This window comes from Paramormyrops kingsleyae, chromosome 2 (assembly GCF_048594095.1).
Source record: "Paramormyrops kingsleyae isolate MSU_618 chromosome 2, PKINGS_0.4, whole genome shotgun sequence".
In the NCBI taxonomy this organism is placed as follows: Eukaryota; Metazoa; Chordata; class Actinopteri; order Osteoglossiformes; family Mormyridae; genus Paramormyrops; species Paramormyrops kingsleyae.
In genome coordinates this window covers 6,124,237-6,368,759 of record NC_132798.1, presented here as the reverse complement: position 1 = coordinate 6,368,759, position 244,523 = coordinate 6,124,237, and the positions used below count along the sequence as shown (strand labels likewise).

Genomic DNA, 244,523 nt, shown 5'->3' with positions numbered 1-244,523 from the left:
TGCAGCTTACGGGTATTAATTGTGAATCGGCCACTCAAGTTTCAGCCAAATCGGCAAAATCTTTTATTGAATTCTGTGCAAAAAATTGAATTTAAGTTCAAATCATGGGCGGCAAAGTGATTTCACTGTTGGCCCCTTGAGCAAGGTCCTTAACCTCCTATTGTTCCACAGCATGACTGTCTTCTGTTGTCACAAGTAATGCATGTCAGTTTTGGATAAAAGTTCCTGCTAAACAGATCAAATGTAAATATAAAATTTAAGTTTTTACATTGTTATATATTTTTTAGAATTCTTATAATAATTTGACAAATATTACTTAAGTTTTGTTTCCCATATTTTCTTTATTCCTAGCTCCTCTTCTGGCATAAAAAAAATCTTTTGAAAAGGTATTAAATGTAACCCCCCTATTTTTAAAACCATGTTCTAAAATAGGTGACCATGACACATGGAATTATATCTGTGTGTTCAGCATGGAATGGAATTGAACATGCGACTCACAGGATTCCTGTTAAATGCATTTGACCCCAAAGTGCACGCTAACCATTCGCCTGATCACTAACATCATCTTCATTAGTCAGAGCACTAGACTAAGAGTTCCTGACAGGACCAGCTGAGGTCTAACCCCAACCCTGACAGTTGCTGTCATTGCAGTTACGCATTTCTGCTGAGGGACAGAGAAGCAGTTGCGATTGCTTGAAGGATAACACAAATGCAGGGTGTTATTCAAGAAATTCATCATCCATGTTGTTGATGATTTGCTCATAATGGAGGAGGAGTCAGTACTCAGGTAGTGTGTGTGTATGTATCTGTGTGTCTGTCTGTGTCTGTAAATGTGTGTGTGTCTGTGTACCTGTGTGTGTCTGTGTACCTGTGTGTGTGGATTATGTTTATATTAAATTCTGGGGACCATATGTTCCCCACAATGTAATAAAAACCTGTTATTTTGAACTTGTGGGGACCATTTTTCGGGTTAAGGTTACTTATGGATAAGGTTAGGGCTGGGTAGGGTTAAGGTTGTCATACTGGGATTAGATTTGAATAAAGAGTCCCCACAAAGATACAATTACAAACCTGTGTGTATGTGTGTTTGTGTGTGTGCGTGTGTGTTTGTGTTGAAGCCAGGGAGGGGAAAGACATCCTCATCACAGATAAAAGGGGAGGGTAAAGGGAACTAGTTCAAATTTATTGCTTCTGTCAGTTGTGTCAAATGGTCAACTTTTGCAAATGGCTGGATTGTGTGTGGGGGTTGGGTGTCCCCTGTAATAATTACAGGTTTGCCAGTTTTTGACCACATTACTAACTTACTAGCTGTAAGATGGAACTTTACTGTTTCATAAAGGTAAATAAATTACTAAACCTAAGACTGAATTTTTATTCTCTAGGTATCTCTCTAAAATATCAGCATGACCTATAATAATGCTATTTAAATGAAAACAGAGCGATAGCAGTAAACAGTTTGATTAGGAGTTTGGACATTGTACCTGTCTCATGGTGGATTAGGGCAGTGTTTCTCAAACCGGTCCTCGGGAGCCCCAGACGGTGCACATTTTTGCTCTCTCCCAATTCCCTGGGAGTTGGGAGAAAGCAAAGATGTGGACTGTCTGAGGATCCCTGAAGAATCACTGAATTAGGGGACCACCCACTTTTCTCTACTTCTGTGGGGTCATAATGGTGACCAGTTGTTTTTTATGGCTATAGTTTTTACGATGTGTTCGGAGCTGTTTGGGGACCACCACACAACCTCCCTCCCCTTCTTTTTTATTTGTGACCCAGAGCATGGTACTGTGTGGGTTCAAGACCCAAAATGTCAATATCTGCTCCCTGGTAAAATGTAATCTACCACTTCAATGGTCAAAAGGTACAGGTGCAGGCCAACATGTTAAGAGATGTACTAAACTGGAAACAAAAGATGAATCTGCTTATTGTGAACAATATAAATGACTCAGGCTGACATGTTCGTACAGATGGGAATGTTACTGTATATGTTCAGATATTTGATTTTCCATACACTGCAACATGTCAATGAAATAGCTTATGAAAGTGTAACTTTTCACACTTGCTGTCATTTTCATAGCATGTTTGTGAACAAGGTAAGTCCAAAGTATTCCAGTGCTGCCACCTGCTTATTTTAATTTTCTTCTCATATTGATGCTCTGTTTGTTCATCCGGGAGACTAATGACAACAACTCTGACAATGTCTGTCAGACTCCAAATCTTCAGCGTTATTTAATTTCACGTCTACATTTGGCACCAGACTCACGTCCCCCCCACCTGTTAAGCATTTCTGCAGTGTCACCCACTTTTTTATTTCTCTTGAAGCTCTCAGCAGGACTCCGCATATTTCTTTCCATCCCAGAGGAATGCTGGGTACCTTTGGCGCGGATGAAGCAGATACCTGTTAGGAGGGAAGCATCAGGTTGTTTCTCTCACGGTTTCCAAGCCCATAAAGCCGGCCGACGCATGAATAAATAAGATCAGCTTGCATGTCCTTACATCTCACTGACACTTTGTAAACTGGCAATGGTTAGGGGGGGGGGGGGTGGGGTTCGTGAGACTATATATTATTTTGCCACACATCCCACTCCCAAAATGCCTTGCTGACACTCAAGGCAGCGTCCTACAGCACTGTGAATTCCACAGCCATGATGCCAGCTACTACCAATGCTCCCTAACCCCTTAGCCTCCGACAGATTAGCTGAAGAATGAGCCTCCATAACTGTAGGCTAGTGAGGCATTTCTACATGCACTAGATCACTACCTGTCCTACTGCCTTACTGACGGTTTTTAATCTTCCAAGAAAAAGCACCATGTAAAAAAAGTAAAAAAAAATAATCCCTCATTGCTCCCTCATGAAATGGGCACTGATTTCAGTATTTTCATTTCATATGAATTTCAACTGTCTATCCATGCTAATAGAATCATATTAACAATGTATCAACCCGATTTCTGAAATTTACATGAATAATTAGTGATGGAACAGAATAAATGTCCATCATTGTTTTAAAGGAGTTCGTTTAGGATTGTCAGAAAGTGATACATTGAGCACTTTGATCTTTTTGCCTGTGTGTGAATATACCTATATATATATATATATATATATATATATATATATATATATATATATATATACCTATATATCCCTCCTTTTTTAAAGTTACGAATTTGCTTTAGTATTACATGTACATGCTAAATTTGCATGTAATATTGAATAAATTGTACACAAGTAAAGGACAAAAAAAAGTCCTCAGACTGACCCTAATGTCTTTATAACCGAAGTGTATTTCTCTGGAAGTGGAAGCGATACAAATGGATGTTCTGAAAGCTCTCCTCAGGTGACACGCATTGCTAAAACGCATTCTCCCCGCTCGGAAGCAAAATGCGCCGTCTGAAGCAGCTTATACGTTATCTTTGACAACTGACTCGCAAGACAGATGGATCAAGGGAAGATGTAAGGACAAGGATTGGCACAATAAAGATGCAGACTCCTGTTACGCCATGTGCTGTATAGGAATGCAGTCTTTATAGCAAAAGCATGGTTTTAATGGTGTAATTACAGAGCAACCTGACTTTTAGAGAGAGAGAAAAAAATTGCTTTTAGGTCCCTTGTAATCTTCGGTTTAACATTTCGTCTTAAAATACATGGCTTGTGTTTTATACTATTACAAAGGAAGTGTTTGCAGTTAGCTGTGAGGAAATGTTTTGCCTCCTCAAATTGCGTTTTTGGATGACAATTGACAATAGACAGCAAAGTATTTTGACGAATATTGTAAGAATACGTCTTTTACTCAAAAGTAATATTAATTTATTAGTTAACTTTACTTCTATCATTCCTTAATGTCCGTCGGACATTCCATTGTAATTTACGTAAAATTGGTGAAAGTGGTGAGATGTCTTTAAGACTTAATTTCATCGTGTATCAGTCATTACTGCCTTTTCGTTGATTAAATGATTCATACTTCTTTTATCCCCAGAATTTTCCATACTATCTACAAATGAGTTGAAAATGAAGGCCACTTTGCCATGTGATTAGGCTATTAACTATTTTTTAAAATGTATAAACTTATTCGTACATGATATATCTATATATCTAAGTGCAATATGTTATTGTGAAAACCAACTCTGCAATTTTACTTGTTAGTTACAGTTATTAGTACTAAAGTTTGACTATCTTGTTGCCGACTGCTTTTTACACGCGATGTTGATTCCACATAATTGAACAAAAGATAAATGCTGTCTGAGCGATAAAAGAACAAGCCATGCTTTATTGATCGTGGCTACCACATCGGCAAATGGTGTGAAGGGAAACTACATTACCAATATATAGGCGGCAATTAAATGGTTTTAAGGGAGTGTGTCACACCTATTGCCGAAAACTTGTAAGCGACGACAAACACTTTAACGACAGTGGTTAATTATAGTCTAAATGCATTTAAAAAGGCAAAGTTAAAAAATCAAGCTTAACAGATAAGTATTTCAGTTGTTTTGTATGTGTGTTATTTATTTAATGCAATATGTTAAATGCCTGAAATTGTATAGGCCTATTTTGAAAAAGATTCAAATTCGAAAGACTTAGAGAGAACAAATACTTTATAACTTAATAATAATATATCAGGAGATATTTTTGTACACTGAGATAATCATATATTATAAGGTTTATTAATAAAAAAAAAGTAAAGCCGAGAGCCCAGTACTGATTGTGGTGGAGTCGAGGTGAAGAATTTGTTGCTCTCATCTAGGCTTTGCTCCCCGACCCTCTGCATTTTCTACTGCCATTTTCTCTCGTGTCCAAATGTTTTCACTGTACTTAAAGATATTATAATTTCATGAAATTATAGTGAATTTGTTGTTTGGAAATTCATATGCAACTGGTTAAAGAATCTTGTGTAAAAGAAAGACGCGCGTTTTCGTCCCACAAATGATAATACCTTCGCCAGAAACGTTCTGCAAACCGATTACTGGTAAAAGGAGCAGGACAACCATATTGCATCTCAATCTTTATAAGCTTTATATATATAGACAGCCTTGTTGCTTCTTTAATTAGTTGTGATTCTTCAAGGTGACATTTCTTTGTTGCCATTGCCCACCCACAATACTAGACCACCGTCTCTACATACATGGGAGGGATCTGTCCTCTCGTCTTTCACCTTTGCATAGTGTGAAGGACCGAGACGTGCGAGGGGCTAGGACCCGTATTAAATTTGGATGTATCGTAGGACCAAGTGACACAGTAAACACTGAGCTGGGAGAGCTGCTCTATCTAACACTGCAGCCCAAGCCGACGCGGCTCTGATAAATTACAATGGTTTTAATATACATAATGACGCTTTCATATCGCAGGTATACCGACTGAATAGCTTTCGAAACGAATGATGGCAGTTGTCGACTTTCTGCTTGGCGATTTTAAATTTAGTCATTCCCGTGTAGTTAGTTTTAAATCAACAGATCTACTGAGATCGGATTAATTTTCATCTGGCACCTACCTTTTTATATATTTTTCTTCTTTTAAGGATCTGTGTGGTCGATCACTTGCAAAATTCTAATTGTGAATGGATTCAAGTTTGCTTATTTGAACGGGAAGTGGACGGGTCAAGTGGGAGCACGAATTGCTCCCGAAGAGGAAGAAATACCGCTGGAATTACAGTTCGCTAATTTGGGATTAAGTTGGCAGTTTCTGAAGAAGTAGAACTAACAACAGTGTGAATGAACAAGAGAATGTATGCAATAAACCAGCGCTGTATTTACATGTAAGAAAACTTACATTTCTGTTACCCGACGGTATTTTTATTAAGTGAACAACTCTTGCGCAAACAGTAATAATTATTTGCTTTGAATTTCACAGATCTTTTCATTTCTTCGTGCTGTGGTGTAATGCTCAGGTAGGTTTTTGCTGAAACCTTTTTTAGTGGTCGCCATGTATGTTTCCTGTCAACAGAAAACATAATTTTAATTTTCAAGAAACATTTTGCCCTTAAGTATATTAGCCTATTGGTATACTATGCAATCCTTATATAAAAGTTTCATATTTTTTCTTATATAATTTATAGAATACATATATACATGCGTATCTATGCATATGTAGGCTATAGCAAAATCTACCTTGCTTTGAAAAACAAATACTGCAGTATTTAGAGAGGTAAAAAAATCGTGTGAATTTATTTTTTCCCTTTGCATAAAAAGGGGGAGAATCACCCGTCTCCTAATTTTAACCAGTATGTGAGGGAGCAGGGCGCAGTGACTGACCAGCTCAGCCGACGACAGGTCCGGGTTTACCAGCTATACAGCCGGACCAGCGGAAAACACGTCCAGATTCAAGGCAAGAAGGTGACCGCTACAGCAGAGGACGGCAATAGTTTTGGTAAAAAAAAAATTCTTTACGTATTAATTGGCAGTAATAAAACACTCGGTAATTCTTCGAGAGTGCAATATGGAGAAAAAATTGTAGATCCTGAATCATATACAAGTTGGTAGGAAGCATCTCGATAATAAATTATTCTGTACTTAGAATGAATCACCATAGAATAAATCAAGATTTGTCATTTGTGTGTATGTTGTTTATGATTGTTCTTATAAATTGCTAATTGTCTGTTGTCAAGTAAACCAAACTTCGGCAATTTATGGGATGCAAAAAAATGGATGTAGTGCAACGAGAAGTCTGACAAGATACTTAATTATGTTAATTAAAAAGTGACGAGAGATGTTTTTACAATTAAATAATTATTTATAAATAAGAATGCTTAATAATGACATGTTTCACAACGAAGACAGAAACGAACCTGTGTTAAATGCTTGTCAGGTCCATCAGAGAAGTAATGCGATGGACTTTTACGCTGTTGCCATGGCCAGCAGATCCATTGGCGTTTGGGTTTTCAGGATCAGTGCCATTTATATAAATTAACTAGGCTGATGCTAAAATAGACATGCAAACTGTAAAAGCCGCATAAAAGCTTCTGAACACACTGGCGCCTCTTCTTTCTTTTAAACTAATGCTGATGTGTTTTAAGTAGGTACGTCCAAGTTATTTGCTTTTGCTGTTTTGCAGCCCGGCTCTTTGTGGAGACGGACACCTTTGGGAGTCGAGTTCGCATCAAAGGCGCCGAGAGTGGACGCTACCTCTGCATGAATCGAAGGGGGAAGCTGGTGGGAAAGGTTGGTCACCTTTTATATTGCCGCAGTTGTCTTCCCTTCTCAGGACAGCATTCAGTGCCATCCTTTTCATCAATGAGAGCCTGCTTTTCTGTGAACAAAATTGTGTGTAGTTGATTTGTGGTCAGTGCTCAAAGTACTAATCTGTTACACTGTTACTTCGTAGTTTGAATTCTTAGTTTAAGTAAAATGTGTACCTAATATAGGGAATGTGACAGGGACGTTTATGAGTGGTGAAGCTATACATTACACAGAATGTGAATTGTACGCTGAACAGGAAATTGCGTGAATCAATGTGTATTGATCCTTGGCACTGAAACTATTTTTGTTAGGATTAATGCTGTCTAGAACAAGTCAGTTTGCTGTATTTAATTAAAGTATGTGCCCTGCTTTGGTTTATGTAATAATAATAATAATAATAATAATAATAATAATAATAATAATAATAATAAGTCACATTTTTATTCAGATTGAGTTCACAGGAAAAATTGAAGGGGGGACATTTAAGAAAAATTTGGTTGGTTTGACTGATGTTCATCTAATAGCTTCCTGTGTCGCTGATCACCTGCTCAACAACAGGAGGAGATCAGCTCAAACTTATAATGGCTGATCAATTTCTACTGATGTGTTCAGTGTTTTTTTTTTTAAAATTAAACCTGATATAGGATTTTTCATTGTAATTAGTTGCAGCACAGTGGTTTACTGGGTAGCATTGTTGCCTCATATCTCTAGGGCTAAGGTTTGAATCTGTGGGGAAGGGCATGTATATATTTCCCACAAAGGGAAACTGAATATTATCAAAATCTGTGAATGCAATCAAAAAATTAAAAATGCCAACAGTCTTGTGTTTTGTTGGGTTACTGATGGTTAATGTTTGGCCTGGGTAGGGGTTAAGATTGTCATAGTTGGGATTGGGATATGCCCATAGAAATTAATGGAGGCTCCACACAAAGATATTGATACCTAATCTTTATGTGTGTGTGCACTTGTGTGCGTGCACACTCTGTCTTTGTGTGTGAGTGTGTGTGTGCATGCTCTGTCTTTGTGCGTGTGTGTGAGTGTATGTCTGTGTGTGTGTGTGCACGCTCTGTCTTTGTGTGTGTGTGTGTGTGCACATGTGTGCACGCTCTGTCTTTGTGTGTGTGTGTGTGTGCGCGTGTGTGCACGCTCTGTCTTTGTGTGTGTGTGTGTGCGCGTTTGTGCACGCTCTGTCTTTGTGTGTGTGTGTGTGTGTGTGTGTGTGCACGCTCTGTCTGTGTGTGGATTACAGTATGCATGTCCTTCCCATGTCTCATTAGATTCCTCTGGATACTCTGGCTTCCTCCTGCAGTCCGGAGGCACACGGTTAGGCTAACTGGCATAATTATATACAGTACTGTATATAACACCAGTGCCCCTCGTCTGAGGCAAAGTGGAATTGGCTGGCAAGTCAGTGCCCACTCAGAAGTTAGCACGCTAGGCAGTCACATACACTGCCTGTAGTATTGACCAGCCCAGGCTATATAACCATAGTGTGCTTGTGTCTAGCGACTTGCATCCTAGGATGTTCCTCAGCCTCGTGACCTATGCTGCCTGGGATAGACTCCAGGCCTCACTGCAGCCATGTCCAGGATAAGCAGTGGGAAGATAGATGGTTGGGTTCCTACTCTTGTGGGGTTTTTTTTGACCACATCAAATGACAAATGGTTTACTGTTAACCATAAAGGAACAACTACAAATTTAGGAGGTTGTCCAATATCCCCCTAATAAGTTTTGTCTCTAAGAAACATAGATAAAATAAAAGATATTGTTGAAATCTTTTTGAACCTCATTTGAATGTGTGTTGTTATATATTGTGAAAATGGATACCATTTATTCAGACACTGCAACTGTCAATGAACCTCGCAATTTGGAAGATATTTTACCAATTCTAATACAACAGAATAAGACCCAAGAAACAACATTGGTCTGGCAACTGAACATAGTCACCTAAATTTTAATAATTTTTATATGTGGATACTCTGATAGCTATTATTTTTCAGAAAGCATGTTTGAAAGTCCATATTTTGTTGCCGTGGTATCACCTTAAACAATATACTATAGTATGGGTTTAGGAAAACTTTGTAGGGGATGAGTCCATGTCCTACAAGTATAGATAGCAGAGCAATCTGGATTCAGGCACTATTTTGGCCACTATTTGGTGAACTCTGCAATTGATCCTTCCATCCAATCAGCTTTCACACACTTAGTGCAGGGTCACAAGCTTTGAGAAAACAGAACTTCGGTTTATTTTAGGATAATAGCAACTCTTTTGTCTGACATTTCTTTTTTCCTGGCCTTCAGTGTTACTGATTCCACCAATGTAATAACCAATATAACAATGGGCACAGTACCATGTTCTGTGTGTGTGTACTGGTGGTACATCTGAATGAAAACTTTCTCCATCTCTCCTACTAGCCTAACGGGAGGAGTAGAGACTGCATCTTCACTGAGATTGTCCTGGAGAACAACTATACTGCTTTCCAGAACACTAAGTATGAAGGCTGGTTCATGGCCTTTACCAGGAAGGGAAAGCCCATCAAGGCCTCCAGAACCAGGGAGAACCAAAGAGAAGTACATTTTATCAAAAGACTTCACAAGGGTCCACTTCCCTTCCCTAATATGGACCGGCCCAAACATTTTGAGTTCATCAGTTTTCCACCAACTCGCCGAGCCAAACGCAACCGGAAATCAAGGACATCGCCTTAGTGCCAGAAGATCAGTACATCGGTTTGGACTGAGTTTGTATTTTTTTTATAATAAGAGAAAGAAACCATTTTATTTTTGTATTTTTACTACTAAATGCTTGAACAGAACAAATGATGTAACAGATGATAATGTAAAATGATATGATACATGTAAATAAGGTAAGATAGAAAATGAAATGTATATATTTAATATTTCTGAGAGTGTGTTTGTATGTATGCCAGCGCTTTGAAGTACGGTAACTGGAGAATTTAGTCAAATAAACCTTCTGCCTCAATGGAAATCAGTACTTGTTTCCATGACTAACTGTTATGCTCCATAGGACCAGTTGTATAATTTTGAATGTAACCTTCATTTTAAATCATGGTCATTTAATTTTGCAATTTCTGTGCCAGTTTGTGATGCCACTTTTTAAAAGGTGTAAATTTGACTCTATTTTGCCATTCAGGTTGTACTTCAGGTTGAGTTTAAATAAGAGAATGATACCATACTCAGATATCAATGGACAACCTTTTGGAGTTAAGATAATCATTTTCAAAGGTCCCAAAACAATGCACTGTTGCCCTATCAAAAAGAACAAGCTTGCCTCTTGACAATGCATTGGAAAGTAATTTGCATTTTCATTTATCATATATATTTAGCTACTGGTTTCATCATGGATGCACATGAATGTGTTATGATTGTAAAAATAATAACATAAAGAGTTGTAGATCTGTCATCCCTATTAGAATATTAGTGCAGAAATTCTATAACTGTGTCAGATAATCAAAAGTATGAAAGTTTATGTTCCATTCCGTTAATACTGTTTATACTTCTGAATACTGTGAGCACCTATTCATCACTGCAAAACCTAATCAATAAATTGCAATATAAATATAAATGTTTGGGGAGGTTTCTGTAGGTAGAAGCTTGCACAATATGGCTGGGGTCAATGCCTGCATACTGTAAACTAAGAGGGAAAACTAAATATGTTATCAACACATGTCATTCTTCATGTTATTGATTTTGTAATGTGTAAATATGTATAAATATTTAAATTTGGAAATGTACACAAACAAAACATTTTCTGCCGATATCCCCCATCCGTTATAGAACTGCTTATCCTTTGTAGTGTCACTTGAGGGACCTGGATCATGTCACAGACTAGCAGAGTGTCTACTCATATATTCCTCGTATAATTTTGAAATTTAAATTGCATCTCTGTGGTCAGTGTATCCACCAAACCAAAAATGCTTCCACTGCCTCTTAAATCATTTGTTTGCGATTTTTCTATGAATTTGGCTGAATTCAATAGCATAGGAGTGTGATATTGGGAGACAAAAACATATAATTTTAATGTAAATATGTTAAGATCACTTTTTTTGGAGGGAGTGAAGTAAAATTAAAATATTGCTGGCTACACGTTCCCTGCCCCTGGTTCCTACATCCACATCTGAATTAAAAATATTTATTGAAATTCAGGCCAAGATCAACTTCTATATCCTCGTAAAATTTGATTTTTACTCAGATTTAAATTGAAAGAATTCCCTGAACTCACCGGTGTTGCAGGTCACTAGGTTAATGGTAATTCTCAGTTGAGGTGGGAGAATGAAGTAGACATCTGCTGTCCTATTTGAGTAAATCTAGTTACAAGTAAAAGCTACAAGTAAAATGTGTGTTAACTGTTCACGCTACAAAGGCTCGGCTGAAAATGAAAACTCAAAACAAAATGTCAGTTCAGCTTCGGGATTTAGAACATTGGTACCACATTCTGGATTTTCTTGGTTGTATTAGTTGTTGTTTTTTCAAAGAAAACTACCCAAAATAATTTATTAATTCTAAAACCTTCAATGCTATTAAAGTAATAATGTTCTTACATTTCTACATAAATATTATATCTAAAAAATTTTAAACAATATTTAAGTATTTAAGTATAATTCTTTCATATAATTATATTATTCAGTTCACTGGCTGTTTGGAAAACATTGACTTTCATAATATTATATTGCACTAGTTAGGCCAATGTTTTGAAGAAATGTCTGATTGACTTATTTTTCCTACTGTTTTCATTAAACAAGCAAATAAAAATGGTTTCTTTCACTTCAGTTAACATGCTCACAGATTGCCTTTTCATCAACCAATATAATTTTAAGTTATAGAGCGCCACCTAGAGATGTGTTTCTTGCAATGACAACTTGCACAAAACACAAAAAATTTTAATCAATATGAAGGTCAGTCTGTAGGTTTACTCTGGCAATATACGTTTATCCCCGTTCAATTAATCTTCAGGAATGGCATGCAAAATGCACTATAGGATGTCTGGAAATGAGAAGAACAGACATTAGGCTATTGCGGTATTCATCTTCATTGAAGAATTGTCATAATTTTAATCATTTCATTTTGTATACACACACACACGTTTATATTTATTTTTATGTAGCAGACGCTTTTGTATAAAGCGACTTACAAATGAGGCAAATATTGCATATATGAATCTCATGTTACATAAATTGCTTTAAAATACCGTATAATGATATTGGTATATAATAATATGGTACGTTTTGTTGCTAATTGAGATTCTGTGGAATACTTTCATACCAAACACTAAGGACAACACCTACTTCATTAAATATGTTAAATCTGGGAGTTGTGCATATATCGCTTTAATAGAAAGTGAACGCTGTATATCTAGGATGTATGATGCATTATAGCATTTTAATAAACAAAAACACTACATCTCACAAAAATATGGCACTTCTTTTACTGTGCCAAAATTAAAACTATTTTGCCAAAAGTTTCACTATTTGGATTTGTTATTAGGCTACTATACATGCTTCAATGTGAAAATTTCCCATCGTGCATTAACACGTAAAGGTATCAGATTCTCCACAATGAATATTAATAGAAAGCGTCGACTGATTGTTTCCCATGACACTTGACACGTGACCCCGGAAATGCAATATTGACTTTAGTTTAAAAAAATCCGGTCATAAGGATCACACGTCCAGTGAATACTACGACCATTCTAGTTCTTTATCTCAAAGAAACAGTGGTGAGAAATGAATTAAGAAATTATCTGGGTAGCTGTAACTACTCACAAACGGACTATCCTGTTTCTAATTGGCATTTAATCTATTTTAACAATATTGGTTATATATACATTGTTAGCCATTGTTTAAAATTACAAGCCAACTCTTAATTATGATGTCATGATTAACTATGCTACTTTTTAAAAATACGTGAATTGATATGAGTTCTTAAGCTTCAGAAACTGTTGTCCCGGCAACCGACATTGGGATGAATTGGAGTGATTCGCGTTCAGGATAAAACGCATTTTACTTTAGAGATGTAACAGTAACGTTTTGAAAGAATCACGAGTCGGTGAATTTTGAAAACAAGGACATCCAGTCTTTAGAAAACGTCTATAGACACGCTCATCGACCTATCATGTATATGCACCTATATTTGAAACTGGAAATAGCCTGCAAATCCGTTTGGAATGTGGAGTTGGAGAATGGATCGATGGAAGCAGTAGCGGTCGAAACCCATGTGGCGCCCTAGGCAAGCTTCACGGCCGCCCCCAGGCTGTCGGCAAAAAATAAGTGTGAGCGCTTTATGGGGCTTGGGGGGTAAAAGTTAACGACCGGGCGGGATTGGCGGTTTGCTAAGTCGGCGCCCCCTCAGAAAGATGCCGCCCTGGCCAAAAGCATATATATTGCTCTTGCCATGCAGGATCCTCCAATATATGGATGGAGGCAAAAAGGAATATACACTGGCCAGTTATGTAAATTAAAGCTATAACTAATACCCACATAGACTTACGTGTATGGTTTGGTATTATTATATAAGTGAGGGCAATTCCATTTAAGCAATGCAAGCAGCCTGGCAGGCTGTGTGGTGTGTATTTTGGAGTACCCCCGTTACACAGAATGGACCGAGCCATCTGTGCAAGGGACAGCAACAGTAAGAAAGGCACATTGGCGCTATCTAAATGGCGCAGCCCTGCTCCGTCTGCGCAGCGCTCCGAAGATACAGCGATAAATGTCTGCAGTCCGAAACGTCAAATACTCACGCTGCAGCTCTGTTCGGATGTGTCCTCTGTACAATTCGCAATTAAAAGTCCAAAGAATTTTAAAAAAGCAAAAAATAAAGGGATTAACTGGCTGTCTCGTGGGCGACGACGGAGAAGAGGGATTTATTTAGAAGAGGACAACAATTTCAGGTGATTCAAGATTTTCTTTCTCCTAACATAGCTGACACAAATGAACACAAACTCCCAAGCACCCATGTGTTTTGCAAAGGAAACCCCCGTGCACTCTGCATTTTTGTATTAATCGCCGATGCATTTGTCCATTAAAACCAACTTGCATACAACCGCTGAATCTGTGGACACTGCATCGTAAAAAGTGGGTGGTTTAGGATGGGGGGATGGACACTGATCGGAATGACTAGCCGCTTAAATATGGCAAAAAATGGAGAAAATAAATCAGCGGAAAGCTGCGGCGTCGGATTATCTGAGGGCGGCGTGATCTTTTACATAACCGCTGGCCATGGTGACAGGGAGCCGGTCCCATGCTTGCAGGATCACTGTAGTGAAATGGATGCGGAGACGCTCAAGGGTAACTGAACAACTCCCGCAATGGTCAGAACTGTGTGCAGGTTTATATTAAACCACGGGCTGATTATTTAAGTGTCAGTGTTGAATTTTAACACAGATATACCTGGTAGTTGTAAATAAATATGAAACGGAATGCAGGTGGTTATAGTGAGTGTCCATACGTAATTACACACGTAACTACAGAATTTCATGTATTAAAATGCAAAATTAGTGTCCTCGTATGTTTTCGTATAGCAGAATAGCAGTTTTTTGCTGTCTCTATCTAAATTTGACTTAGTTTAAGCTTAAATGACACAATATAAGATCTCAATCGCACAAAATAACCTGCTGTGGAGTTGTGTTTGCTTGTGTATGAATCAGTTATTGAACTTGGGTTTATATAACAGTGGTTTTTATAACATACTGCAATATTTGGAAGTTCCTCATAGTCTTGATGTGGGTGGTGTATGCTTAGAAACTAAAGCTCTGCGTGGGATGGAAACATTTTTAAACAGTAGTTTTAACATTAAGGCACCGTTATAAAACCCTCTCATTATCTGGAGGGGAATCTGTCTTCTTTATATGTAGCCTATGCTATTGTCCAAAACCGAGTATTACTTTCATGATAGACTGGATGCCTGTTTGGGTTCACACTTGAATGTGAGTGTTGAGCATCTTTTATTGTGGATCCTCCACAAGGTATCATACAGGTCAATACCGTAGAGCCCTGAAATCCTACATTATGCATTTTGTACTAGGGAACATAAAGACTGATTAATCCCAGTTGGCAGTCATGTTGAAATCAATAAAAACCCAGCTTCCCTACTTGTTAATTACACAATCACTGACTGTATATTTTTCATTTGATTTATGATTTTGTTTACACAGTGTAACTACACTGTGCTGAAACAAATAGTGACATTAGACATTATTATGTGTTAAAGCTGTTTGTGGAAAAAATAGTTCTCTTACATTGTTGGAAAAAATGGCAAAAAATCCTACTGCCGTCTTCTGTTTCCTGCGATGGATAATTTCCTGCTGGTGTCATGCTTTTAGGTTTAAAATGTCAAACAGACTATCCCATGTAACCTGAGAAAACGAAAACGATGGAGCACAACAGGGGCCTATATCTGCTTCCCATTTGCGGAGACAGCAATGCTGATGTTCCCGACTGTTTCCGAAATGTGTGATGTGGGCTTTAGGCATGACGGTGCACCACAGAAATGTCATGCTAGCAAATTAGCACCATTCCAGTCTGTCACAATTGCATTCTTCTACTTCCTGTTTCAGGTGGATTTAAGGTTCACCTCGACCGGACATTTTCTTACACGGTAACAGCACTTCACCCAGCTGTGCCGGTTCCTCACACGGCTAATGGATCCTCTCAAGGGCACAGTAATCAGCATTTAAACCCGATCTGTGTCCAGACCGCTTCAACCCCTTAACAAACTAACTCCCAGCCTCAGCGGCCCAACTGAGATAACGATGAAGGTGATACTCATGCTAAAATCCATAGACATGGTGTCATCAACTAAATTGATCATAAAGCTTGTGTAAGACCTTTGCTTCAGGCTGTGTTGAGAGTAGACGCAAGGTGTCATGAAGATGGAGATGTGGCGGTATCATCAGCCTTATCCTTTCGCCCTGTCAAACCCACAATGCAGAATAACAAGTTGAGCGGTGTTATTTTTAAAACTTGCTATAAGAATTTTTTCATCTAAAAAAATATATTAAAATGTGGTAGGAATGATGTGTGATGACATTAGTAGAAACAAAGGGAATTAGCACTTTATAGTGATCTGGTATATCACAGATATTTTATAGATTTGATTGCTTGTTTGTATACGTGCCATTTCTTGTGTTTTTCTCGCTCTGTGACACAATCACGTGGTTATGTGTTTCCAAGGTTGTTGTTATTAATAATTCCATTTCTATTCAGTTTCCTGCGGATGGGCAGCCCTACTGCATGGCCTGTAATTGTGAACATTTAGACAACTCTATGCTCCGCCCACTCTCTTCCGGCCCCTTACAAAGTACTTAGACAAATTGGTTTAGCTTTTTGCCTTTTTTCGTAGCTGGAAAATGAGCCCATGATTTTCTTAAGCTTCTTAACAGAGGAGTGATTGTGAAAAGGATTACAAATGACACAGGGGTGTTTAATTAAACTCAGAACTGCATAAATGATGATTCCATCACATGTGCACTCTTCAGTACAGTGCATGTTACACATTTGCTTATCGACGAACAGCAGAACTATCGCATAACCGCTTGTGTGAAAAACGATTGCGTGATGTTTCATGATAAATTACCTGAACTCTGTGTGGTACAAAAGCAGGAAAGTGTGGTGACACCTTCTGAATGAAAGACCATCTCCTACAGGTTGAGGGAAGCTGTGAATGAGATTAAGATGTTACCCAGCTCAAGTGTATAAGCCAAAGAGAAGCAGATTTTCTTATTAACTTGATATCCTGCACTTAGCTTTCCTGCCTGCTTCATGGCTGTCATTAAGTTGCAGTTTACTGTGAATTTATCAAAATATCCAATGAGGTTGTGGTATAGTAGACATTCAGACCTTCAGCATTTGATTATTTGTGGTCACTAAACACATTGTTGGTACTTTAGTGTGAAGAACTTTGTGGCACATGGGTGGATGGAATCTTTAGAATGTAGATTTCTGGAGTTTTCTGTATTTGAATGTAAACATTAAAGTTATGTAGCTAAGTCTTAAGTAATACACCAGAGTGGAGGATCTCTGTCCTGGTACCTGAAGGTCTTTTTGTATCAGCCAGGCAGTGGCGTACAAATGAAAGGAAGAGATAAAGTGTTTCATGATTACGGAACACAGATAGACACATCACTGGCAGTTTCCCTGAGAAGTGCTATGGGGCCCAGTGCATCTTGTTGCTTTATTGATTTATTCTAATGAAGGTTCTCTGGAGACTCCCTTAAAGAACCATGCTGAAGATCAGTGCTGTTGCTTTACCATTTTGTTAACTGTAAAATCACATCCTTTAGATCACAGGTGTCAGACTCCAGTCCTGGAGGGCCAGAACCTTGCACATTTTTAGGTTTCCCCTCGTTTAACACGCCTGATTCAACTTCTTGTGCTAATTACCACATAGCTGTTGAGCTGAATCATTTGTGGTGGAACAGGGAAAGAACTAAGTTACACAGGGCTGTGGCCCCCAGGACTGCAGTTTGACACCCCTGCTTTAGATCCTGAATGCTCATCTTTATGTAATAGATTTCTTGATTATATTTCAATTTCGACTCCTAGATTTCCTTGTGGGTGGCACAGTGGTGAGCACTGTCACCTCATATCTTTGGAACCAGAGTTCCGCGTGTGGAGTTTGCATGTCCTCCCTTTGTCGTCATGGAGTTTGCTCCTGGCTCCCATACCACAGTCCAAAACATGCTGAGGTTAATTGGAGTTACCAAATTCTCCAAAGGTGCACATGTGTGAGTGAGCCCTATGATGGGCTAGCTCTCCATCCTGGGTTGTTCCCTGCCTTCCCCACACAGTCTCTGGGTTGGTCTCCAGATGACCCCAGAACCCTGAATAGGACAAGTGCTTACAGGAAATGGATGGATTTTCCTTGCTTTCTAAACCAGTGTTTCTCAAACCAGTCCTCAGGAACCCCCAGATGGTCCATGAGAACTGGGAGAGAGTAAACCAAAAACTGTCTGGGTGGTTCCCAAAGACTGGTTTTAGAAACACCATTCTAAACATTCCCTTAATCATTCATGTGAGAAATGTATAACTCCCATGAATAGAGAGTTAGAAAATGGATGGATGATATGTAGAATTTGTTCCCACAATGCTTTTCTTTCATCTCAAGTCTTTTGTTGGTCAAATAACGTCTGATGGCCTGCCTTCTTTATGTTTTAGCCACATTTTAAGTTTTTAGCCAACCGGTATTAGTGAATCTCTTTCATTGGATTATTTTGTATTATGTCTTGTGTTTGATAGAGTTGCATGATATATGGGTTAACATATCTGCATGGGTCAGTATTCAAAGTTAATGGTAGTAGTGCTCAAGACATACCTACTAAAATAATGGAGATGATTGCACTGGATGATTAGACATTTCCTGTAGTGAAGAATGAGCGGTGTGTTGGTTTTATGCAGCCTGCTACATATTTTAATGATTAAATCTGGCCTGAAAATCGATCTTTAGTTTCCATTCCCCACTTGAAAAGTGGCTCAGAGATTAGCCAGTTATTCATATCGGCAACATCAAACAAAAATATGTCATCTTTCCACTTCGGTGCAATACTAGTGTTTGGTATTTCAGTTTGAGAACTTCGTAAATTACTATAACATTTTTTAAATGTTTAGTTAGTGTTTTCATTTTGTATTGAAATCACTTCTGATTTCCTTTTTTTATAACCTAAACTTAGAGCTGGGTGATATGGCAAAATAGAATGAATACATAGAAATAAACAATATTAGTAAGCAAATACTTATTTTCCAACAAATTTTACTGTTTACATACAAAATTCCCTTAAAAGGCTATTGATTTTTAAGTATTCAAAGAAATATAGCTCAAATGAACAAAACCATATAATAATGTAACAATGTGCAAAACTGTATAATATTGCAAATATGTTAAAGGGCAAACATAAAATAAAGCAGGACAGAACTGACTGCAACATGTATTCTTGGTCTCTTAAAAACTATTTAAAACAAAAAGCATGGTTAGATTTTTTTGTCCGGCGCTTCATAACGTCACCACGCGTCACCATGTCACATGGTACAAAATCCTCGCGAGAGCAAGACGATTTGAGACAAACCGTGCAGGCTGTGCAGCAGAAACTGGAACCGCCTCCATGACGACACAACTTTGCCCTTATTGACTGAAGATTTTATTCACACGCATGACGTTTGTATCCCAGGGAGTTCCAATGCGTTATCTGCTATTTCTCCCGAAAAGCAAGTAAAGCAGTGAGAACTGGTTTTCAGTTCATTTACCTGGTAAAATAAAGTTAAAATAAATTACATAAATGCTCTAACAGTACACGTAAGTTAGTGGTTTATTTATTGTTAGTTACTGTAATGTTGCGCTGCTTTATTTGTTTAATCGTCCAATCTGTGAAGGCGGCATTCAAGTAAGAATTTTATTGTACTCTGTACATGACAATAATAACTTTGAATCCTTTTAATACATGTATTTTATCTTTTTCCTGGCAGCTATCTTTTTGCACAGAGCCACTATACACAATAGTTTTATTCACTCCTAACAGTTTGTATCAAGAGTTGGTTATTGTAAAAGAAGTAATGTGCATGCAGGTGATATTTGTATATATTTATCTACACCCTTCTGGCAGTGCTGCCATTGCAGTCAGGTATCGCACACTAGGAGGAGTAGAAGTTGTCAGACTTGGCTGCAGTCAGTTTATACTCCAGCCCTGCAGCTGCCGGCAAATCGCGCTCCACGTCGCGTCAGCTCAGCTGCAGACAGACCTAAGCCCAAGTCAAACGCACCCATTGCTTCTTTAAGGGAGGATGGGCAAAATTACAACGTCGTCGGTGATTGGCTGTTGTGCTGGCGTTCAGTAAACCTCTGCTCGATAGGCTATCGAGTTGTCTGTCTTCGCATTCTCTAAAATAGAGCAAACTTGGTTGATTGAGTTTTATAGTCCGTGTGTATCATCGTGATCGTCCTCATTTTTTATCGATAAAAAAATCGAGATCGTTTTATCGCTCAGCACTACTTAAAGTGTATTAGCTATAATCTCAGGCCATGTTCCTTAGATGCTCAGTGACTATTATCTTCCTATGGCGCTAAGGGAGATGTGGTGATTGTTTTGGTGCCTGCCCTGTTCTAGTAACTACGAAAACTGCTCCGCCACATGCAGTTAAGGAACAAAACTTTAATGGGGCTCTCCATAGTAACAACACATATTATTATATTAGCAGATCCCAGTGGTAGCCAAGAGATTTGTTGATTTAACTAATGGTTTGCTAATCTGATCGCACAGCTTGTCAAGTGCTCATTTTCTCCACTGTAACGTGGATGAGAGGATGCAGGCAGCGGTGTGGGCTATACACGGGGACTGTGGCGGAAAAGCTGTGCTGGGGGGGGGGGACAGATGGGCCCTGGTGGGGGAGGGGGGTCGAGCATGACAGAGAGAAGCGGGACAGAGATGTAATCTGGCAGTTGACCACAAACATGTGTAAACTGAAAATGCAGCTCTGCTGATCTAACCATGAACTTGATCTCCATTGTGGATGTGAACTTGTGCTGGTAGGTGATGTGACGTGGAGAGCTGCTGGTGGTTTACTGTTAATGTCAGGGCCATGGCGAGTGAGGTGGACAGTTTGGTCTCTGCCTTACTGATTACTGTGAGATTTTGCAGTTTGCAACTTGGTCACACTGTGAGTCTGTGCATGTGTACCTCTTTTTTTTCGGAGGGGGGTGGTTTCTAGATGAACATATTTATCAGAAGTGCTTGGAGGACCCAATCAGGCAAGTGTTGCTGTGGTGATGGCGTTGGCAGCCTGATAGGGCGTTGGCTAGTCTTGCTGGGCAGAGATAAGCGCCTTTTGGAAGACTGGTGTGTTCGTGCATGTGCACGTGCGTAGGGGGTGGGGGCCCCTGGATGTGAAACGGACATCTATAGACAACAAGATAGTTCTGGAAATCCTCGCGTCACCGAGTAAAGATTTGAAAGCCCACTGGGAAATGTGTTAGGATAGTTCCTTTTGTTCAGTGTGAGAGTTTTTGATGATTTGCTGGGTAACACAGATGTTTAAGAATCTGAACAGAATGTTTCATGGATCTTACATTTCTACATAAGGTATGTTTACTAGATGCTTATGGCAATATTTTTTTGCTTCTTGCGCTCTGTACTAGTTTTTTGACACTGTTTTGTCAAAGTAGCTACTATGGCACTGTGACATTTCTATAAATGCATCCAGACTAAGTAATTTATTATGATACGTGGGTTACATGTTCACTTCTGTCACCAGAGGTAACTTCACTAAAGTCAGATGGAAGTGAACCATAGGAAAGTGAGTCATCGTGGACTTTTCAGTGCAGGACACATTCCGTCAAAGTTGCACAATGATGACTTCCACGTACTCATGGTTGAAAGGCATTTTCTGTGATAAGACCTTTTAGAACTTTGAAGACAAAGTGAAGGATTCTTTAACCCGATCAAGGCAAAAAAGATGAGAACAAATTTAAACTAAAATCGCTACTTTGCAACCATATTTCCACAACAGTTATTTTTTGTCTGTTTTGTATCTATTTATTTGAAGTTTGTTTGTTTGCATTTACATTTGATGTTTTTTCTAAGCAGTCGCTTTTATATCCAAAGCGATGTATAAGTAAGGATCATAGAGCAAGGTCTTTTTTATTGCCGATAAGGGCTATTAGTTACTTTGGAATTCCCCAAAATATTATCAAAAAATAGTCTTGATGTCTTGATCTTGGCAAGAGTGTAGGTGACATCTTTGGGCTGCAATTAGAACAGTGCCCTTGATCCTTTTGTGATTGTAATTTCATGCATCCTTTGGATGGGCTGCAGTGCATATCGCTACTTGGTCACGTTGGCTTCTTGACCGAAGGGCACCGCAATTGCTCTTCCTGCTACAGGGATTTATTGCTTCATGTTACGCTGATGAAAAAAGTGCTTCATGTAAAATTTCATTTGGCACGGAGAGAGATGAAAACAGGAAAGCGGCAGCCAGTCTGCCATGTCCCTCACAAAGATGGAGGAAAACAACAAGAGAGGTAGGATTAGAACAAAGCAGGATTGGCAGCATCTATTAGGGTTTATTGATGCAATACGAATATGCATCAGGACAGTGCGTTCCACTATGGTCTAGGACTCTCTGCCTGTCACTGGAAGGGCAACAGTTCAAATTCTGTGGCTGAGTGATTTCAACCGTCAAGTGAGCAAGACCCTAAATTCGAATTTCTGCTGGGACTGGTTGACACTGCTTTCTCAAATATATATATATCTTGCAAACTGCAGCCTGGTTCTTCTCTATTTCTCATTAATGAAGGGCTTCTTCCTTGCTTTTTGGGACTTCAGTTCTGCTCCTAGGAGCCTGATATGAACTGTCCTAGCAGTGCACTTCACACCTGCACTTAATGTTTCCCATTGCTTTTAATGTTCACTTGATGTCATTCTCCGATTCATGAGAGACTGTCGGATAAGTTGACCGTCATCTCTGGCATTAGAAAGTCACTTCCCCCTTTTACTTGGCTGGTTTCTGGTCATTCCCAGTGTCTCCTGCTTCACCTTTCTCTTGTACTGCTGTCTGAACCTGGAAGCAACCTGCAGAGCATGGTCTTCTGCCAGCAGAACCATGATTAAACCAGGATTTAAAAATGTAGATTTCTTTAAAAATAAAGAGTGGCCTCTTAACATTTTCCATGGCTGTATGTTGCTTTTAAAAATGTGTCTGGTAAATAAATGTAATGTGCGTAGCATCACGGCAGCTCAGCTATGCACAGTAAACCTTCATATTTGTGCATTTGACATGAATTCACGCTTTCTGTTCTTTGCGAGTTGGTCATGAACAATTTTGGGAACATTTTTGGAAGTTGCCTAAAGGTTGCAAAAAGTAGCAGGCACGTAAACCAAAAACAATCCTGAAAATTATTTGGATCACATAAAATCATATAATATATAAAAATTAGTAATACACAATACTTGTTAGTGTAAGTGCACATTATTGCTTTAATATTAAATTCTTTGCTCGGCCAAACGTCTTGTTCTTGTCAACCAGCCTCACTCATGTGTTGGCTGTCTGTGACAGTGCAGTCTTGCATTTCTTGTAGTAAATTTTGAACTTTCCAGTTAATTTTGCATTTTTGATAGAGTCCAAAATGTGGTGCTCAGTGTGTACAGTGATTTATTTTATACATACAGGGGCATAATTTAGATGGTTTTTATATTATATAAAAAGGTCTTCATAGGAAATGACAAAGTAATTTACAGTACAGTAATATTTGTTTAGGAATTGGAAGTGAATAGACTTTTCATGTAATTGTTCAGGCTAGCAGACTGTTATGGGTTGAGGTTACAGGTGCAGCCTTAAGTATTATTTGTGAATTGTCGCGTTCCTCAGGATGTGCCACCTTAACCCTTGTGAATGTGAAGGGGTTACTGTACTGATTTTATAATCCTTTATTTTAGAAGTTTCTAACTCACCTGAATCAGTTCTGCTCAGAGCTCTTTTTCAAGGCAGTAACATATTATGGATGTGTGATTAATTATGACCAGCGAGGATTTAAAAGTGGTTTATTTTGTTGTTTAGAGTTTGTTTTCGGCGAAGCTTTACATTACCCGCACCGTCATAATGCTTTTATATTGCATTCATAAAATGTTCAGTGCACCTTCATATTGTATTCATTAAGTATTCATAAAACATTCATAAACATCATGAACGTATATCATAACATCCCTTAACATCTGTAATATACATTAATAACAAGCATTAAAATATAATGTCAAACTAATATAATATCAAACATTATATTTGTATAATCATATAATGTTTGTTATTAATGTATATTAAAGCTGTTACGGGATGTTAGGATGTTAAGGTGTACTGGCATGCTGCTTATGAATGTTCTATGAATGCATTATGAAGGTGCACTTAATGTAAAGTGTTTCCGTTTGTTTTATACACAAATTTAGGCACAGATTGTAAATGTGATTACTTGAATGAAGACACCGATTTCTCACAGCTAAAAAGAAATTCACATGATGTAACATTGACCTTTACTTTTGTGCTGGTTGCCTGAGTTACAGCTTGTAAACAATTCAGCATGGCAGGGTCGGTGAAGATGTCTGGCTAGCTACTTTGAATCATCCCCTGTGTTTTCTTTCTTGCAAGACCCCAGTGTGAGAAAGATAAGTCAACATTGCTATGTGCTAAATAGGTAGAACGATATTTATAAGGAATGAAACATTAGGGATGTGACGGGAGAGTTTTCCCACAGTTCGGTATTTGTCGTGGTTTTTGGACCACAGAAATGATATGGTTTCGGTGTCTTTACATTTAAGAAGAAAATAAAAGCACATCACACCACATCACCCTTTACTTCAACATTGAAGTAAAGGGTGATGCATTTTCCAGGTTGATATATTTTCTGTATTTTTCCATATAACAATTCTCCATTCAGAAAGATGGCAGAATAACTAGGTCTAGTTTATGTCTCTACTGTGTGAAATCAAGGAGAGAAAAACATAAAAATTAAAAGTGCCTCTTAACTTTGATAACCTGTAGGTGCTGTGTCTATTCCATTTTAAATGAACAGTGTGCATAGTGTGTACTGTACCTTTACAGACAATATCAAATACATTTTTGAAAGAAAACTTTTGGAATACCAAATCATATCTTTATAAAGAAAAATTATTTTATTTGACAAGAACATGTACAAAGTTAATCATGTCACTGTAAAAAAGCAACGACAATCAATGGCAGAACAGTAAGTGTAGATAGATACTCAATATTACAAACAAGAAACAGCAGAATGTTTTTGATACAGCAGACCCACAGAAAGGGGGCAAAAAATTAAATGTGTTGTGACGAGTGGTCGAGTCATTTTAATAAAGAAAATGACAGCTCTTAAAATGAAATACTGTCTTTGTTAAGGACCAATTTGTTAAAAACCAACAGTTTACATGACTGTCATGGTTACACTCTAAGGAAACACACACATTCTACGGCAGACATTACACAATTACCACATTTACAATTACCAAAAATAGACAAATACCCATATTAATTTACAGCAAATAAAGATAAGTGCGGTGCAGTACAAAACATGCCGGCTGCTGACCAACCCCACGGCGTCACAGTATGTCAGCCAATTGTCGACAGTGGGTGGAATTATGTCAGCCAATTGTCGACAGTGGGTGGGATCACCTCTCATTCAGTATAGTATTGCTGAATCGATGCCGATTACATTTGAAGGATGCGGCCACCTTTAGCCGCGAGACCCCGAACTTTTCTTATTTTCAAGAAGATATTAAAATCTATATTAAATCTTTGTCTACCTCCTATAACAAAAAGGCAATTAAAACCTTAAATGTATGCTCACGTTTTGATGTTTTTCTATAATTTGTATTTGATTATTTATGTTGTGAGGAAAGTTTGTTAGTTATGTGATTATTTATTGCTGTATACTGTTTGGCTACCCTTGAACCCCTGGATCTTTGCCTTATTGTATGTTTTGTTGCATTTGTATTTCTGAGCAAATCTTCAATAAAAAAAAAAAAAAAAAAAAAAAACCTTTAGCCGCGAGGCAGATGGGTTATGCCAGCAGCTGCTGTATAATGATATTTAAATTCAGTTCTTTGAAAATAAGATGACCCCAATTTTTTAATGTATTTTTTACATTAAGTTTTTTTTAAGGAAAAAACACTCATATTCGCGCCAGTGTGCATAGGAGAATGACAGGCATATCGTAATACCAACAATCGCGGACATACCGAATGGTTTGATAATATAATGTGTATCATTACATCCCTATTAAACATCAGGAAATACTCTGCAAAAAGGCATCTCTACGTCTGTTAGAAAGAGAAGTAATGCATAGGACTGCACCAATATGGCAGTTCATATGACGTATGTTTGTTTTACGATGTGATTACTTATGGATGAGATTTTTAAAACTGATTCTTAGTGGCATTCAACGCCCCCCCTATTTTTCCATGAACAACAATTTTTGTTTCCTAGAGATTCGCGCCTACGGCATTCGCGCTAGTGGCTGCGCCCCCCTTTCCAAAAAACCTAGATCCGCTCCTGGTAGTGGTGCAACGGAGCCAGAGGTGGACATTTCAGGTCCAGAAAGTAAAAATCCAAACCAGGATTTTGTTTCAACCAACCAGCTGAGTACTATATGGCTGTGAATCTTTATACTCAGCAGGTTGGTTGAAACAAAATCCTGGTCTGGATTTTTACTTTCCGGACCTGAAATGTCCACCTCTGAACGGAGCACTGTTGATCCGTGATCCGAATCGATCCCTCTCCACGATTCGGCACGCACGTGATCCGAAGATTCGAAAAAAAAAAGTTCCGCTGTATGGTGCGCGTGGTCAGTCTGTCAAGCGATAGTCATGGCCAGCAGTAGCGGTCCAAGTGTAGGAGCAGAGGAGCTGGAGAAACCTCCAGCATCACTTAAATCTCACGTGTAGGAGCATTTTGGCTTCCCCGTTAAATATATTGATGAGAATAGGGTGGTGGACAAGTTTGTCGACAGTGTGGCACGAGGAAGCCGTATGAGACTTGCAACACGTCGGGAATGGCCGCTCATTTGATACGACATCACCCTTGTGTGACAGGAGCTAAGACGAAGGCTGCGCAACAACCGCTGATATACGCGGCATTTAAGCAGCCCTTTTCTGCCCAATCCGACCGGGCTAAAGCTAATACAAAAGCTATTGGGGTGTTTATAGCTGTTATAAGCTAACGTCTGCTTTACGTTTTTTCTTCTTTTTTGATGATGTGGACATATAAGCTAGTTTTTATTTCATTCTCCATGTTCAAAGTAAGAAAAAATGACACCTTAAATTGCATTTTAAGTTGTTGTTGATTGTGTCCACATTAAAGGAAATAATTATCATGCCATATATTGCACCTTAATTTGTTTTTATATAATTGCGTGGAATGAGTCTTGAGTTGAATGTTTTTAATGGGCAAAAAATACTTAAATAAATGGAGAGTTAAATTTGTCTTGTCTTTTTTCTTTTTTTGCTGATCCGAAAATTGATCCGATCCGTGACTTAAAACCGTGATCCGATCCGAACCGTGAGTTTTTTGATCCGTTGCACCACTACTGAAATGTGTCAACCACCTAGGAATTGAATCTGACTGATTAGATCACTGGTAACACTGTTACAGATTCAGGCAAGCTACTAAACCTCAGTTGTTCTTGAATATTTGTAAGTACTTATGTATTTCCAAGGCCTAACAAGATTCCCATTCTCATGAAATAAGAACATAGCATGATTCTACCACCACCGTTCTCCATCCAAGGGATAATTATTGACTGGGTTATTCTATTTGTTTCGTCTGTAGTGAACACAGTTCATTGTTCTAAACTTCTAATGTGGTGTCATTTCATGTCATGATCACAAACCATTAGTCTAGAAGATTATATATCTGTGAGTAAAGTACATTTTTTGAAAATTCTTCATTGAGGTCTATTTTATTCCATTTTCATCACTATCAGTTGTACAATAATTCGTTATAATACTCCCAAATGGATTTAACTTTAATGTATTTTGGTGGGAGTGTGTTAATTTATGGATGCCTGTGTGACTTCATATCTGTGGAAAGAGAAATGCCAACAATTTTGTTGCCCATCAGGAGTCCTGCTCAATGACTGTTAATAATTACTCTCTTGGTCAGAAGGATCACTCTAAATACAAAGTCAAGATGGACTGCCACCATAAATGTAAATTAGCTGTCTGCGCACTTGAAGCTGGCTTGTTTAGTGTTGGTGGTATAAAGGGAAGTCAGCAGAAACCCAAAAGAGCCCAAACCATTGACAATTGACTTGGAAAACACAGGACATACAACCAGCCTCCTGCCTGACAGCCAATAAATCTGTGTAATGTGCAGCTCGGGAGAAAAACACAATGGGCAGCTCAGCCCTGGGCTGATTTAATCCCCCAGCTGTTGGGAGGCCTTGTTTCGAAAGGGAAAACAAGTGAGATATAAAGGGAGCTGGGGGGGGCGGCCATCATGCCCCGTCCTCATACCAAACGCCGGCTAGGCGCTGGCTGAGGCATTTACTCTGAGAGGGGTAAGAGAAAGATCTCAAGTGTTCCCCACAGCCACATCCATCTGCATGCTCTTGTTCCACCATGAGGAACGACGGCAAGAAATACTGTGAGAATGACCTGCTTGTCCCTTTGCGAGTCCCCTTGTGCGTACGAGAGAGCTTTGCAGTCAGTATAAAACACCTACCTCAACTTACGTTAAATACACTTTCAAATTAATATTTGCTGTGTGCTTAATTATGAAAAGTGAGAACTGCATGTTTCGGAATGTAATGTGGCTGGTAAGGATTGACTCATTTTGGGCCGCAGTGGCGGGGGAGAGGGGGGTATGAACAAGGACATGTAATTCCTCTTATGCCTCATAATGAAAATGGATCTGTCCAGGCGCTGAACTGCGTGCGGCTGAAATACTCATTTATCACCCTTGTCAGCCACAGGCCTGTGAAATTAGGTGACCAAATTAGAAAGGCACATGGTCACAGGTGATCACTATTGTGTTAGTCAGTGTCCCCTGGAGACGAGGACCAGGCCTACAGCGGCTACAGCAGCCATTAGTGTACATTAAAGAAAAGGGCTTTGAATGTGGCTCTGTGTGTCTAACCCTACTGGCTGCTAACTGCAAGCTTTTATAGGTAATTTCAAGGAGCAGTTACATCTATTTAGAATTCTGCCAGTGAATTTGCCAATTCATTCATTACTGCCTCCAGGGATTGCATTTAGCTTTCACCATGGATGGTGATGTATGGCGTTAGCAAAAGTAACACTGGCTTTAAAGGTGGTAGCAGCTTTAATGTTTTTAGAAAAACAAGAGGTTAGACAGCATTTCTGTCGTAAAAATATACGTATGTTGCTGTGTAGTTTAATAGAACTATAATATGATTAGGACATTGTGGAATGAATATTTTCCCATAAACACCATAGGCCTCAGAATTATTCTGTCACTGGAGGTAGAGCATTAGGAATTGAAGTCTCTCCTTCACATATTCATATGTACTCTGTCATGTCCAGTTTTGCTGCAATACCCAGAAAAACACCACATACACTCACCTCAAGGATTATTAGGAACACCTGTTCAATTTCTCATTAATGCAATTATCTAATCAACCAATCACATGGCAGTTGCTTCAATGCATTTAGGGGTGTGGTCCTGGTCAAGACAATCTCCCGAACTCCAAACTGAATGTTAGAATGGGAAAGAAAAGTGATTTAAGCAATTTTGAGCGTGGCATGGTTGTTGGTGCCAGACGGGCCGGTCTGATTATTTCACAATCTGCTCAGTTACTGGGATTTTCACGCACAACCATTTCTAGGGTTTACAAAGAATGGTGTGCAAAGGGAAAAACATCCAGTATGCGGCAGTCCTGTGGGCAAAAATGCCTTGTTGATGCTAGAGGTCAGAGGAGAATGGGGCGACTGATTCAAATTGATAGAAGAGCAACTTTGACTGAAATAACCACTCGTTACAACCGAGGTATGCAGCAAAGCATTTGTGAAGCCACAACACGCACAACCTTGAGGCGGATGGGCTACAACAGCAGAAGACCCCACCGGGTACCACTCATCTCCACTACAAATAGGAAAAAGAGGCTACAATTTGCACGAGCTCACCAAAATTGGACAGTTGAAGACTGGAAAAATGTTGCCTGGTCTGATGAGTCTCGATTTCTGTTGAGACATTCAAATGGTAGAGTCAGAATTTGGCGTAAACAGAATGAGAACATGGATCCATCATGCCTTGTTACCACTGTGCAGGCTGGTGGTGGTGGTGTAATGGTGTGGGGGATGTTTTCTTGGCACACTTTAGGCCCCTTAGTGCCAATTGGGCATCGTTTAAATGCCACGGCCTACCTGAGCATTGTTTCTGACCATGTCCATCCCTTTATGACCACCATGTACCCATCCTCTGATGGCTACTTCCAGCAGGATAATGCACCATGTCACAAAGCTCGAATCATTTCAAATTGGTTTCTTGAACATGACAATGAGTTCACTGTACTAAAATGGCCCCCACAGTCACCAGATCTCAACCCAATAGAGCATCTTTGGGATGTGGTGGAACGGGAGCTTCGTGCCCTGGATGTGCATCCCACAAATCTCCATCAACTGCAAGATGCTATCCTATCAATATGGGCCAACATTTCTAAAGAATGCTTTCAGCACCTTGTTAAATCAATGCCACGTAGAATTAAGGCAGTTCTGAAGGTGAAAGGGGGTCAAACACCGTATTAGAATGGTGTTCCTAATAATCCTTTAGGTGAGTGTATGTACCACTACAGTAATCTTTAGGGAAAAAATGTGATGGTTTGATTCGACTTTCCACTTCTTTTGACCCATCTATTAACCAAAGGAATATCATAAAAATTTACCTTACAGGAACAAGGAAGTTACAATGTCTCAGATTAACATTATGGATTCTGGTGCATGAAAAATTATATTAACTGCTCATGGACCTGTTTCAAATTCAGAGTGACTGTGTTTTTTCTGTGTTCATCCCTGGGTTGTGATTAAATACTTTTAATTCTCCACATTGTCAAGTTTTCTGCTTGGAATGATTTAACGTTATTTATTTGCCATTGTTTTGTTTGTCAGAAATGCATTTCCCTATTTTACTCTTGCACCAATGAAATGCCTTTCACATAGTCAGAGGGACAATAATAGCTTCTTGGTTGATCCCCATGAAGACGGGTAAGTCCGCAGGACATTTGAGACTAGGCAGATATTGACTCTCCCAAGCATCACTGGAATTTGATCCCAAGGACAAGCCTTATAGAAGAGGCTCTTGTGTTGTCTTTGACTTGCACAAATGATGCAGGGTCATCACCTCCCCAATTTGACGATTCTATATTTTCTCCTTGGCATAAACTTTAACCCTTTAAATTCCAAATGGCTACTTTACGTGTATGAAACTAATTTGTGTACAGGTCAGATGGGTGTGGGATTTTTCAATCCAGTGCAGGGTCAGGATATTGCCAGGTTTTTAAGTGAGCATGCTGCACTGGAATTCTATTTTTCCTCACTGTCGTAATTCCATAGCATAAGATTCTTCATCCACCATGATCCATCCATCCATCTTTTGACGACTTGTTTGGGTTTGAGTGATGGGAGACCTGGATCTTACATATACCTTGGACAGGATGCCAGTTCATTTGATGTTTTATTATTACTCACATCTGATATGAAAGATTATATATAATTGGTTTTTAAATACTAATGCTAGTTATTTCCCTTTCAATATCTTCAATGAATTTACCATTGCTCTCCAAGGTGAACCCCTGTATAAATATTCTGTTCTATGGGGGAGGAGTTCGCAGATATTTTCTACACAGTCCTTTTTGAAGGTTTAAGCGGTTGTGGACAAGGGGATTTGACGAAAGAGGTGGGGAGTTGTGGGTTCTGTGGAATTGCTTTGCAGAAAAAAAACACATCCCCATTTCAGTGCACTTGGTTTCATACCAGTTTTCATAGAATATGCTACATAAATGATGAAGAAGTACTTTGCATTTACACATTTACAGGCCATATGGAGGTAGCATGAGTAACATTTTCATAACCCCTGATCTACAGTAATCATATTTCTAAAAAGAGGTGTAAATGAGGTCGTATTATTCATATGTAGGTAGTGAACTTCCTGGTGCACAAGATTTAAATTCCTATTAATATGAGATCCTTATGTAAGTAGGGTGTAAGATCATTATTGATGCAAAGTTGGGAAATAGTTTTACAATATTGCATATTAAAAATTAAATATCTACAAATAAAATTAAACGAATAGCTTTCGAAAAGCATGAGACTTCTGCTTTTTCCCATGGGAACCCATGGTAACATGATCGCTGTTTATAATGAGAGCTGAGTCAGATCTTTTCATAGCTACAGCATGCATCTCCTTCTGCAGTGCTCTTGGGGCCAACATCAAAACACACTCGCATTATATGCAGCATTTATTTAATTGCTGCTTCTGTGTTGCTTGCTAACTGTTACATTAGTTAAACAATCTGTTATTCAGTTCATGGGTTTCATAGTATATATCACACCCATGAAAATCATAAATGGACTAGCAGCAGAATATCAGACTGCTTAACTTGCCTTAATTCTATAATTAGATTTTATTTTGTGATAAACTGAAATATGCAAAAATACGTAATGTTACTGAAGGTGATCTTTCTCGTGGAAAGAGTTGTTCTTTACATTCGTGAAATGTTTTTGCCTTACATCTGGTTTTGACTGAAAGCATTCGGAAAGTCTGTCTTGAGTGGCAGCAGGTGTGTGTGTGTGTGTTTGTGTTTGCACGTCACTGGCTTTGATCCCGAGTCCCATCTCTGACTGACACATCATGAGTCATCAGCTCATGTGACATCTGTAGTTGCTCTCAGCAGTACGGGGGATGTTTTTGGATGTGCAGCAGATGTCAGGTGACCCGGCAGTGGATTGTACCAGGTCTGGAGCTCTCAGGCACCCATATGCAGGCTTCACAAACAAAAAATGCTACACAGGGGGAAACTATTCATACTTTTAGCCGGCAGGCTGGAGGAACAGACAAATTATGCAAAGGTGAGTGTTGTAACAGAGTCCTTTGCAGCCCCGTAAGGCAGAGTGATTATGATATAATGGCTATGGTGTTAGGAGTTGATATGATAATCTGATATGATAAAGTACTGTATAAAGCAACCGTTGTGGTTCTGTATTTTTTGCTAATGCAGTGTACAAGTTATACAACTGTGGGTGAAGTTAATTGTGGATTCATAAGGATACAGTACAGTGTGACATTATCTTTGAAAAAAAAACCCAATACACTTCAAGGTGGTTTATATATCTGGCAATTATAGATCAAAAGTGCCTTACTTATTTGTACATTTTTTCTAGCTGCCTGATTTATTGCTGTGGGTTACCTGAACAGCACCACAGCAGATATGACCCAGCACGCGTTCAGTGCCAAAGAGCCCCAGATGTAAATAAGCATGCAACTTGCTGGCCTGTCATTTCATGTAACTGCCTGAAACCGGCAAAGAAAACTGTAAGGGGGAAAGAGAGTAGCTATGGGAGGTGATGCGAATAGAACCATCTGCCAAGTAAATAAGAGATTTGTGTAATTCCTGAGTAATGTTACAAAGTGCATTGTGGTGATATTTCAAGATGTCCTATCCAAATCAGAAGCTTGGCAGTTACGTATTTTCAGATCTAATTCTGTGACTGACTTTGCCATCTTTTGTGCCAAGCAAGGCAAAATAAGGCCTATTCTCATAAAGTCTTTTCTGTGCACAGGCAGTTTATGTAAGTTTATGAATGATTGAGAGAGATTGATGCCTGTTCAGAGGAACAGGAGAATTCTCAGCCTGTCCAGCTCCTGCCCTTGTTTAATTAATGAGAGGGATTGTGTCGTCACGGCGACAGAGAGAAGGGTCTGAAGTAGGGCCGGGCAGTTAGTCAAGTTTTAATTTCAATTATGGATTTTGGATTCCAGCGATTCTCAAAACAAAATAACCAAGACAATCATTGTTGTGCTGCATTTCATTTCGCAGTTATGCTCCCTTTTTGTCTTGTGTTATAAATTTAACACCCTCTTTCCAACCCTTTTTATTTGTTTCTTTGTTGACTTACAGTATATTCAAGTTCAAGCAAATCCACTGCTAAAAAGCAAGTTTTTCTAAAAGTTCAGTAAACACATGATATTTCCATAGTCAATGAGTAATTTTGTTAAATAACTGTGATCTTACTATTAACCAAAAATAATCGTGATTATGATTAATAATCGAACAGCCCTAGTCTCACAGCTCACTGCATGTGTGGGGACACTGAAAAGAAGCTGAACTGCTGATTCTGATTAGCAAGGGAAAACAGTCAAAGTATTGTGACTTTGGGCACAAGGGCAGGTGGAGAGAATTATCTCTGATGATCGCAGTTCCTGGTGTCTGCCTCCTAGGATGGATGGCAGACATGGCTCCCTCTCTGCACATCCAGCAGTTATAAATCGAGAAATAGCACTGAGCTCAGTCTCAATATTCAGCAAAACCTAAAAATGCATTCTTCTATTGCAGTCGGGGGACAATAACGGGTTGATGGAAAATGACCCTTATCTGGTTATATGTTAAGCATCTTGGGACAGCCATGTTGGGCGTTATATAAAAATGAATTGACTTGAGGGGGCCTGGGATAAATTGGCATTCCATCCAGGTCATGGCCTGGTCTTGTGCCCTGTTCTGCCCACAACTCTCACCAGGATAAGTGGTTGCAAGACGGGTGGATGAAATGAATCAAAAACTGAAAATAAGTGTAAATGTTATGGAAGGAATTTCACTGACCCTAAAATGAGGCTTTGATTTTACCCTGATGATAAAGACATCAAATTCTCTAGCAGACATCTTGTCTCGTTTTCTTCTCTTGGTACGTAACACACCTCCGTCCCACACACACGCAACTCACCACACCATTCTGTACAACCAAACTCTAGATACAGTTATAACAGGCAATGAAATTCTTCATTAGTGCCTTGAGAAATTGCATAATTTGTTATAACCGGAGTGAACTAGGTGAGTCTTTGTGTTGTATGTCATTGAATTATGTCCATGGTAAAATGACTTACAAAGGAGGAACATTTAAGTATTTCAAGTAGTGAGCTACGTTACATACTTTTGCAAATTGTATGAGAATATATATGAAAAGTAAATTTTAGTAAAACCTTTTTTTTCTGATTTACAACAGCCTTTAGGTTCAGAAACACAACTGAAATGACCCATTTTGCCATCTGAGGTAAGATTAATATATTGTTTTAAAGCAAATTTTAATACTGGTTTGTTTAAATGCTTAATTCTAAAAATATACTGTAAATGGATAGCCGTCATTAAAACTGTATATTTTCTTGATATTGGAAAATCGACTTTCATGTAGATTGCTTCTGTGGGAAATAAAAATATAGTAATTAAATGAAATCTCAATTCTTCTTACAACTGAAAATGACATGCAGTTAGGACTGTGTCCGGCTGAATTAGTACATCTACAACATATCATGTAGTATTTAGTGAATTATTCTGATGGTTTTGTGACTAATAAAAATAAAAAAATTCTATTGTGTTTTCTACTCCGGATCATCCAGTGTGCCAAATCAAAATGTAAAATCTACCACTCAGCACTGCGAAGGGATTAGGCTCGCAGAACTATATGCCCGATTTTCCAGCTCTTCATTTGAAATCAGTAGATGTGTATGATTTCAGATGTTTCTTTGTTCAATCTATCACTCCCCCCATCTGTAGGGGTCACTGCTGAGCCGCCTCATTCTCCAGACTGCAAGATGCTTGTCTGCTTGACAGCGATTGAGTCACAGAGTGTGAAACAGCATATTTTAACACACATTTGTTAATATATTTTATAAACATGCCTCTTTTTTTTTAAGCAGAACCATTTGGCTGAAATCATTTAGGGGAACAGCGCTTTTTTGTCATCTAAAATGATGCAAAAGGTATGGGAGTCTTTAAATTTGTTCTTAATTGCTTGTTTTTCTTTTTGGTTTGCGTTGCCATTTTCTGTAGTGTTCAAAGAGGTTAGTCACAAACATTCTTAAATGGCAAACATTTATATTTGTCTTCAAATATATCTTTGAGTTTGGGAAAACATTAGTTTAATGTGGGCCTATTAAGCTAGTCTGCTACTTGGTTAGACCTTGATTGTTTGTTCGTTTAGCTTAGCAACGTGTCTTTCATTTTTAATAGCCTGACTGTTAGCTCCAGGGCCTATTTACTGTTAGAAATAGCACAGTCACCATTTTGCAATAGAAAAGTATATTGGTTTGGCGAGTATTGAGAGTTTTGAGATGGGATATGAGCTCAGTATTTACTTCTGGGAAGAATTTTTATATTTATGCTTTATTTTCACCAGGAGCGTGATGTTCTGTGACATGTCCGTCCCACTCGTGTTCATTCTTTGACTTGCCTTGAATTTTGCTGAAGTTAGTTTTACTTTCTGTCTTTCCCAGCGGCAAACCTGGACTTCCCCCGGCAGTGTGAGCTCCTCGCGGGGTACCATTGTCCCTGGATCCCCAGCAGTCACCATTGTGGTAAGACGCCCCCCCAAGGACTAGGACTGATTGTCACACAAACCATTGGTGCACTACTGGAGACCTTCAAGCCAGATACTCTAATGATGCTTGGCTATGAACATAGTAGCAATACTGCAATCTGCATAGTTGACAGGATGGATGAGAATATGCAGATCTTGCAAACTCAAAATGTTATGTATTCTAGTTTATTTCTGTCTTGCATCTTCCATGGATTATATCATTACAGCAGTATATTCAGGGGGAATTTTGTCTGTTGTGCATGCCTGAAGCGTACAGTAAGCATTATGCAATCATTGTCTTTCTGTTATCCTATTTCCAGGCAAAAATTGACAATCAGGTCATCGGATATAAAGATTTGGCAGCCATACCGAAAGACAAAGCTATACTCGAAATTGAACGGCCAGACTTAATGATCTACCAACCCCACTTCAGCTACGTGTCTCTGGACAAATCAGATGAATTGCCTAGCAGTAGAGAGGTCAGTAGGTTTTGCAGAAATATGTGGTTATGATAGATAGATATCTGCTTCTTTGTATTTAAGGAATTTAAATCTCTTGTTTAACTTGACTGCATTTATACTATAAGTAAATGAACCTACAAAAAAATCGCATTACATGGATAGCAGGAAAGAATACAACATTTGAAATGGGAATCAATAATTGCTGAGAGTGTTTTCAGAATCTCACAAAAATATATATAATCTGTTAATAGCGTTAAAATGGTCAAAATAAAAAATGTTTTGATTGAAATAAGATTATCAGAGAAATAAGAAAAATGATTGTTCATAATGAAAATGCAGTGAGGAGGAAATATTTCAGCAGTTATTTTAAGGGAAAGACCCACCTCCAACTGCAGTGCTGCCATCTGTAAGGCTTTTCTGTGCCATGGAACTGTAAAGACAGACATCTTTTTCACTGCAGTCGAATTTCGGGGTTGATGATATTTAGTCCTGTGCTTGAATTATTATTTTTTTAGTGCCCTTGTCATTTTACTGTCACTCCTGAAAGCTGCCGCTGTTTCATATTTGTCTGATCTGTCATAACGCACTCAGATGGGTGTCATGCCTGGGCCAGGTGCAGGGCAGGTGTCTATTCCAAGTCGACCAGGATTGCTCTCTGAAGCATGCATTCTGAGACTGAGCCCCCTACAGACCTGTAGGCACGGAGATCGCTCATTGCAGTTTATGGCAGTGTTTATATTAAAGGGTTTATATTGGAAATGGTACAGGCCTATGTAGTTTGCATGCTGTAGATGTTGTGTGGTGTTTTGTTTGGAAAAAGCCCAATTAGCATAATTTGAAGATTAATCTGTCTAAACATTTCTTTATCTCTTCTACCTTCCTCTGCTTCTCCTTTTGTTTCTTGACCTTTTGTCTTCTAGAGATCCATGTCACCCCGCTCGATCTCGCCCCCACCCTCTCCTGAGGTGAGACAAATGGCCCCAGTGCCCCAAGAGGAGTGATTATGGATATTAATGCACAGGATGTCCGAGCGAGACAGACTTTGTTGCCCCCTCACTCTTTGAGCATGGCAAGAGGAGTGCCTTTCCATCTTGTGTCACCCTTTAAGCTCTACCTGTGTGTTAATGAGTCAGTATCAGAATAGAGAAGGCGTGAGCTTCATTGATTGTTTATGAATGTAAGAGTAAGAGTGCATGATTTAGTCACTGAGTAGCATTGTGGCTTGATACCTTCAAGGTTGGAGGTTTCAATCCTACTTACACCCTGTATGTGGACTTTACGTGTTCTCTCTATGTTTTATGGGTTCCCTCTCAGTTCCGCAAAGAAATGCAAGTTACCTTATTTAGGATCTCTAAATTTCCTACGTTGTTTGTTTGTGTGAGTGTGCATGTACCCATAGATGTACTGGGTGTAATCCAGCCTTGTGCCCTGTGCAGAGTGGTATAGACTTCATACCACAGTGAACCAGACCAGCTTAGGTAGCTGGAAACTGGACAGACGGAATAGGTGATTGAATCGGAGTGTGGTATTTTTGGGCATACGTTGTTTCATCAGAGGGGTGTATTTGAAACAGTGAATGAACAAAATACTGGACCTATGTTACCACTCAAAGGTGGAAATGCCTTATATTGAGACTAAAGGTTTCCCTAACCAAAAAGTGTAGTATGTAGTTAGGTTAAAACTGATGTTTATACAGTTGGCTGTCACACTCTGGGGTGTATGTTCCCCCAAATATTTAATTTGGCTTCATTAATCCCCCCAATAAAGAGACCTTTGCATTGAATTGTTGTGTCCCCCGGTATCAAACTCTCTTCTGTGTTATTGGTCACCCTGATATCAGTGTGCCGGCTCACAAGGTAATAAAATGCCCATTTTTAAAATCATAGACAGCAGCCAATGAGGTGCACCTGCTGGTAAAACTTATGAGAGCTTGTAATGGGGCTCCATGAGTCCTACGGCACCGAACGGTGCATGGTGGGCCGAAGGGGGCAGACACATTCTCAGCAGGCTTCGGGGAACAGACTGCCTCTCATGTTCTGTGGCAGAGCTCCACGTGCAAGGAGCCCAGAGAGGGCCTGGAGCCGAAGTCCCCAGCAGGGTCGTCCCCAGCCCCCGTGGTGCCAAACCGCGGAATAAGCAGTACAGTCCGTCCTCTGCAGCACTTCCACAGGCCCCAAAACGGCACCAACATCTACAAGAAGCCACCAATTTACAAACAAGGTTTTGAATTTTTTTCACATTTTAATAGTTGATTAATTCCATCTGATAGCACCTTATATTACTTGCTTGAGTATTAAAATAGTCCTGAGAAGGGCTGGGTTTTATACACTCCTTAAAGTGTGCGGTAGTACCTGCTTTCACGCTTGACTAGATCTTAGTATATTTTTTTTTATGCCCACCTTTGTCTTGGTCTAGATCTGTTGGTGTCGATTCCGCAGAGTAAACACATAGAGGACCTCATCATCGAGTCGTCCAAATTCCCTGCAGCACAGCCTCCTGACCCCAACCAGCCCTCCAAGATTGAGACAGACTACTGGCCCTGCCCGCCCTCCCTGGCTGTTTTGGGTAAGCCTTCACCCTCTGCCCAGGTGTCTGTGGGCACTGTGTAACACCAACAGAGGTGTCTATGGGCACTGTGTAACACTAACACAGGTGTCTATGGGCACTGTGTAACACCAACACAGGTGTCTATGGGCACTGTGTAACACCAACACAGGTGTCTATGGGCACTGTGTAACACCAACACAGGTGTCTATGGGCACTGTGTAACACCAACACAGGCGTCTATGGGCACTGTGTAACACCAACACAGGCGTCTATGGGCACTGTGTAACACCAACACAGGCGTCTATGGGCACTGTGTAACACCAACACAGGCGTCTATGGGCACTGTGTAACACCAACACAGGCGTCTATGGGCACTGTGTAACACCAACACAGGCGTCTATGGGCACTGTGTAACACCAACACAGGCGTCTATGGGCACTGTGTAACACCAACACAGGCGTCTATGGGCACTGTGTAACACCAACACAGGCGTCTATGGGCACTGTGTAACACTAACACAGGCGTCTATGGGCACTGTGTAACACTAACACAGGCGTCTATGGGCACTGTGTAACACCAACACAGGCGTCTATGGGCACTGTGTAACACCAACAGAGGTGTCTATGGGCACTGTGTAACACTAACACAGGCGTCTATGGGCACTGTGTAACACCAACACAGGTGTCTATGGGCACTGTGTAACACCAACACAGGCGTCTATGGGCACTGTGTAACACCAACACAGGCGTCTATGGGCACTGTGTAACACCAACACAGGCGTCTATGGGCACTGTGTAACACCAACACAGGCGTCTGTGGGCACTGTGTAACACCAACACAGGTGTCTATGGGCACTGTGTAACACCAACACAGGCATCTATGGGCACTGTGTAACACCAACACAGGCGTCTATGGGCACTGTGTAACACCAACACAGGTGTCGATGGGCACTGTGTAACACCCAATAGAGTGGTCTCTGCTCTAACCTTTGCCTCTTCTTTCATCCTTTTGCACTCTGCACTGCATAACGAGGTGATGTGTTTTCCTATCGAGGGCCGGTAACAGTGGTAGCAATGGTACCCTGTGGCATTCTACCGTACCGTTCCTAGCTGAAGCTCTTGTGCTTCGCCTGGCAGGAGTGTTGGCAGACTCCCAGTATGTGGACGCTGTCAGCCTGAGGGCTTTGCTGTGTAGACCCAACATTACCCAGCAGCCACTGTAGCTCTGCGTTAAACCCAATGAGGCTTCTGGGTCCTGATGGGCAGACAAGGTTGAGTGGGGATGGTGGTTACCCCCTTATCTCCCCTCACAGAAACAGAGTGGAGGAAGAAGGCCACCTCTCAGAAGGGGAGAGAGGGAGACCATGAGGAAGGGGATGAGGAGTATGATGACGGGAACCTGATGGAGGACATGTGGAGGCTGCAGCAGCTGCAGAAGCAGGAGCTTAACAAGGTACAGTTAAGGCCTGGCAATGTCAACTTGGGGACGTCTGGGAAAATGAGAAGGATAAGGCGAGTTCGCATTTGACATAGCTAGAAATGCCAACATTAGGACATACAGCTTCCAGTTTAATATGTAACTCTTTATGAATATGAACTCTTTATATATATATATATATATATACACTCACCTAAAGGATTATTAGGAACACCTGTTCAATTTCTCATTAAAGCAATTATCTAATCAACCAATCACATGGCAGTTGCTTCAATGCATTTAGGGGTGTGGTCCTGGTCAAGACAATCTCCTGAACTCCAAACTGAATGTCAGAATGGGAAAGAAAGGTGATTTAAGCTATTTTGAGCGTGGCATGGTTGTTGGTGCCAGACGGGCCGGTCTGAGTATTTCACAATCTGCTCAGTTACTGGGATTTTCACGCACAACCATTTCTAGGGTTTACAAAGAATGGTGTGCAAAGGGAAAAACATCCAGTATGCGGCAGTCCTGTGGGCGAAAATGCCTTGTTGATGCTAGAGGTCAGAGGAGAATGGGCCGACTGATTCAAGCTGATAGAAGAGCAACTTTGACTGAAATAACCACTCGTTACGACCGAGGTATGCAGCAAAGCATTTGTGAAGCCACAACACGCACAACCTTGAGGCGGATGGGCTACAACAGCAGAAGACCCCACCGGGTACCACTCATCTCCACTACAAATAGGAAAAAGAGGCTACAATTTGCACGAGCTCACCAAAATTGGACAGTTGAAGACTGGAAAAATGTTGCCTGGTCTGATGAGTCTCGATTTCTGTTGAGACATTCAAATGGTAGAGTCAGAATTTGGCGTAAACAGAATGAGAACATGGATCCATCATGCCTTGTTACCACTGTGCAGGCTGGTGGTGGTGGTGTAATGGCGTGGGGGATGTTTTCTTGGCACACTTTAGACCCCTTAGTGCCAATTGGGCATCGTTTAAATGCCACGGCCTACCTGAGCATTGTTTCTGACCATGTCCATCCCTTTATGACCACCATGTACCCATCCTCTGATGGCTACTTCCAGCAGGATAATGCACCATGTCACAAAGCTCGAATCATTTCAAATTGGTTTCTTGAACATGACAATGAGTTCACTGTACTAAAATGGCCCCCACAGTCACCAGATCTCAACCCAATAGAGCATCTTTGGGATGTGGTGGAACGTGAGCTTCGTGCCCTGGATGTGCATCCCACAAATCTCCATCAACTGCAAGATGCTATCCTATCAATATGGGCCAACATTTCTAAAGAATGCTTTCAACACCTTGTTGAATCAATGCCATGTAGAATTAAGGCAGTTCTGAAGGCGAAAGGGGGTCAAACACCGTATTAGTATGGTGTTCCTAATAATCCTTTAGGTGAGTGTATACAGTATATATATATACACACACACACACACACACACACAAGACATTTACTGGAGGCTTTACCAGTCCTATTGTATATATATATTAATCTTGTATTAGATAAGACTTAATCATTCCAAATAATGAATCCTTGTCACAATAAAATTACAAACATAATGTAAGAAATGGGCAGGAAGCCTGATGTATTGTGACCACAAATGCTCAGTAGGTCTTAAAAATAGATCCGCAGTGAATGTTTTCCTATGGCAGACTTTCTGCAGGGGTCTGATACAACGATTTATCTCTCAGATCCAATCCAACCTCGGGAAATTAATTTTGAAGGAAGAAATAGAGAGATCAGTTCCCAATCAAAAGAAAACTCGCTCCCTTCCGGATAGGACTCCCATGCACCTAGGTAAGTATGTTAGTGTTTGCTTGCTCATTCGTGCTTATTTAAATGTGTATGTGTGTTTGGCTGTAATCTGTACAGGGAACTTTCCCTGAGGTTAATTACCTCAGTCCATTGTCCTGCATTAGCATCTGAATGAAATCTCAGTTTCATTAAGTGACACTCAGTAATAGGAGATTGATTCTAATACCATTATTGTGTAACTCATAACTATTTGGCTTTGTCCATGTTGGATGACCTGCTTGGGGCATTTTGTGTGTGCAAGAGAGGGCCAAGTACAAAACAAACATTTTTACTGTGCTCTGAGTATTCAGTGAAATGTATAGAATGAGTACAGGCAGAATTAGCGATGCTGTTTCCTGCAGTACCATGCAGAGCGTAAATGCAGGTTTGTGTTGCGGAGGCTAAGCCACAGAGGACCCCTAAAGGTCAGTGGTAGTCATTACAGATATGTGGTTAACCAATCATTTGTCACTGTTCACAGACTGGGTGCTCATCACTTGATTCTGCAGTGGATCATGCTTTTATTTATAAAAGTGATCAAATTTAGTATTTCTGTGCCTTGTATCTTCTATGTGGATTAAATTTGATAGTTATCACTGTTATAAAACGTTTTCACCTGTCTTACTTTTCAAATATGTTTCATGGGAAAATTGAGCATTATAAACTGGAAAGTTGAGGGTGTGGCCATGTTATTTAATGCAAATGCAACAATGTAATGTAGTAATGTAATAATTGGTCACGTTAATGTAGTAATATTTTAACAACAGTCTTCAAGTGGCATCCAAATCTTGTACACATCATAAAACCTGAAGCTTGAAAACACTTTCATTGATGAATGATAAATGTTACAGAATATATGAAAATAATACAGAATATACAAGTATACATATACCCATGTAAGATGTTATGTTTACAGTAGAGAATCAGAAACCTTGGGAATATTTTTTTAGCCGCATGTTCTGTGTAATCCTCTACTGATGTCCTTTTTAAAGACGCTACCAAGTATACTTGCAGCGTGTGTCAAATTTGAGATAAATACTGAGGATTTTAGGTTGCTTTACTGTAGGCTACTTCAAATATTAATTGAAAAACAGACTACCCAAATTTGTCACAACTTTGTCAGGCCAGCAGGGGGAACTAAGGTGGCTTCTAGTAAAGTTTCTTTGTATGCATAGTTATTTTGTGGTGGGAAATGCTCATCAGTACATCATTTCATGAAAGTGTGCTGGGTACGATTTCTCTTTAATTGATGTAAGTAAGGGATTGTCACAGTCCATTAACTGAAATGGAATAGGGAATTGTTTAGCGAGCGTTTATCTGGCTATTTCGAATTTCCTCAAGGGCTGCCATTTTTCTATAAATTAACCTTTCGACTATTTTATCGATTGGTCGACGACTATAAACGATTCATTTTCCTTGAAAAAACAACTTGACCGTTTAATTTCAGTTAATTTTCTATGTATTCTGATGTAGCAGGCAGACAACTTTATGGCTGTAATAATGAGTGTATTTAGCAGCAACAAGGACAAAATACATTAAAAAGCTCTCCATTCTAATGCTAATTTAATAAACGTTAATAGACAGCACTTAGGGTGTTTTTGCCAACTCTGGCGGTCCATCGTGACCGTCCCGAATCGCTCCTTTGTGCTTCCTCTTCTGGTGCTCGTGCATAGCGCTAGTGCCGCTAAGGTATGACATCGAACTTTGCACAGTGTAAAACCACCTTTTTGTTTTGTTATAATTTGAACTACTCCCACAATTACGTAGTGATATTAAAGGAAAATATTTGTTATAATGGATTGAAGCATTTTAGAAATCATATAAGTAATTTTATTAAAATAATAATAAAAAGTGCGTCGTTTAAAATATTGATGTCGACGCATTTTCAGCTTCGACGTAATCGACCACGTCGACTAATCGCAGCACTAGTTCCCTCAGATGATATATTGTAATTAAAAATCCAAATTTATTCCAGATAGACATTATTTTAGAAAAGTGTTTCAGATGATATGAGAAATAAATGTAGAAGGTATATCCACTTTACTGTACAGAGTGCTATGAGTTTGCCGGACACTTTTCATCGTCTCCCTGCAACGTAAAGGTTATGCCTTTTATTGTCTGTGTAATTGCTGCTGTAATGCTCAAATTTCCCTCCTGCAATTAATAAAGTATCTGTCTGTCTTATGTTCAAGCCAAATATTTATGTACTATATATGGATACAAGTATGCATATTTCAGTCAATATCTTCACAGAAAGTTTAATACCAAAATTTCTTCAAATATTTGTTTAAATTATTCTGTGGTTTATTTGTAGGTGACATTTCCTATGTGTTCTTTTATATCTTTAATGCTGGTTTGACTGTTAAGTTACTGTATCTTAGTTGCAGTCCTCCATGGGAACCGTTGCTTAGCAACCAGGAAATGTTTGCTTTCAGAGTTGTTCAAAATATGGTATTTTTTCTGATTCTCCTTTATAACTGAGGCACCAAATTACACTCAGACATCATCAGCTAGATTGTCAGCAACAGCTTGTTTGCTAATCAGTGATCAACAGTATCAGATACTATTTTCTTTGGTACATCCTTTCTCTCCCTGTGTTAGGACAAGCTGTCAGCCCCTCCTGATGATAAGGTTTTGCGGCTATCTTTGTCCTGAGTTTGCATATTAAGTGTATGCGCTTGTGGGATTTTCACGATGGACTTTTGCATTTATAGCGTGCCTACGGTGTCATAATGTCGCTATAACCTTCCTATAAACTGCATCAGATAGTCATGATATTACTGAATATCTAAGATGCCAGTTGTGGATTCAAAGATGAGGAAGGGGAGACTAAGTGCACATGGATTGTTTCTGCATCACAAATCATGCATTTTTCAAACAGGGATTTTTTATGTGGGGTCATGCACTGTTGAGCGTCATGTTTCAACACTGGCAAAAGTGCTGACGTGCTTGTTTTTATCCAATCTTGATTTCTCACAGGGCCATCTTCCAGAGCTTCCAAATCCACCTCTCTTCCATCATGCAACAGAACCGGTTTAACTCGGGTGGGTAGGATTAGGGTACCCTGAGGCCATAATTTAATATGAAACCATCTTTAGCAAGTTTTTCCATGCAATTTTCCTAGAATATATAGCCCATGCTGTGAAACTCTTGCTAGTAGTTTTTATTGTTTTTTTTTTTTAAATATAAAAGCAATTTGTTGGTAATCAATATCTCAATATTAATGGTACTAAAGAGACAGTGTATAGAACTGAGAACCGAGGAACCGAGTTTTATAAGCATCCTTCTGTATGTTTGTAGCTCCAGTCAGATGAGTTCTCACCTGACAGCGATAATGGAGGATCATCAGGTATGACAGAACAATCTCACCAGTGTACTTCCCGTGTCGCTTCACCAAAATAAAGTGATATATTCAAGCTTTCTTCATCAGAACTGGTTAGGCGCATGTTCAACTTTGTAAATCGCATAGATGTAATATCCATTGATCTATGCATAACTGCAGGTTATTTAACAGTATGATATGATGGTTTGATACCATGTTAGGTGATGTCCTATTGTTCTCTGTTCTTGTCATTTAGGTCTTCAGGTAAGAATATTATAGATATTTCTGGCTGCCAGCACCATCAGTTGTTTCCTACGTTTTCATTTTCACCTGCAAAGGTTGATAGTTCAGGTCCGGAATGTAAAAATACAGACCAAGATTTGTTTCAACCAACCAGTTGAGTACTCTGAGACTGTGACTCCTTATGCTCAACTGCTTGGTTGAAACAAAATCTTGGTCTGGACTTTTACGTTCTGGACCTGAAGCATCCACCTCTGTTCACTTGTTGATAGTGACATTCATGTGAGGCTTTCGATTTCCCCCTCACCCCAACATCCATCCATCATGAGCAGTGGTAGCGATGTCCCATGCTTGGTGCCAGTCTCCTGCGCTTTCTTGCATGGTGAAACTCTGCAGCAAGAGAAGAAAGGGGGCGTGTTATCTATATGCTTTGTGCAGTTATACTGTACGTAGTGAGAGGTGTGTCTGATGTGGGGGTGTGGGGGAGCATTTGTAGAATGGAGAGGCTCAGAGGGGGAAAGAGCAATCTCACTGCCCAGTATGTTGCAACAAGAGCTGAGAAGGACTTTGTTAATGCATTGCCTAATTAATCCCATATTCTCAAAGTTTTCTTATCCCAGTGTGATACCTGCCCTAGCGCACTTTTTCTCCTGGATGTTTCCCCACCCCAAATATGCACATTCATTTAATTTCTTTATCTAGTTCTTCATGCTTAAACGTTGACTTTAGAAGTATAAAGGAGGACAATGAGGGGCCAAGGTTTCACTTTGGGATTGAATTCTTTGTGGGGTGCTTTTGCTCATCAAGTGATCTTCAGGATTTTGTTTGAAATATTGTATCTGAAAAAGATGCATATCTATAAAGACTCTTTTTGTGCCACTTTTTTGTAACTGGACCAGACAGGACTCTGTCAGGGTGCAGCAGTGCTCTTCACAAGGTGAAATACTGGGTAGTGTTTTGAGTCAAGGCTGCTGCCTGTTAAATGGATTATGTGGGTTTTAGCAAAAACAGCCTGTTGATTGTGATGCATGGTTCTGTTTCCTCTTAATAGATTTATCCCTATGGAATGCTCATGGTGACTCACAGAGGCCAGAGTAAGCTCCCCTCCGACGTTGACCGAACAAAACTTGAGGTATGGCGGTGAGGAGTGTTAGCTCATTTCACTGATGAATCTCAGACATAACCATTTTTACCGTATTAAAATATGCTTTGAAATTTCTTGGTTAGAGGTGAGAAATACAGAACTTGAACTGTTAGTAGCAGATTGCAATCGGGATCTCCATAAAGTCTGGCCTGACAGCTGGAGATCACCTTCCTTTGTGATGCATGCTTAAAATTGGATAATCATCTATACTGAGCCCATATCTGTAGGGTTTAGGGATATCTGATATGTAGGCCCTGTTTGATGTGTTTTGTTCCTCTCTCCCTGCAGCGTCACCTGGCTCCAGAAGAATTCCTGGACGTGTTTAAAATGTCCATCGAGGACTTTGATCAGCTTTCTCTCTGGAAACAAAACGACTTGAAAAAGAAGGTTTTGCTGTTTTAGCGAGAAGAGACTTACTCATGAACACAGACTACCGCACGTCTTTGGAAACACATTCAAGAAAAGAATCAAATACAGAAAATATCAAATGCTAAACTTGGAATGGAACAAAAGTCCCATTCCTGAGTCATAGTCACCTAAAAATCGACTATCGACAGTTTTAAAAACTTAGGGTCTAGTAGCTGTGTCTCTTTCTCATACTACAATAGCAACAGAGGATCGTATGGATTGTGCAAAAGCCTGTCGAAGTGACATATCTTCTGACTGGTATTATTCAAATTGGTACCAACAAAGAAATAAGGTTACCAACACTTACTTGCTACATCCCACAGGCAGGGAAGTGAGTTCAATTATAGACCAAGCTACTCTATTAGTCCTCATTTTATATCAGAGCAGCACTGCCACTAAGACTTTAGCGAGGAAAACTATTAACTTACTTCTCAGTATATTGAACCGAGCAGCTGGGTATCAGTTAACATGCAGTACACTTCTATTGACATTGAAATACCAGCAGAATTAATGGGCTGATTTACTTGACCCTGTTTATTCAAACATAGAAGAATGTTTTTGAATTGTTTCTCAGTCATTTTGATAGTTTTCGTTTCAACTAATCTGTTTTTGGAAGTGGTGGAACTTCAGATAGATGCATTTTGATTCCTTTCCTAAAAGAGCTGATGATAGACTATTCTATATTATTACTATTTAGCTCCAACAAAATTGCACCGTCTAGAAATCTGCAGCTGAGTTTTTGGCTGATCTGCATTAGCATGTTAAACCTTCACTGATGTTAGTCTCAACTAGTGTCTTCAATATTGTTCTACATAGACGGAGCCTGACGTCTTAAAGGTACGCAGGACACATTGTCGGTGCCTACCTTTATTACCTGTCTGGTCCTATTGCTACAATACCTGCACATTTGTAAGCACCTTTAAGGTTTTTTGCTTTTGTTTTGATGAGGGCAGTGTCGGTATTGATTTGTATCACCATAACAAGCGCAATGTCTGCATCTGCAGCTCTGGCTACTCTTCTGTTATCATCACTCATTTACTTGTTTACTGTCCAGATAGACAAAAAAGGATTTGGTAACTTATGAGTTTGGAGTATTTCTCCATCATATCTGCACAGAAGCAAGTTCTGTGCATCATTCGTTTGTTCTTTGTAGGCAGTTTGTATTTTTTTATGTAGAGAACAGCATGAGTTTACAAAAGGCCTCATTTAAAAGTATTGATAGCTATTGATGGGGAACTACAGGTTGTCTTTAAAGTCATTGACAAGGGCAAAAAAGTGATCACAAACGCTCCACTCACTGGGGAAGTCAAAGAAGCACAGATACTTGCAGGGATAGGTCACTGTGGTGTGTGTGTGTGTGTGTGTGTGTGTGTGTGGATGGGATCCATGGGCGGACCACAGGGGTTACAGGCCAGATGGGTGCCCCACAATCTCTACATCATAAACCCTTTCAGCTACGTCCTTGAGAAGCAATAGTAATTGATATGTTCCCTTTTGAACTTATTTTCACTGGTATGGAAAGCAGAGCATAGTAGGGCAGCAGGATTCATGTGAGGGAATGTGCCTTAGTCCTAACCTACCCCTGTCCATTGGCTGCCTGACAGGGGGGGGCGGGGTGGAAGAAGGGGGGTGGGGGGGGAAGCGTGGGTAACAGTGTGGGCTGTGGAGGTGTCGCCAAAGCCAAAACTCTTCCCGAAGATGCGATGGGTGTTTGGCTGGATGGGAGGAGAAGACAGTGTGCCAGCTCATGGGATATGGGGAGAAGCACCACGCACATTCAGGATTCTGTGGAAATTAAAAGAAATCTCTCAGCACTTTATCAGCTCGCGGTTGCTTCATAGGTTTCTGTGTCCCTCTGTATGGCTTACTGCCGAGCATAACTACTGCGTCTGTTTTGGGTAGACGAGGTTCGGGTTGGGTCACCAACCCCTAGAGACAGGGTAACAGTATACCTCTGTCACCCACAGCGTTAAACGCTCAGCATCTCCATCAGATGCAGTCACACGCTTATGGGCATCGTCTGTTTCTTCTTCACCAGTCTCAAAACTGCTGATGCACTATGATTTTCATCAGGATATTAGAGATGTATTTGAAAATGCACACAAATGAATGCTGCACAGATGTGTTAGGGCACAGTTATGATTGAACCTTCATACTCATATGTTCTCCATGTTGTCTGTTTTTCATGTGCAAGTGTGTTGGAAAAAGTACAAATAAAAAAATCACATAAAGACTGTTGGGGGTTTCTGTGTAAAACCACTGATTACAGACAGAATACATACAAACCGTATTTATATATTGTTCAAAGTATCTTTACGAAAGTCTTATCTTTAAATAAGTTACCTTTATAAAATCTATCATGTGCGCATTCTCTAATTTATTTTCCCTGGTTTTAAATGCAGAGAAGAACCGCTTTCAGATTAAAGAAAAAGAAAGTAAGTTGTAGAAAACATGTTTCTTTTCTCTGTTCAGAAAGCGATCTAAAGACGTAAAGCGTTCCTTAAAGCTGACATAAGGATGTGCAAGGCTATGACCGTGTTTGTGTTCTCACGAAGTGAGAGAGGGAGGGAAAGAGGGAGTGAGTGAGTGAGGGAGGGAAGAAAGAAGAGTGCGTAAAGAGCTCTCAAGGTGGTAGGAGTAATTAGCGGGGATGGCGCGGCTATGATCCGCTTGCCTTGTGCCACAAAGCGGCGGCTGGTCGGGGCACCGTAGCGGAGGGACTGCAGAGCGGTGGACCGACCCGCACACACAGCTATGCCTGGAAACGATACGGACCCTGAACCCTGAACACCGACAGCGATGGACAAACAAAAAGGTACGGGGCCATTTCCTCCATTACGACAGGATCTAAGCAGTAAGAAATGGAAATAAAGCGCTCGCATGCAGCATACCCGCGGCGATAGCTCGAAAAGTTTGCTGTTGTTTTCCTCAAATAAAAACGTGTTGGAAGCTGGAGGTGGACGCGTTTTTCTACTATGAACATCACAATGTGTCAGGCATTGTAGCATGAGAAACTATTCACAGTCCGTTTTTTTTTTTATCTGAAGGATAAAGTAGTCTGCTGTTAAATAACGTGTGATGGGATCTTCGGATGAGGCTCAGTAACTTTTTCTTTCCCCTCCAGTCGGCGTCAGTCTATTCTAATATAGTACAGAAATCCGATGGACCTCATACACATTTTCTTGTGCAGCGGTATCTGAGGTGTATCTTAAACATATAAATCGTATTAGTTAGCACGTTTTATTTATTTTGATCATTTTCTTATTTATTGTTTAGTGTACTGCTCGTATCTTATTACTTTCGGAGCGTTATTCCCCGATTCGTTGCCCTTCACTTCTTTACTGTTCTCGTCCACCCAGTTTTTTTTTTATTATTATTATTTTTCATTTATTGTTTGACATTAAAAAAAATAAAATACCTTGGGAACCAAGTGAATAAAACCGACCTGTGGTATAGGCTACTTACTGTGCACATTTCCCACAGTGGAATTAAGTTAATATTTTTTTAAGTGCAATATTATTCCAGGTAAGATGTTTGTTATATTAATAATTAAGTATGTGGTGTTATTGCCAGTATTTGGCTAACGTGGACCCAGTCCAAACTGGCCATTACTACGGTTGAGTAAAAACTTGTTGTTCTGGAAGTTGGCCTATGCAACATTTATCGTTTTAAAGGAATGTAAGTAATAACTATAGAGCAGTAGTCGGAAATGCCCCCAGCCACCACAATCTCCCAAGAGATCCCGAAACAGCCGACTATAGTTTGTTTAAAATATTAATACCGGATTGATCTTTCTATAACTGTACGAGGGAAGGATAATAGAGACTAAACAACGAAAGGGGTTTTGTGCTGCATTAGCTCTGTTCTTTCCATTTGTATCCTGTGAAAAGTGACCCTGTTTAGCAACAGCATGACATCACGGATTATATTACAACAATACGCTATTGCCAGGTTTCCCCGGTCAAGAAAAATAAGAGAACTCCAGTCATTTGGAGAGTGTAATTGTTTATCTTCCACGTTGTGTTTCTGCAGTACAAATAAACGGCGATTTTACATCCATGAAGTTCGGAACACATGTAGATTTACTTTTTAAATATTCTACTGGGAAATCACATTTATTCAGTAGGCTACGCAGACTGTATAAATGGTGTGTTTCTAAATTTTTGCCGTCAAACCCACATACTGTGGCAGCTGAAATGCAGCGATTAATAATTTCATCCTCAGTCATGATTTTATGGTTTTGCCTTTACTATGGATCTCAAAACAACATGTCTGTGTTAGAGATTGATGTAATATTAGCCTAGTTTGATGCAAAGGTCTAATTCGTGAATCCAGCTCTCTAGGGATCTACTCTCCTTGAGACATTTCCTGCAGCTTCTTGCATCACATCATGAAGCAGGGTGTTGATTGTCACCCCGATGCCTGAGATTCTGAACATGTCTGATCTCCGTGTTGGTCCTGGGCACATACTATGTGCATGCACTTAAATGGTCATTGTGTTCAAAGCTTCCATGGCTGCTCAGGGACAGGATGTTGTGTTGATGGTAGGATGGAAGCCCTTAATTTGGGAGATCAACATTTCTGACTCATTTGGACATGGAATGGTGAACAGCATCTGATAGTTCCTTGGGATATTCTGGCGGGGTGCTCAATCACCCACACCATATCCCACCCTTCCTACATTTTTCCCCATATTGCCCTTGCAGACAACAATCCCAGCTGAAGACAATTTTGTGTGTCAAACCTGGTGTTTTGTGAGATTTTTTCGTGTGGAACATTAGTTTTAATGTAAAGTACACCCAAAACCCAGTAATGTCTTTTGAATATATTTTCAGCAGAAATGTAAAATAGTCCTTTTGTGATCAATAAACAAACATGCAATTTAATAATACATGATCTCATTAATTACAAGATTTTTGTTTCCTGATTTTGATGTGGTTTACCTTCAGTTTCCCATTGTTTAAATGGAAAGGTGTAGGAAAAGCTATCAAACCCAATTTTTCAATTCATGAGATTTTGCAGAGAGGCTGATTTTTTTTTTCCCCGCAGTTCTTACATTTTCAGTTATTTAGCAATGCTTTTATCCAAAGTGACATACGTTTGTGAACACAGGGTCAGCCAATCCCTGAAGCAGCTGGTGATTAAGGGCCTCACTCAAGGGCCCAACAGTGAAATCCCTCTGCTGACTGCAGGATTTGAACCAGTGACCTTCAGATCACGCACAGCATCCTGAGCCACAGAGCCACACACTGCCCCCAGTACTTAAAGCTGAGTAGGCCCCATAGACATCTGCAGAATGTGAAAAATGTCTCTGCTTAAAGTTTGAGGTTTGTTAATGAGCTGATATTACGAACCCCCCCGACCCCCCCCACCCCAATGCCAACTCTTTAAAAATGTGATTGTTGTATCACGCAGCTCAAGCGAGTCTGCCTGGCATAAATGTGAATGGCTGTTCTGTGGTTTGTTTTGAAATGTGACTAGGCGTACAGAAAAAAACGCGGGGTCAGATTTCTCCGTGTAATTAAAAGGAAGCGGAAAGGGTCCCCCCCCCCACCCCCCGTGCTTTGCTCTGGTTTCTTTCTTCAGGTGTTGATCCCTAATCATTTTTGATCAGCCAGCTCCTGAAAAATCATGTCTTTGTAGTCATTGGAGTCAACAGAGTCATTGTACAGTTCTTCTAGTATGTTTTGTCATTTGACAAAACAGTTCATATTTGTCATTTTTAGGATTGCTTCAGTCTGTTCTCCTCCAGTCCTCATTCACCTCACATCCTGAGGTGAATCTACCATGTGTGCCCCGAAATTATAATATAGGAAAGTACTTCTTCAATAAGCAAAACTGTGTAAATGTAAGGTTATGGATTTGGATTGAATGTTCTTTTTATTTTTATTTTTTATAGAAGTGAGCCATCTATCTTCCATCCTCTCATCCTACATCCTACTTAGGGTTTCAAGCTAGAAGCAGCCCATTTAGTTTAACTCTATGTGTAAAAGTCACTGAACAGAATAACACTTAGAAAACCTCATATTCACTGCCTGTTACGAAAATCAGTCTTCCTTACATAAACCTGAGATCAAAGAAACAATAAAGAAAGTTGCGCCCTTCCCAAACAGGTAAACTGCCTGCCCTTCTGCTTCCACAAAGGTTAAAACATCAGTTGTAACTGCAATTACATCTTTATTGAATGAGATGGTTTATTTACTTAAAGGTCGAAAAAGATTGGGCTGTTTGTCAGTGAGTCAGAAGGTATTATGGTGCATCTTCCGAAAGAACGGATTGTTTTCTGAGGATACTGAGGGAACAGGAAATGGAGCGGATGGAATAATGATACCTCTAAGGATTAAACGTTGGATGAAGAATGTAGAAAAGTGTTTGCCTCGCATGGAAGGCACGCGGAAAGAGCTACTGTGTGATTTCACTGGTAGTTATTCATGCTAGTGTCAGGAAGAGAGTGAGGTCAGAAAGAAGGCAGATAGGGCAGAACTGTTCCCAAAATTCCTACAGAAATCCTCCCCAATGTTTTTGTTTCCTTCGTTTTTATCAAAAATGTAAATATGAAATTCAGTGGAGGCCGTAAACAATTCTATCTTCTTTTTTCTTTTTTTTTGTCCCTTTCACCAGGCAAACATTAACGCCCCGTCAGTTGGAATGTTTCTGTTTCGTGTTTGTTTTTATGTGCTTCTGCCAGACCAGCTTTGTCTGAAGGTTAGTGGAAACAGTTCACATAGGTGAGAAAAGGGAAGCCCTGCTTTTAAAATCATTGCTGCAATAAAACGTCTTCTGCTCACGATAAAAGTCTGTTTTTTGGGCAGAGGCAAAATATAGTATTTTATGCATTGTAATTTAAAACATGCCTTGGTGAACATGCCAAGCCTTAGTTGAGATACATATGAAAATAGATGTGTGGTCCTTTGGTAATAATTTAGAATTGCAGTGTTTCTTTGTTATCTTTAGTGATGTGCCGTTTGTTTGGGTTTTTTTTTTTTTTAAATGAGCTGAAAACAGGCTTTGTAAGGACAGAGATATAGAGTTACAGTTTGTTCTCCAAGAAAAACGTAGCGAAAATGAGACCTTTGTTTTCACAACATTAAGTTCAGCCGCAGTTAAAGATCGTCGCTGTATACGCAGTATAGATCAGCATATTGACATGGACATACGTCAGAGCTGATGAATATGGAAGGTTGCTCAGGAATGGCTGTGTCCAGTTCTCCATATGGTGGCATATTCCTCTCACCGCTGTTGTAAGAAGTTGTGATGGTTGGACGATTGGTGGGTTGCAGGGGACAAGAGCATTTTTTTGATCTTATTCCAGTGTCCAGCAGACGCTTATTTACAGCAAAGTCACAGCTTATGACTCCCTTTGTTTGTACAGCTGGGTCATTTGCCAGGTTGCGTTCAGGTTAAATATCTTTCTTTCTCAGGGGTAACAGCTTAGGCCGTTCTGGGCCTTAAATGTTTACCCCATGGCCTTTAGGAGAAAGGTGTAGTGGAATATTCCTTCCATCTTGTACACATTTGGCACTTCTGCCCATGTGCCCTGTGTGGGGGTGCACTGGCCTCAGCTGTTTTCTGGTTATACTGGGAAAGATGGATGAATTATGAAACAATTGAGCTCTTCAGTTTGACTGGTTTGAAGGCTTCATTCAGCACTGGAAGTATGTATAGGCTTGTCTGGACACTTGGGCGTTCTTTTCATAGAGAGATTTAAAGGCCATTGAGGACACCATAACAAGTGGCTTGTTTTTATGGGACAGCGTTGCTGTGGCTTTCATAAGCAGAAAGTCCTTCCTCCCTTCCACTGTTTTTCTTTTTTTTTTTTTCCCCACACAGAGTAATTTACACAGATAGTAGGACTGCTGTACAAAGGCCCTCTGATAGACTCTCCCACAGTATCCATGCATCTCTGTTCACTGTGAAAGCAAAAGTGAGGCTTGTACTGTCTTTTGCTGTGTGTAGGCAGATGAGGTTTAACCAGCGGGGGCTGTTTACACCCCCTCCCTACATAAAAGAGCGGCTATCGTACACCACTGCGGCCCCCATTGTTTTCTGTTGCTTGTCTGTGTGCTGTAAACTAAACCTGGCACATTCATACACTGTAAAAGTCAATGAAGGCATGGCGCTTTGGTGCATGGTGGTACCACTGGATGTCCTGGATTACATGTCCTTGCTGCAAGATTGTTGATATGGATAAAAGTTGCCATTCAATCCGTGTTTTATGTGGAAAGACTCAAATTTACCAGTAATGATGTGTTTTGGGGGGATTTCCTAATTGTTCCTAATCATCGCATCAAAATATTTTTTGTTTTTCCACTCATTTTTGTATAAATCTAGCAAAATGACCTCTTCTTCCAGTCTAGAGAGTCTGCAGTTTGTAATTATAGTCACTGTGTTTATCACCCTAGGACACAAATCAGGGCTCCCTGGATGGGATGCCAGTCCACTGCAGGGCATTAACCCACACAATCTACAGACGCGCATTAGCATGCCAACATGTCTTTGAACTGTAGGAGGAAACTGGAGTATCCAGAGGAAAACCATGCTAGAGGGAAACATGGTAACCAATTACAATGTTCAATGCACCAATTACAATGTTCAATGCACCAATTACAATATTCACTTTGCAAAGTGATTTTAGTCAGATCACTTTAAACCTAATGATTGAGAGAATATTTAGGGAAGATTATTGTTGAGGGTTATGTGTATGGTTAAGATGGATAATAATAGGTATAGAGAGTGGTTAAATACAAATTATTTGAAGTGGCTTTTAGTGTGTGGGTTGGTCTTCCATTTTTAAATGTCTTTTTCTGTTACAGTGATACTCAAATGTAGTTTCCTGAGCTTATCAGTGATGGTTACAGTGCAAACTAAATAAATTGCAGACGTTAATAAGCAATGAATGAATGATGGGCTACCCCCCCCCCCCCCCCCCATCCAAGGTGTCTCCCAGTGTGTGTCCTGCGCTTCTGAGGATGGGCTCTGGGCCCCCTCTGACCCTGGGTGACTGGTCATGAAAGATGGATATATCGACATGTTATTTCAGTCAGGGGCCTTGCTAGGGCTGTTTTAGCCCCCTAAAAGATTCCCCCCACCCACATAAATGTACACTGATTAGCTTAAATAGTGGGTTGTCATTTATTCTCAATAAAATCATAATCCTTAGCAAAGGTTTAGCCCTTTTTTCATAAATCTTTAGTAACACTCCTGTTTTCTGTATTTCAGACATACCATAAGGCTTATGCGCTACTTTTTTCCAGCTTTGTCGCTATTCAGTCCAATACCTATTAATATCACCTAAATTTTCTGGCCCATCCCATAATCCCTAGGTCTGCAGGTGAGCACTTATCATTGCAGCTTTTCTCCCCACAGTGCTGAACCGGCTGGTCTTGGACCTGCAGTCGTTCCTCTTGGTCCTGGACAACGAGAACCTCAGCTATATCGCTCAGGCCCAGAAAAAGTCTATTTCAGACCTGCTATCTAAACTACAGGACACTCCTGGTGAGTTACTGTCACAGAGAACTTCATCTTACACTTCGTGTTGTTTTTCTTTGTCATTGCAGTGTCACTAGCGGGATCCGTCGTTATAAGAGCTGAGACTTGGAGTGCTGTGTAACTCGTTTAATTACGAATCTCTGTCTAGGATTTTGTTGGTTTGAGTCCTGTAGCTGGTAGAGTAATTTTATCACCATTGGGCCCTTTGAGGAAAATCCTTAACCCCAACTGCTCCAGGGCACCCGTCTGAAACCAAAACTTGTTCTCACATGAACACTATATAGATGTGTCTGTCTCTCTCCTGGAGAGCAAGTTGGGATGTGTAATACTACCCAGTTTCCCCACAGGGATAAATGAAGTACTGCTGTTATGAAACATTTTTAGGGTTTAAATAGGGTCAGCTGGGTGGATTTGGAGAGAGTTTATAAAAGCAGATATGATCTATGTTATGAAGTGTAGAATTGTTGCAGAAAGGGTATAGGAAAAGGCAGATACCCAAAACCACACATTTTTGGACTGTTTTAAATGGAGGTGCCTTACCGGTGAATGTGCACATAAATCTCACATATTGCTACCAGACTAATCACTGGAAATGTATTTGGGTTATCTTTTCAAAAACATTACACTATTACCCTATTGTAGTACTCTGTGATTGACTGTTAATGGATCAGCTGCGAAACAGACAAATACCATAACACAAACTGAGAAAACATTCTTATTAATAAGTTGTAATATTTCATAACAATGCTTGTATAAGTGCCAAATAGAACAGGGTGTGATCACTTTTATTAATATTCAGAGTCTGTCTTTGATCTCTCTCTATTCCTCTCATTCTTTAGTGGAGGACGCAGAATACATGATTATGAACTGTCCATCTGGAGCCGCCAACAGTGATCTCAGGGAAAATCAGACAGTCGCTGGTAAGGGGTTTTTCTAAGGCCCTTTTTAGTTGAGAATTCAGCTTGAAAGTCTTGGCGTTCCTCATGGGTCTGTCCTTGGACACTTAACATTTGCCTTTGTTTGCACAGGGGGCTTCCTCCAGTGCATGGTTAACCTCAGTCATGCTGAAGAGGCCTCGTCCTCAGCTGAATGGCCGCTGAAGGGGGTGAGTCTGCCTTTCTCTTTATCCTCCGGCCACTGACCACTAAGAAATCCAGACGGGATGAGTTTAAACAGGAACTTAATCAAATATTTGCAGAGCCTGCGGAAGGACTCTTCAAACATTTGTTTGAGGGCAGTTTTATCTGTAGGCATTTAAAGAGATAGTGGTGGAAGTAGATATATAGTCAAAATTCCATCATCTTTATTTTGCGCTTGAAAGTGTTTGTATTTAAGCAATAGTAACAGAAGTAACAGAGAGAATGATCTCAAATCAAGTAAACATACCTAATTGTGAAAGAGCAGAATGAACAAGCCCCCTTATTGTTAATGATGAGCTCCTCAACACCAGTTTAAAGCAGCAGACAGCTGCTGGGGTTACTGTTTACTGTTAATATTGCATTTATAAATCCTATCAAATGCAATATTAAAGTTAACTTCCAAAAATCAACATTTCAAGCAGTGAAGCTCATTTCCTGGTTAATCATACCCTCAAAACAGTCCTGTTCAAGTATGTGCTGATGCTTTTCGGCTGCAGTTTTAGGTCACAGATTGTGTTCCTTTCACTGTAGAATTCTAGCTGTCGATTCAGAAGCACGTGGAGTCTGACCAGAATACGTTAGTAGAGCATTAAGCTTTGTTAAATATAGTTAAATGCTGTACAGTGATGTATCTTTTGTGTTGTGCTCTATTAAATATGAGTCTATGACATGTTTAGAAACACATTTGGACTTAAGGATTTGAACAAGGGCTAATGATTTCTGTCACCTTATTTCTCTTTAGAAGCTTGTTGTTCCAGACATTAGACTGTTTGCTGTGAGTGATGTCTTCAGTTCAGTTTTAGGTCTGTTTTTCAGGGAGCTTTGGTTCCAAAATCCCTGGGCTGGCTCTGCAAGGGCCAATGCCCCACTGACGTCCCAGGGCTCTCTCTGTCCTTGCTGCGGCCGCGTAAGGTGGCACTGGGGAAAGGAGCCCAGCAGCAGGGTTTATTTTCAGGCCTGAGTTTTATTCACTGACCATAATGACAAGGGAGAGCTAAAGGGGCCTACTGTAGTGGCTGACAGGCTCTCAGGCCTCCTAGCTGGGGGGGAGGGGGGGGGGCTCTGACGTGGGCCGCTAATGAGAGGGTCCCGGGCCTGTCTTGGGTTTGGGACGCCCAGCCGCACGTCCTACAGAGGGGTGAAGAGCAGTGCAATGGGTCAGAGGCTAAGGTTTCACTTTTAACGAGGCCGATTCAAGTGGCCGGGTGTGGCAAGCAGGAGTAAACAACAAACTGCTACAGCAAGGCCACGATAAACTAGGTCATTGTCACAAATAAGATTCTGCCTCATCAGTACTCATTTATCCCCCATGGCCATGTAGACCCTGATGGTCTATAGTCAAGTCAGCTTCTAAGTAGTCAAGTCAAGTCAAGTAGGGCTTTATCGTCTCGCCATCCATATTCAGTACACTGCATTTGGTGATGCGAAATAATGTGCCCTGGACCTCATTGCAACTTATATGCATAAATAGACAGACAAGTACTGAGAGAAGAAGAAGAAGAAGAAGAAGAAAAACAACAGCAACAATGCACTTTAGGTGGAACCCTGCTGATCTCGACTTTAATAAAAAAAAACAAACAAAAACAAAAATGTAACAAAACACACGGCTCAGATGCCCACTCCAAACTATTCATTTAACAGTAATAATTAATGTAATAGTTTTCTCTGTCGGAAATTTGACCGACCGATCTGCCAACGTGATATGCCCCCAGAGAAGTGGAAACACACGTAGCTCAGGCCATATGGACCACCACCCACGTGCTTCAGCCTCCCCTCTGCCCTCTCAGGGCGCTTTTGGTATCGGCAGAAGGCTTTGTGTCGTTACTAATCAAAGGCTTAGGAAATGTTTTGAAGAGCCCCTGTATCTGTGAAAGGAAATGCTTTGTTTATGCGAGTGGCCATCTCTACTTCATCAGTATGATGCTATTACTCAAGATGCAGCCTGAGAGAGGAAGTACATGTCCAGAGAATAATTATCTATGTCTATGTGATGGAGAGATAGAACGCCCACATACTAGGGGAAGTCAGACATGGACGGGGCAGAGCCCGCCCGTGGGGACCATGAGCTCACCAGTAAAAGCCTTCCGGGATAGGATGGCAGGAGTGACCAGGAGTGCCCGGCTGCAGTTCCCGGAAACTACACGCAACCCAAGGACTGAGACCCACATAACACGTGCACAAGCGGGGGGCCCAGAACTGACCTGTACACAGAATTTAGTGGTTTCTCATATACTGTACGTGTCTAGCAAAACTTTAATATGAAATTAATTTAGCCTTGTTAAAGTATAGGAGAAAACATGTCAGAAATTGAGTATTTTAGAATCAAAATTCAACATATCGGCCAGGTACTCCCACATGTACTAGGAATTTGTCTTTGCTGTACTGGTATTTGCATTTGCTGTACTGGTATTTGCATTTGAAAACAACACAAATATAAATGGGGAGAAAAAGAATAAAATAGAAGATATGCTAAAATATAAGGAATAGTTCCAAATAAGTACAAATCACAATACATCTGTTAATATTTTCAGCTTCATATTTCATAGAGTACCAATTGGAAGCCGTATCTGTCAGTTATAGCAGAGGGTCTGTCACGCTGTGGAAGCTGAAGCTTAAGGGAAGCCTGGTGTGCTTCTTCACTGATGTCCTCTCTGTCAGCTAGACGTTGCGTGAGTTGGGCCCCACAGCTGTTCTCACTCTCCGCTTCATCTCACCCCCGTTGAAAAAACAAAAGCCATAAACACAATGGATTGGGGGTGGGCGACCTGCATGGCCCTCCCAGTAAGGCTTTGTGAGTATGGAGAGGACATTTACAAGCCTGAGGTAGAGAATAGTTGTTTCTATAACTCCTCCCCACTACTTATGGACTCTCTCCCCCCTACCTCACCTCAGGAAATAAACAGACATTGCACCAAACCCCTCGTCCCTCCATATCTCAGCTTAGCCATTTCTCAGTCTGTCTGAGAGACATCTGCCACATCCATTAAATTGAGTTGGGGTTAAGTAGTCCCCCCCCCCCCCCCCCCCCAAAATAGTCTTGCTTCCTCTCCTTTTCTGTAAACTCCACATGGGTAGGAATAGAGTAATTTAGTTTATTAATATTTACAATATCTAGGACAACTGGCAAAAAGGAAACGCAAGAAACCAATTGAAAAGAACTAAATTTAGCAATTTTAGTGCATTTTTCACCCAGAAAGTTCACAAATAAAGGAAATGCTTAGGGATTCATTTAACAGGGTATATTATTTCTCTAGTTTGATTTATATGTATACAGTGCTTTTCGCAACATATTTGGCCCAGAGCACTTATTTCAGTGAAACAACAGCTGGCAATTGGATGTCACAGTTTAGTGCAACAGTAAAGTAAATGGATAGTGAATGAGGGCTTGAAGGCAGTGAAAGAGAGGAAACAAAACTCCGTACTTTGATAGGAGGGAAAGACTAGGGGCCCAAGGTTAACCAGCTACCCAACCCTCCTGGGAAAGAGGAAGATTTCAACCTTTCTCACCCATAGAGCGGTAAAGGTTAGTTACATGTGTTTGTTTGTCTGACCCCTGGATTTACACATTTCCTGTGGCTTAGGAGGGTGACCACATGATGCGACAGTACTAAAACTTTAAAGCAGAAATAGGTTTCGTCCACCATCCCTGAAACCTGTTTTTTCATTTACAATGGTGTGTGCCAAGTCATGTGGTTTGGTTGGGTTCCCTGAGGTAGATGGCATGAGTGACTGATCTGAGACCAGGCGCAGTCCTCTCATTCGGCCTTCTGAGCAGCCTGTGTTTTTCTTGTTGCAGCCTGTGTTCCTCCTGACCTTTAGAAAATAGCTAAACTCCTTTTTCCCGTAAATAAAGCATATTGCTTTTAAGACGCTAAATTACACGTTTGTCTCTGCGCAAGGTTCTTATTTTTGCTTTAAATTGAAGTTGAGGATTTTTTTTTTTGTATTGGAAGATATTTCTCTTTTACCTGGATTAGTGGTGACGTGACACCCTGTGACTGATCAGTGACAGGGATGGGGACAGTTGTAGAATGTAATGAAGCTGCCGTGTATGTCCTCGTTTCAGAGCAAGGGGCCTGTCGTGCCTCCTTACCCCCCCGATGGCTTGGATGATGACTGCTATGAAGAGGCAGAACCATTCGTTCCAGTGAGTCAGCCCACAGGTACGATGCCGGGGTCACAGTTAGCGGCCCTTCAGTGGTGTAGGGTCACGTAAAGGACATGTTCAGGATTGTATTTCAGAAACGTTGACTCAAATGTGTGGTTAAATGTGTCTGGGCCAGACGCGGTGGACTCTGACAGCAGTCACTATGAGTCGTACGGCGAGGAAGAGGAGGACTCTGTGAAGGATAGGGCTCATTACATCCAGTGGAGTGCCTCTCAGCCATGCCTCCGCTCTCCGCCTGAGTCACGCATCTGCGGCTACCTGTCGAGAAAGAAGTGGCTGGGCCAGTGGAAGAAGCAGCTCTTCATCATCCGCAACACGGCCCTCCTGGTAGGCTGTAGCAGCAGCTACTCCCAGCTGTCTGGGGACGTCGTCTGTTAGCCTGACGTAAGGATAACTGTAATTCATCTGGAAAGTGTTACAGGAAAAGTGTTACAGGAGCTGGTATGTGTCTAAAACTACAGTCATTAACAACAGGGATGCGTTTTGAGAAATGTGTCGTTAGGCAATTTCATTGTTGTGCAGCGTCTTAAAAGCAACATTCTTTATTTACGGGAAAAAGGAGTTTAGCTTTTTTCATTGTTGTGATTTAACATGCCTACATCATATTATACTAAATGATAGTCTATTGTGGGTTACTTGCAGTAAAATTAAGATTTAAAAGACATTTGATCTAGTTTTGTGTTATTTGATCTTGAATCTGCAGTGCTTATTTGAGGAAAATGGTTGAGGAATCATTAAATCATGGCTATATATTACATCATTTTAATATACCTGATAAGCTATGGTAATGGGAATGTGTTGTACTTATATACACATCTGGCTGTACAATAGGTGTGTTTACACCAGCATCACCACAACCACGTGAGTCATGCGCTGCGCTACAATGTCACTAGGCAATGGTGATTTTTCAGCTCCGTTATAACCTTACGGGACTGTCATCGTATATGCAGTCCATCGTTGATGGAAACGTCATTATGCGACACGTGACTGTATAGTGTTCAGAATAAAAGCTGCCTTTAATGCTTAAACCATCTCATGGGAGTATCTGGGGAGAAATTTGATGTTAAAGGGATTTTATATCGTTTAGCTAAGCTTCTTGCTAACATTGTTTCAGGAACAGGTCTGTCCTTTTTATCAGTTTAGGTAGATAAAATATTCTCATTTAATACAATATCACAATTCATACAGTTTAATGGGGAAAAAACAATCCTGGCTAACTTTCTGCACGTTTCTATATTTCTGACACCGTTCATAGATGTTGTTTTGATTTCTAAGTAGGTGAGGCACTCAAAAGCTACTCTGTGGGGAAAAGGTACTTGATAAAACCACTTGGCATGACATTTGTGTGGCTGGGAAGGTTTCAGTTTGGTGGTCTGAGCATGACCCAGATGCCATTTAGCGGATGGATGGATGGATGAGTGGATGGATGGATGAGTGGATGGATGGATGAGTGGATGGATGGATGAGTGGAGGGATGGACTGCATCTTTATGTTGGATTCTCTTTGTGGTTCCTGCAGTGGCAGCTGTTGCAGACAGCCAGTTATGCTTTCATCATTGAGCTGTGGTTTTTTTCCCATACTCCTTTACTGAGTCATGAAACTATGCCCTGAACCACTGGGAAGATTCACTGCTGTCGCAAATTTTTTCAGTCTGCACAGTCTGGCTCTGACTGTATTTCAGTATTTCAGGACAGCCCCGGAACCCTAAAATAGGTCTATAAACCTTCTGAGGCCAATAGACATCAAAGACCCTTTTCCAGTAATCTTCAGGTATTTCTTTTGGTTGTGGTATAACGTGATTCTTGAACCTGTGTACAGACAGATTCACTCTGGTGGCAAAAGGCAGAGTTAGATTTACGTTGGCAGGGCTGGTCCAAACAATTGAACCTAATTATCCTTTCATTTGGGTTAAGTGAGGAGGGCAAGAATTTGAGAGATTGCATGTTTGATTACCTTGCATACCAAACAAACGAAAGAACCGCCAAACTCCTTCTCCGCAGTACCATACTGCTCAAAGGCTCAAATTCAGTATATAGCAAAGTAAAAATACTAGAAAATTAGACCTGATGCACATCTTCAACTGTCCTATATTTCCATTTTAAAGGCAATTTTTTAAATTAAAAAATGTATATGAATAGAATATATATATTTAAAAAATAACTTTTTCATTTATATGTTCTGGAAGAATATAGCTCTTTCTTCAGGGAAGGTGGGATAAAGCTGTATTTTGTTTGCAGAAATTTTATTAAAATTCGCCAGTACCTACTGCTTGTAATTTTAGTTTTCAGTATTATTAAACATATTCTGGGAAGATGTCAACATGACAGTTATTCTTATGATATCATGCGGTTTCCTGATATTTGCCTCCAGCTCTCTGATCAAACACGACCTGTAATTGACTTAACTTGGATAAGTTAGGGATAAACCATGACGAGGTTTGCAGTTATATGAAAAAATCAACAACATCTTGGTGCAATGCTGCTAACCGTTTCATTTTTCAGAAGACAATTATTTTTATTAGCTTTTAATAGAGTTTCAGTGTGCTTTTAAAAATATAGCTACTACATGGAGAGAACGTCTGGTCTGGCTGCAAAGTGGAAGCGGCAAGTCCGCTAAGTAACCATAGAAACCGTCAATGGGCGCTTGCATTTTAAAAACCAAGGAAAATTATGCTGATAAGAATAGCTGCTTACTTATGAGTAAAAAGCCATGCAAGTTTTTATATTAACAAGTTTGATAAAATGTTAAAACGCATTAATACAGAACATTTATTAGGCTGCAGGAACCTGTGCCCCGCGATGGGTTTGTGCCCCATCCTGGGTTGTTCCCTGCCTTGCACACATAGCCTCCGGGATAGGCTCCGGACCCCCCTGAGACCCTGAATAAGACAAGTGGTCATAGAAGATGGATGGATGGATGGTATAATAGCGAGTACGTGAACTTGACTTGTCCCCATGTCCTTCTCCCAGTGCTACAAATGTGCCAAAGACCTGAACCCCCTGCTGGAGCTGGAGCTGAGGGGCTGCCAGGTGGTGTACAAGTGCAAGCATGGCAAGAAGATGCAGCATGAGCTGAAGGTGGTGGCGGGTTCGGACACCGTGGTCATCGGCTTCCAGAACTGCCAGCAGGCCGAGGAATGGCGGAAGGTTTGGAGGTGTTTATGATTATGGCCCACTCCTGGCTAACTCCAGGAGAAGAAGAGAGGGGTAGAGAGGGAATATTGCTTCAGCTGGTCGACCTTTGGAAAATTATTCATTCTCACATGCCGTGTGCTAGTCCGTCCATCTTCCAGTAACATTTCCAGTCCAGGAGTGTGGTGGAACGCCTGGAGGCTGTCCCGGGAAGCGTAGGGCACAAGGCTGGGGAACAACCTAGATGGGATTCCAGTTCATCGCAGGCCACATTTAGAGAAGCCAGTTCACCTTGCTGTATGTCTTTTGGGTTTGGGTGGAAACCAGAGCCCACAGAGGATACTCACATAACATGTGAAGCACATTTAAACCCCACACAGGAACAGGGTTCAAGTGCCAAACCCTGGGGGTGTGAGATGATAGCAACTCCACATCCCCATACTGCCCACATCTGTTTACGTTGATTTTTGAATGTAATTTAGGTAGTTCTTATATGCCCATTATTAGTACATTTTGCTAAGTAAAGTAATGTAACTATTTTTATGGTTTTAGATCATTGAAGAAGTGAGCAGCTCCTTCCAATATGAGAAGGAATCTTACAGTTCGTCCTCATTGCTGAAGTGTGACAGGCTGGATTCTTGCAGGGTAATTTTATTGTTGCCTCCTGTACCCACAGCCCTGCTGAACAGATATTTCATGGCAGTCACTACTGAGATTTTATTGTAGATCTACATGTTTTTTTTTGTCATGTTGTCATTGTCTGGCCTGTATTGTTTTGATTGGTTGATGATTGTTTCCTCACCTTGCAGTCAAGCACCGTCCTCCACACGGACTCGGAAGACGACAAACTCTCCGGCCTTCCGTCTGCTATCAGCAGTGTGGAAATGAGAGATAAGGGTGAGATGTTTTTCAGCTGCCTGTGTGCGGTACTCGTTCCTCAAGCCGTAATGAAATGGTGTAGATCTTTGCTATCAATAGCTCCATGTGGAGCTGCCCAGTAGGTCTGCATGTACTGTGTTGTGGCATTCATTGGGACTCTGGGGACAGTATGTGGGTTGTGCAGTGAGGTGCAATTAGGTGAAGGCTAAATTTATGCCATACCAAACCGGGCCATTTTCTGAACTTTCACTGCTAAGTCTAGTAATTTCATTGTGTTCATCTAGCCCGTGATGGAGCCAGAAATGATTTGACAACAGGCAGCAGAATATTTGTCTTGTTTTGGCACCTTTTTAAGGAGATTCCATCTCCTGCACCAGACTGGGGGAAACAAATGTAACCAGTGAAGAGTTTGTAAGGGGACTTTATTAAACGCTTAATGTGGAAAAAGTTTAACATGGCTTAATGTTCCGAAACAGCGATCAATGAACACCAAATTTCTCTCAGACGTGTCTTGTCATAATCGCTTCCACCTGGCAAAAAATCAAAACCTAAATCCTGTGACTATGGATGTTTTGTTATGATAAGAAATGTCCGAGAGAAATTTGGTGATCATTGATTGCGGTTTTGGAACATTTAAGTCGTGTTTAGATTTTTCCTTATAATGGGTGTCTTTATGGTTCCTACAGTGGCAGCTGTTGGCAGGAGAGGAAAAGGCTCAGTGTAACATAACATCCATCCATACTCATTGGATTTAGGTTTTGATTTTTTTGCCAGGTGGAAGCATTTATGAAAAGACATGTCTGAGACGAATTTGGTGTTCATTGATTACTGTTCTGGAACATTAAAGCCACGTTAAGCATTTTACAATGTCCCGTTTGTAAGTGACTGTGGACAGTATTTGTTGCATGATAATTGAAGTAAAAAAAACAGCAGTCATTCTGCACAGTCATGCAGTATGTAATTTAAAATGTGCTTTATACTAATTTCTAAGGGCAGAAAAAAAATCTTTTGTGTTTTAATTTCCTTTTCACCAGACACCCATTTTGCCATGTGTTTTCATGGTTTCTGGAAAGTCCTGCCTCTGTCTTTCAGAAGTGGTTTGCTGCCGAATACTTTCTGGTTCAATCGATGATCACTTTAGATGTCAGATTCGCCGTTATTATACCCATACCTGGAGATCCTCTGGCAGCAGTCTGACTGCGACCCCCACCCCCCCGGTTGTCCCTTCTGGATCGACAGGCTTCCTGAATGTCCTGATGAACTGCCAGTGGCAGAGTCTGTGGTGCCAGGTGGAGCACGGCGTGCTGAAGATGTTCCGGGACGAGGTGTGCGAGGAGAGCCCCCAGTACAGCGTGCAGCTCCGGGGGTGTGAAATCCGCTCAGGCGAGGACACGGCTCAGACCTACCGCATCACTGTGGCCCTGCATGGGGACCAGGTGGCTGTTCTGGAGGTATGCAGCCCACCGGAGCCACCGATTCCAGTCCAGTTATTGTGCATGCTATTCAAAAACAGCCCGAAGGAATCCGGATTTCATCTTTGGGAAACAAGCCACAGCAAAGGGGAAAATACAGGATTCCACAAATGATACCAGAATCCTTGGACTGAGGTTTAGGAAGTATGGCATTTTTTTTTGTTGAGAGTTGAACTGTGTAGGGGTCATGTGAGGGAGGGAGGTGTTGACCTCCTCTGTTTGCCCGCAGGCCAGCTGTGCAGACGAGAAGGAGCGTTGGCTCCAGCTCCTGCAGGACGGGAGCCTGGGGCTGGCAGAGTCCCAGTACGAGCAGTTGGACTCCATGCTGGATGCTGGGCCTAGCAGACCACTCAGGTAACATACCTGCTTGCTCTCCATGACCTCTGATCCCAAAGGCACTCTTTCAGCACTTCCATAACATGAAAATAATCAATTTCTCACATCTGGATGTATGGTACTGAGACCTGTTTTCTGTCCAGCAGCGGTTTGATGACTCGTAGATTCCCGACCTCCAACATGTACATCGACGACCCCTTTCAGCAGCTGTGTGGGACAGTGCAAAACCAGCCAATCTACTCAAACACATGCATTTTGGAGCACAGGGTAAGTTTTGATTTTGGGGTGTCCACCAGTATCATTTGGGATATACAGATACTCCTCTCTCAACGACCTACCTGTTTAAACGAGCAGCTTTATGACCAGTCGGTATTGTAAGCTGTATGATCTGGTCGCAGGAATGGAACTCGAGCGTTACGCGAGAATTGTCTATAACGTGTGAATTCTTCAGAGCACTAAAACCTTCTATCTCAGTTCCAGAAATCTCAGAACAATACACAGAGAGATTCAATGATTCCTAAAGATGAAAGTAACTATATCAACAAAGAAACCTTCTCCAACCACAGTAAGTATGCTCTAATTCCTGACGTTTTGCCAGTCTTTGTGTGACTGGTCTTTGTTTTACTTACAGAAATGGCTTCCACTATCAGCTCAGTAGTTGACTCCTAGGAAACTGACAATATATATTTTTTTGTATTGTATGTGACGCGGAATATAAATCACACTTGAACCCAAATTAGAAAAATGAATGTATCTGTGAGGAGAACAAGTTTTTCTGCTCCTCGGTGCAAAACATATGATTAGTGAAGAATTTGTGGCCCTATTATGGATATTATTAGCATTCTTATGCATTGAGTCCTTTTTTTAAGGAAACAATTCAACCACATCTGTTTTTAATGTACTGTAGCTCACTCAATGTTTAGCTGAATCGACAGTGTCTCAATAATTATATGTTAGTTAGAATAAGAAATCATAAGACTTTTCCAGCAGTGTTTTAATATTTTTGTCATCAGCCCCTTGTATGAATGTGCCTGCAGGTTGGTTCAAACAAAGTGATGTAAATAATGTCCTCGGGGCCTGCAGTGTATGTGCCAAAACGTGCCAGTACAGCCCTCATGTGAAGTACACACATGTCTTCAGTTAGCTATAGCGGGCCTTCTCAAAGGATATACACTGCATCTGTACTTTAAACAGACGCTAACTGATGATGTGTGTCAGTGTTTCACTGATAAAGATAAATTCCTCATGTCAGTCTGGGGAAAGTAGACATACTCCTTAATAGTGATACTTGGGCCCGGGCATGTGACACTTTGAGGTAAAACGCCAGTCATGCTGTGCTTAACTAGGGCAGCACTATACTTTGTCAACAAAACCGCTATGGGCTTTGTTTCTTTAACATGTTTTTAAAAGTTGTGATGTGGGTTTTTCATACATGTCATCGAGCCGCGATTCTACTGCGCTGATCTGTTATTTGCATCGTAATGAATTTGTTCTCCTTGTGGAAGGGGTATGCTTCAGGATGACTGTATCCCAACTCATTGGATGTATGTATAGCAGTTTGTGGAGCCCAGTGATGACACCTTCCAAGGTCGTCTCACTAGTAAGATCTTATTATGGCAGGATATTTGTGAATTTGTATGGAGAGACACCTACTATGGTTTCTTTATCCTTAAATAAACTTAAGGGATACTTTGTAGCAGATTCACACCAGATTCTGGCAAAACATAGCGAGTGTCATGTCTGTCCGTGAAATATTTTATACTAATACCATCTTTGGTTTGCAGAAGTATGTTAATATAAGGAAAAACATAAGTATCCAAAAACACTGGATGTCTCAGATTTATTGGGTAATAAAATATGATGAAAAGCACAATTTAAATTTGAATTGTCACAATTAAAATTTGTCACAGTATCACTGATTGCAGCAATGACAAAGATTAAAGTTTGCGGGTGACTCCTCTCAAAATTGCATGTACACGTCAAACTGAGCAAACAGGACTCTTCAGTAGTGCAAATTAGGTTGCAGTGTGTGCAGGCTGACAGCCCACAGGGCCCTTGGAAGTCAAGGGAAAAATGTCTCCCAGCGTAGAAGGAGACGGTGGTTAGCTGTCATTTTTGATGGTTGGGCTGTGGTGGGAGGATGTAGCCTTGTGGGCAGCATGTCCTTTTAAGGTCTTTGCAATCTGTGTTTTTCCCTTGAGAACTTTTTTGACTTTTTTTTTTTTTTTTTTAAAAAAGGGCCGAAAAGCAAAGGCCTCTCTTACAGAGTCAAATGTTACACATTACAAAGATGGCCGGAAAAATCAGTGGTACTGCCTTCCCTCAAATGGGGGAAAATGATGACTGACTGATTGTTGGCTCCAGTTTTGTCTGAATGCATTTTTTCCCCACACAATTCTTCTGCCTTTGAGTGATATAAATGATGCCCATTCCAGAGAGAAAAGACAAGGACACCAGTCATCCTTTTTGTGTTTAGGCAAAAATAATTATTATTTTTATTATTATTTTGTAATTATTATTATTTATACAATTAAATTAAATAACTTCATTGTTGGCATTTGTTGGTTCTGTGACCTGTGTCTCGAAACGTTCGTTGTGTGATTAGACCTGAAGGTGGCGCCAGACCTGGCTCGGGGGGTGCAGAAGCTGGAACTGGTGGAGAAAAGGCGTACGCAGCTTCACGCAGGATCAGAGGTGAACCTGGTGACGGCTGGCAGGACTCCCAAGCGCTCCTCCTTCAGACAGTCTTTGGCCTTCTGCACTGAAAGAGCACAGGTACCGTGACCCTCATCCATAGATATCCTACTCAGAATATCCTGATGCCCATTTGAGGCTTGAAACAAGGAGGAGATGCCCAGTTCTAAGAAAAAGAAAAGCACTATACTAGGTTGTATCTCTCATACTAGTGATGTAATGTGTCACCATCCCTCCATCCATCCACTCATTCAACCATCTAACCAACCATTCCAATCTTGAAAAACTAGTTAAGTACATAGTTATTAGGATTACTACCATTTGGACAATGAGATAAAAAATAAAATAACCCTGTTTGGCTTTGTCTCCGTATCTGTAGATCTAGGTCATCCATATTTTCAAATATCCAATGTGTTTGGACCATGTACTTTAATTAGGTTTATTACTACAGATTGAGATTAGATAATATTCCATACGTTTCCATCAAATTATTGAATTTAACAGAATTAAAATGAATAATAAGTAAAAGATATGCATACGGGAGACAGTGGAAAATGTAGTTATGAAATGGGGGAATATTAAGTTGGGAAAGAATGCAAAACTCACACAAATGTATGTAAAATGTAAGTATTCTTAAAGGAGGGTGGTAATCAGTTCCATTATCGACAACATGTGTCACTGAGCATACTGTATGTATGGTAGATGTAGGCTGGTTCAAATCTGACGGGATGGGAAAAAAAAACGTTCAACAGATGTGATATTTTCTTCTGAAATGACTCAATGGACCGACTACATAAGAGGTCAGAAAAGTGACGTTTCTGCCTATGTGTTTCTTCTGTAAGAAAGAAAAAAGAAAAATGAACATAAGACTCACAAATATAAAAAAAATAAGAGGAGGGATCTGCTGCACATGTTTTACAGGAAATCCTTCTAAACTGAAGCCAAAACCTTTAAACTTGCAAATGCTATCCAAGATTTTTTTCCCCCAAAACCAGGCCCTGTTGAGACAAACCTCAAAACACACAGTTTGACTTCTCATTTCTCATGCACCCAGGATGATTTTGGTAGCATGCGCAGCTTTCCCAGTGGAATGAAAACTGCTCACTTTGCAGCAAAGACTCTACTGAGTACTTGCATAATTTCATCTGTGGAGCAGGTGCCCTTGATGCATATATCGTATGATGTAAAGCCAAATAGCAGACTGTATAAGAAGTATGTAATAAACCTCAAAATGTAGCAGCCAAAGGAGTTGTCTGGAGTTGTGTGTGGCTCCGTAACCACATCTGGAAGGCCAAAGTTTTGAATCACATGGGCAGCACGGTAATTAACTCCCTGTCAAACCCTTAATCAAGGCCCTGAACCCCAAGAACTACTTTGGGGGTATCGGATAAATACCTGGCCTTTCGCTTTCACCTGTATATGTATCTCGTATGAGAGCAAAATGGGACATGTGAGAAGTAAAGAACTCCCATGTGATTGTACAATGGCAAATAGAGTGCCGTATGTTATTATTGACTGCCATTTTCAGACATCATGTATTAGTTCAAAAATGTACTTGTTTTGTGACAGGATGTCACACATTTTTCCATCTAACCATTTACTGAGAAAGTTCACAATCCACCTCTAAACAGGATGTTTCCTAACCATGTGATCAACGTATCCAAACCATTTACGTTCCACTGAAACACAATATTGATTCCCAAGAAAAGTATCAGTCTATGCAATGAAACAATGAAACTTTCTTGACATTCTCACTGCTGTTGCCTCCACAGGGGGGGTTCCTGACGCCCTTGCTGCGACGCACTGCCTCTGCAAAGAATTCCCTGAAACGAGCTCCCTCTGCCATCTTTATGGAGAAGGGCAAGGTCTTCCAGAGAAAGAAGGTATGTCACCAGTGTGGGTCCTGATCCATACTGAGAAAACCAGCTCCACACAAAATGTGTCATGACATTTGTTATATATATTTGTATGTATACAATCTATTGTTCAGACCAATGTAATGGTTCCAAAGGACACTATAAATTGTCTGATAACAAGAATTTGGTATCATTAAACATCATTTGGTTATATATAAAGCCTTCTGGTTATTCTTGGATCACAATATTGTTCATTGTTGATCTGAAACCTTGAAAAAATGTTTGTATATCCAACAGTATAAAGTTCATGAGTAAACTGTTAATGAGTAAACTCTCTGAGACAGAGAGCTCTTTGTCTGTGATCAAATTTAGATGCTTCAGATTCTGTTCTTTATTGATAAACTGGTGTGACACATAAGGGCGCATCCTTGACCTCACACAGCTACTGGTAGCCAGGTTAATTATTATGAGTGTCATCTGCCACCAACAGTAAGGGCCCCTATGGCACCATGTCCTTCCTAAGCCCCACACGCGTTTTGTCAAATTTCTTCCTGCTTGCTACTGATGAACTAACCAAATTCTTTAATGTCCATTCTTGAATAAATATTGAATCCTGCCCACCCAAAAAAACACAAGAAATAAAATTATGCAGGTTTAAACTGAATGAACTAATTTGATGTTTCTTATGGTAAGTCAGCTGTCACTTTAATATGACTGCTTCTATTGAGTTTAAATTTGCAGTGTGTGGAATGCTTTACTGCAGTACCAGTGTCCAGCAGGTTTTCCATCCTACCTGGTCTCTGATGAACCACATCTGATCTCAGGCAGATAGTAACTGGTCAGGTAGGATAGAAAACCTGCTACATACCAGCACTCCAGGATTAGGGTAAAAATGTTACATAAAAATGTTCTGATGGCAGAAGGAATATGATTGTTTCTCTCTGAACCAATCAAATTGTAGTGGAGATGGGTCTTAAGCAACTAGGAGAGGCGGACCAAGACATCTGAATGGTTGGTCCCACCTCCTTTGGTTGCTTGGACTCATTCCTCTACAATCTGATTGGTCATCTCTCTGAACCAATCATTTTTCCTTCTGCCTTCAGAACATTTTTGTGTAAGTGAAACCCCTGTGAGCTTTCTGCATACATCAAGGCTCACATTTCTTTCTGTATGATAATGATTGATTCATTGATGAAATATCCCTTGTAACCGTCTGTTTTTTGTTCTTTTTTAGGAGTGGGAGACAAAAGCCTCTGCATGATACCAGTCAGCCACTTAACCTTCACCTTGTATACATTTCCTTACTTGTATAAGTATATATTGCACTGAATATATTGTTACTGTGCATGTGGATCATGCATTTTTGATTCATTTTTTTTTTGAGAAATTTTTGTATGAATTAAGTCTTTTGGGTTTTTGTATTTGATGGCAAAGCAATCTGTAAACTCTGTACTCCTCCATTAAACAGCTAACGTTCTCACGCTACTCATCATCTGAGTGTTACTTTCCTGACAGGTGCTGCAAACGTTTAATCCAGAAATTATACACCTTTATCTGAACATATGTTCAATGCATCCATCACCCATCTGTCATCCATATTCCAACCGTTTATCCATTACAGGAGAAATGCCTTATCTGCTCAGTATAGCTCCCTAATATTCATCACAGCATGTATTTTTCCTTCAGAAGTTTCCTGACTTTAAAAAAAGGGACGTTATCCACTTTCATCTAATTTGCATATACAGTAAAAAAGTTATGGAGAGGATGAATGTAAATACCAGGAGAAAATAATACATAAAACATATATTTAAATGTTTATATTTGTGTAACAGTTGCCAGTTATAAAAACGTTTTCTTTAAACTTGTAATGTTTTTATGAACTTTTATGGACTTTTACTGACACAGCCGAAGTAATTTTTTTTTACTGTACGGTATGTAATGTAATTAGTGCCTTGGTTTTGAGAACATATAAAAGGTATTAGAAATAATCCTCTTGACTAATATTTCACGGATGAACTACAGTTAACTGTCAAAAGAGAACTAATTTATTCACGTCTGTATTTGTTCAATAAACGAGCGGTGGATAGACATATTGTAGTGTGTTTGCGCTTCATATGATCCACTTTTTTTCAATAATTTATCCAAGTGTAATGACATTATTAGATTAAGACATTAATCTAATAATACATTTATGAAGTATGCATATATATTCAATATTATATTAGATTTTTTTTATTCAAGGTATTTGATCAGGTACATCAAGTCAATCATGCTCATTGCCCAAGGAATTCATGTTATGTTCCACATTATTTTCGTTGGACCACATTTTACTAATAAATACGTTGAATTTAACATCATCAACGCAGTTATTGATACTATTGTCTGAGATGAACACGTTAGTTTTACTGAACTGGTTAAAATGATATGGAAGAAATATTCTTAATTGAAAGATATTCTGCGGTTGGTCGGCACCGCTCCTAAGACACGCCCCCTTTCATCATTCGTCAGCTCCCACTGACTTCGATGTCGGGGCTCTGGCGTCCGAACAGGGACTGACCAACTTTTTAAAATGTTTTACATACTAATAGAGAGTTAGGATACTGTGAGAATAAATGCATCTGACACATAGACATCGAAGAAGTTAGAAGACGGCTCAAGATGGACATGTTTAATAAACTTACGACGCTCTTCCAGCAGGCGTTAGAAACTGTAAGTGAGAACGGAACACCGACGTCTGACGGTGGCCGGCCCGGAACTTTAGCTCGGGGATCGCAACCGAGGCCTGCTGCTTAGCGCTTTATCTTACTTTAATTTATCTTATGTTTTTATTGTCGCGCGTAACTTTTTATTTGTCTGCGTACCTCCGGACTATGAAATGTAAAACTGTCACACTGGCAATTGTCTGCTTTATTATACTTATTCAACAGGTTGAAGCCGCTCCTTCTTTGTGTACGTGAGCGCAGAAGCCGGATTGTTTACGTTTCAAGAAGAATAATCGACCATGTTATACAAGTTATACAGTCTTTTTTTCGTGCGTCATTACACAGATATGGGGAAAATAACTTAATGTAGCAGCTGTCTATGGATAAGATGGTTGTTTTTTTTCCGTATTCCTAAAGTTTGCAACTGGGCGCCTGAGCACTGTCCTACCGTAAACATTAGCGTCTGAACGGGATCAGGGAACAATCGGCATACATTATTCACGTTTTACCTATTATTGTTTAATGTTAGCGAAGCATAAGTTACCCGAAGAACATGCGCATCGCACGTTGAATTATGCATTATTTGTGCGCCTTGTGTGTTTACTGATGTTTACGAAATTATACCAGTTTAAATATATGATATATATCATTTTGCGTTTCAGAGAGAGCCGTCGGTAAATTTGCAGGACTCCTTTGTCGAGCATTGGAAAGGGATCACGAACTATTACATCGAAACCACCGGTGAGTTAATATTAACATTTACGCGACATCTACCGTACCTGTTTTCCTAGTTTTTGTCAACTAGACGAAAGTACGGTAATGTAATGAAAAACTTGAAACAAAAAACAATCAAGTTGTACACGCCCTGATGGCCGGACCGTATGAAATGTTAATATTAATGTTAATATATAACAGTCTTTGCTTTATTTTGTGATGTATAATTATTTGGGATTATATGACGAAATGCTTTCCCTAATCCATGTACACTATTTCATGGTCTTACCTTCTAATAGATAATTAAACCTCTGAAATAGGACTGCATGATGTTTACCACTGGTCTAAAGTAAATAAATACATTTAGCACACACATTAAAAATCCTGTTCGAAGTCTATAAGGTGTTTAAAAAAACACTATATTTTAAATGCGTTATAATGGGCTAGACGGCTATTTCTATTTCTATCATCTATTTTTATGTTTATCACTGGTTCGTCAGATACCAATGCCAGGTTACTTGTCTGTTATCGGCGATTATTGACAATCTCAAATCACTCAAGCTTACTCTAGATTAAACACTGTTCTGTTGTTGCTAGCGTTGCTGTAATGAAGTCAGCATCACCCCAAGTTTTTTTTTTTTTTTTTTTTTTTGGTTGTTTACTGCTTTTCATCGGTCCGTAACTGTTCAATAGAAAGCTTTCTTGGAAAATGCCCTGGGTGGCCACTTTAAGGGCTCTAAGTGCACTGAGATCCTCTTCTAGATGACCTGATTCCTGTAAAGGAGACTGACATCCCCTGGCGACTCAAACAGATGCTTGATATCTTGGTCTATGAGGAGAAGCAGCAGGAATCACAGGAGACGGGGCCCTGCATGGAGTACCTGCTGCAGCACAAGATTTTGGAGACACTTTGCACTTTAGGCAAAGCTGAGGTATCTCAGACTCATACACAAACAGCAAAAGGATGTTGAGACATGACTGTAATCTACATGTACGTGACTGCTGGGAGATACTGTGTTATCCACTTATAAGTCATCATTTTATGTAAGGGTAAAGAGTGATAAGGTCTAGGGTGGTCTTCCATTTGTGGTTCTCTCTCCCTTCTTCTAATGTTGGTTGTCTTCCTCTCTGTGCAGTACCCTCCAGGGATGATCCAGCAGGTCCTTGGTTTCTTCACCAAGCTTCTGACACAGATCCAGCAGCCACTGCTTCACATTATCAATGTTTACAGGCCAGTCCAGGTAAGGGGGTGTGTGTCATCACCTGTTTGCATCATTGTCACCTTACAGGAAATTTTGTTTTGATTATATTGAATTCATGTTATTTTGATTTATGTTAACCAGGCTATATGTACAGATTCATAACTTTGGCACATACTCTTCAACACTTCAATTTTAAAGGATGTGCAATATTGTGCAGAAAAAAATCTTAGGCAGCCAGTGGAAACTGTTTAAACTTTGACACTGCTGCTCGGGCGACTGTAGGACAACACATCTGAGCAATCGGTTCATATTTTGCTCAGGGCGTAAAGCATGCCAAAACCGCTAATATACACAATTGAATATACCAAAGTATTTGTTGACTTGACCACTAGCATAGTATGTTTGGCTGATCGATAATTTATCAAGATGTTTAATTAGGTTAATTAATGTTAGTGAGCTGGTGATCAGATTTAATGAATATATGGATTGGCTGGGGTGCCCCTGAGGGGTTTGGGAATCAAAGCCGTGTTCTTTTAGCCATCCAAGAAGATCTCAGCGACATTTTGGAGAGCACAAGAAATTCTCCTACCTTTATAAATTGTATTATTCTTTGTATTTTTTTCTCTAATGTCAGAATGTATTTTTTTGAATAAACATACATTACTGTACCGATAAATACAATGGAAAAAATTAAGAGACTAATTAAGAGATTATTTTTTTTGCAAACTGCATCCTGGTTCTTCCCTGTCTGTCATTAATGAAGGGCTTCTTCCTTGCTTTATGGGTCTTCAGTCCTGCTTCTAGCAGCCTGATATGAACTATCCTAGCAGAGCACTTCACAATACTTAATGGTACCCATTCCTTTTGAAGGTCACTTGATGTCATCTTCCGATTCATGAGACACTGTTGGATAAGCTGACGGTCATCTCTGGCATTAGAAAGTCGCTTCTGCCCTTTACCTGGCTGGTTTCTGGTCATTCCCAGTGTCTCCGGCTTCATCTTGTTCTTGCCGTCTTAGAATTTTTGTTTTACCTGGACGCAACCTGCTGCTCAGCAGAATCAGGATTTAAATAAAAGCACATATTTTTAAATATATAGAGTGGTCTCTTTTGTATAAACCTGAGATTTATATGAAGAATGCAAGACTAAAAACAGAATTAAAATATATGGCTGAAAGGAAAAGAAAATGTTTCATCTATTATCATAGAAAAATTTTGAACCTGCAAGTAACCTGCTGTTTAGTGTAGCATTCTGCTAACAGAACCAAGATTGAATCAGGATTTAAAAATGCCTATTATTTTATTTGATTTTCTTAATATAGTTTGGTCTCTTCATTTTTTCCCCTAGCTGTAGCTTTAAACTACTTCCCTTGTTGGCCTAAGGCACTTGCATTGTAATGTATATATTTCATAAACTGCAGGTAACACTTCTTACTTTTTGATATCTAAGAGGTATTAAGTCACCTGTAAATGAAGACATCTCAGTGAAATCCAGGAGTAGGCAACCGTGACCTCTGAGGGCTGGTGTCCAGCTGGTAGGATTGAAAAGCTGCGGGATACTGGCGCTCCAAGCTCAGGGTTGCCTCGCCCTGGACAAACCACTTGCAGCTAATTGAATCGGGGCTGTTTCTTGTCTCCTCAGAAGCTGATCTGCCTCTGTGCACAGACAGGGTCACAGACTGAAAAGGAGGAGGCCCAATTCCTCTTTGTCATTTGCTCAAGACTGAAACAGGATCCTTATGTGCTCAACTACATTCTTGGGGTATTTTATGAATTTAACTTTTGAAATGGAATGGGTCATCAGACTGTTTTCCTTTTTTTCCCCTACACAATCTGGCAGAAAGTATATTAACTTGGCATGTTGCAAACACTAGGCAACAGAACTGACATGATTTAATGAAGGTGCAATAAAAGAAACAGCTGGTTACTGAATGCTGCTTACAGCCAAATGTTTTTTATTTGATTAATAAAATGAGTTACTTAAGCCTCTTAAGAAGGTAGAATTTGCAGAAGTTTCTTAAGGTGTTCAGTAACATCTGTGAAGCTTGCTGTTAACTAGCAACATCATGTAGTATTTATTGGTGTATTTACTGTATAGTATGGTTAGTTTCTTCCATTGTTGTGTGTTCTAAAGATTAAGACGGAGGAACCTAGTAGAAGGTCATGCTCTTCATCAGGAGATGAGGTTCAGCAGGGGGACAGCGAAACCCCCAATGGAGAAAAAATGCCTCCTGGACATCAGAATGACAGCGGATATCTCAGCAGCCCCTGCAGATCCCCTAGTCTGACCCCGGAGGACAAGAAGCTGATCCATGCTTTACTATTCTTAACAAAAAGCCAGGTATGTGAAGCCTCGTCCACTGACCTTCACACCCTTATACATCCCAACATGAGGGGGGGCAGTGTGGTTGAAAAAAGGGAATTTTGGAAAATGGGGGGTGGGGTTGGGGTGTGGGTGGACAGAGTGGTTTAAACAGCGGAATGTAGGAAAATATATGGAAACATGGAAAGATAGTTATTCCAAGGAAAATTGCAAGGACCAGCATAAACGTTCACACAGCACTATATAGAGACATTAGACAAATGTATAGATACAAGAATCAACAATAAATGCAGTAAGACATAACAGAAAACAGCAGCATGCAGATACATAATGCACAAATGGGCAATGACTGACAGTTCAATCCAGATGAGACAGTAAGAGGTCGACAGGAAGATTCATTGTGGAGTGGAATAGTCTGAAGTGAAGTATGATTACCTTCTGTGTTTCCCTGTTATCAGAAGAGCAGAGTTGCATTGAGAGCCTGTGAAGGCTTGTCGTTGCTGTTGGCGATACCAAAGGAGGAGACGGCCGAGTGCCTGGGGCAGAAAACAGCGGTGTGCCAGATGGTGGCAGGGAGGCTGAGCGAGCTCTACAGCTCCATCCCGTTGTCCCTGGAGCCCGTCGATGTTCACAGCTGCCCTGACATTCAGTGGAGGTATGTGTCATGGATATGTCTCCTCAGTATGAACCTCCAGCCTTTCTGTGGGGTTAAAAAATCTTTGAAATGATTTTAATTCGGATGGGCATCCAGGCCCCCTGTGATTCTGAACAGGATGATTGGTTAGAAGTTGGATAGACGGTACTGGGTTCAGTTATGCTGTTACGCCCCTGCTTTAACTTTGCCTGGCCACTGTCAGGTGAAACAGAAATAGTCTTGTTTTCTCTGTATGGATGTTGAGTAGCTGTTTCTCCAAAACATGACTCTCGCTGTTTAGTAGTAAAGAATGATTACCTGTGACATTAGCATGGAATATTTGAGTATTAGCCTGGTACACAGAGATATTGGCATGGTACAGCATGTGGTTACTGGTGATCCAAGCATATTACATTTGTAATTCATCAGATAAGGCTGCAGCTCTTTCTCCACTAAGAGCAAACTAGGGTGGAGGTACTTATTGAATTAAATATTTTGGCTGGTATAAAACTTCTGACAAGGTATAGCCCTTACCTTACAAAAAAGGTTATACTGGTAGTTTTTTAAGTATTTAAAATAATTCTGCAGTACTGGTTCTTTCTGGGGAAGACTTTCTTATGGCGGTATTGGTGTATACGCAGAGTTCAGTGTTCCCCCAAGACTTCGGAGGAGTCCAGCTCGTTACCTGGTAGGGAGCAGCTGGAAGCCTTTTTAGCCTGGCTGGACTTCTGCAACCACTTGGTCAATGAGGCACCACGGGTGAGTGATGCCATGGGGTGGGAAGTGAGTGTGAATCAAGTCAAAGGGCCATTCTTGTCCCCTTTGTTAGCTTGACATGCTCAATATGTTAAAGCCCCAGTCAACAGACGACCAATTCTGCCTAAACGTAAAACATTTCCTGGGTGCAGTGTTTCATTGATCCTCTTGCCTTTTTCAGACGCTGTCGATCAAATTGGCTAAAGCCATTCGCCGTCAGTGGCTTGTCGCTGTGGTGCAGCCGCAGTTGCTCCAGGTGTAAGTGTCCAACTCTAGCGTGTTTCCTGGGCTGGAACCTGCTTCCCCATGGAGGTGATGAGGCCACGTTTGTCTCCCACAGGTCAGAAGCAGGCATGCTGCTGCACATGGCCCTGCTCTCCCGCATTCTGCACCGCGTTAGTGCCCCCACCCTCTTGGAAGAGCTGGTCTTCTTCATCCTGGGCAGCCAGAGGAATTGCGAGCGCCAAGTTGACCCAGATGCCCCGGTCCTGCGCCGGCAGCTCATCGAAAACTGTAACCACATCTCTGACGAGGTACGCTGTCCTCCCAGCCTCTGGCCTCCATTGCCCCCTCTGTCACTGGCATTGTGGAGGAAGAAGACAATGTTCCGTCTAGAATCGGCCGGCGAGGATGCGATGTCGGCATTCCTCTTATAAAAAACATTTGAAAAATGTGGAAAACAGTCTTAAATCCTCTATGTCACAAATTGAGTCTTAAATAAGCACAAACATTCTGCAATGATGAGGTAGATGTTAAAAGTTCTTTGATGGCTGGGGCTGTTTTTTGTTATGGAAGATTGTGGAGTAACTAGGATGCGCTAAAATAATATGGGTCTAATTTGTCATTGGTGTTTATCGCATTATGCCGTGTATAATGTTTATAAGAAAGACATCAGAAACCGAGAGTACATGCACGAATCAGTCATTCCTACATCTAAATTCAATCCTTTTTTAATTTTTCATGGATATATGCAGTATATATTTCTGGTGCTGAAACTGATTTATCAACATGGAAAGGAAATCTGTATCAAAAGTTTCTTGCTTTCTGTTACCCAATAACTTAATTTCCTGTGATGTGGATCATAGCCAGTAATTGACATTTTAATACAATTCCCAGTCTGTTCCATTTGTCTTTTCTTGACTAATGTTTACCTTTGCATTGCATCAAGGATTTATGAGGAAACTGCAAAGGGGGCGTTGAAGGAATTCTGCCCTGTAATCTAAGTCTCGTGATGCAGGAATGTTGTTTTACAGGCTGAACACATAGACCAGGAATCCCTGTGGCTGCTGTTAACATTTTTCAAAACTGTTAATGTTATCAGTTTATAGGAGTCGTATACGTCATCTTTTGATTTTTTTTTAGGAAGTTCTTCAGAAGTGCACTCTCTGTTCAAAGTGCATGTACTTGCTTGATTTTTTTACTTAGAGTGTTTAGCGATGAACAGAAAGAACTTTTTAAGTGTAATTCCATCTAAATAGACTGGCCTCCCATCCAGGGTGTCCTCTTCCTCTTCCTCTGTGATTCCTGCAGCCCTCTTTGATGGATCGATGGATGGATGGATAGTTGTATGTATACGATACAGAATGTTGGGAATGAAAGCTGCTCTCTGTTCCCGTCAGATCAGTATTGCCACCTTGAGGCTGTTTGAGGAACTCCTGCAGAAGCCGCACGAGCACGTGGTGTTCAACCTCGCCCTGAGGAACTTGGAGAGACGTGGTTACATTGCCCCTGGGGCAGCTGGAGGGGGCGAAGAGCGACAGCCTGGAGACGGCGAGCCCCTCGAGGAGTCCGTGTGTGTGCCCCCTTACTTGCCCATAGCACCAATGCCCCCCTCCCACCATCTGTGGGATGATGATGAAATTAGATGGGATGGCTGAATAGGGCTTATACGGTCAACAATCAACATATTCGTGTAGTTGTGTGGCACTGGTACAGGAAGTCCCCGGCTTAAGAACGTCCAATATAACTCGTACTTACGAACGGACTTCCGTTAAGGCTGTTATATTACACATTTGGGTTAAATGCAGTGGTTTGTGATAACAAACCCACGCAGTACTTTGATGCTCATGAAAACATTGCGTGGCTTCAGCAGTCCTTGGCTTCAGGTACAGAATGGTACCATATGTTGTTACTTTTATTATTATGGTATAATAATTATTATTATTATTAAGAACTGTATTATTATTTTTCCAACTTACCTACAAATTTGACTTAAAGACAGACTTGGGGAAGGGATTTCATTCCTAAATTGGAGACTGACCTTCTGACCTTCTGTCATGGCGACACACTGTTACCCGGCCAGATCAGAGCAGCACAGGGCACTGGTTGGACCTGCATTGACTGTTCTCACTGTCTGAGCAGGGAGTTTGAGGAGGATCCTTTCTTCACGGACATGGACTCTGAAGGCAACTTCAACCATGTTGAGACGCTGGTGTCCCTGCCTCCCCAGCAGCGTGGCCAGGGGGAGCCTGGAGGACAGTCCCAAGCGGCAGACATTGTGAACAGGTACCTTTAATAAATGTTCCTGTCACCTTACGGTACATCTTACACTATACAAATTTATAGTGCTGGATATTTCATGTAGAAATACAAGTTAAATACCCCAAAGGAATAACAAAAGGCCAGCCTACATCTTAAAAAAATGCGACCAGCTGATCAAATATCCAGCCCTAATCACTATGATATCATAAGTTCACTTTAAAATCCGCTGTAATATACAACATTATTGATTAATGTTTGTGTAAGGTAAGGTGCACTGGCAATTGGTCGAGAAGAACAGCCAAGAACATGGATTGTGTGTGGTGATTAGATGTGCATTGTTGTGCAGCTTTCTCTGCCTGGTCCCACAAGAGGCGAAAACATCTCGGTACGTCCAGGGAGCGGGATATGACACCTATGTTCACGATGCACATGAAATGGTGAGTCTTGTGTGATAACTAGCGTCAGGCTGTGTTTCAGCGGGGCTGTCAGCTAACGCTTCTCCATGTGGCGCTCTCCTGTGTGTGCCTTCCCAGTTTAAAGACTGCAGAGAGATCTCACTGAACTGGGGATGGCCCACATTGCCCCAGCCTCCAGAAGTGACTTCCCTGGATTCCTGCTTCTACGAAGGGCACTTCCTCAAAATCCTTTTCGACAGGATCGCGCAGATCCTAGAGCAGGTAGCCTGTCAGGCCCGGAAAACACCACACGTTCGGGTGTCTGTCCTGAGTCCTCATCTCTTCTCTTACTTGTCCCTCAGCCATATGAGCTGAACCTCCAGGTGACGTCAGTGCTGTCCAGGCTCGCCTCATTCCCCCACCCTCACCTGCACGAATACCTGCTCAATCCTTATATCAGCCTGGCCACTGGAAGCCGTTCCCTCTTCTCTGTTCTTATCAGGGTGAGTCCATCCCATCCAATCCAAGTTTGTTTCTATTTTTCCCTCTTCCCATTTTTTTGTTAGTGTTTTTCCTTCTTGCAACTTGGTTTTGTGTCACTCTCATGCTGTCTACCGGCTCATTCCCACCTTCCTGTAGGTGATAGGAGATTTGATGCAGAGGATCCAGCATATCCCAAATTTCACCGAGAAGCTTGTCCACGTCAGAAAGCAGCTGATGTCGCTGGAGCCTGAATCACTGTAAGGAATTCATTGGAATTTAGCCAGAATTGACTTGCTTGTATTAAACTGAAATTCAGTAAGGAGGCTTAAGGAATTCCAGTAATTATACACGATGTTCTTCGAACCTCCTTTTGAATAAGAATCGTGTTTTTGTAACTTTCAGAATGGATCATGTGACCCTGCTGAAAGGGGTTATAGTCCTGGAAGAATTCTGCAAGGAACTGGCAGCAATAGTATTTGTCAAACTTCCCATGGAAGATCTCTGACTCTCTGGCCTCTTCATCTCTGGTTATCACTAGCATTTATTGACTGTAGTAAAGGATGCTGTGTATTTGCCAGAGTTGCACAGGTGATAATTAAAATGCTCCAATCAGCGTGTGACAATTTAACTGGATTCAACAAGCTTTTTTTGGAGAAGACTATAGTCATGGCACATTTCTGTCCAGTGATTAATGGAACAGGAAGCGGTATGCCGATACTTAAATAATCTTTTGTTGTTTTTTGGCTATCATGTAAAGTCTTGGGTTTTGTTTCGATCATCTGTCTTATGTAAATTTTGTTTTATCTTTATCTGTCTTAATATTTACTATTTATGTTGAAATAACTTACCCAGATGATATTTACTTTGTGAAAAGTTGGTGGGTGGAAAATAGGGTGCTTTATCTTCGGGGAATTCTTTTCTTTTAAGATGGAAAAAATGCTTCCATCCTGCTGTCTGTTGGTCACGATGAACAGACATGGGCTGTTTGCTGTACAGTTCTTAAAGTTCCGTTTGAACATTAAACACCCAGTGATGTTCTTTTTATTCTGCTTCACTCTTGGTCTGTCTACGGTCTCAACTGACAGCTGCAATTTATTTAAAAATAAAAGTCATACACACCAAAGTAGTTAATATAAGACATTTGCCAGATCTTTATTGATTTCACTTTTAAAACAATGAAAATATATTCTTGTAAATAGGCTGATTTTCAGGCTAATTGTCGTATATAATCCTTTATTATACAGTTCGGTCATTTCTTTTGCATTGACCCATCCATGCAAGTATACTTAACAAGCTGAAGTCAGTGCAGGCAGGCCAAGATGGGGCCCTTGTCTTCTGCAGCCAACATGCAGTTAGAAGGGCAATACAGCAAACCTAAATTAAGATTGTGTAATGGCTTTGTGTGTATTTATTTTCTCCTAGTGATTAAAGTTTCCTTCACTAACCTAATGCAAGTGGCTATTTTACCTGAAGTAATGGGGAGGTTCCCTGGCTGAGGTAAGCAAGGTTTGCTTCACAATAGTGAATGGTTATGTCCTGGAGGTATTCTTCATGCTTTCATCGCATAGTGCATTCATGTTGCATTATAAAATCCCAGCTTGTTTACTCTACCAATAGTTAAACTGAAGTGTGAAGATTACATTATAATTTTTTTTAAGTATTCATATATAAATTATATGTGATAAAAACAGTATCTCGTAACTAACTCGTGCTTTTTCTATTGTGTGTCGATAACGGTTTATAAAACGTACATTTTTATTTGTGTGTATATATCAGTCCACTTATAAGTTGTAGACTTAATTCTGTTTTGTGTTATACTGCAGTTTCTGTATCTGGAGTCTTTTTCATTATATATTAGATATATTGAGCTGTGCTTTCACAGTCTTCACTACTTCCTGCAGGGTTAGGTAACAGTCAGATTTCCACCAGGTGTGTTGGTTTTCAGATATCACCCGATATTGAAAACTGATTACTTTTTAAAGTACATATTTCAGATAATTATAGTGAGGTAGAAGGAAAAAACAGAAGACCCTGTATCTCTGAAGGAAAACAGCATCCTACCCCTCCCCTATGGCCTTATTGTTACTACCGCATGATAGCTTCGGAGAATTGGAAAGCATTCAGGCTGTGATGCACTGTGCCTCATCTGTTTTTCAGGTTCTCAGCCGACGTTAATAAAGGCTGTACATGGGAAGTACAGACCGTGATGTCAGTCTCTGATTAATCTTCTCTTTTATATTAGGACTGACCACCTTGTGCCACAGAAATCTGGGATTCTCTAGCAATGGAGGGTGGCTGGATTGGCCACCGTCGGCACTCTGCTCCACCGACGCCAGCATGTTGAAACAGATCCCATCTGTCTTCCCGGGCATCCTGCCGTTATGCTGCACTCCCAGGATGCCCCAGGGTTTGAGGTTGAGGCCCGGCGAGGACGGCATGCACTCCCGCGCCAGCCTGCGCACGACCCATGTCAGCGAGTACTTCCTGCCGCACACGGCGACGGGGACGCGGGGATCTTCCTTGTGGCTCAGCAGAATCCAGAGCTCTCCGTCGGGGTCGCGGAATACGAGTAACAGTCTCTGGCAGATGACGTGGCAGGGGAGGTCGATAGGCAGCATTGGCGTAAACCGAGGCTTCTCCCTGTACTTCAGGCCGGCGTCTATCAGGCACAGGATGTCATTGGTCCTGAGTTGCAGGGGGGTCTCCCTGTCCCACCACTGAGCCTGGATCGACTCTGCATCAGCTTCTGCTTCTGTCTTCAAAGAGCCTCCTGAATGCAAAGTCATATGAATGAGAGCCCTCATTTTAAGACCCAAAGATCCTGACACACAAAATGGCATTAATGTATTACAGACGAATGCCTTTAAATTAGCGCATCATGCAGAAAACAGTCAATGCAGCCCAACCTGTTGCTTCCGCCAAGAAGGTGAATCTGATCCACTGTGAGCCCTGCTCTTCGATCAGAAGCAAGGTGATTGGCTGGCATTCCAGGCCGGACTCCTCCTTAACCTCCCTGACCATGGCCTCTATGATGCTCTCTGCCTTTTCCATGCGGCCCGCCGGTAAGTACCAGCGTTTGTAGCACTCCGGTTTGGCCTCCTGCACCATCAGCACCTCGTCCTTCAAACCCAGACAGCAGTGGTACACGGACAATACAGCCGTTCGTCACATCTCATTACACAGTTGCCTAGAAAATGCTTTTGCAGCTTACAGCTCTTTTGGGGACTTAGTATAGTGCTTTAGCCAGCCCACCATAAATCCCACCCTAGCCATCTTCCAGCTGCGCATCCTCATCAGAGTTACAGGGTGACCTGGAGGCTATCACAGGCAGCATAAGCCACAAGGCTAGCGTACACCCTGGATAGGATGTCAATCCATTGCAGAGTCACACAAGCATTAATTATGAGCGATTCAGAGACCCTGAGTCATCTAACTGTGTCACTGAGGTATTCTAGTAAACTGGAAGATAGAGGAAGCAAACTCTATAAACAGCAGGCAGGGGCAGGGGGCCCAGTCCTGGAGTCGTGACACTCAATACCCCACACCATTACTACACCATGCCTTTTTTACATTATGGTTCAGCTTTTAAATATAGATAACATTGTTTTTGGCACACATACAGAAGCTGCCACCAAAGATTTAGTAGGCAAGGCTACACGTGATTTTGCCCTCCAATGGATATTATGCTCGTATAAGAGATGTGAGATGAGTCTAAACCGTGTAGAACCTTGCAGTCCAATGTTTTGACATTCCTTAAAGGAATGGCAAATTTTTTTGTATTCCTGCAATCGGCTGGTGTAGGAGAGGAACATTTGCTTTGGCCTAGAGGGAGATATGACTGCTATTCTGGTTTTCCATTAACAATGTGACTTTGACCTGAGAACTTTACAATATAAAATGATAAGCTATGCAAACCACACGGGGTAATAATATATATTACCAATTGCAATGGCTGATCTTGATTATGTACATTGTATTCTGCACTTTATCAGGTTTTACTTCATTTCTGCACATTCTAGACATAAAGTTCTATTTAACTTTTAAGTAACTGATGCTCCATGTTAAAGTAACAGGAATGTTAGTGTCACTGAGTCACTGCCCTTACATGGCAAAATCATACTGTAGCTCTTACCTTTGCATTGAAGATGATGGCACAGACAATGTAACAGACGGTCTTCCTTAGGACCACTGCATGAACTTCTTCAGGGGAAGAGTCAAATTCTTTCACCTCTAGACCTTCACCATTTAAAATCTTCTCCACTGTGTCTTCTATATAAAAAAATGCATGTATGAAGGTAGAAGTGGTAAAAGATTTTGTCTTAATTAGTGTTTATATAAAGTTTTCTGATATACTGATATACTGACTATACATAACATTGTTTTGAGTACTAGTGCTAATTTTTTGATGCTGAATGTGATCTGACCTTCAACCAACCTGAGCAATTACTGGAAGCTCATCCTAGCTGCATTTATATGTTTTTGACAGCAGTATGTTTGTATTATGCAAACTGCCTCACTTGTATGTCGCTAGAGATACAAGCCTCAAATAAAGTAGATGTAAATTTAACATTCTGACTGGTTGTAAAATCTTTAGCAGTAGGCTAATAACGATGCTCAAACGTCTAATATAGCTAGTGTATCAGTGTCTCTCAGTTCATTTGGGTCTCGCCACATTTCATCTCAATTGGACTTGAGTATAGGTTTATAATATAGGTATATGTATGTATGTGTATGTGTGTGTGTGTGTGTAATATATATATGTATATATATAAAAAATTCTTTTTTTTTTTTTTTTGAGCACGGAGGGGGATATGGTCTGGATACGATAATATAGGATAAATCATGTCCTGGATCACAACACTACTCAGGACTCTGGGCCCTAAAAAATGTTGTACGTAATTGAATTGGTCCCAGAATCTCAAGATGTACCCCTTACTTCAATAAAATAAATATGTAAATCACCTAAAACATAAAACAGTAAAATCTGGACAAGAAATCCATGACGGGATGCGAACAAGAAAAAAAAGTATTTGTCAGAAGTGGGATTCGAACCCACGCCTCCAGAGGAGACTGCGACCTGAACGCAGCGCCTTAGACCGCTCGGCCATCCTGACTTATAAGTACACTTACTGAAAAACACGTCACTATCCTAGACTGTTGTCTAGTACTTAACACCCATAGACTTAGTCATAAACACAAAATAGAGACTAATGATGATACATCTTCTGTACCCAAATAAAGCTATAGGAAGTGTGCTGTTTATGGCGTAGTCGGCTATCGTTTACTCTATCCTGAGTCACGTGACCCGCAGGAGCGAGAGTTCCGCAAAATCGGGAGAGTGAACGATGTACCTAGTCTGTCTGATCGAATGGATCCGGGATCAGAAAACCTACCCTACAAGTACGAAATGCGTATGTCCTGATTACAGAACATTAGCTGTCCTAGTGCTCAGCTTCATATATGTGAATGTCCTCATTGAAATGAAACATTATTTACATAGATTTCTAAAAGGGTCATTAGGTTAAAATGATATTCCCGATTTGACGGATTTGTCATCATTTGATGCGCACTAAGTCTACGCTGTTTTTGTTAGTCATCACGGATACAGCCCCTAGAAACAATCGTTAGCACAAAGTAGTGTATGACAGTGGAGTTGGCCAGGTGATCCGGTAATCCTGGCTTTCCATCAGTGTTTATCAGTATTAAACATTTACTGGTCAAATTATTCAAATATATTACGTTGTCGAGTTTACAACGCTTCGTAGGAATATATCTTTGTATTCCCCTACTTATTAAAGCACAAGTAATGCTTTCAGAAATCTATACATACGCATCCATATAGTCAGCAAGGCCACTGGCTCTATAATCTACGGCCTGAACGATAAACTACATACACACGACAGACCCGGCAGCCATTCTCTAACATACGTGTTAAATAGTAAAGCAAGTTCGTATGTTCATTTCTTTTTTGTCAGTAGTACGCTTCAGTATGAGTAGTAGGAACTTCCACTAATATATGCTACCGGAATAGGTCTGCAAAGGATTCCCTATTTCGCAAATTTGCGTATTAACACCCGGACATGTGGGGGAAAACAAATAACGATAATGGTATTTATGCCGAGACTAAGGACCATAACGCGGGGTCAGGCGGACGGCTCTTACCGCAAACGCCGAGCGGAGAGCGGTACGTCATGTTTGATCACCAAATGGGTTAATGGGACGCGCAGGTTGGCTCCTAACGCATGCGCAGTCCGCTCGCTATTTCTAAGTTAAATGGATGGTTAAGTGCCGGCAGCCTGGAGAGATAGATTTCATCGTGGCAAGGCAAAGCTCACCACTGTCATCACGTGGGAGTGATCGACATGGTTAAATCCACCTCGGACTGAGGACAAATATCTTAGGCGGTCAGTTAGAAACTGTTTAGCTCCAGCATGTCTGATTTCTGGAGGTACCTGCGGTGTACAAGGTAGCCAGCGTTATGTTCAGGAGACGTTCGGTTATTGGGAGGCGACGCCTGGAAAAGGGAAATAAATTGAATAAAAGCGTCTCCGGCGACTGCGATTGCTTGTGGATCGTATAAACATGAACCTGCGGGTCCTGTGCGCTCTCTGCTTACTGTGCGCGCTGGGAAGTAAGTGCGCCGTCTCCCGCGGCCGGTCAGACAAGTCTGCCTGGACGTCTGCCTGGACTGACAGGCTGAAAATCTAGAGCAGGCTCTCAGGCTTGAGTCTTTACCTATAACACTCTTTGTTCTTGTTAGTTCTTGTTAGTACTTAATGACGTTCTGCGTCCGATCCATTCAAAATTAGGGGGTCGGAAATGCAACCGTATAATTAATTATTGACGTGAGAGCGCACTATGCGCAGATTATTCGCCTGAAGACACAAACTTTACTTATTGCTTATATTACAGAATTGTGCCTTTTTAGACTGGTTGCAGAACTTCTAAAAACCAAAGTTAACATCGGCACAAGTGGACACCTGCTGGCTGTATTTCAGTGTAACTTAATCCGATATAGAAACTATTGCTACAATCCGATGATGTTTCCTGATAAATCTGAGCAATAACGCTGGTGGTTTGGAAACATTAAAAACAAAGAAATGACTAACACATGAAAACACACCCACATGAAATTAATAGGAGTCATCCACCTAACACGGATATTAAAATGTTTTTTGGAGATCTAATGTTCTCTACTCCCAGATCTTCTTAGTAAATGTAGACAATGAATAAGCTGTGAGTATAGCTTGGTGATTACCGGATACTTATTTAGAGAACACAGGTCTTTCGGTTCTCCAAAAGAGAAATTGTCATGGTTGAATGATACTAACTAATGTAGACGGTATTTAAAACAGACAGACATATTAACACCACTAACACATATGACAAACGCCTTGCTATTTTAACCGAGGTCCACTTTTCGCCGATACATCTACAGTCTCCCCAAGCGCTCGGTTCTCAGCCTGTTTTGAGCTGAGCTGCGCGCCGAATCCCATGATTTATACTAGCGGTTCTCAGTTGTTAAAGAGCCTTTAACTGGGATATTAATTAAACCTTTCGCATGATTCGCGTCACGAAAGAGAATACCTTGTTCGAGCACTTCATTTGAATGGCGTTAAGTGGCTGAAATCTCTTTCGCTTGTACTGTTACGCAATAACTGCTTTATTTGATAATTTGAGCGGACCGCTCTCGGTTTCCGCATCAGGTTAACATCTGGGCCAGAGCTTGGCCTTATGTTAGCCACAAGTGGCCAGGCTCTGTCTGAGATCTGGCCCGGATCTGGCCCACATACTGCATGGAATGACGGCGATTGAGCGGACCGCTCTCGGTTTCCGCATCAGGGTAACATCTGGGCCAGAGCTGGGCCTTATGTTAGCCACAAGTGGCCAGGCTCTGTCTGAGATCTGGCCCTATTGTGGCCCACTACTGGTTTATGAACCTCACAGATGTTAACCTCATAAGGGCTACTTTTCAACAGGAACTGCATACAGTCCCTGATTAGGCTTCAAATGCGTTTTAAAATAACAAAAGTCCAATGTCTTCAAGGATTTTTATTTTAAACAATTGCATTAACAAATATTAGCATTGAGATACAACACATTGAATTCCCATTGTTGAACTGGCAATTCAAACTCAAAAAAACAAAAATGTCAGGCAACTCAATATAAATTCAAGCCTTGAACACTATATTCAAGCTTTGTTCCCTACAAAGCTTTTAAGAATTATTGACAGTTGTATCTTTCCAGTCTCCGTTTTCTCCCTCCTTCCCTGTCCATCGCCAAGTCATACTTTATTAAAAAACAAACTGTTTTTTAATAAAGTATTTAACATGTGGCTCATATCTGTTTTGTGACATTTGGGCCACATTTGTCTAACCACAAGTGGGCCACTTTTGGCATACAGTACATCCGTTCGCCGATGCCGGAACTGGGCCATCAGTGCCACACATTTGCCAGAAGTGGCCCACATCCGCATGCTATCTGGGTATGAATAAGCCCACTGCAATTTCAATTTTGATAATAAGGTGCAAGGCCAACATGTACACGTTTATTTACAAAAAGCCTTTATTTGAAAAAAAAAAAATCCCTTATGGGTAATTTTCAATCGGTATGGTTTCCCGTTCTGGTTATTATATAATGCAGTTAGACTGCGGAAGTATATCAGATACTGCAAAAGTTGTCATGTCGCATGACGCAATTACCTTCCCAGGACAGATAGTGCGCTACGTGGTGCCTATATTGATAGCTGTGTTCTGTCATTCATTTTTTAAATATGCATTTATTGGAAATGCCATTGCTTAGTTATGCTCGACTTTCTAAATGAGTTTGCTTTAAACACTTTTTTTGTCAAAATAGAATGACGCATAAAAACTATTAGGTGTATCTTCAGTAAAGCATAGTGTTTAGTAGGCCTACGTTGCCTTCTGTATACATTTTGCCATTTACAATGATAATTAAAGAGAGTCACCTGGTAACAATTCATTAGACTTTGAAAGAGGGATACTGTAAGCTAGCACTGTGTATTTCGCAACGGTACTAGTTGTATATGATAATATAAAAAAATAGCGAGCAAAGCGAGCTCACATTTTACTTCCAACAGTCAACAATATTTGGAAAGTCACGGACGGACATTTATGTATGCGACTGAAATGCAAAATGCGATTTTTAATTTTGTGGCCTACGGTTAAAAATAACCTCAACATTAGGAGTTTGCTTTCCAATTTCTGTCACGCATTTTTAATAAACATTTTCTGTGCTGGAATTTCATTATTTTGCAGTCAGTTTAAATAAAGAATGTTAGCATTATAACCTTGACCTTTGGCTGGCTGTGTCACGCCTTTATTATTTTTGGCTTCCGTATTCCATTTAATTGATAGCCATGTCAGTAGAAGGGCCAGATGCTTGTTCCGGTATCTGATGAGTGAGAGGCTGCTGTAAATACCTCAGCAATGGGGGGGATATCTAGTATATTTCAAATTAAGTAATGATTCTTTAAAGTTTGGGTGGAAGCAGTCATTAATCAAGAAATCCAGGCAAAGTGATTCCCCCCTACAGCACTGTGAAAAAGTCTTAGGCAGCCAAAGAAAATGATGTTTAGATCTTTATGTTGGTCTAAAACTATGCCATTATGCCTGTCAAAGTGTGTCAGCTTAGCCATTTCAAAACCTCTGCTAAAATCACCCCAGTATTTCCAGCAACCATCCAATACAGTGAATACACCCATGTATTTTTTGACTCGACCACTAGCACCCCTCCTATAGCTAACCAATATCTCACTGATTTTTTTAAACTAATTAAGTTAATTAAGTGAGCTGGTGGTGAAAGTTAATGGAATGGCTGAGGTGCCCCTGAGGAGAGATTTGGGAACTGAAGCGGTGTTCATTCTAGCCGTCCAACTAGATATCAGTAACTTTTTGGAGAACAGAAGAAATTTTTACTAGTTTTGTTACTCTTAATTTGCATATGTTCTAATGTTATTGTTTGTTTGTTTTTTTGTTCTGAGCAAATGTGCACTTACTATCCAGATATGTAGTTTTAAACATTTCTTTGGACTGCGTAAGACTTCTGCACAGTACTGTACATCATATGTGTGTGAATGACCTGGCCAATCGCACGCCTTTACACCCTGACAATGCATACCTGTTTAAATGACAGCCTGATGGTCCTCATCTGTGTTTCGCCTAGGAGCAGACCACCCACAGACCTCTCGGCTGTCTGCTTATGAACTGACGGTCCCCAGGAGGATTGGAAAGGAGAAGAGGGACCTGGGGAACGTGGCATCCGATAAGGTGCAGTTAGAGACAAAAACATTGTTTTAGCTGCCAAAGACTCTAAAGATCAGTTAAATTTCTCATTTAGTGTTTTTTGTTAAATGTCTATTTTATGCTGATTATTATGCTGTCCCAGTGAAAAGAATTTTTAAAGGCTTCAGTGTATCATTTACCAAAAAGTAGTTTTCACCTTCTACCTAAAGAAACTTAATGAAAATATTAGGCATCTTTTTACTTGCTGTGTGTCACTGTTTGTGTTCTGTTTAGGCTACCATACATGGGTTTTTCCAGAACTACCATATTTGTCCATGTGTGTATTAACTAGCAGTCAGCTTAAGGTAGCAACTTCCCGGATCCCCAATGGTAGCAGAGTTGGCAAATGCACCTGTAAATATGGTAGCGGTGAGGTTTGGAAAACCCCAAGTATGACAGCCTGTCCCAGGGCCCATGGGCCACCTTTCTGTGTTTGGACACTCCCAGGTGTGAAGTCTTTGGGAAGTGTGCTTTGGGTGTGTGCTCTTTGAGGTTAACCTCCACTTCTCCAACCAGATCTGTGACTCACAGGCTCTGTTTGCTGATGGTTTAAAGGGTGTACCCGGTTAGAGCAAAGGCCGCCATGTGTTCAGGCTGCACCGTCTTACGCACCCTTGAGCAAAAGCCTTAAGCACCATTGTTCCCGAGATGGACTGACCCTGCCTGCTCAATTTTGTGTCGCTTTGGATCAAAGCATCTCCTTAATAAATAACGTGATGTATGTTTATATGGAGATAATGCCTTTGTTTACTTAGTTGCACAACTTTACTATAAGATAGCACTAAAAGGTGCAAAATTTGTGCAAAAAGGGCCCTTCTTTGTGGTCCATGTGTCATTTATAGTTATACGTACCAAGTATTATTTTGCTAAACCTCTGTCCTCCACTGCCATAAATGCTGTGCGAGGAAGAGGATGGAGCCAAGTGCCCTTCACCCATGTGGCCCTGGCCCTGATCCCGGTCGCCCTCATGTCTGCCCTCTGCCTCAGCACCTCTCCTTTTACTCCTCTCAAAAAAATAAAAATCACGGGAGCCATCTGTTTGGAACAGGTGCCCAGTCAGTGTGGGGAGAGCTAATAAAAGTATCCGCAAGCTGAGAGGTGACTCCTCAGATGCCTGCGGTCTCGCACAGCTAGCGGACGCTACGAAGAGCAGACCCGCTAGATGCATCCCTTTGACGGTATTAACTGGCGAAACTGGGATTTACCGTAATAAGCTACCTCCCATATTTGTGGCTAAGATGTATTTAAGATGAGTGACCATGTTGCAGTTTGACATGCCAGACGGCATTTGTGAATTGAACCTCGACTGGGGAGTTTTAATTACTGATTCTTGGTTGCTTGCCACTATAACCAATTGGATCTTGCCAGGGAAAGATGTTTTAATTAACATTTTGGATACCGGGAGGTTTTCTGTTCCAATACCAGGAGGGACACCACTGTTTTACCCTTGATCAAGGGGTTACCTTGAGGCCCTGGTGTTCACAAGCGTTTTCCTAAGAGACACTATTTCTGTATGATAATACAAGAAACATTTTCTTTTCAAAAAGAGCCATATATTTTAAATCTATTTTTAGTCTTGCAGTCATCATATATACCTCAGGATTATATACAGCTCTGGAAAAAATTGAGACCACTCTTTAAAAAATAAAATAATATCTGCATTTTTAAATCCTGGTTTAATTGTGGTTCTGCTGGCAAAAGAGAAGCAGGCTGCTTCCAGGTTCAAAATTTTTAATACAGCAGAACACAAGAACAAGTTGAAGCAGGAGACCCTGGGAAAGACCAGAAACCAGCCAAGTAAAAGGGGGAAATGACTTTCTAATGCCAGAGATGACTGTTAACTTATCCGACAGTTTCTCAAGAATCGAAGGATGACATCAATTGACCTTGATAAGGAATGGGAAACATTAAGTGCAGGTGTGAAGTGCACTGCTAGGACAGTTCATATCAGGCACCTAGAAGCAGGACTGAAGTCCCATAAAGCAGGGAAGAAGCCCTTCATTAACGACAAACTGAGAAGAACCAGGTTGGAGTTTGCAAACAAAAAAAATATTCACAAACGCACACTCATAAATTGAGAAATGAGTGAAACAAAAAATTGTGCTGTGGTCACTTAATTTTTTCCAGAGCTGTATATGGTATATATCAATTGCCACTTCATTGTTTATATGTACATACATTTAGCAGACAATATTGCCGAAAGGTGACATACAAGTGAATTGGATAATGCATCACAAGCAACAATATCATCTTCACGCCTCTTTAAAAATTGTAAAATAAGAATGACCGTGATCTAAATATAAACACTTATTTTCAGTTGCATGTTGGTATAGTAGTCAGACAGTCATATATTTTTATGGTTGAAGAAGCAGAAATGCTTGTGTTTTCACTTGCACCGCCATGATTGAAACACCTAAAACTATCTGCACTACTTGCTTCTAGGTGTCCTATGTCATCCATGCTCAGGGGAAGGACCACAATGTAGTCCTAGAGAAAAACAAGTAAGTCTGAAAAGTCCCTATTTGGATGCCGTGAGTCGTTAGTTGTCCTGGGGCATTTTTCTCTTCCTTTTGGGGAAGCAGAAAAGGGAAATATTTGTACTTCTGTTCTCTGTTTTGTCATATTCAAGTGACTGAGTCTGATAGGATGTAAATCAGAAGGCAGCGTCAGGCTTGTAAAGGCCGCTTTAGGTGATGTCACCACTGGAGCGCTACTGGCTGTGTATACCGGGGTAAAGAGCTCTGCACTTTACTGGCACAAACAGTAATGCTTTATGAAGAAATATACAGCTATCAGAGATTAGAGCTGTTCTATAATGGCAAAAATTATGATTACAATTATTTTGGTCAATACTGAGATCACAATTATTTGAGATTTCTCCTTGACTTTGGAAACATTATGCATTTATTGACCTGTACAAAAAAAAAACTTGCCTCTTTAAATGTGGATTTCCTTAAACTCTAAATATGATTGAACATGAGAAACAAATAGGGGCTAGAAAGGGATGTATTGGATTAATAACACAAGACATAATGGCAGCATTATTGTTAAATGAAATGCAGTAGTCATTCAGTCTCAGTTATTTTGTTTTGATAATCACTGGAAGCCAAAATTGTAGTTGGAATTAAAATTCAATCAATTGCCCAGCCCCATTAAAAATTACTTAGATTTCACAAATATTGAGTTATAAATGCACATAAGAGAGGAGCGTTTTAGCAGCTGCACCTGGGAATTGCATACGAGGTTTTCATCTAGCGTCTTGCCTGTTCATCGCTCCAATGCCTTACCCAGAGCTCCGGGTCCAAATGATTCTCTGTGCATTTACTGATTCAAGGATCAAGCTGAAGGAAGAAGAGCAGCCTCCCCATGAATGCTGTAGGGCAGAGTCTGTGATTAAATTTCACATCTTCACTGTAAGCCACTCCAACAGCTTTGGTGCATCTAAGGGTTCCGCCTAAAGCACAGGCACTTAAAGCACGTGAGGGGGTGGATTTGAGTGAATAGGCTGTGGCATTTCTGACAAAGCCTGCAGCTTTTAGAGGAATAAGTAAATGCTTGATGTCTGCTTCACTCTTCCAAGTTTTCAGGGGTGTCACAGCGAGTGAGACCAATGATGGGCTTCATTGTTTATTCTAAATCAGAGTTTCTCAAACCAGTCCTCAGGGATCCTCAAACAGTCCACATTTTTGAATTGGGAGAGGAAAAAAAACATGGACGGTCTTGGGGTCCCTGAGGACTGGTTGAGAAATGATGTTTCAGATTGGCTAAAAAGTAGGGTTGGGTTCTTGTTACAAGGGCCAAGTAGGGTTGTGTTCATGTTAAATCCTCTCTGGCCACAGCCAGGCATGGGCAAGGTCAAAAGCCAACTTGTAGGATAGAGGTCAAGTCGTCATTAAGAAGCATGACTGCTAATGAGAATTGTTCCTCTTCCAGTTTGCTTCTTCCCAAAGACTTCACCATGTACTTATACACCAAGGATGGCTCTCTGATCACAGAGAATCCCTTCATGGAGGTAAGAGGTTCTTCATATTGGACATCGGGATCCTTTGAAACATGCTGCAATAACTGACAGGTGTCTGTGTGTGTGTGTGTGTTTGTGTGTGTGTGTGTGTGTTCTCTTATATGATGATGTATTTATGTTATGCATTTTATTTTTGTTGTACGTACTCAAATAGAAGTCAGTGCAGAGAAAAATGTTGTTTAGTTAAGTTTACCTCTCGAGGTTTGTATTATCCTGCTGTTCTGCTGCAAGGCAAGAGGGTTTGATTTAAAAATTGTCTGTAGATTATACAGACAATAGTTCTTGCAACAGTATTTATTTGTGTTTATTAATTTTTCTGGTGTCATCAGAGTAAAATTTTTCATATTCAGATTTCAGAATTTTCTTAAATCTGCAAACAATAAATCTGGAGGTTTTTCCCATGGAATATGGGATGAGGCGCGGGGCAGCATGCAGAATGCTTACACATGTGATTGTATGACTTGCTCTGGGTGGGATGGCTAAGAGAAACATGTGACCGAGCGATGGGGGCAAGGAAGGAATGGGGCTTTTACCTGGGAATAGATGGGGAGAATGGGCTGGAAGAAGGGCACTGTACACAGAAACCAAAAAGGCTTCAAGTCACGATAATGCTACAACTGAGGGCTGGGTTAGGGATCAGGATCTGGGTGAGTTTACTTGGGAGAAGGGAGAGGACAAAAATAATATATATTGTAATGTCCTTCACAAGTGTTCATGCTTCATGTGAACAGCACTGTTTTAACAGAAGCTGCATGGTGACAATCATATACAGTATTCCTGTACAAACGGCATTTAAGTTGCCTTCATACAAAGAAATGGGCATATCCTAGGCAGCATAAACACCATCCTTCACACAATAGGTTGGTAGCAAAATTTGTGTTTTTCTAAAAATACATTATTGTACATGTTTAAATTGCTTATGGGCTGCTCCGTGAAAATGAACAGGACCCGACAGTGAGATCGTTCTTTATTAGAATCTGTGAGAGACAAGGAGACTTTGTGAGGGAGTTAGGGTGGGATCCGAACAAGTCGGGGCAGCTTTAAAAGTGTTTTTGTTTGTCAGTGAAGCACGGAGGTATTGGTCTGAGCAGGTGGAGTTATCTCAGCAGATGTCAGAGGCTCGCAGTGCCAGCCTTACTCTGGGATTTAGCTCATTCAGAATAAATGAAGAAGTCACCCTTAAGTGCCATATGGCGATGTTCTCTGCCCATCTCACAGCTAAGCCGAAGGGGCGACATTATGGTTGTCCCTGGGGAAGGAAAATGGTTAAAGGAAGACAATTTGTGGCAGAGAGGGTGGCAGCTCAAGCCCCAGGAAGGAAAATATGTTTTTTCGTGTTGATTCTTGCACTGGGCCTGAATTCCTCTGTATCCGGCTGCGCTAATGGCTTAACAATCGTCATCTGTGTCAGTGATTTGGTGGAAAGTTTTGGGTAAAAAGAAATGCTGAGTAACCTGGTTCCACTGGTGTGAAGACTGCATCCTGAACCATTTTCAGTATGAGTGTTACAGTATGAACCTATTTGACAAGCGCCAAATTAATTCTCTGACGTCAGAATAAAAAGCTCTGGGGACAAAGGTGGAACACATTGGACATACTTGTGGTAACTAGCCAGATTTAACTCGTATGTAGCACTTGATCCTGTGTGTTTATTCCCAAAGACCTCAAACTGAAAGGAGAACAGCTTTTAGAAGAGGTATTCCTGGTAGGGGATATTTGCCTGGCAGGGAAGACGGTATCTTCACAAAGGTGGTTCACCCAGGTTGAGGTTTGGCCATTGCACTCCTGTACTGACCCCTGCGAATTCCCCAAATGTTGGATTCTCAACTGCTACATTTAATTTCATCTTCCATTTGCCTGTCCTGGTCAGGATTGTGGGGGGGGGGGGCTTGTTAGAATATAAAATTATAATGTAGTCTATAAATTTGTAATATTGTTATTACACAATGTGGTGTTATTACACAATGCAGTATGTAACACCGCATTGTGTAATAACATCATGTTATGTGTAGAAAATTTGTTACATTTTGTTGAGTAATTACATAATGTGTTACAGGGTATTCCCTGGACAGGATTCCAGTCCATCACAAGGCCAATGCACACACTCACGCTAATGTTATATCCTATTATTATATGTTGCATACCTTTCCTGCAGGAGAACATCCATGCAACACAGAGGTGAGATTGGAATCCCCCAACTTTGATGGTGTGAGCTGCCATATTCTGATATTATGGTATGATGGATAAAGCTAACTAATGTGGCACAGGGTGAACCAAGGTTCCCTGGGATAGATTGACAGACATTCTGTGAATAAAATATCTCGAGCATGTTTTCATACAGCTGGCTATAAACCTGTACTGCAGGTTTGGATGCGATGTGATGTTCTTTCTGTTGTGAAGACAAAAGTACGCCTTTTATGCTGTTTTTCAATGGAGCATTGTGCTCTGTGCATCCTGGTTAGACTCTGCGGTGTTTAAAGCCTTTTTTTTTTGTGCATCTTTTCAAAAGAGAAGTTAACTGAGGAAAGACAAAGTCAGCTCTTTGATCAGAAATACGGAACTGACTGCAATTGTACCACAAGTTTACCTTGCCCTGGGATCTCCGTCCCATCTTGCATGCAGGAATTGCTGTTTGACAGTGAATTTTCCTTTTTATTAATAATTGTGCATATTGAATAATTCTGGTTAGATCCACAATGAAAGTGTACTATAGTACAACGGGAGGTCAGCAGGATATTCTAAGGGCACTGTGTCCTGTAGCTGCAGGACTTTAATTATTCTTCCCTGTGAAGTTTGGCCACCTTTACCTCTGTGCCAAAGAGCCTGGCTGTTACTCACTTTGGACAGCGACTGTGACTCTCCCCCCCTGTTACCTGACTCATCGCCATTTCATCATCTTTTCAATGATGTGCTTTTAAATTATGAGGTTTGGGAAAACAAAACTTGTACGCAGAGGACTGAATAACATATTTGAAGTATTACTTGGAGGGCTTGAAGTAGTGCTTGAGGACTAACTGGAACTGCATTTTAAGGCTTTAATGGACAATCCAGTCAAATTAACTTAATGTTAAAATGTTTCAATGGTAATGATATAATTTTGTCTTGGAAGGAGAACAGAAAGGATGAAAAATCACCACAAGGCATTTATTTTGCAGTAAAGATTCGACAGGCTACATGCTGCATTTTCACTTAAGTTATGTCTCCATCCCACGACTTCATGCCGATTAAGTGACTGAAGATTGGTATTTCCTTTTTGAGGTCAATGTTTTTATGCGCAGCTGGGAATATTTACAGCACTACCCACTTCAAAGCATGAACAGTTAGCATTAGCATTTAGCAGTGTTCCCCAGCTAGCTTCCATCAAGTGTAAATATCGTGCAGCGTAACTTCAGGTGCATATGCCGATAGTAAATGTGCAGCTTGTCTATCAGGCATTGTTATCTCACAGCAATCCTGTAACCAACTTCAGAATTGTCATTTGTTATCCCCTTACCAGTAAATGTTTAAATAGCCCGTGTATGGTTATTGTTTTATGGAATATAGTAAATCCTTTTCCTTTACGTTTTGTGAATGGTTCAGGGTATATGGTAAAATGCTTTGCAAGAATGCTTCGGTGTCTCGTGTCTGGTTAATGCAGTTGTTCGTTGTGTTGATCATCGGTTATTACAAATGGTTCTGGAAGGTCCTCACAAAAGATATAAATACAAATGTTTGTGTGTGTGTGTGTGTGTGTGTGAGATGGACTGACTACCAAAACCAGGGTGTTGCTCAGCTTTGTACACTAGACTTCCTGAGATGGACTCTGCCTCTGCATGATCCTGTGCTGGAAATCTTTTTTTTTTTAACTGTACTAGCACAGCAGTTTTTAACAAGGCGGCATTTGATTTGCTGTGACAGGGATGTAAGGATGTAAGGATCATCAGCCATATCCTCTTGCTCTCTCAGCATTTTTTGTGAAATGGATAGATCATCTTAACATCTCCATATTCATTTTATAGTTATGCAGGCAATAGGGACCTGGGGGTGTGATTTCTGAATGACTGGCTTGCATAATTTTCCTCTCAGCCTCAGATAAAATGCTATTTTAGAGTCAGGTTACTTTCTGAGGAAGTGAAAATATATGCAGTGGCTTTTCAATTGTGTTCATTGTATTATAGTTTTTGGTCATAGTTTGTTAGCATCAGCAATCTTTAGTGTTAATTAGTGCCAGTATCCATTTATATATCATTTTTGGTTTATTTGTTTGTACATATTCCATTTTCAATTGTATCTCTGACAATTATCAGATTTATTTGTTGTCCTCAATCGCAGATCCGACCTCTGTTACATCCAGGTGGCTTTCAGCTTTGTCTCACTAAGGGCGTAACCCAAAAGTACTAAGTGCCCTTAATATACTTTAATAAAAAGGTCAAGCTCATTGACGATGCATCTAGTCCTCTCTGAAACTTCTTTCCAAATTCTTAAATCTTTTTTGTGCAATTTATTATTTCACTTTTGGGTCATTTTTGTAAGCTGCCCCTGACTTTTTCTTCTTTTTTGTGCATGCTATACATTCCCGATCTTACACTAGCTTTCATGGTGCACATATATAATTGACCAGGTCAAAGGACAAAAGGTGCTTTGCAGGACTAAAAAAAGGCTGGATGTTAACACTTGGACATAACCGGCCCAGGACCATCACGCAAACCCATCAGTCTTGCCTGGAAGGGGCCAGCCTCTGCTTAGGAAGATGCTCTTTCAGTTTTTTCTTTTAGTGTTTTTGTCGCTTTTCTTTCCTGTCAGTGTGCAGAATCAGTGTATTACGGTGACACAGGTGAAATCACCCTGGAAAAGTATCAGTCATCTTCACAGGGTCTTGCCTGGCAGAAAAAACAGGAAATCCTTCATATCACTGTGCGGAAATGGTACAGGAAGCGTGTTTGTCCTGTTCGGATCCAAGCCATCAGAGATGAACAGGCTTGTTTGCCAGTTGTAGGTTAATGAAAATTCCCAGTGCATGGTGTTCATATTGTTTGTCAGTCCATTAACTGGTTCATACTGTCCTTGTTTAAAAGAGTTTGCATAAATTAACTGAACACTGGGGTTTTAGCTCATAAAATGAAGGTTTTTTTTTTTCATAGTAAAAAGATTATGCAGAAAACCTAAAACAACAGTGGGCTTTTATGGTCATAAAATAATGTTTCTCTTAGTCTTATTACACATGGTCTTACTGGTCTGTGTGTGTCTGGCAACGATATTTCGAAGGAAGGTCTATAGGGCTATGCTGGTTATTTTTTCACGGTGAGTGTAAAAATCCAGATAACTGGGCCAGTGTGGGTTAGTGGTGCCACTGGAGTCACTGAGGTGCACTAGTGGGTGTGAGCTGACCCCAGGAGACCTTCCAGCACCACAATTATGTTCAGACAGTTTCCATTTCCTCCCCTCTAAGTGCAGAAATACATAAGGTCTCTGCACCGATTTTGTTTCCCAAAAGTGGTTGGAAAGATCTGCTGCTGCTATTTATGTTAAACACCCCTGTGAGGCAGCAGATGAGGTTCACTAACACAGTGCTGGTTTAAATACAGTGAAATGTGGTTAATTTGGTCAGAATCCTGCCAGCTGTACAGGTGAATCTCTTCTCAAGGTTCATCTGTGTGTTTTTAAAGGTCGCAAAGGTTTGCCTTTGTTGATACAGAGGAGACAGGAGGTGGTTTTGCAGCCATTCATTAACAAACTCAATCCAACCAAGGGAGATGCAGTTTGTACAGCAAAGGTGTTTCACAAAGTATCTGAGAATTACAAGGTTTTAACACCAGAGGTCTCAGTTCCTCCTCGACAGCATCCCTCAGGTTATTTGAGTTTGAGACCCCTGATTTATACCTTATTTGAGGAGTAATTTAAAATATTCCTTTTCACCTCATCCTGCAGCATTTCTCCCCAGCACCTGTTCCTCATAAAACACAGAGCTACCCTAGGGCTGGACAATAATTCGATATCAATATATATCGCGATATAATTTTTTTCGATAACGGTGATACGATTTTTAAACACATTTCCGATATTTCGATATACATTTGAATATTATATATATTCACCGGCTTTTAAAAATGTATCACAAGTGCTAAACAGCGCGTATTCAAATCGCATTCGCATGGTAATTTGCTGAACAACGCAGCTGTGAAACGTGATCCAGGTAAAACTTTTTTAGACAGCATAAATAATATTGAAGCATTTGTTTTCAAGCAGACTGTTAAAAGCAAAAGCAACAAAGCATTTTAGACTTTGTAAAGAAACCATAGTAACCACGTGTATGATACTTTTCAGAGCTGCGTCAGAGGGAAATGACTCGTGAATTTAATTTTGACACTGGTTAGCTTTTTGTGAAAACGAACTACAGTACACCCCGCAGGTTTTTTGTGATTTTGTGAGCGATCTTTGTGTTTTCAATGTTGGAGAATATAATTAAAGGTTTGTATCAAGAAACGACGGTGGTTTTTATTGTATACTGGTAAATCTCTGCTGTTAGTTGGTGGTATGCCTTTTGTTAGCCAACATGTATGTCGGGGCCGGCTCTACGCTGGGGCAACGCCCCCTTAAGCAAACGTCCTGCCCCCTTAAATCAAACTTTTAGAAGTTGAGGAAGAAAATAATAATTACCCACAAACTGAATATGGACAAGATTTACTACAGTAGCTGAAAAATCCACTGAAAAAGGCACAAACGAGATGATAAGTTTCACTTCTTGTTCGCTCTTTCCCTCCGCGTTCTGTTTGTGCGCGGGCTCACGCAGCACTCGGCAGATCCCCCACTCACCCTCCCCCCAGCTAAACATCCAATCACTGTTAGTATGCAAATGAGCCAGTTTCTCAGTAGGCAGGGCAAAGCGAAATGAGCTGCGTGATTGCGGAAGGTTTGGAGGAAACAGCAATCTCTCTCGTCAAAATCATAGTGACTAGTGAGATCATGGTTCGAATTATTTTTGTCTATTTGGGGGGGTCTTGATCGGGGGGTACTGTACCCCCCAGTACCCCCCGATCAAGACCCCCCCCCAAAAAGACAAAAATAGCAGTTTGGGGGGGGGGGGGTATTAACATTTTTCTTGTTGTTTTTTTTTTTTTTTAAAAAAAACCTCACCTTGTAGGAAAATTTTATGTAAAACGATTTTAGACACCCCTAGTGTGGATCGTACCATTTGAACCACCTTGGCGCTAGAAGCAGCTTAGCCAGTCGGTTACGTCATTCATTCTCATTGAGCGACTTGTTCGTTGTGATTTCAAGATTCTTTATTCGTCACATACATAGTTATAACAAGTACAACATGTAGTGAAATGAACCCTGACCGATCCTATTTTTCAGTTTTATATTTCAAGACTCGGTGAATTGATTTTTTCTTTTTCATAACTTAGCCTACCCTTTTTAGTTTTGGTAATATTGGCAATAGTGAAAAGTGTTTTGTTGGGTTCAAATATGTTTGATATAGGCCATCCAATTAAGGTAAATGTCTTGTTTTTAATCTGATGAGGAATATTTTATTTTATTTTTTGTTTTACTTTTCAGTTTTCCCCCTGAGGGATTGCCACCTTACTGTGGTCAGGGGCTTTGCGTGCCTCAGTGACCCTAAGAGCTACACCAGCAGAAGCTTAGCCTTCAGGTGGGACACCCAAGTTGGACAGGTCTTAGGGCAGAGGCCTGACAAAGTGCAATCCAATTACATGACAAAAACAGTTATCCAGAGCACCACCCCACCCCTTTCCCGCCTTTGTCGCCACCATGTGCCCCCTTCACATTTCTGTCTGCCCCCTCATATATGCATGTCTAGAACCGGCCCCGATGTATGTACATATTTATAGCATGCCGATCGCGTCAAACAAATCGCGGCAATGCCAAAAACCCGTGCATGTACATTCTCAGTTATTAACGCACATAAATACATTTCAAGCACATGCTAATATATTGCTGCCATATTGGTTTTCGGTTATCTCGATCATCGGTTATCTCGACGCTTTTTGGCAACCCCCTAGGCCGGCGACATAACCGGGTTCGACTGTATATGAATAATCAGCCTGTTCTAGTTTAAATGGAAATATATTATTGTCAATAAGCTGAGTCTGAGAGTTTTATTTATTTGATAGTTTATTTCACATTTCTTGTTTGTAAAGGCTAAATACAAAAAAAAAGTGAACCTTTTTTTTTTGTACTGTTTTTATTTTAAAAAAAAATTATATAATTTTAATAGGAGGAGCCTGGAGGTATTATAGACTTTGCAAATTCAGTTTGCAGACAACCATTGTGCGTGTCCTCGGCAGTTTTTTCCTGAGGCTTTTTAATATTGTCCATATCGATATCGGAATTATATCGTATCGACCAAAATTAAGAAATATATCGTGATATAAATTTTTGCCATATCGTCCAGGCCTAAGCTACCCCCACGTCTTACTCCCATATGCGATTCTCAGCAATCTTTGCGTATTTTTGTGACGCACAGAGATTACCTTTGTGAAATAAGTCTGTCTCAGGCATCTCGGCTTCTTAGCCATGAATGTTACTTTTTCAAAGGCAATAATCTTGGGGAGCGACATGTTTGATATAATACAACATTATATCAACCGGGGGATGGTGGCGACTGTGAAACTTGCTGACCTGTCACCGTCAAAGTGCCCATGATGCAGTGAAATTCCTTGTAGTACCCCAGTTTACACATGTATGAGTTAAATATTAAAAAATAAACTTAATTTAATCGGTACTTTTTCTAAAATGTTTTATGGGAACTGCTCGTTGGCTTCCTGTGAGCTACTGGTTGGCTACCACCAACACTGGATTCAGCCAATCACGGCTATGCTGCTTAGTTGATTTTATATGTAACATTACACTGCATACACAATTATTATGCTGTTTGTATTCTAATGGAAAATCATCTCCAAGAGCGTTTTTGTTAACGAAAAACCGTATTAACTGCATTACTCAATTAGTGTAAACATTTTCAGTTGTTTTATTGGGAGAGGGTGTGGCTTAAAGTGAGGAATGCCTTAAATTCAGGTGTGCTTAATTATTAGGCAGATTTTTGCTGCTAGAAAAATGGGCCGAAAAGGAGACGTAACAGAAGGTGAAAAGACAAAAAATAGTTAACTGGCTTTCACGGGGCTACAAAACTGTTGAAATTGCAAAGGTATTGAGTTGTGATCACCAGGCAGTCGAAAGATTTTTGAGCACGAGATCACAGAGACTCAAAAAGCGTGTTGAGAAGAAATTATGCAAATTGAGAACTAGAGACTTACTGTAAGAAGAGTTAAACGGGAAGTATGCAGGAACCCTTTAGCGTCAAGTGCCACCATCTTTCAGAAATGTAAACTTCCTTTATGCTGCAGAAGTACAAAATGCGAAGGCAGAAAAACAGCCTCCTTTTAAATAAAAATCATAAGCAAAAGCATCAAGAATGGGCAACGAAATATATGAAGACCTTTTTCAAAGGTTTTGAGATGAGTGACCCTGGGTGGACCTGATGGGTGGGTCCATGGCTGGGTTGCTATCTGCCATCGCACACCGAGGTGGAGGAGGGATAATGGTATGGGCTGAAATTATCAACAGTGAATTGGTCTGACCAGTTCAGATGGAAGACGGCTTGAAAACAAACTCCAGAAACTAAAGGTGTCCTGGAGGACACCTTTCTCAAGCAGTGGTACCAGAAGAAGCCAGAATCATTCAAAAAGTCCATGATACTGATGCAAGACAATTTGCTCCATCTCATGCATCGAAGTTCACCAGAGTGGCTGGCCGGCAAAGGGTTCAAAGATAGTAAAATGATGACTTGCCCCCCCCTTGCTCACCTGATCTGAACCCAATAGAAATCCTGTGGGCCTTGCTAAAGAGGGAGATCTACAGACAAGGAAAGCAGCACACGTCACTGAACGGCTTGTGGGAAGTTGTCCTGGATGCTTTTTCAAAATTAGGCACATTGACGTAAAAATCTGATATGATCAATGGATAATTTGTGGAGTTTTTTTGCCACTCAGTGGGAGTGAGCGCAGTGATTTCCATCTGCTTTGACATCATGGACATACCCTTTGCAGTACGAGGAGCGTAAGAAAATTGCATAAGTGACGGAAGGGTGATAGTCTGGTGGTATTTTATGCTTTTAACAACAACCAGTAGGACAGGAATTAATGATCTTTGGGGGGAAAAAAAACAGAAGATTTAAGAGGTGGAAGTACCGCTTAGTGGGAAATCCCATTAAACAAAGAACACACAATTTTGCGAGCCAATGCGTATAATATGAAAAACGCAATGGAGGATTTGGGAGTTCCTAGCTTGGACTGTTTTGTGCCCTCGCTACAGCTTATGATACACAAGAGGCTTCTGTCACAATGATGTGTAAGTGACACTGTTACCAGTGGGAGAAACCTTGTTTGACATTTTAAGCATTCGCCACTTGCATATCCTCGCTTGGAAGATATTCAAACTCAACCACAAATGCCTCAAAAACGCTTAAAACAAGATGTACAGACGCTCCTCTACTTACGAATGAGATACGTTCCGAAACGGCCGTTCGTAACTTGAAATGTTCGTAAGTCATTATTCAACATAATTTTAAGGGTATACTCCAGGGGTGGCCAATCTTATCTGCAAAGGGCCGGTGTGTATATGGGTTTTCACTGCAACTCCCTAATTAGATTACTAATTAGAGGACTGATTGGCTGAAGAGTCCTCACACCTGGGTTTGAACAGCTGACCTACAGGTTATCCCAAAAACCTGCATACACACCGGCCCTTTGTGGATAAGACTGGCCACCCCTGATATACGCAAATGCAAAGAAATAGGATGCTGGGAGTACGCAACGCACGCTACACTGCTGCGCGGCGGGAGTAGCGGCCAGAAGTCATACTAGGCGGAATTGGTGTGCAGAAAAAAAAAAATTATGTTGCGGACAGGAAACGGGAGCCCAATGAACACAATTTGGACTTGCAGTCCTCTTCATTCGTATGTCTGAAAGTTCGTAAGTTGAAAGTTCCGTAAGTAGAGGAGCGTCTGTACAAACGAGGTGGGCCAGTATGTTATATATGTCTCTAGTAGCCTAATTAAAGATTTTTTTAGTATATATTTTCATATATATTTACTAGCTAAAAAAGTTATATATAAAGTGTGTGTGTGTGTGTGTGTGTGTGTGTGTGTGTGTGTGCGCAAAAGTAAAAAGAGCTCATATCGGAATCTGTATCGGAACTGAAAAAATGTGGATCGACCCATCCCTAAGTGTAATTATATTCCTTCAGTTTAGTTTTTTTAGTGCTATTTATTTGGGTTTTTTTTTTTGAGAGAGAGAGTATTTTCTGACAGTTTTTCATTCTCAGTATGGATGAACTTCTCTTCTCTGTGTCCCAGTGAACCTTCCTTACTTTGTTGCTGATCTGTCAGTCTTGCTTGAGGGCTTCTGATATCACCACCACCTTTCTCTCTGCTGTTGCCCCAGAATCACTGTCACTACCGGGGCTATGTGCAGGACGTGGAGGACTCCGCTGTGGCCCTCAGCGTCTGCTCTGGTCTGAGGTAAGGGCTCCACTGGGGGGGGGTGGGGTGTTCAGGCCTAAAAGGCACTCTTACAGTCATGAGCCTCCAGCTGCCCCCGCTCTGCTCTGCAGTGCTGGGAGGGGGGGCACTGGTCTGTATTTGCCATCCCTTTTTGCTCCAGCTAAGATTGTCAACCAGTTTCCAGCACAAAAGCAGCTAAACGGCACCATTTTGACCAGTCTGGCAATGTGCGTAACTTGTGCCAGTGACACTTCTTTGTCTTTTTCTATGTGTTTGTTTATTGTGATGGGTGTGTGTTAAACCATCAGGAAATCAGCGCATGCAAGCTGAACATAAATAACATGTGTTTTTCCAAATGCTTGTCCCAGTGTCTTACCTTGACTGCTTGCCGGTCTGGATTAAACTCTAAGTACCTTTCAGGCCTTTGTTCGGTTTTCAGTACAACTTGAGTCATGGTGCTCATGACAACATGAGTCATAAACAGCCATCCTCTCTGAGTGTCCATGCGCCTGCACACGTATCATCTGGTGATTTACAGAAAAAACTGTGGTCTGAAGCAGGGCCTTTTCATCATCTGGGCTAATGGTACAGTCGGTCTTGTGAAACCCCTGAATTGCAGAGCCCTTATTGTGTCACATGACCCCCATCACAGTAAGCAGAGGATTGTTTCCCAGAAATAAGGATCTTCTTCTGCACTTTTTCTGGACTAATCTCCTTGCATGATGGTTGAGTAAAGACTAATTTAAGTGCCTGAATGTGATTATAATGACTTGCTGATATAATTAGGTACTGTTGTGTCTTTCATGTAGGTTCATTACTTTGTGATGACAGTCGTTTTTTCTTCATGTTAGCTGAATTACCTGTAGTTGACCACTAGAGGGACATCTAGTTCAGTCAGCCAGTAGCTGTCAGTAACTGTCTGAAAACACCATAGGTTAGTGGCACAGGGAGGAAATTCATCTCCCATTCAGTGATCCTTACCATTTCATGGTGGAATCTGACATGACAATGACACATGAGGATTTAGGTTTGATTTAATCTATAATCTATGGTTATAAACTGGAAGAAAAAGGTGTTTTCTCTACTGCATGTGTACTTGGTCCATTTTTTGGGTCCTCCATTTCACAGAGTGAGCATTATTAACTTTCACATAAAATAGATCATTTAAATACTGCCTATCAGTTGATGCTGAAAGGTTCGTAATACTATATTCTTGCTCATTCATTATAATAGCATGTATTATATACAGTGCCTTCCACAATTGTTGGCACCCCTTGTCAAGATCAGTAAAAAGGGTTAGAAAGAAATCCACCTTTTGGTGAAGCAGCTTCATCTCACATATTGAAAAAATGAGAAAAATCCAACCTTTAATTAAAATAAATTTATTCAGAGAAAAACAAATATATTTTTCTTTTAGCAAAATCACGTGCTACAATTATTGTTGCCCTGCATTGAAAACTTTGTACAAGCTCCCCTTGCCAATGAACCAGAAGTCGGTCTTCTCCTATAACGTTTCATAAGGTTGGAGGATACAGAACACGGTGTCCGAGATCATTCCTCCTCTTCACAGAATCTCTCCAGATCATCCAGGCCCTGGGTCTCTCTTGCGAACATTCCTCCTCAGCTCACTCTACAGGTTTTTTTTTTTTTTTTTTGGGGGGGGGGGGGGTCAGGGAACTGAAATGACCTTGGCAGAAGCCTGACTTTGTGGTCAGTCAACCATTTTTCTGTTGATTTGATCATTGTCCTGCTGGAGGATCCAATAATGACTCAGTTTTAGTTTCCCGGCAGAAGCAGCCAAATTTTGATTTGAAATGTCTTGGTATTTCATGGAGTCTATAATGCCATGTAGCCTAACGAGGTTTCCAGGCGTCTTTGGAGGAAAAACAGCCTCAGAACATCACAGAACCTCCACCATATTTTTCAGTTGGGATAAGGTTCTTTTCATTATAGTCATTCTTCTTTATACACCAAACCCATCTTGAGTGTTTATTGCCAAAAAGGTCTCTTTCGTTTCATCAGGCCATAGAACATGGTTCCAGTCAAAGTTGTATTAGCAGTTGGCTAATGTGTCTGGTGGTGGTTTTGGAGACTTGGTGTCCCCAAGATTACTTTTTTCTTCTAATTCTACAACTGTGATCCTTGGATTTTTTGTCTCTTACCGTCCACCTCACTTTATGTGGGGACAAAATAGACCTGGGTCCTCTTCCAGGCAAGTTTGTAACTATTCCAGTTGATGTCCGTCCTTTAATGAATACTTGTATCTGCACAATATTTCGTTTGCGTTCTTTACTGTTTACATTGTTTACTTGTTTGCACTATGTATACTGCTGTTTGCACTTTCTTGGCTTTTATAGTATATGTTTGTATGCACTCCTCACTCCTGCTTAGTAATATAGAATGTATAAAAGGAAAGGGACTTTTCACAAGAAAAATGAAGTTTTGTTTGGGGAAATAGTCGCTCACCAGTCACCCAGTCAGCATGACTCAGGTGCTATTAGGAGTGAACTTTCCAATATGTGAGCACTAAACCGATGAGTGTGAGGAAATGACAAACATATTGCCTCAGTGCTGAATCTAAGCAGCTATGACCCCCCCCCAGGGGCATGCTCCACTTGCCTGGTGTCAGCTACGGGATCGAGCCTCTGGAGGAGTCCTCCAGCTTCCAGCACTTAGTATACAGGCTGGAAGATGTGCAGGATGAGCCTCTGGTGTGTGGGACGCTCCTTGAAGACCAAGAGCATGACCTGCATGCGGAGCAGATTCACAAGCTCCATGCGCCCCCTAGTGGCCCCCTGCCCCGGGTGAGTGACACACATTCAGCCCCACTCATCCTAGCACCCCCACCCCTGTTAGCACTAATGTCCCTTGTTGCCCTCGGTTCCAGAGGAAGCGGGCCGTGCTCCAGCAGACCCACTACGTGGAGCTCTTCTTGGTGGTGGACAATGATAGGGTGAGCAGTGGGAAGCAGCCGGTCAGTCATCCATCATTTTCTAAAAAGTCAGGTTTTCCACATAGACTCATTAAGTCCCTCCTTCTCTTTTGCAGTTTAACTTCCGAAACAGGAACCAGACGGTGGTACGGGAAGAAATGGTCGAGCTCGCCAACTATATAGACAGCGTAAGTCCATTTTGAGTGCATAGTTAATTACCATTCTAAGTTTTAATAAAAATGTTCTGAATCACTTTCCCGGTTAAGCCTGCATCGATTGCATTAATTGCTATTAAGCAATTGCCTAGCGGGTTTGGCATCAGTGGCTGTGTTCGGAAGGTTGTGAGTTTGAGCCCCAGCCTTTGCAAATAGTCATATCTACGCTGAGCCCTTGAGCAAGGCCCCTAATCTTCTGAAATGCTCCGAGGGGCAGATAAATGGCCAGACCCTGGGCTCTGACCCCAAGCTTCTTCACACTCTGTCTGCCTGTTTGCCTGATCTGGAGAGATACATTACATTGTGAGGACCACATGTCCCCGCAATGTGATAAAAACCTGTTATTTTGACGTTGTGGGGGTGGTTTTTTCAATTGCATAGAAATCGATGACTGCAATCAAACACGAAAAATGCCAAAAGTCTCATATTTTGTTTGGTTACATAATTACAAACGTGTGTGTGTGTGTGTGCCTGTGCGTTTGTATGTATGCATCTGTGTGAAAGGAGAGCAAGATGGGGCATGCAAACAGAAGCATTCCAATTTTCTTATGATAATAAAGGATCATGCCCCACTCCTCCCCCAGCACTCCTTAGTATAGTAGTATAGCTCATGTAGTAGTATATATGTAGTATAATGCCTGCATCTGACATGTCTCCCCCTCCCCTCCCCTCCTCTTATGTCAGATGTATAACGCCATAAATATCAGGATTGTGCTGGTGGGGCTGGAGATCTGGAACCAGGGCAACCAGATCAGTACGGATGGCAATGCAGGGGAGGTGCTGCACCGCTTCGTGCAGTGGAGGCAGCAGGTCCTGTTGCCGCGGCGCCGACACGACAGCGCCCAGCTCATCCTGTGAGTGCGGGGAACACGCCCCCTGCTGCCGCCCCCCCTCCCCACGCCATGTCTGTCTGCCCGTTCTCTGATTGGCCCGCCTGTGCTACCCCCCCCAGGAAGAAGGGCTTCGGAAGCACGGCCGGGATGGCCTACGTCGGCACGGTGTGCTCGCACAGCCTCGGCGGGGGCATCAATGTGGTGGGTCGGCCGCTTCTCCTCACCCGTGCGTCTGCTTCTGTTCTCTCCTAATATTTCCATAATAACCCTTTATAATAGAAGCCCTTTGCCGTGAAAATTTCCACCAGCTACTCTAGTTCCTTCCTGCGGTCCAAAGACATGCAGCTGCATTTTGGTGCCTGTTGAGTGTGTGTGTCCTGTGATGGATCAGAATCTGCGCCCCAGCAGTGGATGAACATTTGAACATGGATGGATGGATGGACGTTGGTTGCTGCTCTCTCTTGTTTTTGCTCTCTTGTAACAGTACTTTGCTCTCTTTCCGTTACGTTTCCTTTGCGCTTCCACAGTTCAGCAACGTCAAAACGCAGCAGTTCGCGTCCATCGTGGCCCACGAGTTGGGCCACAACCTGGGCATGAGTCATGATAACGGGCGGGACTGCCGGTGCGCTGCCTCCAGCTGCATCATGAACTCCGGGGCGACGTGAGTGCAGCCGCTCTCACCATCCTCAACGCCGCCTCTTCATTTCCTTGGTATCCAGTCAGCTAACGGCCCAAAATCTCCGCCCTCCTGCCTCCAGCGGTTCACGCAACTTCAGCAGCTGCAGCGCCGACGACTTCGAGAAGCTGATACTGGGCAGCAGGGGTCGCTGTCTGCTGAACTCCCCCCGTCCGGAGGAGGCCTACAGCACCCCCTACTGCGGGAACAAGCTGGTGGACGGGGGGGAGGAGTGCGATTGCGGCACGGAAGCGGTGAGGGCTGCGGGGGACGGGAGGGGGAGGTTTGTGAAACAGGCTCGGAAACGTGTGAAGTGTATAATCTGGTTGACGAAAATGCTACGCGTGTAGCAGGACAATGTTGGAGCCACATGGCTACATCGTTTGGGCTCCTAGCCTAGACGTGAGCCAGTACGACGACGCACAGCTTAGTACTGGCGTATCAGCTCCATATAAGGGTAACGGCAAGAATGAGCTTTGAAGGTGCCTTTTCTGTACTGACCAATCATTTGTCCTCCACTCTTCATGTAGGAGTGCAAGAAGGATCCCTGCTGTGAACCCAAGACATGCAAGCTCAAGTCCTGGGCACAGTGCGCTGATGGGGCGTGCTGCAAAAACTGCCGGGTAAATCCCCTCCTCCCCCTGCAGGGGGCTCCAGAGGCAGGGTGACTTGGCAGATTGTCATCCACCCCGAATCCCATCGTTATTTATAGCAGAAGCTTCGCCTACCAGACTGTATGCCATCTCCAGCCTGTAACACCCTTTCTTCTGCCGTCTTGCTTTGTCTTAGTTCCTTACGGCCGGTTCCGTGTGCCGGGCTGCCAATGACGAGTGCGACCTGCCTGAGTACTGCAACGGCACCTCCTCGGTGTGCCAGAGTGACATCTACAAGAAAAACGGGCACCGGTGCAGAAGCGGTACAGCCTACTGTTACAGCGGGAAGTGCAAGCACTATGACGGACAGTGTCAGGCGATTTTCGGCCCAAGTGAGTCGGTCCTCCTGGCGTATAGGTCCACTGTGGATAGCCTTCATCCAAAATCTTCCAAAAATGTATTAAATTACTTTCATAAAATGCATTACTTCTTGCCCATTTGACTTCCTCTCCCCGGGCCCTGGAGGATGGGCTCCCCCTTTGAGTCTGGTTCCTCCCAAGGTTTCTTCCTTCCAGGGAGTTTTTCCTTGCCACTGTCGCCTATGGCTTGCTCACTGGGGGCTTTGGGCGGGGATAATGTAAAGCGCTTTTAGACAGTGTAATGTGAAAATGCACTATACTAATAAAATTGAACTGAATTACTCATAATTCATAGCTGCTTAGATTCAGCAACTAATTATTCTTTGTCTGAAACTCTAATAAAATAAGCAAAATATCAGTAACATAATAGCATCAATTAACCTTGTATTATGCTCAGTTATTGTGTTGTACTTTTTCTATTAAAATAGCAGTATTTTACATGCAAGTCCTCACATAGCACTTGGCTGTCGGGATTTGAGTACTCCACAGTGCCTAATACCCCATTGTTTTCTCCTGTAGTCAATCACTGTTCTAACTATGCTTTTTGCAGCTGACTTAACACTATAAGACAATGATACCCCCTCCTCTAAATTAAGGATCATAATTTTCAAAACCTGAACTTGAGCGCCCTCTGCTGTAGAGTCACTGTAGTGGGAAAAAAACAGTTCCAGCTGGACAATGGAGCATATTAGACTTGTCCTCCTGACCTGTGTGTGTGTGTGTGTGTGTGTGTGTGTGTGTGTGTGTGTGTGTGTGTGTGTGTGTGTATACGCGCACTCAGAGGCCAAGGCTGCCCCGGAGGTATGCTTTCACCACGTCAACCTGATGGGAGATCGCTTTGGGAACTGCGGCTTCCAGGGGAACAGCTACAAGAAGTGCACCAGCAGGTCAGTTTGCCAAGAGAGCGTTACACACTTTCCCCCCCAATGTATAAACCAGTGCCCCCTTTATGGCAGCTATGGCTACAACCGCCCCCCCGACCGCAACACCCCCTGTGTTCTCTGCAGCAATGCCATGTGTGGAAAGCTGCAGTGTGAGAATGTGCAGATGGGAACCGTCTTTGGCATCGAACCCGCCATCATCCAAACGCCAGCCGGTGGGACCAAGTGCTGGGGCGTGGATTTCCTGCTGGGCTCCGACGTCCCTGACCCAGGCATGGTGAACGAGGGAACCATATGTGCGGAAAACAAGGTAGGACACAGCCAGTGGCGGATGGAAGGTTCCTTTCCCCTTTTTTCTGTCCCTATAATATGAGATCATGCCAGCTCTGATTGCAGGCAGAGTGTCACTCAGTCCATTGTGACACTACCTGTGATCAGAAGGTTGCTGGTTCAAATCCCGTAGCAGGCACAATTTCACTGTTGGACTCTTGAGTGATGCCCTTAACCCCATTCACTGCAGGGACTGTCTGATCCAGAGTTCTTAAAATGTACATTGAATAACAATGTATATAAAAAGTATCTGTTAGATAAATAAAATGTTAAATGTAATCTGCCATGGCCAGATGAAAGCTCCAATGAAATTTGGTGCTTACCTTGCTTTCCCCAGGTGTGCTTGAATTATGAGTGTGTAAGTGCCGATCTACTGAAATATGACTGCGACACGCAACAGAAATGCCACGGTCATGGGGTACGTACTGCTGCTCAAAATACCCCCCTGTCATTTAGTGTTAACCCCACCACCCTTTTCTGTTACAAACGGTGGCTCTACTTAAAGTTAAATGACTGCTATGGATTTTGGGCCTTGAGCGTAGAACCTGTTCCTTCTTCTGTAGGTGTGCAACAGCAATAATAACTGTCACTGTGACGAGGGCTGGGCCCCCTCCAACTGCAAGGACAGAGGCTACGGGGGGAGCGTGGACAGCGGCCCCACATGGAACGGTAAGGAAGAGAGGGGTGCCGTCGCTGCGGAGCTCACAGTACAGGCTGAGTCACTCACACCTACCCGCGCCGTCCGCCTCCCCTCATCCGAGCACCGGTGGGGGCGTCGCAACACCGCAGCGGCTGCGTAGGCGCGTCATTCGTCCACGCGCTAACCCCGCCTCCTCCCTGTAGACAAGGACACCTCCACTCGGGATGGCCTGCTGGTCTTCTTTTTCCTGGTGCTCCCAATGCTAGTCCTGGGCGTCTACGTCTTTCTCAAGAGGGATGAACTACGGAGGCGATTCTGCAGGTGCGTGTAGCCAGTAAGCGCGGCTTGGGAAACGGGTGTCAAGTTCTTGCCAGGGTCTCACAGCTCAGCCAGAAACATCTCCCTAAGTGAGAAGTAACCCCAATGTGGTGATCTCCAGGTCTGTGTCAGACTCAACTGCCCCCACAGTTATGCAAGGGCCAAAGACAGTGACTTAATCCACCCAGTACACCCCTCATCTAACACATTCTTTTCAAGCTAAATATCTTGGAGAAGAGGCACATGGTCCTTCAGCCTGTCAACATGGAACTGTGTACCGAGAGGACGTGTTAAGCAGATATCGTAGTTTTGACTTGACCCATTGTCTGAGCTCACAGGCCAAACTTGCCTGTGAGCAAAGTCAGTCCTGTCCTTCCGCCTTGAGCCGCTCAGTGCTCTGTGACTTGACACAGCGTGACACCACTCTCTTCTGCCACCAGGGGCACCAGCGGTAGAAACAGCAGAGCCGCAGCAAGCGGCAACCGGAGATCCCCTCAGAGGAACACCCCGGGCAGTATCGTCAAGGATGGAGTGAGTGACCCAACCGTAACCCTTTAACCCAGTTAATGCATTATGTTCTCCATGAACTCCCCTAAGGAATAGCCGCACAGAACAAGGTCAGCTGCTAGTATACCCAAAATTAAAGGCAGACAAAAGCCATTGTCCTCTGCCTTGTGATTTAAAGCTCCACATGCTTATCTGTGCATGAAGTTCTTCTCTGTCTATACTGATCATTAATGTTTGTTTAATTAATTAATTAATTAATTAATTAATCAATCAGATGTAGTTTTGTGGAAGTCACTGGTAAACTGTTTGCAGTTTGCATAGAGTAAACTAGTGTTCTTCTTCATGTACGGTGTTCATCAATCGAATGCTGTTTGAGACCGATTTTAAAACCATGTGTTTACAGTTTCACCTTTAACTAAAATGCAAACAAAATGTAGGAATGACTGAGTTTTTTCCCCTTCTTTTCTATGATGAAAGCATCAAGCTCAGTTGTTACCATCCCAGGAGGTAAATGATATGTGTACATACATATATACATATAACCATTTCTGCTGCTTGGAAGGTCTGGTTCCACTTTTCTGTCTGCTTCTCCAGTGGGCTGCAGGATCAAGCCACAAGACCCCTCCATTAAAATCATCAGCTTGCAGGCGCTTTGGGCAGAACCTTCCTGTCCAGTTGGCACGCTACATAAAATCCTGAGATTTTTTTAAAAAAATGAAGCTGGTGTAATCTGAAGCTCGTAACTAGCAGGGGTTTTGGGAGCTTCGGGCTGGCTTCAGATTAAGCAGTGCTTCATTCCTGTCAGTGGTTATGTACCTGGGAATAGGGGTTGTAGATGGAGGCTTTGGTCTCTGCTTGCATGCTTCTAGGGCTATTAGAAGGAGCTTGATCTTTGTGCTTTTTCCTGTATCGGGCCTCATTTCCCTTTCACCAATGAAGGATATCGCAACTTCTTCAATCTTTTCCCACAAATCTTGCATTGATTTAAGTCCGAATAGTCAGAATTCCTGGAAACTCCAGAATCACAGGAGTTGATCTGTATCAGAGTTGCACACTGAGGCATCTACCCATTGCATTTCCTGCTATATGTTCTTCCTCCCGCTCTATTTTTGCATGTTGTTATGTTCAGGAGGACTGTTCTTGATCACTTGGGGTCCATCATCATGCTGAGAGTGCCTTTTCCCATGAATCTGGAACCACATTTTCTTTGTGAACCCTAACCCACGTATCCTGACGGGTGTTGACCTTGTGCCCTTTCTGTATACTGTAGGTTGTGCAGACCAACAGAACAGCATCTGTGCCAAGCTATGCCCCACCTCCACAACGTCCACGGTAAGAACCCCCCTCCATCTGTCGTACAGAGGAATCGACTTTAGCGTGTGACCTGTCCTCTTCACTTCTTCCCACAGACCACCTATGACAACGCAACTTGTGCCTCAAAGACATGCTCCCCCACCTCCACTGTAGTCCCAGTTGCTGTCCGTGGGGGTGGTTTAACATGGTGTGTTGCACTGACTCTTCCCCCACTCATTTGGGCTGGCAGTCACTCAGAGACCAGTTGGCGACTGGGCACCGAGTGCAATAAGGAACTGCGCTGTCGACGAGAATCGCAGAACTCTGGCCACTTGATAGCCTGAAACCGTACCTACGCAATAAGACCACTGCAAACTATTACCCCATACTGGCCCTTGAGTGCTACCTTAGGAATGTGAAAATATGTGATTAGCCCTTGAGTTAGCAGTACAGGGGAATAATCGGTCTTGTTTTGTGTATTATGTGTTATTGTATGTGTGTTTTTCATAATTCTTTTTTTTTTTTTTTAATATATTCAAAATAAATAAAAATAAATATTTTTAATGACCTTTTTAAAGTACCACTGGTTCTGCACTGGTTTGACTGAGGTCCAGCGTACAGTCATATCTGTCACAACATTGCTGCACTTTGATGTCCCAGAGTACTATGCTGTTTTGTTTATATAAAATTATGCCAGAAGAATTCCTGCTGTTATGCTTCCTTAAATGTTGTTTTTTTGCTTAGGTTTCTGCCTCAATTTTTGGATTAAATTTAAAATAAAGCCTTAATATAACTGATTACCCTACATTCTTGAACATAAATAATCTATTTTGTCTCAAAGTGCTGTATTCATGAGGTTCAGGTTTGTTTCAACTACTGTATATTTATACATTGTTTTAAGCAGACTGTCTATCTCTTGGATTGAACCAAAAGCCACGAAACCTTGTCCACTATCATACAGATAACGAGAGACAAATGAACACTGAAATAAATGTTTTTTTAGAATCTACATCTTGTGCTTCCATCATAAAACCCACACTATTGGTGTATCTATTCAGGTCTGATCGGTTATTTATGAAAAAACTTTGGTCATTTGTTCTCATCAGTGGTGGGCACAGCTAACCAAAAAGTTATCTTCATTAACCGCTAATCCACTAACTCCAAAGTTTAATTCAATAGCACTACACTCATAAACCAGAAAAAAAAAATAGCGGAAACTAAGGATAACTACTAACCGGCAACTTGTATTACATGAATTTAGTTTCGGTTTGTTTTTGGACTCTGAAACCCTTAAAAGTATACACACGACAGCTGAAATTCCAACTTGTTTAGCAATTTAGTTACATAGAGCTGGAGTGATTACCTGGGGGGTGTTTAGGACTTGCCCAATTTGTGATCGTTGGATTTTGCAGTGTCCGGAATAAATTTTCTTTTAGTAATATTCCGTTTATGAGATTGGAGTATAAGCGTTCTCTTCTGAGGAGTCCCAGTCCGTGACTGCATGGTCCATGCTGACATTTTGCCCTTAGTGCCCTTGTTTGGGGTCTACAAACATTACACCGTTTACCCAGAACTAGGAAGGAGGGTCTCGGCTTTAGTCTACAGCTCTGTCAGTTAGAACCTAGGAAATAATCAGGGGCCGAAGCAGGATCATTTCTTGGTTAGCCAGATAACTTGTTGTATTTAACGTAACGTCGGCTAACGAAAAAGTTAGCAGTTCCCTTGAACAAAATAAAGTAAATCAAATGCTGCTTTGAAATATACTCTTTAATGTATCTAACTGAAATTAAATATTATTCAGTGGACCTTTATCATATAAATTTGGACATGTATACCTGAGCTTCTTAAAAAGTACTAAGGAATAAATTATTTAAATTGATGGATTTGTTATTAAAGAACTGATGGGACCACAGCTAATTCAAGTTTCTTTATAATGTACACCAGAGCTATTTTAAGTCATACCTGAATATACTGATCTATAATCCAGCTGCTTTTACAGTACAGGGTCATTGATGAATGTTGATATCTTTCATTATAACTTGCTGTATAAGTTACATGACTTTCCTCCAGCCCATATACACATTTTTTAATTGTTATTTCTAGAAAATACCCAAGATACCTCATAACTTAGTACTTTTATCATCTAATTGTCACGCCTGGCTCGTACGATCCTCGTGTGTGCCACGCCCACCTCGTTACCTCGTATTTATTCCCGATTGTCATCACCTGTTTCCTGTTCCTCTTGGCTTGTCCTGTGTATTTAGTCCGTGTCTGAGTTAGTCTTCCCAGATTAGTCATTGATGTTGTCTGCCATGCTGTTCGTGTCCCGACGAATAAACCCCTTTGCTACCCGTATTCACGGCTCATCTCGCCTGGTTCCCCGCTCGCCCGCACGCTCATAACACTAATGTCAATTATTGTTTATTTAATTATATCCGTTTACTTACGAGACCAAGGCTGGAGGTGCAGGATGTGAATACAAAAACACAAGGTTAAAAGTTTATGATGTTGCTATGCTTCCAAAAGCTCAGCCTTTAACCAGCTCTGGAACTGCTAGTAAAACAGTAGATGAAGTTGCTGCCAGAATAATATTTTGAATGCACAAGGTACTATATGCTAGTTAACCATCAACAGGGAAACCATAAACCACCTCTTCTTGTTTTGGGGATATAGCAGGTTATATTTTGTTAATAAGAAAATGAGAGACAATGGGAGACACGACTGACAGAAAGCTGGTATTAAATCATCAATTATCCTAGAACCAGTTTTTTACATTTTTTGTAACTGTCTATCCAATCAAACTGATTCTATATGCTTATACAGTAAAGGACATTTCAGTGCAATAAAAATATTACCTGTTGTGAAATGTCTTCAAATACCACTGCATCATATTTAGTGGTGTTTCATTCGACCATGCGGGCCATGTTGACACAAAGCTTATCCTACGACAGCTGTGGAACATTCTAGATGAAATGCCGTATGGACACATCCTAGTTAGATACCACAGAATTCCTCTGCATGGTAGTAAGAAAAGAAACATACACACAAATGAAAGCACTGAATTCTTGGCGATACATTAGAACCAAGCAAGTGCTACACATGTATTGTTTACTGTTTATTGTCTGCGGAGGCCTGGGTGAAGAATGAATTACCTCACCATGTGATTTTTTCCAGTGCTCAGTAGAGAACAGTTTTCTGTGTGCCAATTTATTCATAAAACTGCATTTTTACATGTATTATAAGAGAGCCACCAAATGTAATTATGCAGTACTACTTGCACGTGTTTATGGTAAATATTTGTTATAAGGTAGTATTGAAAAGATGTAGTACTGTATCACTGGCTTTATATATTTTTTTGTTTCTAAAATGTTAATTTGTATACAATTTGTGCATTATTATTATTATTTATTATCTTCATTTATTAAGCTTGGGTGACATGGTGACTCAGTGGCTATTGCCTCATATCTTCAGGGTTGGAGATTCAAACCCTAATTTTGCTTTGTTTGTATGGAGTTTATTATTTGGATTTCCTCCTACAGTCTAGATTAAATTTCCCAATGTGAGTGCTGTGTGATAGCCTGGCATCCTATCTATAGTGCACCTCTTCATTGTGCCCTTTCCATCCGAGGGCTCCAGCCCCCCCGTCAGTTGCAAGACAAATTTATAGGGCAGATTGTCCTAGTGATGTTGGCAGTCCTTTACAGAATTTTGAAAATGAACGTTAATTAATTTCCACTGAACAACATTCACTGTAATCAACCAGCATTTTCGCACAGGGCTGGTATCCATGGTTACAACATTGTTTACTCGCTTTCATCTCATATTGGCATCTTAATTGTTTCTTGGTGTTTTTTTTTTTTTGCCACTCGCTGTTCAGTAAAGCTTGTGTGGAAATTTGGCTTGATTTTATCCCTTTACTGCAACTCCAATTGTTTCTTCTCATGCTTTTCCACTTACTCCTTCTAATTTTGGCCCAGCCCCTTTTCCATCCTTTCAGCCAACATGCCAAATATAAAAACAGAAATAAACTTGCAGTCTGGTCTAATTTTGTAATCCTTTAAAAATTATAGTGAATTTAAATCAGTCATTGTCAGATATTCTGTCACCTGCCAGCTATGTGTCGCTTATGTGCTAGAATGACACATTCTGTATAAAACAATTGTTCACGACAGCTATAAAATTATATGCTGGCAAACTTAAACTGGCTAATGTGCCTTCATTACTGTGTGATTATTGTAATTATTGGTAGCTGTATTTGTTCAAATGATTGGTATACCATGGATAAGTGTGAATTACTGTGCTCATTTACCATGATCATTTCATTGTTAAAATGTTTAATTTGTACTATAAAGAACTAATTAATGATGTTTTTCTATTGTGGGGACCCCATGCTAATAAATGGTGTCCAATTTTTTAAGGATGTTAGTAAATAAAACCAGTAATTTGGACCAATTTCTGCTGATATTCCTGGCAAAACATCACAGATTTCTGTTCCTGCTTACTGTACAGTATATAAAAAGCAATATTTGTCATATTTTGTGACAAATATATACTACTAAATTCAAATTACAGTAATATTATTTATGTCAGTAGTACAAGAAAATATCTGTGTGCAGAAATGTGCACATACACACACACACACACACACACACACACACTTTTATATCGATACGACAGTCACCAAAGTAATAAAAACTAACCCTTCCAAAGAGGAGTAAACATATAAACATACAAAAGCAAAGAAAGGAAATTCTAAAGAAAAGTAAATGGTAGTGATACAGTTAAAACAATAGATAGAATTTATTTTCTAAGCATTACAGTCATTCTTCTACTTCATCTCACGCATACCTGAATAGTTAAATCTGATATTTCTATTTATGAAAATGCATTAGAAAATAATTACAAATATCCACCCTTCACCACTCGTACAGTGCAGCATTGTGGTGTGACTGCATATATTTATATGAAATTCTGTATTTGTTATATAAGGACTGACACAATAGAAGATACAGAGACATTGACATTGGGTTAGCCTTAGGTACATGGTGCTGTGCAGAGTATTGTAGTCTGAAGTGTATAGTTGGTACTTTATTTAGTGTGGCCACTTCTGCTCAAAGTCGGGACTTTTTTAGTTGTTCTTTTTAGGCTTTTGACAAGTGGACCAGTGCACTCTATAGCTGGGTAGGACTGTCAGGAATAAGTACACAGTCTGTAGCCACTTGGAAGGGTTAGCAAAGACCCACCTCTAATATGTATAGCTTAATAATAGGTAGGGTATCCGACAATCCATGTCAGCACTGAACTCCATCTTGTAATAATGACGGGATACAGACAGCTATTGAGGCCTGTGCAGACAGTTTTTGAAAGTGTTATTTTAATATGTTTACACCAGTAGCATGCAGTTTAACAAGTTATTAAAAGTTTAACTGCAATTTTGGCATTTTGTTTTGCATGTTTTTTAAAACAGACAGTATATATAAAACTTTCTTTATGAACTGAATTTATTTTCACAACCAGAGTCACGTATTTCAGGTTAGAGCTAACCACTATCACTGCCTTTAGAGGTTTTGTCCCCCTGAAAGCATGTCATATAGATCATATCATATCACACACTTACACTAAATGGCAACATTGTCACTGTCTTGATCAATGTTTCAATAATGTTATATTATTTTACATATATTTACATATATATATTTACATTTCTAGCGCTTAAATACGTTTTGTCCACCAGCACGTTACAAAAAACAGCGCTGACAATTGTGCTGACAACATGATAACTGGGAAAAAATAACGTTTTCAAATAACACTTGGTATTTTAGTGCTTACAAAAATAAAATTCGACCTTGTTATTAGGTGACAGAGCTTATTCCCTGTTAAATGGGTATAGATGTCGTATTTTTCCGCCCGCGATGCGGTTTTAATGCGGTACTATGTTTGAACATGTTCTTGTTTCCCACCGAAACAAATTCGGGGAGATACAGATCGTGTCGACGAAGTACAGGTACTTATATGATTCAGTGGTGGTCAGAAAATAATGCTAGTAATATGGTAGTTGAATCTAACTATTGAAATTAATTAATTGCGGTTTAGCTCGTAGTTATATAGCCAAATTAATTGTGTTTCACTTTGATTCTGCAGATTAGGTCGTCAGTTATACCTACAGAATGAATGACGGTTTAAGTATATCATTGTATGTCGATACAAATACAGATACCGATTTTATGTTCTTCAGTAAAATTGAAACATTTTGCATTTAGCATTCGAGCAATTTTGAAAGACTTATAATTCCGCAGGGCTTTAAGGGGATGACTGTACAAAGCAGAGATGCTGGACGTACCGCGAGACGCCCTATTGCGACCTCTGAGTCGCAGCGAGGTGCTGGGCTTGGTGGTCAGACTGACTATCTTCGGGGCCGCCACGTATTTCAGCATTAAATGGGTGGTGGAAGCACTGGACCCCACACACAAGCAAAAGCTGCAAGCCAAGAAAAAGGTACCTCTAAGCAGATGGAATTATAAAAATGTATGCAATTACCTCGTATAAACGCAGTAATGGAGTATTATCCCGTATTTGATTATATAATTATATTACACTGTTATTATAACCTGCCATTAGAAACGTCTTGTGTATTGATTAATGCTATTCTGTAGTTATAATGTGCACAATACAACTTAAACATTAACTAACCACATATTGTAAATGGCAGCACAGTGACTTATGACAAAATGTTTTGGAAGGCTGCAGGTGTACAGAGGGAGGTCAGGTTTTAGGTGGATAGGCACATACAGGGGTATCAAATACCAAAGGTGGAGAGAAAGATGGAATGGGGGGTAGGCAAAGATTAATTGGTTCAGAGAGTGATGGGGAGGCATTGCAAACAAAGGAGAGCAGGATGGGCAGTTACTGTATGGGCAGGACAATTGTTTGAAGAAGCAGGTGTGAGTGGGCATTCGTTATTTTTTTAATGGAAAACATTGTAGGGGAGGAGCTAGTGAAAGATATTTTGGCAAAACAACAACCCAAGATCACCAAACCTTCTGGGTTTCTGATAGACTAAGAAGCTAAGAAAGGGTTTTTAAAGACCAGGTGAGGTCATGTGTGAGAGAAAATTTAGAATTAGAATTTAGTGATCAGTGGTGTTGACACACCGCAGCACACAACAACAAAAATGTGATCTTCATTTAACCCATGTGTGACAATGTGACACAGCAGGGGGCAGCTAATTCAGGGCCCGGGGAGCAGTGCTTGGGGGCGGTACCTTGCTCAGGGTATCTCAGTGGTGCCTTGCTGGTCGGGGATTCGAACCTGCAATCTTTCAATTACAAGTGCGCTTCCCTACACTGCCCACATTTTAAAATGAGTCATATCAGGAGCGGATTCACTTCAGAGTCACAGACAGGTAGTAAATTATTAAGACATTAGATCAAAGGCATTCTTTGGAATGATGCATTCATTGTAATGCAGGTATCAGGAGAAGTCAGAAGGGAAGGTAAGTGTCCTGGTATTAAGGGTTTTCCAGTGCTGCTGGTGAATGTCCTACTCTCTATGCCGAGTTTCAGTCAGGGTCTCAACAATAATGACTTCTGTCCAATTTAATTAATACAGAAAAAAATGTCAAAACCCGTCACTTTTGCTTAGGCCTATAATTTCATTTAATCAAGTACTTGACAGTTAAAAATAAAGGAAAAGAATAAATACATTGTCTGGCACAATTGACCTCACATGTACGTACTGCACTTTGCCACCAATATGCTATAATGTACACAGGGGCTCACTCTTATCCATTCTGTGTTACCGTCTGGGTATTGTGTTCATTATCTCCATCTACCACACAGTGACAGCTGCTGGAATTAATAACCCCAGTGTACAGGGACTAATGCATTCACTGACACTGGGTTTTAATGAAGACTCCGTATCTACATTCTCGTACTGTGTTAGTTTTACGGCATTTTTATGAACATCTGAGCTGTTTGCACTATTTGCACTATTGTACTAATAGTACTGCCAGATACTTTGTATTGTGTACAAAGTGATATACTCTTTATACTATGCACACTGGATTTCAGTACTGTATTGCTTCTGGTGCTGCATTTTTTCCATTCACTATTTTATTTTCATTTTATCTTTCTTTTGATCTATTTTTATTTAAAATATTATCTTTTATAGGATCTAGTACAGAAGTCGAGAATATCAGAGAATATTGCTATGTTGGGGAAATGCTGTAATTAATAACCCCAACAGACATTGCTAGCACGGGATAAAAGGGTTAATGAAGTTTTTTCCTATGTTTTTCAAAAAAAAAAAAAAAAAGAATGACCTAACTGGAGAATGATAATCAGTCTTCAGCTGATCATGATTTAAATTGACTACCAGCAGGTTAAGAACTGAGGTAAAACAAATGCACAAAGCGACATGCAAGATCAAGATCAGCAAAGCCTGTCTAATATTTCTAAGGGGACAAGGATGTGTCCAGCTGGGGAAACGTTTGAGAACCAGCCTAAATACATTGCATGTTTCATGTCATGTCAAAACGCTAATCAGTATTTTAATAACCGCAGCTCCAGAATCTTGGAAATTATTCAGAATTGTGTAAATTCTTTAAATTCAGCAGTTCCTTAATGAAATTGGCTTAATTTATAATAGTGTGAGTTCTTTTTTAGGCAGAGCAGCTGATGAAACAGATCGGAGTGGAGGGGATCAAGCTGAATGAATATGAGATGAATATTGCTGCACATTTGATGGATACACAATGCATTAAGGTATGCCTTGTTTAAATGTGCCTCAAACGTGCATATTTATTGGTTAAATTAATTAATTTAAAAATGTATTATAAAAAATTTATCTAATCACCACAACCCCACATTAATATTGTATAATATTATTTGCATTGTGTTTTATACTGAACTGGCCCAAAAAAATCATACATATCTATGTCCATATATCTCTGATTCAGTTAAGATAATTCCGATTCTGCTGGCACTGAAGGACAGCTGATTGTGTGGTTAGAGTGTCTGTGGTTCAGCTACGTGAAACGCCGTAATGGAGTTAAGTCTTCCTGACTCTGGTGTGATCAGGTGACCTGGCGGGACATTGCTGGGCTCGATGAGGTCATCACCGAGTTGCAGGATTCCGTCCTCCTGCCCTTTCAGAAGCGACACCTGTTTGCGGTCTCCAGATTATTTCAGCCCCCCAAAGGTACCGTCTTCCACAAGGCATGCCAAGCATCGACCTCAAGTATAATTATTTAGATGCGCTCAACATCGCAGCAAGAACATAAAAGGATAACATTAACCAGATATGCAAGTTATTTGCATTACACTATACTAACATATGATCCATGGAGATTTTAATATAGTCATCAGTCCAGGAATCTTCATGAAGCTTATATTTGGACTATTTGTGAAAATTCAGCATTTCTGCCTGTGCATGATAAAAGAGTAGAGAGAGTGGACGCTCAGGAATTGTCCCTGGATATATGTTCCTTTCACTCTCTCTACAGAGTATTATTAGAATTGGACGAGCTGCCTGTGTTCTGGCGCAGAGCAGAAGGAGCCTTTGGCTGTTTGAGCTGCTGGATACAGCGGAAAATGCCTCTCTGCTCTAGGATCATTTGTTTGAGTCTACCCCAAATTTGCACGTTGTGGGTTATTTTCCGCAGTTTAGCTATCAATAAAAGAACCTGTGAAGTTATATAAATGAGAAAAAGTAAGTAAAATAAGAAGTTGGACATCTCAGCCATGACTGTTGGAAGCAGGTGTAAGCAGCTATTCTTTAAATGTAGGTGTACTTCTCTATGGGCCCCCTGGCTGTGGGAAGACTTTGATCGCCAAGGCAACAGCCAGAGCCTCAGGGTGCCAGTTCATGAACTTACAGGCATCCACATTGACGGACAAGTGGTACGGCGAATCACAGAAGCTGACTTCTGCTGTGTTCTCATTGGCTATGAAGATCCAGCCCTGCATCATCTTCATAGATGAAATAGGTGAGTTTGGCATTCAGTGTTAGATTCCAGCTTCTAGTTACGGTGCTGTAGATTGCACTGCAAACAGTATCCTTTTGGCTTGTGGATTTAATTTATTTAACCGTAATTTTCTAAGTGAACATATTTTTTCCAAAACAGCTTCACTGGTCTACTAAAGAGGTGACCATTGCCAGGCCGCAAGGGCGATGAGATACACTGGCCTTTGCTGCGCGTTGACTTTGCGCTGCACTTAGTGTTTTGAGGTGAATTTGGCAACAGCTGAACTGCATTCTGGGCCCTGCAAGACTGTATTTATCAAAGACCAGATCTGGCCGTCCAGCTAACAAGCCACCCATTCTGAATTTGTATAGTTTGAAGCTGTGTTAGTGCAGGCCAGGTTGTAGGGGAGTTCTGTGCATGACTTTCATTACAACAATTGAATCAGTCAGTTTTTAATACTGGGGTGACTCTTAACTGTCATAAGGATAATAGTGTCATGGTGTCACTTTGCACTGCTTGATTATGTTAAGTCTGAGTTACATATTCTTTTATACACACACAAAGACACCTGTAAAAGTCTCTCAAATAATTCTGAAATTTAGCATGTAAGATGGTCCACCAGGAAAAGGGTTTTTAAGGGTAAAACAGAATGACATCAGACATGCAGTTAAGACGCTTTTGGTCACTGTCATGTAAAATGGGCATCAGTTTCAGTCTTTGCAGTGTTCTTCCTCTGTGGACCTGTATGGAGAAGTGGTTCTACTTGGTAGATAGTTAACTTTCCAAATCTGGGTGCATCTGAATTATATCTGTGAAACCCGTACATCACCTATTGGTGATGTCCACACTTTTCTAAGAACATTCATCTAATCATATTCTGAAACTGCACATGAGATTTGTCTGAATGTAAAATGAATGAAATCAATCTTCTGACAAATGCAGTATGTGGCACTGCAGGCCCTGATTGGAAGGTCGTCAGGTCAAACCCGTGACTGGCAGTGATGTCACCCTTGGGCTCTCAAGGTCCCCTTAACCCCAATTGGTCCAGGAAGTGTTTGACCCCCCTTTTTGATCCTCACTTCCACGTCATTTTGCAATAAAGGAGTTTGCTAAATAAGTAAATGCAGTGTCAAAGCATTACTATGTTAGAATTCTGGAAGTTCAGAATACTTTTCCACAATCATCTGGCATTATGTATCCTCACATTGAAGAGGATGGGACAGCTTGCATGTGTCAAGTGACTCATACCCTGAACTGAGTCATTAAACTTTGGTAATAGCTGATTCGGTCGCGCCTCTCTGTGTTTCAGACTCGTTCCTACGGAACCGCTCCAGTCTGGACCATGAGGCTACTGCCATGATGAAGGCTCAGTTCATGAGCCTATGGGATGGTCTGGACACCAGCACAGACTGCCAGGTACTACTAGAGCTTATGTTTGTGTGCTTGCCTTCTTCGCTCAGTGGAGTCCCTGCACTTCTGACTGTACAAAAAAAAAGAATAAACAAACATAGTGATACACTTATTGGTTTTGCACTTATTGATTATGAATCATGGTTTTATATATGTAGTGTTATATTATGTTTTCCCCACATGAAAATGGCAGTCAGACATGCCTTGTTGACAGTGATGTGAATAGCCGATGGCCACTGGGCATCGCTGAGATGTCGTGGTGTCTCTGTAGGTCATGGTCATGGGCGCTTCAAACAGGCCTCAGGACATAGACCCTGCCATACTGCGAAGGATGCCTGCCACCTTTCACATCGGCCTGCCGGTACATTCCCCGTGACTCTCCTAAAAGAGTAATGCATGGACTTGTTGTGCAGTATTGCTCAAAATGCAGAGGATCTGCATATTCATAATGAATGTTTATTAATACTCTCAGTATGTGAAATAGGGATTCAGCTCACACAGCCCTCCTGATGAACTTCTGCCCTGGTTTTCCTCCTTGGCTGTGGTTAGATAACGACACACCTGCTTCATAATGTGAAATAGATGATCCCTTGCTGTGCAGAACTGGTCCTCTGTGTTCAGGACATTGTCGATTTTATATATTTTTTTTTATTTTTAGTAATTCATAGGATGCTTTACCTTTTAAATTGCATTACAGTTCACGAACTGGCAGTTCATGATCGATCTTGATTCCTTGTCTTTAGAACCAACGTCAACGTCATGACATCCTAAAGTTGATCCTAGCTGGAGAGAATGTGAGTGCATGTCACTTCCTATTGCTGTTTTGATCAGTCCTCAAAAAACTTTTTCAGTCCGTTTATTGAAGCGTCTGTACAACAATATGTAGTCCTGCCTTTCAGGGTTTTTCCCCTAAGCGTCACTGTAATTTGCCCCTCCCCCCCAGCTCAGCAATACTGTTAACCTAAGGGAAATCGCAGAGAGGACAGAGGGATTCTCGGGCAGCGACCTGCGGGAGCTGTGCCGCGACGCCGCTTTGTACCGCGTCCGCGACTACGTCCGCAAGCAGCAGATGAAGCAGATTGCCCGGCAGCTGCAGGAGTGTGACACCGATGACGGGTAAAGGTCCAACCAGGCGTCACCACAGAATGCCCTCACCAAACATCTGATCTCTATTTGAACCGGCAGTTGTAAACCGGGATTGAAGCAATGGCCCATCTCAAAAATGTCCTGGGACGTTGTTTTCCCATGGTGTAAAATCTCTCTTGCTCTCACTCTCTCTTTTTCCAGACCAGTGAATGAGGACCGTCTGAGACCAGTGACTCAGCTGGATCTTCTCTTTGGCCTGGACAAGATGAAAGAGTCCAAGCATGCGGAGTCGTCCCAAAGCAGTCTGACAGAGATGCCCCTGGACTAGAATCCCTTCCCTCGTCTCTTGTCTCGCACCCATGTCTTGGAGTCTTAATGCCATAGATGAAGGGGTATCTGTCCCACCAGCCACACCCAGGCCTTCTGGAGTCTGCAAGGCAGCTGTCTGTCTTTCTGTCTCTCTGCTTGTCTTTCTTCCTGTCAGTCCGTGTGTGTCTGTCTATTTGTCATCCTTCCTGTTTTCCTTTCTCAGTCCTGGGTCCATAACGTTTTGTTATGGAAAAGAACAGAGTCCTCAGATTTAGGGGTAATCCATTGTCCCTTCCAAATAAATGAACATGTGTACATCTTGTCCCAATAAATGAAAAATAGTGACCTGCATGCCTTAGAAATGGAGTCCTGTAGAGCTTGTATTTATATTTTAAACACTAGGTTGGCCATTTATTTTAGTAGATGCCATCAGCAGTTGCTTTAGATGTGCACTAAGGTCTTTTTTTATCAGACACACTCTTACTACCATCACTAGAATGTTTTATTGGGAACGCTAGTGAGTTGTTCCTTTTCATTTCCACTTATCCTCTGCATTCTTACTGAAATGTTAAAGCTCAGGCTTGTATGAGTCATTTTCAGATGGACATAATCAGAAACATTGGCTGTGTGTCTCCATAGAGACCTGTTCACGTGGTCAAATGCCTGTCCTTATCAATTTTAATCTGGAAACGGGAAGTAAGGTGATTATGAATGTCGTCACCATAGTTTAGTGCCTGAAATGGCTTTTTTGATGTGTAATATGACTCATTAGGTTTAAATTGTATTGTAATAGTGATAATAAGTCATCACCTGCAGTTCATGGTAGTGAATTTATTTTGCAATATAAAGGATTTTAAACGTTTCCTGGTTTCTATGTTACCACTAGAGGCCACTACTGTTCCATTTTCAACTTTTATTTGGGGGGGGGGGGAAATGTGCCGTTTCCCTTGTATTAATTATATTTTTAAAAGTATCAAATGTAAGCTCATATTAAAAATAATGAACTGAGTTCAACAAAAAAAAAAAAATTTATAATCAGTCCTGACCAGCTTAATTTCCCATGTACATTAACGTGTACATTTTAGGTTGGTCCTGAATTACTGTGAAGACAGTAAAGCCAATAGTCAGTGCTGAACAAATGAAAGATATTGAAAATGTACACACTTTCCAAAGCCGTGACCCTGGTAAGATCAAGGGGGACAGGGAGCTCTGATTGTTAAAGAGGACATTCCTCCATTTCCTCTTACAATATCTTGAGGCACTTTAAGTTTACAAAATAGCATCAGCAAAGTCCTTATGTACAGAAATTAAAATGTAACAAATTTAATCTATAATCATTTATATCCTCAATCACCGCACTATACTTAACATTTGCTTGGTAACAGTGACCTCATACAGTCAGAGAGATATTATGCAGGCACAGCATGATGAAAAATTTCAGAATTGTTTTGTGAGCTTATTCCTGTTTGGAACAGATTAATACAGCCATGTAAGTTTCTTGGTTTAGTTTCCTCTTTGTTCTATACTCTTTGTTGCTGCCCTCAGTCACCATAGCATCCCACACAGTAATGCTCAAAAACCACCTTCTAAACATCTCATTAAATTAGCTAGCTAGCTAAAGAACCTAAAGCTGAACCGTCTGTTACCGCAATGAATGAAAAGCATTCTATTTGCTTCCTCTTCACCCGACAGAAAAAAACAAATTAACCTACATTTTCAGCTCCCCTGTGTCTATTCTGCATGCACTGGGAGTGTCCGTTTCTTCATGACTATTCATAGATAAACAGATAAGTGACGGTTAGCTCGTTAGCAAGCGACACCTTTCGGTTGGCATTAACATGGCGTTCTGCAGAGTGGCTCGGTCTCGCTCCAGTAACAAAAAGGCAGCAGCCCAACACGGAAACCAAATCATTAAAGTGTTTTCTCATTTAAGTAGTACTCAAAATAATTTCCCATTTGTTTACTTCGCTAACTGTTGCAGCAGCTTTCTGAGTTGTATGAGAACTAAGGAGCTAAGTATGAGAAAACAGAACGACAACAATCAATGCTTGGCTGCAAAACAAGTAACCTAGAAAAAGCTTGTGTTGACGTTAACGTACGTTATTTTGGTCCAACTGATGCATGTACCATAGACTTTCACACTCAGTTTTGGAACCAGAAATTCACACAATGATGAGTGGAAATAAATGGTTTCCCAAAGATATTTATGAAAATTGTTAAAAACCCCAACAAATAATTTTTATAAGCCCGGGCAGTGAAATCTTATTTGTTGCTTTTTTAGTGCACCAACTTGAAGTTTGCTTTCTTTTCAAGGTTAATTTCTGTCAGTATAGTGCAAATTCAGCTAGTGTAGCGGAATAATAGGACATTTTCTTTGATAAATATCCTGGGACACAAAGGCCATTAATTGCATACTATTTGTTTGGCAGGCTATTTTTGTTTGCATTAAAACTGAACGTGACCCGGTGTTGAGGTCAGGGAAAGTAGAGCTGCGATCATCAGATAGAGAGTATATAGGTTTGACCCCAGTGGTACAGACATCCATTTTGATCTGTGTTACTGGTCCAGAATGTTTACACCTAAAACCCCATGAACTCTCAGCTGTTTATGACAGCTTTCACCTTGTTGATCATTATATTTTTGGTTAATTTCTTTTACAAAGATAATGAGTGTAATTCCCCAACACTGTATATGATATTTACCATAACAGGAGTCTGGTGGTTACTGCCATACTGTTTTATGTAAGTAAAATGTGTTAGAAATAGAGTTTATGTATATGTTGGTTTGAGAAGCTTGAAATGAATAAGTTAAAAACATAACCATGCAAATGTTTCGGCTGAGTAGTTTGTTTCTGTTACACCTGCTTATTTTTCGGCATATTATAACAGAGTGCAATATAATATAATGTAATATTTTAATTTAGGTTCATATAGTGTAACATTAGGGTACATTTGATTAAATTGTTGAGAGCATCACAGCTTTGAGTGTTATGCAAACAAATTGGATGGCACCCAGTTAAATGTACCCAGTACGAAAGTGAAGATTGGTGTGTTACTGTGTGATTCACTTTTGATGGTGGCTCTGAGTGAGAAATAACCATGGAGCGGCCGTCTCTAGGCAATGTGAATCGTTTAATGGCCGACGAGATTAAATAGGGGTTTTTTTTTGGGGGGGGGGGGTGGAAAGAAAGGCACAAACAAACAGAAAAGCTGGTTCGCGCCTAATTTGTGTAAAATTTTGGTCTACCAACTTTTTAAATGCTTGTATTACTTCCACTAAATCGAAGGCATTGTTTCGATTGAGCTTCCTTTGTTTGAAGTGACATCTCTGGTGGCTGTAACTATTAGCATTAGGAGGATGGATAATGACAATGTTTCACTTCAGACAGACTGTTAAGGAGAATGTAGCGGCAAGGGACAGTGACACAGGGGCCCTTCCTGAACCACATCACCCAAAAGCCTGTAGCGACATCACAGCCGAAAACAAGCCAACGTAATGATCCGTAATGATCAAAATTCTGCATTGCAATAAACCTGGGAAGGATAAGACAAGTCTTTAGATAAGAGTAATTTCATGGGGCATGAAATATGCTTTGTTTCTCCGGAATACTAATGTAGTGCAATTGGTATGCTGATGCCTAATGATCCAACGTCATGTCCTTGAATCATAACCATTATCAAAGAGCAGGTGCCACCACAGTTAGTTTTAGCAGGGGTGTTGAAAAGGCAGGACAAAGCATAATATACACAGACAGGCGATTGGATAATGATAAGTAATTAACTCGATGCTGGGAACTGACAGAAGGTCTGGTGTGGGTGAAGTGAAGGGGTATCTAATCTTTTCAGTGTCTCAGGGAGATGATTTAGTTAGTATGCTTTTGGTGCCCGTTGGCGTGCTTGACGTGCTTGTGATTAATTTAGAAGTCCTTTTTAGCCCTTTGTAGACAGTTGAAATTTTAACACTTCCGTCCAATAGTTTCATCAATTAGGTATGGTGCACGTCAAATTAAGTGTGCCTGACATTTTCTGTCAAGTCTAAGACAAAAGAGTAATTGGTATGAATATTTTGTAAGCACACAGCTCACCGTTTGCTGGACAAAGTTTGTTGGCTTAAGGAGCTGCAGTTTGAGGCAAATGGTGGAGTAAACAGTGTCGTGCGATACTGTATATAGGGGGGTGGACCTTAAATTTGAAGTAGCTAAGAACCAAGCACAAAAGCAGCTATATCAGTGAGTCATATTAAGTTCAACGTCCATTAGTGTCCACTAAAAAACAGCTCTGACAATCAACATTTAAATATGTCTCCAAAGCAACATGAGGTAAGTAACAGCATTTCAATGAGGCCCGAGTCAGGAATAAAATATAGTGAAAAAAGGAGTAGCATTTAAATATCATATATATAATTTTTAAATGCTACTGTTTTTTCATATATATATATATATATATATATATATATATTTAAAAAATGCTACCCATGAACAAACCACGTCAGCAAGAAGTGGTTGCTTAGAGATGGTTGTTAAAAGCTGTAAATCAACAGCCTGATAAATTACCACAGAATTGATACCATGGAATAACCACTCCAGTGACCCAGTCTTGACGAAATCTACATTATGACCTGAACAAACCTGGTAATTAAGCTTATGGTTCAGAAATCACTTGTATCCAGAGCCAATGCACAAACAGCTATAAAATGGAGTAAGGAGCAGGAAAATTGGACCCTTGAGCAATGGAAATAAGTATAATGGTGTGTTGATTTGTTTGTTACTCTTTTTTACATTTGGGTGGATTTACATTTGGACAAAGCCAATAAGATCCCTGTGACCCATAATGTCTGCTGCCAACTCTTAAACATGACTGTCGATCTGTAATGGTATCTTTGGGGAATCATTAGGTCTAAAAATGACTCTGCGTGATTGTGTAAGAGCCAGGGCCATGTATCAGACTGAATGTACCCTATTGTGCAAATAGTGATACATCATGATGTTTCCATATTTGAAAGTGCAAATGCCACCATACATGCAGCTAAACAAACTAGAAAGTTGTTTTATAAACATCAGCATGAAGTTAATCCTGTTGCAGGTTCTCCCCAGTCAGCTGCTCCAAACATCATTGATCCATCCATTTTCTGTAATTGCTTGTTCTATTCAGGGTCATGGGGGTCTGGAGCCTATCCCAGAGACTAAGAGTGCAAGGCAGGAAGCAATCCAGGACAGGGCACCAGCCATTGTAGGGTACTGTACACTTACACACCATTCATTCACACATATAGCTATGGGCAGTGTGGTAACTCCCAATTAACCTCAGCATGGTTTTGGACTGTGGGAGGAAACCCTAGGACAACACTGGGAGAACATGCAAACTCCACACACATGGAACCCTGGAAGGGACTTGAACCTGCGTCCCAGAGGTGTAAGGCAACAATGCCAACCACTGCACCGCACTCATCTTGTTTTCCTTCTGAAAGAACATTCCAGAATCCTGTTTCACACACATCAGGTCTGTATAATGGCGTTCGTAGAAGGACTGAAGCTGTTCTTAAGACCCCCTCCATATTAGTTTCTTCTTATTCCTATAATTTTACGTGTTTCTATTGTTTTGTGTGACCTTTGTAGGAATATGGTGTACAGTGTCACTGTTTTGTCCAAGAAAGTGTATAATATAGGATAAACAAGAAATATGATATTTTCAGTACTCCCTTGTGATAAATTTGGTGTTTTCAAACTTGTGCCGACTTTCACGTTCAGTAGCGCACTGTTTACAGGCCTCTAGGCAGAATTTTCTGTGGCTGCAGTGAAATTAAAGCTGTATATAGCACAGGATCTTCATTGACTTTTCTTGCATTTAGATTATGACCATTTAGCCTGATAAAGAGGGAGCGTAAATTCTTTAGGGACTATGTAAGGTGAGTTTTATCTTTAATTTGTGTAATGATGTTTTGGCTCCAGAACTCCTTCAAGGCGTTTTGAGAGATGAGAGATGCCTTTCTGCGAACCATTGTTGTACTGAGCTGAGTTTTTTGCACTTCCTGTTAGTTTTAATGAATCTGGCCATTCTGCTCTCCCCCTGTTATTAACAAGGTGTTTTCACCCACCTAACTGCCACTGACTGGATGTTTTTTGTGTTTATCACATTGTTCTCTATAAACTCTAGACATGGAATGGTGGCTGTTTTGAGATTCTGGAACCACCATATCTTACACCAGCAATCAAACCTTATTTACAGTCACATGTGTGAACCATTCTAATGTGTAGCCACACATGAAGAGCACTTTTTGACCCTGTCCGCATATTGTATAGATTTAGTTGCAACCACGTGATTGGTTGTTTGCAGTAACGAGCAGGTGTACCTAATAAAGTAGCTCCTGGGTATATAAATAAACATTTTAAACAGCTGTGCCTTTGTTTCTCCAGTTAGTTCAATGGCTTTTCTTGTCTTCCTGTCAGTGAGCAGTTTGTATTTCTTTGCGCACGTATAGTGCATTCTAGAATAAACAAATAGAATTTAAAATCTGCCTGTGCAAACATAAAGCTGAAGGAAGTAACCAATATTCCCTGCTCAAACTGTAAGTAAAACTAGCATAACCCTGCAGATGGATTCATTATCTCTTAGAATTTATTTCCCTCTCTCCTTCCTCTCTTTTCAGCCTGCTTTGGCAGATATGTTACATCCTCAATCTAGTAATAGTAGTTCTTCATGGATATAAAACATTTCATCCAATGAACCGAAAGCACAAAAGGCCATCTGTTGGGATGCTATGTCAAAGAGCACAAGCTGTGAGTCTAAGCTTAGCTTTGTATCAGAATACATTTCCTCTGTAAATCGACCATCACAACCTCTGTTGCTAATTTATTTAGCACATATGTTATAGGGCAAAAAACCCTCTGTTTACTGAATGCAATGCATCACACAGTATGTGCAAGTACTGTATATGTCAACATTAAGTGTCTTAGGGTTTTTTTAGTGGCTAATTGTAGTTTTGAAGTTGTTGTGCTTGGCAAATGTGCTCAAAATGGGGTTACAGAGTGTAATTGTACTCGTCACCTTTGGCAAGTTTGGGAGTAAGGGGCAACTTGACAGACGTATTCCTTTAATCCCTGTTTTAGTAACTTATTTGTACAGTTCAATGTTTCAAAACTATGATAGAGTATAAATGATGCCTACATTCTGTCGCGTACTGGTATGCGTAAGAAAAACCTAAAGAAAACATTTTGAAATATACTTAAAATTGCCTTTAATGTCACAGCAAAAATAAAAAGCCATACCAACCCCATGTTTCCGTTAAAGTGCATTGCACTGATCTGGCCACTCTGCAAAGTATAAAAGCCCTGTTAATGTACTGATGGATGGGTGAAGAGACCTTGTCTGAACTTCCTCCTTACTTGTTAGATGCTTTAAAACGCAAACAGTGCAGACTCTAAAATTTTCTTGTCATATGGCCTGACATTATTTTCACCCCTGTGACTCAGCACAGGCTGTTCGTGGAGCTTCTGATGTTCTCATGTGGAAATCAAAGCCTGCAGCCATTGTCTTAGCCCTTCCTAAGATCTCCGTTTACATCTCCATCTACTCCCATTTTGATTGGGCCGTTATTACTCTTTTGAGGGCTTTCTTGGTGGGGTTCGGTGGTAGAAATCAAATAATAAATGATCAAAGTGCTCAGGAAGAAAAGGCAGCTGTAACGTGACAGAAGGTCAAACGATACAGATTTAGTGCACCGGTCCCAAAAGCAAATGGTCTTTTTGAGCAGTTTGGCTGTGGGTTATAATGGCCGGAAGTACTCACAAGGGTGAGTTGCAAATGAAATCGTATTAGCATTTTTCACAGACTAAATTCACAGTACCTCGTAAAATTAACTTCTTTTGCTCTTGGGAGAGTGAACATTTCAAAGTAACACACCAGCAAATTGCTCTCTTAAAAAAACTGGGGATGTTCCCTAACAACTTCTGTATTTTTAGCTCCTTGGTTGTGCACACGCGTGTGGGTCAATTATGTTACATTGTAGGGACCAAATATCCTGTTATTTTGATGTTGTGGGGGGCATTTTTTTCAGTCCCCACAAGGGGAAACTCAATTCGATAAAAATCTGTGACTGCAATCAAAAAACTAAAAATGCCAAAAGTCTTTGTTTGGTTTCTTATGGTTAAGGTTAGGGCTGGGTAGAGGTTAAGATTGTCATTGTTGGGATTAGGGTTTTGCAAATAGAAATTAATGAACCATAGGGCTCTGTGTGGGCCAGTTAAGTTCTTCCACACCAAACTCACCCAAGCATGTCTTTATGGGCCTTGCTTTGTGCACTGGGGCACAGTCATGCTGAAACAGAAAACGGCCTTCCCCAAACTGTTCCCATAAAGTTGGATGCATTGAATTGCCCAAAATGTCTTGGTCCAAAATATCTTTATTGTTCCAAAATAACTGGATGAGACATAGTCAGGTGAGTTTGATATGGAAGAACTTGACTGGCCCACACAGAGCCCTGACCTCAACCCCACCAAACACTTTTGGGATGAACTAGTATAGAGATTGTGAGCCAGGCCTTCATGTCCAACATTAGTGCCTGACCTCACACATGCTCTTCTAGATGAATGGGCAAAATTCCCATAATCTTGTGGAAAGCCTTCCTAGGAGATTAGCAGGAAATGGGGGGACCAGCTCCATATTGATTCCTATGGGACGTCATAAAAGCTACTGTGGGTGCAATGGCCAGGTGTCCCAATACTTTTGTCTATGTAGTTTGAGACTCATTTTCAGTAGTTTTAATTGCTGTAATTGTTCTGGCTCATGTATATTCCCCAGAACCAAAATTAGTGTAATTCCTCCTTTGCACACAGTAAAATTAACATTAAAAAGGTCAGCGCTCCTCATTATACGGTAACTGTAAGGCGGACTTTGGGGGATTCGGAATGATCGCCTAACCCCGCAGCCATTCTGTTGGGTGTTCTAGACAAATCCTAAATATAGATTTCATAGATGTCTGTCTCAGGCTGGGGTAATTGGGGAACATCATATACTTGCATCCTAAAAATGAACAAAATTATCACAGTAGTCATAATTCCCCCTGAAAATTTCACCTGAAACCAGCAGACTGTGGCATTTTGGTCATATCTAGCATACAGAGTACTGCTCACTTGAGGGTTCCTTTGGGAGATCAGCACTTGTACTAATAAACCAGCTTAGCAGGCGCACATACGCACTAGGTTCTCTGGTTTTATATATTGACGCATCCAACAGCAAAGAAATCATTTAATCTTGTGATAAATACCAAATACAAAAATTGTACTCGTTTGCTAAAAGTGTTGCAGCATTGCATAAAAAAGTGCGTTATTGTTTCCTCAGGGGCAAATTCTAGTAAGGGCAATCAGAATCCAGTTTTTTTTTAACCAAGTATGCATGCATACAAAGAATTTTATGCGGTGCATTTGCTCCTATTACACAAAGAGCTAAAGTTGGTCCACCTGCCCAGGGCAGCATCGTTTAAGGCAGGCTGACTGACTGACAATCTGCTGCCACCAACCCCTAACTCATCCACTTTTGTTCGCATGCTTCAGAGACAAAGTGAAATTTGGTGGTGAATTTCGCCTGGGCGGGTGTGTCTGCGTGCCCAGGACTCACGTGGGCTGTCACATGCAGTGTTTGCCCATCAATATATGAGAATTGAATCGCATGCTTCAAGTGTGTATGATTATTTTATCACCTGGATGTGCTTTTTAATTGCATATCAGAACCACTAGCTTTTTGGTCTGGGTAGTTCTGTTCATGATTATAATCAGAGTGCTATTTGCAGAGGTCTCCTGGTGCTTATTGGTCTGGGATGGGTTTCCGCTATTGTCATGCAACATGAAGTCTGTGGGCTTCCTTGCAATTTCTCTCTGAAATTGGACCAGTACTTTTACAGCCATAAGGAGCCAAGCCTGTATTCTGGGATTTACTGGCTTCTGTCAATATTATTAACTATTAGACTGCAAGTTTCTTTCCATGGCAATGGAATAAAAAACGGTTTCTGTGGTAGGATTGCTCTCTCCAAACGAGCATGCAAAAGAGCACCTGAACGCTGAACGATTCTTCTGAACGCTGTTATTTGGGCAGATTGGACACTTTGTAATTGTAGTCTATGAACGATTCCTGACCATAGCAGTGCGTTCTCGTGGAAAACATAAGGTCCAGGAGGCGGGTTTAAACATGTATTTTGATTGATTGGAAATCCCAGGTCATGTGACCAACTGGAATACTTAGGAAAAAAAATAGTTGCTTCAAAGGTTGGGGCACAATTTATGTTTTTCGTTTTAACTCCTTTGAAAGTTGGCTTTTTTAAAATAAACATGCTTTGTCATTATCTTTCACATCAATATTAACTTGGATTTGGTGAAGATAAGACGGTCAGATGTGTTTTAATATGTAAAGCTGTAGAAGCTAAGGAGCTGCACTTTCTGTATATCAATAAGGTATTAATTTTAAAACAGAAATAGTAAATGGCTCTTACACAGCATGTTCCCAGTGATTGTTGCACCGTAATCTATTTTTGCTTTGTATAAAGAACTGCTGCAAACTTGCAATCCAGCACTAAGAAAATCTTTTGAAAAGTTTTCTAATGTAACTCCTTTTTGCTTAAGAACACTTTTGTTCATTATGATAGTTAGTGGGCATTAGTCTGAAGGCTCAAATGCACCAGTTTTTGTGTCCACGTCTTAATTTATTAACTTATCCCCTCACTGTCATCTCCTTCTGTGAGGGTAAGTTTGTCCATTTGGATGTAATTATGACCAGTTCATACACAATCACGCTTATTATAATCGTGTTGCTAATCTGCTTGTCTGAGAGTTTGTGCCCTGGGATGGTTCCTGAGACCCTGCACTGGATAAGTGGCTATGGAAATTCGCAGGTGTTCCAAAATCTGGATAGAAGTTTACTAAGGGCGAGTCCTCCAAAAGACATCTAGTAACAGACAAACCAAAAAAACCAAAAAAACCTGCCAAATGACATCTACATTATCACTGTATCAGTGTTAATTTTGACAGCAGATTTCAATTTAGTTTTAGTCATAGTCTTTTGACTAAAATGCAATTTTAGTTTTTGTCATATTTTAGTCATCTGTTTTGTTTTAGTTTTAGTCTAGTTTTAGTCGACTAAAAAGCATAAGATTTTAGTCGACTAAATCTACTGTAGATTTAGTTGACTAAAATATATTGGGTTTAATTTAAATGTAATTTAGTTAAACCGTGGTAATATACAAAATATTCTAACTTAAAATTAAATAAAGCCAAGTCTCATTAAATATGTGGAATATCGTCTTTCCATAAAAACCAAAAATTAGATATGCATTGTTTAGAACTTGCATATGACATTCTTCATTCTGTAAAGCAAAAGTGCAACTCCAAATTATTTAAAAGAAAAACTGTATTTGGCAGTAATGCCATTGCAAATACTGCATGACCTGAAAAAATTACCTTGCAGATGTCGCTTTAGATTTGTTGTATTTTTACCAGCGATTTCCGCTCCACACGGTTTACACAAGGTCTTGTTTGTCTTGACATCAAACGTGAAATTATTCCATATATCTTCTCTTCTTTTTCTCCCAGCCATTGCCATGTCATTTTAGTTTAAGTCAGACAGACACCCACCAATGTATGCAAGATGTACTGTCGCATCTCGCGTCGCAAGGTGAATCAGTATCTTAATTTTCCAAATTTGCGTGTGCGTCTCACCGCGCCACGCACCAAGATTAATTCTGATTGGATCATTTCCAAAAACGTCCCTCACTCACATTTTCGTCTCGTTTTTATTAGTTAACGAAAATGTCAATATATTTTTATTATAGTTTTCGTCATCATCACTTAATTTTTATTTAGTTATCGTCTCGTTTTCGTCAGTGAAAATTTGTCGTTGACGAAAATTATAACGAAAATATTTCGTCAACGAAATTATCACTGCACTGTATCAAGTAGGATCATTTCATGAATAATACAGCTTGCTCTTGCGTTTGATTGTGATTGTTTTGGATCATGCTAGATCAAAAACCGAAATATCAACTATGAGTATACACGATACAGTTTACTTACAAGAATAGCTGCAAGGACACAAGAAGAGGGAAAGAAGAATGGACAGTCTGGTCACCCAGTAAGAGCTAATGGAAACCTTACATCAAAATGCAAAGCGGTTTATGTACCTTAGGGTTCTATTTTAGTTCATATAGGAACAGGAAAAGTGCAACGTACAAATCTGAGCCTTAAGACCCGTATGTCACCAGGGGCAACATGCCATTTTTAGTTGTTCTGTTACCTAAAGATTAGAACCAGCCTCCTGCTGTTTCTTCAGAGACCTGAAAGCAGTGTGCCATTTGGTATCAATTCATAAGCCCAACCGTAACAAAAGCCAGGCCCGGGAAGGGGGTATCAACGCTATTAACTGACGCCTCCTGCATGGGCCCTTGCGCGTGCAGAGGGGGGGTTGACACCACTGAAGGGGCCCATTAACGTGGGGGCCGGGGGCCAGAGCTCGGCTCCGGAAGGCCGAAGCCTCATGGTGCGATGTGGGGGCGTGGGCCGTGATTCAGCATGCTGTAGACCTTTGGATGAAAGAGGGCTTCAGGTGAACCATAATTACACCTTTATGTAAGGTGGCTTATGACTCCTTCCCTGGGGCTCCACTCTCTCCCCGGCAGCCACTCTTTCATGCAACCTTTTGTTTCCCACAAAAGCCTTAATTTTGAAGGGCTTTAGGGAATATGGCTTTGATACAGTTTTCTCCTGCTTTGGGGGCTTAGTGGCAATGGCAGCAATGGACTGGTGCATTTTCGTGTTGTATCTCTATACAGTAGGACTGCATCAGATTGCTGTAGCCTAACGTTTGTTAGCATTTAGCCTACATACTTGTCTATATTTTTTACTTTTACTCACGACATTTTGAACTGTCTCTGCGTTTACGCAGCAACATTGCAAATGCTTCTTGTGTTATAGGACATGTCTAAATATTGTGCTCCTGCATGTTGTGCTTCTGTTGCAGTTAGTTATGTGGGCAGTGGTGGCTTAATGGTTAGGGAAGTGCACTTGTAATTGAAAGATTATAGGTTCGAATCCCTGACCTGCAAGACACCACTGAGGTGCCCTGAGCAAGGTACCGCCCCCAAGCACTGCTCCCCGGGTGCTGAATTAGCTGCCCCCTGTTATGTCAAGATGTCACATATGGGTTAAATGCAGAGAACACATTTTGCTGTGGTGTGTCAACAATGATCACTAAACTAAATTTTTATACTATTGCTGGTATACTGTATATAGGGACAGACTAACATCTCTGTGGGCCCTAGACTGACATGGGTAAGGGGCCCCTAAGTGGGACATTTTTAGCAATTTTTTAAAGCCAAAAGAGAAAAGAGAGGGAATTATACACGATGGAACATCAATAATATGCTAATCAAAGCTCGGGGTGCCAGTGGTAAAATTTACCAATCAGGGTGGGGTTGGAGTGCTTTCAGTAAAAGTCACCGATCGAGGGGAGGGGGATAACGCCACAGGAACGATTGGCCAAATTTAAGCAGTTTAACTGTTCCCTCTTTTGTTATGGTTAGTCTTGAACTTTTGCATACGCTCGTTTAATTGTGGTCTCTCCAGGTTTGTTCGCAATTTGTCTACAGCTCTAGCAACATAGTATCAAAGACACAGGAGATGTAATGTTAGTCATGTATCTTTGCACTGTTTCCTTCTTCTGTTGGCTATTTGTGCTGGTGAAACAACCGGTAGCGCAAAGTCGTAGTGTAGAACAGTCCATTACAGCCAGGAGTGGGGGCAACTTTGTATATCTGTCCTGCCCCGATGGTCCGATCCTCCCGTGTGCCACGCCCCCTCATCTACCCCGTGTGGAATTCCTGTGTTACCAGCCGTTTCTAGTTGTGTCTAATTAGTCTGGTGTATTTAAGGCCGCGTTAAGTTTGTTCTTCGTTTATTCTATGTTCCCAATTTGTCTTCTTCCAAATAAACCCTTGTTTACCCGATTGTACGGCTTCTGTGCTGCTTCCCCGGGGAAGACACGACAATATCCAGAAACCTGTCAGACATGTTGCTATAATTTAAATGATCAGTATGTTATATCCTTAAATATAACTTGGAAATTGTCTTCATGGGGCCCTGCCTCTGACGGTATCCTGGAAAATGTTTTAACAGCATTCTCAAAACCATGCTCCATGATATCTTCCCTTTTAGTACAGTAAATTACTTTCTTCTAGTTTCTTAGGCTGTCCAGTCTTGATGCAGAGTTAGGGCTTTAATATGTTGAATGTGATGTGCTGTATGATGTAATGTAACCAAATGCAAATAAAAGGTTTGTGTAAAAATTCTTAGATTACCTCAGAATTCTTTCTCAGTAGCATAACAGTATGTCATTGGCTCGGAACCTTGTATCTTCTGACACTCCATATGATACTTTTCTAGAAGCACCACTTCAGAAGTGTAGACAAGCTGTGAAATTTCTAGGCTCTGCGTTCACTAAAATAAAGGTCACTCTTGACTTGGAAAGAACAAGTTAGAAAGAACTTTTGAATATACATCTATATTCATACATTACTGTTTTCAGTTTACTTTCAACTCATAGGATTTCTGAATCACTGGTGACAGAAATGTGTTTTTCATGTACAAGGTAGTATATTACATCAAACATCATTTGGAATGGATAGCAAAAATTGCAATAGTACTACACTGGTACAAATATTTAACTTTTGGAATGTTGTATTGACGAATCACTAAGAAACTTGAGCTATGATTCGTCATTCACTATCACAGGGTGTACATGCACAATTCAGAGTCACTGACCTCTGTATTTTTAAGCTGTCGGGAGAAACCTGAGTGCCTGGAGGAAAATCACAGGGAGAACATGCAAACGTTCTGCACACAGATTCACCCACAACCTGGTAGGGCGAAGCCACAATGCACAGATATTCATGACACATGTGGAAGGAATAGCAGTATGCTAATATGCTAATGAGCTACCTGCTCAACTGATGAATGACCTACCAGCTTTGCTACACAACAACCAGCTATTGAACTCCACCTCATAAATGTTCTGCAAACTTTAATCAACATGTGAGCCAAATTATTTTGTCATTTAGCTTGATGACATGGAGATGAGGGGTCACATATATATGCACATAATAGAGAGAACACCAAAACGATATTCAGTTTCCATATCATTTATCATTTGGTTTTTTTATTTAATTAAAAGGGGGTCACATGACCTCCCAGCAGGAGTGAGCCAGATTCAACACTGAGACCAAAACCTGTTAACCTGCCTCTAAGTTCCTTTCTTATTGTGGCCATATTGACATTTAGTGTGGTTATTTCTGGGTGTAAATAAGTCCAAGTCAGGGGTGGAATTTAAGAATTTATGATACTAGCCAATTGGGCTAGTTCAATAAAAAAAAATGTACTAGCCCAGACATATTATCACTAGCCAATGTACAATGTCATAAAGAGCAAACAAAGGCCTTCACGTGTAAAATAAATAAAAAAGTTGTTTTATAGTAACGCTAATGTGTGAATTTTGCCTGCAGTACATACGTTTTTTTGCATTTTCATGGACTAGTAATCAGTTTTTTTTTGTGCTCAGCCTTTGTCTAAATTACTTGCCTCAGGCAATTGTGTGAGCTTAATTTCCAGCCTCAGTCCATTGCTATGTTCAGAGTGCTTCTGTTGATTCTAACAGTAAGATTTCGTGGATGTCACTCATTATAGAACATAGTGTCACTGCACATACACTGTTGTAGTTGGCAGTAGTTGAAGAAAGTGGGAATTAATGGAAAATCAAAAAAAACAACAACATGAATTGATATTACAACCAAAAGCTATTATCCTCCTAAATATACAGTAATTGTCAGTGATGCTTAAGTCCCCCAATTATGAAGAGATTTCCAGGATAGCTATGTAGAACAATAACGATCCTCAATGACTGACTCAGTGATTGCCTCTTTCTTTGTTTTGTTCTTGCTGATAGTTGAAGCTTTTGCACAGAAGTAATGTAACCAAGATGCTCTTAACCCTGGAAAATTGGCGCCTTTCAGTCCTATATATATGTGATGAGTCCGAGCAAGCTTGCATATAGCAGTATCTAGTACATTTCTTGCAATGACTAATTTGTCTGCTTCACATGTTTTAAAAGCTAAATCTAAATATAATTTGGTATTTAAAGGAAATCTAATTCAGATTCCAAAGGAGAAATCTCATTATGCAATCCGCTATCAGATTTTCACTCCTGTTGCTAGAAATCTGAAGAAGTCATTTAGGTATGGAAAATGTGAAACTGGCTTGTTTACCGCTGAAGTTAAATTGGTCATATCAAATTGTGGATGTCCACCTGAACATCTTCTACAAATAAGAGTGATGATAGTATAGCTAGTGCAGCTCAGAGTTCCAACATAAGCTAGAACAAGGTGGAGATCTTTAAAAAAAAATCTGAGGTGACTTAACACACGAACTTCTTGTAGCTTGGCTAACAATAATAGGTTCCAATGCACTAATTGGATTGTGAAGGCAGAACCGCCATATGGCTTTGATTAGCTCTTGCATTGCATGGTCTTTAGTAAACAGACAAAAGCCAGCAGATGAAAAGAGAGCATTAACATTGCATCCTTTTTTTGTCCTTTTGCAGGGGATACTATAAAAGTTTTTCATATATTAATCAATTTGATTTGTTTAGGGGTTTCAGTCCTGTTTCTCATTTGGCTTAACTAAACTGCCCAAAGCCCATTTGCTGTCCTTGTAGCAATTTCCAAATCAATACTTTGCTGAGTCCCTTGATGGAACTACCATATCAATACAAATCTAGGGTTCCAGAAGCTACAGGCAAGCCATCTATGAATAGCACTCTGTGCATTGTAGTGAGTCATAGCAGAATAACACATACAAAGCTGGTATTTTTTTCATAACCAGACATTATTTCTCACAAACACAGGTCCATGCAAGGGCACCACCAATAGCTCATAATGTGGAAACCGCAGTCCCAAGAACCAGGACACAGCAAATCAAAGGCAGAAACTAGAGTGCCCGATGCACTGCATTTCTGAAAACACAGACGCTGCATTCTAAAAATAGCTTAAAAAAAAGTGTATAAATTGTGCCCCACACACTAGACAATTATATTGTACCCCTGAGGAGCTGGTGAAGGAATGGCCCAGTTTAAGTGGTCATACATTGAGTGGTAATCTGGAAACTGCAGTAGAGCTGTTTATAACACAAGGTTTTTTATGTGTGCATGTTTTTTTTTTTTTTTTGCAATTGCCCATGACACAGCTTTAACCCTGACCTCAGCTAAAACCTTTAATGCTCTGGCGAATTTTGTATTCACTGATCTACTGCTGCAATCGGCTTTCAAGAACAGCTTTTGAGGTGGAAATCCAGAACATAGCCTACCTGCAATGTGGAATCCCTTTAAAAGCAAAGGGGCCCTTCGTGACATGTTAATAAGCAAAGTGTCACTTATGACAATAAAAAAAGCTGCTTTTCCCCCTCTCCATATTTAAATATATTAATACTGGATAGAGAGAGAGAGAGAGAGATTTATTTGACTTATTTCTTCAGAAAAACATTCAGCTGTATTGAGTTTGAGTACGACCCATCTTACCGGTCATTGCTATTCATTTAGGCTGACAGTGAAATGATTAGTCAGTAATGTTGGATTATAGAATTTGACAAAGTTCCTGTTCAGCCCTGGCATTAATTTTCAGGTCATTCTAATACATATTCAGAGTCATGGTTGCCCTTAACCCATTGTTGCTGGCTATTTTACTGGAATATGCACTCATGTAAGTCTATCAATACAGAGTGGTCCAAATGAGAATGCAATTACTGGCAGCTCTGGATGGCAAAGAAACAAGTTAATATTTGTGAATCTGTCCATTATCCAGATGACGGTGAAATTAGTCTCGACAAGCATTTAATCCTCAGTTGTTTGCTTTGTGCCTTGCATTGCATGTGTCCCTATGTTCAAGAAGATAAGCGTTATTCTATTCTAGTGGATTTTGGGTAATTACATTATCTCTTTAATAGCAGCATAACTGTTTCTGGTGCTCAGAATGATTTTACATGCTTCAACGAAAAGAATAGTAGGCTGATCCATAATTTTAAAAAACCAGTCCTTGTGGTAATTATTACGCCCACAGAAAGGCTTGGCCACTTTAAACCAACATTTAGCTTATTACAGCCTGATCTGTAAATGATATTTTGTGCAGAATAAATTAGCAAACAGAACTGAGAATTGGTTTCTTAAAGGTAGGTGAATGTCACCTCAGTTGAGCCACATTACCTTGACAAAGGAACCGTGAAATACTTTGGTTTTTTTCGTACAATTTTATTGTATGAAAACGCTCTGAAGTTTCCCCAGTGTCCCATGTGGAGATTTGCAAATGAGTAATTAATAAAGTTATTAATTAGTTTAACTGCAAGCAAAGGAACACAAGGGATTTGGAATTTTTATATGCTGACCACAGAACAAAAGCTGCCTTCCAGCTCCTGCAAATGGAAACATTATATTTATTATGTTCTGATAAATTGGGACAAGCTGGGCAATGCTGCTGGACATTTCCAGTTTCTTCTTACGCAAACTTTCCTGTAGTTTTCCGTCTGATTTCATTGTTGGGCCCATATGCACGGGCCTTAATCCCAACTGCTCCAGGGACAGCCTCACCCTACTGTCTCAGCTGCAAGTCATTTTGAATGACACCAACTCCTCAATAAATGTAGGGCAGTATTGGCCCTAGCCAATGAGGCGCCAAAGGTGAGCGTCACCTCTGGTGCCCCCCCCGAGGGAAAGTGAAATTGACTGGCAAGTCGACACTCCCCAGAAGTTGGTGCCCTGGGCGGCTGCCTATATCACCCTTCACTGATGTAGGGTGAACAAAATACACCTGAAGACAGTCATTTTTCAGAGATATGCTGGTGTTTATTGGGCAAAGGTAATGTAGTCGACCAGATAGTTCACGTATTAAAGGATTACCTCTTGCAGCAATCGGTAAAAGATTATTAACTATGGCAGGTGTTGCGTTCTTGGTTAAATAGTCAAAACAGGTGTTGATAAAGTGCTTTTATCTACTGGTAAAGAATAATGTTGCACATTGCTCATCAATGTCATGGAATCATGGGTATTTTCTGCATTTAAATTGCCCTGTGTTATTTCTCGTGTGATTCTCTCCTTTTTGGGACATAGGATGCTCATTAGCCCTTGTCAAACTCCTTGGAGTAAACAAGATTTCCTGCTCATTTGGTTTCACTGTCTAGATGATGCAGTGTCTGAACCACACAGCACAATAAAGATGCCATTTGTGTTATTTGTTTTCTGAGCAACTTTTATTTTCAGTGACAATTCTCACGCTTCAATATATTATGAAAAGTCATGGAAGAATAGTAGAATTAGTTATGCATGTTTCATTCAGTCTATGTATGTACTTTGCCACATGACGCTGACCAGGAAGAGTGGTTGGATGGATATATACATTGCATATGTCTATTACTTTGCATATGCAGTGAGCAGATTATACATGTTTGTTTATTTATTTTTTGTCTTGCATTTCTTTGCTTGTCCAGTGTAGAATGAAACTAGGCGTGAGTGTATCTTGACAAATGTGCAGTTGCATTTACTTGTTCTTGTTCTTGCAATTAGAGCATGAAGTGCTTAATGTCACGCAGCATCACCTACCTAGATACATAATAATGGTTATATCCTCCTTTCCCAATGACTCTCTATCACAGCATCTATGTAAATATGCCGCATTTCAAACCAGGACAAGGAACAGAAAAATTAACAGCCATTCAGATTGTAGCAGGTTGTCCTCCTGCTTCATTGCCTGGTAGATATTTGAAAGTGACCATCATTGCTGTTGATCAAGGATAAAGCTGCTTATGCCTATTATTATAAATGGTTCAAAGCTTGCATGATTTACTTGTGTACCTTGCCAGTATAATCAGAGAAACATTTTTAGAAAGTGGAGAAAGGCTAGGGATTGTTATCATGCCATATGCCCAGAAAGCTTATCATTACTTCAGCCAATTTGTCTGTTCATCGGAATTTTTCACTCTCCTTACCACTGTGGGAGTATATTCCATTTGTCTAGATCAGGGGTGTCAAACTCCAGTCCTGGGGGGCCGGAGCCCTGCACATTTTTGGGTTTCCCCTCATTTAACACACCTGTTTCAACCCCTTGTGCTAATTACCACACAGCTCTTGAGCTGAATCATTTGTGGTGGAACAGGGAAAGAACTAAGCTACACTGGGATATAGGATTATTTTTTGTGGAAAACTAGACATTTTTTATCATTAGACTGCTTTGTGAGCCTGATTCTGAATTTGTCATTTGGCAAGTATTTTTAGGTGGATTACTTTATTTGGTGAAGGCAAAAGAAGCCAAGGTTATATTAATATTCAGCACCCCAATAAAGATAAGACTAATGACTCTTAGAGCACTCAGAGGAACAATGGGCAGAAGATCAATGGGACAAACTCTTCTGGCTCACTCCTCTGAGAGTAAAGAGGTAAGCAAAGGCCAAGATGATGGAGATCTGTGACACTTATGTTTGTAGGATCACTCTACGAAACTGGGCTTTGATAGTGAAAAGTGGGTCTCGCAAAAATGTGGTAACATGACAAAAACCCAAATAGATGGATGGGATGTCGGAAGATGAACCACCGAGCACAATGTCACCGTGGTAACCAAGATGGCTACTCTTGTTTAGACATTAATATACATACGGTATATGCATTCTGTACTGTAACTTAATGTGAAATGTGCAATTCTTCTGGTGTCCAGTATACAGACATGCTGAGGGACTTGCGCCCCACTGGTAAACTACCCTGTATTTGAATGTGTGTGTTGCAGTGACTCACCCTTTATAGGGGTGACATACTAGAGTTGAAAGTTAAACAACAAAACAAGAATGGAGAATAACATCCGTGTGCCTACCTTTAAAAATGTTAGCATTATATTGATTGTTTACTGTTGATGGCATTATCTCAATAAAGTTTGATCCATCTTAGGGGCAGGAATTGATTGTTCCAGCTTGTCTTCTACTAACTAGGTTGATCTCCAGTAATATGGAAGTCAGGATTACTCTGAATAGTGATGCCTTGGTCCCATATGAGCCGTATTTTTCATGGGCCCCTGAAGGTATCTCTGATGCATAATGATCCATATGAGGACAATCTACCAGCAAGGTGGTAAGTGCTCATATTTGATTAGTCTTGGGGCCTCAACCCACACATCATCTTCACATACACCCTAAGGAGATGAGATTGCAATGGACTGCGGCCTGCCTGGGGTGTCTATGGTTTTTCATTTGGACCATTTACTGTAATAATCTTAAAAGGAATCACAGAGTAGGTGGTAACCTGTGTAACCAAATTCTTTGATAAAATTACCTAAATCTTGTGTAGGTCTAGTCCGTTGTAACTAATACAGTAGAACAAGTCTGTCAAGAAGCAAATTATAGATGGACATATGCTCATTTGAATTGGTTTAATTTGTAAACAAATTTATTAGAACAATTAAACTCACAAAGTGTTACTCCATTCGTCTCCTGCCCTTTGTCCTGTTGAGGTGAGTTTGTGTCAGTTTCTGACTTGGTGAGCTGTCTAGCTAACCGAGTCTGTTATACTGGTGATTGCAGACAATTCGCTCCTGTGTCTTCACAGCCTGAATTAGAATCCAAGTATACGTGGCTGCAAAACTCCAGTTTGTCCATACCTATATTTTGCTTTACTTGCACCTTCTGTTTTCATTTTTTTCGTTTTATTTTTAGGATCAAGAGATAACATGTCTTCAGGCTAGGTTACCATTTTTCCTGCATTTTTTTTTGTTTGTTTTAAATGTGCCCAGCACAGGGTTGGTCCACCAAATAGGTGACAGGGGGATTTGCTTAAAGCATCATTTAATTAGGGGGTGCGAAAGTGCGAGCAAAAAAGAAATATGTAATATTTTTGTGAAACTGGCATCAGTTAGTTAACAGCTGCATATCCTCTACTATTGAAAAGTTTTTAATGTAAATGAGCAGGCAAAATTTGGTTTCTGCTGATTTTTTTTTTTTTGGGGGGGGGGGGGGTTGCACTGGATCAGTCTTTATATGAAACCTTACCTTCGGTTTTCACCCCAGAATCTCCCACTATAAACATTAATGCAAAACATACTTTTAATTTAGTCTTGTGAATGTATTCACACTGGCACCACATTAATTGGATAATTACTCTTTGATAAAACTCACCATTTGGAAGCCACTGTTTGTGTTGTGTTTTCCACTTCCATGTGGATTCACCTTTTTTGAAGCTTGTTTGATGCTGTTTTATGCAGGCTTTGCAAATTGGTCAGTGAGAGGTGTAAATTGCATAGTGCGTAGTGTCCTGTGTCCGCAGTGTTTCTCTCTTTCGTCCTATGGCAGTTTGAGACATGCCAACAGAGTGGGCAAATGACCCCACAAGAATAGATGTAATAATATTGATAATACATGGCTCTGCATAACATCTAATAAGATATTCAAAAAAATACTATAGAATTAAATCTGACTGAACAATGATGAAGTGCATTTAAAAACAAATAAGTTTTGTTTATTTTTTTTCTACAGAATATAGCCAAGGAACGATAAAGAACTTAAGTCAAATCAGGGATTTAGTCTCTGAAAACCTTACGTGACATAAAAAATTAAAAAGGAATATAGCAAGGAATGTAGTCAGAGAACACTAAAGAACTTTAAATCAAATCAAGGATTTAGTGTCTTATAACTTAACATGACATGAAAATTAAAATGGGTAACTTGCAGTTTAAGGACTTCAGTATGGCTCATATTTAATTGATTTCCATTAATATGCGGCCATATATGTATTGTTCTTGCCTTTGAGTTTTTGATCACTGCTGTTGAGTCTAATTTAAATAGGAACAGGAAGAGGAGAAAGCTTGTTTAAATGAGGCATCTGCTTCACATCAATAATTAGCATATCTCTCCATTTCTTGTTGGTAACATCTGTCTATTGAATGAAAATATTCTAAGCCTATAATGCCATTGTATCCTTAGATGCTCTACTTATTATTTGAAATACGATTAAATATTGAACCTAACTGAGTATTTTACCCACTTTTGTAGTTTCTGCTAATCAGTCCCACGGCTGTGTATGGGCTGTCGCTTTTCCGAAATCCTTTTTGAGCAGCAAGGCTAGCATGGTTGTGCTGTCTGTGTCAGTGTCTCCATGTTTCCTGTCTGCCTTTGTTCCTTTGTTCTCCAAATTGTCTTCGTTACTGGCTTTGTTAGTGTGGTGCAGTGGCTCACTGGCTAACAGTGCGGGTGCAGTTAGTGTGGTGCAGTGGCTCGCTGGCTAACAGTGCGGGTGCAGTTAGTGTGGTGCAGTGGCTCGCTGGCTAACAGTGCGGGTGCAGTTAGTGTGGTGCAGTGGCTCGCTGGCTAACAGTGCGGGTGCAGTTAGTGTGGTGCAGTGGCTCGCTGGCTAACAGTGCGGGTGCACACCTCCGGGATCGCAAGCTCATTTTCTGCCCCCGGCTCTGCATGTGTGCAGTTTCAGTGCTCTCACCTTGCTCATGCAGGTTGTCTCCAGATACTCCACTTTCCTCCCACAGTCCAAAAATATGTGATTAGGTAGATTTGTGACTTCAGAACCTCCATGCTTCATGCTCTGTCATTCTTGAGATTGGCAGCGTGACCCTCTTACATGCAATCTGTTTTTATGCGCTTATACATCTAGCCATACAACCAGACATAAATATGTCCTTCTTTTAACTTGACATGATCATGATAGTATTTGGTGGTCTGCAGCACTTACTGTGGGTTTGCTGTATCTGGTAGTATAGGGTTAAGTGCACTCAAAGCCTTTTGCAACTCCTCTTCTCCTCCTGTAAAGTTTATTTGCTGATCTTAACATCCTGCTGTGTGTGAATAACCTTTTATGGGTATTTAAGTCATCAATAAGTAAAATCATCAATCAGTAAAACTAATAAAGTCCAATGGTATATTCATGCACCTGACATTGAGGAACTCGGAAAATATTAAGCGGTCATTTGTGGTTATCAAATCAATTGGTCATATTGGAGTTTACTCATCTTCATGGATTGTTCAAAGAGCCATTTCTTAAGCTCCACAAGATCAGATTCTATGCTATATAGGCGAAGCTGACTGTCCTTATCCTGGATATAGTACATGGCTCCAGAATTGTAGCCAGATCTATTTAGATATTTCGCAATGCTTATCTACCCACACAGACAAGCAGGAATGAACCAAAGGAAGTACTTTCTTTGGAAAGCAACTTGTCTTCTGAACAAAAGTTTCATAGTATGCAGTCAAAGTTTTTATGGCTTTAGTAAGATTTGTAAGCCTTGCAAACTGCAAAGCTCCATAACTTTTTAAAATGTACAGTATTTTATCACTGGAAAGGCTAAAGGGCACTCAAGTATTTTAAAGTGGTTGTGCCTTGTGTACGACACGCAGCGATGCCTTAAGCTCACTTATGGATTCTCGTCCATAAACACCCACACTACATATCTAATATTGTAAACAGAGTATCTGGATGCCCCTGGTCTTAAGGCAAGGCAATCATTCTTCAAAATAATTTAGTGTACATTATGGAAATTCACGCATCACTGAACCACACCATTATTCATTTATATAAGTATTATTTGATACTATTACTGGCATTTTAAGAAAATATATACAGCAGGCTTTTAAGTGTTGGTAAATATATCAGCTGTTTTTTCCTGCAACGTGTTAAGAGAATGCAGGCGTTGGAACTTTCTTAGACCTTTCCTTTGTAATTAGTCATTTTCATTCTTTGTGTGCTATTATATCTGTTCATTCTGAGTAATATGTGTAATTCATCATAAGCGTGTCCAGATGTGCTTTCTCTTTGCAGAATGCATAATGTGTATTTAAGGCGGCACGCAGTTTTTCATTTCAACTACATTACATAAAGATTTACCACCATCCTCCAGGCCACAGACTTTTTCTGCTCTGTCAGTGGAATTAGTTTATCTTTTTAAGTTGGAGAGCAATTCTTTTATTTGTTTCCAAAATGACACCTGTGTCCTTGACTTTGGGGTGTTCTATTAGCCGACCAACCACTCTGATTAATAACAGTGTCAAGTGTTTTTCCATTTTTTTTTTGCCTGGTTTTAGATTCCACTTGCTTTCTCATTGCAGTTTTATATCTTTGTATTTATGGCTGTTGGTGGAAGGACAGTCATTTGCATTTTATCTGCCCATTATATATGCCCGGCCTTTCCTTTTTGCAGCCATATCCCAGCCAAGTGTCATTCATTGATTATGCTTGTACCATTTACCTTCTGTGGTTGTATTGTTGACCATAACATCATAAACCACTCTTTACCTTTGAAGACCCATCAGGAAAATATTGCCTCCCCATTTCCATAACCGACAGCTACACTATGTAACCCAACGTCAACCAGGTACTGATATATATTTGCCTGAATTAGGAAATTAGTTCATGTTGAAAAGCAAAATCAAAATAAAAACTGTTATAGTCAATACAAATTTTGATTTTAATGATAACTTTTAGTTATTACTCATAATACAGGAATGATGCAGCAGATATTAGGTCATTATAACAAATAATTCTTTAAATTATTATACTGTGTGATTTTTACCAAGCATGAAGGCATGAGTCTCAACAGCGCTACGCATTTTGAGGTTCATACTCAGCAACAATTTGGTTTAGAGCCAAAGAGGTTGGCTATTATTATCAGAAGATTCCGGAAGTCTGAGGTGCTGGTGATTGTAGGAAAATTTTATGCAGATCCAAATCTCTGTGGTCTGGCATCTGGCTAAATCCCACCCTCCCCTCTCATTTGTATCACCTGCAGTATATTATACACTATTTATTTAGGATTTATTTCTTTTGGAGGGGGGTATTATTCTCAGGAGCTATTTGCTTTTATAATGCAAAAGATTATGATGGTGAGAGTTTTTTCCCCCCCTACTCCCCTACTAATTGGATCAGGAATATTTATATGTTTTGCTAGAAGATAATCTGAGTTTGGCTGGAGAGAGTATTGGGAGATACTCTGCTAACACAGGGCAATGCACAATGTATGAGGTCATTGCACAAGACAACAGGCTTGTTCCTCTCTTTCTGAGTGCAAATATGGAAACAAGTCTGATTTAAGGGCTCAGTATTGCATGAGTGAAGGTACACTGTAAAATAACAAAGGTGTAGACAGAGGTACCAGTTTTGCTGGAATTTAGCAAATGAAAAGCCATTAGCCCATACTTGGGGCCGCGTTCACTAGGCACGAACAAGCTCACAGAGAAAGCACACGGGAACAAGCTCACGGAGAAGGCACACGGAGAAGGCACACGGGAACAAGCTCACGGAGAAGGCACACGGGAACAAGCTCACGGAGATGGCACACGGGAACAAGCACACGGAGATGGCACACGGGAACAAGCACACGGAGAAGGCACACGGGAACAAGCACACGGAGAAGGCACACGGGAACAAGCACACGGAGAAGGCACACGGGAACAAGCACACGGAGAAGGCACACGGGAACAAGCACACGGAGAAGGCACACGGGAACAAGCTCACGGAGAAGGCACACGGCAACAAGCTCACGGAGAAGGCACACGGGAACAATGAAACCGAGTCTCAATGTCAGACACAGCCTGTGCTCTTTGCCTTTGATTTATTTTTTACTTTTGTTCCCATTTGGCATTACATGATGCTTGTTCTATTTTGGGCAATTGTGTCCCCTTCCGTTCTAGTTATCTAAATATAATTAAGGTTGTGTATTTTTAAACTTCATGCTATTTCAAAGCTTGTTGAATTAAAATATAAAATATTACTTATTAAACATTTATGCATCTACATCACATTTTAATGTTTAATCATTCCAATGAATATGATCTTATCTTTGAATCCATCATAAAATATAAGGTATCTGTAAGATTCTGTTTTTGATACTTGCATTTTTATCTTTTTATCTTGTCTGTACACTGTGTGTGTGTGTGTGTGTGTGTGTGTGTGTGTGTGTGTGTGTGTGTGTGTGTGTATTCTTTTTTTGAGCAAAGGTTACTTAAGATATCATCCACTTTCAGGATGTAGGATTACACAATCAGTTCTCAGGACAAATGAGAGGAGAGTTTGTTTTCCATATTTTCTACATAATAATAGCCTTACAGACAGAGGTGACACGACTCTTTGTGTGAAAGTGTGAATCAACGTGGGGGAGTTGACTTTTCTACGTATGTGCAACATAACTGATTGCTGTTGTGGTGTTTAGGGACTTTACATTTCATAAAAAATAGAGTATCAGGCCAGAAGGCATGTAATGAAATATTTTTAGAAATCGAGGTAGGGAAAGCACACATTGCTTAGCTGAATTGATTTACACACACATACAGTTCCTCAAGTCATGACAATGGATGGCATACACTGGCAAGATAATCTGTACTGACAATTTCACAGCAACCAGCGGTGCAGTCATTTAAAGAATGGACGTGATCAAACGGTTGCAAGACTTTAATGTTATTTGACGTTCTTTTACGTTAAAACAATGTCCTGAAAATAGGTACTTTAAACAGGGTACGTTACCTGGTTTGAATGACCCATTGTATAAACTGGTTTTTGGCCCAGATGAGTACTTTATTAAATTCCTTGACTGAGCTGTTGATTTAATAAAACTTGATTAACAACTTGAATAAAGCTAGTTGTGTCAAAAGTGTGTGGGGAAAAAAAGATTTAAGTTGAAGGTTTAAGTTTCTCATTTTTTAAGAACAATATCCAACCGTGCTCATTTTTATTCCATCGACGACTTGTTACAAAAAATAGAAAAATTCTGCTGGTGTGATTGTGCTTTAAATACGTCCCATTATTTTATAATTTGAGGAACAGAGAAACACTGAATTAGAATTGAATTGAATCTAAATTGGTGTAGCGTTATTTAGACACAATTAATGAAATTTCATATGGAGTGCTCAGCTATGCTCTACTCTTATGGAATTAGGGTTGTACCATTTACTTAATCAACAATTCAATCAAGACCAATTGATTTAAGAGCTCATCTGGAACAGAAACCATCACATGCTGTAGGTTGCAGAAATGGTCAGTATTAAGAAACCCTGCTTTTAAATGATCAAAGTCAAGGCAACTCCTGCCCTTAAGGACTACAGGCCTTTCACCCTCCTCCTAATTGCTTTGTGTTGAATTCATCAACGAGTATATTTGTGCTCAGGATTTAATTCGGTCCAAACTGCAAAGAAATTTTAGGAGTGCAGCACTTTCGGATTGGAGTTGTCCGACACTGACCACAAATTTTGGGATTAGTTGCTAAACAACTTGATGCATTATAAGCTCATCTCAGTTTCCACACTAATGGTAGTCTAGCGTAAGGTGTATCCTCACATCTCAGCACCTTTAGGCACCATCAAAATGTTAATGAAAGAACTACCACAGCCCCAAAATAACAGCATTAAGAACTGCGATGAGGTCAGTGTCTCTTGCCAACAGCCCCGATAAAACTAATCATCAGAAATATGGTGCCCCTGTAAAATGTATCCTTAAATGCTTACATACCAGAAAGACACAAAGTATCAAGCCACCTTCATTGTTCGACATTGTGCTTCTTGTAAAAATGGTACTAAGCAGGTCATATGATCTGTGTAACGTTGCCTTATAACTAATGAGGCATAAGTAGTGTGAGTGTATCAGTGCCAAACAATTTTCGTTTCACTATGAAAGCAGTGTGCTGGATTTATGTGGTATTCATGCAGACTCCACAGAACAGGACACAATTCAGACAAAGATGTCTGCTAACATCATTAAAAGCCATTGGCACACTAATGACATGATAGATGCTATATATGTATGCTTTCATGGACTTTAGCTAAAAGTGGTATCTATTCTGCAATCCTCGTAATCTCTAATGTCTCTAATATAATTTCCATAAACCTGAAATCACATATATTCTAGGTATAATTGTGTTGGTATTTTATTTATGTTGTGGTTGTGTTTTGAGTCATTCAAAATATATATATAAAAAAAGTTACCATATTATATACTCTACAACATGTTTGTTGATATGAGATTTTAATATTGATATTTTAGTGCTGTTCAAGCAGCTTAAATCTGCTTAAGTATGACACAGGAAGGCAATATGGGAGAAAAAATAAATAATGTTAAATCTAGCTGCGGGGCTTCATACCACCTAAATATATGCATTTGTTTACCTGTACATGTGCAGTATTGTTAGATTCTGGCCTCAGTCCACTGCCTCACACTCTAGGTTTGTAATTAATAAGCAGCTGCCATAATTCCCGTAATTAACATAATTTTGAGGAACATCTTCCAGCGCTCTCAGCAGGTTTTAAGCGTTAGGCCACATGGCCCTCTCCTAAATCACCCGCTTCCACTATTAGAATCGATTCTCACTCCTGATGAAAATCAGGAACATACTGTAATACATATTTATGTTATGTGTCCCACAAAAGGATTTTATTTCATTATATAATGAAATCCCGCTAGCACGACTCTCGGATCTGCCGTGATTTCCAGTTTTCGTCAGTATCCATGGGTATCTCCTGTGGTGAAACAGTTCTCTCCTTCCCATAAAGTCCTTCTACACCCGGAGAGCCTCGTGCACCCCCACAGCAGAGAGGCGGCGGTTGATGTTACGGTAGCGACAGCGCAGGAGATCCTTGTAGGTGGAGCGCAGGTCACGGTTGAAGAAGGCATAGATGAAGGGGTTCATTAAGGAGTTGGCATAACCCAGCCACAGTAGGGTCCGTTCCAGCCAGAAAGGCACGCAGCTGCACTCTACCCCGCAGACAAATGGTCGGGCGGTGGTCAAAACGAAGAAGGGCAACCAGCAGATGGAGAAGACGCCCACGATGACGCCCAGCGTGGTGGCTGCCTTCTGTTCTCGCTTGAAGATGGAGATGTTGCGGGGCTCGTGGGTCAGAAAGCGGGACAGGGCGGCACACTCCTCTGCCACGCCAGGTGGCTTCATGCAGTGCATCTTCAGGGCCTCACTGGCCACCGCCTCATGGCGCTCACGGGCCTGGGAGAAGTCCGTGAAGCGGTGCTTGGCGCAGCTTTTCCGCGCGGCCCGAAAGATCTTGTAGTACATGATGAGCATGACGGCCATGGGGATGTAGAATGCCACGGCAGTGGAGTAGATGGTGTAACTGAAGTCCTGACTGATCAGGCACATCCCACCCGTGTGGACGTTCTTAGCCCAACCGCAGAAGGGTGGTAAGGTGATGGACGCAGAGACCAGCCACACCCCCAGGATCATCTTGGCCATCAGCTGCCCGTTCTGGCGGGCTGGGTAGGTGAGGGGTCTTGTGATGCCCAGGTATCTGTGAAAGTATTAGCAACATTGTTACAAAATTAGACTAATAACATTAAACCCAGTGACAAGGAGAAACTTATGAAGCCCCTTAGGTGTCATTAGTAGGAAAAAATATTATCTCATAGTAATTAGTGCTCTTGAATTAATCACCAATCGGAGACCATGAATTACCAACTCAAGAGCACGAATTACTAACTGGAGCACACAAATTACTATGAGATAATGTTTTTTTCTACCAAGACACCTAAGGGGCTTTGTAGAAACTGAACAATATATGGGATTTTTTGTAAGACACAAAACTGAAAGGAATATATCTGAGCATTCCATGCTAGAAGACCCAAACTACCATGACCCACTTATCTTAAAACTGACAATGTCCTTTTCCTCTCCGACACTCAGAACAGAGCTATTTGTTGCAAAAGCTCTTGAGAACAACAGCATTATTTCCATAGATACAGAGGCCATTGAATGCAGTATATGGGGCCAGTGAAATCAATGAATTCCAGAAATAAGGGTGTCCTTGGTCACCCAGTGCCTAAGGGAGAATCATCTTTCCACCTGTTAATAATGGAGAACAAATGAACCAGGTTCAGAAATTAAAGAAATATAATGTCAAACACAACAATGGGTGTCTTTGAAACTGAGACAAAAAGCATCATTTTAAGATCAGTCACTATAATCAATGATTATGAGATCAGAGCCAAACAATCAGTGGAGCTGACAAGGAGCAAAATTGGAAGCATTGATGCAAGAGATCTTGGAGATTTACCTGCAGATTTAAAAAAAATGCATTTGTGTTTTCCAACTTCATATAAATCAAGTTGCTTCCTAAGTGTGAAGCCGCTGTATAAAAATTAGTAAGTAGAATAAATAATGTTTTGCGGTTCACCAATTTGAATGATCAGTAAGGTAAATAAATTTAAGAATAATCCCTTTGCAATTACATTTTCTTTCTATTCCTTTAGAAAGCTAGCAAAGACTAGACAGTTTTACTACAACCCTATGGAACTGCTTCAGTATCTTAGTATCTTCCCTGCAGAGCATATGTCTGTCAGAAGATAAGGCTAATTTTACTCTGGCTGTTAAGATATGTGTGTTGTTCAGATCTGAAATATGACAAGAGATAACACTGTAGCTCAGGCAATTTTGCTTTGAAACTGGATCTGAATTGTAGTACAAATGCACAATAGGTTCACTTGGAACTACACTGAACATTCTAAGGTATTTGAAAAGGAAATGAATCTCTCTTATGAAATTTGTTTTTAAATGTAACATGAAAATCCTCAGTGCTATTTTATGCTGCTACCTTAATGTAGGATGTATACTTTTGATGTGTGTTTGAATAATTCACCTTGAGCTTGATGAAGACTTCACAGGCACACAAACACTGTAAAGCACAAATAGTAGTTTATTAGTATTTTTAATACTAATAAGTAATTACCCAAACAATGCACACCCTTTTCAGCTTATTTTAATATGACGTTAAATCAGTTTTGTGTAACATATTGTGTAACATTCAACGTTATGTTAAAAAATAGCTAAATGTTTAAAAAAAAAATTAAATGATCAAATACATACACAATAATGCAAATGCCATAACTTCCAATTTACCTATAAATTCCCACTGTAAGATTATCTCTTATATATATCTGTATATAGAGAACAACACTGTCTGTGTGTTGAATGTAATTTATTTTCAGCTCATTTATCTGAATTGCTGAAGACAGACATTATCCCCATAGTGCGTAACATGTGGTTAACCTGCCCAATCAGCAGCAGAGGCAGCTTCATCTGTACTGGGCTGCCATTGGCTGCCCTCCCCACTAAAGAGTGGGCTGTGTGCTGCATTATGATAAACTAGCATTTTACAGTATTAAGTACCAGATAAAAAGAATCCATCGATGGCCAATTCAAATGTCACCTAATGGAAAATGTTATTTGCAAACTGAAATACAATATAAATAGTAGGGCTGTAATGGTACCCGTATTCGGTATGTACTGTTCGGTACATCATTTTTGGTTTGGCATGCACATTGAAATAAATTAATACAAATTAATACATGGTCAGAATCTAAATTCACAAGTAAATGTTCAACACGGAAAACATTATGCTAATTCTAATTGTGACTGTGAATTGGTTATGGCTAATGATGGTTAGTCAGTCAGTCATAATTGGCAGCTAGGGAACATTTTGATTTCCCAATAAAATACACCAGCGCTGGAGAGAGTAATTGATAAGACTAAATGCTGACTCTGTTTTAGGATATGTTTTAGGATATGTTTTAGGATATGTTGCTGGAAACATGCTAGTTCATTTGAGACGACATTATCCAAATGTGAGCGCCACTAGACTAAGGTAGAACCTGCATCTGCAAGTTAGTCACCCTGTGGCATTTAGGGCTAAAAAAATAGTTACAGCTATAGAGGTGTTTATTGCTACAGATATGTGAATATACTTGGTAGCAGTTCATTATGATTGTCATGAAAATTCCCCAGCAAGAACTTTTACGGCTGCAAACTCGCCCCACCTGGTCAGTAAATTTTATTCCCGGTACAACATCATATCCTCCCCCCCAGTCAACACTAGGCTTTGGTGGTTTATAATTTTAATACCATTAGTGTTAAAGTATAGTTTGATACTATCATACTGTGGTATTTTAAAAAGTAATAAAATAAATACCATTAATTTTTTTTTAAATAAAAACCACTGAGACAAGCCCTGCTGGTACAGGTTGCACTTATTGACTTAAGAGAACACCCTGAATTTACATTAGAAGCTCATAAACCAGATGATCTAGGAAGAAGAGCTGAGAAATGGCAGGTTAGACTACTGCAAGTTTGACCAAACATTTCTTATCTGTTTAATTACCCAATATTGCTCTGAACCAGAGTGAATGCCAGGATGGGCCATTGTTAACTTAACTACTTCCTTATTTCCTTTCTTCCTGACTCCATTTGGTGGTTTTGAAACTGTAACCTGAAGCATGTTGGATTCCAGTTCTGCAGAAAATGTGACTGAGTAGTTTACATGATAAAATAGTAACAAATACATCACTATCTATATGATACTACTAACTAATTACTACTAGCTAACATCATAATTCACATTACAAAGGACCAGAAGCTGGTATTTCATATTTATAAGAAATTTCTTATTGAATCAGGCAGAAGGTTCTCATTTTAAATATGATTCTGCCACATAGGTAGTCCACCACAACAACAAAAAATAAATTGGTATCCCATAAAATATGTAAACCAGACAGCAATAAAACTAGTGACTACTAGTAATCACTAACGAGTTGCCATCATCGCGATGTTAATATACACTTGTGTGCTTCCTTAAAAATATGTGAATAGCATTTAATTGCACATTTTTTGGTAACGCTTTACTTGAGGGGGCACAAGTAACTTAGCGACTAGAAATCTTTAATATACTGTAGTAAGTGCATGAAATACTTGAACCGTGATTGATTAATGACAAATGAGCATGTGATCAGCACATAACTAACACTTAGTTTCTGGTTAATTTATACATTTAAGTAATAGTTTACTACTACAGTATTTGTGCCCCCTCAAGCAAAGTGATACCATTTTTCTTATGAAAATGGAGATTAGATATTAAAACATTTTGCTGTAGTTGAAAGAGTGAATACTGTGCTGGGTTTATAATTTTTTGTTAAAAAAACATTTTCAAACCAGACAATTAAAATATACAGGCATGTCATCACTACTTCATCACTAATATCTTGTGCTTCTGTTGATCATCTTCTGATTTCTTGAGTGGGCTGAATTTACACTACCAGTCACACACCAGGTTTTTACAACTTTTTCATTTTTTTTTTATAAACTGTACATTTTTTATTCTTGTTAAGCATTGGAAAGTTGAATGTATAAGTCAAATAAAACAAGTTCTCTGGTGTTATAACTGCTAGAGGAGGCTACTTTGATTAATCAAACATTTTCTTGTGGTACTTAAATGGCGAACATACTGAAAATTTGTTCGCTAAGAATACTGAGTGTATTTTTAGTAAACGTTAAGTAACATGCAAATGTTACTTAACGTTTCTCAGTTTACAACTTTTGATTGGTAGTGTAAACTGGTACCAACTTGAGTTTATCTATCCATCCATCCATCCATCCATCTTATAGCTGCCTGCCCTGGGCAGGGTTGTGGGGGTTGGTCTCATCAGTCTGTTCTACATCCACTTGTACAGTTTCTGTATTGAGTTTTTGTCTGTTCCATGCTTTCAACTGCCCATCAGTGTCTGGCTATTTCAAATCAGGATACTCATCTGGGTCAAACAATTGTTGGATTATCGGTAATGAAAAACAATTCAGCCATGGCCAGTGACAGGGCATTTGTATAAGCACTTAACTGGCGGATGATACAATAATATCTGTATGTTAATCAATCCAAAACGATATGTGTACTGAAAGAATATGACTTTAAATATCAGACGGATTAAAGGTACATTTTTAAAAGTATCTTCTTATGGGAGTGGACTTTCTCTGAGTAACTGATCCAATATTGCTGTAAGCATTCTAACATTTGCGTGCTTACACTTTTAGTTCATAGTAAACTATGCCATATGCAAGTATGCTACTATTTTTGCCACTAACAATTAATTTATTAGTTTAATAATATTAACTGTTAGCTTAATATGCACATACATGCCTCCTAATTGTTTTTATGCATCACTGTCCAAGATATGGACTTTCTAATGTTAAGGTTTATTGTTTTACAGATCTTTAAAAGAATCCTTCAGCTTATCTCGATAGCAAATAGCACTATGTGAAAACAGCACTTGGTTGTGTTTATAGTACAGATAAAGTCAACATTTCTCCCACTGCCCATCTGGATAATGTGGGAGGGTGAAGACAGGGGCCAGAAAAAGCCGGCATGCGTATGAGGAGCAGTGTTACAGTTAGCCTGTGCCAGCCGTTAGCATGGGTGCATAGCATGGCTTGGAGAAAAAGTAACTCATTAGTGAGTAACTACAAACCAGGTGTTGGGAGTCTCATATTTACGTCACAATCACAATGCGGGGGTGGGGGGGGGGGGTAAATAACTGCTGCTGTCTGTATTTTATACATGTTGATCTATAATCTATAGATGTAGAAATAATTTTTCAAAGACGTTTCGGTATACACTGGAGAAGGTGTTCGTAATAATGTAAAAGGTCTTCAGGTTTCCATTTGTGCTCTTGTATTCTTCGGCATTTACTCATTTTAAAGGTCCACCTTCTCTGTGCCCCTGAGGATTTCGTGTACTTGTTTCGCAACCTTCTCAAGAGATTTACAACTGACTATCCATCATTCCATGGGAGCCCTTTAGGATGGGATGCACGTGGTACTTCCACAAACTCCCCAAAACAGTGACTCCTTTCCATATGTGTACACAGTATTCCCAGGTCTTTTCAGTGCATTTTAGGGCTCGCACGTCTAATTCCATTAACCTTTGTTTAGGCCTGCAATAATCCAAGCATTATCCATTACAGGGTGGCAGTGAGAACATAAGAACAGTTATTAATGACAGGAGGCCATTCAGCCCATTGAGCTCGCTTGGAGGGGATTAACCTAATAATTTAAATTGGCAGGATCTTGTCAAATTCAGATCTGGGTTTCAGCTTGCACTACCCCTTTGGGCAGACTATTCCATCCTCTACACGCTGTGAGAAGAAGTTCTTTCTCAGATTCAAACTAAAGTGTTCCTCCACAAATTTCCGATTGTGGCCTTGGGTTCTTGAATTAGAATTTATTTTGAAGTAACAATTTGGATGAACATCATCTAGACCTGTCAGAATCTTATATACCTGGATCACGTCACCCCTTATTTTCCTTTCCTCCTTTCTAGGCTAAACAAATTCAGGTCTACCAACCTCTGCTCATTAGACATCCCCTTAAGGCCAGGAATCATTCTTGTAACCCTGCGTTGCACTGCTTGTAAAGCAGCAATGTCCTTCTTGTGCTAAGGTGACCAAACCTGAATCCAGCTTGGAGGGTACCCCAGGAAAGATGGGGTACAATGGAGTAAAAATAACCCACAATTTCACTTTTTGACTATGTGCTATAACTTGCACATTTTTTTCTTCTTTCCCGTAAACAGAGTGTTATAGTACTTACTTACAGTATAATATTTTTGTTTTGTTTGGCATTTATTTATTTAAGGCATATACAAAGTTAAGTGTGGGAAACCGGGGAAAATCCTGTTATCTTCTTTAATGTTTTGTAGTTGAAAGATCATTTTAAGATTAGCAAGTTTCTGACTTATTTGTTCCATTATATATAAATATATCTGAGAAGCAATCGTTTCCTGTAGGTACACATAATTGCAATGTATTCTCAACAAATTATAACATGATTGAATATAGTTTATGTGAATAATTAAGAAAATTAATCAACTGATGGCCCTAATATATACATACCACATACAAGCATACATTATGGCCAATAATGAGACACCAATTAGCATAAATGCAGCCAGCATGACAACCAGCATGTGAAGTATCTGTAAACTCCATACACACAGAGGGGGAACAGGATTCACACCCCGAGCCTTGGAAATGGGAAGCAACAGTGCTGCCCAGTTAGACACCATACTAAGCCAACCCGTTCAAACTATCAGCTATTGTAAATATATTTTATTCAAGACTGCAGAAAATGTACAAAAGCCAATGCCAGGCATCATGCTGGGACAATACATTGACATCGAGGGGCTGCCGGTGATGCAACTTCCTGGCCCAGATTATCAGTGACATTACACTGTTTTTTTATTCTTGAAAGGAAAAGAAAGATTGATCTGACCAGATTTAATAATGAATTATAAAGATGTAGCAGGCCGGTTCTTTGAGACCTCTTATAAGTGACGAAGGAGCCAGAAAGATCTCTCATCTTCCACGAAAATTCCTGAACGTCCAATGCAATCATCTATGTCATTTTAGTAACTGTGTTTTTTAATTTTGGTGCTACTCAGGGCTAGGCATCGCCACTGATTTCCTAAATCGATTCAATTCTGATTCACAAAGTCCCAAATTGGTTCGATTTCCGACTGCAATCGATTTGATTCAATATCAACTGTGACGCCCAAAATTTGGTAATCTGAATAAATTGTGTATATCATTGTTTTTATTGGTTAGCAGAGCACGCCGCATGCCACTGTTCTGGTATGTCATGGAATCGATAAGCACTGAAGTCACGGTGAAGAAGAGCACAGCTCAGCAGCCACAACATCTTTTAAAAGACGAGATGTTGTGGATAAACAAGGTAAAAAGACGTTGGCGGTGTGACTGTACATGTTGCAATTTAAAGTCTGACATGTTTATTAAACATAAGAATACCCTGAATTTATACAGATTACTAACTTTTGGGCATCACACCCATCTTGCTAGTATTTTAGGTGGACTACTAATCTGCTTATCAAATTGGAGTACAGTACCAAAAACCCAGCATCTGGACACGTGTTTACACTCATAATCTAAAGCCCTGTAATCACTTTGCATTTGTTGGCACTGATTTGTGTCTGTTGACACAACTTGGGGTAAAACCGCCAACTTATCTGACACACTCTACTGGAAGACTTCTGTTTGGCTATAGTTTATTTCGGGTACATTTAATATCCTTTTTTGTTTTATAGATAATGCAAATATTTCATATAATCACAATATGATGTCGTGCAGCCCTACCTTCAGTGGAAAGACTCCTGCCATGTTTTTTATGACTGTTTTTGTCTGCCAGATGTCATTGTGTGAGACTGGCCGTGTGAGACTAACAGGGTTAAAGCTTCACAGGAAAAGGCTATACACTGCAAAAAGGTATAAAGAAAAAAATCGATCTTAGGATTTTATGAATTGTTATTGGAATTGTTTGGAATCAAGAAATCGTTTTTTTTAAAACCCCAGCCCCACCTGCTAACTTTGAATATTGCTAAAGTTTAAGTTACGTGAAAGTAATTAGTTGTCATTGTTGACGCACCACAGCACACAGTGCACAACGACAAAATGTGTCCTCTGCATTTAACCCATATGTGACATCGTAACATAGCAGGGGGCAGCTAATTCAGCACCCAGGGAGCAGTACCTTGCTCAGGGTACCTCAGTGGTACTTTGCTGGTTGGGGATTTGATCCAGCAATCTTTTGATTCAAAGTGCACTTCCCTAACCATTAGGCCAGCACTATCTGCCAAGTTACATCAGACCAATTATCTTGATTATTAAGAAATATCAGCCAACCCCGATGTATTGTAAGCTGTGTTCGTGTCATTTAAAACTGATCTTTGCATTAATGCTGAACTGCTTAAAAGATCTTATCTGTGCGTTACAAAAATCAGATTCAAACTTCACTACCTTGCTATATCTCCAGTGTTACTTGAAATGTGATATGACTGTACTGATATCCCAGTGGATACACTTTTTTGTCATATCACCAGTGACAGAGTGGAGACTCTCTTTTCAATCTATTTCTGCTTATGAAAAACTTAACTAACAATGAACTGTAATGGGTTTTGGCTGCAGCAAGTTTTAATCACTAAAGGTAAAAACAACTGACATGGGTAAGGATTCAAATTACATGACTAACAACTCGACTTGGACTTGAGTGACAAATTTGATGACATACGACTCGACACCAAAAATGATGGAAAGACTTGGACTCGACTTGGACTTGAGGGCAAATGACTTGAGACTTGACTCGGACTTCAAATTTTTGACTCAACACTTTTTTGGACTCGCCAAGGAGTGACTTGTTCCCATCCCTGCCGATTTCTGATATTGTTTGTATGCAGTCAGTGACACAGTATGAACAACTAAAGAGTATGTGTTTAGTATGTCTACTACAGCCACCTAACATGCGCTACAATTTCCTGGTGTGCCAATTTCTAACAATTAGGCTGTTTTTGTTCAAGTAATTGTTTTTTGTTTTGGCGCATGGAACAAAAATAGTTTTTTTGAACTAAAATAAATACTGAGTGAACGTGTATATCCTGTAAATAAGGGACCTTCTGTTCCTGTGTTTGCCACGCATCTAAAGTAGAGCACGCTGCATCCCGTTTTAGCCCACGTCCACGTTTTGGCAATCAGAGCACCCTCGTTTCAGTTTTTAAATAATCACATCCGCCAAGCCCTTCAGGAAACCGGGAGTGCTCAAGGTCACATGAGGTGATCCATATAAAATGGAGCATTTTATGTCCAAATCATAGAAGTGCAATTCCACAGAATGCATTATTTGAATATTAATCAGCCAGATAGCTATTTTTCTAGTGCTGAATCGCATCAAAAATGGTCGAGGGGAAAAAATCCGGGCTCCAAATGTGTTTTTTGTGTTTGATAGCTGATGCCTTCAGCGAAAACTCCCTATGAAATTGCTTGGCTTTAGCAACAGACTGGTCCACTGACAATTCCATCAACAGACTGAATTAAACTAAATATGTCCTTAGACACACAACTCAGTATTTTTACAGCTTAGGTTTTATGGAAGAAGTGGGATAAAAAAGATACAGAAGCAGTCCTTCAGGTTAAACTCATATTTTACATCTTGCAACAATACCTCAGAGCCTACTGTACAAATTATTCCCTATGAGGAAAACATACACTCTGAGTTTATTATCCCATTTAGCCGTGGGAGAATTAAGTGATTATACAGTCTATACCAAACAATGTGTTGTAACACACAAATCCTTAGCATCAAAGCCAGCAAGGACTTCTCTTGCTGTGATGTTTTGGCTAGATATGTCCTTGGTTCAGTTTCTAAAGTCTTTTTTTTTCATTTGAGGGAAATACCCTCCAATGAAAAGCCCTGAGGTATTAGATAAGTCATAAATGATTTGATAATGCTTTAAACACAAATAAATCATGCATGTTCTGTACCATGTGACAATTCTATGTTTGCAATACTTTTTATGTGAATACTGTATATTCAACCTTCTATAGCCCCCCCCCCCCTAATAAAGTGTAGAAATTCAGCAAATGATTTAAGACTTGGGCTGATTTTCTGCTTAAGGCTGCAGATTGAACCCCTACGTTCTCCTCTTATGAAACCCGCAAAGGCAGCAGATCTGGAAGACTTTCAGCCAGTTGCATCTCTCTGTACTGCTGGATCAGCTTATGGTCTCACATTTGCTCTCATGTGATGCCATAATAGTCCCCTCTATTTTGGTTCAACTCCTGTTTTCCCCAGTATAGCTGTGGATGGCTGATACAGTGGACCACAGGTGTGATGGAAGATCTAGGTGGAGAGATCCACAGAAGGCAATCTTCTGAGCTCTGATCCATATTGTACATATCAATGATATTGATGGGAGTTTTCTGTCATAGGGTATAAAATCAAGACCTGGGCTCCTTAAGCACTAGTACTATAATGTGGATGGAAGTAATTTAACATCAATGAGACCTATATCATTCTTTCATACAGGAATTCAACAATAGTCTTTCACTGAATTGTAATTCATATGCTGGTATCTCTGGAATGATTCTTTAAAAGTTCCTTCAGAACTAGCCTTAGACTACAACTTAAAGAAATACATACTACACAAGGGAAAAGTACTGATTTAAATTAAGTGCACCAGAGAAACACAGTGTAAATTTGTTTCATCAGCTGGTAAATAATAATGGTTTAATGATGGTTGGTTCGACTGAGCTCAAATGACAGAATTTATGAGAACACAAATTGCCTCAAAAGAATGGGGTGCGTGTGGTTCTGTGGCTTAGGATCAGAAGGTCACCAGTTTAAATCCCATGGCTGGTAGAATGCTTCCACCATCGGGCTCTTGCACAAGGCCCTTAACAGCTCCCGGGACGACGTCTGAATCTGCTCTCTGATCGTTTTGGACAAAAGTGTCCTAAATAAACAACTCTAAAGTCAAGCTGCATCTTTCCACTTTAAGTCAGATAGTATTTGTATTTGATATCCTCTGTGACAGCACCAGGTAGGAGCTAGAGGTGCTCCAGCCCCTCCTCCAATGACCATAACACCCCCACAACACCCCCCCCAAAAATGTTTTTTTTCTTTTCTTTTAAAATGTCTGTAAAATCTGTAAACTAGCAAAGCTTAAAAAGGCAATGAGTTTTCTCACAATAAATTAATCATTTTCTCAAGATCTCAAAGCTACCAGTTGTAGAAAGACTGCAGATTATATACAGTTCAATTTACAATTTAGAAGTAAAGTTCACATTTCATGCTTTACCAGCACAGCCATTATTTCATTTTAGATCCAGAGATGAGTGTATTTTTATGTTGCTTCTATTAATTTATTTACAATGTAAAGGTTTGAGGAATGCCATTTTCTACAGGTTTTTTTGCCTGCTTTATCAAATTCTGCTTTGCAATAAATTTTACTTTTAAATTAGACATTGATCTATAATTAGCAAGCAAGTTGTTTGTACTGTTTCTGCATGAGTTAGACATTAGAATTACTTTAGTATTTTATTATCATACATACACCATATGGGACACCTGGCCATCACACCTACAGAAACTTCCGTAACATCCCATTCTAAATCCACAGGCATCAATATGGAGCTGGTCTTCCCTTTGCAGCTGTAGCAGCTGCCACTCTTCTGGGAAGGTTTGCCCATTCATACAGAAGAGGTTGTGAGGTCAGGCACTGATGTTGGACATGAAGGCCTGGCTTGCAAACTCCATTCTAATTCATCCCAGAGGTGTCAGATGGGGTTGAGGTCAGGGCTCTGTATGGGCCAGTCAAGTTCTTCCACACCACATTCACCCAGCCATATCTTTATGGAACTTTGTACACTGGGGCACAGTCATGCTGAAACAGAAAAGGGCCTTCCCCGAACTGTTCCCACAAAGGTGGAAGCATAGAATTCTCCAAAATGTCTCAGTATGCTGAAGCATTAAAAATTCCCTTCACTGGAATTAAGGGACACAGCCCAACCCCTGACAAACAGCCCCATACCATTATCCCTCGACCACCAAACTTTATAACTGGCACAATGCAGTCAGGCAGGTAACCTTCTACTGGTATTCACCAAATCCCGACACATCCATCAGATTGCCAGACAGAGAAGCGTGATTCGTCACGGAATACTGCAGTTTTTAAACCAAAAGAGCGTTAGGGACTTTAACACACTGAGCAACCCCGCTCTGTTAATTTACATGGCTGAGGATCTGTTGTTCCTAAAGGCCTCCACTCCTACTACTTATAGCTGACAGTGGAATATCTAACAGGGAAGACATTTCACAAACTGACTTACTGCAAAGGTGGCATCCTATGACAGCACCATGCTTAATTCACTGAGCTCTTCTGAATGACCCATTCTTTCACAAATGTTTGTAAACCTGACCCCATGGTTAGGTGCTTGATTTTATACACCTGTGGCAATGGGTCTGAATGAGACACCTGAATGCAGTGACTGAGAGGCGTGTCCCAATACTTTTGCCCATATACTGTAGCTTATTATGGCAGGTGCTTCTATACATCTTGTAGTCAGGCACGTAACCACATAGTTAACCTACAGGTTTGAGCACCCCCCAACTGAGAGAATGTTGCTGCCAATTAGACACTCCCCGCCACTCCCCCACCTTTGGCGAAATCTCCCAAAGAGGCAAAATTAAAGCATCCAGCCGAAATAAACTGCCACTGGAGTCCCCACTGGGTGACCCTAAAGTTCATGGTTAGCAGCAAGGTGTGACAGCACCCACAGTCACTACACCTTGTCTCCCACAGTGCTGAGCCCTCCCTGCCAAGTCTCTCCAGGTAACAGGGCCAAGGAGTGTTGGGTACATGCTGGAACAACCAAAGAAGGTGACAAGAGGCTTCTCTGTGTTTCCATCAATGAATTTGTTAAATACACTCCAGCAGTAAGTGTGTTACTCTTCTCTTAGTAACCTTGGAAACAGTGGTTCTCTTATGCCTCATTTCCACCAACACAGTGCCGGAACCAGTGCCGGACTCATTCCCAATCCAAAAATATGTATTCTTTGAACTACGTAACATATTTTTTATGCATTTATAGTCCCATATAATTAGTTGAATATCCTGGAATGTTAACATCTTATTTATAGTAAGAATGTTTTTTTTCCTCTTGTTTTACACTTTTCTTAATATTTTCTACCCTGGTCATACTTGGTAGTTGGCTACAATGTGCAATTTTTTGTCCATAATGTTGCATAGTAAATTACTGTAAATTAATTATATCAACAGAATTTCACACTCTAGTTTACATAATGCATCCCCATTTCTTAGTTCCAATGTAAAGAAGATTTTCGTATTGGTTCTGTAGAGATTCTGTTTGAATTTACAACTCAATGTCAAGTAAATTTTGACTAAATTCAAATGCACATGCAAACCTCCACTTGGTTTCTTGACCTGTAATATTACTATAGCCTCTCCTGTAGCCTTTTGAACTTGTTTGCCAATTACATGTTTTTTTTAGCTATCTGAATTTCAACTTAGCTAAAGTTTTGGTTTGTTGTTTATAAAAAAAAGTGCTTCAGGTAGTATGTGTTTTTATTTAAAATACTTATTAATTAATGATTATTTAGTTATGCAATGCAAAAATACAGACTGGAAATTCTTCAGCAAATCTAAGGGTAGGGTACATAGGGGGTACATACCTGTGCAGTAATATAAGGGTACATAACTGCGGACCTTAACCTCCATCTGAGTATGACACCTGATTAAAATGAGTAAAAAAAGTAATAATACCAGTCCTAAGCTTTTACTGTAATTTTCTAACATGGAACAAATTCAATGACTCAATCAAATCAACATGAAATTAAACATCTGTGAAATTCACAAATAAAACACCAGTGTCACAATTATCACAGACTCTGTTTTCCATACTTGCCACATCATCTAATTGCAAGGATACGTAATGTTTTACAACATTAAAGAATATACTGTGAGAGGTCTGCACCACTCCTAGAGTTTCTACCGATCCTACTCTAACGGACAATGCTCAAAGTTCACTGTTCAATTAGCCTAGACACTGAGATGTGTTTTGCAGAATGTTGTTTTTTGCTTTCTATTGGTTAAGTAATCGTTTGTTGCTCTTACTCTGTTTTGCTGGAACAACCTGAGGATGTTCCTAAGGTAAGGAGATTCTGTTAATGTCTTAGTACTTGGCAGAATTAGAGTCTCAATTAGTTTAACATCAAGATGACTTTAAGAACAGCCCGTGGCCAGTCCTATAAGACTGACAATCTACCGCCATTTATAATGGATAATTTTTTTTTTTACATGGAAATCATTCTTCCTATGCCAAACCTAATTCCGGTGTGCATGGCCAAAGAGCTCCATTTTCATCTGATTATAGCACTCGCTTCCAGTGCTGTTTATCTTACATTTGCCTGCTGCTCACATTAAATCCACAGAGACTTCCAAATATCCTCTTAGCATAAAGATGGTGTCTATTCGTAGATTTGACTCGGGGACCCCAAGAGGCAGTCAACTCATGCTATATTTTACCTTGGCATGGTTTTGAAGATAAATTGCAATTTTTGTTTTGTGTCTTTTATAAGGCATTTTCTGCTTAGTCGTTTTGCTAATAACACAGTGCAATAGTTTATGTACTTATTGGATAAAAAATTGTAAAAAAAATTTTTGTAAAAGGCATACTTCTGCTTGGAAAATGTGGATGATTTTCTCTGGCTAAACACCATTTTCTCTTTACTTATCATTAACATGTTTGCATCTGCATAAAACAAAAAATTTAAATTTCAAAATTTCAAACACGCAAGAAAATTTTTTTATTAAACATTAATGAAAATGAGCATTTGAAACCAGCTGATCTCTACACTCTAGAGAACTAGAGAATTTAGCCATAGTTCCTGATTATGGAACCTTTAAAATCCTTGCGACAATGGGACCTTTTCTTTCAGCATATGTCTGCTTTCCAGGGATTTAATGCAGCCAGGTGGGACTGAATGCACGACCTGGAAAGGCAAGCAGATCGTGGGCTCAGGTGGACAGAAATTGAACTGTTCTCTTACGTCCTAGCTAAATGCATGCTTTTAACGTACTTTGTAAAAATGAATATTAGCCTAAATCTATAATTTAATTTTTTCATTCATCAGTTAATATTGCAACGTAAGTAATACGTTTTGGACATGCAGTAAGCAAGCAGCCACATAGTAAAGCAATGTGCATTAACCCCCCTCCCCCACCCCAAAATGTTTTTGTTACTGATATGGCATGTAGCCAGTAAAATTTTAAGTTTGAACCCCCCTTGAAAATTTAAATCCCTTGGTTGGAAAAATCTACTGAGTTCTCCTCCCCCCACCCCCTCATTTAGATAAAAATAAATCAGCACATATTACCCTTCTGCATCTTAGAATTGTAAATTCCACATGTAAATAAGATTTTCATCCATCAACAGATCCATCTTCCAACCATGTATCCAGTGCAGAGTTACAAGAGGGCCTGGATCCTATCCCTGGTAGCCCAGGGCACAGTACAGTGAAGACCCTGGGTGACATGCCAGCCTATCGCCAGGGACATGCAACACATTTAATCAATGAAAATAATGCTTAAGTGAAATACCACCTGAAGTTACCTGAAGGTGTGACTGAATTCAGGCTATATAGAAAATCCTAAGCACTTACACCCTATCAGCACATACACCCTATCAGCACATACACCCTATCAGCACATACACCCTAGCAGCACATACACCCTAGCAGCACATACACCCTAGCAGCACATACACTCTACCCCCCAGCAATACAAATCATAAAAACAGCATTATATATACAAATGATGTACTGTACTTGCACTGCAACATGAATAAAAATCTGGTTATATGAATAGACTTCTCAATTTTTTTTGTACTGTATAAGCCATTTCCAACTGATCTTTGCATATTTAACTCCGACTTAGAGGATGAGTAATGTCTCTTTGCCTTTTTCCCACAATACATCACAATAAAATGGCCACAGGTAAAATTATCAATATGGAAGATACAGTTCAATTATTTCTTGTTCATTTTATATTGCCCATGTATTTCCATGCTGGTAATAAATATCGGTAATAAACTATTCTTACTTTATTGTACACAGATAATGACTTCAGGGACAATACTTTGTTAAAAAAAATTAATTCAAATAACAAGCTTGCTTTTCTTATTTAACTGCTGATGGGTTTCCCACTCGTGAATTTATACATTTCACGGATACTGGATCTGAGTAAAAGTGCAGCCAATAGTCAGATAAGCAGGGAAGCAACAACAACAACATCATACCCACTTTATCTCAAATATTCTGCAGAAGATAAATATGCATCTCATTCAAAAATGTCTAATGACAAACACTGCATTATGGACACCAAACAACATGTGGCCTACAAATTAAATCTACTGGTTGAGATGAATGTTTCCTACTATCTCTGCATTAAAGTACAGTAATGTACAGCTGTTTTGCAGATTAAATACGGCAAACAATTCTTTAAGATCACATTCTGCACATAATCTGTATCTATACAAAACTGCATTATTAATACCACTGGGTCTGTTTCCCACGCATCTCTGGGGTGTCTGGTATCACATGACATGACGTCCATTTCCCTATAAACCATAAGAGGATATGCGACCTTTTAGTTACATGTGAAGCTGGTTAATATTTATATTACATTTCTTCCAGAAGGCAAATGCAGACTTTAAATATCACCCTTGGTTGCTAAGGGAGCTGGGATCTGAGATAATAAAAAGATAATAAAAAGCAAGAAAATTATTCTTTTTGTTTTGCCCCATAATCATACATAAAGTCTACATGGACGAATAATGCAACAGCTCCTGTCTTTTTGTAAAATAACTGCTCTCTGATCTAACTGCACTGTTCATTAAAACCAGAATAAATTGCTATTTTAACGTCAAGTAGTTTTATAGCCAGATAATAAAACATCGAAGAGGTGACAGGTGATTTCTATTCTTAGAAATTACAGAAGTATCTTGGATAGATAACATTACTTTCAGTTACTATTGACAATATTGACTGAATAGTTGTTTCACTGCTTGTGCTACACCTTTATCAACAGGTGTAGAAACTAGTTCATCTGTAAACCAAGACTGGTTAGAATATGCCAATATTCTAGATGATGCACATGCATGCGTAGACATCACTTTGGGGAAAATATATATATTAGAGTCCGGCAGTATAAAAAGTTTCACCGACTGCATTAAAGATCGGCTTTACACTGAGATCACCCACTGATAAACAGAAAAAAGGCATTAATTCGATCAGCCGGGTATTTTTGCCGTCTTCCACGGGTCCTCTTTACCCGTAGCGCACACAACGTGATTTGATGGATCTCTGCCGACGTACTCCTACTGATATATTTAAATATATCGTTCTTGATAAGCACGATTAATGTTGTCTTTAAAATTGTTTAAATTTTTTCTAGGTATTCAAATGGCTTTGTGTAAGCATGAATAAATATTAACAGAAATACACATTAGAAGTCATTATTGATTTTAAACAGCATAAGATATATACATAAATACACAAATACATACATACATACATACATACACACATACACACACACACACACATATATATATATATATATATATATATATATATTACTACTGATTATGTTCCACGATTACTCTAGAGTTTGGGATATTTAAGGAATATAAATCACAGTAAAAGAACAATGAAATAATGGCCTGCATATAATTATGTATTATATACGTGGAATTATTCGGTACACAGTTATAACTTACCTGTCTACGCTGATCACACAAAGGGTCATTATGGAGGCTGTGCAGCACATTACATCCATTCCAATGAAGATGTTACAGAAAACCTCCCCAAAGAGCCACTTGCCTCCGGTAAGGTCTGTCACTATCACAAAGGGCATGACTACGAGAGCTACCGACAGGTCTGCCACGGCCAGAGACACCAGCAGATAGTTTGAAGGCTGCCTGAGTTTCTTTACAACACAGACGGCGATCACCACTAAAGTGTTTCCCATCACTGTAATCGCTGTTATAATGGCCAGCATCACTCCGATGATAATTTTCTCCGCCGTTCGGAAGTCGAGCAGTTGCTCCCCGCATGATTCATTCCACATGGCCGTGGGACCCTGCAAATTGTGTATAGTGCCATTGCTGACCTCCACAAGATGCTCTCGGTGGCTTAAAGTGGGATCGACGTCCGAGCTATTGAACATCACGACGGTAAAATCCGGGTGGTGATGCAAAGGACACCTCGCCGTCTGTAAGCACTCGCAAAGCGCATGCTGGAGAGCGCCTTTAGGTTCTCTTTCGTCTTCTGCCGTCTCTTTCTCAGCGTCCCAAAAGGAACTGTATCAGCCACACAAATGGGAAAATGCAGAGAGCACGAAAAGCGATGCCCGGTTACTCCAGTCATATTCAGATTTAGTGCCAAGTTTTGCCCAAAGCGCACGAAGTAAAACACGGTCCATACTTACAAAAAACCCAGCGTCGCTCGCGGAACTCGCTTAAATGCCGACTTGATGGGAAATTGTATGGTTTTTATTTTCCGATCCAGAAAACGTATCGGCTGGAACAAACGGCCATGTTATTTTATGTACAACCGCTCAAAGAAATGGTCTCGATTGTCGCTCACATAGTCCCAAAATACCTTGTGTCGCCTTCATACGCCAGTGCGTGCTTTACGGTCATGCTTTACCCCCCGCAAGAATATGACGCACTTATCCGGCATTTACTCGGTTAACTGAAAAACTCGTAAACTTACAGTCCACGATCCCTCCCCCCACGCGAAATACAATTATTTCATTTTAAAACGAAGTCCTACTTTCTGCTCGATTAAGAATGGTTTTAAACCCCTTTTAAAGTCCAAGTCAGTACCATCTGTTTCAGACTCGCCCTATTAATGTTTTCGGAGTTTTATTTGGAGGAGTTTAGGCTTTGTTTTGTTTTATTTATCATTTATCCTTTCAGTATGTATCTATATGGTTTAATATGTAATTAAAACGCTCGTATTACTCATTATTAGCTGTGGAAAGCGAATGTTCACAAAACAAGGAGGTGTGTTGAAAAAGTAACCCTCAAGATATTCCCAAAATAAACAATAAGATACGGGGCTGCGTGATCAGTTTAACGTACTGTATTCTGTTGGTTTTATTACTTTTAACCGGAGTTAGTAATTAGTCATAGGGGTTCTATCTATATCTTTCTTTGTAATATATTTATATGAGGGACAGCCTAATGGTAGGAAGGGGAAAAACACCAGATTTGAGATCAGGCATTAGCTGCATAGGTGTGAGTAACATTGCACGTGTGGTTTTAACACCGTGACAGTGTCCCTGGCACTAGCAACTATAAGAGCTTGCATTTATCTAGCTAATTGTAACTCATTTTTTTCACAATCTCTACAATATGAGGCTGCGAGTTTTTATGTTTTATGTGACGCTGCATAAGACAAAATTCAATTGGTCACCAGTCAAGACAAAAAAGAAAAACAATGGTAATCTTAATGTGGCATCGAAGGAGAAGATTTTTACACTGCTCCAAGTATCTTTTACCAATGAGCAATTGATTCGTGAAATACCACTTCAGCTGTTATGCTGGACATGATTACTTTCGATTGGAAGCTATATCTCTTTACGCAATAACACATGGCCTGCAATCTTTAAAACAGATTACATTCCTCAAAGTGGAATGATGAAAAATACCGTTTTGGTCTGCTAATACGAGTACTTTAATTTTTACCCATTTCTTTAAAATAATGTTAAAATTTAAGGTAATAAACATTAAATGAAGCAGATGTTAAAAAACACACTAAATCATGTAAAGGTTTATAGATTATTTAAATCAAAAATTGCATCCAACACAGATTCGTGCCAGCTTTAATTACATGCAGTACAAACTCTTCCACTGATTTTGAAGAAAATGATTATACACAGTGGGATTTTAATTTTATTTTATTATGAATATATGAATATAACATGTGGGTTTTAAGAAAATAAGTTCTGGAAAATGGATGCACATGCATTCTTAATGTATCTATGGTTCTGTGTTTTGTGACAATACACACAAATCTTTAGTGGAAAAAGCAGATGTTATCTTTTAATGTCTTATATTTCTCAAAATGTTTAGATATTTCCAAAAATATGATGTTAATACAAAACAATGAGTTAAGGGATGGTTAAAAAAAACTATGGATGGATATATAATATATTCATCAAATACTCAATGTAATAAAACAGAAAGTTTAATATCTTTATGGCCTCAAAACCCTGCCCATGATAATGGGTCAGAAGATAGAGTACTTGCATGAAAAGGGGAAAAGATACCCAAAATATCAATTATCCAGTATTCCCATTCAGTTACCTGTTGTTCAGTATCTGGTTTTTACAAATGTTATCAGCATTGATAAAATGCTGGTAATCAATGTCTTCCTATTTATTTATTTTTTGTTGTGCACTTGGTGTCTGTGATGGGGAATTTAATGTCTAAAGCTTTCAATGACTGTCTCACTAACAGAATGAATCATCCTGGCAGTCTTGGCGAGAGAGGGACGAAGGCGTAGGTGGTGTCATCCCAGTCTATTTTCTGATTATGTCTATAATTGCCCCTGCTCTTTACAGTCACATTCGTGCCTTTTCTTTGATTTCAGTGGATTTCCTTTTGCTAGTTCATGATAGCTTTTGATTTTAGTACCATGCTTATGTATTGGAGGAAGATTAAGGCACAGACTGCTGATTTATCATGGCAAATATCTATGCCAAAAATGGGCAATGCATGGAAATTGTTAAATGCAATGATGGTAACAATGTAAAGCAGAGAACGATGCAGTAGAACCATCATCCTTGTTTGAGTTTTATAACTTTTTTGTTAATGCATAGAGAAATCTGAGAATAACAGATATACTATCAGAAAAAGCAAAATAATAATTGAAAAATAATTTTGCTGAGCCAGCCCTGCCAGTCTTAGGTGTCCAAGTAATCATTTTACCACAATCTGCTCACGATAGACTTTTATTGCTTTGCAAAAATAATACGAAACACCCCGGAGTTGTGTATTTCCAAAACTGGTGCAATACAACAATTCTTAGGTGTACAACAGTCTGCAAATTTCAGAGATAACAGATGCACCTAATCTAACTTTTTTAATGCTGCATAGTTGTTAGTGAAATAACAGTTTGATCGGTTAGCCTTGTGATGACTAAATCACAGCTGTCCTCAAGCTACACAAACTCAGCATGTTCAGCAGGTTACATGTAGGAAGTGATTTTCCATTCTCTGCACATCCAGATGCAGTTCCACTGAAAGGTGACCTAGATAACCCTTACACACCACTCTGAACCAAGGAGTGAAAAAGTCTTACTGGGTTCTGCATTATTAACGCTAAAAGCTCCAAGTTTGGATTAATCCTGTCAGGTACACTAAAAACTTCACTTTTAGAAATTTTTACGGAAATGTTTTTTTTTTTGGGGGGGGGGGGGGGGAATGACTGTACACAAAATGTATTATATTAACCATCACCAATCACTATTAAATGCAGATAAATCTAAATTTGATAGATTTGATAGGATTGATCTATAACATTGCACAGGGGTTCCCTTATTAACAGTTAGTTAAGATTGTCGTACTAAGGACATCACAAATTAATTATGTAGATGGACTGGAAGATCAATAAACACTACATTTAGCTGTTTCAATACTTTCCACGTTGAGGCTGAAGTGATTGACAGTCCTGTCCGTGACTCTGTACATCCAGTGTTTCTGTTTCCGCTGCACTGAGCATCTTAAAGGCACGAGAATTTTCGCGATTAATAAAGTTCCTATCTTATCTTATCTCTTGTTTGGTGAGCATCTTCTTGATAAGATTTCATCAAATGGTGACCATGGCTTACAATAATTCAATTCAATTTGTATCAAAGGAATAGTAACATGCAATTTCTATATTCACAACAACATGATGCCCAAGCAATTACTCTGAGTTTTGCCAGAATACAGATAGTATATGAAATTGGATTTAATAGGAAGAGGTCCTAATTAATTATCATGTGATAAAAGCCGTTATTACATAATGACCATTTAAAAGCTAAATGGCATATTTGGCATTTCAGAAAAAAACAACTGCTCAAAAGACCATCTGGTGAAAGAATATATGAACTGAACTGAAAAATAAGCTCAAATGTTGTACGACAAAAACGTATACTGTAATTTATTTCTGATTGACTCTACTGCCCCCTTTTGGATGTAATCAAAGCAACACTTCAAAGTATACAAAAAAAATTGTTTTGTGTGACTGGTAAATCAATTAACTGATAGGTGTAGGTGTATCTGTTTTGAATATAATATACAATTTGTTATAATGACAAAACAGTAACATAATGAGGGAGCTAAATTGTAGTCTGAACCCGGTTGTAAAAGTAGTTTTATCTGAAGTTCAAATTTATCTAGTGTACTTCAAAATCTAGAATAAATACACTTCTCATTATTAATATGACTTATTATCAATCAGTGTAGTTTTCTTCTTATAATTATTGAATAGGGTAACGATACATTTACATGCCAAACTAACACTTGATGTGCCAGATGAGGTGACATACTGCCCCCCTCCCCAATCAACCTCAATAAGGATAAGAGGATGGAAGATGGATGCAACGGTTAGAAAACAACATTAATTTTGTTTCTAATGAAAGCAGAGGAGCGTGACTGGGTCTCTGAGTCACATGAAGAGGACATTGAGGGACTTTGTATCATTGTATGACAGACTACATCCACTTCTGTGTTGATAAAACAGTTCCCACAAGGAAAACAACTCAAACTGTAGGTTGTAAAGGAACTGAAGGATCTACTGAATGAGAACAAGAAGGCCTTCGGTTATGGAGAAAAGGTGGAGATCAGTCGGGTTTAAGCAGAGATGAACAAGCAGCTCTGTGAGAGGAAAATCCCCCACAAGGACAAGCAGGCGCGCAAGCTACTGAAGAACAATGTGAAGGTGGTGTGGATTTGGGTGATTTGTCACCAGCTACCTCCTGGCTGGAAAGCTGGAGGGGTGAGGAGGAAAATGGACAGGGCTGATGAGATGAATCTGTTCTACAGGACTGACTCTCACTTGCCAGTCCTGAACCCTCCAAACACCACTAGTCTCAGTATGTTGACTGGGGGATTTTTAACCCCACAATACCCCCCTCACCCACTACTTTCACAGTTCCTATGACATTCTTACTGATGTCACTATATCTGAGGTTTCCGTCTCTACCTCAGTACCCTGAGTGGCCACCTCTACTGACCAGATGAGATGTGATCTGAGGAGACTCTGCAGAGACAAGGTTATGAGGCCTAATGGAATCTTCCCAGCTAGCTCTGTGGGGTCCTTCGGTACTTTTTGTCCATCTCCCCGTGCCTGCAGAACGTCCCTAGCTCTGGAAAGCATCCTGTGTGGTTCTGGTGCCAGAGATGGGGCACACCATCTGCACGGGGGCACCTCAGGGAGCTATCCGGTCTCACTTAATGTTCATCCTCTAAAAGATTAACTTCTAGTACAACCCTGGCTCATGCCACCAACAGAAGTTCTCTGACTCGTGGGAAGCTTGGTCAATAGGGATGAGTCACAGTAGAGGACACTAGTGAGGAACCACCTACAACTGAACATCAACAAGGCAAAGGAGTTGTTGGGGGCTTTCTAAAGTGCTAAGGAACCAGTCAGGAGGAAACAGCTGGTGAAGTACAGGAGATTTACCTAGACAGCAGATTCAACTGGCCAGACATCACACTGATACTGTACAAGAAGGACCAGAGCAGGCTTATGTTTTATGACATGTTTTACCAGTCCATAATGTCCAGTGTAATTCTCAGTGCTGTAGTCTGCTGGGGATATAATGGCAGTTCATGTGATGCTCAATTCCTACATAAATTTATCGGGAACATCAGGTCTGTCAGAGGACCCACTGGAAGCAGCTGTAGCGAAGATAATGGTGCAAAATTGAAGAACATCATGAACAATTCCGCCATCCCTTCTGTAGGACCCTCTTTTGGCGCACCTTCAGACTGTAGCCACCAGGGATAATAGTAAAATGGGGGGAGGGCATCTCAAGAGGAAAAATGTAGGCTTTCACCTGCTTCTTTTTCAGTGCCCAATAACACCATATTTTCTTAAATTACACAATAATTATGGCTATTTCCTGTTACATCCACACTTTGTGTGTGGAGTTTTGTCGTTTCCCCATTGTCACATGGGTCCCTTCCATGCTGCTGAAAATGTTTCACCTTTAGCTTCTTTTCGCGCTGATCCCACCTTATAGGCCAGTTTTTCCCAATCCGGTCTTCGGGGACGCACAGACAGGGAGCTGGGAGGGAGCAAAATCATTGACTGTCTGTGAGTCCCCGAGGACCAGATTTGGAAACACTGTTATAGACATATTGATTTCTGCTGGTGGATGGGGGACGACCAGGAGGGAGGCAGTACTGACTATACTTGGGTAGTATTACGGTAATAGCAGCATTTTTGTTTGCTCTGTCATGATGGAAATAGTTACTGGCACACCCCATTATACATATAATTTTTATACATGTAATCATTGTCATACATATAACACTTATACATATAAATATTTTGTATTTAATACCATATGCCATGGTATAATGTCTGGACGGTATTAAAAATGAGACTGCCCAAGCTCAGTGCTGGTGGGGAAGGACTGGTGGTGGGAGGCTTTGTCGAACTCGGGGGGGGTGGTGCTGGTAGTATGATTTTCTAGATGCCATTGGGATGGGGGGGTGGGGTTAATGGGCTAATTTTCCATCAAGTAGTTTATCATTTGAAGGCACGTAATTCACTCATGTACAGGCAAAAGTTATAAATAGTCAAATACTGAACTGCATGCAAAAAAATATGGAATATAAAAAGCTGGAAAACACACATCTATCCATCAATACATTTTCCATACCTAACTGTCCTATGCAGGGCTGCAGATCCCAGAAGCTACAGGTGCAAGGCAGGTGATAACTGAGGAAGGGGTGCCAACCCCCACTGTAGGGCACACACACCATCCATACACATCCATCCATCCATTATCCAACCCGCTTATCCTACTGGGTCGCAGGGGGTCCGGAGTCTATCCCGGAAGCAATGGCCATGAGGCAGGGAACAACCCTGGACAGGGTGCCAACCCACCAACACACATCATTCATACACATTCAATCTGGAAAACCCAGAGGAGACCCCACAATGACGAAGGGAGAACATACAAACTCCACACACGTACAGCAAACCCTGTGTGAGGCTACAGTGCTAACCACTGCACCACCGCTATGCCACCTAAACACACACACATACACACACACACACACACACTCACACACACACACACAAACACACACACACACACACACACACACACACACACGTAGGGTAAACATATCCTTATGGGGACCGCTCATTCATTTCAATGGGAAAAATGCTAACACTAACTATGACAACCTTAACCCCTACCCTGCCCTAACCACAACCATAAGTAACCTAACAAAATACAAGAGTTTTTGCATTTTTAGTTTTTTCATAGCAGTCACAGATTTTTTTATAAAATAGAGTTTCCCCTTATGGGGACCAGGAAACCGGTCCCCATAAGGGAAAAAAAACAGATATTTATAACGTTATGGGGACATTATATCCCCATAAGGATAGGTAAATCCGCTCACACACACACACACACACACATACACACTCTACACTTACAGCGAGATGACCTGCAGCAGGTTACCATATTTTACATTGTCCCTTTTCCCTATATTACAACGGGGATTATGCTAAAGTGGTAAACCATGTTCACGGCACCCGCGCTACAATACATTAGACACGTATTGCATCACTGTCTTTCTCAGAGTGTACTGTATGTCAACACATATACCTGTAAGCTTGTGCTGTTCGATAAATTTGTAACTGATCAAGAAATATTGACTTCTTATATAAGGATATAGAGTGCTTATAAACATGATTCTCAAAACATAGAGTGATTTTGCACATCTTGTATTTGTCTATTTAATTTTCTGTTTTAAAAAGGAATCGAATATCATGAGGAATGTCCATGCTGTGTACAGTGATAAATTCCATGGACAAGTTCAGCCCCCAAGAACTTTTCCAGGGAATACCATGAAGCTACTGAGGCAATAACGCTTCATTCTGTTTTGTCTGAATCCAGACAAAGGTCAGGTTGTACTGCTGAGCTAAATGCAAACGAGTAATAATTAATAACAAGACTTTTTAAAAGATATTTATAAACGTATTTTAGTGATGTGAACTTGATGCAGCTGTAAGAGTGAACTTGGAACTTACGGGGTGCCTTGAAACTGCATCATCACGATTGCGTCATCGGCCTAATAGCTGAGCGATACATCACAGGAGGGAGAAATTTTGCCGGTGTTCTGACGAGTTGAGCTACCTATCGAGACGTGTTATCAGGCCTTTCTGCGCATGTGCAGTTCCACCGTTTTGGGATTAGGGTTAGGTTTTAGGGGTTAGGGTTAGAGTAAGGGTTTTAGGGGCTTTTGGGGGGTTAGGGTTAGGGTAATAGTTAGGGTTAGGGCTATCGATTAGCACTACGGCAGCCTAACTCGACAGAACACCGGCGGAAGACATTTCGCATGACAGTTGGCTGTCCAAACATACATGCTAACGGTAGTGGCGGTATCATAAAGCAAACGGTGTTCAACCAAGTTAAGCAGTAGTCCGATGAGAATATGAGGAGAGCTATTTATATTCGTTATCTCTCACGAGAAAACGGTTAGCAGTGGAAAAAATCTAAACTATTGTGTATCGTGGCCCTGTGTAAAAAGATAGCTGCCAGGGAAATGATCAAATACAATTATTTCAAGGATTCAAAGTTTTTATTGTCATGTACAGAGCACAATGCAATTCTTACTTGAATGCCGCCTTCACGGACCAGCCAGGCATGAAGTCGAACGCGCCCAATTTTTCCTTGAGTGGACGTTAGTGTTTTACGTAATGGCGTAAGAACCAATGAAAAGGATGAAGGGCGGTCCCGTGGACGGCGTTTCTGTTTTTACTGGAACACCCTCACGATCGTGCCGCCTAAGCCTTACCGCCAGTTTTAAGTAACGTTGGGCGCTAACGCCTTTTTGTCCTGGACACGTTTCAAAAGGTATTCACAATCTCTGCCGCGCAAAAACAGCTGTTTGGATAAAAGTGTAAGACTGAAAATTGCTTCAGGAGCATTTTAATGTGGTTTGTAGGTTGTATATTTTTTCTGTGTCCTAGTGAAATAGCTTATACAAACGATGCTATCTTCGCCCAGGCTCTTAGGAGGGGTGGGGGTTGCGGTTGGGGTTGGATGGGCTAAATCCTGTGTTGGGTCCTTAGGATAAAATGCTGCTGTAACAACAAAACGAACATCCCCCTCCTCCACAACTCGGGGCCCGGGGCTACGGACCGTTAGTAAGGGCTTAAGTCCGGCCATGCTTACGCTATATTGAAATATTTGGGTCGTGGGAAATTTTAACATACCCACTTTGAATGTAATGGATGTGCAGAAGGCTTGTAATTTATGGTAGTACAGTGTTGTAGTAAATTGGATGGTTTATAAAATAAAAAATAAACGGCTCAGTTTTTAAATGACTCCTCTTCTCTGGGTTAGGCGAGCTGGTTGTGGGATTTTCGCCATTAACGCGACAGAAAGGTAAGACTCCAAGTCTTTCACTAATGACAGGTTTAGCTAGCGATTCACTGAGTTAACGACTGGTTGAGCGGTGTTTAATTTCCCCGATGGCTTAATTATATTGTTTCCCCCAAATGTTTATTTTTCTTTTTACTTTGCACATGGCTGCTTGGCTACATTATGGCGTTTTCATTTTTGAATGTTGTAAGGGAGTTTGATGTAATTGTAAAATCATCTCCACATATTAGAGAGAAAATCAAGTGTTTTAAGTACCTCATATCAGGATGAAAAAGATAGCGAAGATGGATCATAAACATGCGATTTAATGGATAAAAATGTATCGTTCAAATTTACACAGCCTGTAAGACCATTGGGCAAAAAGGAATTTTCAGTTTGTATTTTTGCAATGGTTAGTACCCGATGAGTGGAGATGTAGGAGTATTACGTCACAATTTGTACGCGACGGCCATTTTACCGGGGGATGTCGAATGTGTCATGCGTTGCTCAGATGCCGAAACTTTGGTGTTTCTTTTCAGTGTTAAAGTTTCGCATAAACGAAATTTATATCGAATGCTTTGAGCCGTTTCTTCATAACATTTGAAGAAAACAATCTACCACCCCTGTTGATCATAAAGTCTAAATACAGTCTAAATATCTTCTGTTTCTTTACCTTGATTTTTGCAACTGAAGGTATACAAAAGAAATCTACATTTGGGTTGTAGTTGCTGCTGTTACTGCTTGTTCCCCGGTAAAATGACTTCCACCTCGTTTTCATTTATGCATACTTTGGACAATGATGTCATCTTAATACAATCCATTGCGTTAACTTATGTGCTAACTATACTACTGAGGTAGAAAATCAGCTGTACTGGTTTGAATGTGAGGTAAAGCTGAGTGTGGTTCAGGTGGAGATTCTCATTTATGACTTTTTTTATGCAGTCATCAAGTATTTCCCAAGTAATGTCATTCTTCTCAGCAATTGCTGAATTTTGAATGGAGTTTTTATTTAATCTGGGACAGGGAGTTCATACACTGTATGAACAAAAGTTTTGGGACAACTGGCCATTAAACCTACAGGAACTTTTATGACATCCCATTCTATATCCATAGTCATCAATATGGAGTTGTCTCCGCTTTGCAGCTATAACAGTTACCACTCTTCTGGGAAGGTTTTCCACAAGTTTGAGTGGTTATTCTGGCTCAATTTAAGTTCAGGTTCAAGTTCAAAGTTTTATACTCATGTGTACAAAGTAGTGTACAGAGTACAATGAAATTCTTACTTGAATGCTTCTGAGACTAGACAAGAGCAGTGCCACATTACAGTAACTGAACATACAGAGTGAATAGCTAACAAATAATGCAGGCTATTGACAGGGTGCCCATGAGTGACCATGAGAGTTCAGATGTAAATTGTTTTTTAAACAGTCTAGCATGTGTGTTGTGTTAACAATATTGCACGTTTGTTGAACACACCATTAGTATATATTGCCCATTATATTGCACATAGTGAGCATTATTATTAGTGCACATTGTACCTCAACAAATATTTGGTGCAAGCGATATGTTTTACTAGCTTATTAATGTATATTTTGCTCAATAGCTATATGTTTCATGGATTATTACCATATATTTAACTCCATAGCGATATGTTTCATTGGCGTGCACATTAATGACGTTTTTACATGTCTGAGGTTTTACTGTATGCTGTTATAATGTGAAGGTATGTTGTAAGGCCTTGCAGTTAAGAACTAAGGGTGTAATGGTACACAAAATTCATGGTTCAGGAAGGGGCTGGGCAATTCATGGAAAATTTAATCAAAACCGACATTCAGAACCTCAAAATGACATAATTGTCAGTTACTTGTTTTTTGTTTTTTGTTTTTATCCTGTTAATACTAAAATTAATACTTTCCCCAGTGTGTGTTCATTTACTGTCTCCTTAAACAAACTACCGTATGTACTGTCACGTGACTCCGACCCGTCCGTCTGTGACACGGAAGCAGCATGGAGGAGAACTCGCACCTAGCTGACTGAGCAACTCGAGCAGCTTGTACCGAATACCACCAATCGGTTTCAACACTAGCAATATTTAAAATACAGTGGAAACCATTTATAGTGATCACGGTTATATGGATCACTATAAATGATCACCATTTATATGGATCGAAAAGCTTGAGACAGAATTATTCCTGTATATATACTTTTTAAATAATTTGCTTATAGTAATCAAGTAGTCTGCTTACACTGTTTATTTTTGGTCTTTTTATACATAACATATGGAAAAAATTAAAGTTTTGGTAATTCTTTTTTTTAATGGCCTACTTTGACTTGCGATAACCCATCTGCTTCTGGCTAACTACCTGTGGGTAATGTTGTGTGCACAGAAAATATGATTGGGGGGGGGGACTTTCTTTCAATGATCAATATAGACTCATCAAGAACATATGTGATAAATTACCAAAAACAAGATGCAGCAGTGCAGTACTGCATTATAGTGTAGTTGAATTATACATTGTACATAATTTAATTTGTGCAGTACTGTAATTTGAAGTGTTCGAAACAGTTGTACTATATTTGAATGAGTCAATAAAATTCAGTCAATAGCAACACTGTCAATTTCATTACCTTATACAGTGGTACGCAGGGAAATGAGTCACGCGGCACGTCTCTCAGCGGAAACAGAGTAACGCTTCAGTCTCAGCCTCGCATTCGCTATGATAGCATCATGTATATTTACACTAGCTGAATACATATATTTTGACAGTAAAAATACATTTAGACAATGATAGACAGTAACAGTAATTATTATATAATAAAATACCTTTAAAATAATGATTTCTTATCAATTATTTCAAAATCAATAACAAACTAATAAATTTAATAAATAACAAATTAATATATTTAATTATAATAATATTGTCGTGCTGAGCGGGGACGGAACGGAGACAAACACAGGTCTACATCAGAGTACAATGACCGGACTGGGGAAACAAACTGAAACGCGGAAAAATACATAGGACTAATGACACCAACCAGAAACAGCTGATCAAACGGGATCGCGCAGGAGGTTAACGAGGGGGCGTGGCACATGGAAGGAGCAGATGATCGGGGCAGGACTTTAGGGCATCATTATTTCTTATGGGGAAAATTCGATCATAACTCGAACTTTTTAGGATTTGAACCCGAGTTCTGAACGGATTAAGTTTGAGTTCTGAGGTACCACTGTATTTGTGTAATGAATATATGAATGTCAATTAGATGGTACTCTTCCCTGAGACAAAGAAAAAAAATCTTATGATCATTGACTTATAGTGATCAATTTCACCCAGACAGAAGTGATCACTATAAAGTTTATTTTGTTTGCAAGAAATGCAAGCTATTTATTTTCTACTTTTAGGGAACTTGCTTTTTACATTAAAACTATAATGTGACCTTTTTCGTAAGATGTTTTCTTTTCAAGTGATTTGTGCTTTGATTTTAGTTGTTCGAAATATTCAATAAATAACCATAAATGGTTAGTTTGTGGATTTCCTTCAATTATTTTGCAATCATAAAAATAATATATACAGTCTTTCGTTAGAAAAAATATCCCAGCTTTAATAGTTTCATATTTACAGTTTGAACCTTATCAATGAAATATGAGTGGGGAAAAAAAACAAAAATAAAATAATGCATGTTTTTGGGAAACTAAAATGTCTGCCGACTGTGACTGACTGTAATGGTCAATGCATATGTCACTCTTTCACGAGTGCTTTCAGTTGCGGATGAGGGGAATGTGACTTAAATTTCGTCATCTGGAGCTGGCTGCGGACGACTGGTTGGTGTGCGTGTAGGTCGTTTTTACGTCTAGCGGCGTCTAGCGGAAACCTTGCGCATCCATGCAAGATAATTGATTAGGTATTTCCTGTAGGTGGCAGTGTGGACTTTCACAGATCAGCGGTCAACAACGAAAGAGTGGAGGAAGAATTGTTGCTGTAGTATTATTTATGGTGAGCAGCTGTATGGGGAGGGTTGGCGGTATCTGCATATCTAATTTTTCTTACTGTCCAGACATTATACTGAGGTATACGGTATTTTAAAAGGCAGCAGTATTACGGCATTTTGAAATCTTAGCAGCAAAATTTTGCCGGGTGGGTGGGGCACCAGGCTGGCGTTTGCGCTGGATGGGATGCCAGTCCATTGCCAACCACATACACGCACATGCTCACACACCGTGGGCAGTTCTGAGTTGCCAGTTAACCTAATTGATTTAGTTTACAATGATAAACAGCAGTTCTGTAATGTAATTTACTGCATCATTTAACAGAAAATGTTTAACATGAGGAAAAAATTAACAGTTTACCATTATTTTGCAATTCCTTTTTCTGGATATGATATTAAAGCACATTCTCTCATGATTATCTTAAATTATAATTGTGTTTTTATTATATTTTAATATTGGTAGTATTGGCTTTGGCCTGAAACAACACGACTCTTCAATTATTTAAATACTGCTAATGCCCTAACAATGTTCTATCTCTATGTAGTTATTATATGGAGAATAAAAGCAATTAATTAGAATGGTAATAGTGACGGTGCTATGCTGATGATCATTGTCACGCTGGACAGAGATGGACCCCAACAAGCCAAGACCACCAAGGCTTGCGGATGTGACCCGCTTACCCTGGCTGCTGCAACAGGCCCGGGGCGCTGGGCGGGCCCCCGGAGTACCAGATGTCCCTCGTGCACGGGGACCGCTACTGCCAGACCCAGGCATTGGGCGGACTGCAGGAATGGCTTTTTCAAGGGGGTTCCTACCGCGGCAGTGTGGAAGGGGGCCTCGAGAGCCTGCAGGAGGACCACTTATGAGCTTTGCCAGGGGGCTGAAGTTGCAGCCGGAGGAGAGCGAACTGGGCCGTGGCCGAGGTCTGCATCTCCGCGCTGGAGAACCGGAAGTCGGGGTTAGAAAGGAGGCATTCGTTCCAGGACAGGAATCTGGCTCAGGTCATGATGTGAAGCTGCAGGTACTAGGACAGCCTGCGGCATCAGACCTTCCAGAGGGCATGCCAAAGTTAGAAGCAGAGGAGCTGGCGCCATCCCAAGTGAAGCAGGTGCGCAGCCCATTTTGCTTCACCTTAGTGGAGTGTACTTCATAGGTGACCTTTGTCCACCTTTGTGTTTTGACATCGGGCAGGCCAGTCCACTCTCCTCGGAGTCGTCACTGGTGTCTATGTTTCGGGGGATGGGAATTGAGCCTGCGAAGACCTCTTGGGGCAGAGGATTGCCATCTGTGGGTGAGTTTCTGTGAGGTTTTAAAAACTCCCAAATACATAACCCATTTTGTCAAGGCCAATAGTTCTGAATGGCCATGTTATTAATGGTTCTTGGCAATTATGATATGAGATATGACATCTGGTCTTTTCCATCTGCATGGAAAATTAAAAATGTATAAATTTCAGTGTTTCTCCTAGGTTTACAGCTTTGGGGGGGGGGGAGACAGACACCGACAGGATTCATGGTGTTCATGTGTTTCTTTTAATGACAGCAGTCAATATAACAACTGAGCGTGCGTGCAGCAGAACATTTTTTGCATAGCTTGGAATGGTTCTTTTCTGGTGATAAAGGAATCGGGAGCAAAATTAGGCTCAGGTTCAGCATTGATAGGCATGTAAAAAGAAAGACATACTGCATGTAGACGCTCTTCATACCTTTTTGAAATACAGTTACTTTTACTGTGGTTACAATCTGTCATTGAAACATTACATGAAAATATTTCTGCCTTTCAAAGAAATGCTGGTTATTGTCCTTAAACCAGCAAAAAATAAAAAATGAAATCGTGGTCATTGGTTGGATCATTGTACACTCTACAGTTTAGGTAAGCCCAGAATACAATAAACCTTGTTTAGATGAGATCCTGGGGAGAACAACCAGGGGGAGATCATAGCGGTAACCCAGTACTCACTGATTGTTTTGGAGTAGCTGAAACCCTTTTTTGCCAAAGAGAGGTCGATTTGTGGATGTTCCCATGATATCACAATTTCTGTCCAGTTTTGGGCTCTATGGTAGGGTGCCAACCTACTAAAGGAAGGCTACAGTTAGGTTTCTTTTGTCCAAAACAACCCTTGAGGGATTCCACAACCATGTGGGAAAAGGTTTTGCGACATACTGAAACCAAGAGAATTTCTGGCCTTCTACAAAACTTTGACACAAAAATTGGTCAGAAGAACACCATGTCAACTGGCCAAGGCAGTGTGCTGTTTTTGGGCATATATCTTCATCATACCCTGGGGCACTCTGTAGGGCAGCTGGGTGATCCCGAATTACACTGAATTCTTGAGGGAAAACCCACAGCCCTGCCAGAAACACTAAAAATTGAGGTGATGACCTAAAGAACACTGCTGATACAGCAGTGGAATTACTTGAGCAACATGAAGGTGCTGTAGTGGCTGTAAAATCCCAGACCTTAGAATGGAAAACTGGAGTGACATAAATTCATCAGTCTTTCTGAAATTTGGTAATATGAGAAAATACTCCAGGTGTGCTATACTTAAAAAATGTCTACCCAGAAATATGTGTACTTGTAATTCAGGGAAAGGTTGTTAATTTTTGGTACAAACTCTGAGGTGTGTGCTCTTATCCAGAAACTGCTTACATTTCTGGTGTCACCAGGTGCATTCTCCTGAATTATCATATAAATAGTACTGTATAATTAATATTGTAGAGTTTAATTTCTGTTTTTTTTTCCCCCATACCTTGCATATTTTAAAATCCATTGCCCTCCACCTTTGCTAAATAATACTTTGTGATATGTGTTCCTGTCATTTTATGGTAGAGCTTTTTTGCTGAGGCTTTTCATAAAGGTACTTGATGGTAATGGAAAAATGGAAGACAACTCAGTAAGCACTTTTATAAATAACTTGCAGTTTCATATATACTTAAATTTCCAGTTTTCAGCACAACTGTTGCAATACCTGTATAGTATTCATATTGAAGAGTCTCGTTTGCTGCATGTTGTTTTTAGGACGTAGCCCTGTGGTAGAGCCTGGCCCAGCTCAGCAGATATCCAGGAAAACACGAGGCAACGGCGAGGACAGACCTCTAGAGGTGGTTATGGGACGCGGCAGGTATGGGACTATTATGTTAGCTGTAGTCAATGTGCGGTGTCTGTGGGGAATTAAGGAAAGGGAATAAAGATCAATTGGTGTTTGGTATGTTTGAAGATTACAGCCTAAAATAACCCAACCTTGAGGGGCTTGTTTCATGTCAGGCATTGAGCAAGGAGACCTTACTACTTGATTGCTTGCAAGGCTTTATAATTGAATTTCCATTGACTTTTCTAGGTGTAACGGTTGACTGGGTCATGCGCTTACTCTTTGAGCGGACTGATGTTAGTCTTTATTTTTCAGTTTTTTTGTAACAATGGTTATTCTGTATTTTAATGTATATTCCAAGGAATATTATATTTAGGTGGCACAAAATTGTTGTGTTGCAATAAGATTGTTTGACGCATGAGAGATTTTGAGGTATTTATGGAATCTGAGATCTGTTTGCAGTTTCCTTCAACAGGATCAGTCTCAAATGGTTGGAGTTGGCAGAGCAATACCCTCTTCCGTAGCCTGGGGAAGAGGAACCATAGCTCCCCCTGCTGGTTACCTTCTCTCTCCGTCTCCTGCTGTTCCCACGCTTCTGACTGCTCCATCCCTGAAAAAAGAGCTTCCTGGTGGCCCCTCCGCTATTCCCAAAGGAGAACTACAGATGGAGTCCCCACGGTTGGTTGTCTTTGAGCCCCGGAACAGTCATGAAGTTGTTATAGTCATAATCTATCTGTGCATATTAATGCCAAATCTTCGTGCCTAAAATATTATAATGTAAAACAGTCGTTAAATCTCATATGGTGTTGGTCAGGACTTTCCCTTGTGATTCTTCAATACAGTGAGCCATTGCAGAAAAAAGGCTCAATGGGAAGCCCAGTTCCGATTGGCTCAAACCACATCCCCATTCGCTGCAAGAATGAGGCCGTGTTTCAGTACTGTGTGACCTTCACGTGAGTACTTGAAGTACTGATTTTCTTTAATCAATTTATGTATAGCTAATAATCTCTGTATATATAAGCTTCTGTTTTTTTTTCGCGGTTCTAGTCCAAATGTGGAGTCCATTGGCATGAGATTTGGCATGATGAGGGAACACCGTTCCATCACAGGGAATGTGGTAGCCTTTGATGGCTCTATTTTATACCTCCCTGTCCGCCTGGATGAGGTGTGTCACTGCCGCCGTCACAGTTCCTTTTACTTAGCGTGTGTTTCTACGTCCGCAGGGAATGGAAGAGACATCCCTGTATCGCAGTTTCTGGTATTTTTGTTCTAACTCCAGGTTGTCCATCTGAAGAGTGAGAGACACACTGACAAACAGGAGATCGACATCAAAATTCAGATGACCAAGATCCTGCCCCCAAGCTCTGACCTCTGCATCCCTTTTTATAATGTGGTCCTCAGAAGGTAATGACAATATGCAAAAAGCTTTGTATCTAGATATGGTGAAATGCTAACAGTTTTTTCATAATTTCTTTTACTTAGGGTTATGAAAATCCTGGGACTGAAACTAGTGGGACGGAACCATTTTGACCCCAGATCTGCTGTCGTTCTGGGTAAACACAGGCAAGTGGCTGTGTAAATACGTTGGGTTCTCAATTTACACAAAAGTATATTTCCCTCCCGCTGTCCCTAGGGCTGGGATGCCTGGAGAGACTTTGGTGATGGATAATGGATGGATGTTTTCCCTCAACCCCATGTAATTTGTTATACGTGGTATATGGCGTTATTTTAAATAGCATTTTTAAGTTTGTGTAAAACAAGAATCCACAGTATGTAATTCAGTTTGGGGAAAAATCAAACATTATAGGTATAATTTTGTTCCTAAGGTCTGTTTTCGCTGTAGGCTGCAAGTGTGGCCTGGATTTGCAACCTGCATCAAGCACACTGATGGAGGCTTGTACCTTATGGTTGATGTGACTTGCAAAGTACTCCGAAATGACTCCGTCCTGGATGTCATGTGAGTGCATCTAAGCAGTGGCATCAGCAGACCCCACCATCCATAAACATGCTGAATATAGTGGCTGGAATCAGATTTTTAAGCTGTTGGCATATGATTTTCCTTTTTTTCCATTGCATGGACAGGAATGTGATTTACCAGCAGAGCAGGGAGAGCTTTCAGGATGAATGTTTGAAAGAGCTGGTTGGCAGCATAGTCATCACTCGCTATAATAACCGCACGTACCGCATCGACGACATAGAGTGGAGCAAATCCCCAAAGGACACCTTCACCTTGGCAGATGGCTCTCAGACGACCTTCATCGATTATTACAGGTACTCTGCAAATAGTGGTAAGGTATGACCTGATATGGCGGATTGGTGAAACAAGCACCTAAACTTGAAGAACAACAAGCTTTTTAGGGATCGAGCATATTCCAAGTGACCTGCATTATGTGTCTTGTATTACACAGCAAAAATTATGGCATTACTATAAAAGAACTGGATCAGCCCCTGTTGGTGCACCACCCAAAGGAAAGGTCGAAGCCAAGAGGCAAGGTAAGCCTTCCGCAGACCACCTTGGGGCAAGGTAAGCCTTCCGCAGACCACCTTGGGGCAAGGTAAGCCTTCCGCAGATCACCTTGGGGCAAGGTAAGCCTTCCGCAGACCACCTTGGGGCAAGGTAAGCCTTCCGCAGACCACCTTGGGGCAAGGTAAGCCTTCCGCAGACCACCTTGGGGCAAGGTAAGCCTTCCGCAGACCACCTTGGGGCAAGGTAAGCCTTCCGCAGACCACCTTGGGGCAAGGTAAGCCTTCCGCAGATCACCTTGGGGCAAGGTAAGCCTTCCACAGACCACTTTGGGGCAAGGTAAGCCTTCCGCAGATCACCTTGGGGCAAGGTAAGCCTTCCGCAGACCACCTTGGGGCAAGGTACGCCTTCCGCAGACCACCTTGAGGCAAGGTACGCCTTCCGCTGACCGCCTAGCAACTTGTTTATTTTTATGTTGTAGGGTTTAAGTTTTATTCATAAAACAAAAACAAATTCCATAGGTGTGCTATGTCCTATCTACACTCACCTAAAGGATTATTAGGAACACCTGTTCAATTTCTCATTAATGCAATTATCTAATCAACCAATCACATGGCAGTTGCTTCAATGCATTTAGGGGTGTGGTCCTGGTCAAGACAATCTCCTGAACTCCAAACTGAATGTCAGAATGGGAAAGAAAGGTGATTTAAGCAATTTTGAGCGTGGCATGGTTGTTGGTGCCAGACAGGCCGGTCTGAGTATTTCACAATCTGCTCAGTTACTGGGATTTTCACGCACAACCATTTCTAGGGTTTACAAAGAATGGTGTGCAAAGGGAAAAACATCCAGTATGCGGCAGTCCTGTGGGCGAAAATGCCTTGTTGATGCTAGAGGTCAGAGGAGAATGGGCCAACTGATTCAAGAGCAACTTTGACTGAAATAACCACTCGTTACAACCGAGGTATGCAGCAAAGCATTTGTGAAGCCACAACACGCACAACCTTGAGGCGGATGGGCTACAACAGCAGAAGACCCCATCGGGTACCACTCATCTCCACTACAAATAGGAAAAAGAGGCTACAATTTGCACAAGCTCACCAAAATTGGACAGTTGAAGACTGGAAAAATGTTGCCTGGTCTGATGAGTCTCGATTTCTGTTGAGACATTCAAATGGTAGAGTCAGAATTTGGCGTAAACAGAATGAGAACATGGATCCATTATGCCTTGTTACCACTGTGCAGGCTGGTGGTGGTGGTGTAATGGTGTGGGGGATGTTTTCTTGGCACACTTTAGGCCCCTTAGTGCCAATTGGGCATCGTTTAAATACCACGGCCTACCTGAGCATTGTTTCTGACCATGTCCATCCCTTTATGACCACCATGTACCCATCCTCTGATGGCTACTTCCAGCAGGATAATGCACCATGTCACAACGCTCGAATCATTTCAAATTGGTTTCTTGAACATGACAATGGGTTCACTGTACTAAAATGGCCCCCACAGTCACCAGATCTCAACCCAATAGAGCATCTATTGGGTGGATGTGGTGGAACGGGAGCTTTTGTGCCCTGGATGTGCATCCCACAAATCTCCATCAACTGCAAGATGCTATCCTATCAATATGGGCCAACATTTCTAAAGAATGCTTTCAGCACCTTGTTGAATCAGTGCCACGTAGAATTAAGGCAGTTCTGAAGGCGAAAGGGGGTCAAACACCGTATTAGTATGGTGTTCCTAATAATCCTTTAGGTGAGTGTATATCATTCACTTCCCCAGATCTATAAATGACCTGTAAATGAAAATTATTGGAAAGCAGTGTGCACACACTGTTTGTCCAAGACCGAGACCTACGTACAACTCAGTTTTATTAATAAATATGAAGCATTTATAAATGTTCTGGTGTTCTGTCACTACTTTTTTGGGGGGTAGGGTGATACATTTGAAAAATGTAATTTATGCTGGTGTACAAAGCTCCCCATGGAAGATTACATGAAATTACCACATTTTTTTGGTATTCCCTTTTAATGGTAACTGATGTTAATTTTTTGCCAGTTGATAACTGGACAGATACTTCTACTGCCCGAGCTGTCTTTCATGACTGGCATTCCTGAAAAGATGAGGAAAGATTTCCGAGCCATGAAGGTAAGATGCTTTGATGAATAGTTCTGTCTCCCTCACCTTTACAAGATTTTTCTGTGATGGGAAGTGTGGAATCTTTATTGCATTTTAAAGATTGTGTTGAATGGTGGTGTGCATTTGTCTTCATCTAGGAATTGACGATGCACATCAACCTAAGTGGGGAGCAGCACTCCAGTTCCCTCAAACAGCTTCTGCAGAACATCAACTCCAACCAAGAGGCACTGACAGAGCTGACCCGCTGGGGCCTGGAACTCAAAAATGACATACTAATGGTGCTCATTCTTTGCATATGAAGTGTCATTGGTCTTTGGGCAGTGTCTTCATAGACTCCGTTTGTGGGTTTTTGTATTGAGCCTTTGTAACAAAGCATATAAATAATGCACAATACACAATACAGTTAACACAAAGAGACTTATTATACTCTGATCTGGGCATCACCGTGCTTTCAGCAAGTCTCCCCTAGGTATAAACAAAGTTTTCTTTTGTTCAGAGTCTCCCCCATCTGTTATATTCTCTTTGGTGATTAGTACTGTTTGCATGACTGCTGCCTCAAGTCACTGGCCTGCATTTTCCATTCTTGGCAGACTGAAGGAAGGACACTGCCCTTGGAGAAGATCTGCCTGCAATCAAACTCCTTCATAACTTCTCCAGATGTCAGCTGGTCCAAAGAAGTGGTCCGGGATGCCTCTATCTGTTGTGTGAGTGTTCCCTTCCCCCTTCCCTTGGTGCTGTCTGGCTGTTCTTTATTTTGATGCATATTTCCACATTGAAGTGTGACTAAACTAAATATACTTCTTATGAATGAGGCACTTTTCAGACTGGTAAGTGGAACTGGGTGCTGACTAAACTCATTGAACATCCTCAATAACAGCGTATGAAATGGTAAATGTGGTAGAAAAGTTTAGACACTCTGGCAGCGTGTGGCTCAGTGGGCTAAGCCGTGTGCCTCTAATCACAAGGTTGCCGGTTCAAGCCCAGCCTCAGCACGTCTGCGGCTCCTTGAGCAAGACCCTCAACCCCCAGCTCCCTGGGCGCTCTACAAAAAAAAGAGCAAGTTGAGGGAGGCGTAAAAAAGAATTTCCCCATGGGGATTAATAAAAGTGTCATTATTATTATTATTATTATTATTATTACACATTTTCTTATTGACGAACATGTCAATGCACGTTGTCCAAATCATTGTGTAAGATAGGCAGATCACAAGCATATAACTGTCAAGGAGCTAACTAGGGGTAAGTGTAGCTAGGCTGTGCTTCCATTTATTAATCGGTGCCAGTTGGCGCTGGAATGATGTGTCCCCATGGGAAAGGTCCTTATGCAGGGTCAGCCAGTGTCCAACATCCCTGGAGCATTTATGGGTAATGGCCTTGTTCAGAAGCCCAATTGCAGCAGCAGTCTTTTGGCCCTGGGATTAGAACCAGCAGCCTTCATATCACAGGCACAAAGTCCTACTTTCTGAGTCGCACACAATCTTGAGCTGCAAGAGGTATTGCAGGGGTAGGCAACCCTGATCCTTGGGTGCCCGGATCCAGCAGGTTTTCTATCCTACCTGATGAGTTACTATCTGCCTGAGATCATGTGTGGTTCATCAGAGACCAGGTAGGATGGAAAACTTGCTGGATGCTGGCACTGCATGATGACGGTTACCTACCCCTGAGCTATACAATACGCTACCAACATAAGAACTTAAGAGAGCTATTCAAATGTAAGAATTTTCAAATGGTTCTTTTAATTGCCCATATGAACTTAATAGACTCATTTTCAATAATGGATCAGCCTAGCTAGACAACTGGTCAAAGGAAATGAATCTTTCGCACAAAAACATGGAAAAGATTGACAGCCAATACCTTTGGGAAAGTGCCCTGCAGGTTCTGAAACTGCTTATGGTGTTCATGGAAGAGGTGGATAATGCAGTTTATCGAAGGCGTTGATGTTATTCAATGTTGCTGACACCTCAATGTTAAACTGCCTGTTTATCCATGCATCTCTGTTCTATAACCAACTGGTCAGTTGTGGTCAGCCTATAGCTACTTGCTGGAAATATAGGGCAGGATGCTGGGGACATCCTGGATGGGATGCTGGTCCATTGCACAAAATTATATCCTGAGGGCAATTTACAGATTCCAGTTTACCTAACAGCTTATTTTTGGGCTGTGGGAGGAAGCCCACATGAACCCAGGAACATGCACACTTCACATGAAAAACCTGGGTGAGAATTGAACTCACAACCTGATGATGTAACATTGCAGTGCTACCCACTTAGTCACTATGGTGCCCTGGTTTATTTTAACTACCAAAATCTTTTCAAAGCATTCTTATCAGTACAAACCCTTTGACTCATATAAGTTATTTAACAACGTGATTGAATTTCCTCAGGTATGAGAATATTTTTAGAAACAAGTCGACTGCCTCACAATAAACTTTGCTGCCTCTGAACTGTGTGTGTGTGTCCATCCCAGATCCCTTTAAACCGCTGGAGCATCTTCTACCCAAAGCGATGCGCCGAGCAGGTTGAAGAGCTGGTAGTCACCTTTGGGAAGGTGGCTGGACCCATGGGCCTGCGACTGGATCGGCCAATCCACGTGGAGGTGAAAGATGACCGCACGGAGACCTACATTAAGAGTATCCATTCCCAGCTGAACAGTGAGGTAAAGGCAGGAGGGTTATGGGGATTATTTAAGCATTCGGTTGCTGTGTTAGCATGTTTTCGTTTGACTTGATTTTTAAATGAGACCTTGCAGAGAGCTTTTGTGCTGGTGTCCTGTCAAAGCTCATCCAGTTCATTCTTCCCTGGACTACTACTCTCTCCTGTTAGCCCAATGTGCAGCTGGTGCTGTGCATCATCTTTGGCAACAGGGATGACCTGTATAGTGCTATCAAGAAGCTTTGCTGCGTTAAGAACCCTGTGGCTTCCCAGGTAGCTTATGCTCTTGATCTTAATCCTTAATCTCAGCCTTTGCATGCTGGTTGTTTTTTGTTCCTTTTCAGTGCCTCCACCTTTATTTAATTTTATATTCCACATTTCATTTTTTCCAAAGCATCTTTTCCTGAAATGTTTCCTGACTCAGGCTTTATTTAGTGTTTTTAAGGCTTTATTTAAAATGGTTAATCATTGCTGATCTCCATGTAACAACATGGCAGTTACCTCTGACATGAGAGATGGTCATTTCTATTAAATCACATTTGTTTTTGGTTGCAGACTTATTTTATTGTCCATATCTCTCTGTATTTGCCATCAGTTTCATTAGTTGTTCCTCTTGTGTGTGACATTAATGATCAGACATTTAAATCTTCCTATATTTTGTTTCCTCCTTGCTGGCCGAATACTACAGGTCATAAATGTGCGCACAATCTCGCAAAGTCAAAAACTGAGAAGCATAGCTCAGAAGATCTTGCTGCAAATTAACTGCAAGCTGGGAGGAGAACTGTGGACTGTGAATATTCCTCTGGTTAGTAGCATTATGGGTTGAGAGACTGACTCATTACCAGCCAGCCACATACAGTTGCTTGCATCCTTCGACTTGATACAGATGTAGGTAGATTCATATGAATTCTACCATCACCCTTTCAGAATAGAATTGTACAGTGCTTCATGGGATTGACTTCTGATAGCCCTCCCTGATCTGAACGACAGCATGGTATTACGTTTATCGGCATCAGTAGTGTTCTGTTTGATTTATATGTACTTGCATATTCATATTTTCCAGAAAAATCTAATGGTAATTGGAGTTGATGTTCATCATGATGCCAGCAAGAAAAGCAGATCTGTGATGGGATTTGTGGCTAGTCTGAACAGGTAAAGTATTGGTTTGGCTAAGATGCCTACGTTTGTTGCATCAGATCAGTTGAGGAGTTGCCCTTTTCCTTTCCACAGTTTATTGACTCGGTGGTATTCAAGAGTGATCTTCCAAATGCCGAATGAAGAGATGATCAGTGGCTTCAGAGTTTGCCTGATTGCGGCTCTGCAGAAGTACTATGAGGTGAGACTTCACTTCTCAAGCTTTGAGATTTGTAATTTTGAATAATTAGTGTGGCTGTATTTATGGCTATTTGTGGTTGAAAAATTTGTGCATTTCTAGCAATTTTAAGGTGAATGATTAGAACTTTACTTAAGGGCACTCTCAATGTGGTCTAACTTTGTGCCATAGGTTCAGGTTGCTCGGTCCTTACTGCAGAATGTGGTCGCCATAAGGCTTGTACCCCACTCAGTCAATCTAATTTTTTGTTAAAGGTTTGGTTGCAGAAGTTCCTGTATGTTTTTATCTAGTTTAGCCGCAATATCTCATGTCACAATATGCATCTCATTAATATTTTAGGCATGCTACTAATCTGCTTATCAAATTATGGGCAAAAATGTCTGTGTAGTGTTGAAAAGCTGGCTTCCATTATCTAAAGCCCTGCAATGACGTTTTAATTTGACAACAAACTAACTTTAACAGACATGAATGATTTTCTGGAGCAAAATTGTTTGGACTAATTGACCAATCGGTAAAATAGTTGATGGGTTAATCCATAGAAAAATAGCCATTAGTGGCAGCTGTACTAAACACTAAGAACAGTTTCTAAACTAATCAAACTTTTTACATCGTCATATGATGACAACGGTCATATGATTCACTGTGTACACCATTCCCATATTATGCCACATACTCTTCATCTGCAACAATTTACTGTAAATTTAAGGCACTATAGCTTAAATTTTGTTTTATGGTCATTCATTTGGGTCAAACATGGTAAGATGAGTGTTTATATGCCCATTTTAAGTGCTGTGTTTGCAAATGGTGCTCGACCACTTATGTAATAGTGTTTTCTGAAAGTCCTATTACACGAGGGTTAAATTAGCAGTGTACAATCAAACATAAAACAATTATCACCGAAGCTGTAACTCTTAAGTTAAAGTCATAAAAATAAAACCATTCCAGTAAGAGGGGAAGAACCAATAGGGATTCTTTTTGTAAACAACTAGGGATGCTCATTTCGATTAATTTTCCCAACCGACAACCGCCGTTCGTTAACCGAACATTAACCGTTAACTGATTAGATTAGAATATTAAATTCCTCTGGGGTCGGCGGTCCCGCCGGCGGGATCTGACAGAAATTTCGCCAAACCATTTAAATAACTCTGCGAGGTTTTATCATATACACATTTAAAAAACACCCTCAGAAACCTTGGACGGTCTTCAAATATATATATATAGGTAGAAACTAAATATATTTTTATAGCTTCGTGATACGAATAGAAAGAACAAGAGTGACTGACTTAAGCGTCTGCGTCTCGAAGCAGCTCTGATCGCCTTCCCACTTGCAAATTGCGCTATTCGCATGATAACAACATGATAATCCGACAGTTAGTATTGGATAAAGAAATATGTGAATACGCCCATTGTAACCGAAATAAAACAAGAGCACATGTCTGGGTAGTGTTTACACCGATCGGCTACAATATAGCACACGGATACGTCTCTGCCGCTGAAGCTTTGCGCCAATGTTTCCATTTTCAGCAGCAAAGCTCGTACCTGTGTTCATGGCTCAGTGGGCTAAGCCTGTGTGCCTGTAATCACAGTCGCCGATTCAAACCCAGTGTATTTAGAACGTGAAAAGCGATCTTCAGCTGAGATGCCACAAAACTTCATACTACTACTAATAATTAAAATATATATAAAAACATTTTAAACCGTTTAACTGATAGTAATATTCGGTCAAAATTAATTATTTCGGTTAACGGTTAAACGGTCAAAAGGAGCATCCCTATAAACAACCTCTGACCATGAAAGGCAATTTGCTTATAGCTCAGCAGCAGAATCGATATTTAGTCACACGGCAAGTATAACTATGGGTTTCTTGTGTTTGCTGTTTGTGGGTGTATTTGCCTTGGGCCACATCTGTTTGGTATGCTGGCACACGAGGAGCACAGTGCATCTGATTGGTGAGAATGACTGTCATACAAGGAGAACGGCATGAATTCATAAAATTCTCAGGATAGTTTAAACTGTGGGTCAGATGTGCTGTATAATGGGTATCCTAAATCACAGCCTTTGTGGTTTGCAAATCGCATTGTTTCAAATTGCGATTTTGGTTTGAAATCAATAAATTGTTTAATCAAAATACTTACTTTTTTGTCCTGTTTTGAAAGTACAGAAATCTGTTGGATAAATCGAATTGGGACGAGTGCATGTGGGTAAAATTTCCAGCTTCTATCATTCAGTAAAATTACAGCATGTTAAGATCTTATGGCTGATGATAAATGGACGTTCCCAATTCTACAGAATGTTTTTACAGTATGTACAATACTTATTTTTCTCCTTTATACTGCCTCATGAAGTATGTATTGTGCGTGTTAGATTGAAGAATAAAGCCCCCATCTTCTCTGGACATGAACCCTTGCCTGTGTTTCAAAGACAAAAGCTCCTACTTCTGTCCAAAAACGTAATTTTTGCTGGTTTAACTGCTGCAAAAAGTGACTCTTACACAATTGGTTTAATTTCAATTGACATAGGTGAGGACTTTGGCTACTATTCTACTTATGATATGGGATCACTTGAACAAACTTCCATGATTAACAAAGCTAAACCATTTTCGTTAGTGACCTGCTAAGACCTATTACTGGCCCATTACAGCAGTTGCCCTTAACTCACTGATTGTAAACTTCTAGTCTTGTGATGTTCTATGGTATGATTCTTTAGTAAAGTTTTTTTCTTTTGAATTTTTATATTACTTTGTTACTCTCCTGTCTCTGTACTTAAAGCTAAGGTATGCGATTTTGAAGAAACCAGCATATTTTGAAAGTATCCAGCTGAAAGTCCCACCCCTTTGCTCTGCTGCTCCTCCACCTCTTCTTCCTCCTTTCCGCTTCCCCAGTCTACCCTCCCCCGTCTCTCTCTCCCTGTCCTTTGTTTGAACATGGACGACCCCTGTTTCTGATTGGCTGGAACAGTGTTCTGTGGTTCAGTATGAGTCACTTAATTTTTTTTCCCGTTTACGGAGCCAGGGCTGCATAGAAATCCCCTTTTTTTCCGGCCAGAAGATATACAGAATGGAATATTCAGAGGCAAGAGAGAAAAAAAAATACTCCAAAAACTTGTGTGCCTCTGTGTGCAGCGTCCTCAATTTTATGGCAGTTTCTTCTGCTTCCCAAGTCAATCTGAGCTAAGAAAGCAATGTCATGTTCAAAGTACAGTTAAGTAAGTGAATACCTTCTCCACTGACTATAGACAATTAACAAAATGGTGCAATATTGCAGTTCAAAAAATATTAAGTAGGGCTGGGCAATGTGCGATATTAATATTGATATTGTAAGTTATGCACATGCAGTTCTCACTTTGCAAAAACTGCGACAGCTGGATTGATGTCAGGCTTTTACATATTTTCATACTGTACGGACATTGTACTGCGGTATAAGTTTTACATAAATGTTATTTTTCAATACAGTTCCAGTATTTAGAAATCTTGACGATAAAGCTTAAAGTTTGCCAAGAGCAGGGGCTTAAGTTTCCCTAAAGCATTTATATTCTGTCATGGAAATAATTTGGCAACGTTTGCAATATTAGTGATTTTGTTCCTTTTCAATATTTAGTATGTCATTAAGTTTAAACTATTACCGCTGATTTTGCATGAGCTCTGCATACGCTCTGCGAGCCAATCTGTCATTTTCATCCTTGCTGTTTAAATCAGCCATAGATTGGGTTTGGGAAAATTTTATTTAGAACACTTATAAATAAATCCCAATTTTTATTGCAAAAAAACACATCATGATATTTGAATTTTTGCAATATCATGCAGCCATAATATTAAGAACTATGTAGTAACTACAACATGAGATGATAAAGTGATTTGACAGATTAGCAATCTGAAGTGGCGCTGGGGGTAGGATAAGGGAGAAGAGGGTAGAGAATGCTGCAGCACTATTAGAATTAGCAACTCGCTGTGGAGGGAGCAAGTGTAAAACATTTCAGGCCACAACCTCATACTTGTGTGGAAATGCTGCTGACCAAGAGTTTTCGCACCGCACCCTGATGGACATAATGTTTAATCCTCCAGACTGATGTAACCTACTTGCACAAGGCATGAGTTTGCATAGCAGCAGCATGTATAAGCGTACGAGCTGTGGGCATCAAGTTTAAACTGGCCGGTCAGAGTACTCAGCTGGTTGGTTGAAGTAATCTTGGTCTGGATTTTTACTTTGTTGGATCCACACAATCCAACTCTAAAAACAGGAAACTCGGGTCTTCATGTGAATGGCCAGTTGGTTGACATGTATTTCTGGGTGTGACTATTGTCTTGACAGATGAACCACAGCTTCCCAGAAAAGATCGTGGTGTATCGGGATGGTGTTTCTGATGGCCAGCTGAAGATGGTGGAGCTCTATGAGATTCCACAGCTGCTTCAGTGCTTTAAGACTTTCCCGAATTATGAGCCCAAGCTGACATTCATCGTAGTCCAGAAGAGGGTGAACACCACTCTCTACTTGTTGGGGGGAAATGGGCACAGTACCCCACCCCCAGGGACAGTCTTGGACCACACAGTCACCAGCCGCGAATGGTCAGTTCTTTGGTTGCATTTCTGGACCTTTATTCCTTCACACTTAAGCATGTGCATACTTGCACGGGATTGATGAGCCTTTTGTCTCATCCAGGGTGGACTTCTACTTGATGGCTCATCACATTCGACAGGGCTGTGGTCTGCCGACACACTATGTGTGTGTGTACAACACAGCCAACCTCACCCCCGACCATTTGCAGAGGTGAGCTGTAGTAGGTGTGCTTTGGCGTGAGCCCATTCTCAGAGCGAGTTGCATTTTAAAAAACAAGACTGCATTTTCCGTACTCTGCGATGCGAATTCCAACCTTAATCTGATTCTCCCCCCCCCCCCAGTAAACCACTTAAAAGTATGCACATGCACTTTTCCCTCACAGTAAATACATAGTAACCACTGCCCACAATTTATTAATTTATTAAAACACTTTAATGGTGTTCATGAGGGTTTTAGATCAAGTCTCCTGTCCCTTGAGCATGATTCATAACCCCAGTTGCTTCAAGGAATCTGCCTGTTCCTGCTCTCTGATCCTCACTTCAGACAAAAGCATCTGTCAAATAAATGTAAATGCTGCACGTTGTGGTTATACACATATTGAAAGTATTATGTAAAACTTTCCCAGGAACTTTGTATTGTATTGAATAAGCCATTGGAAGATGTATTTGATGTATGAATCTGTATTCACATGTAGCTGCCTTCAAGACCGTTAAGTAGCCAACATTATATATCTATGGAAAGCAACAAGTCCACTTTTCTGAGATAAAGCTGTGATTCTGTCAATAAGACTAGAAACACTAACCATTAAATGGCAGTACTACACCTAGAAAATGAAGAGTGTGATTAGTATAACACAAATGTAATTGAAATGATCCCCCAGCAGTAAAACTTTTAATTCAATTGAGGGAAAAAATAGCAATTCCCAGGCTCCACTAGCTGTGCCACTGTCACAGTGCACCAGCAACGTCTCAGGAAGTAGGTGAAATAACCAGCATGTATTTATGATATGATATATATGATCGGTTTTAATTGTGCCTCCTCTGAACAGGCTAACCTTCAAAATGTGCCACTTGTACTGGAACTGGCCCGGCACCATCCGTGTTCCGGCACCATGCAAGTATGCCCATAAGCTGGCCTTCCTTTCCGGCCAGTACCTGCATTCGGAGCCCGCCGTTCAGCTGTCTGACAAACTGTACTTCCTGTGATCAGCACCGCAATTTTCTCTGTGCGGTGGCTGTTCTCCAGTTTTGTCATTTTTTCTTTGTCTGATGACTGAAAGAGTTCAGTTTTATTACTCATTTATTTGGTTTGACTCCTGCGTTGCGGATTTGATACTGTTCAGCATTAAGTTTTACTTTACGCTAGCACGCTAGCTTTGTGATATTTTTATTCCTGTGTTTCTAAAATGTAGGTTGTCTCATGCTATACTTGATACCTAATTAAGTATCAAACACCTAATATTTCAGCTGCTTCTTGACAGGTTTAAAATGCTTAATTTGAAAGCCTGTATAAAGCTTCCATTAGCCACACATGCATTAAAAATTGAACGAAAAATTAAATGTTAATGGTCAAAGTAAATTGAGTCTTGCACCGCCATTTGTGACCAGTAAGTGTAGTAGAAAATCAAAAATGTTGCACACGGTTCATTGTGGTAGAAAACAATTTTACATGTCACTCTGGAATCTCTCATGAATGTCTCTGTGACTTCAGATTCGGTCATTACGTAGGCAGTCGCGTTTTGATAATAGCAGTATTTCATTGAACAATCAAGCAGCCACATAATATCCTTGAAGGGTATTATAATCCTGAAAGGCTATTGACAAAGAATTGCTGTAACATGGAAAGTAAATTTACTTCTTTGTATTAAGTAACAATTTTGAAATTACCTTTCTATCTGTATAAATGTGTGTACCCAAGATTTGCCTGCAGCACATATCCTGCTTATGTGTCTCAAGAAACGCTTACCGACTCACTTAGGGCTATATACTTAAGCTAGTGTATACTCTTCCATTTGGTTAGGACAAGGTCAAAGATTATCTGATTAGTCCTTTATAGTCCACTTTTGGTGCCTTTTGCAACGACTGACCTGTCACATATGCAGTGCCACGTCATGCTTATGTGCACTACAGGCTATGGTATCTCCCTGTGGATAGACATTTTTGCAACTGGAGTTTACAGGGTTTGTAAAGAAAGTGTGTGCAGGTAATACATAAGGTGCACAATGTGATCTGTGTCCACTATATACTGTACACCTGTGATAAACAGGTATGTGAACATATTGTACAAGGTGCCGTGTACAAAGTGTTTGACTGTAGCTGGCTGGAGAAAGTGTGTATCATATATATTCATATATTTAAAACACAGAATTTTCTATACCCATACATTTAAATCTTAAAAATGTATATCAGTGTTTGCAGCTGCCAATTGGTAGAGAAGGTGCAGGTGTCTCCAAGGCTTTGTGGCACCAGAAGACAGCCCAGTTCAAGCTGCTGTTTAGTTGCTGGCTGGTTGTGGTTCTGACTCTGGGAGACACGTTACTCATCAAATATTGCCACCAAAGAAAAAACGAAGTCATTGACCTTGCTAATGTTATATCTAAGTACAATGCAACAGTATTACTTAATTTTACCCGAATTAAATGGGTTGTACAGATGCTCATTCCATACAAAATATGATTTTGAAAATTGGCCAGTGGGGGGCACCAAGCTATACATTTAGATATTTACGTGTATTTGCATTTCTGCATAAACTTCAAATGTAACTGTACACAAAACTGGATTCACTGTGCAAAAATTCAGTTAGTTTAACACAATATGTAATAAACCCCTTGTTTCCAGGCAGGAAATAACCCGAATGAGGGGTTGTTGAAAGGGGGACTGGAAGTAAGCTCTGAATCAATTCCACCCTGTGGTTCTGATCCCCATCATTGTGGAGTGCTTCAGGTTGTGCTTCCTGGCTAGACTGAAAGCCCTTCCTTCCTTCCTTTACCTTCGGCCCATACCACTTTCCCTACCACTCTAACAAGTCAACAGAGGATGCTGTCTCCACTGCAGCACACTGAGCTCTGACACATCTGGACACCAAAGATGCCTACGTCAGGTCAGGATGCAGTTTGTGGATCTGCATTCAGAATTAGACCTTATTTGCCTGGAACCTGACTGAATTGGTCACAATGAATACATAACATTTGATAAACACCATATAGAACTTAAAAACACTACAGAAGATATGCAGGATTCAGACTATAAAATATGCAATATCCACAATACATGCTATACAGCATGATAGATGAATGATAGGCTGTTCACTATACAAAAGTATTGTGGAACAATTATTGCACTGTGATTTTGTTACTGCAAATATTTCTGATTAATAAGGAATATTGCCTTTCTATTTGGAGCAGCTTGTGACCAGGATGAAAGCTCCCTTCAGCCAGGATGCATTCAGTTCCTGGATTGAGGAGAGGCTGCGAATGTGTGTATCGTTCGTTCTTTTGATTTTTTTCCGTTTCAAAACCGAATCGGAAAAACAACAACAAAAAGGAACTACAGGACAAGAAAATATTTTTTCGTATTTTTCCCTTTTATAACCAAAGTGGAAAATCAAGACATCAGACTAATAATAGAGCAGTGGGTTTTTTTTCTCTGACTGGAAATGTAGTGAAGCAGAACAAAAGTGGACCAGGTTTAACGGTTTAACCGTTAACAACATACAGCAATTATGGCTGCACTTCTATTGTCATTTTTTGAGTGGATACTCAAATGCACATAAAATATTCGCGCGTTTACAACAATCTATTGTCGCACATGTCGCTTTTGTACGGAAGTCTGTAGAGGACATGCATAAACTTCTTTTTTTCTTTTCGTTATCTGGAGATCACGACTTATTTTTCTCGTCATCTCGACATAACCAAAGTCGTTTTCTCGAGATCACAACTTATTTTTTTATTGTGATCTCGACATAACCCATGTCACTTTCCCATGATCTCGCGACAGGTTTAGTATTATCCTCATGGACGAATGCATCAGATTTTACTTTGATCGTGGACTGTCCCAATCAGAATCATAATCAGAAGACTTTATTAATCCCGGGGAAAATTGCTCACATTGCGACTGCACAATCACATAAACACGAAGACAAGAACAATACAATATAAGTATTAAAATAGGAATGAAGTGTAAAACAAATTCTTCAAACTGTGGGAAAAAAGTCGAGATATATTGCACAGTTTGCAACAAATCATGGATACGAGGAGATATCACTGTGTCTGTCGGTGCTAGAAAATTGTCATATTATAGTGTTTGTCATTTGAGAAGGAGCCTCAGAAAATTGCAGCAGAAATTATAGTGAGCCTGAACGAGTAGTCAGTTTCATTACCAACCAACTGGTGGGTCCGGGACGTCTCCATGGTTACCGGTTGATGTTCGAAATATGTCAGCTTAAAAAAATAAGAAAAACGTAAGTCGTGATCTCGAGATAACGACTTTGGTTATGTCGAGATCACGAGAAAAATAAGTCGCGATCTCCAGATAACGAAAAGAAAAAGTTTATGCATGTCCTCTACAGATTTCCGTACTTTTGAAAGTGAATGCGTCCTTATACATACTAGTTTTAAGTGCATCCCTGTTTATAAATGTTCATACAGTACTGTACTGTATAGTGTAATAAACAGAATAGAGGAAATCAGATCAAATATACATTAATTAGGTTTACATGCTCTAAATTCAGGTAATCGTTTTTATTTATTCTGAATAATGAAAAGGTCTAATGGAAGCTTTGCTAACTTAGCTTTAATTCGTGTAATGCCGAGTCGCCGCGCTGCAGTTTCCACCCCCGAAGTTCTCGTACAGGGTGCAATACCGACTGGTCGGAGATCTATAGACATAAGTCCGGGCGGTCGTTAAACAGTTTGGTCGTTGAGGAGTATCTGTACTTGATAATGCTGAAAATAAACAATCAATAAAACAGTTTTGTTCCCTATGACAGAGTAAGAAATGTTTTAGCACAACTTACAGATGATCGAAAATTAGGCTTGGGCAGTATTACTGTAATTTGAGTTATTTATTGTGTTTTCACAGTAATACGTGAGCCGTCAGATACAAACACGGTGGGTAATTTACACAACAATCGAGACACGCGAGGATCGTACAGGATGCACATAAGACACGGGCAACACACGACAGTAGGGAATGCAGCTAAACCATAACAGCAACAATACAAGAGCTATTTATAATTACATGTACCGATAACCGCCAGTGTTACAATAATGTAATATACTGTGTGAGGAAAAATTAGATACAGCCTAAATCTCAACACAGCTGATGGTCATTGCAATGTGACAATTGCTTGCGCATAACATGCGACGTCAATATTAACATTGCATAGGCCTAATATCCATGCATTCTCTAGGCCCACATGTCCTAGGATCATGGGAGTACGGAACCTATTCCAGAGTCTATGGGTGCAAGGCAGAGAATAACCCCCCCCCCACAGAAAAAATATTTGGACTGGGGTGTGGGGAAGCAGAGAACCTGGAGGAAACCCCACCATGACATGGGTAAAAATACAGGCTTCATGGACACAGTGCCAGAGTCTAGGCTCAAGCCCTGGCCCCAGGGGTGTGAGGTAACAGTGCGAACCACTGCACCACCCCCATAATATAGTATAATTATATTATAATTATAATTATATATATAACTGATACCAAGTACAAAGAAACCCAGAAGTGGTTTAAAAGAGTCACAGACTTTCAGACCATTGCTCCCCTACAATTTCAATTTGAAGAGTTTTCATCTGATACACACAATGAAGAAATTCCACAAAAAGTAGACACAGCTGTTTTCAAAAGTCTTCAGAAACTGAACAAATACTACATTGAAAGAAGTATCATAACTGTAGTAAAACCATGTCACACCTACTATCACAGCTATAGATGCAGAAGAACTCGAGAAATCTTCTTTCAAGGCGGTGCCTTGTAAGTTCTTAACCGAGTCATAACTGTTCAGGTTCTCACGTACAGAACGAGCTTGTTTTGCTATACAATCTGGCACGTGGTATGAAATTCCCACCAGTATTCTTTTATTGCTGATGCAAGTAAAGGGAGGAGTCTGAGATATGAAATCCTTTTACAGGTTTATGGTGTCTTGGCCTGTGGGCGATTAGGTTCTAAAAGTACATGCTGATCATCTTCTACAGCTACATTTACAGAGGCACCGCAAAGGGTGTGTGTGGGGGAGGGGGAGGAGTAACAAGAATTCCTAATTGGACTGGTGTGCTGTGCAGGCCTAGTATGATATGCAACTAGCAGTGCCCTGGATACATGACCGTAAGAGCAATAGGCATTTAGATGTGCAGGCTGTACTGAGAATAGCTACTGGTTCTACATGTTTACTATAGGGCATATTATATAAATCTTTATACATTCATTGTTGACTGGTCTCCATCTTTGATGTAACACTTTGTAGTGAGTCCATGAGGTATTTTCTTCCAGTTACTTAAGACTAGATACTAGATGGATGGCACCATAAATTGACTTGTCAGTCCAACCATACGTTGAACAGACTATAGGAGGTGGCTTCAAGTGCATCCAATAGTATAGCTAGTGCTTCCTAAACCAGTTTGGAAGTCCCTCCAAAAAGGAACCATAACTATTTCAGGAATGTTGACAGCAATGAGCGTGGGGCATCAGGTGACTCATTGTTATTATACTTACTGTTTCACCTGTCTTTCATTCCCTTTGTTTACTATGTATTTTTTATTTGTACATTACTATAGCCAACCTTGGTTGCTATTCTTTTAACACTTCATTACTAATCAATAGTAGTCTAGTAATGTATCCATATTGCATTACATAGAGCTCAAACACTTGTAAAATTAACTTCCAGTAACACTGCCAATATTCTCACCCATTAAGCTGGCTCACTTTTGTTAACTTTTTTTATGCTGTACATCGACACAGCTTAGACTATGAAAATTAATCTGTTATCTTCAGATCAGATTAATCTGTTATCTTATCTGTAGAGCTGGATTTTGGGGTGTACCTAGAAATCCTGGGCCCGTCTACAAGATGTCACCTTGGGCCTCACTGACCAACTTTACATATTCAAGAGCCACTGTCAAGTGCTGGGTCCCCTGAATCTGCCAGGGTATCCCTACCCCTCTGGTGCCCCTGGCTGGGTAATCTTTGTCGATCAGTAATATGTCTTAATGATTATGTTCAATGTTGTAGGATAATGGTTGGTAATAATGTGTCTTATCATTCAGAAGTTTATGGTGATGATCAATCACCTTTTGCATTAACCATATCTCAATGCTCTTTTTGAACTTGACTGGTAGTAGATACACCTTGGAGTTATATTAAAACCCCATAAATCTTTGTGGGCTTAAGACTGCTAATTATGGTTGATATTATCTCAAATTCCCTAGACACTGTTCTGCTTACTTTTTGAACATGAAACCTACAGATAGAGTGAATCTGGTTAGCTTCCCTGTTTTGTGCATTCTCTATTCAACAATGTATTCTGTAATCTTCTGTATTTAGACAATATTCAACATTACAACATTTTTATCAAACTTCTTGTATATTTTTGTATAATAGAGCTGTTGAATTAAACCATTGTGAAGAACATTCTACAATAATCTCTTTAATTCAAGAAATCACTTTCTAGAACAAAACATTGAGATTTTTTTTCCATAGTAATGCATTTACTCATGAGTCCATGGGGTATTTTTATGGTTTCGAAGTCTGGAGACTCTTTCCTAAGGATGAAAATCACACTCTTGTGAGACATTATTTCTAAGGCAGTGCACCTCCTGGCAGGATGCTAATTCCAGAGGATCATGCCAGGGGCATGACTGTGGACGGGCAGGGGGTCGTCTGCCCACCCAGCAGAGACAGACCAAAATGAACCAATAATTGGTGATTTAGTACAATCATCCTGGGACCCAGGTCAGCATTTTTTACCCAAAAGGTAAGACATTTAACAGAATTTGATCTCTAGTGTCTGCCCAAAATACCCAACTACTTAGCCGGGGATGGCATGCTAACACCAGTGGATCACACACATATTCACTCGTAATTCACTCGTACCAAAGCCCACATCTATGATACGCGCCTGGAACCTATCGTTTACAAAACCGGCTACACCCAGGATTGATTAACAAGACATACACTAAGGACATTTAAAGACATTAATTCACTTTAAAGACACTATGGTCCATAGAAATGTATGTATATTATATACAAGATTGGGATGGGGGGGGCATTGTGAGCACATCTGAATATGTGTTGTTCTGCTTCAGTATCCCTTTTGTACAAGCCATAGACCTATGTTACACTTGTGCTGACTCAGCATCTTTTTGTATTACATAACATTGCATAATGTCAAAAATAATTCACGTGTAATGGCACCCATTTTAGATATAAGAACAATTTGTAATGAAAGAGATACACTATGCTATAAGCTTATCAGTTTAATTTGTATTAGTAGCAACTTTGGTAGTTGAGGAGCCATTTGATACATATTACAAATTATAATATTAATCATATTAATGAATGAAATTCAATTTTAATTTCATTTTTCATTTCTTAAATATCTTTCGAATCTTAAAATTTCAGACTTAACCTGAAGCTGATGTATATCTAACCATAAATGATGTAAAATTACAAGATTTAAAGTGAAAGGCTAGTAGGAGGTCACTTTAAGGTACAGACAGCCTGAGGATGAGCAGGTACGCAGACAGGTAGACACACTGACGGGCAGACATACCGGAGATACGCCGACACTGCACAGCCGCGCTGACGTCCTCGTACCTATCCAATGACGTTGCTGGTGGGCGTGGTCACGCCATTGTCGTCAGAGGAAGAGACGCGTCCGTCGTTCATTCTCGCGCCCCTGTAATAACGCTGTCGGAGCGTGGGGCCGCTCACAGTACCGATCGGCCGTCCTTTGGACACTTCAGCTCCTTTTTCGCTTGTGTGTTCGTGGCTCAGCGAAGGACGCCTGCAACTGAAGAAAAGCCGAAGGTAACAGTCGGGATGCTTTCGTTTTTACTTGGGGGGTTGAAGACCCGAGGGAGCCACAGAGCGATGTTTATTATTAGTTTGATATTTTCCACAGTCGACTGGATAGTCTTGCTGATGTCCAGTTTTATGTGGGCTATCTATCCGGAAATAAATAATCCCCTTGGCAAAAATCACGAAATAAATCCAATATTTTCGGTGGTAACTTTCATATTTGAACATGTTTATCGCCCACTTAATGTAACAGCAGGGTTATAGCGATCTGGCTGCGCTTGTATATGTCGATACGTGATGTGACGTTGAGCTAGCCGGCTAGCTATACATCTTGTATTGAATTACACAGGGAAAAAGATGGATCGTTTTATCAGGTCCCTGAATGATCCAGCTGTAAACCGTAAGGTCGGTTGAAATCTACCCCAGATCCGGTTGGTGTCCCTCAACGTCCGGAGAGGTGGCAAACCAGATACCTGCACCTCTTAAATGGGTGACCAGAGATTTATTTTCATGTTACATTAACCAGCCAGCTATGTCATTACTGTGCTGTGTACTTCTAACTGCGTATCTAGACAAATACAGATCAAGTTTTATTTCATCGATGAACTACATGCCATGCATCCTGAACTCCCCTAAACTGTTATGTCAATGTGACATCAGCGTACATAAGTTAATTTGTAGTGGCAAAATATCAGATATTTTACTTTCTAGTGTCTACTCAAAAAATTATTATACGTTTCATACGGCAAAATGGACAGGCTTTCCTGAAGGGCTTCCACCCTCTGTAAACAACTGCTAAACAGACTGTTTCCAGCAGTTTCTGCAAAAAGCAGATAATCTGTGGAAAAACCCACGTTGGCTCACAGAAAAATGTAAAAGCTCAATTCCCAAACCAGGTGATATTCACGTCACTGGACAGCAGTTTTTTGCAGTGCAGAGGGCCATGGTCACTGGTAACATTCAGACTGCATGGGAATGTATTGCCCTGCTTGAATGCAGTAATTACAGTCCAGCTGGAAACAAGACAGTTATCTGCTTTAAATTATATCATTTACTGTGGGCTAGTTTGCAGACCTGTAGCTGCCAAATTGTTGAATAAATAAGAGTAACAAAGTATAGTGAAAGCAGGAGCTTCATCTTTTTGACTCTAGCCATTGGCATGCCATTATTCTTGTCCTTTATAACAGTGTTTTCCAACCCAGTCCTCGGGGAACCCCAGACAGTCCTTATTTTTGCTCCCCTCAGCTCCTGGATTGTCGGGAGGGTCCCTGAAGACCAAATTGGGAAGCATTGCTTTATAACATTGCTGGATAGCTGATGTGTCCAGAGTAGATTTTTGTGTTGGAGCACGTTTTGCGGTACTGAAGCCTCCTCATCTTCCGAGGAACATTGGCATGGGAGTCTGAAGAAAAGACATAAGCTAACAGCAGCTCTAGGCCACTGTCTGTACTTCACGAGATTAATGGCAAAACAGTTCTGAATCAGATCACTGGAAATATCCATTTGCAATTTTAATCAGGCACTTTTGTTATGTACAATCTTAAATACCTCACAGAGAAGAATACTGTGGTGTGATTTGAATGCACAGACTGTTTATCACATCCAGAGTATACTTCTGAGTTAAGGGGTGGGGAAAGTCATAGTCAGATTAGTTACTTTTCTCTTTGTTCTCTACAAGGGTCTGTTTCAGTGGGTGGTGTGTGAAAAAGAAATCTACAGAATGGAGAGCTTGCTTTACATGAGGGTTAGGGTTAGGGTTAGGTTTAGGGATCTTGGTGTGAGGTGAAATTTCCTGGCATGGTTTATTTGTGCACAACCGTTTAGAGGGCAAGATACAAAAGCTTTGTGTTTATTGACATTTGATTGATTACATTCTTTGGTGTTGGGTGTGAAATCTCAGATAACAATGGTCTCCTTCTTGCAGCTGAAGTGGTCATTAAGTGGTTTGATGAGCAAGAAACATTCAGTGGCTGACTCAGGTGGATGCTTACAGAGCTTCTGTTGTAGTTCCTATGACAGCATTTTCCACCATCGCCAGCAAGATGCCACATGAGGGAATTTCTCAGGGGTGTTGCATCAGTACGGTTTCATGCAGTCTTTCCCATAGTGCACTGCAGTTCTTTTCCAATTTGTGTTTGTGCCTAATTAAGTCATTACACAGTGATATCTTCATTTTCCCTTCACCTGTATGAATGTGCTCATTTCTCCAGGAAAATCAAGATTCTAAATTTTAAACCTTGAAATGTTATTGAGTGAACTTAAACAGAGTCTGTATTATTTTGTTGTGTGATGCAAGTGAAGGTTTTTTGTTTATGATATATATATATATATATATATATATATATATATATATATATATATATATATATATATATTCCATCACAGTAGATCCACGATGTATAGGTGTAATGGAGAGAATGTAGATCTTCGTAAGCTCTGTTCCCTGAAACGCTGTAAAAAGCTAGGTGAAATGGTCAGTTATTAATACTGTTCCCATATCATCCTTGTCTTTCTGCTTTCAAGAAAACTCACTTTACATTTATTTAGTGACCACATGTGTCTCCCTCAAGGGCTTGCAGGTGAAATGTCTTTGCTAGACACTGCATTTGATCTGGTAACCTTCCGTTGATTAGTACTGCAGCCTATATCTCTGACCCACATACCTCCTTGATCTCTTGATTCATGAAATTATGCTGCATTGTTCTTTAAACTTTACCTTCTGCAACAATTGATGATAATAGTACCTCGTCAAACGTTTACAATCATGACAGCTTTATGGCTCGCTAACAATAGCCGTTAAACTAGCAATGGCATGTCAGAAATTACAGGAGGATCCCAGATTTGTTCCCAGTGAAAAACGGTTCAGATTATAGTACAGAACGCCTTGACTGATCTGCGTGGGGGTTTTCACCTTTTAGTCAATAGCTAATTTTATACATTTCTTGCAGATGCTGGCAGTAGAGAAGATTTTAAACTTAAACTTACAGGTGTCACGTTCGGCCGGTAGGCGAACCAGGAAGCAGGCGAGCTGAGCCAAACTTACGGGTAGAAGGGGGTTTATTGGCTGACGGACAGACAGGCACGGACATCTACGGACAATACAATGACAGATCTGGGGTACACCGACTTAGACACGGACTAAATACAAGAGACAGGCTAAGGGTAACGAATCACAGGTAAGAACAATCAGGGAATCACACGAGGTAACGAGGTGGGCGTGGCACACATCGGGAGCGGACGGAGCGGGGCGTGACAACAGGCATGCTTTTACCTATTTTAAAATGAATGTCTGAGTCGCCTGTATGAATCTGCTGTTAAAACCTGTACTTTTGTCCTACTACTTGCTTATCCTATTCTGAGTCTCAGGAGCCCATCCTAGAAGCTACAGGCATAAGGCAGGGAACAACCCGGGATGGATGCCAACCTTTTCACAGAGTACACTCACACACACAGGCAATTTGCTAGCTCCAATTCACCTCCACGTGTTTTTGAACTGTAGGGGAAATCTCATGATGACATGGGGAGAAACTCCACACACATGGAACCAGGGCAGTGATTCGAACCCTGGTCCTAGAGATGCGAGACAACAATGCTAACCACTGTGCCACCACAACCTCTGTCTGTACATATTATGGTATCAAATACTTAGCTGCAGAAGCATATGCATAAATATTAATCAGTCATAAATTATGAATTTGCCCACAATTCTGTGTTGATGCATGGTTATAATTTACTATTATTATTAGTAAAATATGTTCGCCACTTAACTGTATATCTATGTATATTTTTCATAGAAGCATTATATAGCAAAACAAAGCATTAAAAAAGATACTACTTTTACTAAAACGTCATTACTTTTTAAGATTTCAGTAAAGCAAAGAGTGATGCAGGAGGCTGTTTCTGATCAGAGAGACTGAGTGAACCCAACATAAAGCATAAAGAGTGGTTTGAGAATCTCTTGCATTTGGGAGTAGATCGTGCGTGTAATAGTGAGAATGAAAATAGAAGATTTAAACGACAATCTTTGTTCGGGGGAATAGCTAGTGTGTATATATACACTCACCTAAAGGATTATTAGGAACACCTGTTAAATTTCTCATTAATGCAATTATCTAATCATCCAATCACATGGCAGTTGCTTCAATGCATTTAGGGGTGTGGTCCTGGTCAAGACAATCTCCTGAACTCCAAACTGAATGTCAGAATGGGAAAGAAAGGTGATTTAAGCAATTTTGAGCGTGGCATGGTTGTTGGTGCCAGACGGGCCGGTCTGAGTATTTCACAATCTGCTCAGTTACTGGGATTTTCACGCACAACCATTTCTAGGGTTTACAAAGAATGGTGTGCAAAGGGAAAAACATCCAGTATGCGGCAGTCCTGTGGGCGAAAATGCCTTGTTGATGCTAGAGGTCAGAGAAGAATGGGCCGACTGATTCAAGCTGATAGAAGAGCAACTTTGACTGAAATAACCACTCGTTACAACCGAGGTATGCAACAAAGCATTTGTGAAGCCACAACACGCACAACCTTGAGGCGGATGGGCTACAACAGCAGAAGACCCCACCGGGTACCACTCATCTCCACTACAAATAGGAAAAAGAGGCTACAATTTGCACAAGCTCACCAAAATTGGACAGTTGAAGACTGGAAAAATGTTGCCTGGTCTGATGAGTCTAGATTTCTGTTGAGACATTCAAATGGTAGAGTCAGAATTTGGCGTAAACAGAATGAGAACATGGATCTATTATGCCTTGTTACCACTGTGCAGGCTGGTGGTGGTGGTGTAATGGTGTGGGGGATGTTTTCTTGGCACACTTTAGGCCCCTTAGTGCCAATTGGGCATCGTTTAAATGCCACGGCCTACCTGAGCATTGTTTCTGACCATGTCCATCCCTTTATGACCACCATGTACCCATCCTCTGATGGCTACTTCCAGCAGGATAATGCACCATGTCACAAAGCTCGAATTATTTCAAATTGGTTTCTTGAACATAACAATGAGTTCACTGTACTACAATGGCCCCCACAGTCACCAGATCTCAACCCAATAGAGCATCTTTGGGATGTGGTGGAACGGGAGCTTCATGCCCTGGATGTGCATCCCACAAATCTCCATCAACTGCAAGATGCTATCCTATGAATATGGGCCAACATTTGTAAAGAATGCTTTCAGCACCTTGTTGAATCAATGCCACGTAGAATTAAGGCAGTTCTGAAGGCGAAAGGGGGTCTAACACCGTATTAGTATGGTGTTCCTAATAATCCTTTAGGTGAGTGTGTGCGTGTGTGTGTGTGTGTGTGTGTGTATATGTATGTATGTGTGTGTATGTATATATACACACATACATATATATAAAATATATTTAAACAAATAAATAAAAATACATACGTATAGAGTATAACATTTGTATGGTGCTTTTGTGGTTGTATACAGCTATACAGACCTTTATGATGGGGGGGAAAACGTAGCATTTGTCTCCAAGCCCTTGAAGAGGATGAATGGATGGATGGATGGATGGATGGGTGCTTCATTAATCCCAGTGAAAATGAAAGGTGTACAGTAGCTGAATACACACATTTACACAATAAAAAACGTTTAAACTAGAGCTGTCAAAATTAACGGGTTAATGTGGATTAATCCATCATCATGATTAATATGATTAAAATTTTTAACGCAATTAACCCATCTGCAGCGCAGAATGACTCAAAATCCCTGAAATGTCTCTGTCAACCCGGAGTTTTGAAGCTGGAAGTGACAACATGCCCTCCCGTTTCTCGGAGATCCGATCTTGGAGCAGCACAGAGGATCCCGAGTTCAGAATCCGAGATGGCTGCGCCCTTTATCAACAGAAGGGAAAGTTGTAGTTTTATACTGTTTAAGCACTACTTCTCATTTGCGGCTCATTAAATCGGGCACACACACTATAACGTTTCTTGCTCATCAAACCACTTAATGACCACTTCAGCTGCTAGAATTTCATGATTAGTCGGATTATTTGTTGGATTTACAGTAGTTCGGGCTAATTGTAAGTGAACGAAGATAAAGACCATTTAAACTGAGGTACCTTAATTCTGACAAGTTGTCCGGCTAAGCAAAGAAATCTTGCTTTTTGATATGGGTCCATGGTATTGGACTTCTGTGGCAGATGGAATGCATCCGACTCGTGTTCAAGATGTTCAATAAACATGTTAAGTGCATATATATTCCCTTTTTTCTTGAGTCTGTTTGCTCATGCAAAATGAAATGTGATTAATATAGATTAAAAATGAATGATATTTAATCGTGATTAATTGAAATGAATCCACAGCAACCCTGTGATTAATCTGATTAAAAATTTTAATCATTTGATAGTACTAGCTTACACATAAATAGACGGTAACAATAGACAACAGTAAACAGTACCAGTGCAAGGATTGTCAGAGGAAGTATTACACAGAATTCCATAGTAGCAGAGTGAACGAATGAATGTTCTCTGAATGTGCCTAAGCAGTTCCGGTCCATTCAGGCAGTTGGTTGTCCCCCCTCCCATAGGGTAACTCCTTACCGGGTGTAATGACTGAGGGCAGGAATGACCTTGAGCGGCACTCCTTGGAGCAGCACAGCTATTTCTGCTTGCTGCTGAATGTGTTACCCTGCTTGGCCAAGATGTCGTGCTGAAATTGGGAGTCATTGTTGAGTATGGGCAGCAGTTTCCTCTGAGTTCAGACTAGCTCTTAAGACTGAGCCAGCTAACATAGCAGACTGCCCTGGAAACAACGTGCTGGTAGAAGACACATAAGACAGTGACCTGCATATGCTAAAGGACCTCAGTCTCCTCAGGAAGTAGAGGTGATTTTGACCATTCTTGTATTAGGGATCCACTCAAGTTAAGTGCACTCTAATGTACTTAGAGGTCCTCACCACCTCTAGGAGGTGGAGGTGACTGAGGAGCGACTGAACACAGAATGAAATGAAGAAAAGGGGAATGGATTTACACTTTCAGTATATAAAAACTGAAAGAAATCACCCTTTCAGTAGTGTAGTATCTTCAGATTACTGTAAAACCTTCTGCCGTTGGCTAGTTTCATGTGAGGATTATACCTCTCTTGGTACTTTTATGTAGCGTTATTTTAACATTTCTGATGAAGTATACCTGTGACTTTGTTAGAAGATAAAGACGTCTTTAAATGACTTTAAATCCATTTAATACCCTCATATTGTAATGTAATGCTAGGTGTTCATCTGTGGTAGCTGAATATCAGTTCTGACATCTAGCTGATAATGTTTTGATATCAGTGCAGGTAAATCTTAATCAGTGCATACTAACATAATGGCTCTGAAAATACTGAGTTTTATTTAGGATCTTGCCAAACCTAGTAAAAATAGGCCAGAAAAGACTGGAAATTGAATTTGTTAAAAATGGCAGGTTTGTTTCAGTGCTTGAACTTTAATCCGGGCATATTATAATAGGGTAATTTAAAATCAAATGTATTTGTTTGGTGTGTTATTAATATTTACAAGCATAGCCATTACTTTGACATAGATTCAGAAATGGAGCCTCCACTTTAATAATACATCAGAATTGGATTTTAGAAATTACTGGTTCAGTTGCCAATAATTGTTAGTAACAGATTACATCAGACCTTCCGAAACAGGTTATTAAGAGTGAGAAAAGCAGAGCTGTGGTTCTCCAGAGCTTGGGTCCTGCTGATGTAATGACTGTAATATAGAGTGGGACACTTAAGACAGTTAATCTTGAACAGTGGTTTTCAAGAAGTGAAATCAGACCATTGTAAGTTTTTACAGTTCTATTTGTGAATTTCTGGATATACTTTAATCCTGCTGCTAGATATTGATGTTACCTATGCTAAGCATCTTTGTCTAACTTTTTATTGAACTCAATTCAGCCTTGCCACAAAATGGAATGCTGTTTATCTTGATTTGTTGCACTAAGGTAGTGCTACCTTAAGAATGAATGAATCATAGCTTTTCAACTAGATAAACTGGTTTAACAGATTCGTTATGCTGTATGAGGATGTCTGAAATTGAAACATGATAGAAATGTCAAGTGTTAAATGCTTTATTGCCCAACAATGGCATTGCCTTACTAAGCACTTGGGCTGTGGGGGGAAAAATATGGGCTTATCATCCAGCGGCAGCTTAGTATTCAGAAAAGAATTATTAATGTTTAATTTGTGGTTGAGTACTAATTTGTTTGAACTATTGCCTGACAGATAGCCTTATAACTAGGTGAACTCTGAGCTTAACATACTTTTATCTGCCTAGTATTAGGTCTTCACTCTTCTACTGGCACGTAGACAATGACACAGCATGTTGGGTAGGATGTGGTTTAAGCAGAATTCTTCCTTTTATTCCTTTGGAGATCTTGGAGTTTGTGGTGCTATTAAAGGCTTGTGACTTCAGATATTTTTCTGACAAATGTAGTGGATAGTTGTACAAAGAGTTAATACATTTTCAGCTTGGGTAATGATATCTTTTCCAAACCAAGGAGGAGCAAACATTGACATAACATTCCCACAACTGGTGGTGTGTGTAGTTATAATTACATTTGTGGAACATGGTTAGTTTTACAGGATCTCTTCCCTGTATTAAACAGAACATTACAGAACACTGCTCTTGTTTCGCATAAGAAAGAATCCTCATTCCATTAAGGTAGAAGAAAGTGATCTTTAGAAAATGAATGAAAACTGTTTTAAAGATGGAAATTATAGACGGGATTTCTTAGTTCCAGTTCCCAAGTCTTCATATGATGACTTTTTTTTTTTGGTTGTGCAGAAGTATTACATGTATGTTTAGAAGTTTTTTTTCCTACAAATTCTAATGCTTGGAAATTATGCTTCCATAACTTCCAAACATGTACACAAGTGTGATTGTCCCAGGTAGATTGATTGGATATACTCGTTTAGGGCTAAAACGCCAGAGGATAGCATTATATTCTAGATACTTTAGTGTTGTCTGGTATAATTATTTTGCTGGTGCTGGTGTAATTTATGTGTGAAGTGTTAATTTGTTACATTGCCTTTAATGGATGATGATTGGTCAGCTTGGTGTCTTTCTCAGTGACTCTGTTCAGCTGCCAATGAGGGGGGGTGGCACTTTTATGGCCCGCTACCCCAGTCCACATTAAACTGTGCTCATTAAAGGTAGGATGACCAGATAATCCATGTCAGGGAGGACACATTGAGCTAGGACAGGATTTCTAAAATACCATTTCAATTAAAAGGACCTGGATCTCAGGTAAGCACCGAGTTCTTGCTGTGTGCTGATTGGCCAGTCTCCTATAATCATGCATGTGTCACTAATGTTAATGTGTGACAGCTGGATGAGTTTTTCAATCAAACCAGTCAGAGCACAAGAAGAATTGAGCTATTTAGCCAAGCACAGGTGCCTTTCAGTTTTAAAGTAGCTTGTAAAACCTGGAGTAGCTTGAAGTGTCCTCCCTGACATGGATTATCTGGTCAGCCTACACTAAAGGGTGCCTGCCCAATTCTCCCACCTTGAAAAATCCCGAGCCACAGTGTCATCCAGGTGGAATGCAATGACCTGTCTGCTTGTGACACGATACCACTCGTTTGCTTTGAGAGAGATGAGGGAAGATGGCTAAGATGCTCGAACCGCCTACTCTTGAGTAGCTGCCACAGAAGGCGGCTGGCGGTTAAAGCGGGGCGTGCCACATGCTTGTAATCCTGCCAGGTTGCCTGAGGAAAAGCTCAGGGATGTGGCCCATTTGCTGTGAAGCACAGGGGGTGAATGCATGGCTGTGGTCTCCTAATGTCATCCTGTCTTTATGTGTTTATTTGGAAACGGAAATGCCCACCTCCCCACCCCCTCACGATGTGTTTTGAAGAGACGTAGTGTGAGACCGTTTTCAGTGTAATGGGGGCATTACAAGCCTCCAGGTTGTGGTGTGCTGCCTCGACCTTTCCCAAATGAGACCTCACCTCGTCCGTCGTATCATTGTTTTAAAAATAGGCCTGGACAGAAAGTGCTCTGGCAGTCTAGGGCCAAGTGTCCTTCTAGGTATCACTGGCAGACAGAGTTGCCTGATAGACAGCTGTGAGAACTTTGGTGTACAAGGGTAGAACTAGATTTTGTTTTTGAATTCCTTATTATTATTTTTAAAAGTCTGCCAGGCATCGTTTCCCTCCCTTTGTTATGACCGCATCTATGTAGTTACAGACCTTGCAGATCGCGCACTTATTACAAGGTTGATGTGAAAAGTATAGGTTGGTTGTGTTGGTTGGCATCTACACTGTAGCCAGTGGTGACCCAGGGTGCAGTGGGTGGGTCTGATGGGAGGGTTTGCGGGGAGGCTATACCGACTTGCTTGATCTCAACAACTCTTGTGCCAGTGCGGACGTCTGCTAGATGCAGCCTGGTGGTGACCTACATGAGGCTACAAGTGTAGACGAGCGGGTTGAGAATGACCGAGCCAATGCTGCTTGTCTGTTTGGATGCAGCGCACAATGCCCTGTAGCTCTGCACCTGGTCTTTTTTAAAAGAGTTTCTTTTTCTCTGCTGTCTGCCAGCTCCATTCTTCTGTTGTCCTTCACAGACTGCTGCTCTCTGACGGTTTCTGCAGTTTCCCAAGTGTCCAAGCTTGGTGTCATCGATACAAACAAGGACGAGCTGTTGGAAGGTTGGAAGAAGTGAGTATTTGTAGCTTTGATTTTTGACTGGAATTATTTGATATCTGAGTGATTTAGATATACAGCCGCTCTTCTACTTACGAACTTTCAACTTACGAACTTTCAGACATATGAATGAAAAGGATTGTAAATTGGGCCTTGTGTTCTTGTTTCCTGTCTGCAACATAATTTTTTTTTTCTGCGTGCCAGTTCTGCCCAGTATGACATCTAGCCGCTACTCCCACCGCGCAGCAACGTCGGGTGCGTACGCCCAGCATCCTAGTTCTTTGTACTTGCGTATACCCTTAAAATGATGTTGAATAACGACTTACGAACATTTTAAGTTACGAAGGGCCGTTCGGAACGTAACTCGTTCATAAGTAGAGGAGCGTCTGTATAGTACTTTTTTTTTTTTATATTTCGTAGTATGCAATGTTTGGTGGCACTTAATTTTACCCCCTTTCAATGGCTGAGAACATGCATCTTCGCCCGCCACCTTCTCTTCCTGTGACCTGGTGCCTCCCTGTCTCTCCGACAGTCTGCTTCCACTCTGCTGCCCCTCCCCCCCTTCCTCGCCTACCGGGAGAGTCATGATCCAGAGGCCTAGCCATGGTGGTGCCCAGCTGACACTGACCTTGGCCCTGCTGCTGATGCGCCTCCCAGGGCCGGCGGGGGCCCAGGGGAAGCTCTCTCCAACCGATTTCATGGACGACCTGCTGAGTCACTATGGAGACAATAGCACTGTTTTCATATCCCAGCTTCGCACTCTGCTTTCCAACTTCAGTGTAGGACAAGGGGACAATAGCTCAGGGGAATGGCCTTCAAGGGGCGCCGTATCCAGAGTGAGTCTGCTCGGCCCAATGGAGCCAGCGCCGTCTCTGCTGCGTTCTGCTCTAAATAACTGCCACGTAGCATTTTTCTAGTTACTATGTGCCAGTTGAAGTCCTTCTTGCTGGTTCATCGAGGTCAGATCCTTTATATTCTGGCCCTTGTATTTTAATTCACTTTATGATTGAACCGCTGTGCCGTATTTGCGTATTTGTCAATGTTTAGAGGTTTATGGCCACTTATCTGATTTGTTAGTTGTCACCGATAAAGTAATCACATACTCCTACATTATCTACATTTCAAATTTTGCACGTAAGTAAAAGAAATAGGACGAAACAGGGCTCAGAGTTTAGGTATGTTAATCCTTGTGTACTTTGGATTTCAGAGTTTATTACATTTTTGCACGGTATGTGTATCACCGTTCATGTCTATGTGCTCAGTGCCGTGCCGTGTTTAAAACTAGCCTCTACATTTACTCTGTAAACATATTACGCAGCTGGTGCATTGCGGTTTGATTACGGGACTGGGGCAGCTCCGGCCTGACGTGGCCTGGGCGTTTGTTGACAGTGCCTGTCTTGGGAAGCCCTGCTTGGGGCTCATGGCTTGAGCGAGGAGTCCAGACTGGACCGGCGTGGCCTGAAGGAGTTCTGCCCAACCCTGCTGCAGCAGCTGAGCACCGGGGCTTGTGGGGAGGAGTCCAGGTCAGAGCCCAGCCAAAACGAGCCCACTGAGCCTTCCACTGCAGAGGGTGAGCATTGCTTGTATTATGGGAGTCTTATTAATAGCTCTCATTTAGCTCTCTCTCCCTCATTATGGATGCTGTTGTGTCTCTGGAAGCTGCGTTTTGTTTTTGCTTCAGAAGGAGGTTCTTTTAGGTGAAGTGGCAGGGGGTGTGGTTATGGTCTCCTATCCCCACCCCCCACCCTGTGTGTTTAGGAGTCTTTTCAAGGTTCAGATGCTGATTATGTGCTCTCTGTGTTATTCACTGAGCTGCCGTCTTAATTTTTTAATTTTTTTTTTTTTTACTTCTCTTGAACAATCACTGAATGAGAGGAAGGAAGGTCATTGACCTGGACTACCCAAGTTAACAGGATGCAGCCTGAAACCTTGCAAGTTTCAAGATGTTTCCTTAACATTTGCTCTCATCACTTTTCTAAAAGTGATGAGAGCAAATGTGGGCCTGGCATGGCCTTTTCTTCCCCAGTAACTCTCTCTCTCCTTTACAGCACTGTGATATCTAGGTAGCAGCTGCACAGCAGTGCCTGCTATGAATGGCTGTGTGCCTGTGCCCGTCGCCTCTCCGGTTTTACCTGCTTTCACAGGTTGTCTCCTTCCCCATAGCTGTTGATGTTTGCAGGCCAGACTCTCCCAGGTGGAGCAGAATTAGCAGAGTCTGTCAGAGCTGTTCTGTAACCGATACACCTTGCATCATGCTATTGTCTTAAGCTGGGTTTTTTTTTTTTTTAATTCATTGTATTATTTATATGGCAGACGCTTTTATTCAAAGTAACAAGTGACTGTACAGTTGACAGAGCAGGGTCAGCTGATCCCTGGAGCAAGGGCCCAAAGGTGACATCACTCTGCCAGACATGGGATTTGAACTATTGACCTTCCGATCACAGGCACGGAGGCCTCACCACGCACCACCCCGTTAGTCTTAAGTGCCTTTTTTTCCCTTTCCAGCTCTATCGCAGACCTAGGAGATTCTGGTCAGTTATCCATGGAGTCGCTTTTCTGTAGCCATGCTGTATCTGAAGCTGGTTTGGGCAGCAGGACAGACTTGCCTGTGGAAACGGGGGCGTGCCGCAGAACCAGGGTTCCTCCTGTGATGTGCCGTTAATGGCGGCCCCTGTTGCTCTCTGTCTCACAGTGTGGGGTTTCTCAGTTCTGAGTGTGACGCTGGTGAGCGTCTTCTCCCTCACCGGCGTGTTTGTGGTGCCCTGCATGAAGACACGCTTCATGCACAAGGTGCTGATCTATTTCATCGCCCTCGCCATCGGGACCCTCTTCTCCACTGCTGTCTTCCAGCTCCTGCCTGAGGTGCAGTAAACCACCAACCAACCCCCCCCCCCCCACCAGAAAAGTATCCAGCTGTTTTTTTTCCTTTTTTTCCCCTTCCTTCTTGGGACAGAGAAGGCATGCTGGGAAATTAATACTGCATTTGATGACTGATTCTGCTGAGGGTGTACAACTGATTAACTTCTCTGTGTCGCTCACACTGTACTCCAGGCTTGTGTTTGCACTTACACTGCCCTCAGTTTGCTGGTTATCTAGCGTCCGAATGAAAATCTGGCTGAAGTGCAGCTTTGTATAGTTTAAATCTTACTGAATGTGATTTCGGGTGGGGAAATAAAACAATAGAATGTTCACACTATGAGGGCTAAATCAGTATAACCTGGAGTTAGGAGATTCTCGTGACCCACCAGCTTGTTTTTTGATGAGGCCTGACCTTTGCACTCTGGGTCAGTGGGCCATGTCCCAGGGTTCAGTGCAGTAGTGCAAACACATCTGCCTGGCTGCTATGTGAGCTGGCCCGGTTTGATCGGGAGAGCGTGCGCTCACTTGGCCGGAGAGGCCTCTGGCTAGCTGAAGCCGCTCACCCCACTAATTGGGGTGGGGGCATTGGCTGGCAGGCTCTCTTATTTCAGGTGTGAAAAGAGCCATTCTGTGTCCTGATTAATACCTTCTCTCCCTTCCATTGTCCTCGCGTCGCCTGAAGCCGAAATGCCGTCGGCACCTGTAATCTCAGGGTGTTTTGAATCAGAGCCGCTCTTCTCATCTTCATCAATCTCTACACGACTGTGATGATCATTCACTTGAATAAGTAATTATTGTCTCCCAGGATAGAGGTATCCTCTTTGTGTCCAGCCACTGCTGCCTGACCGTTGCCAAAGACTTCCTTCCTTGCAGGCATCAATGCCATATTGTCCTCATGAATCACTTGCCATTTTATGACAGCGGTTTGATCATGCAGTTTTTTTTTGTTGTAAAGAAAACCTGCATGTCAACGGATGCATGCTGATAAATGAGTGATTAAAGAAAAAAACAACAGATTTTCTTCTTTTTTTCTCTTTTCCCCTACTTTCCACCCTATTTCCTCCCTGTCTGGCTCTCTGTGCTCATGGTCAGTTTGGGGTTATGGGTTCCTGTGCGTCACGGTCATCTCCCTGTGCTCCCTGCTGGGGGCCAGTGTGGTGCCCTTCATGAGGAAAACGTTTTACAAGCGGCTGCTCCTCTACTTCATAGCCCTGGCCATTGGCACGCTCTACTCCAACGCCCTGTTTCAGCTCATCCCAGAGGTACCGTGGGGTGCCGGGTGACCGTTTTCCTGCTCCGAACCTGGGGGACCCTCCACCAGCCCAGCCTGATACAACCAAAATTGATATGATCGCCATATATATGACTTATGGTCCCTAAACTGTACTCAGTCACCATTTTTATGTGGTGGCAGCTGGAACCGGCACTTAAAATCATGGCTGGTTTTGGGTCTCCAAGGAATAGATCTGGGAAAATGCTGGTGTGCCTCCTAGTAAACATTTAAAATTGGTTTCTTGTTTTAGTAGGGCTCTTTGTCCCAGTTTGCATATGATATAGTTTAGCAGGAGTGTTTGTCAGGTCAGGCCCACAGCCTAAAGAAATTCCCTTCTATCTGTTTCTGCGGTCCTTGGACTCCTTGTCTTTTTTTAGTGCTATAATATTAACTTTTGCATTGAAAAAAGAAAAAGATTAAATGTGCAGTGGTTTCTTTTAACATAACTTACATGTAACATGGCCTGTATTCAAAGGGTCCTTAACACAAAGGCCTATTCTGATATTTTGTTTGTTAGTCCCTTCCTGAATGTTTTTAAGCATGCCCACTGGTGACTTTTGATAATGTCTCTAATAAAAAAAAATTAGACTTTACTTGAATATTCTGTGAAACGGACACCAACTCTGACAGGCATAGTAATCACCGGATTTAGTTTAGTGGGTGGCTTTGCCTGTAGTAGCATTAAAATTCATATGATTTCAACGCCATATTTGTCCTGTGGAGTGGGCTAATTGGCTGCCTTTGTCTTTGGGCTTTAAAGCATTTTTTATAACAGTTTTTTTTCCCCCCCATCTAGGCTTTTGGATTCGACCCACAGGAAAATTACTACATATTCAAGTCGGCAGTGGTATTCGGGGGCTTCTACCTGTTCTTTTTCACAGAAAAGATTTTAAAGATGGTCCTGAAACGGAAAGACGGGGTGAGTGTATTTTAGATCTTTATGAGATTTAACAGGCAAGTTAACGTTAATCTCTCAGTGGTATGCGCAGACATGAAACAGCATACCTAATGATTCTACTTTCATGCAATTTAAAAGATCACGGTGAAGCTAATTGTACTAAAGACATAATGCCCTCAAGCAGTGAGTCCAGGTTTGGGTTTCGCTGTGTGAATTTAAGTAATTATTACCATCATGTGTGATTCAGGCCTGGGGATTGTCACGTGGACTGTCACCAATCAATCAGCTGTTGATGTGCCACAGAATTATAAAACTGGCCACTGTAATAAATTCTACTTATCTACGACTGATGATGCTTGGCAGACGGACGTCTGTCAGAAGTTTTGTGGGCAAAACGATTGCAGTTACTAGATTTTTGAGTTATTTGGTATGTGCATAGCTATAGTGAATGAGAAAAATGCAAGTTATTGAAGTTTAATATGGCATTGTGGTATATATCCAAGTGAGTACTAAACCACAGGTATTGCCTGCAGTAAAATCGTAGATGCTGTCATAGAAATCAAAATTTAGTTAATCTCGTTAAGATTTTGGAGAAGAAAAAGTAAAACAGTTAGCGAAAGCTAAGTTGGAGAGCTGGGGTGAGTTTCCCGAAGCGTTCTTAACGCTACGTCGTTCTTAAGTTCTGTGTTAAGAGATAGAACTAACGAACGACGTAGCGTTAAGAAGGCTTCGGGAAACTCACCCCTGATCAGTTAAACTTTAATTTCCAAGGGGAAATTCAGGAGATAGAGACATGAGTACAGTGTACGGGAACGAGCACACTTTGCTACAGAGGGCCGTTTGCTGTCTTGTTTTGACCCCGATGAAAAGTTCTTACAGCTGCTTCTTGAGGAATTTTAGGTTTAGGTTATTACCTCATTGAGTGATTGAAGTCTGGATTTTAGTATCTGAGCTTGTCTGTGGTGTTTCACGTGTTCCTCTGTTTGTAGAAACCCCATGGGCATGGCCACAGCCACTTCCCAGCTGAGCACTACGCCTCCAAGGCGGATGTAGAATCAGGGGCTACGGAGAAGCTGCAGAATGGAGAGGCAGGGGTGCCCTCTGGTGGACTGGACCGAACACTGCAAGGGACAGCTGAAGGTGAAAGGGTGCTGAATGCTGGGCAGACCCTCCAGGTCAGTTTGGCGATGACATCGTGATTTTAATGCTAACTGTGGCCTCCATAACACATAACCTAGTGATAAGATTATCTGTTTTAATTAACCATCAGAGAGGTGAAGATGATCTGGGAAGTTAATTACTCCCAGGTACCGAGCAATTTTATTAAGCAGTGTTTCCGAACCGGATCCTTGGGGACCCCCAGATAGTCCGGGAATTGGGAGGGAGCAAAGATGTGGACCATCTGGCAGGGAGCTAGAAGAGAGCACAATGGACTGTGTGAGGGTTTCCAAGGCTTGGGTTGGGAAACACTGCTTTATACCCCAGAGATCAAACTCAAGGCTGGATATGGCACAGATATGATTATGCAGCTCAGGTGAAATAATATTGGTAAAGTATTTAACTCAGCCCGCAAGGCCATTTTAGAATATGGACACACATGTATTGGAAAAATCCTGCATTACAAAGTAAAAAAAAAAAAATCCCTGCTGTTCTCATTTGTTCCACTAGGGGGGGAGAGGGGACTGCAATACTGAAAGAATATAATGTCTGGTACTGAAAAATACAACTTGCAAGTCCACCTGTGAACAGACACCATAAATAAATTATTGGCTGGCCCAAAACAACAGCAGTAGTTAGTGATGCAGCTGTGAAAGCTAGCTGCAAAAAATCTAGCGAAATAGCATCAAAACCATACACTGACGGTGAATTTGTGAAGACATTTGCGCTCACAGCTGCAGAAGTCGCATGCCTTTGACGGCTGTCTGATGCAAGTGTGATGAGAAATGTAGCATCAGACAAGATTTCAGTTCCCGCAGGCTGTTGATCATTTGTAGGTGATTGATGATCAACTCATTTGTTCATTTATAACATACCTCGCTCTCCTCCTCCTTCCATAGATATGTAAAAGACAAATGTTAAAAGTCTGGTTAATGTGGCCTAGTTGAGACTGCATAAGATTCAAAGTGACCTTTTAACTGAAATGCCCTTCACACCCCTACCTTTTTGTTTTTAAGATAAAGATGATTTTTTAATGAGCATATTTTTAGGGTAAACTTCCACAGAGTAGTTTTCATAATAAATCCTTTATTTAACGTTTGCACAAGTACATCGGAATGCTTCTCTTTACCTACCCCTTCTTGCACTCCATAGCTTGGGGGTCACAGCACAGGGTCAGCCGATGTGCAGCACCCCTGTAGCTGGGGGTGTTATGGGCCCACAGACATGTGACCGTCCAGCCAAGGTTGCGGTTCAAATCGGCTACTTTTCAGACTGAGCCACTCACCGCCCCGTAATGAAATGTTATACAAATGGAGACACAGGGATGTTGTGTTTGATGTCCTAATCCTCAGGTTGTTGTTGCCCACAGGAGTCCCAGAGCTCAGGCGGGGGTGGCTGCTATTGGCTGAAAGGCACCGCGTACTCTGACATCGGCACGCTGGCCTGGATGATCACGCTCAGTGACGGGCTGCACAATTTCATCGACGGCCTTGCCATTGGGGCCTCCTTCACCGTCTCAGTCTTCCAAGGCATCAGCACCTCCGTAGCTATCCTGTGCGAGGAATTCCCCCATGAGCTGGGTGAGCATCTTCCCCTCCCGCTGATGGCGTACCGGGTCTGCTTAACGGCTTTGTGAGATGCCTGGGATTGGATCAGAAATGTTGTGGGTTTAGATACCAGGAGGGCGACAGCTGTGCATTAAAGAGATTTTCCTTGGGATCCCTGGCAAAACTGCAAAAGTAGTAATAACTGCTTATTTAAAGTGATATTAATATTTTTAAAACAGCAGAAAAGCATAATAAAATGTATAAATGAATGCAAAGCTATAAAGGTGATTTTTTTCAATATGCTTAACTTATTACCTTAACCACATGTAGTTGAAGGTTTTTCTGTGCAGGACCATCTTTTGAATACAGTTGTAAAGTGACCTCATGCCTGTCCTCTTCCCCCTGCTCGGTGTGAAAGGTGACTTTGTGATACTGCTCAACGCCGGCATGAGCATCCAGCAGGCTCTCTTCTTTAACTTTCTGTCGGCCTGCTGCTGCTACCTGGGCATGGGCTTCGGCATCCTGGCAGGGAGCCACTTCTCTGCGAACTGGATCTTCGCGCTGGCCGGGGGCATGTTCCTCTACATCGCTCTGGCTGACATGGTGAGGGGCAGCCTGCTGTTGGGGCCGAGTCACTTCGGAACGGAAACATTTGTGGGCACAGAACTTCCAACCTTGATGGCTTAGCCTTAGCTGCTGTTTTCATTTCTCTTCATGTCCTCAGCCCAGAACACAGGGTTTCAAAACAAGTCATTTCAGGTTAAGAATAAAGACAAACCTACAGCCTCAGCAAATAGGTTAAAACAGGCTATGTTTTTCACATAATAGTAGGCTAGTCATTAAGGTTCCAAAGGGGTGGAAAATTTCCAGAAACTTTCCATGGGAAGTTAAGCTGTGAAATTTTGGAAATATTGAATTCCGTGCAAGCTGTCAGATACAGCAAAGAAAGCAAAATGTATGAATAATACAACATAGAATATGATTAATAAGCAGTGCGTTATGATGCAGATGCTTATTTTGGGGTGTTTTTACATATACATAATTACTCACAAGCACTTGCTTACACAATGATATCACTATTAGTTCCGTAGATGTTTTTAGTTCAACTATATTTAAGTTCCCTGTTATAGGCCAACCTGTAATTTTGCTTATACTACGGGACCGTTGAATGCTTGAATCTGATTGGCTGACGAACGTTCTGAGGTGTGCAATTATTTTCAGGGAAACGCACGGCGAACGTAGTTCCAGGCAGCTCTCTTGACCGTATTACAGTTCCATATCACTTCGCATAGTTAACTTTAATAACGGAAATTAGCATACAGTACCTATACAGCACACAGGACTAACAAAAACAACAACATGACAGACGATTTTCCGAAAGTAAATTTTAATATTTACGGTGAATATGAAACTTTCAACAACTGGGCTGCAGCAGTATTAGACAGTCCAGATGAAAAACAACATAAACGGAAGCGGACATCAAAGGCAGCCAGCAACAACAAAAGTCATCAAACGATCAGCGAAGAACAGCTAGACATACTCGAGGGAGAAAAACACGAAGAAAACACCAAAAAAACAACAGCTAATGACGTTTTGGAACTAGCAAAAGAGTCGTTGGATGAGATGCGGAAAAAATAATCCTACTCACAATAGCGATTTAAGTAGAAAAACCGGACGAATCCCTTGAAATATATCATCTGATCGATGTCTTGAGGTGTGGCAACCGTAGTATAAGCGGAATAATTGACTCCGGACCGTTGAATTATTAGAAAAATAATGCACACCCGAGGTGTAACGGCCACTCCGCTTCGCGTCGTGGCCGCATTACCACCTCGGGTGTGCATTATTTTTCTAATAATTCAACGGCCCGTCGTCAATTATTCCTTACATATATTCCCATATAAAGTTTCCAACTTTTAAAATTCCCAGTATTTTGCTACCCTACTAGCCATACACATAGGTATATTTTATTTGCAAAAACATTTGCAATAACAGGCCGTAGATCTGCACAAGCAGTCCACATATTTGTGTGTTCTTTCAGTTTTTAGTGCAATTGTCACCTTTGATTTGTTTGCCCTTGCAGTGAATATCAGTGCAGTCTGGTCTTTTAAAATTGATCACATGTTGCCCTGAAGTGCCAGACTTGTGCCCAGTCTATGATAGTACTTTGTTACATTTGTCAGAATGGGCAAAAGGCCAGTGGTTCCCATTGCTGTGGCTTACAATTTAAGGATTGCACTGACCAAATATCTGAATTTCCTTACTTAGTTTGACAGTGTTATATTCACCTTTCCTTAAGCTGGCGCTTACATCGTCAGGCATTAAAGATGTTTCGCACTGGCCCTGTATCATTAGCCGCACTTATGAGAGTGACGAGGGCCTTTCAAAGTGCTGACACCCCTCTGAACGTTCCAGGATAGGCTGGCTGTGTAAAAACCAAATTAGGCATAGCAGCCTGTTTCCCTTTTCTTTTGTGGGATCCTGCAAATCATTTTTTTTTTCTCACGCTCCTGCAGGCATATATCAGTCGCTTCCTGCCTGCTCCCGCATTCTAAAATGAAAACAGTTTTTTTTTTCTTCTGGGTACTCTGGTTTCCTCCTGTGGCATTGAAATATGCAGTTAGGCTAAATTGCCCATAGTGCCTGATTGTGTATGTTTGTCCCTTGTGATGGAATAGCATTCCATCCAGAATGTACCCCAGACTCTCACATGGGCTAAAATGTGATGGCTAGACGACTGGGTCAGAGCATCTCCAAAACGGCAAGAATATAGGGTGACCTCAGTATGCATCGGCCAATACCTTCCAAAAAGTGGCCCAAGGAAGGCCTACTGGCAAAGTGCCGATGTGGTCATGTGCGCCGAAGGCCCATTGATGGGTGTGGTTAGTGAAGGCCAGCCCGTCTGGTCTGATCCCATAGGAGAGCTATTGTAACACAAAGTGCTGAAAAGGTTAATGCTGGCTATGATAGGAAGGTGTCAGAACATGCAGTGCATTGCAGCCTGTTCTGTATGAGGCTGTGTAACCGCAGACCAGTCAGAGTTCTCGTGCTGACCCCTGTCCACTGCCAAAAGCACCTACATTGGGCATATGAGCTTTAGAACTGGACCATGGAGCAATGGAAGAAGGTGGCCTGGTCTGATGAGTCACATTTTCTGTTACATCATGTGGAAAGCTGGGTGCTCGTGTGTCGTTAACCTGGGTAAGAGATAAACATTGTTGCAGACCAAGTACACCCCTTTATGGCAGCGGTATTCCCTGATGACTGGCCTCTTTTGGCTGGATAATGCACCCTGTCACACTGCAAAACTGTCCAGGAATGACTTGAGCAACACGAAGAGTTTCAGGTGTTGATTTGACCTCCAGATGCCCCAGATCTCAATCTGACCGAGCATTTGTGGGATGTGCTGGACAAACAAGTCTGATCCATGGAGGCTCCACCTCACAACTTATAGGACTTAAACGTCTTGGCCAACGTCTTGGTGCCAGATACCACAGGACACTTTCCAAGGTCTTAGGGAGTCCATGCCTCAATGGGCCAGAGCTGTTTTGATGGCATGAAGGAAACCTATACAGTATTAGACTGGCGGTTTTAATGTAATGGCTGATAAGTGTAAACTTTTCATAAGGGAAGTTTCCATTAACCATTTCCAGTTTAAACCAGTTTGTACTGCAAAAAGATTAAATGTGACTGATGGTGAAATGCTTAGTGAGATGGAAAGCATCATGCAAATTAGATTGTGATCACTGTTCCGAATAGCAGCCAGCAGATGGCCTGTTTTATTGCATAAGAAATCGATTGGGGAGTCTCTATAGCAGATTCTTACTGCAAAAAAAAGAAACCCACTCAGAATGATCGAATTGCTTTGAATTATCTCGTTTAATAAGAAATTGCTCTTTTAATGGAAAAAATTATATTTAGGATGTACATAATGATTGATGGTACATAATGGTTCTCTCTCCCTAAGCATTTTCAGTGCACTGTTTGTGAGGCACATTGACATCAGACTCAGGTCTGACATTAAGTCTTGAATGCAGATGGATAAACATAACTGCTGTTAAAATGGTGTGTCTGAAACTAGTGATGTCTTTCATACATTTGTGCGTTGATGCTGTGCAGCTTTTGGATATTTATTGAAGACGACGTAGCTGAGATGTCGCTCCTGACCATTCTCCTCGGTTTCTCTCTCCCTGTCCAGTTTCCTGAGATGAATGAGGTCAGCCGTGAGGAGGAGGAGAGCGGAGGCAGTGCCTCCCTGGTGACCTTCGCCATTCAGAATGCAGGACTGCTGACGGGATTTTCCATAATGCTGCTCCTTACCATGTACTCTGGGCAGATACAGCTGGGCTAGGCCTCACGGCACCGTGAACCTGTATACTGTACTTTCCTCCTCGCAGACCCTGACTGTCGGTCACACTGTGCTCAAGCAACTGGATGGGCTGGACCTGTGCCCCGACCCTGCCCCAGTGTATGAAATCACAATTAGAACAAGAGAGAAACTCCTATATGCAATGGTAGTACTGTACTGCGATGTGATTGGCTCTCTCATTTTAGATTCTGAGACCAAACTCTTTGAGGACATTTCACTGCAACAGTCCTGGTGACTTGGTGCTGTTTGTTTTTCTCTCAGCAAATGGAAAATGACTGGAAATCAAAGGTGACAGGCTTTCTTGGCTTGATTTGCAGTGCAGGATTGGAATAGCTTTAGATTTCCTCCATGAGGTGTCCTTTTTGGCAGTGCTAATGTATGTTAATTTTATACAGTGTGCACATGAACAAGGACTCAGACTGAACATGGCTGGAGCACAGACCCCAACTATAATCTTCATGTTATCATATGTCTTGTATATTATCTATGCCCAGTCAGGTATCTTACTTTGCCCCTCGAAACTGGTGGAAGATGTTTGCTTGTTTGTGTGGCCCGATTAACTTGACCACACTTAAACCAAAAAAAAAAAAAAAAATAGAAGGTAGAATGCGTGATCTGATCAAACTGCCAGTTAAAAGGCTTTTTAAATTTTCATTTTGTTTATTTGTCTTTCTTAATATAAGGAGATAAACTAATTCCTAGTGACCAAATAAGAGATTTTACCTGTAAGGTTTTTTAAGTTGTATATGTCATTGGACCATTTTTCTTTCATTTGTATTTTTAATGACTGGATTCTCCCCAACACTGTGCTCTGGTTTGCCTGGTGTGCTGATGTTAACCCTTTCTTCTGTGTCCAAAAGAATGCTATCCTTGCTCTGTACATACTTTTTCACTGGAAATCAAATGCTTCACTGACAGCTGTCAGTTAGTGATCTAATGATCAGATATACAGAATTGAGTCTGCAACAGTTGTATGTACTGTTGCGTAACCATGGCAATTATAGCAGTGGTATTTCAGTGAGGAATGTTATCCTGCTGCCCCCCTCCCCTAGACAGATTACCCATAAGACCCTAGCAATTTGATCAGAATTAGTAGGTGGGTGGATGGGTGTTTTATTGGTTAGTGTTGGGGTAATTTTTCAGGTGTCTTTTTGTTTGGTTTTTTCCCTTTTTTTAGGGGCTGTTGGCAATTTATGTTCTCAACCACAAGTATTTTGTAACACTTGAGCAAAGGATATCTGAGTGTAATCAGGGTTCCGTTGCTTAGATAAGCTGACACTTGGTTGTTTAGGATTTTTTTTTTGTCAATGGCTTGAATGGCAGTTGAGTATTTATTATATTTGAGGAAAGCATCCTGTGACTGATGATAGTGTAGGTATTGAATGCACATTTAGATTGTGTGTTTGTATTTTAACTGGTTTTATGCCTCTTTCTCAATATTTTATTTATTCCAACTTTCATTACAGACAAGCTTCAAATTTTTGGTGGTCTAGGTGCTGTGTGAAAATGTGATCAGAAGAAGGCAACAGTTTGATAGTCACAGAAAATCACTGACGTACAACAGCAGGAGGCAGCTTGTCTGGTCTCTATGCAAAAAAGGCTTACACCCACAAATTAATAAAGGAAGTTAAAACTGGCTGTGTGATTTTTTTTTTTATTCCTTGTGCTCTCAGATCTTTATGGTTGGAGTCATACAATATTGTTTTTTTCTATTAAAGATATCTTGTAATCATTGCAGATGATAGTAAGTGCTTACGTGAAATACTAAAGTTCATTTTCCAAATTCATATTTACAAAATTTGAGGATATTGTTTCATTTGGATTTTTTGAGTTTAAGAATAACAAAACATGGTTATACTTGAATTTTGTTGTGTTCTACTTTAAGCTTTTGTGAGATAGAATGATTACATTTTAGGACAAGCTTTAAAATACTGGTTTTTATCTGCACTCATACAATGTTGCACATGAGTTTATGGTGCATTTAAGAGGA

General features: G+C 40.6%; 10 protein-coding genes, 2 long non-coding RNA genes and 1 other non-coding gene across 38 annotated transcripts; 9 read left to right on the top strand and 4 right to left on the bottom strand.

Moving 5' to 3' along the window:
* Positions 1-4,825: 4,825 nt before the first annotated feature.
* Positions 4,826-10,716, top strand: fgf17 (fibroblast growth factor 17). Of its 2 annotated transcripts, none has more exons than XM_023838431.1 (5): positions 4,826-5,744; positions 5,840-5,876; positions 6,211-6,355; positions 7,040-7,146; positions 9,580-10,716. In XM_023838431.1, exons 1-5 carry the CDS (start codon positions 5,701-5,703, stop codon positions 9,868-9,870), a joined length of 624 nt encoding a protein of 207 aa, XP_023694199.1. In that variant the 5' UTR covers positions 4,826-5,700; the 3' UTR covers positions 9,871-10,716. The 2 variants fall into 2 exon arrangements, with proteins under 2 accessions (XP_023694199.1, XP_023694198.1); XM_023838430.1 differs by having other exon boundaries at positions 6,178-6,355.
* Positions 10,717-12,881: 2,165 nt separating this feature from the next.
* On the top strand, positions 12,882-48,597 carry LOC111857514 (dematin). Of its 10 annotated transcripts, none has more exons than XM_072704429.1 (15): positions 13,808-14,068; positions 15,734-15,934; positions 34,892-34,939; positions 35,583-35,645; positions 36,159-36,239; positions 36,562-36,720; positions 37,623-37,667; positions 38,748-38,922; positions 39,118-39,267; positions 40,562-40,701; positions 42,384-42,489; positions 45,466-45,530; positions 45,787-45,835; positions 47,100-47,180; positions 47,481-48,597. In XM_072704429.1, exons 4-14 carry the CDS (start codon positions 35,634-35,636, stop codon positions 47,144-47,146), a joined length of 1,029 nt encoding a protein of 342 aa, XP_072560530.1. In that variant the 5' UTR covers positions 13,808-14,068; positions 15,734-15,934; positions 34,892-34,939; positions 35,583-35,633; the 3' UTR covers positions 47,147-47,180; positions 47,481-48,597. The 10 variants fall into 10 exon arrangements, with proteins under 10 accessions (XP_072560541.1, XP_072560530.1, XP_072560535.1 ...); XM_072704434.1 differs by having other exon boundaries at positions 35,580-35,645; XM_072704440.1 differs by lacking the exons at positions 13,808-14,068; positions 15,734-15,934 and adding an exon at positions 12,882-12,898 and having other exon boundaries at positions 35,580-35,645.
* A 1,590-nt stretch (positions 48,598-50,187) lies between these two features.
* Positions 50,188-74,249, top strand: LOC111857579 (actin filament-associated protein 1-like 2). 2 transcript variants are annotated; one of them, XM_023838589.2, is made up of 16 exons: positions 50,188-50,415; positions 56,967-57,095; positions 57,929-58,009; positions 58,118-58,194; positions 62,295-62,391; positions 62,512-62,723; positions 65,366-65,542; positions 66,080-66,172; positions 66,337-66,424; positions 67,646-67,857; positions 68,108-68,232; positions 68,361-68,481; positions 68,689-68,779; positions 70,820-70,989; positions 72,681-72,791; positions 73,999-74,249. In XM_023838589.2, the coding sequence occupies exons 1-16, from the start codon at positions 50,400-50,402 to the stop codon at positions 74,023-74,025; spliced, it is 1,827 nt and encodes a 608-aa protein (XP_023694357.2). In that variant the 5' UTR covers positions 50,188-50,399; the 3' UTR covers positions 74,026-74,249. The 2 variants fall into 2 exon arrangements, with proteins under 2 accessions (XP_023694357.2, XP_023694356.2); XM_023838588.2 differs by having other exon boundaries at positions 68,358-68,481.
* Positions 74,250-75,257: 1,008 nt separating this feature from the next.
* fhip2b (FHF complex subunit HOOK interacting protein 2B) lies at positions 75,258-89,020 on the top strand. Of its 4 annotated transcripts, XR_002841378.2 has the most exons (19): positions 75,258-75,473; positions 76,129-76,207; positions 76,943-77,112; positions 77,317-77,421; positions 79,024-79,143; positions 79,516-79,722; positions 80,163-80,359; positions 80,980-81,097; positions 81,276-81,352; positions 81,435-81,627; positions 82,714-82,886; positions 83,456-83,599; positions 83,922-84,012; positions 84,109-84,252; positions 84,333-84,473; positions 84,610-84,710; positions 84,856-85,159; positions 85,876-85,950; positions 86,696-89,020. XR_002841378.2 is itself a non-coding variant. In XM_023838606.2 (17 exons), exons 1-17 carry the CDS (start codon positions 75,423-75,425, stop codon positions 84,956-84,958), a joined length of 2,214 nt encoding a protein of 737 aa, XP_023694374.1. In that variant the 5' UTR covers positions 75,258-75,422; the 3' UTR covers positions 84,959-85,497. The 4 variants fall into 4 exon arrangements, 3 of the variants coding, with proteins under 3 accessions (XP_023694374.1, XP_023694376.1, XP_023694375.1); XM_023838606.2 differs by lacking the exons at positions 85,876-85,950; positions 86,696-89,020 and having other exon boundaries at positions 84,856-85,497; XM_023838608.2 differs by lacking the exons at positions 75,258-75,473; positions 85,876-85,950; positions 86,696-89,020 and having other exon boundaries at positions 77,020-77,112; positions 84,856-85,497.
* nudt18 (nudix (nucleoside diphosphate linked moiety X)-type motif 18) lies at positions 85,581-90,687 on the bottom strand. The gene is made up of 4 exons (XM_023838610.2): positions 90,616-90,687; positions 88,586-88,722; positions 87,360-87,573; positions 85,581-87,223 (listed from the first exon to the last, which is right to left on the bottom strand). The coding sequence occupies exons 1-4, from the start codon at positions 90,644-90,646 to the stop codon at positions 86,625-86,627; spliced, it is 981 nt and encodes a 326-aa protein (XP_023694378.1). The 5' UTR covers positions 90,647-90,687; the 3' UTR covers positions 85,581-86,624.
* trnal-cag (transfer RNA leucine (anticodon CAG)) lies at positions 89,485-89,567 on the bottom strand. Its single transcript has one exon. It is a non-coding gene; the product is annotated as a tRNA-Leu (tRNA).
* On the top strand, positions 89,779-120,924 carry LOC111857585 (disintegrin and metalloproteinase domain-containing protein 9-like). 6 transcript variants are annotated; one of them, XM_072704395.1, is made up of 24 exons: positions 90,689-90,857; positions 94,639-94,742; positions 95,806-95,935; positions 97,200-97,258; positions 98,691-98,769; positions 110,220-110,296; positions 112,881-113,082; positions 113,166-113,231; positions 113,327-113,398; positions 114,110-114,279; positions 114,378-114,459; positions 114,786-114,919; positions 115,017-115,188; positions 115,465-115,557; positions 115,724-115,919; positions 116,728-116,833; positions 116,954-117,137; positions 117,495-117,575; positions 117,721-117,826; positions 118,001-118,118; positions 118,556-118,646; positions 119,100-119,129; positions 119,893-119,954; positions 120,032-120,924. In XM_072704395.1, exons 5-24 carry the CDS (start codon positions 98,716-98,718, stop codon positions 120,087-120,089), a joined length of 2,154 nt encoding a protein of 717 aa, XP_072560496.1. In that variant the 5' UTR covers positions 90,689-90,857; positions 94,639-94,742; positions 95,806-95,935; positions 97,200-97,258; positions 98,691-98,715; the 3' UTR covers positions 120,090-120,924. The 6 variants fall into 6 exon arrangements, with proteins under 6 accessions (XP_023694370.2, XP_023694372.2, XP_072560496.1 ...); XM_023838605.2 differs by lacking the exon at positions 90,689-90,857 and adding an exon at positions 91,070-91,084; XM_023838602.2 differs by lacking the exons at positions 90,689-90,857; positions 95,806-95,935 and adding an exon at positions 89,779-89,853.
* Positions 120,925-125,831: 4,907 nt separating this feature from the next.
* Positions 125,832-133,546, top strand: atad1a (ATPase family AAA domain containing 1a). 2 transcript variants are annotated; one of them, XM_023838371.2, is made up of 10 exons: positions 125,832-125,919; positions 126,212-126,410; positions 128,579-128,677; positions 128,993-129,113; positions 129,700-129,900; positions 131,189-131,295; positions 131,561-131,650; positions 132,033-132,083; positions 132,233-132,405; positions 132,577-133,546. In XM_023838371.2, the coding sequence occupies exons 2-10, from the start codon at positions 126,243-126,245 to the stop codon at positions 132,701-132,703; spliced, it is 1,137 nt and encodes a 378-aa protein (XP_023694139.2). In that variant the 5' UTR covers positions 125,832-125,919; positions 126,212-126,242; the 3' UTR covers positions 132,704-133,546. The 2 variants fall into 2 exon arrangements, with proteins under 2 accessions (XP_023694139.2, XP_072560475.1); XM_072704374.1 differs by lacking the exon at positions 125,832-125,919 and adding an exon at positions 125,929-126,108.
* LOC140581501 (uncharacterized) lies at positions 131,246-132,059 on the bottom strand. Its single transcript, XR_011984586.1, has 3 exons — positions 131,787-132,059; positions 131,489-131,670; positions 131,246-131,355 (listed from the first exon to the last, which is right to left on the bottom strand). It is a non-coding gene; the product is annotated as an uncharacterized lncRNA (long non-coding RNA).
* Positions 133,547-139,105: 5,559 nt separating the features above from the next.
* Positions 139,106-177,907, top strand: LOC111857491 (uncharacterized). Its single transcript, XR_002841367.2, has 3 exons — positions 139,106-139,248; positions 175,691-175,824; positions 177,865-177,907. It is a non-coding gene; the product is annotated as an uncharacterized lncRNA (long non-coding RNA).
* On the bottom strand, positions 159,340-181,640 carry htr7c (5-hydroxytryptamine (serotonin) receptor 7c). 2 transcript variants are annotated; one of them, XM_023838417.2, is made up of 3 exons: positions 181,397-181,640; positions 180,687-181,268; positions 159,340-163,018 (listed from the first exon to the last, which is right to left on the bottom strand). In XM_023838417.2, exons 2-3 carry the CDS (start codon positions 181,133-181,135, stop codon positions 162,277-162,279), a joined length of 1,191 nt encoding a protein of 396 aa, XP_023694185.1. In that variant the 5' UTR covers positions 181,136-181,268; positions 181,397-181,640; the 3' UTR covers positions 159,340-162,276. The 2 variants fall into 2 exon arrangements, with proteins under 2 accessions (XP_023694185.1, XP_023694184.1); XM_023838416.2 differs by having other exon boundaries at positions 180,687-181,640.
* An 8,284-nt stretch (positions 181,641-189,924) lies between these two features.
* piwil2 (piwi-like RNA-mediated gene silencing 2) lies at positions 189,925-212,356 on the top strand. 4 transcript variants are annotated; one of them, XM_023838408.2, is made up of 25 exons: positions 189,925-190,062; positions 190,555-190,596; positions 194,486-194,564; positions 195,184-195,665; positions 195,749-195,848; positions 197,576-197,678; positions 198,108-198,323; positions 198,488-198,598; positions 198,693-198,810; positions 198,925-199,049; positions 199,128-199,208; positions 199,489-199,602; positions 199,728-199,916; positions 200,054-200,138; positions 202,162-202,251; positions 202,380-202,520; positions 202,833-202,946; positions 204,708-204,896; positions 205,064-205,165; positions 205,581-205,697; positions 205,956-206,044; positions 206,123-206,228; positions 210,533-210,786; positions 210,881-210,988; positions 211,827-212,356. In XM_023838408.2, exons 4-25 carry the CDS (start codon positions 195,186-195,188, stop codon positions 211,981-211,983), a joined length of 3,189 nt encoding a protein of 1,062 aa, XP_023694176.2. In that variant the 5' UTR covers positions 189,925-190,062; positions 190,555-190,596; positions 194,486-194,564; positions 195,184-195,185; the 3' UTR covers positions 211,984-212,356. The 4 variants fall into 4 exon arrangements, with proteins under 4 accessions (XP_023694176.2, XP_023694177.2, XP_023694180.2 ...); XM_023838409.2 differs by having other exon boundaries at positions 194,483-194,564; XM_023838412.2 differs by lacking the exon at positions 194,486-194,564.
* Positions 212,357-219,593: 7,237 nt separating this feature from the next.
* slc39a14 (solute carrier family 39 member 14) lies at positions 219,594-244,169 on the top strand. 2 transcript variants are annotated; one of them, XM_072704347.1, is made up of 10 exons: positions 219,594-219,803; positions 230,351-230,444; positions 230,962-231,265; positions 231,819-231,999; positions 233,122-233,291; positions 235,358-235,480; positions 236,449-236,634; positions 237,987-238,197; positions 238,583-238,767; positions 242,363-244,169. In XM_072704347.1, exons 3-10 carry the CDS (start codon positions 231,014-231,016, stop codon positions 242,513-242,515), a joined length of 1,461 nt encoding a protein of 486 aa, XP_072560448.1. In that variant the 5' UTR covers positions 219,594-219,803; positions 230,351-230,444; positions 230,962-231,013; the 3' UTR covers positions 242,516-244,169. The 2 variants fall into 2 exon arrangements, with proteins under 2 accessions (XP_072560448.1, XP_023694186.2); XM_023838418.2 differs by lacking the exon at positions 233,122-233,291 and adding an exon at positions 234,381-234,550 and having other exon boundaries at positions 219,603-219,803.
* Positions 244,170-244,523: the final 354 nt, after the last annotated feature.

Bases quoted from the DNA above. Each gene is read 5' to 3' on its own strand.
- LOC111857514 (XM_072704440.1), top strand. The intron at 36,240-36,561 runs GTAAGACGCCCC...TCCTATTTCCAG, and splicing joins CCCCAGCAGTCACCATTGTG to GCAAAAATTGACAATCAGGT. The intron at 45,531-45,786 runs GTGGGTAGGATT...GTATGTTTGTAG, and splicing joins ACAGAACCGGTTTAACTCGG to CTCCAGTCAGATGAGTTCTC.
- slc39a14 (XM_072704347.1), top strand. From the start codon at position 231,014: ATGATCCAGAGGCCTAGCCATGGTGGTGCCCAGCTGACACTGACCTTG. The intron at 238,198-238,582 runs GTGAGCATCTTC...TCGGTGTGAAAG, and splicing joins GGAATTCCCCCATGAGCTGG to GTGACTTTGTGATACTGCTC. The intron at 238,768-242,362 runs GTGAGGGGCAGC...CTCCCTGTCCAG, and splicing joins ACATCGCTCTGGCTGACATG to TTTCCTGAGATGAATGAGGT.
- LOC111857585 (XM_023838602.2), top strand. From the start codon at position 89,799: ATGTACCTAGTCTGTCTGATCGAATGGATCCGGGATCAGAAAACCTAC. The intron at 89,854-94,638 runs GTACGAAATGCG...TGTTTCGCCTAG, and splicing joins TCAGAAAACCTACCCTACAA to GAGCAGACCACCCACAGACC. The intron at 115,920-116,727 runs GTGAGTCGGTCC...ACGCGCACTCAG, and splicing joins TCAGGCGATTTTCGGCCCAA to AGGCCAAGGCTGCCCCGGAG.
- piwil2 (XM_023838412.2), top strand. From the start codon at position 195,186: ATGGACCCCAACAAGCCAAGACCACCAAGGCTTGCGGATGTGACCCGC. The intron at 202,252-202,379 runs GTAAGATGCTTT...GTCTTCATCTAG, and splicing joins AAGATTTCCGAGCCATGAAG to GAATTGACGATGCACATCAA. The intron at 205,166-205,580 runs GTAGCTTATGCT...CGAATACTACAG, and splicing joins AGAACCCTGTGGCTTCCCAG to GTCATAAATGTGCGCACAAT.
- atad1a (XM_023838371.2), top strand. From the start codon at position 126,243: ATGCTGGACGTACCGCGAGACGCCCTATTGCGACCTCTGAGTCGCAGC. The intron at 131,296-131,560 runs GTACTACTAGAG...GTGTCTCTGTAG, and splicing joins ACACCAGCACAGACTGCCAG to GTCATGGTCATGGGCGCTTC. The intron at 132,084-132,232 runs GTGAGTGCATGT...CCTCCCCCCCAG, and splicing joins TGATCCTAGCTGGAGAGAAT to CTCAGCAATACTGTTAACCT.
- fhip2b (XM_023838606.2), top strand. From the start codon at position 75,423: ATGGACATGTTTAATAAACTTACGACGCTCTTCCAGCAGGCGTTAGAA. The intron at 77,113-77,316 runs GTATCTCAGACT...CTCTCTGTGCAG, and splicing joins GCACTTTAGGCAAAGCTGAG to TACCCTCCAGGGATGATCCA. The intron at 79,723-80,162 runs GTATGTGAAGCC...CCCTGTTATCAG, and splicing joins TATTCTTAACAAAAAGCCAG to AAGAGCAGAGTTGCATTGAG.
- fgf17 (XM_023838430.1), top strand. From the start codon at position 5,701: ATGAACAAGAGAATGTATGCAATAAACCAGCGCTGTATTTACAT. The intron at 5,877-6,177 runs GTAGGTTTTTGC...TTGCATAAAAAG, and splicing joins TGCTGTGGTGTAATGCTCAG to GGGGAGAATCACCCGTCTCC. The intron at 6,356-7,039 runs GTAAAAAAAAAA...GCTGTTTTGCAG, and splicing joins AGAGGACGGCAATAGTTTTG to CCCGGCTCTTTGTGGAGACG.
- LOC111857579 (XM_023838588.2), top strand. The intron at 57,096-57,928 runs GTGAGTTACTGT...CTCATTCTTTAG, and splicing joins TAAACTACAGGACACTCCTG to TGGAGGACGCAGAATACATG. The intron at 58,195-62,294 runs GTGAGTCTGCCT...TCCTCGTTTCAG, and splicing joins CTGAATGGCCGCTGAAGGGG to AGCAAGGGGCCTGTCGTGCC.
- nudt18 (XM_023838610.2), bottom strand. From the start codon at position 90,646: ATGACGTACCGCTCTCCGCTCGGCGTTTGCG. The intron at 88,723-90,615 runs GTAAGAGCCGTC...TTTTTTATATAG, and splicing joins CTCTCCGCTCGGCGTTTGCG to AAGACACAGTGGAGAAGATT. The intron at 87,224-87,359 runs GTTGGGCTGCAT...CTTTGCATTCAG, and splicing joins CTTCTTGGCGGAAGCAACAG to GAGGCTCTTTGAAGACAGAA.
- htr7c (XM_023838416.2), bottom strand. From the start codon at position 181,135: ATGTTCAATAGCTCGGACGTCGATCCCACTTTAAGCCACCGAGAGCAT. The intron at 163,019-180,686 runs GTAAGTTATAAC...ATACTTTCACAG, and splicing joins TGTGTGATCAGCGTAGACAG to ATACCTGGGCATCACAAGAC.